Genomic DNA, 224276 nt, shown 5'->3' with positions numbered 1-224276 from the left:
TGCTCAAGGCCTCATCCAACCTGGCTTTGAACACCTCCAGGGAGGCTGTGGAGCACAGAATGACAGAGCTTTGAACACCTCCAGGGAGGCTGTGGAGCAACATCCAGCCTGGTACTGAACACCTCCAGGGAGGTTGTGGAGCACAGAAGCACCCAACGTGATCATAGATCACGTTGGGTGCTTCTGTGCTCCACAACCTCCCTGGGCAACCTGTGCCAGTGTCTCGCCACCCTCACTGCAAAGAATCCCTTCCTAATATCTAGTTTCAATCTCCCCTCTGCCAGTTGAAACCCATTACCCCTTGTCCTGTCATTACAAGAGCTTTGACTGATGTTTTCTTGCAGTCAGGAGGCCACCCACAGACCTCCAGTTCTGCCTGACCTGCTTCATTTCTGCCTCAGCATTAGCAGCATAGGGCAGGGAGGGGAATAAGTCTCTGGGTGAGGCTCATAGGTTAGTCAAGGTCTAGGTTTGCATTTACCTTCAGGACTTAACGGTGCAAGCAAACTGCTGCAGAGCCAGGGGGAAGCACCTCTGCCAGACATCAGAGGCACACACTCCTATGCAATCCATTCCACCAGCACACACCTCCTGGAGGAGCAGCTTTGGTGGAGATAAAGACATGTCATTTCTTGTCAGGCTGCTGCATTTCCCACAGCTCCTTTTAGCAATTACACTCTGTGACTTCTTCTTTTTGTTTATCATTATTAAACAGCTGAAAAGAACAGATCCTTGTAACCCAGGCAGAAAGAAAACCACCTGGAGAAATGGAACATACCCAGATTTGATTTTCTCCCCCTGCTCTTTTTGAGGTGTTTGCTTTGGTGCTTCTTGGATACTTTCACCTTTTCAACAGCCACACTCCCAAAGTCACTTTAGAGGTTGGAAGGGACCTCCAGAGATCATCCAGTCCACCCCCACTGCCAAAGCAGGATCAGCCAGGGCAGTCTACACAGGAATACATCCAAGGTGGGTTTGGAAAGTCTGCAGAGAGGGACACTCCACAACCACTCTGTGGCTTTGGTGCTTCTTGGCTACTTTAACCTTTTCAACAGCCACGTTCACAGAATCACTTGAGAGGCTGGAAGGGACCTCCAGAGATCATCCAGTCCAAATCCACCACCAAAGCAGGATCAGCCAGGGCAGTCTGTACAGGAATCCATCCAAGGTGGGTTTGCAAAGTCTGCAGAGAATGAGACTCCACAACCACTCTGGGCAGCCTGTTCCAGGGCTCTGTCACCCTCACTCTAAAGAAGTTTCTTCTCATGTTGAGCTGGAACCTTCTCTGTTCCAGTTTGTATCCATTGCTCCTTGTCTTGTTGCTACTGACCACTCAAAAGAGATTGGTCCCATCCACTTGACACCCACCCCTCAGATATTTGTATACATTGATCAGATCTCCTCTCACCCTTCTTTTCTTCTTCTTTTCTCTGTGATGGTTTGGGTGTTCCTTAAGAAAATGACCCAGACTAGACTCAACTGAGCTGGAAATTAGAATGAAGCTTTATATTTACAGCTTAGCACAAGATACCAGCAGGTACTTAGGATATCTACAGCTAGAGACAGAAATAGACAAGTTAAAAAGGTAATCCAGAAACACAGCAGCCCTCCCAGAAACCAGAGTCCCCAGGAGGAGCCCTCAACCACCCTTCCCCCTTCTCCCACCCCTCTACCTTACCCCAGACTTTGCCTTACATTTGAGGTGAGTTTGGAGAGTCAGCCAGGGGGGTTAGGAAGCAGAAGGATTAGTCACACAGATGGCAGGTTAGGCAGAGAGAAGTGCAGCCCAAAGCCAGAGAGCAAACTGTGTTATCTATGTTTGTGTTCTTGTTTTTATCTATCTCAACAAGCCTATGAGTGCAGCAGGCATCAGCATTGCTTCCTTTTCACAGCCTGTCACCTAATTCTTCTCACCAAAATATCCCAGCTAGGCTCAAACTAGCACAAGACTAAACAGCCTCAGGGCTCTCAGTTTCTCTCCGGAGCAGAGATGCTCAAATCCCCAAATCATCCTCGTGGCTCTCCACTGAACTCTCTCCAGCAGGTTCCTGTCTCTTTTGAACTGGAGAGCCCAAACCTGGACACAGTATTCCAGATGTGGTCTTGCTATGGCAGAGTGGAGGGGAAGAAGAACCTCCCTAGACCTGCTGGCCACACTTTTCCTGATGCACCCCAGGATGCCATTACACCCACACCCAGGTGAAATAAAAGGCCCCATCTGAGCCACAGCTTCAGCTTCTGCTGCTCTAAGAGAAGGCAGAGCTTTCTCCTCCTGAAGTCAGCAGAAACACTGCCACAGATGACAAGAGGAATCATTAAGCCCCATCCTTATTTCATATGCAGCTTTCTCTGCATCTCATCTTCAAGGCAATTAATGACATAAGTGATTGCCCTTTAGTGAGTGGTGTCCCAAAGTGACTTGTAATCAATGCTGCTTCCGAGGGCTTCTCTGCACTGCTCTCTGCACCAATTAGAGCCTTCTCCCATGGAAAGGTTACACCAACACAGTTTTATTTCATATTATTCATTAGTCTTCAGCCAGGGCCAAGTTTTAAGAGCGTGTCTGGACTTAGAGATTCAGGGTTGGAGTTGCTCTTGAAAGGAAGGGGCTGCTTGTAAGACTGACCTGGGAAAATACCTCTGCAAGGAGCACACACACTAAATGCTTCAGCACTTCTCTTTGCTTTCAAGACCAGAAGGTTGTACATAGAACACTCTCCAGTATTCATGACTGCAGCTTCAATGCTTTTTTTCTCTTGCTTCTGAACTCAAGATCAACCTGTTGTAAACAGATAATAAGATCAAGCTGAAATCCTATTTGCTTGCTCAGCTGAGACACCTTTGAAATAAATGAAAAAAAGTAGAGGGAAAGGAACAAAAAATCTAACTGCCTTTGAAGGCTAAAAAGAGGAGGATTGAACTGTACCTGTTGAGATACTGGAAGGTGTTGAGAGAAGGGCAGCAAGGCTGGGGAGGGGCCTGGAGCACAGCCCTGTGAGGAGAGGCTGAGGGAGCTGGGGGTGTGCAGCCTGCAGAAGAGGAGGCTCAGGGCAGAGCTCATTGCTGTCTGCAGCAATGTAGGAGAACAGCAAGGAAGGCTGTAGCCAGGTGGGGTTGGGCTCTGCTGCCAGGCAGCCAGCAACAGAACAAGGGGACACAGTCTCAAGTTCTACCAGGGCAGGTCTAGGCTGGATGTTGTTAGGAAGTTGTTGTCAGAGAGAGTGATTGGCATTGGAATGGACTGCCCAGGGAGGTGGTGGAGTGGCTGTGGCTGGAGGTGTTGAAGCCAAGCCTGGCTGAGGCACTTAGTGCCATGGTCTGGTTGATTGGCCAGGGCTGGGTGCTAGGTTGGGCTGGATGAGCTTGGAGGTCTCCTCCAACCTGTTTGATTCTATGGTTCTATGAACAATAGATGCTAAGACAGACATCAGCCTGGCGTCTTTAAACATCTATGTTTCATTCTGATTCAAGTAGGTGTAGTGTGATATCATGGTGACAGAGATTAGTGAAATTGCCAGTGACAGATTTGTCTCTTCTGGTGCTGAACACATGTTAAAAATGAGGAAGATTGGGAAGGGGGAAAGGATGGAGGAAATAAAAGCTTTTGTTCCACACCATATGCAAGCCATTAAGAATAGAGCATCTCTACTATGAGGACAGGCTGAGAGTTGGGGCTCTGCAGCCTGGAGAAGAGAAGGCTTCCAGGAGACCTTGGAGTGGCCTTCCAGTATCTGCAAGGGGCTACAGGAGGGCTGGGGAGGGACTATTGACAAGGTCTTGTAATGACAGGAGGAGGAGGAATGGGTGTGAAGTGGCAGAGGGGAGATTGAAACTGGATGTTAGGAAGAAGTTGTTTGCATTGAGGGTGGTGAGACACTGGCACAGGTTGCTCAGGGAGGTTGTGGAGCACAGAAGCACCCAATGTGATCAAAGATACTGTTGGGTGCTTCTGTGCTCCACAACCTCCCTGGAGGTGTTCAGTACCAGATTGGATGAGGCCTTGAGTGACCTGTTCTAGAGGGAGGTGTCCCTGCCTATGGCAGCAGGTTGGAACTGGATGATACTTGAGGTTCCCTTCCAACCTAACCCATTCTATGTTTCTGTGATTCTATGACCTGCTTCATGCAAACCAATACTGCCTCCAGTGCAGGTTGGGACTAGATGAGCTTTGAGGTCCCTTCCAATTCTATCATTCTATGACATTCCTCACGTGAACTGTTCCTGTAGCTCTTCCCAGCCCCCTTGCTCCCCTCCAAAAGCACTGAGAAGAGTTTTGACTTTGAGGGCTGAGCCAGCACCATCCTGAATATTACAACAGTTTCATGCCTGTTAAGCTCAAGGTGGAAGATGCTCAAATACTCTGGCAGCAGGCAGACACTGAAAATGAGCAGAAGAGCACAGCCCACGGGGAGCTGGCAAGATGAGATGCTGACCTCTGAGCTGGAAGGTCACTGCTCCCAGGAGGAGCTCTAGCAGCACAAACTGTGCTCATCAAGATCAGTCTCAGCCCTTAATGTCCTCCACACCCACTCTAAGGAACACATGAAAGGAATCAATATTTCTTCAGTCTAATTTTGCCACTTGCTAGCTTTCCTTGTAATTTTCAACCTCTTTCCACCTCCTAAACTGTTCCTCCTTTCTGTAAACATTATCACCTCTCCAAAACACTTTCCAGTTACTACTTGAGCTGCATCAACATAGAATCATAGAATCAGTCAGGGTTAGAATCACAGAATCATAGAATCAGTCAGGTTGGAAGAGACCTCCAAGCTCAGCCAGTCCAACCTAGCACCCAGCCCTGGCCAATCAACCAGACCATGGCACTAAGTGCCCCAGCCAGGCTTGGCTTCAACACCTCTAGGTACAGCGACTCCATCACCTCCCTGGGCAGCCCATTCCAATGCCAATCACTCTCTCTGACAATAACTTCCTCCTAACATCCAGCCTAGACCTGCTCTGGTACAGCTTGAGACTGTGTCCCCTTGTTCTGTTGCTGGCTGCCTGGCAGGAGAGCCCAACCCCACCTGACTACAGCCTCCCTTCAGGTAGTTGTAGAGAGCAATGAGCTCTGCCCTGAGCCTCCTCTTCTGCAGGCTGCACACCCCCAGCTCCCTCAGCCTCTCTTCACAGGGCTGTGCTTGAGGGTTGGAAGGGACCACAAGGATCACCTAGTTCCAACCCCCCTGCCATGCTCAGGGACACTCTACCCTAGATCAGGCTGGCTAGACCCTCATCCAGCCTGGCCTTAAACACCTCCCTGGGCAACCCATCCCAGGCTCTCACCACTCTCATGCTCAACAACTTCTTCCTCACCTCCACTCTGAACCACTGCCAGAGGAGTATGAAGCTGTGACTTGGTTAGGGCTAGGTGCTAGGTTGGACTGGATGATCTTGGAGGTCTCTTCCAACCTGGTTGATTCTATGATTCTATGACTTACGTTAAGGTCCTCTCCACTGTGAAGGGTTAACCTGAACTTTCTGCTGCTCAAGTTCCCAGGCTGACCCTGAGTGAAAATTAATAGCTTGTATCTATTTAATATTCCCTTCCAGTACGTTGTCAGATCATTTCACCTGTGTCTAAATGGATCAGTGCTTTTCATCTTCAGTGTTTCCTCATTCCCCCTTGGCTTTTACTAATCCTCTGCTGTTTGCAGGTAAAGTCAGAGAAGGAATTTCCTTTTTCTTTTCTTTCTTTTTGGTTTTTTTTTTCACTGCTTTTATTTCATGAAGATCCTCATGAAGTTGAAGGTAAAGGACACACACACACCCCCCCCACATTAGCAGACATTTGTTGTCTTGCTTCAGCTCCAAAAAGTGGCCCACATCTATGCATTCCAGACGTGGCAGCCTCGTCATTTGCAGCTAAGCAAAACATGCCAGTTGGTCCCAGATTTCCTAAACACATGTATCAGTATTATTTGTCATGCAAGTCATTAAATTAATAACTGATGCATCTGTTCCAATCATTGCTGCTCAAGATGGAAGAGATCCATAGGGAGGCTTTCAGCTACCCATTTAGTGCTAAAGCGGAACTGAACTCTATCAGATGTATTAGCACTGTCATTACTATTTCATATCCCCCCTCTGCCTCCCCTGCTCACCAGCCACTTAGCAGAAAACAGGAGTGCAGACCTCATCTCAGAGTGCTGGGTGCCTGAGTGATGGGATAGCTGTGCAAGTGACAATAAAACACACACCAGTGTGACCAGCAGATGCAGGGAGGTTCTTCTCCGCCACTGTTCTGCCCTGGTGAGGTCCAGTTGTTCTGGTAGGGCATAAATCCTGCCAGGCTGGTTTAACCCTTGTTGTTCTCCTCCTCTTGTGGGTTCAGGAGTGAGTCAGATGAGGAGACAATAAGGGTTAATTTCTGATACACTCATCTTCAGTGCTGCCTTCAGTTTGTGGCTCCTCAGTTAAAGAGGACAGGGATCTGCTGGAGAGAGTGCAGCAGAAGTGATGGGGATGTTTAGGGGACTGGAGCACTGCCTGATAAGGAGAGGCTGAAGGACCTGGGACTGTTTAGTCTGGAGAAGAGAAGACTGAGAAGGGATCTAATGTCTATAAATATCTGAGAGCTGGGGGTCAGGAGGAGGACAGGCTCTGCTCACTGCTCCCTGGGATAGGACAAGCAGCAATGGATGGAAGCTGCAGCACAGCAGGTTCCAGCTCAACACAAGGGGCAACTTCTTGACTGTAAGTAGCCCAGAGCACTGGCACAGGCTACCCAGAGAGGCTGTGGAGTCTCCTTCTCTGGAGCCTTTCAAGGCCTGCCTGGATGTGTTCCTGTTTGACCTGAGCTAGATTGTATGGTCCTGCTCTGGCAGGAGGGATTGGACTGGATGATCTCTTTGGGTCCCTTCCAACCCCTGACACCCTGTGAGCCTGTGACCACAAAGACAGTGTCCAGGTGTGGCTGGGCAGGCCAGCTTATAGTTGGACACAGGAACTGGGGTTTGGTTCTCTGATTGGAGGGTGAACATGATGTGAGTTTGTAAAAATGGCATGATGGTGAAAACATTTGAGGAGTCTGTTTGAGAACTGATACTTTATTTGCATGGAGACCAAAACATGCTGGAAAGAAAGAAGTATAATGAAATATAGTGCAGGGGCTAAATAAGAGAGTAGAAGGTCACCTAACCAGAGTGCTGCTGTAAAGGAGTCACACAGCATCACAGCACCATGCAGGCTGGCAAAGCCCCTCAGGAGCACCAAGTCCAACCTGGAACCCTGCTCTACAAGATTCACCTTAAACCATAGCCCTAAGCACCCCATCCAAACCACCCTTAAACACATCCAGGCTGGATGACTCCACCAGCTCCCTGGGCAGCTCATTCCAGTCCTGGACCAATTTCTCCATGAAAAACTTGTTCCTAATGTCCAACCTAAACCTCCCAGCCTCAGCTTGAGGCCATTTCCCTTTCTTCTGTCTCCAGTTCCCTGTGAGCAGAGCCCAGCAGCAGCCTCTCCACAATGTCCCTTCAGGTAGAATCATAGAATCAATCAGGTTGAAAGAGACCTCCAAGCTCAGCCAGTCCAACCTAGCACCCAGCCCTAGCCAGTCAACCAGACCATGGCACCAAGTGTCTCATCCAGGCTTTTTTGAACACCTCCAGGGATGGCAACTCCACCACCTCCCTGGGCAGCCCATTCCAATGCCAATCACTCTCTCTGTGAAGAACCTCCTCCTAACATCCAGCCTTGACTTCCCCCTCAGCCTGTTCCTGCTTTCAGGCTGGGTTCAGATGTTTAAGAAACATTGGGCATGACCTAAATCTTGCATGCCCTCAGGCTTGTAGTAGCCACACTTCCAAGCTCAGGGACTTCTTCATTTCAGCAGTGCTCATAACACCTCCAGCTTGAAGTCTGTGCTTGTGCTGCTTCTGCAGCACTCACATGCCTGCCTTCCAAAAAGAAATGAGCCTGGCAGCCAAGGCTGGAACCTACTGATGTGCAGGAGTCTGCTTTCTGCATCAGGCCTTGGAGGTTCCAGAACTGCAGAGGCACTGACTTTCCAAGAACACTTCTGTACACAGTGCTTCCAGGTGCTTCCCCTGGAGCCTAGCACTGCTCATATTCATCACCCAGCTCAACTTCCTCAGAAGCAAAAAAGCACATTTGGAATTTGCTCAGCTCCTAATGACTCATCTGTGAGCTATGAAATGTTTCCCATTCTGCATGGGGCATTAGATTTTTCCTGAATGACACCATCAGCTGGGGGGGGAACACACACACAGGACTGCATACAGCAGAAATAATCCACCCAGTTGAAGAAGTAAGCATAGGAGGAAGGGTTTGTCTCCCAGGTAATGAGTCACAGGCTCACTTTGGTGGCTGCAGCTGATTTTCTGTGAGGGCTACCTGTGTTAAAAGTCATCAGAGGCTATCAAGGAAACCCAAACAGATCCAACCCACCACCATTTAATCTCCTTACATATAAAATGGCCTCATAAATCAGGGTGAGCATGTAAATGTGTCCCTCTAATGCTTCTGACAGGAAGGCTGAGACCACAAAAGAAGCTCAGTAGGATGTGAAAGCTGTGGTGGTGTCAGCTGTGTTAGACAAATCCCTGAGACACAAGGAGCTGTAAGATACATTCTGCCCTTACAGTTCATTAGTCAAGGCAGGGAAAGCAATGTGACAAAAATGTCTATGTCTCATTGTCCATTTTGAAACTTAAAATGGGTCTATCTTTACATTTTTATTGGAGTTCCCAGGTAAACACAGGGAAAAGGAGAGGTAAAAGGTATTAAATCTTCAGCATAGGTGTTACTTAGCCTGGAGAAGAGGAGGCTCAGGGCAGACCTCATTGCTGGCTACAACTACCTGAAAAGAGGTTGTAGCCAGGTGGGGTTGGGCTCTGCTGCCAGGCACCCAGTGACAGAACAAGAGGACACAGCCTCAAGCTGTGCCAGGGCAGGTCTAGGCTGGATGTTAGGAGGAAGTTGTTGTCAGAGAGAGTGATTGGCATTGGAATGGGCTGCCCAGGGAGGTGGTGGAGTTGCTGTCCCTGGAGGTGTTGCAGCCAAGCCTGGCTGGGGCACTTAGTGCCATGGTCTGGTTGATTGGCCAGGGCTGGGTGCTAGGTTGGACTGGCTGAGCTTGGAGCTCTCTTCCAACCTGCTTGATTCTGTGATTCTGTGACTCTGTGAAAGCTGACTAATACCAAAGCCACTTATTTAACAGACCTTGATTCTCATCCCCTTAGCAGACATACAACTTCAGTGCTGTTCCTGTATTGCATCTTTCCTTTGGTGGAGGACAGAATCAGGATCCTTCATCCTTGGCAAAAGATTAATGAGCTATGTCCACATGGAGGAAGTTATGCAAGGAATGTTTTGTGTGAGTAGGCTGGTTGTTTCCAGATGTATTCTGTTTTGCTTCGTGTGATGTGCACAGGCTATTAACAATAGTCAATGATTGCACTTAGGACAAAAATTTAGGGAAAGCATTTGTAAGAAAATCTGCATTCAAAGCCATCTCTCTCAGCTTCCACATACTGGCCACAAATCATCAAAGAGGCATTTATGATGGATTCACAAGGAGAGTTTTATAGCACCACAGATATATAACAGTAACATTAACAATCATCTCTGAACAGTTATCCTTCATCCCAGTTATGCAGCCCAACATAGCCTTGGTAACTGATAGGACATCTTCAGAAAGAAGGCTTTGAGAGCCAGAAAAGAAGCAAAAATAGAGGTGCAAAGGCTGACACTAGGTGGTACTTACAAGTGGTTGTTGTGACTTCCATATCATCACAGGAATTAAACAGATTGGAAAAGACCTCTAGGATCATTGAGTCCAACCTATCACCTAACCCTTCTAATTAACTAACCCATGGCACTGAGTGCCTCATCCAGCCTCCTCTTACACACCTCCAGGGATGGGGACTCCACCACCTCCCCAGGCAGCACATCCCAATGCAAATCTTTCTTGCTGTCAAGAACTTCTTCCTAACATCCAGCATAAATCTGCCCTGACACAGCTTGAGGCTGTGTCTTGTTCTGTCACTGGGTGCCTGGCAGAAGAGACCAACCCCACTTGGCTACAGCCTCCCTGCAGGCAGCTGCAGGCAGCAATGAGCTCTGCCCTGAGCCTCCTCTGCTGCAGGCTGCACACCCCCAGCTCCCTCAGCCTCTCCTCACAGGGCTCTGCTCCAGGCCCCTCCCCAGCCTTGCTGCCCTTCTCTCAACACCTTCCAGCACCTCAACATCTCTCTGCAATGGAGGAGCCCAGAACTGGACACAGCACTCAAGGTGTGGCCTGAGCAGTGCTGAGCACAGGGGCAGAAGAACCTCCCTTGTCCTGCTGCCCACACTGCTCCTGAGCCAGCCCAGGCTGCCAATGGCTCTGCTGCCCACCTGGGCACTGCTGCCTCATCTTCAGCTGCTCTCTCCCAGCACCTCCAGGTCCCTTTCTTCCTGCCTGCTCTCAGCCACTCTGTCCCCAGCCTGTAGTGCTGCTTGGGGTTGTTGTGGCCAAAGTGTAGGACCCTGCACTTTTTGGTGAGGGACTGGAACCCACTTTGTGATATGGATAAGAAGCTGGGGCAGGTTTCTTAGTCTAGAGAGGAGGAAAGTTACATGAGCTGTGACAGATTATTTATCTTCTAATCCATCCATGCTGCTCTCTGCCTAGAGGTAATGATTGGCATCCAAACCTTCATTTCTGCACCTTCAATGCTAGTAGAATACATTCTTGGCTTGTGGACAGCTCTTCACAGGTCAAAAATGCAGCCAACAGAACTGGTGGCTCTTCTTCACTGCAAAATAACTCCTGAGTGCTCACCTGCAGGTCACTCCACCTGAACAGCAAATGCCAGTGGGACAGATTTCAGGCTGTTTCCTGTAACCCAATTATTTTCTTCTTTGCAAGAGCAATGAAAAGCAGAGCAGGAATAGAACTTATTCAAGAACTTGTCAGGCTTTTCCTCCCCTTGTTGCTGCACTTCATTTTGCTCCATTTTTCTCTTCATTAGCTGCTCTAGAATTTAGAATCAGATGCGTATGAGAAACATCAAATCAGCTCACAAATGTCCTCTCCCACGTCCTGCCTTTTCTGGGGAGGTTTGATGGGAGATCTGTTCTGTTACAGCAAGCAAAACTGTGGGCTCTGCTAGCTTTACAGTAGCCAAATGGATTGGGCATTTTCCCCATGATAGCTTTGCTGATTTCAAGGCCAAGTGGAGCAAATCTTTGCTGCCTTTCCAAGGTGCTATCAGGTGATTTGGTTTCATTCTTTCACCTTGCCTTGCATTGTCCTGTTTTCCTATTGAAGGTCAGCCCAAAAGCAAGTGACTTCTCTTTATCTTCCTCTGAGTTCCAGCAAGGTCAACAACTCCTCTCTCCCCTGCATTCCTCTGCCCTGCATTTATATCATTGCTTCAGAGATATTAGACTCCTCCATGCCAAACACTGTAAAGATCCTTCATAATTTGAACTTCCTTCTAAGGAAAGGAAATTCCTTCTACTAAGACCTTAAGGATGAGAAAGTTCTTCACAGAGAGAGTGATTTCCTATTGGAATGGGCTGCCCAGGGAGGTGGTGGAGGCACCGTCCCTGGGGGTCTTCAAGAAAAGCCTGGATGAGGCACTTAGTGCCATGGTCTGGTTGATTGGTTAGGGCTGGGTGCTAGGTTGGACTGGATGATCTTGGAGGTCTCTTCCAACCTGGTTGATTCTATGATTCTATGATTCTATGAAGCAAAACCTGGGTGTTTTTCAGGTAGTGAACATCTGCAGCGAGCTCTTCAGCCAGTCTGTTGCAGTGGCTGCAGTAAAGACTCTCTGCTCACACTTGATTTAAACCTTTACACCAGGTGATCGTTGCCTTAAATATCAGTTACTGCACTCAGGCACTGTTTTTCACTACAGGATGCTGTAGACATTCCAGCTTTCACAGACCCAGAGGGATTTAGGGACCCCATTCATTCTAAAAGCTGAACCAATAAAGCACAGCAAGGGTTAAGCTTTCCTTCAGAAGGAAACACATTTACCAACGATCCAATTGCTTCCTTGGGGGTTCCTGTTTGCTTCCCTTAGCCTGCATGCAAACCTTTCTGAGGATCACAGAATCACAGAATGGTCTGGCTTGGAAGGGACCTCCAAAGATCACCTACTCCAACCCTCTCTGCAGTCATTAGGGACATCCTCAACTTGATCAGGTTGGCCAGAGCTCTGTTGAGCCTTGTCTTGAATACTGTGTTCAGTTTTGGGCTCCCCAGTTGAAGAGGGACAGGGATCTGCTGGAGAGAGTCCAGCAGAGGGCCAGGAGGATAAGGAGGGGACTGGAGGGCATGGCTGATGAGGAGAGGCTGAGGGACCTGGGGCTGCTTAGTCTGGAGAAGAGAAGACTTAGAGAGGATTTGATAAATGTTTATCAGTACCTGAGGGCTGCCAGGAGTGGGGGGGACAGGCTCTGCTCACTGCTCCCTGGGATAGGACAAGCAGCAATGGGTGTAAGTTGCAGCAGAAGAGGTTTCACCTCAACACAAGGGGCAGCTTCCCTGTAAGGGTCGCAGAGCACTGGCACAGGCTGCCCAGAGAGGTTGTGGGGTCTCCTTCTCTGGAGGATTTGAAGGCCTGTCTGGATGTGTCTCTCTGTGACCTGAGCTAGATTGTATGGTCCTGCTCTGGCAGGGGGATTGGACTTGATGATCTCCTTGGGTCCCTTCCAGCCCCTACCATCCTGTGAGCCTCTGATCTCCAGAGACGGAGCCTCAACCACCTCCCTGAGGGAAAAAAAAAGCTGAGAGCAAATTATTACAGGCTCTCAGAGCCCAGGACAGAGGAAAACCTTGGGATTTTGGCAAAAGCACTCACTTTAGACTCACAGTGCTGCCATTTGTCAAAGGCACAACATTGCTCACTACTTACTACTCAACACAGGGGGGTGTGTCCAGTCACAAAGGTTGTGTCTAGCCTTATGGTACCTGAAGGCACTGGTATAGCTAAGGTGACCTAAGGGTGTTCTTTTACATCAAGCTAGCTCAACTGAAATTACATAAGTATATAAGGTAACACCCAACAATACCATTACCTGCTGCTCAGAAGCTATTGAATTGAACTGGCATCACGCAGCAGTTGAAAGGGTGAGATAACTCAGTTCTGGCCAAAGAGGCAATAAAAAGGCTGCTTCAGAGGAGCTGCTTTTGTTTTGAGAAGCTGTCAGTCAACATCAGAACACTGCCAGGGTAGTTCCTTCCTTTTCTGCTTTGTGTTTGCTCATTGTCTGGATTCTTTCACTGGTAGCACAGGACACTAGTTAACTATTATCCATTTGGCATTTAGAATCATAGAATCAGTCAGGTTGGAAGAGACTTCCAAGCTCAGCCAGTCCAACCTAGCACCCAGCCCTGGCCAATCAACCAGACCATGGCACTAAGTGCCTCATCCAGTCCTTTCTTGAACACCTCCAGGGACAGTGACTCCACCACCTCCCTGGGCAGCCCATTCCAATGCCAATCACTCTCTCTGACAACAACTTCCTCCTAACATCCAGCCTTTACCTTAGGAGGAGAGAAGTAACATCCTTCACAGTGGCATGCAGCAAGCTTTCATCCATGGCTACAACACATTACACAGACACTAATTCTACAGATTCACCACAAAACCACACAGGAAAGTCACTGCCCCTGGGGAGAGCTAATCCAGCAAAGCCCCAAACCAAGTTTTTACCATCTTGGAGACATTAATAAAACCTACTCTGCAAAGAGATACACCAGAAATGTCAATAAACTCAGAAACTGGTACCATGAGACAGATATATGCTGCACAGAACAGCTACAGGAGGGAAACAAATATATGACCACACTGAACAAAGGAAGCTCAAAGAGAAGATTGAAAGCACTCCCACAGAAGTGCAAGACCCAGGGAGAATAGAAGCATGGACTGTAAATAAAAGACTCCACAGGAAGCCAGCCTGTGCACACAGGGGTAGGTTTCAGGATGCCACTGAGTATTGCTGTAGACAATTCCTTTATTAAGGAGACAGTTTGATTTACAAGTATTGGGTCTGCCAAGTTATTGGTGTCCTAGTATCATAGAATCAAACAAGTTGGAAGAGAGCTCCAAGCTCAGCCAGTCCAGCCTAGCACCCAGCCCTGGCCAAGCAGCCAGACTATGGCACTAAGTGCCCCAGCCAGGATTGGCTTCAACACCTCCAGGGATGGTGACTCCACCACCTCCCTGGGCAGCCCATTCCAATGCCAATCACTCTCTCTGACAACAACTTCCTCCTAACATCCAGCCTAGACCTCCCCTGGCAAAGCTTGAGACTGTGTCCCCTTGTTCTGTTGCTGGGTGCCTGGCAGAAGAGACTAACTCCACCTGGCTACAGCCTCCCTTCAGGTAGTTGTGGACAGCAATGAGTTTTGCCCTGAACCTCCTCTTCTGCAGGCTGCACACCCCCAGCTCCCTCAGCCTCTCCTCACAGGGCTCTGCTCCAGGCCCCTCACCAGCTTTGTTGCCCTTCCCTGGACACCTTCCAGCACCTCAACATCTCTCTTGAATTGAGGAGCCCATAACTGGACACAGCACTCAAGATGTGGCCTGAGCAGTGCTGAGCACAGGGGCAGAAGAGCCTCCCTTGTCCTGCTGCCCACACTGCTCCTGAGCTAGCCCAGGATGCCATTGGCTCTGCTGCCCACCTGGGCACTGCTGCCTCATCTTCAGCTACTCTCTACCAGCACCCCCAGGTCCCTTTCTTCCTGGCTGCTCTCTAGCCACTCTTTCCCTCTGTCCCCAGCCTGTGTCACCAGCAACTGTAGCTCTGGGAGAGCTTGATGTGGCTTCTTACACAAAAGATGGCATCATCACTCCTTGTACTACCCCAACTCCTGGAAGATGAATTCCTACTGACTTCAGGAAACAGCCTTCTGCTGCATCATCAGCCACAGTTGAATCTGGCCAACAATACTTCCCAGAGTGTGAGAGTGGCAGGAGGGTGGAACACTGGTAATAAGGTGCTGCTACCTATCTTCTTTGATCCATAAATGCACATCAGTTTGGAAAATACCAAGGGATGGTGTTCTAAAGGCATATAAGGCCAGGCTGGATGATGCTCTGGGCAGCCTGATCTAGGGTAGGGTGTCCCTGCCCATGGCAGGGGGGGTTGGAACTGGCTGATCTTTGTGGTCCCTTCCAACCCTGACTGATTCTATGACTCTGTGACAGTTGCTTTATTTTTGAATTGGCTAAACAGGATTATCTCCCCAAATCAGAGCTCTGAGGTCTCATCCCTGCAACAGAGAAGGGGAATCTTTTTATTGTGTATTGACTTACATTTTGGACCAGCCTTGCTTTGGGAGCTGCTGCTGAAGAGCTAGGAAAGTGGTAGTCTATCATCCAGTAATTTGCTTTTTCATTTCCTGATTCTGCAAATCAACTTCCCTGCCAAACCTGGCGTTAGGCTGATGTCAATATTTGCAGGTGCTCCCCAATTACACTCTGTTTGCTAAATCACATTGCTTTAATGCAGAATTCAGACTGATTTCCATTTAGACCACCATCCTGCTGGGTGCTTAGCTCCCCTCTAAAAGTGCCTCATGCCCTCAGGGCTGGTGGAGTCAAAGGCATTAGAGATTACTCAGCTGCCTTCAGAGCTGAGTCTCCATTATTTGGGAAAACCATAATTAGAGGTTAGGAGCCAGGCTTATGCAATGGAGGTTGTAGACAAGTCACCCAATTCTTGCCTTTAAGGACCTCCTCTCTATTTAAACTGTTTTCATAGTGAGAGCTATCAGGGTGAACCTGTCCCTTGTGTTAAACTAACATCTAAATCTTCTGCAGTTTTTAGCTTCAGCGAGGTGTTCTTCAGCCTTTCATCATCTGGGGGAAGGAACTGCAATCTAATCAGCTTGTCTGAAGGAAATGCCTTTTTAATGAGTCCAAGTCTCCAGCAGGACTCAAAATAGCAAGGCAGTCAAGTTAGTAAGTGTTTATAGAAAGGAATGGCATTAAAACTGTTAGCATTGTGGTATCTTGGAAATGACAGCTGCTGATACAGCCACAAGCTGTCCCCATCTCAACCCTCCTTACTGTTGCACAGCCTTGCCTGATGTGCACACTCATACCTCCACTCTACACCAGTAGATGATCACAGGCTCACAGGATGTTAGGGGTTGGAAGGGACCCAAAGAATTAGAATCATAGAATCAGCCAGGTTGGAAGAGAGCTCCAAGCTCAGCCAGTCCAACCTTGCACCCAGCCCTGGCCAAGCAACCAGACCATGGCACTAAGTGCCCCAGCCAGACTTGGCTTCAACACCTCCAGGGACAGAGACTCCACCACCTCCCTGGGCAGCCCATTCTAATGCCAATCACTCTCTCTGCCAACAACTTCCTCCTAACATCCAGTCTAGACCTCCCGTGGCAGAGCTTGAGGCTGTGTCCCCTTGTTCTATTGCTGGTTGCCTGGCAGAAGAGCCTAACCCCACCTGGCTACAGCCTCCCATCAGGTAGTTGTAGCCAGCAATGAGGTCATCCCTGATCCAGTCCAACCCCCCTGCCAGAGCAGGACCATACAGTCTAGCTCAGGGCACAGATTAAAACCCTTTCCTGTCACCTCTCTCCTGCACCAGCTGATCCACAAGGTTTTGCACCAGAGGGAAGACAGAATGCAAAGCCATCCTGAGCAAAAGCCTCTTGGCTACAGTCCTGCAATTTCTGTATGTGTTTATTTCTGTGTAATTACTCTTTGGATATATCTGAAGTTGCTCTTCATTGTCTCAATATGTAAACCTCTCCACAGGCAAATGCACTGTGTAGGACCAGCCAAGGGTGCAGAATTGCTGCTGATGGGACATGATTTATGCTACATGCAGATTAATTTCTGAAAGCACATGAACTTTCCTTCCATCCAAATGGGTTAAAGCAAATGAAAACTGGCCTCAACGTGGCTGCACCATCCTGGAAAGAAACCCAAATGGGTGTCTGAGAGTGATATATGAGACAGCTGTGCCTGACTTTTAACTCCACTGATGTAATTTTGAATTGAGCAGGTTATAAACCTCAATTTGAGCTCCACAATTCAGGAGAGATGTTGAGGTGCTGGAAGGTGTCCAGAGAAGGGCAGCAAGGCTGGTAAGGGGCCTGGAGCACAGCCCTGTGAGGAGAGGCTGAGGGAGCTGGGGGTGTGCAGCCTGCAGCAGAGGAGGCTCAGGGCAGAGCTGATTGCTGTCTGCAGGTACCTGCAGGGAGGCTGTAGCCAGGTGGGGTTGGGCTCTGCTGCCAGGCAGCCAGCAACAGGACAAAGGGGACACAGTCTCAAGCTGTGCCAGAGGAGGTCTAGGCTGGATGTTAGGAGGAAGCTCCTGGCAGAGAGAGTGATTGGCATTGGAATGGGCTGCCCAGGGAGGTGGTGGAGTGGCCGTGCCTGGAGGTGTTGAAGCCAAGCCTGGCTGAGGCACTTAGTGCCATGGTCTGGTTGATTGGCTAGGGCTGGGTGCTAGGTTGGACTGGCTGAGCTTGGAGCTCTCTCCCACCTGTTTGATTCTATAATTCTGTAATTCTATGAACAAACCTCCCAGGAGCATTATTTTCCAGGACCTTGATATCCTAGCAGCCAAGACAAAGAACCTACTCTGCCAGATCAAGAGGCAGAGTCAAACCAGCAGACAGAAGCAAGCATGCCCCGAAGGAGGCTCTCAAGATGATGTTCCTCAGCCACCCTTGCAATTACCCCAGATTAACAGTGATTTGCAGCTAGGGTAGCACCCAGGGCCACAGGGCAGGAGTGAATCTCTAACACTGAACTGCACAACCCCTGCCATAACACCATAGCCATGGGGAAGGGTGAGGACGCAGGCACTTGAGTGAGTATCAAACTCTTAATAACAGCTCCTAATAACAGCTCCCTACCTACAGCAGTGTAAAAAGAGAGCAACAAAATACATCGTGGACCTGTAGAAGATATCCAGAGCAGTTCTGGTGAGAGAGAGGGGTGGCTGTGGCCAGGAGGAGGTTGCTCTCTTCTCTCAGGTGGCCAGCACCAGAGCAAGAGGACACAGCCTCAGGCTGCTCCAGGGGAAATTTAAGCTGGAGGTGAGGAGAAAGTTCTTCACTGAGAGAGTCATTGGACACTGGAATGGGCTGCCCGGGGAGGTGGTGGAGTCGCCGTCCCTGGAGCTGTTCAAGGCAGGACTGGACGTGGCACTTGGTGCCATAGTCTGGCCTTGAGCTCTGTGGTAAAGGGTTGGGCTTGATTATCTGTGAGGTCTCTTCCAACCTTGTGATACTGTGATACTGTGTGATACTGTGAGAGTTGTGGCTGCAGCACTGCTGCTGTTGTGGCATTGGGTGCACACTGTAGGACCAATATGTCTCTAGTGAGACCATCATCTTCCTGGCACCTGTCCTTGTTTTTCTCTGCTGCATCCTCAGCAAGAAGAGGCACACTGGGTGCCTGCCCACCACTGCTCCAGCGAGGCTGTACTGGAGGAAGAACACATTAGCTTCCTGGACTGTAAAATATGTCCGGAGGGCTTGGGAATACAATTCCAATGGCAACTGTAGAGATGCCTAATGATTCAGCTCAGCTGCTTGCCTTGGCACATTTCACACAGGAGGTTTCCTCCAGCTCTGCTTCAGGAAAATCATCCTCTCCAGTTCCCCCTCCTGTTACCAACAATCCTGATAGTTAGGCTTAGATTTTTCTTTTTCAGTTTCCACTTTTGGCCCTTGAGTGCTTTGCTAAGGTCCTCATCCTTCATAGACCTCCCTTACTTCTTTCTGCTAGCTGTACACCCCATGTTCCACAGGCACTGATGTGGATGAAGAAGGTTATACCTGTCTAGCATCAAAGCACATGACTACACAGCTCATTTCCAACAAGACAACTACAAGCAGGAGTTAAAAATAAACTAAAACATTGTTTGGGCATGCTGACAGATCAAGAAAAATGCAGCTGCTGAATCATAGAATCAAGCAGGTTGGAAGAGACCTCCAAGCTCAGCCAGTCCAGCCTAGCACCCAGCCCTGGCCAATCAACCAGACCATGGCACTAAGTGCCTCAGCCAGGCTTTGCTTCAACACCTCCAGGGACGACGACTCCACCACCTCCCTGGGCAGCCCATTCCAATGCCAATCACTCTCTCTGCCAACAACTTCCTCCTAACATCCAGCCTAGACCTCCTCTGGCACAGCTTGAGACTGTGTCCCCTTTGTCCTGTTGCTGGGTGCCTGGCAGAGAGACCAACCCCACCTGGCCACAATCTGAGGCTACTTAAAGGTTGACAAAAGCCCACAATAACTCAACAAGGAGATGTGTAACAGACAAGAAGGGGCATCCTCAACTAGATCAGGCTACTCAGAGCAAATATACATATTCAAGAGATTTAAAGCATCAGCTTGAATGTTGGTGAGGGAGGAAGGATGCACAGAAATGTGTTTGGGTTTCCAGATACACTCTTGGTTCATTAGATGAGTTTTCAAAGCTCTACTGCCTTTAGCACCTAGCCTAGAGCAGGCAAAAGAGCAGCACGCCCCCAAAATGTGGAGGTTTTCAGGGGATTGTAAGACTTCCCCTGCTAAAAGACTTGCCCTGTTATAATTCCTCATGCTCAAGTCTTTACAGAGATGCTCCTCCACTTTCCTTTATTGGAAAGTCTGTTAGTTTGTCCATCCTGCTCATAACAGCATCCACCTGGGGCACAGCATCTGTCTAGCCACGCTAATTGAATTAGTCTGTGAATGTACCAAGCTAGAGACAGGGACCTTTCTAGCTCTCTGCCTCCAGAGTCTGTGCAGCAGAGGCCCCTAAACAGACATGCTAGGAAGGAGATGAGCACTTCTGTAGTCTGAAGAGGCTGCTTTTGTTATTGCTGTCTTTTGATGGAAGAACCAGTTTTCCCTGAATGGGAAATAAACACCTTCTGGACTGGCAGAACTCCGTATGGATGAGCCAGTTTTTCACGACCTCATGCAAAAACTTTGGCATTTGAGACCTCAGGTAGCTTCTGATGTGCATCCTGTGAGCTGTACAGTCATAGAATCACAGAATCATAGAATGGTCTGAGCCAGAAGGGACCTCTAGAGGTTATCTTGCCTGGCCCCACTGCAGTCAGCAGGGACATCCCCACTAGTCTGAGTCACCCAGGGCACAGTCAAGCCTCACATTGAATGTCTCCAGGAAGGAGGTCTCAACCACATCCCTGGGCAGCCTGTTCCAGTGCTCCACCACCCTCTTAGTAAAGAGCTTGTCTGAGAGTACCTCACTAGCCAAGAGAGCCAATGGCATCCTGGGCTGGCTCAGGAGCAGTGTGGGCAGCAGGACAAGGGAGGTTCTTCTGCCCCTGTGCTCAGGTCACACCTTGAGTGCTGTGTCCAGTTGTGGGCTCCTCAATTCAAGAGAGATGTTGAGGTGCTGGAAGGTGTCCAGAGAAGGGCAGCAAGGCTGGGGAGGGGCCTGGAGCAGAGCCCTGTGAGGAGAGGCTGAGGGAGCTGGGGGTGTGCAGCCTGCAGCAGAGGAGGTTCAGGGCAAAACTCACTGCTGTCCACAACTACCTGAAGGGAGGCTGTAAGCCAGGTGGGGTTAGTCTCTTCTGCCAGGCAAGCAGCAACAGAACAAGGGGACACAGCCTCAAGCTGTGCCAGGGTAGGTCTAGGCTGGATGTTAGGAGGAAGTTGTTGTCAGAGAGAGTGATTGGCATTGGAATGGGCTGCCCAGGGAGGTGGTGGAGTGGCTGTGCCTGGAGGTGTTGAAGCCAAGCCTGGCTGGGGCACTTAGTGCCATGGTCTGGTTGTTTGGCCAGGGCTGGGTGCTAGGTTGGACTGGCTGAGCTTGGAGGTCTCTTCCAACCTGGTTGATTCCATGACTCTATGGTTAAAAGTAAGGCTATTCACTTACAAGTTACATCCCCACTATCTGTTTTATAGTGCTGCCTCAAGCCATCAGTGTTGGAAGCCACGTCACTGAAGCAGAGAAGACCACTGACATGTGTTGATATGGTCCAGACCTGCTGGAAAAGCTGTGGTAAGCCCAAAGTTCAGCCTGGGAGGGAGCTGTTTGCAGCTGAAGAGCAAAGGCCAGCAGCTGAGCATGTCAGGTCTCTTGCATTTCTTGCTTGGCAATGGTTTGCAGCTCTGCTGGGGCAATGTGCACCAGCTGAGTTTGATAAAGACTCATCAACCTGGGTGGAGGCTCTGCTCAAGATTAGTTTTCAGCACCCTGTTTATTAAGCTCCCAAAGGATGGTAATTGCAGAGAATAAACTCCAAAACGGTGGTGGGTGCTCGTTTAAGATGTCAGTGCTCAGCTTCCAGGTGTGAAAGGTGAAAATCAGAATGATCTCCAGCTGCTTTTTGAAAGGCATCCTTATAAGTACTCAGGAATGTCAAAGCCACATCCAGGCTTGAAAATTAAGTTTAGGATCCAAAGCATGTAATTATTTCTGCGAGATGTGACCTATGTTTTCCACGGGGTACCATTCCTCACAAGAACCAGAGAGATCTCAGTAACTAAATGGATTAAGTACCTAAACTTCCAGTGACCTGGGAGCTCTTTAACATGAGAAAGCAAAGCAGCAGCCCCCAGCTGCAGACCCAGAAATGAACCGGGAAAGAGCACTCAAAGCCGATCAGGTTTTGCTGTTAACGCCAACCAGGAAGGCGATCCGTAATAGTAGAAGCGACGATTAGGGGTGCTTTAAAAGGAGATGTCTCTTGACATTAGGACTGGAGGGCCACAGCAAAAGGCACCGGCGGCGAGAGACGTGGCTGGGGCACGACGCTCGGTGCCCTGCCCAGGTGGCAGCGGTGCCGCAGCACAGCGCACCGAATGCTGCCTGGGTTTGGGGACCTGAACATTTCATAGAGCCTCCTTTCTGTTGCCCTTCGGAAAGCAGCATTTGCAGGAGTACGAAACTAGGGCACCCAGGCCTGGGGATGCCAGCAGGGAGATGCGGACCACGCCAGCCTAGAAGCATCTTGCCCTCAACCTGCGCAGAAACAACTTCCAAGCCCGTGCGGGGAGCTCCGCCGCTCCCTTCGCTTGCCGGCTCCGGGGGAGGAGGTGTGTGTGCGTGCCGCGAAGGCCGCCCCCTCCGCGCCCATAGAGCCCGGCTGCGCCGCCCCGCGAGTATCCCGGGACGGGGCTACTCCGCCCGCCGCGGAGCCTCCGCCGGCGCCAGCCTCGCGCTTTCCCCCGCCCCTCGCCGGCGGGGGCGCGGATCCGGCCTGCGCGGGGCCGGCGGAGAGAGGGAGCGCGGCAGGGCGAGGGGAGGAGAGACAGGAGGAGGAGGAGAAGGCGAAGGCGGCGCGCTGGCCATGGCAGCAGCAGCAGCCCGCGGGCGGAGAGGCAGCAGCCGCGGGCTGCCGCTGTGATTGGCACCCCCAGAAGGAGGAAGGCGCGGAGCAGCCGCGGGGCCCGCCATCCCGCCGCGGCGGTGGTGGTGCCCGGGAGGATGCCGGGGAAGCGGAGCTCGGCGGGCGACGGCGGCGGCGGCAGCGAGCTCCCGGGGGCCAGCGCGCCGCGGCAGCGGAGGCGGCGGAGGAAGGTCTCCTGCTTCTCCAGCATCCAGCTCTTCCTGGTGTCCGAGTGCGCGCTGATGCTGGCCCAGGGCACGGTGGGAGCCTACCTGGTGAGTGGGAGCCGGCCCGCGGAGCCCCCCCGCCCGACCCGCCGAGCCGGCGCGCCGGGGCTGAGCCGCGGAGCAGGGGATGCGCCGACTGCAGCCGAGGGGAAGTTTCCGCGCAGCCGAGGCAGGTCGGCGGGCAGCAGCAGTCGCCCACCCACCCCTCTCTCTGTACCCCCTGGGTGGGTTATAGGAGAAGCCAGCGTTTCACGGCGCAAATGACTCAGCAGTGCAGGGGTGGGGGGTTACCTTCCGCCGGCCCTCCCGCGTGTGCGGCGGTAACTTCTGCAGCCGCTGTCCCGCACACCCGGAGCACGGCCGGGCATGCGGCTGGCCGCTCGCTGCTGCTAGTCCCCGACCTGGCCGGTGGCTCGGGTCAGACGCCAGCCTCTCCAGCGTATGCTGCACGAATACCGGGGCAATCTGGTGAGGGCATTTACTTCGTGCCTCCCGCCGTTGTAAATTGCCTTCCCCTCCTCAAGTGATGCTGCGGCGTTAAGCTCAGCTGCCCCGTCGCCTCGGTGGTAGGTAGAGAACAGGCAGACTAGGACTTTGCACTCAATCTGCATAGTGAGAGCTGGTGTCAGCGGCAGAACTGTAGTAGAAGAGTTGGAACGACGTCCATACGGCTGGGCTTGTGCTTTTGAGTATGCACCGAGAGAGGCAGCCTGTGAAAACGAAGCGTTCTTCTTTCCAGCAGATGTAAGTGTAGAGTTGATTTAAGTGTCTCAAAATAGCTTGCTGGATTGGAGAATTATAGTTTCCATGGAAAAGAAAATGTATTCATAATCTCCGAGGGTTTTTGAGGCCGTTCACGTAACATACAGTAAGTGTAAGAGCTCTGCGTTTGGAATACTTACTTGTCCTCGGGATTTAGCCCTGCTGCTCCTCTCTCGCATGTTCAAAGTGCTTATGCTAATTCGTACTGAACGTGAGCTGTAATTTTTCGAGGTACGTGGCTAAACTGAGCACGGGCAATACTCCCTATTAATAGGAAATGGAAATCGGCAGTCATCTCCGCGTAACAGAACAGGCGAGTTCAGCTTGCTACATATTTGGAATTCCAGGGCAAACTACATGGCATCTGTTGAGAGAAATTCCAGCAGCTCCCTGTGTGAGCATAGGTGGACGTCACTCGATTTGCAGGAGCCGGATAGGGACGTGTCCCTTTGACATGAGTAGCACCTTAGGAAGTAAATGTATTGTTCCTGATGAGCCGCTTGCAGTGTGAGCTGTCAGCATGAATGAGTGTGGGATGATGCTTCGTCGAAGTAATGACCAAGGGAGAGATGTCTTGAGGTGATGTCACCCAGCGAGTGGGCACCAGTGTGCTGGAAACGCATAGGTTTGCTATGTGCATAGTTGGCACACTTTGCTACAGTTGCCAGTGTGGCATTTTCCTCAGATCCCTTTTCTTGCTCTCTCCTCACCGCTTTAGTGTTTCTTTTCCTGTTTTCCCCCAGCTCTTGTGGCATGCCTCGTACTGGAGTAGCACACTCACTCCCCCTCACTCCTTCCGAGTGTTCCATGCACCCCGGCCCTGCTGGCAGGAGAAACACTGCTGCAGTTCTGGGAGTACTGCCTCCCTCCTCCTGGGGATTAAGCAAACTGAGGTGCTGCTGTCTCTGCCCTCTGCCATTCTCCAGGACTGCCAGTCTTGCCCAGCGTGACATCATGCACCCGTGGCCAGCCAGATCCACGAGCAGACAACTGCTCAGAGAGGGGAAGGGATAATAAAACCACACACAAGTAAACTGACAACAATCCCCAGCATGCATAAGCAGTGGCCCAGCTGCACTGGGCAAGTGTTCCTGCCTTCCCTGTGTAATTTATCTGCCGTCATTGCAAATACCACACAGCTCTTTGTACAACGAACAGATGCAAATGTGGAGTTATCTTTGGAGAGCGAATCCAGGCTGAAGTGACTCTGAATGAGTGCTGTGCTTACAGGTGTTGTAGGGGAAGCAGAGCGGCAGCAGGGAAGATGCTTGGTGGAGAGTGTGGAGAAGGTAATCATTTCTGCAGACCGAGTGTCCCCCGGGGCCAGGTGCTGTTCTCAGGTGGAATCACTGGAGGCAGGGCAGAGTTGCCCATGTGTAGCTGCAAGTGGATATTCATTTACTCGGGCTCCTGGGATAAGCAGGGGGCTTGTTGGGTTTAGCAGTGGCACACTGAGCTGCTCCCCGAGGGACAGACTGGCAGATGAAACAAAGCAAGAGAGCAAACAGGGAGACAGACAAATAGGGAGATGCTGTAGAGGACAGACATACTGTGTAGTTCTGGGAAGTTGAATAAACTACTAATTTTAGCCTGTCAGCAGCGAGTGAGGACTGCATTCATACTTCTGCTTTGCTTGGCCACATGAGTGACTTTCCCTAGTTGTTTGTAACTCAGGAAGAGAAACCTCTTTTTGCCTTATACGGTGACAAGTTGATTTCCTTGGGTTGCTCTGCCTTGCTCTGCACCGAGGCTAAAAACTCAGCTGGGTGAGAGAAGGCAAGGGCTTGACTTTTAGGAGTGTTTGAGGAGCTCAGATTTGATTTGGCTTGACTTTCAGGTCAGGCCGTTTAGAAGTTGATGTATTTATTTCTTTGTAGAGATGTAAAAACTTCCTTTTCCCTCCCCTCCTCCTCTTCCCCTCCCCCCACCTTTTGGTGCACAATAACCTAGCAGCACCCACCTGAATGTCTGTACAAAGTGCTCACATGTTCATTAGGTGGTTTTGCAGCAAGGATTGTTGGCTTTTATTTGTTCATAAAACACTGTGCTTGCCAACAGGGCTTTATAAATAATAAATGCTGATAAAAATCTATAGAGTCCAGTTCTTTTCCCACAGAACTCAGCAGTGGAAATACCCCAGGATGGCAGCAGTAGAGGTCTCTGGTTAATTAGCATGGTGTCTCTTGAGGTCTGCCACATGAGGTTTTTAGGGTGTATTTGATTGCTGTCTCGTTCCAAGACGTTTGTCAATTGCTGGGCTTGCTGCTTGCAAGAGGCACATGTTCCAAAAAGGACTTGGTGGCTGCATCCTGCATAGCTTATGCAAATGCAAGCCTCCGCTGCTGCCTTCATTTCTGGGGCTGCTGAATACACCCTATTATTTGCATATTCTTCCAAGGTTTTGTGTATGAGTTTATTTGGCCTCATCTAATTACTCCTTGCTTGCTTTTGGAGAACTTGAATTCCCCAGCATCTGCAGTGGCAGGAGGGGAAATGCTGCCGGTAGTCTGCAGGCATTGCTGCTGCAGAAGTTACTCAGGGGTTTTGCAGCAACTTTTAAAAGCCCAGATGATTTTCACCGCACTCACACCCCCCTCTTGGTTGCCCTCCTGCAGCGTAGGTGTGTGGGTTAAAGGGCTGAGCACTACTGGTGCAGCTGGCAGCAGCAGGGAAAGGCTGGCACCTCGGTTTTCCCCCGTCGGGTGAATGCAGCAGTGTGAGCAGGATGAGGATTTCGATAAGGCTGATTCACATACCTTGGCAGCACTTCCCTCCTTGTCCTCCCCCCACTACTCCTCCCTGCTCCTGGATTCCTGTCTGCATTATATTTTGAAATATTTGAGCTGGTAATAACGTTCCAAGTGCTGCTGACTGTTTATGGCTGGGGCTTTTCATCACCCTACCAGTCAAACCTTTTTTCCTAGCCAGTGGTGAAATCATTGCTTCAGCAGAAGGCGAAGAGCTCTGGGGCTGACAGCCACAGTTTGTGGAGCAGGAGCATGATTTAATTTTCTCTCTCTAGCCTTTAGCCTCGGCTCGCTCCGGTTCAAACTGACCTAGTTGCAAGCATCCAACATCTGCCAAAGTCACAGGCTTCTTTGGATAGAGGGGATGAGTATGGGAAGTGGGTTGAGAAATGGTTATTTGGTGTTTTTGCAGAGCTTCACTGAGATGTCTCTGTTTGCTGCAGCTTTGAATGCAACTATTCATGTGTTTTGTCAAGTGATAGAGGATGACTGGCCTCAGCATGAGATGGAAAGGCAAATAATTGGTCCCTCCCAAGGAGGGTGCATTGGTGTTTGCTTGGGAATGAATGCCAAATTGTTTGGGGGTTTGCTGAATGAAAACTTCTGAGCCACGCTTAACTTCCCGGCTAGAGGCTGTGCTTTGGAGCAGCAGTGTTTGAGTCCAGCATGAGAGGCCCTCTTATGGTACCTGCAGTAACAGTGGTTCAGGTGAGGAGCCAGGCTCCTGCAATTGTACTGCTGATGGGATTTAGAATGTTGATGAAAATTTGACTGTTCTTTAAATAAAGGATAAATATGAACAGTAAATAAAGAAGTTTGTCTTGTAGAATCAGCCAGGCTGGAAGAGACCTCCAAGCTCAGCCAGTCCAACCTAGCAGCCAGCCCTGTCCATTTAATAGACCATGGCACTAAGTGCCTCAGCCAGGCTTTTCCTGACACCTCCAGGGATGGTGACTCCACCACCTCCCTGGGCAGCCCATTCCAATGCCAATCACTCTCTCTGACAACAACTTCCTCCTAGCATCCAGCCTAGACCTCCCCTGGCACAGCTTGAGACTGTATCCTCCTGTTCTGTTGCTGGTTGCCTGGTAGAAGAGCCCAGCCCCACCTGGCTACAGCCTCCCTTCAGGCAGTTGTAGAGAGCAGTGAGGTCTGTCCTGAGCCTCCTCTTCTGCAGGCTGCACACCCCCAGCTCCCTCAGCCTCTCCTCCCAGGGCTCTGCTCCAGGTCTCTCACCAGCTTCATTGTCCTTTTCTGGGTACAAGGTGCCTGCTGGAACAACCAGAAGTAAGGGTCCTGTGGCATGGGCACCAAGGGATTAGGAGGGGAATTTGACTCTTGGATTTAAGTTGCTTTTGTGTACACCCCTTTCCTGTGTTAAATGTGACAGATGCAATACTGTTTGCAGTTGTCTGCTGTTGTAGAGACCTGTTCAAGCATTGCCTGAAATCAGAGAGGTCCACATGGAGGATGCCACTAAGGACAATTTTGATTCAAGAGTACTGCAGTGTTGCAGAGCTTTCTGTTGTGCTTGGTGCTATACAACAGAATTTGCCTCATAGTATTTACAGTCTGAATAACCTGAGACAGAGGCATGCTAAAGATGGAGAAACTGAGACAGAGCTTGAGTCTGTTGTTGAAGCTATTGGTCAAGCTTTTGCTTGGTTAACAGCAGCAGAGCCTGAATGGTTTGGACATGGACAGAGAAGAGTGGCAGCAAAGAATTCCACTTTCAGGTGCTTCAGTCTGCTTCAGACTTAACTGCAAGAGCAGTTTTTCTGTGGAATTTATTCTTGTGAGGTTTTTTCATCAAAGCATTTATTTTCCTAGAATAAGAATCAGCTTTAAAGTATTGCTGTCCTTTTTTTCCTTCTTCTTTCCATCCTCAGCAGTGCTGAGTAATAAATTAGCTGTAATGCTCATAATTTATTTGTCGCTGAGGTATTTAAGAGGGGGGGAAAAATGGAGTGAAAATAAATGTTTTAGTGAAGATGAAGGCTGCCAAGCATTGGCTGGTTATTGCTTACAGTTCATTTTCCCTTAATATATCTTTGCTGGCAATGTTATTTCTGGAAAGTTGATTCTAGTATGCCTTTCCCATTAGAGAATATTGTCTGGTTTGCAGCTGAGTTGCACAGAAAGTTATTCTCAACGAGCTCTTTTTGACTGCATTCATGTTTCTTCTCTAAGAAGCCTTTTGATGTTGTTTTTTGAGTCCCTGACTGCAGAAGGGAGGAGAAACCAGATCCAGCTCTGGGTTTCCCCTTCAGAGACTCCTGTGGGGTTTGGCTGGGGAATGTGGCATTGGTTGTTTAGCCTGGAGAGGAGGAGGCTCAGGGGTGACCTCATTGCTGTCTACAACTACCTGAAGGGAGGTTGTGGGCAGCTGGGGTTGGGCTGTTCTGCCAGGCACCCAGCACCAGAACAAGGGGACACAGTCTCAAGCTGTGCCAGGGCAGGTCTAGGCTGGATGTTAGGAGGAAGTTGTTGTCAGAGAGAGTGATTGGCATTGGAATGGGCTGCCCAGGGAGGTGGTGGAGTCACTGTCCCTGGAGGTGTTCAAAGCCTGGATGAGGCACTTAGTGCTATGGTCTGGCTGACTGGCTAGGGCTGGGTGCTAGGTTGGACTGGATGATCTTGGAGCTCTCTTCCAGCCTGGTTGATTCTATGAAAGGAAGTTGGAGTGAGGAGGGAGCAGCCTACGCTCCTTGGTGTCAAGTGATAGTGCCAGAGGAAATGGTTCCAAGCTGCACCAGGAGAGGTTCAGGCTGGATCTCAGGAGATACTTCTTCCCTGAAAGGCCTCACAAACACTGGAATGGGCTGCTCAGGGCAGTGCTGGAGTCGCCATCCCTGAAGGTGCTCAAGCAGCCTGTGGACCTGGTGCTTAGGGACATGGCTTAGTGTTGACCCTTCGGTGCTGGGTGGAAGGTTGGACTGGATGAGCTTGGAGGTCTCTTCCAACCAGGTACATTGTGTGAGTACTTCTGTTTGACTCCTTAAATCGTGCCACAGCCCCTGTCTCAGCCAGGGCTCAGTTGAATGCTGAGCCCTCTCCTTCTTCTCTGCAAGGGAGAGCAGATGCTCCCTGTTTCCCAGACAGGGCTATGGCTCAGGTTGCATGGGCTTTCGTTTCCCATCATTTCAGGCTATTGCAAAGCACCAAGAGCCAACTTCTGTTCTGCTACAGCAGTGTAAATTTATTGCTTCAGGAGAGTTATTCTGCAATCCATCAAGAAGGATTTGTCCTCTGTGTATAATAACCTAAAATGTTTCTTTACTTTGTACACTCTTTGGCCTTCGGTTCTTCTTTCACGGCTGCGAGATTCAACAGTGGCACACTACTGAGTGAGTGAGACTGCAGCTTGGGTGAGTTAGTGTAGCTTTTGTCTTCTGATCAACACCAGAGGAAGCTGCAAAGTGATGTATTTTAAGCATCCTCCAAAGAACTTGAAGTGAACACATGATAGTACTTTGTGTAGTAACTCCTTTAAGCGCTCCAGCAGAGGTTGGAGGAATTAAGTTTTCCTATTCCATAGGAAAAAGGGGGGGGGGGGGGGGGGGGGGGGGAAATGGGCCACTGATTTTGATTTACAAGGTTTCATTATAACTCTGCAGCAAAACCAGGACTAGAACCCCAAGAGTCCTATCTCCAGGTCACCTTGGAGCAACCACTAGACTCTCTGTCTCTTTGTAGATCCATGCTGCAAGGCAAATAGCATTGCCTGCTCCAGTGAGTAGAGATTTCACACAGCTGTGCTTCATACATTGCCAATACACTCACCAGTAATAGTAAACTGTTTAGGGAGTTCATAGAGTCATAGAATGGTTTAGGTTGAAAGGGACCTCAATGATCATCCAGTTCCAACCCCCTGATGTAGGCAGGGACACCTCCCACTAGAACAGGTCACTCAAGGCCTCATCCAACCTGGTCCTGAGGTGTTGAAGAGGAGGCTGGGTGAGGCACTTAGTGCCATGGGTTAGTTAATTAGAAGGGTTAGGTGATAGGTGGACTTGATGATCCCAGAGGTCTTTTCTACCCTGGTTGATTCTGTAATTCTCATCCTACCTCCTCTTCCTAAACTCACTGGGAGCATGTCCCCATCAGATGCTTGCTGCGCTCTGCCGGAGGAGCATCTGACCTCATCCGTGAGCTACAGTAAGCCACTAATTAGGTCTGAGCACTGGGAGGCTCTTTGCTGAAGTGTTGGCTGGCATTGGGTAAATGGTTTTCCCAGGGCTTGGAACCTGTTTGCAGTTGGTGGTCAGTCCCCATTTCCTGTGGTGTGCTGCTGGGCAGCAAGTCAGGGCAGCCCAAGGACAAACAAGTCTGTGCAACCAAACCGTGGAGAGGTTTCCTGTCCTGCAGGCACTGTCTGTAGAATTTGACTGTGGGAAGGAACCTGCCTGTGCCAAGTGGGTTGTGTGATGGGCAGAGATAGCGTTGGGCCTCTCGTGAGAAATAGTGGGCAGCATTTTTAGGGCTTAGCAGCAAGAGAGAAATGTGGGGTTTGGTGTTTGGCTTGTTCAACAGGCAGGGCTGAGAGCAGCTGATGACAAAGGGCCTTTCAGGCTCTGCATGAGATGCACACTTTGTTTCCTGCTGCCTATGGCTAGTTATAATGCAGGTCCTTATGTCTGGAGTCAGTGCAGCTGCTGCCTGAGGGACAGGAGCTTTAGCTGAAGGGATGCCTTGTCTAGGGGTGCTTGTTTGTGAAGAGTGGTGACGTTAGCTTTGCGACATCAGCTGGTTTGGATGACCCTGAACTACAGAGTCATAGGGCAGGAGTTGGTCTTACAGAGGTGCTTGGTTCATGGAATGCCCACTGAGCTCAACTGTGTTCCTGTAGGAACCTGTTGCATGTTGCCCTTCAGTTTTGGCCCAGAGAAGGGGTGCTTTGGCTCAAGAGTTTGGATTTCTGTTATCAGGGGTGACTTTATTGCTGTGTACAACTGCCTGAAGGGAGGCTGTAGCCAGGTGGGGTTGGGCTCTTCTGCCAGGCACCCAGCACCAGAACAAGGGGACACAGCCTCAAGTTGTGCCAGGGCAGGTCTAGGCTGGATGTTAGGAGGAAGTTGTTGTCAGAGAGAGTGATTTGCATTGGAATGGGCTGCCCAGGGAGGTGGTGGTGTTGCTGTGCCTGGAGATGTTGAAGCCAAGCCTGGATGAGGCACTTAGTGCCATGGTCTGGTTGATTGGCTGTGGCTGGGTGCTAGGTTGGACTGGATGAGCTTGGAGGTCTCCTCCAACATGCTTGATTCTATGATCAAAAGCCATGTGGCTGTCTTGAGCCCTTGAGTCATGGTGCTATGATGCTAGCCTAGGTTGGGTTGTGTTTCTGTTTCTTCTCTTGCTATAATCTGTGATACTTAGGACTGCTAAAAAGTGCATGCATCAGGGGAGCTGACTTGGGGTGAACTGAAGGGCTTTCACATAATCTCTGGGATTCAAACTTGCCAGCTTTTAAAGAACTGGAGAGGAAAGGCTGGAAAAAGATTTCAAGTACTCCATGGAGCAAGATAAACTGTTCGCTTCCAAGAGTTTATTTGCTCAATTGAGGCCACTTCTGCATTGACAAATCTCTCTGAATGGATTCCAAACCCAGCTTGGAAGTTATTGGATGGCTATTGAAGTGAAGCCACATGCAAACCATGCACTGGAGGCACAGCTTTGTGGGTTTGCTGTGTCCTTTGGCGCCGCTGAACAAGCCTTCTTCAATGCTGGCCCTACACAGAAGTCCAGTGTTTTCTGTGGATTAGGATGCATCAAGGCTGCTCTGTGGCTCTTAATCTAAGTGCTGCCTCTTACCAAGAAGGCAGGAGTTTCACATTTCTTCTTGCTGTGTCTCGTGGAAGCACTTGAGGCTTATGGTGTAGCGTCTTGTAGCTGAGATGACACTTATTGATTTGGATCACTCACCTTAATTCAGTGTTGGACAGGCTGTTTGCCAGAGTTTTTCTTTTGCTTTCTTGCTTAAATGGATCCCTAATGAATTGCCATGGCTGTGTATAATGACTCCTGGGAAATAATGGGCTCAACCTCTAGAATTGGTTCAGTGATGTTCTCAAATTGCAGGCTCTTGAAGTACATCTTTATTGATGATCTGGACCAGGGGATTGAGTCCAGCATCAGTAAGTTTGCAGGTGACACCAAGCTAGGAGCAGGTGTGGAGCTGTTGGAGGGTAACAGAGCCCTGCAGAGGGACCTGGCCAGGCTGGATGGGTGGGCAGAGGCCAATGGAAGGAGACTGAGCAAGGCCAAGTGCAGGGTTCAGCACTTTGGCCACAACAACGCCAAGCAGCACTACAGGCTGGGGACAGAGTGGCTGAGAGCAGGCAGGAAGAAAGGGACCTGGGGTACTGGGAGAGAGGAGCTGAAGATGAGGCAGCAGTGCCCAGGTGGGCAGCAGAGCCAATGGCATCCTGGGCTGGCTCAGGAGCAGTGTGGGCAGCAGGACAAGGGAGGTTCTTCTGCTCCTGTGCTCAGCACTGCTTAGGTCACCCCTTGAGTGCTGTGTCCAGTTCTGGGCTCCTCAGTTCAAGAGAGATGTTGAGGTGCTGGAAGGTGTTTGGAGAAGGGCAGCAAGGCTGGGGAGGGGCCTGGAGCAGAGCCCTGTGAGGAGAGGCTGAGGGAGCTGGGGGTGTGCAGCCTGCAGCAGAGGAGGCTCAGGGCAGAGCTCATTGCTGTCTGCAGCTGCCTGCAGGGTGGCTGTAGCCAGGTGGGGTTGGGCTCTGCTGCCAGGCAAGCAGCAACAGAAGAAGGGGACACAGTCTTAAGTTGTGCCAGGGGAGGTCTAGGCTGGATGTTGTTAGGAAGTTGTTGTCAGAGAGAGTGATTGGCATTGGAATGGGCTGCCCAGGGAGGTGGTGGAGTGGCTGTGGCTGGAGGTGTTGCAGCCAAGTCTGGCTGAGGCACTTAGTGCCATGGTCTGGTTGATTGGCCAGGACTGGGTGCTAGGTTGGGCTGGATGAGCTTGGAGCTCTCTCCCAGCCTGGCTGATTCTGTGATCTCTGAACAGTGCTCAGGGTCTCTTGTCATTATCTGAGTTTTCAAGATGCTCCCAGGTTGAGAGGTGCCTTTGTTGTTCTGTGGGCAGGCATCCAGTGAGCAACGGCTTAGCAGGGAGGTAAATCTGTCTGCAGTGTTTTCTCTGCTTTCACTGTATTGCTGTGACCAGAAGGCTGCTGCCTGGAGAAAGAAACTTCAGTTAATTCAGGACAGAAGATTTTTCACTTCCTGAGGATCAGGGCTTGAAACCATTTGAGGACTCTGCATAGTTGGGATTTTGAGTCAAGGGAGAGAGAGTTGGGAGTCAGGTATGGAAGTAGGAAGGCAGAATTTAACTTTTGGGAGAGATCCTTTTACATATAAAGTCATAGAATGGTTTAGGTTGGAAGGGACCTCAAAGTTCATCTAATTCCACCCCCAAAGCAGAAAGTCCTGCAAGTTGGGCAGCAGCAAATATTCATGATATGGCTTCAATGAATTGGGTTTCCTGTGGGATCCACAGTGAGGCTGGCAGTCAGCATAAGGGTGTCTGGTCTCATGTCTGGAAGTTTCTTCTCAGGCTTTCCTCTCAGTGGCCAAGCTCAGTACTCCTCTGTCTCCAAAATGACTTGCTCTGAGGTGAGAGAGTGGCAGTCCAAAATGAGCACAGATGTTCTGCAAATGGCTTGTGGCAGTGTGAGGTCTTCTGGTGTAGGTATCCTTGCCCTTTGGCCACGAATGGGCTGTGTCTGCTTACTGCTGTGCTGCACTTGGTTACTCCAATGTCAGATCTGACCAAACTGTTAGGGATTTCTGCTAGGCATTGCACTGGGGCTTCAAGATAGGGAGTCTTCAAGTGGTGCACACAGCTGTGCTGTGCTGGAAATACAAGTTGACACTAAAATGACCTTTGTTTGCCCCTCTGTGGTGCCTAGTGTATAGAATCAGACGCTTCCAGTTTGGTTCTCAGCATCCTGCTTGCCCTGGGAACTCTGCTACCCAGCCAGCAGCACAAAAAACTGAGTTCCTGGAGTGTTTCCAGTGTCAGTCTGTGCTTCCCTGCCCTCCCTTCTGCCCTCCTGCTTGCACAAGTGGGAGATTAAACGAGGAGGCAACAGCAACTTGTTTTCTCTAAGCCAATGCTGGCAGATTCTGTTGATGGTGGCATCCTGGCAGGGACAGAATGAAATTCCTGCCACATGTGGGTAATGTTTTCAAGTCAGGCCCTTACTTTGCAGCTAGCTGTCAAGTCCAAACTGACTCCCTTCATCAGTCAAGGCTAATGCTGGTGCCCAGGGAAAGCTGGTTTTACTCACATTTGGCCAACGTGACATGTGGCTGACTTGGGAGGGGACAGCTTTGCCCATGGGCTGATGCTTGCTGGCTGAGGATCAGCTACTGTTTGTGTTTTCCTGGTGAAGGTGCAGACCAGGGATGTTTGGCCTCATTTCCTGGCTTTGCCATGGACTTCCCCAGGCCTTCTTTGAGCTTTGTCTCCATCAGCCAATGTGCTAGCTGTGCTATTGTCTGACTTCAGGAGCATCTTGTGGGCTGGGGTGATGGGCACTGGGATGCTACAGGGGTGGTACCTGGGCTGAAAGATGTAACCTAGCTTGGATCCTGAACTAGGTGTCTATCAGCTACCAGGCTAAGTTATCCTGCAGAGTCACAGGATGTCTTAGATTGCAAAGCCCTTCAAGCTCATCAAGTCCAATCATTGGTTTCACACTGACAAGTCCTTGACTAAACCAAGTCCCTCAGCACAACATCTGATTACTATCAGTTGCTATGACTGGAAAGGACCACCAGGATCATCCACTCCAACCTTCATCCCAGCATCCTTCATCATCAGACCATAGCCTCAAGCACCACATCCACTCTCCTTTTAAACACTTCCAGGGATGGTGACTCCACCACCTCCCTGGGCAGCCTGTTCCAGTGCCTGACCACCCACTCAGGAAAGAGCTTCCACCCAACATCCAACCTAAACCTCCCCTGGTACAACTTGAGGCCATTTCCTCTTGTCCTATCATTAGTCATTCAGGTGAAGAGACCAGCCCCAGCCTCACTACAACCTCCTTTTAAGTAGTTGTAGAGGGCAATAAGGTCTCCTCAGCTACCTGCAGCTGAAGCTTCTCCCTTCACCCCAGGCTATGATGCAGCCTTGTTGCCAGCTGAATGGCATCTCTGCTACCTTCACACCTGCCTGAAACCACAGGGTTAAAATTGAAGCATCCTGCCCTTTGCTTTTGAAGCCTTTGCAGGAAAAGACTACTTGGGGGCTGCTTTACTTTTTGGTAGTGATGGATTTCTGAAGAGCCCAAGGGTATTATTTTCCTAAGATCCTGTCTAAGCTGTGCTCACATTGACAGAAGGAACTTACCTTAAGCATCTCTTTGAAAATGAGACTCTTGTTCCAAAGCCTCTAAAATGCTTTTGAGAAGTCTCCCTCCCTCTTATTGACTGCAGTGGACTGCTTCAGCAGTGCCTAGCAGACCAAATTTAGAGTCTAAAAATTCTGTGCCTGGCTAATAACCTGTTGTGTAATTAGTACCTTGGGGAGGCAGGAACCAGGGAGAAGCTGAGTTAAGAGAACCTGTCTGTGAAGGATGAGTGAAGAACTGTGGAAGGAGATGAAACACAGGATTTGAAAAGGCTGTGGGGGATGTGTGGTGGGAAGAAAATGTAGATGGATCTGTGAGGGAAACTTTAACAGGCTTGGGTGAAAGAAGACAGAAGATCTAGCAGAGCAGTTAGTGAGACTGGATGAATAATGGTCCTCTCACCAGCCAAACCCACTCAGTTAATGTAACCTGCAGGCTAATCTAAGTGCCAGTTTGCCAGCTTCCTCTGTGCAAGCTGAACTGGACTCATCCCATCCCAGACCCATTAGTGCCATCTCTGTTTGAGAGAGAGGCTGTGCTGGCCATGCTGCTGAGCTAGCAGAGGCTTTGTGTTGGTTGGTTTCATACATAATGCCTTTTGCTTGATGCTACCTTCCACGACAGTGTATCCCAGGGAAGCTTAGCAGGACTCTAAGCAATGCACCTGGGAAGTGACAGATTTCTGCTGGTGGTGAGAATGCTGCAGCCATGTGTGCAGCTCTTGTCCTGGATGGTCTGTCATGCACCTGCAAAAGCAAGGTTAAGACCAGCAGCTGGGAAAGTACAAGAGATACAGTGCTCATGTTGGCTGCAGTAGCAAATTGCTTTGGATGAGGCCCTGAGCAACCTGTTCTAGTGGGAGGTATCCCTGCCTATGGCAGGGGGTTGGAACTGGATGATCCTTGAGGTCCCTTCCAACCTAAACCATTCTATGAATGTCCTTGGCTTGGTGTGGTTCCCACTCTGCAGTGCCTGAGTTCTGGGTTCCTTGCAGAATTTGGTGTGCCCCTGCTGTAGGAGTCCATGGAACCTCTCTTCTATTGTGTTGTGGCTTGTGTCAGACTCCAGCAGATAAAGGGAAGAGGTGATGACTCCTGCCTTCCTCACCCATGGCCATTGAATTTTTGCAGGGTCTGATGTTTCTACAGTGAGGGGACTCTGTCAGCTGCTGTTTGGTGCCTGTCTGTGACATGGGCTATTGTTAATCCTGCAGACACAGGGGTGAAATTCAGCCATCTGTGTGTACAGCCTCAGCAGATGCATTTGCTCCCTGGCTTTTTGATAGCTCATTTCATAGTGAGTCCCAAGGACCAGAGCTCCCATCATCTGGTGAGACATCTCATTGCCTGCCTCTCCATTTTCCCTGGGATCATGTTGAGACAAGGGAGATGATGACAAGTGCCTAAGTTCCAGCTACATCTCCTATTGAATTTTTTCCTTCAGATCTCCTATTTTATTCTTTTCTATGGCTTATTTTAAAAAGCTTTTTCCAAATCACCTCCTATTCAGGAGGAAAGGGCTTGGTACATTTGAGAAGTGACAAAGTGAGGAGATAATGATGACACGAGGTGGAAAGCTCCACGGCGTGCGTAGCACTCAGGACTGCCAAGCTTGAATGTGCAGATGCCCCAAGTCTGCCCTTTCTGACTTGCAGCTCCTGCTCCTCTCACACAAAATGTTCAGATAATACCCAGGTTCTAGGGTGGGAGTAGATGTAAGAAAGCTGTTGAGGTGCTGGAAGGTGTCCAGAGAAGGGCAACACTAAACTTTGGCCAAAACAACTCCAAGCAGTGTTGCAGACTGGAGACAGAGTGGCTGAGAGCAGCCAGGCAGAGAAGGATCTTGGGGTGCTGGTAGAAAGTAGCTGAAGAAGAGGCAGCAGTGTGGACAGGAGAGCCAATGGCATCCTGGGCTGGCTCAGGAGCAGTGTGGGCAGCAGGACAAGGGAGGTTCTTCTGCCCCTGTGCTCAGCACTGCTCAGGCCACACCTTGAGTGCTGTGTCCAGTTTTGGGCCCCTCGATTCAAGAGAGATGTTGAGGTGCTGGAAGGTGTCCAGAGAAGGGCAACAAAGCTGGAGAGTGGAGTGGAGGCCTGGAGCAGAGCCCTGTGAGGAGAGGCTGAGGGAGCTGGGGGTGTGCAGCCTGCAGCAGAGGAGGCTCAGGGCAGAGCTCATTGCTGTCTGCAGCTGCCTGCAGGGAGGTTGTAGCCAGGTGGGGTTGGGCTCTGCTACCAGGCAGCCAGCAACAGAAGAAGGGGACACAGCCTCAAGTTGTGCCAGGGCAGGTCTAGGCTGGATGTTAGGAGGAAGTTGTTGTCAGAGAGAGTGATTTGCATTGGAATGGGCTGCCCAGGGAGGTGGTGGAGTGGCTGTGGCTGGAGGTGTTGAAGTCAAGCCTGGCTGGGGCACTTAGTGCCATGGTCTGGTTGGTTGGCTATGGCTGGGTGCTAGGTTGGACTGGCTGAGCTTGGAGCTCTCTTCCAACCTGCTTGATTCTGTGATTCTGTGACCATCTTCAAGCCCTGAGCCCTTGCCCTGCTCTGCAGCAGGAGGCTCGGCAGCAGTCGGCAAGCAGCTTCCCTTTCTGGCCTTGGCTCCGCACAGAGGCGACATGGAAGGAGAAGGGAGCTGCTTGTGAAGAGCTCTGTAGGAGGGTGTTAGTGAGCAAATAAGCAGAATGGCAGGGACAGCTCTTGTGTGGGCTGCAGGGTGTGAGATGGGGATAAGCAAGCGGCTCACGTGGCCTTGGGAGGAGCTGGAGGGGTTGCTACTGAGGCGCTAGAGACACCCCAGTTCCACCTGCCTGCGCTTGCAGTGCTGTGGTGGTTGCTGAGTAGTTGTGTGTATGCCTACTGTGGCCATTTTGGTTCCCTTTTGAATGATTTCCTTCCTCCCAAGGCTTAGTAAATAACAGCATCTCAGGTACTGGCTGAGGAGAAGTGCTTCTGACTTCTGAAGCGGAGCTCTCGTTTGCTGTAGCCAGACATCCTTACTGCCGGGCAGGGAGTGGAGCACAAGAGAAGGCAGCAGAGCTGGAGCAGATGAGAAGTGGTAGGACCTGTCAGAAGCCTTCCTCTCTCAGTAGATAGCCTTTATGTAATCACCCTTGTCCTCCAACTGTAAAAACTGAGTTCTGCTTTTATTAATGCTGCTTCAGAGTGTCCTGCCTCTGTCACTTCTGCCCTGGTTCATGCCTGGCAGCTGAAAATGCTGCTCCAACCAGCTCTGCAGACCTCTTCATCTGCTCTGTGGCATAACTTGAATGTAACCCTTTGCTTTGGATTCAGCTCTTGGTTGTAAATTAAGATGCCTTGAAGCCCTTTGCGTGACAGATTTTCTTGTCAGGCTTGCATTGTGGTTTCTGCTGTGCTAAGTAGCCCTGCTCATAGTAGAAAGCTTTCTCTGCAGGCATAGAAGTGTGGTCTTAGGAAGTGTTTTATTAGATAAACCAGTAGATTTGTCTGTGGAGATGGAGAAATGAGGGTCTGCAGCATGACAGGTGAGAGTGCTGCCTCTCCAGTGCTTTGATAGCAAAGAGCCTTTGTTGCTTGTGAAAGTCTTCCAGAGACACAGGTTTCATCTCCTCCTCTGCTGGAAGTGAACCCAAGGCAGTGGTGTCCTGTTTGCAGTCCTGGATCCATGGGTTTTGTGCCATTAGGAACAGTTTCTCCCCCAGAAGAGTTTTCAAGGTCTGGATCAGACTGCTTAGGGCAGCATTGGAGTCTCCATCCATGGAAGGATTAAAAAGCCATCAAAGTGGGATGTGTTTCAGGACGTAGTTTAATGGCCATGGCAGTATTGGGTTGAGGGTTGGGCTGGATGATCTTGGAGGTCTTTCCCAAGCCAATAGAATTCTTGGGCTGGATGATCTTGGAGGTCTTTTCTAAGCCAATAGAATTCTTGGGCTGGATGATCTTGGAGGTCTTTTCCAAGCCAATAGGATTCTTGGGCTGGATGATCTTGGAGGTCTTTTCCAAGCCAATAGAATTCTTGGGCTGAATGGACTTTGAGGTCTTTTCCAGCCAATAGAATTCTTGGGCTGGATGATCTTGGAGGTATTTCCCAAGCCAATAGAATTCTTGGGCTGAATGGACTTTGAGGTCTTTTCCAGCCAATATAATTCTTGGACTGGATGATCTTGGAGGTCTTTTCCAGCCAATAGAATTCTTGGGCTGAATGGACTTTGAGGTCTTTTCCAGCCAATATAATTCTTGAACTGGATGATCTTGGAGATCTTTCCCCAGCCAATATAATTCTTGGGCTGGATGATCTTGGAAGCCTTTTCTAAGCCAATATAATTATCTGAGTCTCCCTCTCTGGAGATACTGAGAACCATCTGGGTGTGTTCCAATGTGATCTGCTCAAGTTGATCCTGCTCTAGCAGGGGCAGGGCTGGACCAGATGATCTTTTGAGGTCCCTTCCAGCCCCTAACTGATTCTGTGCTTCTATATTGCCAGTCCTGTATATGGCCAGAAGTGCCTTACCTGTAGTAGGAGCCTATACTTGGGTTGTATCCAGGTTGAATTACTCTGGCTTTACACACCTGCTAACTGACCACAGGGTGGGGAAAAAAAGGAGATCCATCTCTGAACATGTCAAAAGATGCTCCAGGGCTGTTTTTGACAGAGCTGAGTGGCCAGCCTGCACATCAACCCCTGCCTCTGTGTGCTTGCTCCACATGGGATTCTGCATCCCCTGGGTTCAAAGTGTGCTGGCAGCAGCGCTCTGTGCTAGGGTTCTTAAAACACACAAAGCTGCAGTTCCAGGGTTGAAGTTTGGGCTTCTTTGCATGCTTGTGATGCATTGTTTTGCTGCCAGTGGGGGGGGGGGCAAAAAAAAAAAGACATAACATTTAAAAATAAATAAGGCTTCAAGTATCCACTGGCTTCATTGTTTGCTACTAAAGAGCAATGTTTCCTACAAATAGATTCTGGCACTGGAGGCATTTATGTAGATACCCTGCCAGAGACTAAATTATCACCTGCCTTCAGACAGTGAGCTGAATCTTGAACAGCAGACTTGGAGGCAGAAAGCTTGTGTGGACAGTTGGTCTCTGGTTGGTAGAATATCACCATAGGTTGGGGCTTCAGAAGGTTAAAAAGCCACAGATCTCTCTAGCCCTGCTGCACATCTGCTGCAGAGCAACAGAGGGTGGGGGGGGAAAAAGCCTTTCAAGTTCTGCTGGGAGGTTTGGTGTGGGCTGGTGTGCTGTGCCTGGGTCTGGTTTGAGCTGCTGGTGGCTCAGGCTGACTTTCCCCATGAGGGATGTGAGGGGGTAGTGGCAAACAACAGCCCTGAGGGTCTTTTGGTTCATGCCTCTCTAAACGGGGCAGTGCTTCTTGTCTTCTTCAGGGGGAGACAGGGAAAGAATCTTTACAATCATAGGATGGTTTAGATTGGAAAGGACCTCCATGATCAGCCCCCACCATAGGCAGGGACACCTCCCACTAGAACAGGTCACTCAAGGCCTCATCCAACCTGGTCCTGAACACCTCCAATGAGGTTGTGGAGCACAGAAGCACCCAATGTGATCTTTGATCTTTGATCACATTGGGTGCTTCTGTGCTCCACAACCTCCCTGGGCAACCTGTGCCAGTGTCTCACCACCCTCAACCCGTGCCAGTGTCTCACCACCCTCACTGCAAAGAACACTTCCTTAACATCCAGTTTCAGTCTCCCCTCTGCCACTTCAAACCCATTCCTCCTCGTCCTGGCATTACAAGACCTTGTCAATAGTCCCTCCCCAACCCTCCTGTAGCCCACTTCAGACCCTGGAAGGCCACTCCAAGGTCTCCTGGAAGCCTTCTCTTCTCCAGGCTGCAGAGCCCCAACTCTCTCATCCTGTCCTCATAGCAGAGCAGCCCTCTGAGCATCTTGGTGGCCTCCTTTGGACTTGCATCCCAGTTGTGTTGTTTGCTGTTGATGCACTGGGTTGGAGGTTAGGCCTTTACCTTGCATGTTTGAGCCAAATGGGTCCCAGTTTCACTTAGAGCAGTGGAAGTAAAGTCATTTAAGTGAGAGGTGTTTGACATTTTTCTGTCACAAGCTCTTTGGAAAGAAGCTGTGGCTTTGTGCTGGTGTATCAACTCCTGACCAAACAGGATATCTTCTGTGGGTGCAGTTTGCAGTGTGCAACAGCACTGGAGCGTTGCTGTGTTGGCAGCAGAGCCGAGTCACCCAGCCAAGAGGCACCCAGGGGCACTTAGAATCATGGAATCAACCAGGCTGGACGAGACCTCCAAGCTCATCCAGTCCAACCTAGCACCCAGCCCTGCCCAATCAACCAGATCATGGCACTAAGTGCCCCAGCCAGGCTTTTTTGAACACCTGAAGGGATGGTGACTCCACCACCTCCCTGGGCAGCCCATTCCAATGCCAATCACTCTCTCTGACAACAACTTCCTCCTCACATCCAGCCTAGACCTGCCCTGGCACAGCTTGAGACTGTGTCCCCTTGTTCTGTTGCTGGCTGCCTGGCAGCAGAGCCCAACCCCACCTGGCTACAGCCTCCCTGCAGGCAGCTGCAGACAGCAATGAGCTCAGCCCTGAGCCTCCTCTGCTGCAGGCTGCACACCCCCAGCTCCCTCAGCCTCTCCTCACAGGGCTGTGCTCCAGGCCTCCACTCCACTCTCCAGCCTTGCTGCCCTTCTCTGGACACCTTCCAGCACCTCAACATCTCTCTTGAACTGAGGAGCTCAGAACTGGACACAGCACTCAAGGTGTGTCCTGAGCAGTGCTGAGCACAGGGGCAGAAGAACCTCCCTTGTCCTACTTGCTTTGGGCCGTGTGTGGGCTGAGGCCAGGTGGCATGGGATGCTGTGACTGCTGAAGTGTGGGGAGGAGATGCACACTGGGATACAGGAGACAGCAGAAAAGTTTTCTGCACTGTTCCAGAGAGGAGGAGTTGCCAAAAATGTGTCTTGCCTCAACCTGCATTGTGGTGTGCCTCTTCTCTTGCCCTTTCTGAACATCCTGACCTTGAATGCAGGCTTCATTTGGACCGTGCCAGAAATCTCAGAGCTGGTTGCTAGAATTTGAAATGAAATTTTCACACCAGTGGGGCACAGATCTTAGCTGCAAACTCCTTGTGGTACCAGTGCACAGTAACTTGCAGCTTTCCTTCCCCCACCCCATGCTGGCCTAGAAACAGCTTAGGCACATGCAGCAACAGCCAAGCTGATAACACCCTACTTCTCAGCACTGCCTCAGCTGCAGTGTCTATTATCCCTGTCATGTGAATGCAAATTTCTATGCAGAGATGATTTCCAGACCTTGAGCAGAGCCAGCTTGGGTGTGTGCACATCACCACCCTTTTTACCACCCCCTCCCCTCTCTGCTTTCCCTTCTGTTCCTGTGCCCAGAGCCAGCATGGGTGTCAGCAGCTGCAGTGAGAACACTTCTAAGTTTCTACTGACTCGAGGCTGGGAATGGTGTTGAAGCAAAGGATCAGCAGCCTGAGGTAGAAGGTCCTGATGCCCTGGCTCTTTGAGCAGGGTAGGGAGCAGCGAGGGTGCTGGGTGCTAGGCAGAGGGGATTAAGCTTGGTACCCTCTGACAGGGAAGGGATGGGCAAAACGCCAAGGGAATTGTCTGCAGCTTAGGAAAAAAACCTGGGCTCAACCACAAGTGATCATCTCGCCTGTGGAGCAGAGGATGGGCTTTGCTCCCTCGGGCTGGGAGCCTGATGGCTGCGCTGCCAGCTGGCAGAGTGGGTGGCGAGGAGGGAGGCGGGGGCTGAGCCCGTGGGTACCAGCGCCGTGGGGAGGAGAGCCTGCGGATGCGCTTTGCCCTGGCCCCCTGTGGCTGCTGCCAGAGAGGCTGAGATGGGAGCTGAGGTGTGTGCAAGCAGAGGCTTTGCGTCTGGGCTGGTGGCTTTGGCTCTTGGAGGCATCCTGTGTCTGTGGGCTGCGTGGTGGAGCCTGTGGGAGACGCAGGGCGTTTGTTTTCCTTCGGGAACAGAGTTGCCAGGCAATTATTTGACAGCCTGTAGCACTGCAGACATGTCTCTTCAAGTCCAATCTTCCTACCACCTAACTGAGAAAACGTATTTTACATGAAAAAGAAGCCCTTTTTTTTTGCCTAACAGCCCCTTCAGGCACCAAGTCAATGTGTTTTCTCTATCTAATGCTGTGTTATTAATACAATGAACCCTCTCTGTAGGCTCTGGGGGTGAATATGACTTGATGGTTGGAGATAGGAACAATATGATATTCATTTTCAATGCACTGTGGCTCCAGAATGGTGCCCCCAGCCTTCAGTTCATTCCTTAGTGATAAAGTGGGACAATAGGTGCAGAGCAGGTTTTGGGGAACTGCATTTTTGCTGAGCATTGATATAAAATAAACAGCTCAGAGAAGAGAACAAATTTAGCTCAGCTCAGAAATGCTAAGATGTGTAGATTTGGGACAGAGAGGAATGATGGATGTGAGCTTCTGTTATTGAAATAAGTCCAGAGTGGCATGGCAAAAGCTTCCTGGATTTGGTTACAGGAGCTGCAATATAAGTTCCTAGGCAAGGTAAATTGTTAAGGTGGTGACTGATTTCTTAGCTGCTTTTTTTGGGGTGGATTTTTGTTTGTTTGGTTTAGATTTTTTTTTTTTTTTTTTGAGTTGTTTCTCATTGTGTGCATTACATGAGATTATAGATTCATGGGATCAGCCAGGGTTGGAAGGGACCACAAGGAGCAGCCAGTTCCAACCCCCCTGCCGTGCCCAAGGACACCCTACCCTAGAGCAGGCTGTACACAGCCTCAGCCAGCCTGGCCTGAAACACCTCCAGCCATGGGGCCTCAACCACCTCCCTGGGCAACCCATTCCAATGCCAATCACTCTCTCTGACAACAACTTCCTCCTAATATCCAGCCTGGACCTCCCCTGGCACAACTTGAGACTGTGTCTTTCCCTGGGCAGCCCTTTCCAATGCCTGACTACTCTTTTGTGGGTAAAAAAACATCTTTCCTAGCATCTAGGATAAACCTATCCAGTTTTGGAGATCTGAGTTGGGCACATCAGGGTTTAAGAGGCTTTGCTTATGCAAAGCAGCAGAAGTGAGTTGTTTCTATATTTCCTAGTCCTGTTCAATATCTTTATTGATGATCTGGGTGAGGGGATTGAGTCCAGCATCAGTAAGTTTGCAGATGACACCAAGCTAGGAGCAGCTGTGGATCTGTCGGAGGGTAGGAGAGCCCTGCAGAGGAACCTGGCCAGGCTGGATGGGTGGGCAGAGGCCAATGGGATGAGATTGAACAAGGCCAAGTGAAGAGTTCTACACTTTGCCCACAACGACCCCAAGCAACACTACAGGCTGGGGACAGAGTGGCTGGAAAGCAGCCAGAAGGAAAGGGAGCTGGGGGTGCTGGTAGAGAGTAGCTGAAGAGGAGGCAGCAGTGCCCAGGTGGGCAGCAGAGCCAATGGCATCCTGGGCTGGCTCAGGAGCAGTGTGGGCAGCAGGACAAGGGAGGTTCTTCTGCCCCTGTGCTCAGCACTGCTCAGGCCACACCTTGAGTGCTGTGTCCAGTTCTGGGCTCCTCCATTGCAGAGAGATGCTGAGGTGCTGGAAGGTGTTGAGAGAAGGGCAGCAAGGCTGGGGAGGGGCCTGGAGCAGAGCCCTGTGAGGAGAGGCTGAGGGAGCTGGGGGTGTGCAGCCTGCAGAAGAGGAGGCTCAGGGCAGAGCTCATTGCTGCCTGCATCTGCCTGCAGGGAGGCTGTAGCCAGGTGGGGTTGGGCTCTTCTCCCAGGAAACAGAACAAGGGGACACAGCCTCAAGTTGTGCCGGGGCAGGTCTAGGCTGGCTGTGAGGAGGAAGTTGTTGTCAGAGAGAGTGATTGGCATTGGAATGGGCTGCCCAGGGAGGTCGTGGAGTGGCTGTGGCTGGAGGTGTTGAAGCCAAGCCTGGCTGGGGCACTTAGTGCCATGATCTGGTTGGTTGTCCAGGACTGGGTGCTAGGTTGGACTGAATGAGCTTGGAGCTCTCTTCCAACGTGGTTGATTCTGTGATTCCCTGTTGCTGCTGATGCCGTTGTCTTTGTCCAGTTGTGCCCTAACAGGGGCTAACTGCCCTCAGAGAAGAGCTGCTGTCAGAATGCTTTAAAGTTGGTCAGACTGGCTCCTGCTTTGTGAGGTTTATCAGCAAAGATTTTCAGTGCCTCCAGTGGGAAGCTATTTTTAGACTTTCCAGAGGCTGCTTTTTGCTCTGAGGCCTTTATTGGGTTATTTTTTCCCCTTTCTATTTAATAGAGAAACTTGTCTTTTTTAGGACAACCTTGAATATCTTCATCTTTTGAAATATGAACAGGCAAGGGTAGCCTTTTATCCAAGGTAAAGCTTTTGGCAGTTCTGTGGCATGTTCAAGATTTCATTCAAGGAAAAAAAAGACAACATAAGGGGGACACTGCTGTAGACATGAAAAGGTGCTGAGTGTTCTTCCTTGAGCAGGAGTAGCAGCAAGTGAGGTGCCCAGTTCTGCATTTTCATACCCTGGTACCCCTAAGGCAGTTGCAAGAAGTCCATGATATGTTTTATTGCACTGTTATCAGGACTGGAGAGGCTCTGGTTCAATGTCCACATGGAGACCAGGGCTGAGTGGCATCCCTCAGGGGTGAGTGCTGGCACCACTGTGGTTTAACATCTTTCTCAGTGCTATGGACAGAGGAATCAGTGCACCCTCAGCAAGTGTGCAGATGGCACCGAGCTGTGTGGCACAGTTGACTTGCTAGAGAGCAGACATCCATCCAGAGGGACCTGGACAGGCTGGAGAGGTGGGCACAGGCCAACCTCATGAGATTTGACAAGGCCAAGTGTAAGGTTCTGCACCTGGGTGGGTGCAATCCCAAGCACAGTTCCAGGCTGGGTGGGTAATGGCTAAGAGCAGCCCTGAGGAACAGCACCTGGGCGTCTGGGGTGAGGAAAAGCTCAACAGGAGCCTGCAGTGTGAGTGCAGCCCAGACACAACCCTGTGCTGGGCTGCAGCAAGAGCAGTGTGGGCACAGGGCAAGGGAGGGGATTCTGACCCTTGGCTCTGCTCTCCTCACACCCCACCTGCAGTCCTGGGGGCAGCTCTGCAGCCCCCAGCACAAGCAGGACATGGAAGTGTTGAAGCCAGTTCAGAGGTCACCAAGATGCTGAGAGGGCTGCAGCAGCTCTGCTGTGAGGACAGGCTGAGAGAGTTGGGGCTGTACAGCCTGGAGAAGAGAAGGCTTGGAGGAGACCTTGGAGTGGCCTTCCAGTGTCTGAAGGGGTCCTAGAGGAAGGCTGGGGAGGGACTATTGACAAGGTCTTGTAATGACAGGATGAGGAGGAATGGGTTTGAAGTGGCAGAGGGGAGATTGAAACTGGATGTTAGGAAGAAGTTGTTTGCAGTGAGGATGGTGAGACACTGGCACAGGTTGCCCAGGGAGGTTGTGGAGCACAGAATCACAGATCATATTCTGTGCTTCTGTGCTCCACAACCTCCCTGGAGGTGTTTAGGACCAGGTTGGATGAGGCCTTGAGTGACCTGTTCTAGTGGGAGGTGTCCCTGCTTATCGCAGGGGGGTTGGGACTGGCTGAGCTTTGAGGTCCCTTCCAACCTAAACCATTCTATGATTCTCTTTTCCTGCCCTGTGGCAAGAGCAGTCAGAGCTGTGTCACTCCTGGCAGGTGCTGGTCTGTGCTCTTTTGAAGACCTCTGCATCCTCTCTAGGCAGCATATTTTAGTGCTTTTTAATCCTTCCCAGTGGAAGTTTGATTCCTCCCTACCTTGTGTTTAACCTGAATCATCCCTGCTGCAGTTTGAACCTGTCACTTCTTGTCCTAGCCACTTTGACTAAAAAGAGCAGGTCATTCCTTTATGCAGCAATGTTAAATATTTGAAGGCTATTCAAGGGCTCCTCTTCTTGGTGTTAAATAACTACTATTTGTCAAATCCTCCTTTCTTCCTGTTGGATTTAAATCTTCTGTGTGAGCTTTTATTGGTCTGTCTTCTCAAAAATAGCCTGGAAGTGAAGATCCCAGTTATTAGCTAATCCACAAACAGTTTAAACCCTTGGATCAGTATTTTAGTGTTGTACTTTAGTAGCAGCCTTTTATTCTGGCCAGGTTGCCTGTTTGTGCATCTCTGTCTCTGACTGACTTGATGGCCTCGTGCTGGTGTGTGAGCCAAGCATCCGTGAGGTTCTCTGCTGCTTGCTGATTGTTATTCCAAGAAGGGAAACTGAGTGTCCAGTGGGGTGTGAGGTTTGGTGTGCTTTGTGCCTTGAGAGGCTGAGGGAGCTGGGGGTGTGCAGCCTGCAGAAGAGAAGGCTCAGGGCAGAGCTCATTGCTGTCTGCAGCTGCCTGCAGGGAGGCTGTAGCCAGGTGGGGTTGGGCTCTGCTGCCAGGCAACCAGCACCAGAAGAAGGGGACAGAGTCTCAAGTTGTGCTGGGGGAAGTACAGGCTGGATGTGAGGAGGTAGTTGTTGTCAGAGAGAGTGCTTGGCATTGGAATGGGCTGCCCAGGGAGGTGGTGGAGTTGTCATTCCTGGAGGTGTTGAAGCCAAGCCTGGCTGGGGCACTTCGTGCCATGGTCTGGTTGGCTGGATAGGGCTGGGTGCTAGGTTGGACTGGCTCAGCTCGGAGTTCTCTTCCAACCTGGTTTATTCTATGATTCCCTGGGACAGCTTTTGTGATGTGGGGGATGTGCAATCATACCATGTCGGGAGCTGCAAGGGACCTCCATAGCTCTTCCAGTCCAACCCCCCTGCTAGAGCAAAATCTCCTATACCAGATCATGCAGAAACACATCCAGGCAGAGATGCTCTGGACAGCCTGTACACCCTGTGCTGCCTGGCCCCCTGGGCAGCCTGTTGCAGGACTCTGTCACCCTCACAGGGAAAAAATTCTTCTTCAGGTTTAAATGAGCTTCCAAGATCTCCTATACCAGGTCGCACAGGAACACATGCAGGCAGGGATGCCCTGGGCAGCCTGTCCCCCCTGGGCAGCCTGTTGCAGGATTCTGTCACCCTCACAGGGAAAAAATTCCTCCTCAGGTTTAAATGAGCTTCCACCCATTGCTCTTTGTCCTGTCATCAGGCATCACCCAGCAGAGCCTGGTTCCAGCCTCCTGGCACTCACCCTGCACACATTGATAACCATTGCTGAGGTCACCTCTCAGTCTCTTCTTCACCAAGCAGCACAGCCCCAGCTTGCTCAGGCTCTCCTTGTAAGAGAAATGTTCCATTCCCTTCATCATGTTTGTGACTCTCAGATATTAAGAGGGCCCAAGGAGAGAGCAGCAAGTCACAGAGCTGTGGCTCTCTGCAGGCACCCAAAATGTACATTGATGTACAGAGGAATTTGGAAGTGAACAGGTGGTAGGCTGTGAAATGTCACTTGGCATTAGGACCTTCCGATGTGGCTGTCTGAAATAGAGCATGCTTGAAGGTCATCCACTGCTGCACTGTGATTTGGATGCCCTTGATGTATACGTTTTTGGCTCCAAGGGACAGTCAAGGAAGCTGAAGCTTTTAGCAGGACACCTGAGGAGGACAGAGGGCAGGTTGCATTCCTTTCCAGTGACTGTGCCTTGGTTCTTCTGTTGCAGGTGAGCGTTTTGACCACCTTGGAGCGGCGATTCAACCTCCAGAGCGCTGACGTGGGCGTCATCGCCAGCAGCTTTGAGATTGGCAACCTGGCCCTCATCCTCTTTGTCAGCTACTTTGGAGCCCGAGGACACCGTCCACGCTTGATAGGATGTGGAGGGATAGTCATGGCCTTGGGTGCCCTCCTGTCTGCCTTGCCTGAATTCCTGACCCACCAGTACGAGTACGAGTCAGGAGAAATACGCTGGGGAGCTGAGGGCAGGGACGTGTGCGCTGCCAACGGCTCCACCAGCGACGAGGGACCAGACCCGGACCTCATCTGCAGGAATAGGACTGCAACCAACATGATGTACTTGCTGCTCATTGGGGCACAGGTCCTCCTGGGCATTGGTGCTACCCCTGTCCAGCCCCTGGGAGTTTCCTACATTGATGACCACGTGAGGCGGAAAGATTCCTCCCTGTACATAGGTAAGGCTCTCCAAATTGCTCGCTCAGGGCTTTCCTCGTGGCCTGCTGTTGCACTCTTGTTTTCAGTTTGGTGCCAGTGGGAGGGGTGCCTTGACACCTCACCTGCACGTGCTGCCATGCTTGTGAAGGCAGCCTGGCACAGGGCTCAGTGCCAAGCAGCTGTGAGCAGCAGGGTATCGCTGACGCTCGCTTGTGTGGTGGCAGCAGTGGATGCTGAGAGCCACGGTGGTTATTGCTTGATGGTTAGGAGAATGTCCTCTCCTCCTGTTGTGCTTGCTCAGATGGCTTTAAATTCTGTTACTGGTGACATAGGGTTGAGTTTCAGTTGAAGGGTTTCTAACTGCTATATGTGAGGATGATTTTTCCTCCCCCTGCCCCAAGATACACCAGCTCCCTTCCTGTTCCATAGTGTTGGGCTGCCTGATTATTGCACTGCACGGGGACTGAGAGGAAACACATGTCTTGTCACTACCACCAGCACATCTTAGCAAGGAAGTGCCTGGTACAGAGTAGGTGGTGTGAGCCAGCCTGCTGCAGTAGGACCCCAGATAATGTGATCCCTGGGAAGGAATGGGATGAGGAAGCTGCTGAGCTCTATTTTGAGATCTGGTGAACCTGAAGCAGAACTCATGGTTCTGGTGATCGTGTTGCAGAATTCTTCCAGATAGTTAAGATGAGAAATTTGGCTTCAGTTACCCAGTGAAGCAGCTCTGTTATTGGGGTAAAGTGCTCATGAGTTCCAGCAGTTGTACTCTCTCCAGCAAGTTTAAAGAGAACATCAGGCTTTGAGAGTTGGGGCTCTGCAACCTGGAGAAGAGAAGGCTTGGAGGAGACCTTGGAGTGGCCTTCCAGGATCTGAAGGGGGCTACAGGAAGGCTGGGAAGGGACTATTGACAAGGTCTTGTAATGACAGGGTGAGGAGGAATGGGTTTGAAGTGGCAGAGGGGAGACTGAAACTGGATGTTAGGAAAGGGTTGTTTGCAGTGAGGGTGGCGAGACCCTGGGGCAGGTTGCCCAGGGAGGTTGTGGAGCACAGAAGCACTGAAAGTGATGTTTGCTGTGGCACTGCTGGCTGTATTGCCCCTTCAGAGATGTTGTTCTGCATATTCCCAAGTGTATTCATGTTTTACTGTAACTGGACATAAAATTGTACTCTGTCAGCATTTAGCTTTGCCCTTGGATCATTATTCACCTTTGCTTGGTTCTACACAAGTGCTTATGAGGGATCCATTGGATAAAGCAGGGTGAGGGTGACAGATAAAATAGAGGATATACTGTACAACCCTGAGGTGAGTAATGAGGCTAAATTCACTGGAGCAACTTTGCCAACACCATAAATGATGAGCTGGAATTAAGAGTGGTTCTGAGATTATCTATTATAAATAACCACATGGAGAAGCAGCAACTATTTTCAGGCTCTTTCATGGGCATTTTTTAAGCAGTGCTTCATGTCTGAGAACAGGATTGAGGAGGGTGCATAAGAGGAAGATTAGGAGGAGTGATTCTTTTTGTTCCTCAGATGCATTCATCTTCTATGCTAAAATAACTTCTTTAAAGTTGGCATTTGTGACTGTAGCTGGGAAAATACTGCCAAAAAAAGTACCATTTCTGTTTTGTATGTGCTGCTTCATTATTTTTCTTTCACAGCTGCTCCTAAACATCATAGAATTTTCATAGAATCAGCCAGGTAGGAAGAGACCTCCAAGCTCAGCCAGTCCAAAATAGCACCCAGCCCTAACCAGTCAACCAGACCATGGCACTAAGTGCCTCATCCAGGCTTTGCTTCAACACCTCCAGGGACGGTGACTCCACCACCTCCCTGGGCAGCCCATTCCAATGCCAATCACTCTCTCTGACAACAACTTCCTCCTCACATCCAGCCTAGACCTGTCCTGGCACAACTTGAGGCTGTGTCCCCTTGTTCTGTTGCTGGCTGCCTGGCAGCAGAGCCCAACCCCACCTGGCTACAGCCTCCCTTCAGGTAGTTGTAGCCAGCAATGAGCTCTGCCCTGAGCCTCCTCTGCTGCAGGCTGCACACCCCCAGCTCCCTCAGCCTCTCCTCACAGGGTTTGTGTTTATAAACATTTATCAAATCCCCTCTCAGTCTTCTCTTTTACAGGCTAAACAGCCCCAGATCTCTCAGCCTCTCCTCATCAGGCAGTACTCCAGTCCCCTCCTCATCCTCATAGCCCTCTGCTCGACTCTCTCCAGCAGATCCCTGTCCCTCTTCAACTGAGGAGCCCAAAACTGAAGGCAGTATTCAAGATGGAGTCCCAGCAGGGCAATGTAGTTTTCAGTGGCCTGGCAGAAAGCTGGCTGAGCATCTTACCCATTTCATTGCTCTCTGTGTCACAGAGGAAATAGCTGCAGAGTGTGTACTGTCACTGTGCTATATTTGCATCAGTTTGCTTCTCATAATAGCACACTGTCTCAGTAGGGGCTGCGCTGCGTGTAACAGGATAAACCCATTTTGGGTGAGTTCCCTCAGTTTAAATTAGGAGCAGGTCTGGCATAGGTTGTTCTTTCAGGATAGAAACTAATTAATAACAGCAGTAATAGTCTGACCAAACTTTTCCACAGCTGGTTGTGGCTGAGACATGATCAGAGTGGCCAGCCTGGGATGTCTTTAGGATACTCACAGAATCACAGAAAGGAAAAGACCTCTAAGATCATTGAGTCCAGCCTATCACCTAACCCTTCTAATTAGCTAAACCATGGCACTAAATGCCTCATTCAGCCTCCTCTTAAACATCTCCAGGGATGGGAACTCCACCACCTCCCCAGGCAGCCCATTCCAATGCCAATCACTCTTGCTGTGAAGAACTTCTTCCTAACATCCTTCCTGAACCTGTCCTGCCACAACTTGAGACTGTGTCCCCTTGTTCTGTTGCTGGTTGCAACCACCCCCACCTGGCCACAGCCTACTTTCAGGTGGCTGTAGACAGGAATGAGCTCTGCCCTGAGCCTCCTCTGCTGCAGGCTGCACACCCCCAGCTCCCTCAGCCTCTCCTCACAGGGCTCTGCTCCAGGCCCCTCCCCAGCCTTGCTGCCCTTCTCTGGACACTTTCAGCATCTCAACATCTTTCTTAAATGGAGGAGCCCAGAACTGGACACAGCACTCAAGGTGTGGCCTGAGCAGTGCTGGGTACAGGGGCAGAAGGACTTCAGCATCACTTCATGGTAGGGATTGGAAAGGACCTCTGCAAATCATCCAGTCCAGCCCCTTTGTTAGATCACCTTGAGTATATCAGCCAGGAACACACCCAGGAGGGGTTTTAATGCTCCCAGAAAGACTCCACAACCTCTCTGGGCAGCCTGTTCCAGTGCTCTGCCACCCTGGCAGTGAAGAAGTTTTTCTGTATTTTATATATATACATATGTATGTGGTGTATTTAGGCTGTGTTGTAGCCATAGGGGAAGAAGTCTCTCACCTGACAGCTAAGTACTAGTAATTGTTCACCTGTTGCAGTAAAAACCTCCTTGTGTCCCAAGGCAGTGAATTAGAAATGAATCTGTGCACCAAGAGGTTTTTTTTTCCTTCTTAGTTCAGTGGAGTAAATGAATATAATATCTAACCCAGTCTTTTTACAGTGGAATGGCAATGGGGGAAGACTTCTAGGTTAAAAAAAGGTACCAAACCAAAAACCTCCAAAGGCCAAGACTAACCCTCCCCTCCCACACCCACCCTCCTCCTTCTTGTGTTAGCACTCACATGTGCATGCAGATGTGAAGCCATATGGAATTTAAGGTTAACCTCTAGTGCAAGTGACAGCATCTGTGGAAGAGAACACATTTCTGACCATGAAGCTCAGCAGATCTGGCTGCCTGTGGCTTCTCTGCAGTGGCAGGGGGGTGGTGGGCAGTGTTCTGCATCCTTTGAAAGCAGGGGTTAGAATCATAGAGTCAGTCAGGATGGGAAAGGACCACAAGGAGCAGCCAGTTCCAACCCCCCTGCCATGCCCAGGGACACCCTACCCTAGAGCAGGCTGCACACAGCCTCAGCCAGCCTGGCCTTAAACACCTCCAGGCATGGGGCCTCAACCACCTCCTTGGGCAACCCATTCCAGCCTCTCAGCACTCTCCTGCCCAACAACTTCCTCCTCACCTCCACTCTGACTCTCCCCACCTCCATCTTTGCTCCATTCCCCCCAGTCCTGTCACTGCCTGATAGCTGGGGAGGGACTTTTTAGGCTTTTTTTTTTTGTAGCCCATTTCAGATCCTGGAAGGCCACAAGAAGGTCACCTGGGAGCCTCCTCTTCTCCAGCCTGCACAGCCCCAACTCTTTCAGTCTGTGCTCACAGCAGAGCTGCTGCAGCCCTCTGAGCATCCTCGTGGCCCTTCTCTGGACACACTCCAGCATCTCCACATCCTTCTTGTAATGGAGGCTCCAGAACTGGATGCACTACTCCAGGTTGCTCAGGCTGATGCTCTGTCAAGCAGGTGGGGCTTCCTAGTTTCTCAATGAGAGGAACAGGGCTGAGATATTACAGGCAGATAACTCTGTGGCATGACCTCCTGGCATGCACTTTCACGCTTCTTGAGCTAGCAGCAGATTTTTTTGCTGCTTGCAATATGTTGCCACCAAACCCAAACTCTGTTGCTGTAGTAATTAGCTCTAGGGGAAAAAGAGAAACAAAGGCTCTGATAGGTAACTGAGGGCACATCAAATCATAAAGGTACATGTGTGGATGTGTACACCAAAGGATGTTTGGAAGAGAACACATTTGTGCTGTAACAGAAAGATAGTAGGACCATGGCTACCTCTGCTCATCATGGGACATAGTTCTCCTTCCATTTCAGCATACAATGGCTTAAGCTGGAAGGGACCTCAGGGATCATCTATTCCAATCTCCCTGACATAGGCAGGGAAGCCTCTCAATCAGACTGAGCTGGCTCAAGGCTTCATCCAACCTGGCTTTAAATACCCCCAGGAAGGAGGCATCTACAAACCTCCCTGAGCAACCAATTCCAGAGTCCTGCTCAAAACAGTTTGCAATGTTGACAGTAGCAGACAAAAGTTATATAATAAAAAGAATTTTCTTAGCTGTTTGAGATTGGGAATAATCTTTTGGCTTTCTTGCTTCTCTTCTGCCATTGGAATGGGCTGCCCAGGGAGGTGGTGGAGTTGCTGTCCCTAGAGGTGTTGCAGCCAAGCCTGGTTGGGGCACTTAGTGCCATGGTCTGGTTGATTGGATAGGACTGGGTGCTAGGTTGGGCTGGATGAGCTTGGAGGTCTCTTCCAACCTGGCTGATTCTATGATTGTTCTTGTACTTAAAATCAGAAGTCCACCTGAAAGTTTCCAAACAAGCAGGTTGATTTTACCTGTGTGTTCCCTGGCCTACCATTTGAGTAGAAGAATCCCTCAGTGGAGCAGACTTAGCAGGGCTCATTTCTGCTGCAGCTTCTCTAACATCAAAGGGTCCCCTCAATTTGTATTATCACTTCTATCAAAGGAGGAAAAGTGCATTGAAGACTGGTTACTGAACAGCTCCTTTCTCTACCCACTAATGACTCACTTGACATTTCCCTCCTCAGCTTGTTCTCTGCTGGGTCTTGCTGAGCTCTATTGAAATCAATGAAGACTTTGTCATTAGAAGTGGGATCAGGAGCATCATGGAGCTGATACTGGGTGGGGAAAAACCTTGATCTGACAATAGCTGTATGGATTTGCTGCCTCTTGGGTGAGCAAGAGCTTGTAAGTGTTTTCTGGTCACTGGAGAGCCCATGCTGCTCTCAGCAGTGCTTTGTGTCTTTGGAGCAAGTGCAGTGATGTGGTAGATTAATGTTACTAGCAGCCTCCATATGCTGCTTCTGAGCTTCCTGCAGCATTTCCCATTTGATGAAAGTTATTTGGTCATGTCTACAGTGTGGTTACTTATAGAGCAGAATGAAAAGTCTCTGGGAGCCACTATTTGATCTGGAGCAATTAAGGACTGCATTCTATAGAGGAAGTTGCTATTATTGTGTCCTGTTGATGGAGGAAATTGATATTGATGTTGGAGGGAGCACTGCCAGCTTGTGTGGCTCATTCAGAAGAATGCTGTGTTGATCTTTGATGCATTGGAGATTGTCTTTAAGTGTGTCAGAGCTGCCTGTGTTCAGGGCACCTTACATGTTCAGGACCTGCTATTTCAGACTCCTCACTGACTTGTAGGAGCTGTTGGAATGTGAAGAATAACCTCAAGGAAATTCCACAAGGACCAAGTCTTGAGTCAAGGAGTAAGTGATGAGGGAGATGAGTGCTGCAGGGCAGAGCTGTTCTTGGACTGCTTTGTGGCTGAGCAGAGGAACAGGAAAATGGAAAACTCAGCACTGCTGGATGTGTCTTTTTAGCTGCTTGCTTCTGTTTCATCTCCCAGGCTTCTCTTTGGCTACTTCAGTGTGGATTTGGGTTTATCTTGTGGTTGGTCCAGCTGTGTTACCCTTGGTATAAGAGAATCAACAGGATTCTGCCCAGATGGCACTACAGTCTCTTCTCTCAGGCAACCAGCAACAGAACGAGGGGACACAGCCTCAAGCTGTGCCAGGGCAGGTCTAGGCTGGATGTTAGGAGGAAGTTGTTGTCAGAGAGAGTGATTGGCATTGGAATGGGCTGCCCAGGGAGGTGGTGGAGTCGCTGTGCCTGGAGGTGTTGAAGCCAAACCTGGCTGGGGCACTTAGTGTCATGGTCTGGTTGATTGGCCAGAGCTGGGTTCTAGGTTGGACTGGCTGAGCTTGGAGCTCTCTTCCAACCTGGCTGATTCTATCCCATTAAGAGGGACAGGACTCTGTCACTGCTGTCTCTGACCTTTGCAGCAGCATTGGGTTATTTTGCCTTGAACGTGTGGAAGCAGTTGTTTTGCAGTGACAGAGCAATGCTCACTCTCACTCTTGGCACGTTCTTGCTTGCTTTAAACATTGACTCAAGATTTACTGCAGAGAGAGACAGCCATGCCCTGGTTGGAATCTTGCTGTCTCCAGGGATAAATTTGTCCATTTGAAGAAATCACTTATGGGAGCTTATGTCAGTCAGAATGACAGCAGCCATTGTCTCCTGGAGAAGCAGAAGCATTTTCTCACCTGACAAGAATCAAATCTGTGAGTTAGTTTGTGTGGTGGTGAGTTAATAGCAAGTTATCAGCGTAAGCTGCTGAAATCATCAGAGCTGGAGTCAACTTTTTGTGTGTGGTAGTGCAAAGGAACAGTACTTGGGTTTCTGTTAGGGAGCTCATGTTGATAAGCTAAGCAGTGGCTGTGCATTTTGAAGCCATCTGCTGTGGATTCTGAAGAGAACACCTGGAGAACCTGAAAGTGCACAAGTCCATGGCACCCAATGAGGTCATAAGATCCTAGAATCAGCCAGGTTGGAAGAGACCTTTGAGCTCAGCCAGCCCAACCTAGCACCCAGCCCTACCCAATCAACCAGACCATGGCACCAAGTGCCCCAGCCAGGATTGGCTTCAACACCTCCAGGGATGGTGACTCCACCACCTCCCTGGGCAGCCCATTCCAATGCCAATCACTCTCTCTGCCAACAACTTCCTCCTAACATCCAGCCTAGACCTCCCCTGGCACAACTTGAGACTGTGTCCCCTTGTTCTGTTGCTGCTTGCCTGGCAGAAGAGACCAACCCCACCTGGCCACAATCTCCCTTCAGTCAGTTGTAGGCAGCAATGAGCTCTGCCCTGAGCCTCCTGTTCTCCATGCTAAACAACCCCAACTCCTTCAGCCTCAGTCATTTTTTGGAGCTGAAAGAGCAAATTTTGCAGGTACTTTGCTTTCAGGCTTGAAATCTCCTCTCTTCTATACATAGCATGATCTGTGCAGCAGGGTGTGCTTTGGGTGAAGTCAGTGAGGACTCTGGATACAAACAGACATGTGTTGAGATGGTGATTTCTTCTGTCCCTTCCCCATTCTGTAGAGTATTTCATTCATTTTGTCTGGATAGTTTTTGTTTGCTTGTGTCTCTTTCTGGTGAGTGGTTTTTGCTCCCCTTCCATCAAGAAATTCACTTAGATTTCCAATTGCTTCTGGCTAGATTTGTCTCTGCTGAAGAGTCTCTTGTGCAGAGGATGTGAAAGTGTTTTGATCAGTCTCACCTCTTGCAGATATCTTAAGTGTTTGTTTGAACCTGCATTTCCAGATCACAGCAAGTGGAGTAATTGTTTGTTTATAGCATACAGGTTGTATCAGCTGCCTCTTGAGACCCTCTGTTGATGGATATTGATTAGAAGGTCTTTAGAGGTCTGCACAGCTTAAAAGGTCTGTACAGCCCTACCCATTCTGGCTGCTTATGTCTTTCACAGCCTTCTTCCTTGTGTGCTCATTTGTGGTCTGCAGGCAGCATGGGCACTTTGTGCACATTAGCCCTCCTTGCTGGAACAGGCTTCTCTGAGCTCACCCACTTAAGGCTCTGCCAGTCTTGTGCTTTCCTGGACTCTTTGTCTTCTTTAAAACTTGCTTCTGTGAGGTCTGTTCTGGTGGATCTGAGAATCATAGAATCAGTCAGGGTTGGAAGGCAGCACAAGGATCATTTACTTCTAACCCCCCTGCCATGGGTAGGGACACTTCACACTAGAGCAGGCTGCCCACAGCCTCATCCAGCCTGGCCTTAAACACCTCCAGAGATGAAGCTTCCATCACCTCCCTGGGCAACCCATTCCAGGCTCTCCCCACCCTCATGCTGAATAACTTCTTCCTAACATCCAGTCTGTATCTCCCCATTTCCAGCTTTGTTCCATTCCCCCCAGTCCTATCACTGTCTTAGGAAGGACTTCTTCAGTATGAGGGTGGTGAGACTGAAATAGGCTGCCCAGGGAGATTGTGGATACCTGCTCCTTTTGAGGGGTTCAAGGCCAGTAACTATCTGACAGCCTAAAAAGTCCCTCTCCAGCTTTCTTGTAGGCCCCCTTAAGATACTGCAAGGCCACAACAAGGTCACCTGGGAGCCTTCTCTTCTGCAGACTGAACAGCCCCAACTGCCTCAGTCTGTCCTCATAGCAGAGCAGCTCCAGCCCTCTGCTCATCCTCGTGGCCCTTCTCTGGACACCTTCTAGCACATCCATAGCCCTCTTGTCCCAGGGGCTCCAAAACTGGATGCAGCACTTTCTCTGTGCTCCTGCTCAAAGCTTGCTAGAGACACAATATTAACTCCAGGGAGTGCTGTTGGCAGAGTGAGTGCCAATCCCCATTGATTAGTGAAAGGTATCCTTGCAGCACATTCATTAGGTTCTCTTCCCTGTGGCCTGGCTGTGATCAGATTGAGCTGCATGGATCCATGTGGACATGGAGGTATTAACCATGTTGGCCTAACCTACTGATCTGTTGGCAACCTGCAGCCTTACATAGTGACTCCCCTTTGGGTCAATGAAAAACTCAACGTGAGCCTGCAGTGTGAGTGCAGCCCAGACAGCATCCGTGTGCTGGGCTGAAGCAAGAGCAGTGTGGGCAGCAGGGCAAAGGAGGGGATTCTGCCCTTTTGCTCTCCTCAGACCCCACCTGGAGTCCTGTGTGCAGTTCTGGAGCCCCCAGCACAGGAAGGACATGGAAATGATGGAGCCAGTCCAGAGGAGGCCACCAAGATGCTCAGAGGGCTGCAGCAGCTCTGCTGTGAGGACAGGCTGAGAGAGTTGGGGCTGTGCAGCCTGGAGAAGAGAAGGCTTGGAGGAGACCTTATAGGTTGGATGAGGCCTTGAGTGACCTGTTCTAGTGGGAGATGTCCCTACCTGTGGCAGGGGGTTGGAACTGGCTGAGGTTTGAGGTCCCTTCCAACCCAAACCATTCTGTGATTCTAAGAGTTGCATTCCCCTTTGCTGGCTGTCAGCAGGGCTGGCTTACACGTGTCCCCCTGCACAGTGCTGATGCTAATGCCCTGCAAAGCTAACTGGCAACATGAACAAGTGTGCAGTAACAATAATCAGTGAATGGGAATAACCTTCCCCACTGCAGGCAGCAGTGAGAGCTGTGAGAGGCAGTAGCTGAAGAGATGTATGTATTCACTTCAGTGTCTGTGTGCACCAAGTTGTAACTGCTGTGGGCTCCATTCTTTTACAGCAGTCTCTTCATTTACCTTAACCTTCTGCTAACAGTTTGTTTGGTTGCTTACTTGGTTTTTTTCCCCTATTAATAGCTTATTTTTTGTTACAAGCTTAGTAAATAAAGCTTGGGCCCCACACAAATGACTTTGTGTAGAGTGTGTTGAGGATGTGAGCTGTTTCTGTGTTGCTCTCTGCTCTGCTGTGTGCTTTGCAGCTGATTTCTGGCTTAAATGGGATTTGCTGACTCCAGTGTCTTGTAAAAAATCACTTCAGGTGTTTTTTCAGCATGTTGGTTTCTTTCTGTAGTGTGTGTAAAAACATTCATCATCTGGGAGAGCCTAAGGGGGGATATTATTCCTGGGGCTGACCTTGCCATTTAAATGGCAAATATGTAAAGGGCAGGACATATTGGTCCTAAGATTCATAACATGAAATAGATTGGAAGGTGCTGAGATGCTTGTGTCAAGAGCTGAAAGCTGTGTTGTACCTCCTAGATGGAACAAGTGGGAGCAAGCTGGATTGTGCTGTTAGTCTTGGCCCTTCTCCTGGGAATCTGATGGAGGCTCCCAGGGAGGTGGTGGAGTTGCCATCCCTGGAGGTGTTGAAGCCAAGCCTGGCTGGGGCACTTAATGCCATGGTCTGGTTGATTGGGCAGGGCTGGGTGCTAGGTTGGACTGGCTGAGCTTGGAGCTCTCTTCCAACCTGCTTGATTCTATGATTCTCCTTGGTCGTCTGCAGGACACCAGGTAACCCTCAGGGTAAACTCAAGGCTTTTTTGATCTCTTCCTTTCAGATGAGCAGTGTGGAGGTGATCTGCAGAGCTCTAGGAAGGGGTTTGCACTGTGGGCTGAGGAGCACTGCAAGCTGCAGAGCATCCCACTTGGCATGAGGAAGGGCAGGTTGGCAGCAACCACAGACAAAGGGCTGCAGAAGACCTCTGCTTGGTTGGTCTAGGAGCTTTCCCTTCAGCTTTGGATAAATCCTTCTGGCTTTGCCTTCTCAAAGTTTGGGCTTGGTCCCTGAATTGCTCCTTTGCACTTTGCTCTTTTGAAAGCACTTGGAGAGCCTTTTTTTGGCTCTCCTTTTGCTGCCGTGCAGCGGTTTCATTAACTGTGCCTAAGGAGGCACTTGGGCTTCTCCTTAGAGGGAGTTCTGCTCTCACTAAGTCCCCTTTTGATTTCAGTAATAGGGATTTTGTCTGGAGCAGGCTTTTATTAACCAATTAACATGTGAGGATTGAAATAGTTCCTGGGATGGATGTTAACAACACATCACGTTGCTCTTTGACTTAATACCTCAGAGCAGCTCACTGCAGCTAAACAAGGTTACCTCTATCACAAGGTGCAGGCTCTGGCCAAGGGCAGCAGATCAGAGCAGCAGCAGAGATTCAAGAGTTCAAACAGATAGAGGAGCAAGAGCACCCATTCATTCTCTGCTGTCTCCCTCTGCTTACCTTTTTTTATCCTGTGGTTTTCTGTGCATTCCTATCCTCAGTGCCAGACAAAGTATTCGTGCTGCAACTGTTTGTACAAGGCAGTGATACTTATTAGAGCTGGAAAGAAATAATCCTACCAAAGGAGGGGGAAAAAACAGACAAATGGGACAACTTTGCTGTATTAGTCATCACTGCAGAGACCAATTACCCTTGTGATGAAAGACCACTTGTATCTTGTTAGTCATCAGCTAACAGCAGATGGATGCTTGAATTCGTTCAGACTGATCATCAAAAGGCTACTACTAGTTGGAGAAAGGTTTCCCTCTGCAGAGTTGTAAGCTGCACTCAGAACTGAAAGGAGTGGTGGCATTTAAGAGCTGTGGCCAAGAAGGCCAATGGAATCCTGGAGGCATTAAGAAGAGTGTGCCCAGCAGGTGGAGGGAGGTTCTCCTCCACCTCTACTCTACCCTGATATGACCCTTTCTTGAGTATTGACTTCAGTTTTGGGCTCCCCAGTTTCAGAGGGACAGGGATCTGCTGGAGAAGCTCCAGTGGAGAGCTATGAGGATAATTAGGGGACTGGAGCACTGCCTGGTGAGGAGAGGGTGAGTGACCTGGAGCTGATTAATCTGGAGAAGAGAAGACTGAGAGGGGATTTAATCAATGTCTCTAGATATCTGAGGGCTGGGGGTGAGGGGGGAATGTGGGACAGGCTCTGCTCACTGCTCCCTGGGATAGGACAAGAAGCAATGGATGGAAGCTGCAACACAGCAGGTTCCACCTCAACATAAGAAGGAACTTCTTGACTGTAAGGGTCCCAGAGCACTGACATAGGCTGCCCAGAGAGGTTGTGGAGTCTCCTTCTCTGGAACCTTTCAAGGCCTGTCTGGATGCATTCCTGTGTGCCCTGAGCTAGACTGTGTGGTCCTGCTCTGGCAGGAGGGTTGGACTGGATGATCTTTTTGGGTCCTTTCCAACCCCTGACACCCTGTGGGCCTGTGAACTGAGCTGCAAAATACCCTGGCCGTGCTGTCGAGGTATCTCGAGCACTGAGCATTGCTGTGCTCAGCTGTGGGTTGTCTCTTAGCTGTCTGTTCATCTTAGGCACTCATTGGTTTTGGTGTGTGAGGTGTGTGTTTAATGACACCCCTCCAGATCAAAACTTCCCTTATGCAGTGCGTGAAGATGTTTTGGTGCATTTGTTGGGCTTTGTCATCGATGCTCTCTGTAGAAGCTGCTGTTCTGATCCTGCTGCTACACAAGCAGACTGGAGTATCACAGTATCACCAAGGTTGGAAGAGACCTCACAGATCATCAAGTCCAACCCTTTACCACAGAGCTCAAGGCTAGACAAGTGCCACGTCCAACCTTGCCTTGAACTGCCCCAGGTGTAGGCTTTGCAAGAAGCAGCACTGCAGGGAGCTATCAACTATTTGCAGTAGGTCTGTGTAAGCTGTGAAGAGTTCCACAGGTGCCAGAGGTTTGTAGGGACAGATGAGACACCTTCTGTTTGATAATGCTTGGTGGATCATGCTTGGATTGGAATGGGCTGCCCAGGGAGGTGGTGGAGTTGCCATCCCTGGAGGTGTTCAAGCGAAGCCTGGATGAGGCACTTAGTGCCATGGTCTGGTTGCTTGGCCAGGGCTGGGTGCTAGGTTGGACTGGCTGAGCTCAAAGGTCTCTTCCAACCTGGCTGATTCCATGATCTTCACCTCTGTCCAATCTGACTAGTGAAGGATTTACTTTTTGCTTTCCACTTGTCACCTGATCTGGTAAAATGTGCTTCTTGTCTCTCCAAACCTTGCTTTCCTTGCTGACAATTACACATCCAATAGCAACCTGGTCTCTTCTGTGATGTCTCACCTCATTAGCTGCCTAGCATCCTGGCAGGGCTTGATTTGCTAGTAACAGCAAAACTCAAGTTAAACGTGGGTTAAACAAATACCTTTACCCCATCAATGTCTGCAGGGTTATAAAGCAAGTTAGCAGGAGGGTGAAAATAAACCCCAGGAGCTGACTCCACTGCCCTGCAGTTGCTCAGAAACCTGAAACATTTCACTGCATTCCTGCAAAACAAAGGGTGCAGACCTCCCTTCCTTTTCAGTGCCAGAGGGGTTAATGGTCCTGCCTTCTCTTCTAGCCTGTTCCACCTCTGCAAACTGTTTAATTTGTCTCTAAGTGTTGGATGATTAAACTGAAACCAGCACTGTCTTTGCATAGTGGTGGTCAGTGAGGCAGGAGAAGCAGGGTTGAGGACAGCCAGACTCCATGCTGCCCCACAGCCTGCTTCCAGGAGCCACCAGCACAGGGGACATGTGCCCCATGTCTGTCCAGTTCCTTGAAGCTTGCTAATTCTTATGGCTTGCAAATTCCACAGTTCCTTGTGGCCTTTCTTATCTCCTTGTTAGGTCGTGGATTTTTCTTCCCAAGCCTATTCTTTTGTGTGGATGCTTAGGATTCTGCCTTTAAGGCTTAAGAAGGTGGTAAAGTCAGCATGAAACCATTCCCCATGCGTGAAGGTAGCTTTTGGAGTGGCATCTGCCTGTGAAAAATCTTGTTGCAGCTGGAGATGCCAACACCCTGACTGTGCCACATCCTACCACTGATAGGGTTGCTCTGGGAATTGCTTGGACTAGTAATAAATTGACCTGGGCTGGAGAGGATAAAGCACAGATAGGTGTAGCTGGCAAAGATTAGGGCAGGGTGACAAAGTAGTCTTAAGTGGGTTTTGCTGATGCATAAAACTATTGAAGACAGATAAACAAGGGAAGTGAAGACAAAGCTGTGCTGCTCTCCAGAGTTACTGTATAAATCATAGAGTCAGGGTTGGAAGGGACCACAAGGATCAGCCAGTTCCAACCCTCCTGCCATGCCCAGGGACACCCTACCCTAGAGCAGGCTGCACACAGCCTCAGCCAGCCTGGCCTCAAACACCTCCAGCCATGGGGCCTCAACCACCTCCCTGGGCAACCCATTCCAGCCTCTCACCACTCTCATACTGAAGAACTTCTTCCTCACATCCAGTCTAAATCTCCCCACCTCCAGCTTTGCTCCATTCCCCCCAGTCCTGTCACTCCCTGAGAGCCTAAAAAGTCCCTCCCCAGCTTTTTTGTAGGTCCCCCTCAGATCCTGGAAAGCCACCAGAAGGTCACCTGGGAGCCTCCTCTTCTCCAGCCTGCACAGCCCCAACTCTTTCAGTCTGTCCTCACAGCAGAGCTGCTGCAGCCCTCTTAGCATCCTCCTGGCCCTGCTCTGGACACACTCCAGCATCTCCACATCTCTCCTGGAATAGGGACTCCAGAAATGGATGCATATTCCCTGGGGTAGAACCCTGTGAGTTGATTTCTCATTCTTCACCCCCCTCAAGCCACAGTGATGTGGAGATTGGAGCAGCTCAAGCAAAGCTAATAAATTAGTCTCACTGTCCTGTGATATTCCATGTCTGAGTAAACAGATGAGACTTGCTCTCTACCTTAAAATCAGCAAGTTTTGGGCTTTATTAGCCCTGGAGGAACAGTAAATTCTAGAGCTGAGCCAGAGGAGCAGAAGGGGAAGTAGACAAATGAGGAGGTGTAGAACTGGATAAAGATATGCTTGAGAAAGTCCTTTTTGCTTACTGAAGCCCAGGAAGACAATTTGGAACTGAATCTACAGTGCACTAGGGAGCTGTTGGGAGTGACTTAGGATGGGACAAGGAGTTGGCAAGTCTGCATGAGAGAAAGCTGCCTTCAGCAAAGGCAAGAGTAAGCTTGGCAAAAGAGAAGTGACCAGAAAGCTGTTAAGGTGGAGACATACAGGCACAGAGGTGTTGAGGCAGCCAGAGTTAAGGTGGGAGCTGAGCTGCTTCAGTAGAAACATGGTTTGAGCCATCTGCATTAACTCTGTAAGTCTCTAACATCTATGTTAACTGTGCTAGCAAAAGGCTCTTCATTTTCTCTTCAAATTCAGGGTCTTTTGTTATAACCATGGGAATTGGGTGTCCAAATAGCATCTGGCCTCAGTATTGCCTTTCTGGATCAGAATTGTTGGGAAAGGTCTCCAGGGCTTTGCTGCATGCCTGCAGGTAGGGCCTGGGGACACAAATTGTTTGCAAAGTAAGCTTTGGGATCCTGGGCTGTGTTAAGCAGAATGTGTCCAGCAGGTGGAGGGAGGTTCTCCTTCCCCTTTACTCTGCCCTGGTGAGACCTCATCTGGAGTACTGCCTTCAGTTCTGGGCTTCCCAGTTGAAGAGGGACAGGGATCCGCTGGATAGGGTCCAGGGAAGGGCAACCAGGATGATGAGGGGACTGGAGCACTGCCTGATGAGGAGAGGCTGAGGGACCTGGGGCTGTTTAGTCTGGAGAAGAGAAGACTGAGAGGAGATCTAATGAATGTCTATAAATATCTGAGGGCTGGGGGTCAGGAGGTGGGCTCTGCTCACTGCTCCCTGGGATAGGACAAGGAGCAGTGGATGGAAGCTGCAGCACAGGAGGTTCCCCCTCGACACGGGGTGACTTCTTTCCTGTAAGGATCACAGAGCACTGGCACAGGCTGCCCAGGGAGGTGGTGGAGTCTCCTCCTCTGGATGTGTTCCTGTGTGCCCTGAGCTAGATTGTGTGGTCTTGCTGTGGCAGGGGTTTGGTCTGGATTATCTCTTTGGGTCCCTTCCATCCCCTGACATCCTGTGAGCCTCTTTGGGGAATAAATAACATGTTTTGGTGGTGGGTGTGGGTGGTGGCAGTAGGGGAAGTGTGTGTGCTTGGAGCCTTATTCCCAGAGAGAGCCTGCTGTTTACTGAAGATGCTAATTGCTGCCTCCAACCCCTTGTTATTTGTCTTCTGCCCATAGCTCACTGATGAAATGTCCTGATAAACCCTGCCTTGGGTAAAAGGCTCATCAGGGAGTGTGTGTGTGTGTGTGTGGAAGGTATAGTCTGGAATTTCAGGAGCACCACTGACTGCTGGTTTACTTTTTGGCTGGCATGTTTTGGAGGGGTTCTTGGGACTGGAGGTAGCCAAGGAAGGAAATGCTTTTTGGTTTTGTTGTTTTGGGTTTTTTTAATGCCCCATATGGCCATCTGATGAACTGGAAAACCTCCAACTGTGAATTGGATGATGTTATACAGCCTCCAAAGCAAGCTGGTTCCCAGCAGCCTGTTTCAGAGTACTTGGGCCTCTGAGCCATGAGCTGTATCTCCCCCTCTCTCCTCCAGGGTTAGGGTGAGAAAGAAAAGCTGCATTTGCCCTGTTTTGCTGACCCAAGGCAAACATTGTTGCTTTTCATGCTGGGGATGTTCAGCTTTTCAAACAGAATGAGCCAGGAGGGAGAGCCTGCAGTAGAGTCTCCATGAGAGCCCCTCCAAATTAAGCCATGATACAGTGACCCTAAGCAGAGGAACCCCAGCAGCAGAGTGTGGGCCATCTCCCCATTACCTGACAATCCTTATCCTTTGAGGCTTGCCCAGATTTCAGCATGCCAAGGTCTGCCCTGGCAGTGGGTATCTCTCCAGGTCCCCTCTCAGACACACAGATGCCATCACAATTGTCTGTATCCATGATCTTGGAGCCCTTAATCTGGTGAACTTTAAATGAGATAGATAAATAAACTCACCAAAGGAGAAGCTGCCCAGGCTGGTAGCTCAGGGACAAGTGCTGCAAAGGGGCAAGAGAAAAGGGCTGATGCCTGCAGACCCTCAGTCTGCTGCACAAGGGGATCAGCTTCCACCTTCCTGGCACCCAGGACAGTGGGGCAAACAAGGTGGATGCCCTCTGCTCCTCATCTGAAGGGTCCCAAAGCCATCATTGTCACCAGAGCTGGCCCACAAAGGACATGCAGTCGTGCGGGACAGATGATGTTAGACAGCCTCCAAAGCAACCTAGGTGCCAGCAGTGTGGCTGAGAGCACTTGGCCCTCTGAGCCATGAGCTGTATCTCCCCTCTCCCTTCAAGGGTTAGGGTGAGAAAGAAAAGCTGCATTTGAGAGCACTTGGCCCTCTGAGCCAGGAGCTGTCTCCTCTCCCCTCCAGGGTTAGGGTGAGAAAGAAAAGCTGCATTTGAGAGCACTTGGCCCTCTGAGCCAGGAGCTGTGTCTCCTCTCCCCTCCAGGGTTAGGGTGAGAAAGAAAAGCTGCATTTGAGAGCACTTGGCCCTCTGAGCCATGAGCTGTGTCTCCCCTCTCCCCTCCAGGGTTGGGGTGAGAAAGAAAAGCTGCATTTGCCCCCTTTTGCTGACCCAAGGCAAACATTGTTGCTTTTCATGCTGGGGATGTTCAGCTTTTCAAACAAAATGCAAACCTTGACCAAATCAGCTGTCAGCAGCTCAAAAATGCAGCTCTGAGCAGAGGGTCTGGGAATGCCAGGTACAGCAAACCCACAAGTTTGGGGTTTAACCATTTGCAGAGAGCTTGGAGGCTGGATGAGGCACTTACTGTCGTGGCTTAGTGAATTAGAAGTGTTAGGTTGGACTCGATGATCTCAGAGGTCTTTTGCCAACCTGGTTAGTTCTGTGGTTGTCTGCCATGAAGTTTGCAGTGGTATGGGTTAGACTTTCACATTCTTCCTTGCTTGCATGAGTTGAGTTTTCTGCCACAGTATAAAAGAACCCTTTGCCAACAGGACTTCTGCAGCAGTGATCCTTACTTCTTGCACTTCCCAAGCATTGACTCTTCAGTTGTTTCCCTTCTTTGCATTATCTGCCAGATTTCTGTCCCAGAGACAGAGGAATTCCTTTCTGTGCATAGCATCTCAGCTCACAAATGACCCTGGGAATTTAGAGATAGCTTTTAATTCTCTTCCTCTCATTTTCTCTGAGTCTATACATTAAAGTTGCTACTTCAGCTTTCTGTCCAGGATACTTGGCAACAGAGCACTTGAAGCAGGGAAAAGGATTGAGACCTCAGTCTTGGGATACTCAATGTTCTTCCACAACATCCTGGAGATTTTCTTTCTCTGAGAGGGATGCAAGAGAGAGGAATAGGATAGGCTGGATGTTAGGAGGAAGTTGTTGGCAGAGAGAGTGATTGGCATTGGAATGGGCTGCCCAGGGAGGTGGTGGAGTCACCATCCCTGGAGGTGTTGAAGCCAAGCCTGGCTGGGGCACTTAGTGCCATGGTCTGGTTGATTGGCTGTGGCTGGGTGCTAGGTTGGAGTGGATGATCTTGGAGGTCTCTTCCAACCTGGTTGATTCTATGATTCCATTCTTAGTCTTGCTTCACTGTCAGGTGTGAGTGCAGAAAGGGGATGTGATGTTTAGCAGTGGGCCTTTTCCATTTCACATCTCAGAAGCTGTGCATCTGGTCTTGCTCCTCACAGCTTTCAGTGCTAGATGCAGCTGCTGTGTGATGGAATCCATACTGGCACTGCCACAAGTTCAACTTCAGTAGATGGATCATTGTGTTTCCTGCCAGCTTCTCTGGAGCTGTGCTAGGTAGCACAGAACTGCTGTCTGTTTGCCAAAGGTGATGTTCAGGACCAAATGGTCTGGTAGGACTTGCTCAGTGGATACAGTAAGCAGAGCTCCTTGTGCCTGCTAGCAGTGACTCAGGGCTAGTAGGTCTGTCCCTCCTGGGAAATGGCTCTGCAAGGGAGACAGCCTGCCAGAGGCAGGGCAGATGACTAAGCTGGGCTCCAGTTACATCAGTGGAGCCTGTATCAGCAGTCCCCACAGCAGCATGAGGGTCTGCTGCCAGCTAGGTCAGAAGCTGAGCTAACCTTTGGCTGTTGGAACAGAATCCAGGCTGTGTCACTCCACATGCCACCCCTTGATCAGTCTGCTTGGTTGCAGGCATTGCTGGGGTGAGTCTGCTTGGTGCTGCCAGGTGGGGAAGCAGCACAAAGCAGCCACAGGTCCAGTTTTGCAGGATCTGCTCTTTCTGCCCTTGGTACTCTCTGTCTCTTTGTGGGAAGGTAGTGGGAGAAGGTCAGAAGGCTCAGTACTGGCCATTGAGGCTTACTGTGTCCAGCTGAAGCTAAAGGCTTCTTCGTTGCCACCTGCCTATGTAGCACTAAGTGGTTTCAGTTGCCTGCAGGGTCTTCTGCTTTTCTGCTTGTCACAAGCATGATTTGGTAGAGATGTGGGTTGTGAGCCCACTGATGCCCTAGACTGTGCTGCTCCAGGTGAATCAGTCACCTTTCCCAGCCAGTTGTGTTCAGACCTGTTGTGTTACAGGTGAAGAAATGGCAGATTCAAAGGTGACACACTTTTACCATTGAGTAGGAGTCCAAATCTAACCTCAGATGTGTCTGAGTCTCCCTCCCCTGATGGAAGATGCTTTGTACTGTGTCAGGTACATAGAGAGCAGCTTAGTGTTATGGCTTAGCACCAAAGTTTGCTTCTTCTGTCTGCTTTTGCTTTTCTTTAGAGAGGCTTTTGGGGTTTAATTAAAGTTACTACCTAACTTCAGGTCCCTGGTGTCCTTGGGCTCAGTAGCTGAGGGAGAGCCCAGCTGCTCTGCACAAGCTTTTGCTGAGGGACTTGGGGCTCGTCTCTAGAGATGCTGCTCTCCAGGAACTGCTCCTGCATCTAAGGATGCCATCATCTACTGAAGCCTTTAGCCTTAATGTCGAAGGTAGGTGTGTGGAGCATCCCCCTTAAACACACACACGTGGTTGAAACACAGATTGTGCAGGATTACTGCTGGGTAACAGCCAAATCCCAGGCAGCAGAGGCTGCTTTAATCACACTCCTATGTCTCTGCTGGATTAACATAATTAATGTAAACCCTTTTGGTTGGGCAACCTGTTATTTGTCTGGCACAGCTCTTGGTTTGTGCAGTGCTATGCATACACCTAGGATGCCCTGAAGATGACAATGAGGATCTAATGCTGCTTGCATGCAACTGCTGTAAGTAAATCTCCATTTCCAGACACTCAGTTTAGTGGTTCCCTTCAGGGGGAGTTGTAGACTGTTTAAAAAAACCACCCAATAATTAAAAAAGATAAAGAAAGCCCAAGGTGAAATCAGAAATAGTCTTTCCCAAGTGACTTTAATGGAAATGAAAATGGATCCATTTATTTCTTTATTTCCAATGTTAGCTCTCCAGGGAGCAAAAGAAGTTAGTAAGTGAAGGTTTGTCAGTGCCATATGGCCCTGGCCCATTTCAAGGCTGATGCAGGACTTGTTTTTCAGTGGTGATGTTATTAGCACTTGTGTCTGTACACAGCACATAAGGCAGGAGCTTGTGTCTTTATCTTCTGCACTTTGTGGTGTCTGGAATCATGGCAAGGAGGCAGAAAATGTCTCCTGGACCTTTGACATCCCATGGACCCAAAATCTTGTTGCCTGAGTTCCTTCCCTCTGTTTGTCTGCAGTTCTTCTGCAGGTGGATATGATCTAATCCTCAACAGGATATATGTTGGCTCCCTTTTTGCTTTCCACTCATTCAGGGTTTTCTAGCACCAAATTGGAGAGAGTTCATTTAGGAGAGGAAGAAAAGACAAAAAAGAGTGGGGGAGGAAGAACAACAAAAGAAAGTAAAAAACAGGTAGTGATAGGACTAGGGGGAATGGAGCAAAGCTGGAGGTGCATAGGTTCAGAGTGGATGTGGGGAGGAAATTGTTGAGCATGAGAGTGGTGAGAGGCTGGAATGGGTTGCCCAGGGAGGAGGTTGAGGTCCCATCCCTGGAGGTGTTTCAGGCCAGGCTGGCTGAGGCTGTGTGCAGCCTGCTCTAGGGTAGGGTGTCCCTGGGCATGGCAGGGGGCTTGGAACTGGCTGCTCCTTGTGGTCCTTTCCAACTCTGATCATATGATTCTTTTTTGCATCTGTTTCCACAATGTGCAAAAAGAAAAGGCAATAAGTATTTATTACTGTGTAGCTGAGGTGCAGAGCTCTAAATAACATTTGAGGAAGAAGAAAAAGGAATTACAGATGAAGTTCTTCACCATGAGAGTGGTGAGAGCCTGGAATGGGTTGCCCAGGGAGGTGGTTGAGGCCCCATTGCTGGAGGTGTTTAAGGCCAGGCTGGCTGAGGCTGTGGTGAGCCAGATCTAGGGTAAGGTGTCCCTGGGCATGGCAAGGAGGTTGGAACTGGCTGCTCCTTGTGGTCCCTTCCAACCCTGACTGATTCTGTGATACAAACAAAACCCCACATCACCAAACCCTCAACCAACCAACCAAAACCACCTAATCAACCAAAGAAGAAAACCCCAAATCAAAACAAATAACCCAAATAAACCCCCCCTAACCAATAAAAAAACCTCCAATCCTTGCACAAAAATCAATCTAGCAATTAAAATGCTGAAGTGGGATATTAATTTCTGTATCAGGGGAGTGCCTTTAATAAGGTTTGGTATAGAATCATAGAATCAAGCAGGTTGGAAGAGACCTCCAAGATCATCCAGTCCAACCTAGCACCCAGCCCTATCCAGTCAACTAGACCATGGCACTGAGTGCCTCATCCAGTCTAGCAGAAGTCCTGGCAATAGATTATTAAGTTTTAATGAAAGCTTTCATTTTCCCAAGTTTTACCTAACTTTTTATAGCAACAAAACTCACAGACACCCTAATTTCAGAGGGAGTCAAATCAGCTTTCAGCTGGATTGTTTTGTAGATCTTGGCTCTGCCTCTCCGTGCAGAAGGCAAGAGGCTTTCTGGAGCATTCTCTCTGAAAAACAAATGCTTGTGTGCAAGCTGGAAAATTAGCATGAAAGTGACATTTAATATTTGGCCAGCAGCTGAAAAGCTTGCTATTTTCATTGAGGTTAAAAGGAGCCTCAGTTGGGCAGCCCTGGCCTCCAGGGTCACAGCTCGCCTGGGTCTTTAAAGCGAGGCTGCTGCAGGCAGCGGTCTCCATGGCCGTGGGAACTGGCAGCAATCCTGCTGGGAGCTCCACAGTGGGCAGCTTGGCCTGGGCTGCCCTTCTGCCATCCTGCTTCCTCCATGTGCCTGTTGGAGAAGCGAGAAACCCTTTCTAGGGAGCTCACAGGGTGAAAAGAGGGTCTGAAAACAGGAGCTGGTCCTTTAGCAGGCGATAGGTGGTTGTGCGCTGGTTTCTGTTTGCTGCTACTAAGATGTTTTCAGTGCCTGGTCTGTGCTCAGAGACATTTTCCTGCTATTTCTCCTTGGAGCCACAGAGTGTCAGGACTTCTGGAAGCTCTGCAAGTCCCAAATGCCCTTTGGGGAGCCAGGCTGGAGTGAGCAGAAGCCAGGAGTACCAGCGTACCTGGAGCAAAAACTCTATGAATAGAATCGTAGTTTAGCTTGGAAGGGACCTCAAAGTTCATCCACTTCTAATCCCCCCACCATAGGCAGGGACACATCCCACTAGAAGTTGCTCAAGGCCTCATCCAGCCTGGTCCTGAACACCTCCAGGGAGGCTGTGAGACACAGAATCAAAGAATGTGATTGAAGATCAAAGATCACATTTGGTGATTCTGTGCTCTACAACGTTCCTGGGCCACCTGTGCCACCATCTCACCACCCTCAGTGTGAAGAACTTAGAATCATAGAATCAGCCAGGTTGGAAGTGAGCTCCAAGATCATCCAGTCCAACCTAGCACCCAGCCCTGGCCAATCAACCAGACCATGGCACTAAGTGCCTCAGCCAGGCTTGGCTTCAATACCTCCAGGCACGGCCACTCCACCACCTCCCTGGGCAGCCCATTCCAATGCCAATCACTCTCTCTGCCAACAACTTCCTCCTAACATCCAGCCTAGACCTGCCCTGGCACAGCTTGAGACTCTGTCCCCTTGTTCTGTCCCTGTGTGCCTGGCAGCAGAGCCCAACCCCACCTGGCTACAGCCTCCCTTCAGGCAGCTGCAGACAGCAATGAGCTCTGCCCTGAGCCTCCTCTGCTGCAGGCTGCACACCCCCAGCTCCCTCAGCCTCTCCTCACAGGGCTGTGCTCCAGGCCCCTCCCCAGCTTTGCTGCCCTTCTCTGAACACCTTCCAGTACCTCAACATCTCTCTTGAATTGAGGAGCCCAGAACTGGACATAGCACTCAAGGGGTGGCCTGAGCAGTGCTGAGCACAGGGGCAGAAGAACCTCCCTTGTCCTGCTGGCCACAGAGCCCTTTGCATGCTCTGGAAGGGGAGGGCAGAAATGATCTGTGGGGTTCAGCCCCAGTGCCTTGAGGTTAATTCCTTTAGAGCCATGCAAGGAATTGCTGCTGCTGCTCTTCTTTGCCATCCCACTCACTTTGTTCAGTGTCAAAAGTAAGATCTAGGAAAATGAAGTTAATTTTCTGCTGGTGCAGCTATTAATGTTACACGCTGCAGGAAAGCTCTTTAAGGAGGCCTCTGACCTTCATCCATGTGGAATAAGTGCTGAATAATGGAGAGCTTTCATGTTTCCACAAAAAGAAAGTAGCTTTTTAAAATCAACTGGAGATGTTTCAGATATGGAGGAGAAGGAGGGGAAAAAAACCAACAAGCTAAACTGCGTTAGGAGCCAGTGGGCAGAGTGTGCATGGAAACAGAGCAGCAGCTTCCACCGGCTGGCAGGTGCCACTCTTTGCAGAGGCCTCTTGTGAGCTCTTGAAACTGCACCCACCCATCTCACCTACTGTTACCTGTGCTACCTGGAGACCTTTGAGTGTGTGGTCCCTTCCCAGTGTGTTCACAGGATCACAGGTTGTGAAGAGACTCAAAGAGATTGAGTCCAGCCCACCTGCCAGAGCAGGACCATCCAATCTAGCTCAGATCACAGAGGAATGCATCCAGACAGCTCTTGAAAGTCTCCTGATAAAGAGACTCCACAACCTCTCTGGGCAGCCTGTGCCAGTGCTCTGGGACCCTTACAGCCAAGAAGTTCTTTCTCATGTTGAGCTGGAACCTGCTGTGCTGCAGCTTCCATCCATGGCTCCTTGTCCTATCCCAGGGAGCAGTGAGCAGAGCCTATCTCCCTCCATCCTGACCCCCAGCCTTCAGATGTTTATTGACATTGATTAAATCCCCTCTCAGTCTTCTCTTCTCCAGACTAAGCAGCCCAAAGAGCAAATGAGCAGAGCCTGCCATAGAATCATAGAATGTCAGGGGCTGGAAGTGACCTCGAAAGATCATCTGCTCCAGCCCCCCTGCCAGAGCAGCATCACCTAAAGCAGATCACCCTAGAACACATCCAGATGGCTCTTCCAGAGAGGCAGACTCCACAACCTCCCTGTGCAGCCTGTTCCAGTGCTTTCTCACCCTCTGAGGGAAAAAACTCTTCCTCAGGTTCACATGGAACCTCGACTTCCACCCATTGCCCTTTGTCCTCACCCCCAGCCCACAGGTACTTATAAACATTGATTAAATCTCCTCTCAGCCTTCTCCAGACTAAACAGCCCCAGGTCCCTCAGCCTCTCTTTATCAGGCAGTGTTCCAGTCCCCTAATCATCCTTGTAGCCCTCCCTTGGACTCTCTCAAGCAGATCCCTGTCCCTCTCAAACTGCAGCCTTCCTGCTCTCCAGCCCAGCGACTTCCTTGGTTTCTGCATCACCAGCTCCTGCCTCAGGTTTCTTTCTCTGTGCTTGCACTGATGCACATCACATGCTTGCCTGCTGGCCCCTGGCAGCATGCTGTGAGCTTCAACCATTCATTTCTGAACAGAAGTGCACCTTGAGCAATAGAAATCCAGCCTGTCTTGTCTCTCCACCTTCTCTTGCTTTGAAGAAGCATCCCATGTCCTGGGAGCTAAGTTCTTGTTCCCCAGTGGTCTTTCTTTACCCTTTCTACCCTATTCACAGTTCAGAACTCACTCTGCATGAGAGTGGCCCACTCAGGAAAAAAGACTCTTCTTCCTCAGCCTGTTTTTGGTGAGGTTTGTATGAGCTCTGCCACCCTGATGATGCTGGTGCTGAAAACCTGAGTTCATTGGGCAAAGTGATCTGGATTACTTTCCTGCCTGATGCTTCAAAAGATCCACTTGTTCCTCTGTCACCCAGTGAGGTATGAGCCAGCAGGACACAGCCACTTGTGATACCAAGGGGAACTGGTGGCTTGAAAGTGACTACACACATCAACCACACCTTCCACCCATCCCTGTGGAAGCCAGACTGAGATCAGTCCAATTTCTGGATAGCCTGGATCCAAACTTTGGGACACCAGTTGGTCTGAAGCCTCCTCCTTATGTATTGCATTTGGTGCTAGTTGGTTGGGCTTTTTAGCTGGGTGTTGGGACTTGCCTTTCACCTGGGAGAGGATAAAAAAAGCCAACAGCTAAGTGCAGTTGTGCTGCTCCTGCATGGCTCTTTGTAGCATTTGCATGCTTCTGGCAGTGTGACAAGAGATGAAACAGTTCTGTGAGTGTGTGATTGTTGGAAGAGGTCTGAGAGAATCTAACAGGCTTCCTTGAAAGCAGTTGAGTGAAGGCACAAAAATAGGTTCTCATCACATGAGAAGAGGAGCTGATGGTTGGGCTTTGGACAAGAGCCTATTAAAATGTTGGCTTCTTAACAAGGTAGTAATAACTACTATGTCTTTGCAGTGCTTAAGGAGTGAGTAGTGTGCATCTCCATGCTTCAGAGGGCCACTTGTTGGTGCATTGCCTTGCCTGGCACAGAGGGATCTGCTGTTGCCAGCATGAAGGGCTGCTGAGCCCTGGCAGCAGGGGTATGAGCAGAGCAGGGATGTCAGAGTGCACTACGTTAGGTCTGTCCTGGATGGACAGGCATTTTTACACCACTGAGAAGGTAAATAGGATCTGTTTTGCTGATTCTGCTGGTGTGCAGGAGCAGATGAGCTGATTTTTTTACTCCATTTTCACAAATCACTGAGTGTCTTTTTTATAGAATCATAGAATCAAGCAGGTTGGAAGAGAGCTCCAAGCTCAGCCAGCCCAACCTAGCACCCAGCCCTGGCCAATCAACCAGACCATGGCACTAAGTGCCCCAGCCAAGCTTGGCTTCAACACCTCCAGCCACAGCCACTCCACCACCTCCCTGGGCAGCCCATTCCAATGCAAATCACTCTCTCTGCCAACAACTTCCTCCTTACATCCAATAGACTTGTCCAGTGATCTTGACAGCCCTGCCACAGTCCTGGGGTAGAGCAGGTTGTTTTAATTCCAGGAATGCTTCTCCTCTCTGGTTGGGCTCAAGATCTCCTACAACACAACTCAGTTGTTACTGAGAACTGTGAGAAATACTTAAGTGTTGCTAACCTGTAATGTGATTTGTTTGAAAGCAGCAGCAAGTAGGATTTTTGAGCAACTGGACAGGGAATCCATTGGTTCTTTAGAACAAAAGGAAAGAAATAGAGAGGGGAGGGGGAAAAAAAACCTCTGCAGGTGCCTGCATGGAGATGTGTTGCCGAATGAAGGTGTTAAAGCATTGTGCAGCTTGAAGTTGTTGAGCATTTTCCCTTTTCAGTGCATTGATTTCAGAGCCTCAGAACTTAGTTCTTACACCTGTGTTGCTGCTGCAGTAAATATTTTTGTACAAATCAATGGAGGGAGCCTACTCAGCAGTGTAAATTCTGTGTGATTACTGAGCAGGGAATTATAGCTGTCAGGTATTGATTTCCCCCTGCTTCGTTAGAGCATCCTCCTTTCCCCAGAGCTGAATTGCAGTCAGTGTTGGAACTGGTGAAAGGGCAGAGCATGTTGCTGGTAGTACATGGGTAAGGGGCTGAACGTGCAAGTGTACATAGATTGTTCCAACAGCATCTAACTGGCATAAGCAAAACTGTTTAAAGACAGAAATTTCCTCCTCTGACCTCAGAAAGCTCAGCTGCTGCAGCAGTTTGTGTGAGCTCATCTTGAGCTCTGGCTCTGGGGACAAGCTCTGTTTGTGCAGTTCTTGTTCTCTCCTGCCTCTCCCTCTGAAAAACGTTATAGCAATGGTTTGTCCTCCAAGTCACACTAGGATGCTTTTATAGGATGTTAATCTGCTGCTTCTCTTTACCAAAGAGGTGGTTTGCAGTGCTGCAGAAGTCAGGAAAGCATTTGCTGAGTCGTTTCCAGAGGATGAAGAGACCTGAAGGAGAATGTCCCCTCTGTGGTTCAGTTGGCTTTTAAAGCCAAAGGATTACATGTGTCATCTTGGGAGGGGTTGTTAACATCCTGGAATCCCAACATTTCCAGTGATCCATCCTAAAGACCTACAACAGGATTATTTTGCTTTAAAACAAGCAACTGCAGCTGCTCAAGGGAGAGGTTTTGTTCCCCCTTGGCTGCATGATGTGCCAGAGCAAGTCCAGTAAACCAAAATACTGAGCAGGGATTTGTGACAGAGCAGCAAAGTCATCCTGATTTTCACATGCTCAGGAGAGGCAGGTGTGGCTTGCTCAGAGAACACTGTGTCCTGGGATTCAGGCCATGCCTTGCTTCCCTGCTGTTCCTTCTCAGTACCCAGTTTCCAACTGGTGGCAGCCAGGTGGTCCAGCACAAGGAGGAGCAGGGGCTGGGCATGTGAGTGGGGTTGGCCACTCCTACTGAGTGGGTGGTAAATATTTCAAGGGTTAAAAAAAAATAACCCTGGCATGGGGGGAAAAACTTCAAAAGGAAGTCCAGAGAAGGGCCATGAGCAGAGGGCTGCAGCAGCTCTGCTATGAGGACAGGCTGAGAGAGTTGGGCTCTGCAGCCTGGAGAAGAGAAGGCTTCGAGGACACCTTGGAGTGGCCTTCCAGGATCTGAAGGGGGCTACAGGAAGGCTGGGGAGGGACTATTGACAAGGTCTTGTCATGAGAGGATGAGGAGTAATAGGCTTAAATTGGCAGAGGGGAGATTGAAACTGGATGTTAGGATGTTGTTTGCAGTGAGAGTGGTGAGACACTGGCACAGGTTGTCCCATGAGAGGAAAGCTTTGCCACTTGGCTTAATGCCACCTCTTACTCTGATTTCACAGGACTGCTGGGGCTGGCAAGTCATAGAATCAACAGGTTGGAAGAGACCTCCAAGCTCATCCAGTCCAACCTAGCACCCAGCCCTACCCAAAGAGCTAGGCCATGGCACTAAGTGCCTCATGCAGGCTTTTCTTGAACACCTCCACCACCTCCCTGGGCAGCCCATTCCAAAAGCAAATCACTCCCTCTGTGAAGAACTTCCTCCTAATATCCAGCCTATACCTCCCCTGGCAGGGCAGCTCAAAGTCCTCTAGGTCTGTGGCATCTCCAGTGGGTGCTGAGGTGGCTGACTCAGGACCTAGCAGCCCTAAGGCTGCTCTAACCTTATCCTGCACGGCTGTGAGAGCTAGCATGGGATTGGGATAAGGAAAGGAGTGGTGCCAGAGGCTTTTTTGTATGCCACAGCTTATAAATAAATACATAACTTATTGCCTGACCTCAAAAATTGTACCTACTTTGAAGAAGCTTTTAAGTAGCTGCTGCCTCTGTGGCCCTGGGAGCAGAACTGGTTTGTGGTTAATAAGATCCACGGCTAAGCCCCTGTCTGCAAAGTGTATTTTTCACATTTATCCAAAGCAGGGGCCTGCCTGTGGGAATGGCAGCCTGTTTGTGTGCTGTGATGGAGAAAAAGTATTACATTTGCCCCAGAAATTGTTTGTGGTGTGGCCAGAACTAGTGATGAAATACAATAGCCTGGGTTGTTTCTATGAGATTATGGCTACATACAGTATCACAGTATCATCAGATCATCTCAGTCTCAAGTTGTGCCAGGGTAGGTCTAGGCTGGATGTTAGGAGGAAGTTCTTCACAGAGAGAGTGATTGGCATTGGAATGGGCTGCCCAGGGAGGTGGTGGAGTTGCCATCCCTGGAGGTGTTCAAGAGAAGCCTGGCTGGGGCACTTAGTGCCATGGTCTGGTTGACTGGATAGGGCTGGGTGCTAGGTTGGGCTGGGTGATCTTGGAGGTCTCTTCCAACCTGTTTGATTCTATGATTCTATGATTCTATTCTATTTTAGGCAAGCATTCCTCATCCATCCAGCCTGCCAGCACAGGGTGGGCTGCAGGCCTTGCTGCTAGGCTAAATGCAGAAAGCTCTCTGGACTGTGTTTTAACTGAAAGCCAGCTCCTGCCTCCAGTGTCTCATCCCAGTGTGTGGGATGAAGTGGTTACTGAGGCAGCTCCTGCCTCTGAAAAGCGGCTGGGGAAGGGAAACCCTCATGCTGTGAATGAAAGGATGGAACAAACTTCCTGGGGTTTGCTTCTGATTCATGTGTGTTCTGAACTGGCTGAGAAGAGAAGCATCCTGCTTCACAGCCCTGTCTGCCACTCTTTGCTGGTCCGTTTGTTTTCAAGTGTAAATCCTGGCTGCATGTAGAATTTAAAGCCACAGAAAGCGGCTCAGTGGTTTCTGGAGGGAGTGGAAGCAGCCTTGTACAGGACTCAGCGCTGCTGTGTGGAGTGCTGGCAGGTGATTTTGGGGAGAGGAGGAAGGAGCTTTCCTCTGGCTGCAGGAAACAAATGTTACTTTGTGTAGAGAAATGCACAGAAAGCTTCCTCTGGCTGTGCCAAGGCAAAATTCTATCACTTGGCTGCTGCTTTCTTCTGTGCCAACCTGTTTGGGTGTAAGCTGTCTGCAGCAGGGGAAGCCAGGTCAAGGATAAAAATCCCAAACTAATCCACTGTCTGTTTAATTTCATCTAAACCCTCCTCCTGTCTTTTTACCTCTGCAGGGTCAGCACAGAGACTGCTGCTTTAGCATCATGCCTTTCTATGGCAATCTGGCCACAGTGTCTCTCTGTAACCCTTGCTGCTGCTGAGCTCCTTCTGTGGGGTCACTCCAGGTAACTGGAGTGCTGCTGCACAGGCAAATCAAAGCAACATTTGTTGGGTGGTTTGACTTTGGCTCCACGTTTGAATCCTTTTCTCCTTCTGTTCCACTCAGCTCCTGCATGCCTACTGTGGTCCTTGCCTGTGGCAAGACAGTCACTTATTCCTTACTCATAGAATCAGGCAGGGTTGGAAGGGACCACAAGGATCAGCCAGTTACAACCCCCCCTGCCATGCCCAGGGACACCCTACCCTAGAGCAGGCTGCACACAGCCTCAGCCAGCCTGGCCTTAAACACCTCCAGCCATGGGGCCTCAACCACCTCGCTGAGCAACCCATTCCAGCCTCTCACCACTGATGCTCAACAACTTCACCTGTAATTCCTTTTTTCTTCTTCCTCAACTGTTGTTTAGAGCTCTTGTTCCAGTTTTTGAAAATGACAGAAAGGTGCAGGTTGGCAAAGCCCCTCAGGAGCACCAACTCCAACCTAGAACCCTGCTCAGCAAGAGTCACCTTAACCCACCACATCCAAACCACCCTTAAGCACACCCAGGTTGGGTGACTCTACCACCTCTCTGAGCAGCTCATTCCAGTCCCTGACCACTCTCTCCATGGAAAACTTCCTAAAGTCCAGTCTAATCCTCCCCAGCCTCAGCTTGAGGCCATTCCCCCTTGTTCTGTCTCCAGTTCCCTGGGAGAAGAGCCCAGCAGCAGCCTCTCCACAGTATCCCTTCAGGTGGCTGTAGACAGAATACAGCCCAATGCATAAGGTCCCACAGTTCCTGGCATTGCTCTGGACCAGTGGGGATAACCACCTAAACATTATGTATGCCCTATTGCCTCATTCCCTTCTTCATGCCCTTTTTACTGCCTGCTGGAAAACAGAGATTTTAGTGCTGTCCAAATCTCCAGTGTCATCTGCTTGGAGGAGAGAATTAAAATGAGAGGGTTTTGCTGTTAGGTTGCAGAGCAAAGCAGGCCACTCGTGTTTTATAGAGCATTAAAGGTTAGTGCAAGATCTCTTTGGAGTATGATACTGGAGTCTGAATCTCACCATGAGCTGGCAATGCCCTCATGCAGCCCAGAAGGCAGCCATGTGCTGGGCTGCAGCAAGAGTGTGGCCAGCAGGTGCTCTGCTGAGACCCCATCTTAAATACTGGGTCTGCTTCTGGTGTCCCCAGCATGAGAAGGACATAGAACTGTTGGAGTGATCCTGGCAGAGGGATGCAAAGATGATCCAAGAGCTGGAGGATAGGCTGTGAAAGTAGGCTGAGGGAGCTGGGGTTGTTCAGCCTGGAAAGAGAAGGTTCCAGGGGGACCTTAAAGCTACTTTTCCATAGCTGAAGGCATCCTATAGGAAGGTTATAGAGAGACTTTTCATAAGGGTGCCTAGAGACAGGGCAAGGGGGAATGGTTGAGGAAGAGCAGGGTTAGACTGGAGCTGAGGAAGAAGCTCTTCACTGTGAGGGTGTTGGGAGTTTTAACTAGGCTGTCCAGGGTGATTGTGGATGCTTCCTCCCTGGGGGTGTCCAGGGTTGAGTTGGATGATACCTTGAGCCACCTGAGTGTACTTGTGAGGCATCCCTGTCCCTAGTGGGAGGAGGTTGGAGCAGATGATCTCTGCAGATCCTTCCACCCTAAGCCATTCTGTGGTCTAACTCAGCTCTGTGCTCTGGGAGCAGAATCAACCTGAACAGAGCTTTGCTACCAGTTTTGCACCCCAAACAGCTCTGAGGCTATATTCCAGACTGCTCAGCAAGAATAGCTGAAGCACACTGACATAATGTGTGCCACCTCCCTGGGAAACAAAGCACAATCAGATAACCACACACTGTGTCCTGGTTTCCTGAGCATGCCTTCCCACACAGGCAGTCAGAGCCAGCTGAAACAATAGGATCAGGTGAGTAGGAACAGGCTGACAGGGGACGAGTTGTTTCTCTATGGGCAGCAAAGAAACAGAGGGAGGAAAAATTGAACAGCCAAGCCAATGTGTTCCACAGGCAGGGATGCTGCTCTCCAGTAGAGGGGGAGGCAGGGAATTAGCAAACACAGGTTCTCCCCCTGCCTCATAGCTTTCTAGGTCTTCAGCTTCTGCAGCCATAGGCAGCAGGAGAGCTTTGCTTCAGGTCTGTGACTTAGGTATTTGGCAGGGCTGGACTGTGAGTGTGATGATTGGGGAGTTACCTGCTCCCTCCCTTATGAAATCACTCAGGCTAGGCTCAGCTGGCTGGAAGTTAAGGGATGAAGCTTCATATTCACAGCTTAGCACAATACACAGGCAGGTATGTACAATACATACACAGCCATGTACAAGTTAAAAGTAATACAGAAACACAACAGCCCTTCCAGAAAGTGGAGTCCCCAGGAGGGACCCTCCACCTTCCCTCCACCTTCCCTCCACCTTCCCTCCACCTTCCCTCCACCTTCCCTCCACCTTCCCTCCACCTTCCCTCCACCTTCCCTCCACCTTCCCTCCACCTTCCCTCCACCTTCCCTCCACCTTCCCTCCACCTTCCCTCCACCTTCCCTCCACCTTCCCTCCACCTTCCCTCCACCTTCCCTCCACCTTCCCTCCACCTTCCCTCCACACATCCAAGGTGATGTTGGAGGGTTGGCCAGGGAGGTAAGAAAGCAGAAGGATTCGTTACACAGAAGCAGCACAGGCTCTGGCAGAGATGCACAGACACTGACTCTGTCTTATCTATGGTTTGTGTTCTTGTTTTTAATCCATCTCAGCAAGCCTATGAGTGAAGTAGACATCAGCACTGTTTCCTTTTTACTGCCTATAATTGAGTTTTTTTCTCATTAAAATATTCCAATTAGCCTCAAACTGGCACAGTGATGTGTTTACAACTGTGTATGGATGCTGTAGATCCACAGGGCAGGTCTGCAGCCCTGCCACATCATAGCTCTAGCCAGGCAGAGTAACAGAACAGACCCAAGTCTGCTAACGTAGTGAACAGCAGAGCTGCTTTCCTGGGATGCATCAGCTTCTCTCATGACCCCGGGGAGGCTTTCCTCCTGCAGGGATGATGAACTACCTGCTGTTTTCTCTCACCCTGAGGTTCTCATCTCTGCTTGCAGCAAGTAAACTGAGTCACAGATGCTGGGGGCTGGGTTTGTGCAAATGCTCTCTGTGTGTTAGCTGTTCCAAAGTGGCTGTTGCCTGAGCAACAGCTGAGATTTATGAAAATCTAGGTCTTGCTCCCTGTGCCTGTGACAGCAAATCCATGTTTGTTACTTTGCATCTCAGTTCTCAAGATAAGTGTTGGTGTCATCAATTTAATGTATCTAATCTGTTTCTATTTCAGCAGGAAAAGCAAGTAAGGGACTAGATTCTGGCTTAGTATAAATCAAACATGAATTAATTCACTCTTCTTCTCCTTGTCCCATGACTTAACTGGCCTGACTCAAAGCTTGAAATGAAAACAGGGATTTATTTTTCTTTGCTGTGTTGGAAATGCTCAGCTTTTTGCCTCTTCACCTGCAGCTGCCTGTTGTAGATCACATCAGTGCCCTTGCACTGTAATGCAAAGTCATGCTGGATAATCACGCATCAGCCCAGGAAACACAACTTGGCCCCAGCTCAGACCTGCTTCACAGTTCAGTGTGCTCCATACAAAAGGAGTTTGGCTTATAAGTTAGCCCTGTGCTGCTTTTGATGTGTTGTTCATTTTAGGCCTTTTATCATAGAATTAGTCAGGGTTGGAAGGGACCATGAGGATCAGCAGAGAAGCACCATGGTAGCCAGGCTGTAGCCAAGTGGGGTTGGTCTCTTCTGCCAGGCAACCAGCAACAGAAGGAGACACAGTCTCAAGCTGTGCCAGGAGAGGTTCAGGCTGGATGTTGTTAGGAAGTTGTTGTCAGAGAGAGTGATTGGCATTGGAATGGGCTGCCCAGGGAGGTGGTGGAGTCGCCATCCCTGGAAGTATTGAAGCAAGGACTGGATGAGGCACTTAGTGCTGTGGTCTGGTTGATTGGCCAGGGCTGGGTGCTAGGTTGGACTGGCTGAGCTTGGAGGTCTCTTCCAACCTGGTTGATTCTGTGATTTGCTCACCTCACAGATTTGTTGAGAGGATTAGTTGATGTCTGCAGAGAACTTTGAAACCTTATGCAAATATGAAGGTTATTGTGAATAGTTCCCTTCAGAGAAACAGAACTGACAAAGAGGAAAACCTGGAACTGTCTTCATGCTTTACAGCAATCCAGGCTTCCAAACTTGTGTTTCCAAACTTGTGAGCCATGTGTGCTGTTCTGGAAATGGGATTTGCAGGGCTTCCCATGTCCCTGCTCAGAGGTGTGCACCATACATGACTCCTTTACTCCACAATCCCCTTCCCAGCCTGCTTTCCCTGCCTGTTGCCTGGCTTGTCAGCATGCAAGCAGTTGAGCTTTAGGCATTTTAAGGAGCTTGGGAAGCATTTTGGAAATCCTGTTACTAATTGTTTTCAGTTTTGCTAAATGAGATCTCAGACTGTACTTTTTAAAGGGACTTTGTTTCTAAGTATAGGTTTGAGGGGGTGCATTTCCATTTCAGCATTGAAGTTTGCTGGAGACACCATGGCTCTTTGGAAAAGACTTCTTTCATTCCCTCTTTCTGGTAATTTAGATCATAAAATCACACAGAATTCCAGGTTGGAATGGACCCCAAGGATCAACTGGTCCAACCTTGCAGAATTCTTTGTGTTATAAGGATGGCAAAATACTCCAAAATGGGCAGAGACACAGCATAGTATCATAGAATTGGTTTAGTTGGAGAAGACCTCTAAGATGATTGAGTCCAACCATCAAACTAACACCACTATGACCATTAAACCATGTCATAGAATTGGTTGGAAGGGACCTCAAGGATCATCTGGTTCCAATCCCCCTGCCATGGGCAGGGGCACTTCCCATCAGATCAGGTTGCCCAAAGCCTTATCATAGAATCAACCAGGTTGGAAGAGACCTCCAAGCTCATCCAGTCCAACCTAGCACCCAGCCCTGCCCAATCAACCAGACCATGGCACTAAGTGCCCCAGCCAGGCTTTGCTTCAACACCTCCAGGGACGATGACTCCACCACCTCCCTGGGCAGCCCATTCCAATGGCAAATAAGGTAGTGGTGGAACACTGGAACATGTTTCCCAGGGAAGTGGTTTGGGCTCCATCTCTGGAGATATTCAAGGTGAGGCTTGACAGTGCTCTGGGCAACCTGATGTAGTTGAGGATGTGCCTGCTGACTGCAGAGGGGGTTGGACTGGATGACTTTTGGAGGTCCCTTCCAGCCCAGAGCACTTTGGATTTTAGAAAGATCAATCAGCAAATTCTTTAGAATCACAGGTTTTGCTTAGGAGCTTCCCTGTCTATACCTGGGTGTTGTCCTTTCCAGGTGGAACTTGTTCATCCTACAGGAGGCAGCAAGTTAAGCAAGCTGCAGCCCTCCTGAAGATGAGTTTCTGGTCTTGTTGCAGAGTTTTAAGAACGAATCACACCTTGAGTGTTGTGTTCAGTTTTGGGCACTGCAATACAAGAGAGATGTGGAGGTGCTGGAGTGGATCCAGAGGAAGGCAACGAAGCTGGGGAAGGGCCTGGAGAATAGGTTTAATGAGGAGCATTTGAGGGAGCTGGGGATGGTTAGTGTGAGGAAGAGGAGGCTGAAGGGAGAGCTCATTGCTGTCTACAGCTACCTGAAAGGACACTGTGGAGAGGCTGCTGCTGGGTTCTGCTCACAGGGAGTTGGAGACAGAACAAGGGGGGATGGCCTCAAGCTGAGGCTGGGGAGGTTTAGATTGAACAGTAGGGAAAAGTTTTCCATGGAGAGAGTGGTCAGGGAGTGGAATGAGCTGCCCAGGGAGGTGGTGGAGTCACCCAGCCTGGCTGTGTTTAAGGGTGATTTGGCTGTGGTGTTTAGGGCAATGGTTTAAGGTGACTCTTGCAGAGCAGGGTTCTAGGTTGGAGTTGGTGCTCCTGAGGGGCTTTGCCACCCTGCACGTTGCTGTGATTCTGCAGATGCATTGCAAACCTCTGAACCAAGGCAGAGAATTCAGATCTCTTCCACTTGTAGGCATGCAGGGGGAGATTTTCTTTTTCCTATTTGATTCCCTGCCTTTTTTTTTTGCTACTCTTGGTCTGTTAATATAGAAGTTAATTCCACCCACCGTGTTCTGGAAAAAGCTGTGTGATGTTCCAGCCAGAAGGCTGTGATTAGAGTCCATGGGAGGTATCTGACTAACCCTTGATGTGCACCACTTGAGGGAAAAACTGTAGTTGCTAACATGGCTTTTGTGTGGAGAATACTTTTGGTGTGAAAAGAGGACTCAGTTCTTTTTTTCCCCTTGATCTATATACCATATTTATGGGGGAGGTTGGGTGTTTCAGTATGCTCTGTATATCCTGGAAGGAATATACCCAGATCTCCTCTCAAAATAGCAATGGAGTTCAGCCAAAGCATGACTGCTTTGGAGCTTCCTAGTCAGTGTGTTCAAGACAGAGCTCTCTCAGGGCAGTACCTGGCTGCTAGGATCATAGAGTCATAGAATCAACCAGGTTGGAAGAGACCTCCAAGCTCATCCAGTCCAACCTAGCACCCAGCCCTAGCCAGTCAACCAGACCATGGCACTAAGTGCCCCATGCAGTCTTTTCTTGAACACCTCCAGGGACGGTGCCTCCACCACCTCCCTGGGCAGCCCATTCCAATGCCAATCACTCTCTCTGCCAACAACTTCCTCACAACATCCAGCCTAGACTTCCCCTGGCACAACTTGAGACTGTGTCCCCTTGTTCTGTTGCTGGTTGCCTGGGAGAAGAGCCCAACCCCACCTGGCTACAACCTCCCTTCAGGTACCTGCAGACAGCAATGAGCTCTGCCCTGAGCCTCCTCTTCTGCAGGCTGCACACCCCCAGCTCCCTCAGCCTCTCCTCACAGGGCTGTGCTCCAGGCCCCTCCCCAGCCTTGCTGCCCTTCTCTGGACACCTTCCAGCACCTCAACATCTCTCTTGAATGGAGGGGCCCAGAACTGGACACAGCACTCAAGGTGTGTCCTAAGCAGTGCTGAGCACAGGGGCAGAAGAACCTCCCTCATCCTACTGGCCACACTTCTACCCTCCTCTCCTGGAAGCTGTTGACTGACTGGCTTTTTAAATGCCCTCAGTTGTGCATCAATATCTGGCAGTGTGGAGGGAAGAAATAAGCCTTTCTGTGAGTGTGAAGTGTGCTGAACCAAAGCCAAGAGCCTTCAGAGCTTTTAATTACCAAAGCATTCAGGAGCCTGCCGCTTTTGAGAGAGAGATTTTGACACCACTCAAAAAGAGGTTTTAACATCTGCTCTTTGTACTTAGCTCAGGCACTTGGTGGAATCTGTTTAATTTTTCAGTCTGAGATATTTCCCTTTGTGTTGCTGTAACAATCATCTAGTTTACAGGATGGGAACTCCTGTCAGCAAAGACGGCTGGGGTTTTGTGGGGCAAAGAGAAAGGAGCTGCTATTGAATCCTCACCAACAGAGCAGGAGCTCACATTCAGGGGAGGACAATTGGAGAGCTGCTTGGATTGTAGTCTGGGTAAAACTCCTTCAAGACTTGGGATGAATTATTTCAGTTATGCTGTTGCATTAAAAAAACCCAAACCTTTACCCTGTGGGCTTTGAGTAATGTTTTCAAAGAGGTGAAAGCCATGGTGCTGGGCCCAGTCCTGTTCAGTGTCTTTATTGATGAGCTGGATGAGGGGATTGAGTCCAGCATCAGTAAGTTTGCAGGTGACACCAAGCTAGGAGCAGGTGTGGAGCTGTTGGAAGGTAGGAGAGCCCTGCAGAGGGACCTGGCCAGGCTGGATGGGTGGGCAGAGGCCAATGGGATGAGATTGAACAAGGCCAAGTGCAGGGTTCTGCACTTTGGCCACAACAACCCCAAGCAGCACTCCAGGCTGGGGACAAAGTGGCTGAGAGCAGCCAGGCAGAGAGGGAGCTGGGGGTGCTGATAGATAGTAGCTGAAGATGAGGCAGCAGTTCCCAGGTGGGCAGCAGAGCCAATGGCATCCTGGGCTGGCTCAGGAGCAGTGTGGGCAGCAGGACAGGGGAGGTTCTTCTGCCCCTGTGCTCAGCACTGCTCAAGCCACCCCTTGAGTGCTGTGTCCAGTTCTGGGCTCCTCCATTGCAGAGAGATGTTGAGGTGCTGGAAGGTGTCCAGAGAAGGGCAACAAAGCTGGTGAGGGGCCTGGAACACAAACTCTGTGAGGAGAGGCTGAGGGAGCTGGGGGTGTGCAGCCTGCAGAAGAGGAGACTCAGGGCAGAGCTCATTGCTGTCTGCAGCTGCCTGCAGGGAGGCTGTAGCCAGGTGGGGTTGAGCTCTTTTGCCAGGCAACCAGCAACAGAACAAGGGGACACAGTCTCAAGCTGTGCCAGGGGAGGTCTAGGCTGGATGTTAGGAGGAAGTTGTTGTCAGAGAGAGTGATTGGCATTGGAATGGGCTGCCCAGGGAGGTGGTGGAGTCACTGTCCCTGGAGGTGTTCAAGAAAAGACTGGATGAGGCACTTAGTGCCATAGTCTAGTTGATTGGTTAGGGCTGGGTGCTAGGTCGGACTGGATGATCTTGGAGGTCTCTTCCAACCTGGTTGATTCTATGATTCTATGATTCTATGGTCTAGATGACTGGATAGGGCTGGGTGCTAGGTTGGACTGGCTGAGTTGGAGCTCTCTTCTGACCTGGCTGATTCTATGCTTCTATGTTCCTGTTGGATTCAGAGAGAAGGAGAACTAATGTGGGCTAGGCAGAGATTCCTCAGGCTTTTGGAGAGGTGTCAAATCTGTGAGCTGGTCATGCTAGCAGGTCAGATGGGTCTGTGTGCTGTGTCCTCACTCTGATCTGCAATTCACGTGACCTTTATGCCAGAGGCTTGTCAGTCATACTTGCTGGATTCAGTTTTGTCTTTGGAACACTGGCACAGGGAATGAGATTGGAGCAGAATGCCTGCATCCTGCCTGGGCTCACCAGGCTACCCTGTAAGATGCTGCAGCTCCCTCCAAACAGTATGTTTTATAAACATGTTTTCCCACCTTGGCTTTCTACAACTTTACCTCCACCCAGAGCTGCCAGCCACTTTGGTTTCACACATTTGGGGGGCTGGCTGGGCTGTGGAGTTCAGATTTGGGTCTGGGATACTAGGTGGGAGGCTGCCACTCAGGCTGGAGCCTCTCTGTTGTGCTGCCTCCCTGTAGTGTTACGGTGATCTTCTGAAAGCTGCTCCTTAAATATGCTATGGAATGGATGTGGGAAAGGATGCAGATCAAGTGGGAGATGATAGTCTCCAAAGCTTTGCATAGCCAGGGCTATGTTTAACTCCCCAGTCTGCTTTCTAGGAGGAAACTAAGGCTGTTGCCTCTTCAGGGGATTTTTTCGTGCAGGCTGCTTGCTTGCATGTGTCATCCTCTTGCTCTGTCAGTTTCAGAGTGGCTTACTGTTTGATTTTGGTTCTAACCTTTTCAGTTAGATGAGAGCTGGACTTGAAAAGAAGCTTGTAGCTTTCTACCCCAACTGTTGCACAGAAAAAAAGCAGCCCCTGCTTGCTCCATTTGCAGGCATTGCTCCTCTACTCCAGCTTTTGGAGAGATTGCCACTCTAACTCTGACAGCAGCTTTAGTTGGTGTCGTGATTAGACTTCAGCACTACTGTGGGTCTTGCTCCTGCTCTAACAAGCCTTGAACAAAGCAAGCTTGCTTTTCCCAGGGACCTAGTGATAAATTAATCTGGGGAAGCAAGGGAGTTGTCTGCACTGGTGAAAGAAGCAGCTGATTATCAGTATTTTACACCCAAACCTAACATAGAATCAGTCAGGGTTGGAAGGGACCACAAGGAGCAGCCAGTTCCAACCCCCCTGCCATGCCCAGGGACACCCTACCCTAGAGCAGGCTGCACACAGCCTCAGCCAGCCTGGCCTGAAACACCTCCAGCCATGGGGCCTCAACCACCTCCCTGGGCAACCCTTCCTGAAGTGGGAATGTAAAAGAAATGTCTCTAACATGAAAACAGAACTTGAGAAAGATTTGAGTTTGATTTTTCTGGTGTGTATTTTAGCTCTGCAAACAGACACGTTCCAGAACAGCAAAGCTGCTGATCTGCTGCATGCCTGTTCCACCTACATTCTCATGGGGACACTTCCATACAGCACTGGAGGCAATGCAAGTGCCACACCAAGGGATGAGAGCCTTTTGCATAGAGAACTTCCTCATTTCCAGGTGATGTCTTCATTGCTAAGGACAAATTGTGCAGCTGCTCAGGGTGTTCTTTGGTATCAGGTGGTCATTTGCCTTCTCTGGATGCTGCAGTGGCCTTGGCATGGGTTTCTAGTCCAATGTTGCTCTGCAAAAGAATCATAGAATCAGCCAGGTTGGAAGAGAGCTCCAAGCTCATCCAGTCCAACCTAGCACCCAGCCCTAGCCAATCAACCAGACCATGGCACTAAGTGCCTCATCCTTCAGGATGAGGATAGGGCTCTGGTGCAAGGCAGTTTTTCAGTGTAAGATCTCCAGAAAAACGTATTCTGCTTTCATTTCTTCACAGCCTCAGGTTCATCCAACTCCCTAGCAGCATGCAATCATTTGGACTTCTTTCACTTTTCCCACTTCTCCCTTCTCAGGTTTCTCCTCTCCTTCTCCTCTTGCCTGAACCTGACCTCCACAGGAGCACTTACAACCAGCAGTAGAGGCTGGCTGGGAGTGAAAAGAAGGTGCATAGCAGAGAGGATCCTTCATCTTGAAAGCATAGTTGGGATAGGCTGGATGTTAGGAGGAAGTTGTTGGCAGAGAGAGTGATTGACATTGGAATGAGCTGCCCAGGGAGGTGGTGGAGTGGCTGTGCCTGGAGGTGTTGAAGCCAAGCCTGGCTGAGGCACTTAGTGCCATGGTCTGGTTGATTGGATAGGACTGGGTGCTAGGTTGGGCTGGCTGAGCTTGGAGGTCTCTTCTAACCTGGTTGATTCTGTGTTCACTGTGTTTCCTCTATTCCTTGGCTTTTCTTCCTGTCTTTATCACCTAGATGGGTTTGCTAAGAGTCACTTACTCTATAGAGCTTTCTACAGGCTAGCCCAGAGGCAGCTCTGCACTGGTGATTGTGCTCTGTTTTCAGACACCATCAGTACACATATTTCCAGAGATGATCCTTATCAAGTTTTATCAAGCCTGGCCCTGATCTCAATTATATACAATGTTCCCTGTTTCCTGCCACTCATAGGCAATAATCAAGTTTAGGCAATGAGCTGTTGATTAGATTTAACCCAGAGCTGGTCAGGAAGGCTCCAGTTGGGGTGGACACATGAGCATCGTGATGGATTTCTGTAGAAGCCAAAGGCAGGATGTGCAAAGTCAGGCAAGTCTCAAAGTCTGCAGCAGGATAACAGTAAGCTTATGGCATCTAGTGTGGTAGCCTGAACTGTGCTGAGGTATTGCTTGCCCTTTGTGATCTGAGTGAAGTGGTGTCCATGAAAGCCAGGCTACCTCTGTGTGTGTCTGCAGCTGGCACTGGAGAAGTGTAGAAACTGGTCAGTGAGTGCAGTGGCTTCTGAAATGTCCTGCAGAAACATCCCCTTGCAGAAAGTGATTGTGATTGCTGGACAAGTGCCACACAGCTCTGCTGTTCCCTTCCCCCAGTCCAGAGAAACAGCTCAAAGTGCTCACTGACCTGTGGAGACAGGAGGCATCCACCATTGCCAGGAGCTGTCAGCTCTTAAAGGTGGTGCTTCTTCACTGTAGAAAGACTGAAGAGGAGAAGCAGCAGATCCTTGAGCATGGTCTCTTGTTGACATAGCAGCTGTGGGAGAGAACCTCTGGGGCAGGTCTGTTTGGTGATGAGCAATAGATGGGGAGGGTTAGTATGTGCTGGCACAGCTTCCTGCCACAACACACAGCCATGTACAGTTAGAAGCTTTCATTTATGGCAGGAGGAGAAAAGCTTGCTCCTCTGGGTCTGAAGGTAGTCATGCTGTTTAACTAACCTTTCCTTTGAAGTCTTGGCAGACTGCAGTGTGAGAGGCTTTTCATTTTGATTAGGCACAGAGCTGAACTAAGGCAGCACAGCTCCCAGTCGTGTCCCAGGCAGAGACGTGACCACAGGGGTAGGGCTGGCACGGGAGTTGGAACAACATCAGCTTGCACAGCAAGGTCCCTATAAGGATCTCATTGCAGCAGCATGTGCCATGTTTGCATTGCCTGGCAGGCCTGGAGTCTCAGTGCTGAAGTTTGCAAACTTAATTTGTTGTTTAAATCCCAAACCTGGTGCAGAGCAAATCCATCATCATCTTCAGTGGCTCATACCTCCCACTAGGTCAGGGAAGGTTAGGGTGGAGGAGTGAGCTGTTCTCATTGTAGATGAGTTGCTGCTTGGAGTTGCTCCTTGACAGAGCAGCAAAGCAGGACACTGTCCACCTTTTCTTTGTTTGGGGGTGCTGGTAGAGAGTAGCTGAACATCAGCCAGCAGTGTGGTAAGGTGGGCAGCAGAGCCAAAGGCATCCTGGGCTGGCTCAGGAGCAGTGTGGGCAGCAGGACAAGGGAGGTTCTTCTGCCCCTGTGCTCAGCACTGCTCAGGCCACACCTTGAGTGCTGTGTCCAACTCTGGGTTCCTCAATTCAAGAGAGATGTTGAGGTGCTGAAGGTGTTTGGAGAAGGGCAGCAAGGCTGGGGAGGGGCCTGGAGCACAGCCCTGTGAGGAGAGGCTGAGCGAGCTGGGGGTGTGCAGGGCAGAGCTCATTGCTGTCTGCAGCTGCCTGCAGGGAGGCTGTAGCCAGGTGGGGTTGGGCTCTGCTGCCAGGCAAGCATCAACAGAACAAGGGGACACAGCCTCAAGTTGTGCCAGGGCAGGTCTAGGCTGGCTGTGAGGAGGAAGTTCTTCCCAGAGAGAGTGATTGGCATTGGAATGGGCTGCCCAGGGAGGTGGTGGAGTCACTGTCCCTGGAGGTGTTGAAGAAAAGACTGCATGAGGCACTTAGTGCCATGGTCTGGTTGATTGGCCAGGGCTGGGTGCTAGGTTGGGCTGGCTGAGCTTGGAGCTCTCTTCTGACCTGGCTGATTCTATGCTTCTATGTTCCTGTTGGATTCAGAGAGAAGGAGAACTAATGTGGGCCAGGCAGAGATTCCTCAGGCTTTTGGAGAGGTGAGAAATCTGTGAGCTGGTCATGCTAGCAGGTCAGATGGGGCTGTGTGCTGTGTCCTCACTCTGATCTGCAGTTCATGTGACCGTTGGAAATGGTCATTCTGTCCCAAAATCTGTGCTGATGAAGAGGCTTCTTCTCCTCAATGCTCAGGTAGCAGGGTGTGATGTTACTGTGTGGTTTCTGAGCTGCTGCACAGCTGCTGCAGTCACAGTTTGGTGACCTATAAAGGATGTGTGCGCAGTCATCGGTCAGAAATGGGTCATGGCAAAGCTAAATATTTGGGCTGACTTATAAATGCTGTTTATTCTGGGTTTGAGGTTAAAAACCAAGCTGACATAAGCAAACAGCACCCCAAGTGCAGTTGCTTGAGAGGATTGTTTCTGCCTCCAGTGGGGCACACTGTGAGACCCTATAGAGTTTATCTCCTGAGGTGAGGTCAGCTGTAATGGGCAAAGCACTTCCATATAACTCTGCTGTTGGAAACAGGCTTAGAAATATGCTCAACTGGTGTTACCTTTCTGGGCCATGAACCAGCTATCATCTGGCTTTAGAGGCTATCATATTTTCCAGCTGAGTCAGTGTATAGAGAGTTTATTAATAAATCAGAAGCAGCAGAGTCACTGTGAGTGCCCCTTGGCAAACCCCCTCCATGGTATCTCAGGTTTCCAAGCCCCCAAAATGGGAAATGATGCAAACTTTGCTGGGGAAGATCTGCTACTGAGAGATGTCTGTCCTTCATAAAGAGCTGCCCTCTTTTTCTTTTTGCCTTTTCAGGCTCAGATTGGTGCATAAGTTTTGCTGAGAGCATTGCTTAGCCTTGACTTTGAAGGTCTAGTGGTGATGAGTCCTTGTGTCTTGACTAGCAAAGGTTCTTCTCCCATAGAATCAGTCAAGGTTGGAAGGGACCACAAGGATCAGCCAGCAGGGACACCCTACCCTAGAGCAGGCTGCCCACAGCCTCATCCAGCCTGACCTTGAACACTTCCAGGGATGGAGATTCAACCACCTCCCTGGGCAACCCATTCCAGGCTCTCATCACTCTCATGCTGAAGATCATCTTCCTCACATCCAGTCTCAATCTCCCTACCTCCAGCTTTGCTCCATTTCCCCTAGTCCTGTCACTCTTTGAGAGCCTAAAAAGTCCCTCTCCAGCTTTCTTGTAGCCCCCTTCAGATCCTGAAAGGTCACAATGAGGTCACCTGGGAGCCTCCTCTGCTCCAGCCTGCACAGCCCCAACTCTTTCAGTCTGTGCTCACAGCAGAGCTGCTGCAGCCCTCTGAGCATCCTCCTGGCCCATCTCTGGATGTACTTCAGCATCTCCACATCCCTCTTATAATGAGAGCTCCATCTTGTGCAGGCTTAAACAGTAGTGTGCAGCACTGCTGGGAGATGAGTAATTGTCTGACAGCCTTATTTTAAGAGGATAAAGTGGGAAGGAATCACCAATTTGGACCCAGTTAGGATAAGGGTTTGTGGAGGTTCTTCTGGTGATCAGACTGTTTGTGATTTACATGTTGCTGTCTCTTCTTCCTAAGGCTGCAAAAACTTTGTAAGTCTTTTCAGTGATAATCCAGCTTCAAGGCTAAACATGTGAAGGAGCCAAAACTTACCCAAAATACAATGTTATGTGAGAAAGAAGAGGGAAATAATTCCTGAGGAGATGCCATGTCTCTGAATCCTGAGAAATTCCACAAAAGAAGTTGAGTTGAGTTACTTCCAACCTGGTTGATTCTGTGATTCTATGTGTAGTGCTCTTAGTCTTCAAGATGGCTTATTGTAAAAGCAGCTTGGTACTGAAATCAACTTTGGAGATGGATTTTAAGATTTAGATGGCATCTCCAGCTACATGCAGAGAATTTGTGCATCTGAAGAGCTATATTGTAGGATTGTAGTAGAGGTGCTGGAAGGTGTCCAGAAAAGGGAGACAAAGCTGGGGTGGGGCCTGGAGCACAGCCCTGTGAGGAGAGGCTGAGGGAGCTGGGGGTGTGCAGCCTGCAGCAGAGGAGGCTCAGGGCAGAGCTCATTGCTGTCTGCAGCTGCCTGAAGAGAGGCTGTAGCCAGGTGGGGTTGGGCTCTGCTGCCAGGCAACCAGCAACAGAACAAGGGGACACAGTCTCAAGTTGTGCCAGGGCAGGTCTAGGTTGGATGTTAGGAGGAAGTTCTTCCAGGAGAGAGAGTGATTGGCATTGGAATGGGCTGCCCAGGGAGGTGGTGGAGGCACCATCCCTAGAGGTGTTGAAGCCAAGCCTGGCTGAGGCACTTAGTGCCATGGTCTGCTTGCTTGGCTAGGGCTGGGTGCTAGGTTGGGCTGGCTAATCTTGGAGGTCTCTTCCAACCTGCTTGATTCTATGATGTAAAGGCATCCCCAGTAGACCAAGGTTGCCATGTGGGTTCATTGGGACTGTAGAAAGGGAGGGAATGGGAGGAAAAGATTGTGCCCTGGACTTGAAACAGAAAAGTGAGTTATTCTCTTTGGCTGAGGATAAGGATTTATTCCTGTGTCCTGGCAGAGGTAAGGCTGCCCAGCATCTTATAAAATGCCTTTTTAATGGGAGAGGTGTGTTGGACACACTTAAAACCCTGTTAGAGGGTACTGCATTTTGATGCCCTATTCACATGCATTTGCCTAGGGTTGATTTGGGGGGGTGGGGGTGGGTTTGGCTTTTTCCTCTCTCCAAAGGTATATTTTTCTTTTCCTCTTGTTTCCAAGCTGCTAATAAGATTTCTTATTATCTTCTTGCTTATGAGTCCTTCAAGGCTGCTGACAAAGGGGCCTCAGCTGCACTCTTGCTATTATCTGGGCAGATAGATGCTGGATTTGAAAGGGTGGATTAAATAAGTGCTTCACTGATGTTGCCAGGCTTAACTTCATTACTGTGAGCCTGCAAAGGAAGAGAGGGGTAAGAAATGAGCTGTCTGAAGAAAGCAGAGTGCCAGAATAGGGAGCCTTGTGCATGCAGCTATTTCTATCCCTAAATATGTGCACGTAGGCATATGGCACCTAAATTTGCAAGACCTTCCCTCCTTTCTTTCAGATAGAGAAATTATTTATAGATCCAAGTAATATAGAAAACATTCTGCTCAGGAGGAAGGTACTGGAATTGAAGAGAGGAGTGACTTAGCCACACAAACACTTTGCCACATGTTTCCTCCTGGCATTTATGGTAGAGCAGAGAATCAGTCAGGGTTGGAAGGGACCACCAGAATCATCTGGTTCCAACCCCCCTGCCATGGGCAGGGACACCTCATACTAGAGCAGGCTGCCCACAGCTTCATCCAGCCTGGCTGTAAACACCTCCAGGGATGAGGCTTCCACCCCCTGCCTGGGCAACCCATCCCAGGCTCTCACCACTCTCATGCTGTGGAGCTGCTGTCTCTGTGCAGGCATTTGAGCCTTAGATTATCAGGGAGACTCTTTATAAAGAGAACTATGGTTTTGTTCTTTGACTTTTCCTGCTCCTGCAGATCCATGTTGCTTTTGCCTTTCCTGTCCCTTGCCTGGGTGGATATTGTGCCTCTGGCATGGGGATTGTGGCTGCAGTGTTCAGTCTGATGCAGTGTGTGAGACTAATTCACAGGGAAGCAGAACTGTCTCCATTTCATTGTGTGATTCTCTACAAATTCATAGATTCATAGCATGCATCAGGTTGGAGGGGACCTTAAAGATCATCTAGTTCCAACCCCCTGCCATTGGCAGGGACACCTTCCCCTAGACCAGGCTGCTCAAGGCTTCATCCAACCTGGCCTTGAACACTTCCATGGAGGGGACATCCACAGCCTTCCTGAGCCATCTGTTCCAGTGTCTCACCACCCTCACTGGAAAGAATTTCTTCCTAATCTCCAGTCTAAATCTCCCCTCCTCAAGCTTCAATCCATTGCCTCTCACCCTAGCACTGCAAGCTCTTGTGAGAAGTCCCTTCCAGGCTTTCTTGTAGGTCCCTTTCGGGCACTGCCAAGTTCCTTTGCCTTAGTTTCCTCTGCACCACGTCTGTCCAGTCTGAAAAGACCACAGTCTTCAAGCAGAGGGATGATGCTGTTCTGACTGTATCAGTTTCCTAATGCAGTGAGGCCCTGCATTCTCTGGGGTCCTCTAAACACTGACAACCAAATGCTCAGTGTTGAGTGCTTTGAAACTCTCAGATGAAAGGCAAAGTATTATTAGGACGAATTAGCATCTCCTTCCCCTATGCATTGATCAATGGGGGGAAGTGGTCCCCTTGGAGGCTGGAGAATGGAGACAGCCTTGTTGGATGTACTGATTTGTTCTGCATGGTGATTTCTCAAGGAGTAATTGCACTGTCAGAGTGTTTATCAGCTAATGAAAACCTACTTCAGCAAAACAAAAAAGCACAGATAAGTGAGCTTTGGGTTTCTGTATCATTTTCTCTCTGAGCATCTGTTATTCATGAGACAGTTCTGTTCACCACTCTGGTGGGTTGCAGAGGATAAGGAAACCTCACCCACCAGCCTAATGAAACCACATGTGGAAATGTGTATCTAGATAAGAAGAATCTCACTTATCCAGGAGCAGATGGGGTGGAAGGAGAAACCACAGAGGAAGTTTAAACTTGTTTGAATCAAGCTGTAGATGCACAGACCTTGAATTAGCCTTCCCTCTGTGCTGTGCTAGAGTCTGCTATGCAAGGCCAGGAGACTCTGCTGCTGTCCCAGCCCAGTTTTGAGCATGCTGAAACAAGATCCAAGTCCCCACAGCACACTGTGTCTAAACTGCATGTTTTCTGACCTGTGTTGTTAAGCTGCAGACTAATGATAGTCCTCCAGATCCAAGTGGCTAATTGCATTACTTGTTAAAGAGGGAGTTCTGGATTCCAGAAATCTACAGAGCAGTTTAAACAGCAGAGGGAAGGAAAAGCAGCATGATACTCTGTAGGTGATGTGTTGTCTACTGGATGGGTTCCCCAACATTGGCAAGGAGGGGAAGAGTGGCAAGGAGGGGAATTCATGAAGCCACACCAAGCAAAGAAATATTATGGATCTCTTTGGACAGAGAGGCACTGTAAGGCTTCACAAGCTAAAGACATCTGGTGCAGAAACCATGGTGGGTCATGAAACACTGAGTTGTCCCTTTGAGTAGGTTAGACAGTGCCAGCCAGCAACTTCTGTCAGTGTTTTGGATGCTGGCATCCTAATGCTGCAGCAAGAACCTGTGCTGCTTGTAGCAGCAGGGAGGAGGATGCAGAATGGTGTCCAAGCACATACACAGCTCAGCACCACAGAAGCTCAGGTCAGAGAAGACAATGCAATTAAATTTTATTCTGCCCCTGTGCTCAGCACTGCTCAGGCCACACCTTGAGTGCTGTGTCCAGTTCTGGGCTCCTCCGTTGCAGAGAGATGTTGAGGTGCTGGAAGGTGTCCAGAGAAGGGCAGCAAGGCTGGGGAGGGGCCTGGAGCAGAGCCCTGTGAGGAGAGGCTGAGGGAGCTGGGGGTGTGCAGCCTGCAGCAGAGGAGGCTCAGGGCAGAGCTCATTGCTGTCTGCAGCTGCCTGAAGGGAGCCTGTAGCCAGGTGGTATTGGTCTCTTCTGCCAGGCACCCAGCAGCAGAACAAGGGGACACAGCCTCAAGTTGTGCCAGGGCAGGTCTAGGCTGGATGTGAGGAACAAGTTCTTCCCAGAGAGAGTGATTGGCATTGGAATGGGCTGCCCAGGGAGGTGGTGGAGTCGCTGTGGGTGGAGGTGTTGAAGCCAAGCCTGGATGAGGCACTTAGTGCCATGGTCTGGTTGCTTGGCCAGGGCTGGGTGCTAGGTTGGACTGGATGATCTTGGAGCTCTCTTCCAACCTGCTTGATTCTAACTGAGATTCTAACCAAGAAGATGTGAGAAAACAACAACTTTTTTTTCTGACCTTACTCAGCAGCTGGTGTTTGTACCCTGACTTTTGGCACAAAGCAGTGCTGTTGCCAGAGCAGTAGGGAGAGGGAGGATTTGTGTTCAGCTAGCTGAAGATAACACTGAATCCAAAGGGCCAAGTTGGGATGTCCCACTCCAGACTCATAGTCTTTTAGGTTCTAGTGCTGAAATTGATAGGGATGAAAGGGGCTCAGAGAGCAAACCCCACAAGGTGGTGAACAAATATGACCAAGCTTGTGGTTCATGGTGCCACAGAGATCTCATTTTAGCCCACAAAATTGGGCAAATGCTTAGGATTAGGACCTGGCTCAGCCTCATCTCCCTTGTAATCCTCCAAATCTTCAAGTTTTTAGACCTCTCATTTATCTCTGAGCAGCCTGCCTGTGTGGTCACCCTGGTTGATGTAGGTCACAGCTCAACGCTGGTCTTTAAAGCACAGCATGGAGTCCGGGGGTGCATCCTTGTTGCCTGGGGAGGTGATGGAGTCTGGTGGCATGCCACATCTGGCAACAGCTTTGTCTGTCGATTGTGGGGTCTGGAAATGCCACCCTGCAAGCACCAGGGAGCTGCTCAGGGAGTGGAAACTCTTACAGCAGATTTGGAGCTTGAAATATGGGGTGAAACCAGCCAAGGTGGCTGCAGGCATCTTTGCTGCTTCTGGTTGTCATCTGCTAATGCCACACCTGATGGACAATCAATCCCTGACTGTTCATCTTTGTTCTTATATGTAGCTGTCACATCTATTTATGTCATTGCTGCTGCTGTAATCTTATAGCTGTAACTTTATAGATTGCAAGTGGCTGTGGTGTCATTCATGCATGAAGGTGGTGGTAGAAGCTGGGAGTTTGGCCTGGGGTTTCCATGGAGGGGAGGTGAGAGCAACATGCAGTGTGTTCATGAGAGCAGTGCTGTGTTCACTCTGACTCTCTGCAAGGCCCTTCAAACCCTGCATTTGCTTTTTGAATCAGTGTGCTCTTTAATGATACACTCACTGTGCAGCAGGGTGCTGTGGGCTTGTGAGGGCTGATGCTGTGTTTTCACTTTTGGCAGGCAAAAATCTGCCTGCTTCAAGGCCTGGCTCAGGAGCAGTGTGGGCAGCAGGACAAGGGAGGTTCTTCTGCCCCTGTGCTCAGCACTGCTCAGGCCACACCTTGAGTGCTGTGTCCAGTTCTGGGCTTCTCCATTCAAGAGACATGTTGAGGTGCTGGAAGGCGACAAAGCTGGTGAGGGGCCTGGAGCAGAGCCCTGTGAGGAGAGGCTGAGGGAGTTGGGGGTGTGCAGCCTGCAGCAGAGGAGGCTCAGGGCAGAGCTCATTGCTATCTACAACTACCTGAAGGGAGGCTGTAGCCAGATGGGGTTGGTCTCTTCTGCCAGGCACCCAGCAACAGAACAAGGGGACACAGCCTCAAGCTGTGCCAGGGGAGGTCTAGGCTGGATGTTAGGAGGAAGTTGTTGGCAGAGAGAGTGATTGGCATTGGAATGGGCTGCCCAGGGAGGTGGTGGAGTCAGCATCCCTGGAGGTGTTGAAGCAAAGCCTGGATGAGGCACTTAGTGCCATGGTCTGGTTGATTGGCCAGGGCTGGGTGCTAGGTTGGGCTGGCTGAGCTTGGAGGTCTCTTCCAACCTGCTTGATTCTGTGATTGTAAGAGGGCAATCCTTGTTCTGTGCCCATCATTGGTAAAGCCCTTGCAGGTTCCAGAGTCTGCTTGGCACTGAGGCTGGGATAGGAGAGGACAAAGAGGTGCTCTTTGCAGTCTCTCAAATGCTGCAGCGTGGGGGCAGTTGTCTTTGTGATCCTGCGTGTGCAGCTGTTAGTCTAGCTGGTAGCTAGGTCTGCTAGTGGACTGTTCACCCAGTTAGTGTTCTGGGTCACAGTTGCTAAAGCCTCGTGGGTTTTTCCCATGACCTCCAAAAAATTCAGCAGCAAGGTCATTGGAGACATCTGCCTCTGAGTGCTGGTGCTTAGGCAGTTATTTTAGGCAGCCTGGATCATCCTCTGCCTCTGTGAGCAGACATATGCAGGCAGGCTTCTCCCATCCGTAGGAACCAGGCACCCAGCTTCTTCCTCAGGCATTTGACAGTCTGTGGAATACCAGAAGCACTGGGACAAGTCTCCAAATGGTTTCTCTGGATCTAAACTGCAAGAGAAATTCTTTATTTGTGGATGGCTGACAGCCTGCCTTCCCCTCTCTCGCTCGTGGCCACCGCAGCTGCTTGGGACTTGTCCATCAATGCATGGCACCAGTGCAGGAGCAGCAGAGTGCAAGTATTAACCAACAAGACTCTGAAGGAGAACTCATCTCGCACTGACAGTGGAGCTGCTCAAAGGACAGCGTTGTTAGTCATGAAGGAAGGCAAAAGTTTGCTGTGTAACCATCTGGCACTCCATCAGTCCTCACTACTGCTCTCCACAGGCTTGTCTGCAGCCTGCCTGTCTGTCTGGCTTCACATCAGCACTGGTTGTGGTTGTCATTCTTCATTCTGCTCATCCCCAGTCTCATGGACAGGTGCCAAGCCACTTTGAGAGCTTGAGCCAGGTGCTGCCTCCCAAAGCCAGTCTGAATCAAGACTACATCCGAGAGACGAGGTTGCCACGATGGCTGCAGGCGTTTCTGGAAGGTGATGTCTGTGCTGAGCAGTGGTGGTAGGACCCCTCAGGCTCACATGAGAGGAGCTGCCTCCTCTATAAAGACTTTCCCCTGTGTGTGTCCAGCTGAGAGTCAAGTGGTTGGCATCTGAGAGAGATGTTTCTCTATGTGATGCTGTGGGGAGGGCTGAACTTGAGTGTTTCTGCCAGTGCTTTGCAAACAGTTGTTGGGGAACACTTGCATGGTGACTGTTCTTGGTCTCCTGTGCAGAGCACATGAGAGCTTTCTTGTTTATCGTCTCTGTGGTTAAAGTCCTGCTTTCCATTTTGCCAGCTTTTAGAAAACAATAGTTAAAATTAATTAGTCTTTTGTTTCTGTGGCTCTCTTTGCATGGTTGTGCTCCAGATGGGGCTGCAGCAGCCAAAATGCCATGAGAAGAGATTGTGAAGTTCAACTGCAGCAATGCCTACAAGCTTCAAAGATCACAGTCTGTGCTTCTGTGCTCCACAACCTCCCTGGGCAACCTGTGCCAGTGTCTCACCACCCTCACTGCAGAGAACTTCTTCCTAACATCCAGTTTCAATCTCCCCTCTGCCAGTTTAAACCCATTCCTCCTCATCCTGGCATTACGAGACCTTGTAAATAGTCCCTCTCCAGCCTTCCTTGGATACTGGAAGGCCACTCCAAGGTCTCCTGGAATCCTTCTCTTCTTCAGGCTGCAGAGCCCTGACTCTCCCAGCCTGTCCTCACAGCAGAGCTGCTGCAGCCTTCTGAGCATCTTGGTGGCCTCCTCTGGACTCTCTCCAAGAGTTCCATGTCCTGCTTGTGTTGGGAGCTCCAGAACTGCACACAATATTCCATCAGAAGGTATTGTTTGGGCATACATGAGAGAAGGAAAAGTCCTTTTTGGGCAAGATGTTGAAGTGTGGTCATAGAATCATAATCATAGAATCATAGAATCAACCAGGTTGGAAGAGACCTCCAAGATCATCGAGTCCAACCTATCACCCAGCCCTATCCAATCAACCAGACCATGGCACTAAGTGCCTCATCCAGTCTTTTCTTGAAGACCCCCAGGGATGGTGCCTCCACCACCTCCCTGGGCAGCCCATTCCAATGGGAAATCACTCTCTCTGTGAAGAACTTCTTCCTAACATCCAGCCTATACCTACTCTGGCACAACTTAAGACTGTGTCCCCTTGTTCTATTGCTGGTTGCCTGGGAGAAGAGGCCAACCCCCACCTGGCTACAATGGCATGGGGCTCACTGGGCAGACAGCATCTGGCTGATGAAGACTTACTAGAAGGTTGCAGGCAAGGTTGCAGATGTCATAAGCTGGGCAATGTTTTTGTGGTCCTATTGTATGATACTTGCCTAAAGCAGAGGTCTTATGGCAGCCAGCTGAGGTTTCCTCAGCTCCTGGCTGTGTGCTTGGCCAGCAGGCATTAGGGATGCACATTTCCCTCTATCCTCAGAGCCCTGCCAGGCTGGTGTCACCTGCTCTGTGAACTGTGAGATGCTGATACAAGCTGGATAACACTAATGCTTTGCATTAATTTGGCCTCTTGGAGAAATCAATCCATCTTGTTAATTGGGTGCAGTGCTTTGGTGCCAGGTGGCTGTCTTGGGTCCAGAAAGTTGGAGCACATATGGTCTTGCACTAACTTCTAATAAAGAAAAGAATTAGTGGTGGACTGACTGGTGTGGTAGCTTGCAGAGGTTTATTAGGGTAATCTGAGCTATTGCCTCTCTGACTTGCAGCCACTGGAAATCACTTTTCAACCCTTACAGCTGTTTGACTGTTGGGATGGAGATTTAGGCTGTCTTTTATGATCCCTATCTCCAAAGAAAGGTGAAATGTGTGCCAGCTACAAGCACTAATTAACTGCCCTCATTTCTCTGTCCAGTGAACAGCTGGAACAAAGACATCTCTCCTTATCTTTGTGTGTCACAAGGAGGGACTTTGAGTTGGGAGAGTGTAATAGTGGCAATGAGCAGCAGGTCTGGGCTGAGGCCTCCCAGTGCTCCATCAACAACCATAAGAATCACAGAATGTTAGGGGCTGGAAAAGGACCTCCAGAGGTTGAGTCCAACCCCTCTGCCAGAGCAGGATCACCTAGGGCAGGTCACACAGGAACCCATCCAGGAGGGTTTTGGAAGTCTCCAGAGAAGGAGCCTCCACAACCTCTCTGGGCAGCCTGCTTCAGGGTTCCATCACCATACAGAAGTGCATCCTCATGTCCAGGTGCAACCTCCTGTGTTTCAGCTTGTACCCATTGTTCCTTGTCCTGTCACTAGACACCACCAAAGAGCCTGGCACCACCTCCTTGACACCCATCCCTCAGTTGTTTATAGAGATCAATAAGATCCTCTCTCTTCTCTAGGCTAAACAGCCCCAGGTCTGTGTTAGATAGTATTGCCCTGCTCTGGCAGGGAGGTTGGACTCAGTGATCCCCTTGGGTCCCTTCCAACCCTAACATCCTGTGAGCCTGGGATATACTGAGTGCTCTTTGGCATTAAGAGAGGTTCCTTGTTTTGTCCAACTGGGTTCTGAATCCATCTAAACTTTTGGCTCCCATCATGTGGCTGTGAGTTCCACAGCTTAAAAATGAAGTGTGAAGGAAAAGGCTATTTTCTTCTTTTAAAACTCTTTGGGAATATAATAACAGGATAAATGTTAGTATTAGCCAAATTGTTCCCTGTGAGCTATCTGCAAGTAGCAGCTGACTCATTCACTGGTCGATTACTTCATGCTTGGGCTTCCTTTTCTTAGTTAAGTGCCCTGAAATACATTGCCAGTTCCATAGCTAGCAGTACTTTTCCTGGGAAGGGCTTTGGTTGGCAGAATGACCTGAGTGAGAGGGAGATGACAGACTGTCAGATCACAGGTGGCACTGGGGTCATCTACAAGGCATCTGAGATACATTTCAGCTGATGAAGACACTTGAGAGTTGGCTTTGCTGTTCTCTCCTGAATAACTGTCTGACTGGGGAATAGAATCATAGCATCACCCAGGTTGGAAGAGAGCTCCAAGCTCAGCCAGTCCAACCTAGCACCCAGCCCTGGCCAATCAACCAGACCATGGCACTGAGTGCCTCATCCAGGCTTTGCGTGAACAAGGAGAGGCTGAGGGAGCTGGGGGTGTGCAGCCTGCAGCAGAGGAGGCTCAGGGCAGACCTCATTGCTGGCTACATCTACCTGAAGGGAGGCTGTAGCCAGGTGGGGTTGGGCTCTGCTGCCAGACAACCTGCAACAGAACAAGGGGACACAGCCTGAAGTTGTGCCAGGAGAGGTCTAGGCTGGATGTTGTTAGGAAGTTGTTGTCAGAGAGAGTGATTGGCATTGGAATGGGCTGCCCAGGGAGGTGGTGGAGTGGCCGTGCCTGGAGGTGTTGAAGCCAAGCCTGGATGAGGCACTTAGTGCCATGGTCTGGTTGACTGGACAGGGCTGGGTGCTAGGTTGGGCTGGATGAGCTTGGAGCTCTCTTCCAACCTTCTTGATTCTGTGATTCTCTGATTTTAGAATGCCACCACGAGCTAAGAATGACACCATTGTTCATGCATTACTTCAGATGCTTCATCTCTTGTAGCTGATTTTAATACCTGAGTGAGTGCACATTTATCCTAAGTGGATTTAATGAGCATCTTCACCACTTTTTCCTAAGGCTATTTCTAGTGATGACATTTTAGGCTCAGTCTATTGAGACACTCAAACCAAAACCCATGCCCAAAACCAAGACAGTGTTGCAAGCCTCCTTGTCAGGCTTTTCAAGTGATCAGGGAATTAACTGAACTTCTGTGTTCTCTAGCCAAGGAAATAGTTCAGCAAGCCAGCAGTGCACCCTTGTAGCCAAGAAGGACAATGGCATCCTGGGGTGTGTTAGAAGAGTGTGGTTAGTAGGTTGAGAGAGGTTCTTCTCCCTCTCTGCTCTGCCCTGGTGAGGCCACATCTGGAATATTGTGTAAAGTTCTGGGTCCTTCAGCTCAAGAAGGACCTCAGGGAACTGCTTGAAAGAGTCCAGTGCAGTGCTACAAATATGCTGAAGGGAGTGGAGCATCTCCTTTGTGAGGACAGGCTGAGGGAGCTGGGGCTCTTTAGCTTGGAGAAGAGGGGACTGAGAGGTGTCCTCAGCCATGTTAGATGTTAGGAAGGAGCTCTTTATAGTGAGGGTGGTGAGACACTGACACAGGTTGCTCAGGGAGGTTGTGGAGCACAGAAGCACAGAATGTGATCTTTGATTCTGTGCTTCTGTGCTCCACAACCTCCCTGGAAGTATTCAAGGACAGGTTGGATGAGGCCCTGAGTGACCTGTTCTGGTGGGAGTTGTCCCTGCCTATGGCAGGGGAGTTGGAACTGGATGATCTTTGAAGTCTCTTCCAACCTAAGCCATTCTGTGATGTGTATAAGGACATAAATGGCAGTATCAGGAGGACAGGCTGTGCTCAGTGATGTCCAATGATAGGACAAGAGGCAGTGGGTGCAAGCTGGGGCACAGGAGGTTCCATGTGAGCATAAGGAAAATACTTTTCACTATGAGGGTTACAGAGCCCTGGAACAGGCTGCCCAGAGGGGTTGTGGAGTCTCTTTTTCTGGAGACATTGCAAACCTACCTGTCTGTGTTCCTGTGTGACCTGATCAGGCACAAGGGCTGGACAGGGTGATCTTTTGAGGTCCCTTCCAGCCCCTAACACTGTGTAATGTTCTGTGATTCCAACCAAGCCATACAGAAGATGTATGCCCTGTAGTTTACATCTTTTCCTGAACTCTTAGTGCTGTCTCTGAGGAGATAAAGTGATGGAAATGAATCTGCCTCTTTTGTTCTCAGCCCTGCAAAACCACCAGCTCAGCTATAGTGAAACATTCTGTGTTGCCAATAAAATTTCATGGTCAAGGCCAACTCTTGAAATGTGAGATCAGGAGTGATGAAGCTCACTCTACCTGCTGCAGAGCAGTTGCTGCCATTCCATCTCAGAGGACTTTATGGCTCTCTGGTGTCTAAAATGACTTCTCTATTGCACCACAAATGGAGTCCTCTTAGGAAGGCACAAAAGTATATTGGTTCTGACCTATTTTGTCTCTGCTGACAGCTTTACACTTTGACATTTTGCTGTCCCAACTTGTTTTCCTACTCACTGACCCAAAATATCATAATGGTCTGGTTCAAAGGCTGCGACTAGCCTCAGATTTTGTGCTCTGCTGAGCCTTCATTTCAGTTTAGTTTACTGAGTTGTCAAGTGTCCACCTAGGAGAGGCAGAGAGAGATGGAAAGGCACCACCAGAATTCTGATGGCCACAGCTGGGGCAGAAAGCAGGGGTTTAATACTGCTGCTATTACATTATTCATGAGGAAATTAAAATGTTTTGACCTTGAGATCCCTCTTTTTTTAATGCCTTCATTTCTTTGTGCTTTTAGGGTTAGGTACATAGGTTGTAGCCATGGAGCTGTTGCTAGGATGCCAGGGACTTGATAAATCTGTCTTTCTCGTGCTCAAACTTTGCTTCATTTCAGAGCTGTGGATATTTGCTGGCTTCTGGGGTCACCCACTGAACTTGAAAGTGTGGGTACAGCTCATGGAATCAGTCAGGGTTGGAAGGGACCGCAGGGATTAGACAGTTCCAACCTGCCTACCATAGACAGGGACACCCTACCCTAGAGCAGGCTGCCCACAGCCTCATCCAGCCTGGCCTTAAACACCTCCAGGGACAGGGCCTGGCAACCCATTCCAGCCTCTCACCACTCTGATGCTGAACAACTTCTTGCTCACATCCAGTCTGTCCAGCCTATGCTTTGCCCTCTGAAGAAGTGTGAAGGTTAGAGTGGGAACTCCTCAAGGCATCACTGGCACTGCAGTGCTAGTTTGAAGCTAGTTGGAATATTTTAGTGAGAGGAATGAGATGATAGGCTGTGAAAAGGAAATAATGGTGATGTCTACTGCACTCATAGGCTTGCTGAGATGTAGAAGAGCAAGAACACAAGCATAGGTAACAGAGTTGCTCTTTGGTTTTGGCTGCCTCTCTTTTCTCTCTAACCTGCTAATCCTTCTGCCTCCTAACCCCCCTGGCTGATTCTCCAAACTCACCTTGAACATAAGGCAAAGCCTGGGGTAAGGTAGAGGGTTGGAAAGGAGGTGGAAGGGTGGTTGGGAGCCCCTCCTGGGGACTCTGGTTTCTGGGAGGGCTGCTGTGTTTCTGCATTACCTTTTTAACTTGTCTATTTCTGTCTCTAGCTGTAGATATTGTAAATGCCTGCTGGGATCTTGTGCTAAGCTGCAAATACAGCTTCATTCTTTAATTTCATGGAATCCTAGAATCAACCAGTGTTGGGGTGCAACAAAAGGAATGGAGATCCCTTCAGAGACCTTGAAGGTGGTTAGTGGGTGAGCTCTGAGAGGGAGCTTCCCCTTCCTACAGACGGGTAGGGTCAGCACAGCATCAGCAGACACGTAGGCAGCGAGCGAGGAATCCTTGCGACGGTGGGAGGGAGGTTTCTCATCTCCCAGGCTCTGCTTTGCTGCTGGCAGGGAAATGTACTTTCAAAGCACAAGTTACAAAAGAGGAGCCAGAAAACAAGATGCAAATTAGGGAAGAAATAAACTTCAGAAGCTTTTCCTTTATGGTTATGACTCAGGAGTTCAGGGAGGCAGACAGCGTAGCTTTTGATGCATCAAAGGCGTGTCACTGCCTCCTTTAATCAGTTCCTCTCTTTGCCTTCGCATGCATAGGGAGGCCAAGGATTTACACAGCAGCAGAGCTGCTTGCCCAAACACTAGCCTGTTACTAGAAGTAAAGAAAACAACATTCAAAAACCTCCTGGCTGCCTTTTAGACTCTACCAGAGATCAGTCCCTGGTTTCAGTGGGGAGTCTAATGAGCTGCAGTGGATGGGTTTGTCTGCAGCTACAGTGCAATGTGCTTTCCTGCTCTCTTTTTTCCACCTCGAAGTACAAACAGGGGACCTCAATCACACCTTCTTTTTTTTTTCCCCAGGAATGAGCAACTATTTCCTTCAGCCACCCCAAATTGCCTCTGATTCTTTCGGTTTATTTTGCTGAATTTCCCCACCTGCAGTAGTATTCAACTTGATAGCTCTGCTTTTATCCAGTGTAAGTAGGTGTCCCTGGGTTGGAGCTAAGTGATCTTTAGAATCATAGAATCAAGCAGGTTGGAAGAGAGCTCCAAGCTCAGACAGTCCAACCTAGCACCCAGCCCTAGCCAATCAACCAGACCATGGCACTAAGTGCCTCATCCAGGCTTGGCTTCAACATCTCCAGGGATGACAACTCCACCACCTCCCTGGGCAGCCCATTCCAATGCCAATCACTCTCTCTGACAACAACTTCCTCCTGACATCCAGCTGAGGCCTCCCCCAGCACAACTTGAGACTGTGTCCCCTTGTTCTGTTGCTGGGTGCCTGGCAGCAGAGCCCAACCCCACCTGGCTACAGCCTCCCTGCAGGCAGCTGCAGACAGCAATGAGCTCTGCCCTGAGCCTCCTCTTCTGCAGGCTGCACACCCCCAGCTCCCTCAGCCTCTCCTCATAGGGTTTGTGTTCCAGGTCTCTCACCAGCTTCGTTGCCCTTCTTTGGACACCCAAACCATTCTCTTGATTATCTGATAACTCTAGGAGCAGACTCTGGCCTCTCCTGTTTGTTGTTACTGAAGAACCTTTCAGTTCTGTGGTAAAATTGTAATGTCAGTTGTAGAAACCAGACCAGCAGGCAGTGAGCCAGGACATGACATAGTCGTATGTCCTATGTACACAATACATATTGCCAGCACTTTTCCTTCCAGTGCTCCACAATCATCCTGTGCACAAACTTCTCCATCACCTGAAGTTGCCCCTCAATTCAAGAAAGATGTTGAGGTGCTGGAACATGTCCAGAGAAGGGCAACAAAGCTGGTGAGGGGCCTGGAGCACAAATCCTATGAGGAGAGGCTGAGGGAGCTGGGCCTGTTTAGCCTGGAGAAGAGGAGGCTCAGGGGTGATCTTATTACTGTCTACAACTACCTAAAGGGGCATTGTAGCCAGGTGGGGGGTGGCCTCTTCTCCCAGGCAACCAGCAATAGAACAAGGGGACACAGTCACAAGTTGTGCCAGGGTAGGTATAGGCTGGATGTTAGGAAGAAGTTCTTCATAGAGAGAGTGATTGGCATTGGAATGGGCTGCCCAGGGAGGTGGTGGAGGCACCGTCCCTGGGGGTCTTCAAGAAAAGCCTGGATGAGGCACTTAGTGCCATGGTCTGGTTGATTGGATAGGGCTGGGTGATAGGTTGGACTGGATGAGCTTGGAGGTCTCTTCCAACCTGGTTGATTCTATGATTCTATGATTCTAAGATCAAGCACCCTTCTGAGAGATGGTATTTAAAGCACAAGTGATTCAGTTGGAGGAAGAGGAGGCTGAGGGGAGACCTTATTGCTGTCTACAACTACCTGAAGGGACATTGTGGAGAGGCTGCTGCTGGGCTCTGCTCACAGGGAATTGGAGACAGAACAAGGGGGAATGGCCTCAAGATGAGACTGGGGATGTTTAGATTGGATACTAGGAAAAAGTTTTTCACAGAGAGAGTGATCAGGGACTGGAATGAGCTGCTCAGGCAGGTGGTGGAGTCAGCCAGCCTGGCTGTGTTTAAGGGTGGTTTGGCTGTGGTGCTTAGGGCTTTAAGGTGAATCTTGTAGAGCAGGGTTCTAGGCTGGACTTGGTGCTCCTGAGGGGCTTTGCCAACCTGCATGGTGCTGTGATACCATGGATAGGATAATTGGATCAAAACGTAGATGAAACTCTTCACTCCCCCTAAGCAAACTAAGGTTAGCTGGCGTAAGGATCTGCCCTGCCATTACTTAATGAGAAGGGAAATGTGCTTTCAAAACACAAGTTCCAAAAGAGGAGGCAGAAAATGAGATGCAAATTAGCAAAGAAACAACCTTCAGAAGAATTTCCTTTATGGCTCTGCTAGGAAGTGCAATGCTGCAGTGCAAGGGGAGTCCGTTGACCCGCAGTCACTTGTGACTGCATCTGTCTCGAGTTGCTCTCAGACCATTCTCTGCTGTAAAACGTTCAAGCTGAAAAGAAAAAGCCTTGAGGCAGGTTGTACCAAATGAACCTTTCCTGAGCTGCCTCCTGGAGCCTATGTGGGAGGTAGAAGGAGTTTCAGTGCATCTCTTCCCAGAGTGCAAGCCTCAGGTGCTGGTGACGCAGCGACTGTCTCGTACTGTGTGCAGTTTATCACTGTGCAGTGCTTCCAGGAGGCTGCTGAGAAAATTGAGGCTTTTTCAGGTGTTGCTACTCTGACATTTGAACCAACCTGTCAACAATTTGTGTGGCATTCAAAATTCAGCCAGCCCAGGATGGAGAATCATAGAATGGTTTAGCTTGGAAGGGACCTTAAAGCTCAGCCAGTTCCAATCCCCCGCCATAGGCAGGGACACTTCCCACTAGAACAGGTCACTCAAGGCCTCATCCAGCTTGGTTCTGAACATCTCCAGGGAGGTTGTGGAGCACAGAAGCCCAGAATGTGATCTTTGATCACATTCTGGGCTTCTGTGCTCCACAACCTCCCTGGGCAACCTGTGCCAGTGTCTCACCACCCTCACTGCAGAGAACTTCTTCCTGACATCCAGTTTCAATCTCCTTTAGGAACAGCATCTCCATTGCTAGTCCTGTGCTGCATCTGCTGGATCACTTTGCCTCCCATGGTGCATTCTGAGCTTTCCTTGCCCTGTGAAGAAAGAAATGTGATGAAATTCATTAACAAAGAGTTTAGCAGGGGTGCTGGCAGAGCAATAGAAGACAGCAGGAATTTTATTCCTCCTCACCCCATTATTTACTCATGCAACCCAGAAGGCAAGTTGTATCCTAGGCTGCATCAGGAGCAGAGCAAGAGAGGGGATTCTGCCCCTTTATTCTGCTCCTGTGAGACCTCACCTGAAATGTCATGTCCAGTTCTGGTGTCCTCATCCTGAGAAGGGCACAGAGCTGTTGGAGTGAGTCCAGAGGAGGGCCTGAAAGATGATTCAAGGGCTGGAGAGCCTCTGTTGTGAGGATAGCCTGCAGGAGCTGGGGTTGTGCAGCCTAGAAAAGGTCCAGGGGGACCTCAGAACTGCCTTCCAGTAGCTGAAGGCATCCTACAGGAAGGCTGCAGAGGGACCTTTCATGAAGGTATCTAGAGACAGGCCAAGGGGGGATGGTTTGAAGTTGAGGCAGAGCAGGGTTAGACTGGATCTTAGGAAGAAGTTCTTCAGTAGGAAGGTGGTGAGACTCTGGAGTAGGCTACTCAGGGAGGTTGTGAATGTCTCTTCCCTGGGGGTGTTCAAGGCCAGGCTGGATGAGTCTGGTTGAAAGATGTCCCTGCCCATGATGGGGAGGTTGGAGGAGATATGTCTGAGATCTCTTCCAACCTAAGCCATTCCATGCTTCTATGAAGTCCAGACATGGCAGGAATGCATTCATGTAAACAGCATCACCAAGTGATTGCTCTCTCTGCTTTCACTGAGCACTCAGCCCTGTGCTGGTGACTCTGCCCTGCAGGCTTCCTGTCAGAGGTGCCAGCTTTTCAGCCATCTGTGTGGGCACTGTAAATGTTAACTGGGTATTTTGGTGGTGTAACAGCTGGAGACCATCACGGTGTGACAACACTGCTCTCGTACACTGCGTAGGGAATTCAGTTTGCTCGACCTACATTTGTCTCAGCCCCAATGAAAACCTGCGCTTAGAATCATAGAATCAGTCAGGGTCGGAAGGGACCACAAGGATCAGCCAGTTCCAACCCCTCTGCCATGGGCAGGGACACTCTACCCTAGAGCAGGCTGCACACAGCCTCATCCAACCTGGCCTTAAACACCTCCAGCCATGGGGCCTCAACCACCTCCCTGGGCAACCCATTCCAGCCTCTCACCACTCTCATGCTCAACAACTTCCTCCTCACCTCCACTCTGAATCTCCCCACCTCAATCTTGTTCCATTCCCCCCAGTCCTGTCACTCCCTGACAGCCTAAAAAGTCCCTTCCAAGCTTTTTTGTAGCCCCCTTCAGATCCTGGAAGGCCACAAGAAGGTCACCTGGGAGCCTCCTCTTCTCCAGCCTGCACAGCCCCAACTCTTTCAGTCTGTGCTCACAGCAGAGCTGCTGCAGCCCTCTGAGCATCCTCCTGGCCCTGCTCTGGACACACTCCAGCATCTCCACATCCCTCTTGTAATGGGGGCTCCAGAACTGGATGCAGTACTCCAGGTGGAGTCTCAGCAGAGCAGAGTAGAAGCAGAGCTCTTGTAATCCCTCACTCCCGTGGCTGCAAATCTGAAGCACTGACTCAGGAAGCAGGTTTGCCAGAATTGTTAAGTGAGCCAAGCCTGTGTTACTTGGAGCCTGCCAGTGTGTTGTCTTGCTCACATGGGCTTGGAATGTGTCTCCTGGTTGAGGGAAGGGAGCAGTTTTGAGTCCAGCTCTCAGAATGAGTCATTAAGGTAAATATATATATATATATTTTTTTTTTCTTGTTGACTTTGTGAGTTATGCTCAGATGCTTCTGAAATAACAGATTACAACGGGGTGAAAGTCCTGGCGTGGCTGCTGGTCCTGGCCCCATGCATCTGACGTCAGCAAGGTGGAAAAAAAACCCACCCATCCTTTTAGGGAGGGCTATTTTTAGGAGTTACAAATCCTACCTCTTCCCTGTACTGTCCTATTTTTAACCAGGAGTGCTTCTGAGCTCTCAGCCCTGCTCCCAGCTGTGATTTGCAGGAGCTTTCTGTCCGTGGCTTTGTTAAGAGCTTGTTGCCTATTACAGAACATGAAGTTTGTGGTAATTGCACTGAGCTAACCAGTGGCAAAGTGGGGCATGGATTAGTTTCATCTGTCCTTCAGCATCCCTTGGTAGCACTTGCAGAGGAGGTGGCTGACCTCTGAGCAGTGACCAAATTTGGATTAGCAGGTGGTTAAATAGAGAGCCTGGCTTGGCTGGGCAGAACAGAAAGGATCAGATGCTGCAATAACCCTCCTCTGCTTCTTCCCCACCCTCAAGAGCTTTCAGCCCTGCCACACTTAGGGTCATAGAGTCAAAGAATCAGTCAGGGCTGGAAGGGAGCACAAGGATCATAGAATCACCCAGGTTGGAAGAGAGCTCCAAGCTCATCCAGCCCAGCCTAGCACCCAGCCCTGTCCAGTCAACCAGACCATGGCACTAAGTGCCTCGTACTGTTTTTCCTTAACGCCTCCAGGGACAGCAACTCCATCACCTCCCTGGGCAGATCATCCAGTGCCAACCCCCCCTGCCATGGGCAGGGACACCTTACTCTACATCAGGCTGCCCACAGCCTCATCCGGCCTGGCCTTAAACACCTCCACGGATGAGGCTTCCACCACCTCCCTGAGCAACCCCTTCCAGGCTCTCACCATCCTCATGCTGAAGAAATTCTTCCTAACATCCAGTCTGAATCTGCCCATTTCCAGCTTTGTTCCATTCCCCCAGTCCTATCACTACCTTACAACCTAAAAAGTCCCTCCCCAGCTTTCTTGTAGGCTCCCTTAAGATACTGAAAAGTCACAATAAGGTCACCTTGGAGCCTTCTCCTCTTCAGACTCCCTCACAGCAGAGCAGCTCCAGCTCTGTTCATCCTTGTGGCCCTTCTCTGGACTCCTTCCAGCCAATCCATAGCTGTCACTTGTACCAGTGACTCCAGAGCTGGATGCAGTACTCCAGGTGGGGTCTAACCCAGTATGGAGTAGAGAGGGAGGATCATTTCCTTCTCCCTACTGCCCACACTTCTCTGGCTGCAGCCCAGGCTCTGCTTGCTCTCTGGGCTGCCAGAGCAAACTGACAGCTCAGATTGAGCTTCTAATCCACCAGCACCCCCAAGTCCCTCTCCTTAAGGGCTGCTCTCAAGCCAGTCACTGCCCAGCTTATATTGGTGCTTGGGATTGCCTCCACCCTGATACAGGACCTTGCACTTGGTCTTTCTGAACTTCATGAGGTTAGCTTGGTGCTTAGGACCAGGAAAGAGCATCCTATAGACTATAAGGACAGTGAAGCATGGGACAGGGCAGCCTGTGGCCATGAAGAGGTGCAGTGGCAAGCGATAGAAGTTCCTTGATGGTTGGCAATGGAAGAAAGGCAGTGTGAGAACGTTGTAAACCCCATCCAGTCTGTAGAAAGATGCCTGAGCAGAAGTGGAGGCTTCTCTGTACATAATAGCTCCATTTTTACATATACAAGAGTTGTAGCACAATGTTGCACATTTTTGCAGGCAGACAGATGTTGCCTATTGAGAACTGGGTCAGAAAAGGTTGCATCTGCAATGAGTATGTGATTAGTAATTACCCTGAATGGCCCTGTGTGAAAAAAACTTGCTGATTCCTGCAACTCACTGTCTGCTGGATGCTATTTAATCCCTCTTGTAAGCTTTTGAAAGTCTGGCTAACAAAGTCTTTGCAGGTGTGAGGTAATGAGCATCTTTGTGGAGTTGGGATCTGAACAGACATGATAAACACAGAGCAGGGAGGGGAGTGTGATGAGCAGGCAGGTGAACAGCGTGTGTAAGAGCTGCCTGGGAGAAGATGGGAGAAGAATGAAAGGAGCTTGACTAAAAGTGAGAGAGGAAGGTGTAAGATAATAGTCCTCCGAGGGAGGGACAGGATGCTTCAAACAGGACCTGGACAACAGGCTGAAAAAGCTGCTGCCACAGAGTGTGTGATCTGCCTGGATGTCTTTGCTTGAAGTTTTTCTGCAGCTGGTTCTCTTCCTTTTTAAGTTTTCACCTGACTGATCCTTGTCATCTTTGCAGTCCCTCAGGTTTGGGCAAGAACTGCCAGGTGGGTGAGTGGATGCTGGTTTGCTTGTCGTGAAGTGTTTGATGCCCTCCCTTCAGCACAGCTGGGCTGGCTCTCACCTTCCTCTCCTCCCTGCCTCTTTGTCTTGGATTTGCACTGATGCTCTTCTGGAGGAGAGGAGGTGAGGAAGGGCTTTCACTCTAACACCAATGGATTTCTCAGACCTGGTTTAGGTTTTAGGCCCCCTCTGTAAGATTTGCCTTGAGAGCAGTTCCCCAGTAGCGCGAAAAAACTTACTCCCTATTCAGCAATATCGACTTCTTTTTCCCCTCTTCTTTGATTTTTTTTTCCCCAAGCACAGAGTCTTTTTGAGGGTGAAAATGCCACAGTGACAGGCTGCTTTTGCCTCCTGCACTCCTGCTTTTCTGTGGCTGCACGGTCTGGGAGTACAATATGCTGCTGGGTGGTGGCAGAGGCTGTTCTCGTGGCGCAGCCATCACGCTCAGAAATAGGAGGAACAAGATGTACCACCAGCAAGATTATTTCTGTGAGGCTCCACTCCAGATTTGCAACTCCAAATGCTTCAAAGATATGCCTGATCTTTGCCATGTTTACAGACATCAAACAAGCTTTTGAGGGTTGGCCCATCCGTGGTGGTTTTGTTCCTGTATTCTCTTTCCCACCTTCTTGTTCCGGAGGTGCTTTGCTCTCAGCTCCCACCAGAAAGCTTGGGTTGGCAGTCCCTGCTGATGATGGGATGAAGGGTGGCCTTGAGACAGCTTCATCTGGAGGGACAAAGTCTGGCACTTGATTGAAAGCTGACTGGAAAGCCTCTGGAAAAGATGTAAGCATTGCCAGAGGATGGTTTGTGTCTCAGGAGGACTGAATTGCCTCTGAGCCTGTTTCTCAGTCCTTGGAGGATGCCGTATCTATAAATCAGATGCGCCACTTATCTGTCTAAATAAGAGGGATGCATCTGAGCTGGAGAGAGATAAGAGATGTTTGGCTAGTTTGTGGCTCACAGAATGTGTCTGATTGGAAGACACCTTGGAGATCATCCAGTCTAACCTTTGGCCCAGCACTGAAGGGTCAACTCTAAACCGTGTCCCTAAGTGCCAGGTCCACACACCGCTTGAACCTCTCCAGGGATGGTGACTCCAGCACTGCCCTGGGCAGCACATTCCAATGTTTAAGGTTCATTTTGATGAAGAAATGTTTTCCATCATCCATCCTGAAACTCCCCTGGTGCAGCTTGAAACCATTTCCTTTAGTCTTGTGGTTTGCAGTCAAGAAGTAGAGGCTGCCCTCTCCTCACTGCAAGCTCCCTGCAGGGAGTTGTAGAGAGCAAAGAGGTCTCAACCTCCTCTTTTCCATACTGAACAACCCCATCTCCCTCAGATGCTCCTTGTAGCCCAGGTGCTCCAAGCCCTTCAGCCTCATTGCCCTACTCTAGACACACTTCAGCCCCTCACTGTCCTTCCTGTAGCGAGGAGCCCAAAACTGAACACAACACTCGAGGTGTGGCCTCCCCAGTGCTGGGTCAGCTGTGTCTGTGAATTCAGGGCAGAAAACATTCCTTCAGCAGCAAAACAGGGAGAAGTGCTGTGGTGTTCTTTACTTCCCAGAGCTCCCAGAAAGAGATGGCTGTGAATTGGTGTCATCAGCCTGAAGCTGTGGCTGTTGCCCTTTGCATGGGGGCTGCTGTGGTAGCTGTATACTTAAATGATGTCTCAGTGGGAAAGCCAGACTCAACCTGATTGGAAGATAGCCTCATCTGTTTGATTGTTAATTATCTGCCTTTAATATAGTTGAGGCACTTTGAAGCTTTATTTTTAGAGGCTGGTTCCTTTTTTTGTAATTAGATATGATGGCTGAAATAGCTGTTCTTTAATAACCCAGTTCTCAGCAGGACTGACGCTGCAGCCAAAAGAAAATGCTCATGTTTCTCTATTTCTTATTATTGAAGTCCGGGGTGAGCAGATGAGCTCAGAGTGAAATTAGTGATTGCCCATTGGCATGGGCTGCCTGGGGTGGTGGTAGAGTCACCATCCCTGGAGGTGTTTAAGATGGAGGCTGGATGAGGCACTTAGTGCCATGGTTTAGTTAAGTAGAAGGGTTAGGTGTTAGGTTGGACTCAATGATCTCAGAGTTCTTTTCCAACCTGGTTAATTCTGTGACTCTGAAGTCCGGGGAGCTCCAAGGAGCCATTGGGTTCCACCTGCTGGACTAAGGCAAGAACCTTAATGCAGTCTTGGCAGCCCATGTCACATGGCCAGCAGCATCAAAGGAGGGGATTTCCCTTCAGCATTTCCTTCCTCCCACCCCCCCTTCCCCCAGCCAACCAATGTGTCTTTACTGTGCAGCTGCATTGTGCTAATATTGGACCTGATGCTGGAACCTCTTGGAAAATGCTTTAACCAATGGTCTAACAGATAATCAATAGTAGCAGTGGGCTGTGATGATCTTAAAGGTCTTTCCCAACCAAAATGATGTTGTGATTCATAGAATCAAGCAGGTTGGAAGGGATCTCCAAGCTCATCCAGCCTAACCTAGCACCCAGCCCTATCCAACCAAGCAGACCATGGCACTAAGTGCCTCAGCCAGGCTTGACTTCAACACCTCCAGGGATGGTGACTCCACCACCTCCCTGGGCAGCCCATTCCAATGGCAATCACTGTCTCTGACAACAACTTCCTCCTCACAGCCAGCCTAGACCTGCCCTGCCACAGCTTGAGCACCTTCTTCTGTTGCTGGTTGCCTGGCAGCAGAGCCCAACCCCACCTGGCTACAGCCTCCCTGCAGGCAGCTGCAGACAGCAATGAGCTCTGCCCTGAGCCTCCTCTTCTGCAGGCTGCACACCCCCAGCTCCCTCATCTCTCCTCACAGGGCTGTGCTCCAGGCCCCTCCCCAGCTTCATCAATACTCAATATTCTGTGATAATATTCTCCTTAATCAAAGATGCAAAACTCAGCACCCAAAAACAAAGCCTACAAAATGGTTTGGGTGTTTAGGGTTTTTTTTTTGTTTCCAGCCCAAATGTTTTCTGACTCTGCCCTAATCCATAAGCAGGAACCTGGCCTCCTTGGTTACAAAACATTGGAAATAATGATGCCAGGAGCTAAGCTTTGTCAGCAGCCTCCTCTTAAAAAGGATTTGTTGTATAATGGTGTGCTGGCTGCTCTTTGGCTGTGATTTAAGGGTCTGGGTCTGCCCCTTGCTTTAAATATTTTTTTTTTTCCAAGAGCATTATGAACCTGGAGATTTGGTCAGCTTTCTGGCTTGCAAGCCTTCCAGTTCAGTAACTCCCAGGCTCTTTTGAATCAAAGCCCTGAGGAGAAGAGACGTGCCAGGGTGCAGTGAAATATGTGCTCTGCTTGCAGAGGCGGCGGCAGCTGCAGCAGGTGATTAATGTTTTCCACGTCCTGACACTGAAATGCAAGGTTTGGCTTGGAGGATCCAGGTACTGGCGTGTCACAAGCAGATTTTATTGCATTTTAAGCTACAGCAACTGAACCAGCACAGTTGCTTCCACATGATAAATAATAGAAATAAAAGCTGATTAAATAACAGCACTCCAAAAGGGGAAGAAGCTGCCAGAAGCTTTCAGCCTTCTCATCTTCTGATTTGCTTTGTCTTTTCTCTTCTCAATTTAAGAGAGATGTTGAGGTGCTGGAAGGTGTTTGGAGAAGGGCAGCAAGGCTGGGGAGGGGCCTGGAGCACAAACGCTGTGAGGAGAGGCTGAGGGAGCTGGGGGTGTGCAGCCTGCAGCAGAGGAGGCTCAGGGCAGAGCTCATTGCTGTCTGCACCTGCCTGCAGGGAGGCTGTAGCCAGGTGGGGTTGGGCTCTGCTGCCAGGCACCCAGCAACAAGGGGACACAGCCTCAAGTTGTGCTGAGGGAAGTCTAGGCTGGATGTTAGGAGGAAGTTGTTGGCAGAGAGAGTGATTGGCATCACAGGATGTTAGAGGATGGAAAGGACCCAAAGAGTTCATCCAGTCCAAGCCTCTGGCCAGAGCAGGGACATACAATCAAGTTCCTCCAGTCTGAGAAAAGGAACAAATTGTCCTCCTACATCTGATTGTAAACTCTTGAGGCATCTGAAAGCCCAGCAGAAAGGTGGTGTGTGGCTGTAAAACATAACTCACAGTGCACCCTGGCCAAATGCACACCTGGCAGCCCATGCAGCTCTTAAACCAGCTCTTAAACCCCAGCAGCACAAAGAGCTGAGGAAGAAGGTAGGCTCTCTCCAACCCTCCCATTGCACATGCCACGTTTGCATAGCTCCCACCAGGAGTTTTATGTTAGCAGATTTATGGTGTTGGCTTAGATTTTATGGTAGAGAAGCGGAACCTGAAGGCCCTGGGGGAGAGAAGCAGTTCCTGCCCCAGGGCAAAGTCCTGCCCTTATCAGCCTGCTCTGAGCTGCAGAAAGAGCGGTTTGAGCTCCTTTGATGTCAGCTGCTTTTGGATGACTCCTTTGAATGTGAGGATGGTTAATGCCACATTAATAGTCAGACTTGGTGATCTTAAAGGTCTTTTCCAACCCAAACCATTCTGTGGTGTGCTTCTCACCAACTCGGCTGTGTTACTTTGGGTGCTGACCCAGCAGCAGGGCCAGTTTCTACCAGGGACTGCTGTCCTCTTGTTGCCTTGTGATGAGGCCACAGCTCGAGTGTTGTGTTCAGTTTTGGGCACTGCAGTGCAAGAGAGATGTGGAGGTGCTGGAGTGGATCCAGAGGAGGGCAACAAAGCTGGCAAGGGCCTGGAGAATAAATCTCATGGGGAGTGAATGGGGGAGCTGGGGATGGTTCAGTCTGGAGAGGAGAAGGCTCCCAGGTGACCTCATTGTGGCCTTTCAGTATCTGAAGGGGGCTACAAGAAAGCTGGGGAGGGACTTTTTAGGCTGTCAGGGAGTGACAGGACTGGGGGAAATGGAGCAAAGCTGCAGGTGGGGAGAGTCAGCCTGGATGTTAATAAAAAGTTGCTCAGCATGAGGGTGCTGAGAGCCCGGAATGGGTTGTCCAGAGAGGTGTTGGAAACCTCATCCCTGGAGGTGTTTAAGGCCAGGCTGGCTGAGGCTGTGTGCAGCCTGCTCTAGGGTAGGGTGTCCCTGGGCATGGCAGGGAGGTTGGAACTGGCTGCTCCTTGTGGTCCCTTCCAACCCTGACTGATTCTCTCATTCTATCTTCCTGAAAGTCAAGAACAACTCCTCGAATGCTGCTGTTTGAACCCAAACCTGTCTTGTTGAGCACAACCTTTCCCTGACAACCTAGTTCTGACCAAGCCAGATAACTTCTTTTTTTATCTGCCTGTTCTTTTATAAGACCAGAAAAAAAAAGGTAGATTCTGGTTTATTTGTTGGGTATGGGTTTTTTTTTTCCCCTGGCAAACTGATGTGTGCATCTGGACATTGTCTCTGCAATACTACATTGTTTTCTTCCTCCAGATCCACCTTGGCATCATGCCCATGTAATTAAGTCAAAACCAGTAAGCAACACGTGCTCTGGATGTGCCATGTGGCTCCCCATTGTATGTGCTACAATGGAGCTTCTCAGAACATGTGGGTTAATTAACATCTTCTAGGGACCTGAATAATAGATAATGGTGCAGAGGGCTTTAACGTGGTGGGCTCTAATCAGTTTATTAGAAGACAGATGAAGACAACACAGCAGGGCTGTATTATCCTTGCCTCTAGCCCTGGAAATTAAATTGCATAGCATTTAGTTGAAATTAAGCAAATGTGAGCTGTTTAAAAATGTGATAGGACCTCCTTTTTGTTCTGCTCTGTACTTTACTTGTTTGTTTGTTTGTTTTCCCTCTTTCTGGAAGGGGTGGGGGGGAAAGGCAGCCACGTTCAGCCACTTCTAGAGCCTTGTAGCACTCATCAGTGTTGCTTTCTCCCATTCCCCCTCCTTAGCTTAATTAACATTACAGTCTGTACCCAAGCAGCATTAATGAATCAGTTGCAAAAGGCAGTTTGGAAGATGGCAGTGGCGACTACTGCTAGCAGTCTGCAAGCAGCTCTTGCTGCCCACACACCCAGGGATGGCACAAAGGAGCTGTGAGTAAGCAGCTGCCTTTTTGCTCATTTGATTTTAACCTCGGAGGTGGAAGTCCTGCTTTGTTTTGTGGCTGCACATCTCTGTCTCTGCAGGGTGGAATCCAGGGTTGGGAAGGAAAGGCTCTGGCATTTTGACTCTTGTGTGTTGATGAGCGAAGCTCCTTCTTTGCTACCTTGCAGCATGCTCTGTGCAAAGCAGAGGGCTGCCCCGTTGCCTGCTATCCCACAGTTGGAATTCATTGCACAAGCAGATAGAGATACCTGATCACTGACCTACACCACCTGTCATTTCAGGACAGAGTGCTCTGCAGAGTGGTGTGTAGCTGAAATGCTTGTGAACTTGCCTGATGCATGCAAGAACCTCACAAGATAGTGAGGGGCCTGGAGCAGAGCCCTGTGAGGAGAGGCTGAGGGAGCTGGGGGTGTGCAGCCTGCAGAAGAGGAGGCTCAGGGCAGAGCTCATTGCTGTCTGCAGCTGCCAGCAGGGAGGCTGTAGCCAGGTGGGGTTGGGCTCTGCTGCCAGGCAACCAGCAACAGAACAAGGGGATACAGCCTCAAGCTGTGCCAGGGGAGGTCTAGGCTGGATGTTGTGAGGAAGTTGTTGTCAGAGAGAGTGATTGGCATTGGAATGGGCTGCCCAGGGAGGTGGTTGAGTCACCATGCCTGGAGGTGTTGAAGCAAAGCCTGGCTGGGGCACTTAGTGCCATGGTCTGGTTGCTTGGCCAGAGGTGGGTGCTAGGTTGGACTGGATGATCTTGGAGGTCTCTTCCAACCTGGTTGGTTCTATGATTCTATAAAAAGGGAGCACAGCTGCACTTGAAAGGCAATACTTGTCTGTGCTCCAGTTCCCCTAGCCCATTGCTGACTGCTCTTGGGCAGGCATGGCAGTGTGCACGTGAAGAGTCACCAACCAAGCTCTGCTTCAGTAGGCAGGGAAGTTTCAGTGCGGCTCACACACTGCAAATGCAGCTCCAGGTAGCTGGAAGCAAACTCTGGAGCTGTCTGCTTGCTTTTTTTTTTTCTTCATGCCAGCTTTGCTTTTTCTTGCAATGACAGGTAAAGGGAGGGCAATTTGCATTCCCTCTGCCCACAAAGATTCCACAGGGCCAGCAGGCAGCAGAGAGTCACTTGTCTGAAGTGACAGTGCCTTCTTCACATGCATGAACTTCTGCCTCTGGATTGTTCACGAGCCAGACATTGTGCTGCACTGAACATCAGTAGTGAGTAATGAGGCTTAAGTGTTACCTCTAATTCTGTTGTTAGGAATATTTCAGACCTTCCTGTTCAGCCTTAACTGCTATTTTGGTACCAAAACAGAAAAAGGCAAGTCTTGGGAGCTGAGCTGCTGTTGGCCATGGCATCACAGCACTCTGATTTGGGTCTAGCATGACACATATTGCAGAGTGCTAAGCTTGCTCAAGCCCCTTATGTAGATGGATCTGAGAACCTCTGCACTGAGAGGAAGGCACTTGGTACTGAAGGGGGGAGATCTTTAGTATGCAAGAAATGTCATTGTTGGGATTGCTGCTACCTTTCTTCTTCTTCTTCCTCCCCAGTTTGCTTTTCCAAGCTATAAAATTCAGATCCTGAGCCAGCATATGAGCTGGGGAGGAATTTGGGAACGTGTGGCCTGTTTCCAATGCAGGAGTAGAATCATATCAGCTTCTATATCATATCAATCTCTATCAGGAACAGTGTGGCCAGGAGGACAAGGGAGGTTCTTCTTCCCTTGTATTCAGCACTGCTCAGGACACACCTTGAGTGCTGTGTCCAGTTCTGGGCTCCTCCATTCAAGAGAGATGTTGAGGTGCTGGAAGGTGTCCAGAGAAGGGCAGCAAGACTGGGGAGGGGCCTGGAGCACAGCCCTGTGAGGAGAGGCTGAGGGAGCTGGGGCTGTGCAGCCTGCAGCAGAGGAGGCTCAGGGCAGAGCTCATTGCTGCCTGCAGCTGCCTGCAGGGAGGCTGTAGCCAGGTGGGGTTGGTCTCTTCTGCCAGGCAGCCAGTAACAGAACAAGGGGACACAGCCTCAAGTTGTGCCAGGGCAGGTCTAGGCTGGGTGTTGTGAGGAAGTTCTTCCCAGAGAGAGTGATTGGCATTGGAATGGGCTGCCCAGGGAGGTGTTGAAGTCACTGTCCCTTGGAGGTGTTGAAGCAAAGCCTGGGTGGGGCACTTAGTGCCATGGTCTGGTTGACTGGATAGGGCTGGGTGCTAGGTTGGACTGGCTGAGCTTGGAGCTCTCTTCCAACCTGCTTGATTCTATGATTCATAGAATGAGCTGGGTTGGAAGGGACCTCCAAAGGTCGCATGGAAAGTCTGGGCTCAGACAAGAAGTGGTGTGGGTGCTCCTCCAGCGAAGGAAAGAATTGCAATGTGGTCTCTGGGAGGCAGGTGAGAGAGGAATACTCTCAGTGCTGAGCTAGTAATGGCAGTGCTGCCTCTTTTGCTTTGGGAGAACACGAAGCACAGGTTTGGTTTGAGAGAGGTTAGCTATTTTTGGTTACTCTAAGCAGAGAATCAAACAGCAACATCCAGGTTGGCAAAGCCCCTCAGGAGCACCAAGTCCAGCCTAGAACCCTGCTCTACAAGATTCACCTTAAACCATAGCCCTAAGCACCACATCCAAACCACCCTTAAATGCATCCAGGCTGGCTGACTCCACCACCTCCCTCATCTTCAACACCTTCAGAATTCTTTCAAGGGCCATGCTAAAGGATTACAAAGGCTTGTGGAAAGGCTTTTCTCCTCTCCAAGATGTGACCTGTTTTCCTCCATGGTACCTTCTCTTGCTGTGACAGAACCAGAGGCAGAGTGTGAGTGTGGCACAAAGCAGTGTTTCAGGGGCAGGGGCTGTGTTCACTGCCTGCCATCACAAAACAGGGCAGTTGCAGCAGGTTTCCTGTCAAGCAGCCTGTGGAGAGCAGGATGAGTGCTGGTGAAGAGCCCTAGGGCTGGGTTAAACGCACCTTTGGCGGCAGCGGCTGCATAGTGTTCTCATTTCAGGATGGGGGAGAGGCCCTTTCTAAACAGCATCACAGATCTGTGTGTCCCCAGAAGGGTTTTATCATTCCAGACCGTGTCAGTCAGCACCTCTTTTGTCCTCCAGCAGCTGCTGTTGAAAGCAGCAGTAGTTTTCCCAGGCAGCATCAAGTACGCTTTGTTTCTACCTTCCTTCCCTCCACCTGCTCACTGGCTCAGTTATTAGCAGCGCCCATAAATGCTCGGTCTCTGTGCAGTGAAATTGTACTTGTGGGCATCCCTCTTTGCAGAGGCCAGGAAGACCAGTCCTGCACCAACCACGGTCATAAAGTTGATGTGACCCAGGAGAGCTTTGCCATGATAGTGCTGAGCTGGGATCTGCTTGCCTGGAGTCATAAACTAGATGGGCTCTAATCTGCTTGGGCTCTGAAAATTGCATGTTGCCAACCTCTCCTCCGTGACACAGGCTTCAATTAGCCTTCTGAATGGCTCCTCTCCCCCATTAGGATTATGTGGTTAATGGTCAGTCAGTGGGAAAGAAAACTTTTCCCTTTCCTGAGCAGGAAGTTATCATCATTTGCCTGAAGGCTTCAATTAGTGCACTGGAGACTGCTGCAGCCTGACTTCAGTGCCCGCTTCATTTCCTTTAGACACATGCCCTGCTATGGCCTTCTGCAGGAGCCTGCAAAAGGGCAACCATGCAATGATTAAAACTTTCTGCTGCAGCTTCTGTCTTTGAGGACATTGATAAAGGTGGCTTTCAGATCAGAAACTGCCTTGATCATCCCTGCACCTTTCAGCCAGGTCTGCGCAGCGGAGCTTGCAGAATGGATGCTGCGTTTGGCCTGCTGGGTGCTTCTCACTGCAGCCTTCTCTAAATCCAGAGACTTCCCATTCATAGAGGCCTAGAATGGCCCAGGTTGGAAGGGCCTCAAAGATAGAATCATAGAATCAAGCAGGTTGGAAGAGAACTTCAGTCAGTCCAACCTAGCACCCAGCCCTAGCCAGTCAACCAGACCATGGCACTAAGTGCCTCAGCCAGGCTTTGCTTCAACACCTCCAGGCATGGTGACTCCACCACCTCCCTGGGAAGCCCACTCCAATGCCAATCACCCTCTCTGCCAACAACTTCCTCCTAACATCCAGCCTAGACCTCCCCTGGCACAACCTGAGGCTGTGTCCCCTTGTTCTGTTGCTGGTTGCCTGGCAGCAGAGCCCAACCCCACCTGGCTACAGCCTCCCTGCAGGTACCTGCAGACAGCAGTGAGGTCACCCCTGAGCCTCCTCTTCTCCAGGCTAAACAACCCCAGCTCCCCCAGCCTCTCCTCATAGGGTTTGTGAGACCCAAGTGCTGTAACAGACTCAACAGCTATGGCTTAAAAAAATGAGGCTGCACACCCCCAGCTCCCTCAGCCTCTCCTCACAGGGTTTGTGTTCCAGGCCCCTCCCCAGCTTTGTTGCCCTTCTCTGGACACCTTCCAGCACCTCAACATCTCTCTTGAATTGAGGAGCCCAGAACTGGACACAGCACTCAAGGTGTGGCCTGACCAGTGCTGAGCACAGGGGAAGAATCACAACCTCCCCACCATGCCCAGGGACACCTCTCTACTAGATTCAGCTGCTCAAGGCTTCATTCAAGCTTGCCTTGAGCACCCCCAGGGAGGTGCCTCAATCCTTTGTCTTCATTGGTATAGTGAAGAAAATACCTGAACTGTGTGGTACACAGTGACAGGAGCCTCTTGCTTCCCTTCAGCAGGGCAGAGCTTGATCCTCCTGTGTCAGGAGCGACCACTTCTTATTTTGGGAGCTAGGAGATGGCAAAAAATAGAGGATGGAAATTAAGAGGGTGGAGGAAATGAGAGGTTTTCTTTGGAATGAAAGACCTGCTCCCCTGCCAAGGGGAGCTTGCTGCATCCTACCAACCCACAGATGAACTTCTGACTGTGCTTTGAGATCTCTCTGTGGTACCACATAATAAGCATCAAGCTATAAACACAGACAGCATTTCATGGCCAGGCTATTGCTGCTTGACCTTTGGGGTTAGCACAGAGCTATTGCTGCTGTCCCTGGCCACAGATTCGTGGCAATCATAAGACTTTGGTATGTCTAAGACCCCTACTCTCTGTTAGATATGAGTCCATGGAAGTAGTGTTTCTTAGGGAGGAGGAAGTCAGAAGGCACTCTGCAGAATCATGAGAGGTTTCCAACCCTGTCTCATTCCTTGGAGCCAGCCAGAGCATGGGAATTAAATGGGAGTCTGATATTTGTCAAGTGGAATAAAACCCAAACAGATTCTTACAGGAAGTTTTCTTTCCATTTTTGGCTGTCATTACTATCAGGTTTGCTCATACTATGTTAAAGCTGCTCAGTCCCAGCTGGTGTGGGTGTAATGAGGACAAGGTTGGTGCAGCCTGAGTGTTCACTGAGACAAGCACCTGTGTACAAAACTGCTTTCAGACCTTTCACTGTTTGCCGTTGCCTTTCAGTCCTACCTCTCCCTGAAGCCAGACTGGTAAGGTAAGCAGAAAGGGTGGCTCTTGCAAAGGGGTTTGAGCAGCACATTAATAGCTAATCAAGGCTGGAATCATAGCAGGTGGTTAAAAAGGGCCTGTTGGTCATCATTTTGAGCTCTGGCAGAAAGCCTGCCCTGGAAAATGTAATTACTGTCCAAAAGAATACAACAAAGTCTGCCAGAAATAACACAAGGAGATCATCATCCAAAGCCACTCCAGCTGCAGCATGAGGCAGCCAGCATGGTCTGGCCAGCCAGGGTCCTGTGGGACTGTGGGGGCTCACCAGAGCCTGCTGAGCACTTCTCACTGGCAGCTTTCTGTAAATCCAGAGATTTCAAATTCATAGAGTCCTGGAATGGCCCAGGTTGGAAGGCACCTCAGAGATCATCTTCTCCAACCTCCCCACCATGCCCAGGGACACCTCTTAACTAGACTCAGCTGCTCAAGGCTTCATTCAAGCTGGCCTTGAGCACCCCCAGGGAGGAGACAGCCACAACCTCCCAGGGCAGCCTATTCCAGAGTCTCACCACCCTCCACCTGAAGAACTTCTTCCTAAGGTCCAATCTGATCCTGTTCTCCCTCAGCTTCAAACCATTCCCCCTTGTCCTGTCTCTAGACACCCTTCTGAAAGGTCCTTCTGCAGCCTTCTTGGAGGATCCCTGCAGGTACTGGCAGGCAGCTCTAAGGTCCTCCTGGATTCTTGTGCAGGCTGCACACCCCCAGCTCCCTCAGCCTGTGCTCACAGCAGAGTGGGGTGGGTGATGGTGCTCTGCCAGGCTTTGGTTTTCATGGCCTGGGTCTTTGGTTCTCTGCATGGAGGGAAATGTGGCAAGTGTCAAAGTTTTCCATAATGGAATATTTTGAGAACAAAATGCCTGAGACTTCAGGGGGTTAATTATCTCCTTTTTTTTATATGACTGTATATGGATTCATAGAATGGTTTAGGTTGGAAGGGACCTTAAAGATCATCTCAGCCATAGGCAAGGACACCTTCCACTGGACCAGGTTGCTGAAGGCCTCATCTCTTCCATGAAGGTGACATCCACAACCTCCCTGGGCTACTTGTTCCAGTGTCTCCCCACCCTCACTGGAAAGAGCTTCTTCCTAATCTCCAGTTTAAATCTCTCCTCCTCAAGCCTTAATCCATTCCCTCTCATTCTATGACTAAAAGCCCTTGCAGAAAGTCCCTTCCTGGCTTTCTTGCAGCCCTTTTCAGGTTCTGGAAGGCTTCTCCAAGGTCTCAGTTCCTTTCCAAGGAACACAAACCCTGTGAGGAGAGGCTGAGGGAGCTGGGGTTGCTTAGCCTGGAGAAGAGGATGCTCAGGGGGACCTCATTGCTATCTACAACTACCTGTAGGAAGGCTGTAGCCAGGTGGGGTTTGGCTCTGTCTTGGAATATGAACATTTATGAAATGCAAGTGGCAATGTATTCTTCAAACTCCCAAACCAACATGTTCCCATTTGAAATTCTGTGAGGAGTTTTCAACATCTTGTCCTTCTTTTCCCCTTACCAGAGATGAAACTAAGGCTAAGCAGACATAGCTTCTGGATGATTTTGGAGGTCTCTTCCAACCTGGTTGGTTCTATGATTCTCAGAGCCTCCTGCCTGGGCCTGCTGATGTTTTTTCCCAGTGGCACATTGCTCTGTCAAAAGCTTTCTGACCAATTGTGCTTAGCAGAGCTTTGCAATAAAGAGAAACCTTATGACATTGGTTGGCAGTTGAACTTGATGACCTTGGAAGTCTTTTCCAGTCTTAATGATTCCATGAAGTGATGGTGTAAGAAACAGGCAGCTCTGTTGGTTGATTTGGAACTGCTCTTTGCAGCCTCTTGTCACATCCTCTGTGGGATTCCTTTTTTTTTTTGTGGCAGTTCTTTCAGCAGGTTTATTTTTGAAGTACTGAGTATCTTAACTTGAATTGCTTTGCAGGTCTGGGCTTGGAAATGCCAGCACTGGCAGTTTGGCTGGCAAGACTTGCAGCATATGGGTGGTAGCAAGCTCTGCAAAGCTCTTAATCCAGCTCAGGTTCAGCCAGAAGAGTTGAGTTGGCTGAAACTGGTTTCATTTCCTGAACACTTACCTTTGAGGTCTTAACTTCTTCCTGGAGGTGACTGCTGGAAACAGGGTAATAAGCCATCAGAGGAATTAGAGTCTTCATTAATTCATTAATAGAGCCATGCTGGACACAGGCAGAGAGTGACAGCACCAAAGGGACTCTCAGGAATGCTACTCAGACTGAGTGCAGCTCCTTCTTTTGATCTGTGGAGGGGCACTTACAAAGGTGAGCAGCTTGAAGGCTGAATTAAAGGGCTTCTATTAATTAAAAACAATCAATTATTTTTCTTTTTAACCCCAAAAAAAACATCCTAAACAAACCTGCACCATCATGAGAATATGAACTCCATCCAAAAGTCACAAATCTTGCAGCCACACCAACTCTTGTAAGGGCACTGAGCACCTAGGAAGAGGATGAGGATGGGAACAATCTTGGTGGCCCTGCTTGGGTAACTAGAGGCTATCATGAGTGTTCATAGGTCCATCCTTCTTGGCCCACTGGGCTGCTTCCCCCAGGCCAGGGCTACCTCTTGCTAAACACCTTTAAATTAGACCATTCTCATCTGCTTTGTTCAAAAATGGGATACTTAGAGTGCTTTTTGTTCACTTCCCAGCCTAAATGGCAACCCCAGGCCCACTGTGGGGGTGAGAAGTGCTGTCTTCTTCCAGAGCCTCCACAGAATCATAGAATCAGCCAGGTTGGAAGAGGGCTCCAAGTTCAGCCAGTCCAACCTAGCACCCAGCCCTGGCCAATCAACCAGACCATGGCACTAAGTGCCCCAGCCAGGCTTGGCTTCAACACCTCCAGGCACAGCCACTCCACCACCTCCCTGGGCAGCCCATTCCAATGCCAATCACTCTCACAACTTCCTCCTAACATCCAGCCTAGACCTCCCCTGGCACAGCTTGAGACTGTGTCCCCTTGTTCTGTTGCTGGGTGCCTGGCAGCAGAGCCCAACCCCCCCTGGCTACAGCCTCCCTGCAGGCAGCTGCAGACAGCAATGAGCTCTGCCCTGAGCCTCCTCTGCTGCAGGCTGCACACCCCCAGCTCCCTCAGCCTCTCCTCACAGGGCTCTGCTCCAGGCCCCTCCCCAGCCTTGCTGCCCTTCTCCAAACACCTTCCAGCACCTCAACATCTCTCTTGAATGGAGGAGCCCAGAACTGGACACAGCACTCAAGGTGTGGCCTGAGCAGTGCTGAGTATAGGGGCAGAAGAACCTCCCTTGTCCTGCTGGCCACACTATTCCTGATAGTTCCTCTCCTGTAAGGCTGGAAAAGGACTTTGTTTTCATCTTTCAACTGTGGCTGTGGCTGTTTAATTAAGGGAGACAAGCCTGTAATTGATAGCAGCAGCTGTTCTCTCCCCTGGAGAGGAAGAGGCTCTTGAGGGACAGAGCCCTCCTTGGAGCAAAGGTAAATACTCTTATGAAAGCAGCACTGGAGAGGTTGGCAGCTCCACACAGCTTCCAAGTTTGTAAGAAACCTCAGGAAGAGCTTCCTTTTCTTCCTGTGAGGAGAGGCTGAGGGAGCTGGGGGTGTGCAGCCTGCAGCAGAGGAGGCTCAGGGCAGAGCTCATTGCTGTCTGCAGCTGCCTGCAGGGAGGCTGTAGCCAGGTGGGGTTGGGCTCTGCTGCCAGGCACCCAGCAACAGAACAAGAGGACACAGCCTCAAGCTGTGCCAGGGGAGGTCTAGGCTGGATGTTGTGAGGAAGTTGTTGTCAGAGAGAGTGATTGGCATTGGAATGGGCTGCCCAGGGAGGTGGTGGAGTCACTGTGCCTGGAGGTGTTGAAGCCAAGCCTGGCTGGGGCACTTAGCACCATGGTCTGGTTGACTGGCCAGGGCTGGGTGCTAGGTTGGACTGGCTGAGCTTGGAGGTCTCTTCCAACCTGCTTGATTCTATGATTCTGTTCTGAGATTTCTCCATGGCCTGTAATGATGGGAGGTGGAGAGAAGGCTGAGTGCTAGGGAGGAACTACTAACTCTGTGAGGACCACAGTCCTCTGGATCCAGCCTTTGAAGTTTGTGCTTATGATGCAAGTGACTGCTAGAAATGATCCTGGAAGTAATCTTAGACTGGGGGATTATCCTGCATGCAGCCAGCCTCCCCACCCCCCAGGGCAGCCTAGCATCTGGCATCCCTCAGCCATCACCATACGGGGTGAGTAGCAGGCACGTTTGAAGAGGGCTGCTGCCCCCACTGCCCACTCTGAAGCATGCTGTGGGAACACAGTGCTGTCCCAATAAGAGTCTGCCTGTGTTAAGGCTTCCCAAATTCTCTTGCTGAGAAGTTTGCATCCAGGTTATTGAGCAATAAGATGGTCGTGAAGCATGGCACATCTGGGGCCTCAGCTCTGCACTGCCCACTGCAATCCCCACAGGTAGCATGGGGGGGACCTCCGCATGGTCTTGCCACTGTCTCGGTGAAGCAGAGCTGTCACCTTGGCTGAGCACACTGTCTGCTGGATAAAGCACTGCTGGACAGCAGGGCCCAGACAGTGGTGGTCAGTGGAGTTAAATCCACTGGTGGCTACTCACTAACAGCGTTCCTCAGGGGTCTGTGTTGGGACCACTCCTGTTTCACATCTTTATTGACGACCTTGATTCAGGCAGAGAGTGTCAGCACTAAGTTTGCAGGTGACACCAAGTTAGGTGGCAGTGTTGATATGGATGGCAGTAGAGAGCCCCTGCAGAGGGGCTTGGATAGGATGGATCAATGAGCCAACGTCCATGGGATGAGTTTCAACAAGGCCAAGTGCCAGGTCCTGTACTTGGGTCACAACAACCCAAGAATTGCTACAGGCTTGGGACAGTGTGGCTGGAGAGCTGCTGACAGAAAGGGACCTGGGGGTTGTAGTAGGAGCTGAAGATGAGCCAGCAGAGTGCCCAGGCAGCCAAGAAGGCCAGTGGCAGCCTGGCTTGGATTAAAAATGCTGTGGCCAGCAGAAGCAGGGAGGTGATTGTCCCCTTGGACTGTGCTTGGGGGAGGCCACATCTTGAGTGTTGTGTTCAGCTTTGGGCACTGCAATACAAGAGAGATGTGGAGGTGCTGGAGAGGATCCAGAGGAGGGCAACGAAGCTGGGGAAGGGCCTGGAAAATAAATCTGATGGGGAGTGACTGAGGGAGCTGGGGATGGTTAGTGTGAGGAAGAGGAGGCTGAGGGGAGACCTCATTGCAGTCTACAGCTGCCTGAAGGGACATTGTGGAGAGGCTGCTGCTGATCTCAAATGGAATTGGAGACAGAACAAGGGGGGATGGCCTCAATCTGAGACTGGGAAGGTTTAGATTTGACATTAGGAACAAGTGTTTCATGGAGAGAGTAGCCAGGGAGCGGAATGAGCTGCCCAGGGAGGTGGTGGAGTCAGCCAGCCTGGATGTGTTTAAGGGTGGTTTGGCTGTGGTGCTTAGGTCTATGGTTTAAGGTGACTCTTGTAGAGCAGGGTTCTAGGTTGGACTTGGTGCTCCTGAGGGGCTTTGCCACCCTGCATGGTGCTGTGATTCTGTGCTTGGTGAAGGGCTGAGTAGCCCCTCCAGTGGGAGGACCTCAAAGGCAGACAGGTGGGAAAAAGGTGTAAGGATCTCAGTGTCAAGTCATAGCTGCTCACCAGTAAGTCTGGCAGGTCCCAGGCCAGCAGCCAGCCTCAGTCAGGAGCAAGCAGTGGGTTTGATGCAAAGCCAGGTGAAGTCTGTGCAAGAGCTCAGTGGGATTTGGGTCAGGCAGGATGAGTGCTGACAGGAACAAATGCTTTCTCCTAACGGACTTTGCAGTGTGAGGAAGTGGAACAACAGAAGTTTTGTTTTCAATTTCCTCTCCTTCCTGGCAGCTCAGCCCTTACTCGACTAGATTAGATCTGCTCTGCAGAGGAAAGCACAGCACTTTCCTAAGTGGCTGCTGCAGATAACTCTTATCAGCACTGGGGTCCCAGCAGGTTTCCTGACGTCATTGACCATTCCCAGATCTCTCTTTGCTTCAGGAATTCAGGATGGGCTTTACCAGCACTACCTGCCTGAACCACCCTCCACTGTGCAGTATAGAATCATAGAATCAGTCAGGGTTGGAAGGGACCACAAGAAGCAGCCACTTCCAACACCTCTGCCATGGGCAGGATGCCCTACCCTAGAGCAGGTTGCCCACAGCCTCATCCAGCCTGGCCTTAAACACCTCCAGCCATGGGGCCTCAACCACCTCCTTGGGCAACCCATTCCAGCCTCTCACCACTCTCATACTCAACAACTTCTTCCTCACCTCCACTCTGACTCTCCCCACCTCCAGCTTTGCTCCATTCCCCCCAGTCCTGTCACTCCCTGACAACCTAAAAAGTCCCTCCCCAGCTTTGCTGTAGGCCCCCCTCAGATCCTGGAAGGCCACAAGAAGGTCCCCTGGGAGCCTTCTCTCCTCCAGCCTGCACAGCCCCAACTCTTTCAGTCTGTGCTCACAGCAGAGCTGCTGCAGCCCTCTGAGCATCCTCCTGGCCCTGTAGCCTCTACCTGAGCAGCAGCCAAGCAAAGGGAGGTTTGAAGAGACATCACAAACACTCAGAAGGCATTAAAAGTGAAAACTGCTCTTGCTGGAAGTGAGAGTTTTGATTGAATTGAGAGTTTTGGGGAGGGCAGGGAGTGGCCCAGACAGTTCTTGGGCAACTGTTTGGGTTTTTTTGGCCAGTCTCCTCTTCCCATTTTCCTTTGCAGAAGAGCAAGCCATATATTATGTTACCCTTTCGTTATCCTGAGGTTTTCCTTCAAGACTTTTGAAAGAGAAGAAAAAAAAGGAGGGAATAAAAAAATTGGGGAGGGCTGAAGTTCCCAGGGAGCTGGTGGCTGAGCTGAGAGCAGGGGTGATAGGGAATGCAAGGTGATGAGAGGTTGGCCTTGGTGCAGGGATGGCTGACAAGCAGAAGTGTGAGCTTTCCACCTGTGTTTCAGAGAAGAGGATTCTGGCAGATGCTGTGTTTGGGATGGAGAACTATGCACGGAGGGGTGTGTGTGATCATCTTGAGAAGAGGGGCATTTGGGGAGCTGGCAGCTCTAGAGCAGGGATGATAGGGGCTGCAGGGTAATGAGAGGTTGGCCTTGGTGCAGGGATGGCTGACAAGCAGGAGTGTGAACTTTCCACCTGTGTTTCAGAGAAGCAGATTCTGTGGCAGACATGTTTGGGATGGAAAACTATGCATGGAGAGGTGTTTGTGACCATCTGAAGAAGAGGGACATTTGGGGAGCTGCTGGTTGTTGTGGTATGCATCACCGTAGTAGCCTAAAGGAGTTTTTGTCCTCTGACCTTGGACAATATCTTCTCTGACTAATGCTCAGCAGGGAGGCCTCAAAATCCCAGGTGCTGTCTACCCAAAAAAGAAATGAGAAACACCAAAAAGCATTGAAAGAGTTGGAAATGAAGCAGTGGTCCTTTGCTGTTGTCAAGCAGAGATGGGAAGAGAGGAGTGGGAAGTTTTGCAGGGAAGAGCCTTTCAAATGGTGAGGCTGGAACGGGGGAGGTCTAGTGGGGGAAGAAGAGCTGAACTTTTCTTCCCAACTGCATCACTGCTTAGAAAAGCAGCAAGCTGTCTGTATTGACATAAAATGTCAGTTAGGAATGGAACTCACCATGTTGTCATGTAAGGTATGTGGGCTGGGAAGGGATACCCCCAAGACTGAGGTTAAAGAGAGAGGGAGGCAGCCCTGGCAGCCTTATCCTCAAGCAAATGTGTTAGGTCTGTGCTGAACTCAGTGCACAGCTTCAAAAAAATAAAGAAATTGAAAAGGAGAGAAGAAAAACAAAGCAAAGCAAAAAAGAAGACAGTGTTGCACCAACCTCCATGCTGACAAATGCCAACATTGACATTTGTCAGGCTCTGAGCTTTTCCTTGCATGTGTGAAGAGCTCATTGTGCTCTCGGGATGCTCCGTAGGGTTTCATTGCTGGTGTAGTTCAGCATGTGAAGAGAATGGGAGGGGGTTGGCAGGGACAGAATTCAAGTGGTGGAGGTCAAAACCAAAACGTGCAAGAGCCTCAAAAGGGCCTTGTGTCTATTTAACATAGAATCAAGCAGGTTGGAAGAGATCTCCAAGACCATCCAGTCCAACCTAGCACCCAGCCCTATCCAGTCGTCTAGATCATGGCACTAAGTGCCCCAGACAGGCTTTGCTTCAACACCTCCAGGGATGGTGACTCCACCACCTCCCTGGGCAGCCCATTCCAATGCCAATCTCTCTGCCAACAACTTCCTCCTAACATCCAGCCTAGACCTTCCTCAGCACAACTTGAGACTGTGTCCCCTTATTCTATTGGTGGGTGCCTGGCAGCAGAGCCCAACCCCACCTGGCTACAGCCTCATTTCAGATAATTGTAGACAGCAATGAGCTCTGCCCTGAGCCTCCTCTGCTGCAGGCTGCACACCCCCAGCTCCCTCAGCCTCTCCTCACAGGGCTGTGCTCCAGGCCCCTCCCCAGCCTTGCTGCCCTTCTCTGGACACCTTCCAGCACCTCAACATCTCTCTTGAATGGAGGAGCCCAGAACTGGACACAGCACTCAAGGTGTGGCCTGAGCAGTGCTGAGTACTGGCCACACTGTTCCTGATACAGGCCAGGATGCCATTGGCTCTCTTGGTCACCTGGGCACACTGCTGGCTCGTGTGCTCGTAGGTGAGGCAGGCAGCTTGCTTGAGCTGGGGAGAGAGTGATGGGAAGGATTCTGGGCATGTCTCTAGCCTGGAGAAGAGAAGGATTTGAGGAGACCTTACAGTAGCCTTCCACTCTCTGAAGGGGGCTACAGGAAGGCTGGGGAGGGACTATTGACAAGGTCTTGTAATGACAGGATGAAGAGGAATGGGTTTAAACTGGCAGAAGGAAGATTGAAACTGGATGTTGGGAAGCAGTTCTTTACAGGGAGGGTGAGACACTGGCACAGGTTGCCCAGGGAGGTTGTGGAGCACAGAAGCACAGAATGTGGTCTTTGCTCACATTCTGCGCTTCTGTGCTCCACAACCTCCCTGAAGGTGTTCAGAACCAGGCTGAATGAGGCCTTGAGTGACCTGTTCTAGTGGAAGGGAGCTGCAACTGGATGAGCTTTGAGGTCCCTTCCAACCTGAGTCATTCTCTGGTTCTATATGGAATCAAACCCACCCAGTGTTAAAAAGGAAACTGGTCAGCAAACTCAGAGGAGAATTGCAGTCCTGCAGAGAGGGAGAAGTGCCCTGAAAGTGCATTTCCATGCTGTTGGCACAGTTCCTGGGAAACAAGACCAGGAAATCTGGCTGCTTTTAGCTAAGCATGGCCCTGCAGATTTGGTGGAGCAGGTGTTTGTGCTTAACGGCTGGGAGAGGATGAACACAGCTTGAAGGCATGAGACTAAACCCCTTGGAAAAGAAGTGTTCTTGGTGTTCAAACACAGCTGATTTTTCCTTCCAGAGTCTCTTTGGTGGCTGCTTCCCAAGGTCATTTACAGAGAGAAAGTGTGCTTGCAAGGTGGAAATGGTTAGTGTCTGCAGCGTGTGGGATCCATGGCTTGGGGGGTCAGGTTGGTTGTGACCTGCCCTTCATTTTTACACTCTATAGTTAGGTTTGTTCTTACACCTTCTCCTTAAACTGATTTTGACTTCTTCTGATGTGATAACAAGCAACTTGCAGGGACAGGGATGTGAGCCAGCAGGGGAGGTGAAGCAAATGTCCTTACATTTCAGAGGTGGCTTTTTGTGATACACCAAAGTGGCAGTTTGGGCATTTGGGGTTTCTTGCTTTGCTTTTGGCAGCAAGTGATGGAACTGGGCTACTAAACTCTTTTTCAAGAGTTTGCCTAACCCAACCTGAGTCTCTAAACCATTGCAGTGCACATCCAAACTACTTGTAAACCCTTTGAAAAGAAAGACTTATCTTTTATGGCTGTTAAGCAGTATCTTTGAGGGTGCTGCTTCATGTAAATAACCACCATGAATGAGGCTTATGAAGGGTCTGGAGCACCTGGCCTGCAAGAAGCACCTGAGGGAACTGGGGGTGTTCAAACTATAGAAGAAGAGGCTGAGGAGGAGACCTCATTGCTTCCTACAACTCCCTGCAGGGAGACTGGAGTGAGGAGAGGGCAGCCTCTTCTCTTTGGTGACAAGCCACAGGACCAGAGGAGGTGGTTCCAAGCTGCACTGGGGGAGTTTTGGGCTGGATAGTAACAAATACTTCTTCACTGAAAGGGTTCTCAAACATTGGAATGCTCTGCTCAGGGCAGTGGTGAAATCACCATCCCTAGGGTTGTTCAAGCTGCCTGAGGACCTGCTGCTTAGGGACATGGTTCAAGGTGTTCATGGCCAGGTTGCACAGGGCCTTGAGCAGCCTTGGTCTAGTGGGAGGTGTCCTTGCCCATGGAAGGGGGTTGGAACTAGATGATCTTTAAGGTCCCTTCCAACCTATTCTATGGTTCTGTGGTTTAGTGTTGACCCTTTGGTGCTGGGTCAAAGGTTGGAGTGGATGATCTTGGAGGTCTCTTCCAAGCAGATATATTCTGTGATCAGAAGCCTTTTGGTAGATCTTAATGGAGTCAGCATTGTACAGTGCTAGGAAACCACCAAGTGTCTGCCCAGGGTGCTTGCCCAGGGACTGATGTGATTCTGCAGGTTGTTTGTATGTGTAGCATATGCAAATATTAGAAGACAGAGCATCAGAGTGATTGCAGCCTAAGTAGGAAAACACTGCTACAACAATACCACCACGTTCATAATCCTCTGTGAGTGTTCACTGCTTTAGTTAAATATGCAGAGACTGATGGAGATTGCTGCTGGATTAGTGTCTCGTGTGACTGGTGCCAGGGATTGATTAGCATAAGCAAATTTCTTCTCCAGCTTCCCATCAGGAAGGAGAGAAATGCAGCAAGCAATCCCACTGCTGCCTGGAAGGATACCAGGATGCTGGGGAGGAAGACTATTCAGGAATGGGGAACAGTTTGCTCCCTTTGCCAACTGATGAGATCGAAGTAACCACAGGACTTATCACAGAAGCACAGGGGCTGAAAGTGACCTCCAAAGCAAAAAAAGTCCTGAGCAAAAACAAAATCCCAAGCAAAAAGTAAAGCCAAGCAAGAAACAATCCCAAGCAAAAAAAGTCCCAAGCAAAAAAATGTCCAAGAAAAAAAAAATTTTGAGCAAAAATATTCAAGGAATCATAGAATCAGTCAGGGTTGGAAGGGACCACAAGGAGCAGCCAGTTCCAACCCCCCTGCCATGCCCAGGGACACATTACCCTAGAGCAGGCTGCACACAGCCTCATCCAGCCTGGCCTTAAACACCTCCAGCCATGGGGCCTCAACCCCCTCCCTGGGCAACCCATTCCAGCCTCTCACCACTCTCCTGCTCAACAACTTCCTCCTCACCTCCACTCTGACTCTCCCCACCTCCAGCTTTGCTCCATTCCCCCCAGTCCTGTCATTCCCTGACAGCCTAAAAAGTCCCTCCTCAGCTTTGTTGTAGCCCCCCTCAGATCCTGGAAGGCCACAAGAAGGTCACCTGGGAGCCTTCTCTTCTCCAGCCTGCACAGCCCCAACTCTTTCAGTCTGTTCTCACAGCAGAGCTGCTGCAGCCTCTGAGCATCCTCCTGACCCTGCTCTGGACACACTCCAGCATCTCCACATCCCTCTTGTCCCAGGGGCTCCAGAACTGGATGCAACTGGATCCCAAGCAATGAAGTCCAACCAAAAAAACCCAGCCAAAGCCTCACCCAAGCAATCCCAAACCAAGCAAAAACCCCAGCCAGGAGTTCTGTTCGTTTTGACCTCTAGGTCAGCACTTAGCCCAGCTGCTGAAATAGGATCACCACCAGGCACGCAGATAAATGAATCACACAACCACAGAAGCTCCACGCCCCTCACAACTGCGTTTGCAAGCAACCAACCAACCCAGACACTGGAGTGGCCAATCTGTGAGCTCTACAAGGTGAACTGTGGGGGATGCAAAGGAGTTCTATGGAGGAGGAATTAGTTCACCCTGAGGGTGACAGGACAGTGGAACAGGCTGCCCAGGTGGGGTGTGGAATCTCCCTCTCTGGAGATATTCAAAACTCACCTGTATAAGAGAGCCTGCTCTGGCAGGGCACTTGGACTGGGAGGTTTTTGCTTGGCATTTTTTTTTGCTTGGGATTATTTTCTTCTTGGCATTTTTTTGTTTTGGGATTATTTTTTACTTGGGATTATTTTCTTCTTGGCATTTGTTTTGTCTTGGGATTATTTTCTGCTTGGCATTTTTTTGCTTAGGGTTATTTTTTGCTTGGCTTTTTTTTTTACTTGGGATTATTTTTTACTTGGGATTATTTTCTTCTTGGCATTTTTTTTGTCTTGGGATTATTTTCTGCTTGGCATTTTTTTGCTTAGGGTTATTTTTTGCTTGGCTTTTTTTTTACTTGGGATTTTTTTTACTTGGGATTATTTTCTTCTTGGCTTTTTTTTTTGCTTGGCATTATTTTTTGCTTGGCTTTTTTTTACTTGGCATTTTTTTTGTTTTGGGATTATTTTCTGCTTGGCATTTTTTTTGCTTAGGGTTATTTTTTGCTTGGCTTTTTTTTTTCTTGGGATTATTTTTTACTTGGGATTATTTTCTTGGCATTTTTTTTTGCTTGGCATTTTTTGCTTGGCTTTTTTTTGTCTTGGGATTATTTTTATTTGGGATTATTTTCTGCTTGGCTTTTTTTTTCTTGGGATTATTTTTTGCTTGGGTTTATTTTCTGCTTGGCATTTTTTTTTGTTTGGCTTTTTTTTGCTTGAGACTTTTTTGCTTGGCATTTTTTTGTGCTTGGGATGCTTTTGCTTGGGATTCTTTTTTGCTTGGGATTCTTTTTTGCTTGGCATATTTTTTTGCTTGGGATTATTTTTTGCTTGGGATTATTTTTTGCTTGGCATTTTTGTTTTGTTTGGCTGTTTTTTTGCTTGGCATTATGTTTTGCTTGGCACTTTTTTTACTTGGCATTTTATTTTGCTTGGGACTTTTCTTGCTTGGGACTTTTTTTGCTTAGCATTTTTTTTTTTTGCTTGGAAATTTTTTTCCTTGGGATTAGTTTTTGCTTGGCTGTTTTTTTTGCTTGGCATTTTTTTTTTTGCTTGGGTTTATTTTTTTGCTTGGCATTTTGTTTTGCTTGGGACTTTTTTTCCTTGGCATTTTTATTTGCTTGGGATTTTTTTGCTTGGCATTACTTTTTGCTTGGCATTTTTTTGCTTGGAATCTTTTCTCTTGGCTTTTTTTTCTTGGCTTTTTTTTTTTTTGCTTGGGACTTGTTTTTTTTTTGCTTGGGACTTTTTCTTTGCTTGGGATTTTCCCTTTGCTTGTCATAATCAGGGCACAAGAAAGCTTGTGGGTGCAGTTCTGAGCTGTCAGAAGTTCACCCAGTCATTATGGGACTGGAAATCTGAGTGCTTCAGCTCACAGTGTAAAAGTCCTGTTGCTTTCTGTGCCACTTGGCAAAGATCATCATTCATGTGCCTCAGGATCCCCTGGAACTGTCAGTTGTTGGTATAATGTTGATCCTTTCAAACACAGGCTCAATGGTGCTGGGGCCAGGGGGTTCCTGATAAAACCAGTGTAAAACCAGTGTAAAGCAACAGAACAAAGGGACATGGTCTCAAGTTGTATCACACAGTATTACAGGATCATCAGGGTTGGAAGAGACCTCACTGATCATCAAGTCCAACCCTTTATCACAGAGCTCAAGGCTAGACCATGGCACCAAGTGCCATGTCCAATCCTGCCTTGAACAGCTCCAGGGATGGCGACTGCACCACCTCCCCGGGCAGCCCATTCCAGTGCCAGGGGAGGTCTAGGATGGACGCTAGGAAGAAGTTGTTGGCAGAGAGAGTGATTGGCATTGGAATGGGCTGCCCAGGGAGGTGATGGAGTTGCTGTGGCTGGAGGTGTTGAAGCCAAGCCTGGCTGGGGCACTTAGTGCCATGGTCTGGTTGCTTGGCCAGGGCTGGGTGCTAGGTTGGGCTGGATGAGCTTGGAGCTCTCTTCCAACCTGGTTGGTTCTATGATTAACTGAAAAAGTGGAGCAGTTCACCAGGCAAAATACCTGCTCCTAGGAGTCAAGTTTCACCTCAAAGTCAACAGACATTTCCTTAGAGAAATGCTGCATTGTGATGGAAACCAATGTTTAAAGGGCCACTGGTAGTCTGGGGAGAAACCTCCTTCTAACCTACCTTCAGGTCCTAGTAACCTCTTTAGGGATTAACATATGAATGCTAAATGTAGGCCAGAACAAAGAACTGTGCTGTGAAGGGCTTTTTCCAGCAGGCCACCACCCTGAGCTCTTTCAGCAGCTCTGAAGGAAGCACATCAGGAGTTTGGTTTATCTATAGCATGGGTGCATGTTTTGTCTCCTGCCTCTTGCTAAGTAAATGAAACCCTCCAAGCAGCTTTAGATACAGTCATTAAGTCTTATTAAGCACAGGGGTAAATAAGTCATTCTGCAGCATTTCCATACAGTGGTGAGTCCTTGCATTAAAGTAAACCTTTATGAAACAGGAGCTGATTTTATGAGGCTGCTGAAAGCAATTTGGTGAATCGATGGAAAGGTTTGATAGCAGTAGAAGGGAAGAAGCTGACAGGAGATGTCCAAGGCTGCCTCATTTCAAACTAGGCAATAATTCATTTCACTGGGTAAAGGCAGGGCAATTAAATGCTGCACCCCTCTATGGGGGGTCCCATGGAAATGAAAGAAATCAACTTCCCTCCTCCCCACCTCATCTCATACCAAAGCAGGGCTGGAACTGCTTTGATCTCCATCAGAACAAAGACTCAACGTAAAAGTAAATTATCCCAAAGTTGCTCCTCATTAATCGACAGCTGCAGGCACTGGGAAGCATCTGTCAGGATGGTTGGAACATTCCCTTCGCTTCAGTGGTTGCAGTGAGGAAGGAAAACAAACCAAAACATGCCATTGGTCCAACACCACCGACTCCAGCTTCCTACGCTGGGTTGCAGCAGCACAGAGAAGCAGGCACAGGGAGGGAGCAGGAGGCGATGGCAGGCTGCTGGCTGTGCAGACAGGGAGTCCAGCAGCAGGAAAGGTGATGTCTTTGCATGGTAGGTGAGGAAAACTGTCTCCAGGAAAGCAGAGGACTAGAGACTGGGAGCTGAGTGCTGTTTCTGGGCTCTGCAGGCATGTGGGCATCCCTGTGGCAGCGGAGAGGCTCATGGGCACGCTGTCTGCTGGGGAGGACAGGCAGTGCTGGGTGGCTCTGGTGAGTTTTGCTGCAGGGAGAAGCCATCTGGTGGGAGGCAACCTTCCTCTGGCCTTGTGCAGTTCTGAGGTTACACCAGCTGAGAGAAACCAGAGAGTAAGTACTGAAGTATCACAGTATCACAGTATTATTAGGATTGGAAGAGACCTCACAGATCATCAAGTCCAACCCTTTAGCACAGAGCTCAAGGCCAGACCATGGCACCAAGTGCCACGTCCAGTCCTGCCTTGAACAGCTCCAGGGACGGCGACTCCACCACCTCCCCGGGCAGCCCATTCCAGTGTCCAATGACTCTCTCAGGGAAGAACTTTCTCCTCACCTCCAGCCTAAATCTCCCCTGGCATAGCTTGAGGCTGTCTCCTCTTGTTCTGGTGCTGGCCATCTGAGAGAAGAGAGCAACCTCCTCCTGGCCACAACCTCCCCTCAGGTAGTTGTAGACAGCAATAAGGTCTCCCCTGAGCCTCCTCTTCTCCAGGCTAACCAATCCCAGCTCCCTCAGCCTCTCCTCGTAGGGCTGTGCTCAAGGCCTCTCCCCAGCCTCGTCGCCCTTCTCTGGACACGCTCAAGCATCTCAATGTCCCTCCTAAATTGGGGGGCCCAGAACTGAACACAGCACTCAAGGTGTGGTCTAACCAGTGCAGAGTACAGGGGCAGAATGACCTCCCTGCCCCTGCTGACCACACCATTCCTGATGCAGGCCAGGATGCCACTGGCTCTCTTGGCCACCTGGGCACACAAGTGATGGGCTCTGGCCACCGCCGGCAGCTGCAGAACCTTTGATCCCAAGCCCTTCAGGGCCAGTACCTTCCATGCAGGAAAACACAGCATCTCCAGTCTGTACTGGTGCACCTTTGAGCCTTGCAGGCTCTGCTGGGGTGATGTCTCTTTAAGGGCAGGTTGCACAGCACACAAATTACGCTCTCCCAGTAATCCCTTGGCATCGGCCTGCCCCATCCTCCACGCGGCAGGGAATGTGGGACAAGCAGGGTTTGGAGATTATCTCCTGCTTTGCAAAGCCAGTCCCCCTTGTGCTGTTAGAAAGAGTTTGCTCCTGCAGCAGTCAGAGGGCTGGGGGGGGGTGTCCCCAAGCAAGTTTCTGCCCCACGTCTGCAGCAGCATCCCCAGGGCCACGGTGCTGAGTGGTGTGCTCAGCCTTCCTCTTTGTGCCCAGTGCATGCCTTGTGTGAGGCTCCCTGGGCTGCCTGGTCCCTGGCATCTCTGGCAGACATCACTTTGCACTCCACAGAGTCAAACAGCACCATGCAGGCTGGCAAAGCCCCTCAGGAGCACCAATTCCAACCTAGAACCCTACTCTGCAAGAGTCACCTCAAACCATAGCCCTAAGCACCACAGCCAAACCACCCTTAAACACATCCAGGCTGGCTGACTCTGCTACCTGCCTGGGCAGCTCGTTCCACTCCCTGACTAGTCTCTCTGTCAAAAACGTTGTCCTAAAGCCCAATCTAAACCTCAGCCTCAGCTTGAGGCCCTTCCCCCTTGTTCTGTTTCCAATTCCCTGTGAGCAGAGCCCAGCAGCAGCCTCTGCACAATGTCCCTTCAGTAGTTGCAGACAGCAATGAGGTCTGCCCTCAGCCTCCTCTTCCTCACACTACCCATCCCCAGCTCCCTCAGTCACTCCCCATGAGATTTATTCTCCAGGCCCTTCCCCAGCTTCGTTTCCCTCCTCAGGACCCACTCCAGCACCTCCACATCTCTCTTGTCTTGCAGAGCCCAAAGCTGAACACAACACTCAAGGTATGGCCTCACCAAAGCCGAGTCCAAGGGGACAATCACCTCCCTGTGCTCATAATCTGGAGGCAGCACTGACTCTTCCCTGGGAGATTTGATGTTTGGACCAGTTTGCTGTCAAGGACAGAAGCCTTTGAGGTCTTTGGAGATAAAGTCTTGTTCAGCACCACCTCCTGTGTTCCTGGGCCAGTTCCTTTGGTGTCAGAGAGCTTGACTGAGGCAGACCTTTGCTTGTATCTAAGCACTGTGTGGATTAAGTCAGAAATACCTATCCTGCTGTTACACATTTGCATAGGCTGTTACTGGGCAAAACAAATGGCAGATGCTGTAGTGCCTTGTGTCAGGACTTAGGAGGAATGTGAGAGAGAAGGCAGTGACAGCTTAACATGATTTTTTCCCCTCCTTTCTCCTCATTAAAAGGTAATTCTGGCATCCCTAGCACCATCCATTAAATCCCCTTACAAAGTGCATTAATGCCTTTATAAAACAAAACAAACCCCAGACTGCTGACCATTTTGTTTCAAGGTTCCATGGAAAAAAGTGAAGCCTGTGGATAGAAGAGGACAGAGATAGGAAATGTCTTATCAGAAGGGACTGGGAGGTTCAGATGAAGAAGAGGAATGGCTGCTGCCTGGCTAGCCCTGTATGTTTGCCTGCTTGAGAGATGCTGCTGCTTTTCCTCCTCCTGTCTCACCTACCTACCTCACCTTCACCTGGTGGTGCTTGTTGGCAGGTCTGCAAAATTGTGTCCTTGGCTTCTGCTGAGGCTTTGGAGCAAAGCAACTTAGTGCTGTTTAGCTGCATGTGTTGGCTTTGTCTGCATCCTGTGGCTGTATGCTGAACCTGCTCTTATTCCTCAGGGAGCTGTACCTGAGATGCTTCCTTGCTGCACCTTGGTGAGGCTGGCAAACCTTGCTGCATCTCCCTCCATGTCTCATTTCTAGCCAGGAGGGATTCTGCTGGGAGTAAACTGTCCCCTGTTAACTTGGTAGATGGCATTGATGCTTCCCTCACTGCAAGCAACACCACTTCACTCGTGTTTTGGGATGCTGTTGCTGCTGGGAATCAACCTGGGGTAGCTCTTTCTTATTGCAATGTTGTCATGCTTTATCCTTGGCTTTGCAGCTTGGTTCTTGTGCATTTTGCATGAGTGACAGAGCATCTTTGTGCCACAGTCTCTCCACAGGTCCCTGCTGCTGCTGCTGCTGCTGCTTCTTTAACCCTAATGGAAAACTGCATTATCAGTCCCAGGCATTACTAGTGATAAAATCACATCACAAGATGTCAGATCTAATACTCCCTTCTGTCTCCATTCTTTCCTCAGCCTCTGGAAAATGTCTCTTAATTGGCAGGACAAAACAGGGTTTAGCAAATTGTTCCATTTGAAAAGGAGGGAGGAGGAAAATATTTCTGATTTTGCAGTCCAGCCTGGCTTGCTTCTCCTTTTGTTTTATTTCCCTGCCTTTTGAGGGGGGCAAGGAGAGTGGTGAAGAGAATAAAGCTGCAACTGATTAGCTGTTTTCTCAAGAGAAAATGTAATTGTGCTTTAAAATGTCTCAAACTGAAAAGTGCTTGTGAGTTACCAAAGTGTTCAAATCATCCCTCTGCTCAGGGCAGACCTCATTGCTCTCTACAGCTACTTGAAAGGAGGTTGTAGCAGGTGGGGTTGGTCTCATCTGCCAGGCACCCAGTGAGAGAACAAGAAGACACAGCTTCAAGTTGTGCCAGGGCAGGCTTAGGCTGGATGTTAGGAAGAAGTTCTACACAGCAACAGTGATTTGCTTTGGAATGGGCTGCCCTGGGAGGTGGTGGAGTCCCCATCCCTGGAGGTGTTTAAAAGGAGGCTGGATGAGGCACTTAGTGCCATGGGTTAGTTAATTAGAAGGGTTGGGTGATAGGTTGGACTCGATGATCTTAGAGGTCTCTTCCAAGTTGGTTAATGCTGTGGTTTGTCAGATCAAGTGTAAAACAGGATTACAGCCACACTGAGATTTTGTTGGAGCCTCAAACCGGGATAACAAAAAGGGCATGGGATCAGCCAGCTCTTCTCTTGGTTTTGGGACAAACCATATACAAAAAGAAAAAATACAGTTAAGATGAGGGCTCCTTAAGCCAGCCTGGAGGTGAAAACGAATTTAGTATCTTGCCAGATCTTCGGTACCCAGTTCCCTGCTCAGGGGATGCTCTATCCCACATTGCCCTCTAGTGAGAACACTGCAGAGCAGATAACAGCTCCCACCTTGCAGGCACCAGGATTTCATGATAGCTGAGGCCATGGCTGCTTCTGAGGTGGTGGTTTGCCGTGGGATAAGAGGGAATTAGTTTGTGCTCTGCGTTTTAACAATGAAGGTGGAGTTCTTTCTGCCCATACCAGTTTATTCTGCTTGGCCAAGCTGTCATCAGCAGGTGCACCTCACCTTGCATAGGCCTGGTGGTCTCCTGGGAGTATTTTGCAGTTCTGGTTGTTTTTCCAGCTCCTGAGAAATGCACAGAGAGAGAACTTTTGGAATTAGAGGTTCCCAGCTAATGAACTTGGTAGCTGTGATGGTGTGCATAAAGACTGCTTTAAGATGCTAGACAGCACCACTGGAGAGATGTGTAACCACACTCAGAAGTGAGTAAGCTCCTTTTGAAGTGCAGCAACACCAAGCCTGGTATCAGGACAGGCTGGCACATTACTGGCCACGAGCCCTGAGGAGCTGCCCACTTCAAGCCCACAGGTCCCTCAGCCACAATATGAAGAGCCCTGCAGAGGGACCTGGACAGGCTGGATGGGTGGGCAGAGGCCAACAGGAAGAGATTGAACAAGGCCAAGTGCAGGGTTCTGCACTTTGGCCACAACAACCCCAGGCAGCACTACAGGCTGGGGCCAGAGTGGCTGAGAGCAGCCAGGAAGAAAGGGACCTGGGGGTACTGATAGATAGTAGGCTGAAGATGAGGCAGCAGTGTGCCCAGGTGGGCAGCAGAGCCAATGGCATCCTGGCCTGCATCAGGAGCAGTGTGGGCAGCAGGACAAGGGAGGTTCTTCTGCCCCTGTACTCAGCACTGGTCAGGCAACACCTTGAGTGCTGTGTCCAGTTCTGGGCCCCTCAATTCAAGAGAGATGTTGAGGTGCTGGAAGGTGTCCAGAGAAGAGTGACAAAGCTGGTGAGGGGCCTGGAGCAGAGCCCTGTGAGGAGAGGCTGAGGGAGCTGGGGGTGTGCAGCCTGCAGCAGAGGAGGCTCAGGGCAGACCTCATTGCTGTCTACAAATACCTGAAGGGAGGCTGTAGCCAGGTGGGATTGGTCTCTTCTGCCAGGCAAGCAGCAACAGAAGAAGGGGACACAGTCTCAAGTTGTGCCAGGGCAGGTCTAGGCTGGATGTTAGGAGGAAGTTGTTGGCAGAGATAGGAGAGAGTTGTTGGTATTGGAATGGGCTGCCCAGGGAGGTGGTGGAGACACCGTCCCTCGGGTGTTCAAGAAAAGCCTGTCTGAGGCACTTAGTGCCATGGTCTGGTTGATTGGACAGGGCTGGGTGCTAGGTTGGCCTGGATGATCTTGGAGGTCTCTTCCAACCTGGTTGATTCTATGATTCTATGAAGGAGCAGGTCTGGCTCCGCTCCATGCCAGAGAGATTTACCCTTGCTTCCCTTCAGAAAGCCACTTCCAAGAGCCCTTAGGCACTTGTTTTTTCTATCCCAAACACGAAGGTAGCAAATATGTTCCTATTGTCTGATTTACAAATGTTTTGTGTTGTCTTTGCTGCTCCTTTGTCTGGATTATCCTTGTGTCCCCCTGCCTTTCCGCCCCGGATAATTGAGAGCTGGCAGTGTTCCTGTAGCATTCCTGTTTCAGGGCCAAAATGGGAGTGAGAATAAATACTTCTAAACACTGTATTGAAGCAAATAAGTAATTTACTCATCATAGCTCTTTGCCTAGCAGTGCTTTGGCAATTTCAGGCAGGTTGTGCAGGAGCAGCGAGCAGCTGTGAGGGGCTGGAAGAAGTGAGTGCCTTGGGGAACGTTTGCAGCATGGATGTAACATGGAGAAGGGCTTCACAGATTTGGTGGAGTGCTTCTACTTTTTCTACTGGCAGTGCTGCATTTCCATAGCTTTTCTGGCCCCTGCTTTCTGAAAACAGCCCTGTCTCTCAGGCATTTAGCTGGAGGGGGCAAAAGGAGAGATGTCCCCATAGGGAGGGGGCAGCTCTGCTTTATAGGAGCAAGGGATGGTTTAGGTTGGAGAGGAACTCAGAGATCGTCCAGTTCCAACCCCTTGCCATAGGCAGGGACACCTCCCACTAGAACAGGTGGCTCAAGTACTCATCCAACCTGGTTCTGAACACCTCCAGGGAGGTTGTGGAGCACAGAAGCACCCAATGTGATCTTTGATCACATTGGGTGCTTCTGTGCTCCACAACCTCCCTGGGCAACCTGTGCCAGTGTCTCACCACCCTCACTGCAAACAACTCCTTCCTAACATCCAGTTTCAATCTCCCCTCTGCCAGTTCAAACCCATTCCTCCTCCTCCTGTCATTACAAGACCTTGTCAATAGTCCCTCCCCAGCCCTCCTGTAGGCCCCCTTCAGACACTGGAAGGCCACTCCAAGGTCTCCTGGAAGCCTTCTCTTCTCCAGGCCTTTGAATAAGGCATCTTTTAAGAGCAGCCAGCCAACTAAAGCACAGCTTATGTCCACACCACGTTGTCAGTTCAACAGGAACCCTTCAGCATTATCATAGCTCCCTCTATTCTTTTTCCTCCAGAGAAAAAACAGAAAGCATTTGGGGTGCTCTTTGACCTCTCAAGTATTTGCCAGGGGCACATAATCCCTGTCTGTTTGTCATCAGCAGAGCAACCTTGCAAACCACAAGACAAGCAAAACAATTTGCAGTGAATAACCTGAGCCTAGTACTAATTTGCTCTTTTCTCTCCTCTTGTAGGGATCCTGTTTACGATGTTGGTGTTTGGACCAGCCTGTGGATTTATCTTGGGCTCCTTTTGTACCAAAATCTACGTGGATGCTGTCTTCATTGACACAAGTAAGGAGAACTGGGCTTGTATTCAAATGAAATATGCTAATGTATCAGCAGTTAGGAGGAAGTTCTTCACAGAGAGAGTGATTGGCATTGGAATGGGCTGCCCAGGGAGGTGGTGGAGTCACCATCCCTGGAGGTGTTGAAGCAAAGCCTGGCTGAGGCACTTAGTGCCATGGTCTGGTTGACTGGATAGGGCTGGGTGCTAGGTTGGACTGGCTGAGCTTGGAGGTCTCTTCCAACCTGGCTGATTCTATGATTCTATGACAAAAATGCTGATACTCACAAGCAGGAAAATGCTTCTTGTTTCACCTTGAGTGCCTCTTGTATAAGCATCACTTTTAGAGGGGGTTTATGACAGGGATTTTAAAGTTTCAAACTCTCTTCATAGTTAACAGTTTTGTAGTTGTAAAGTTTGTTCCCTTCTATTGCCTTTTCTACTGTGAGATGAGTTTCAGCCCAGCTGTTAGGTCTTAAATATCACTGTGACAGGGCATACCAGCTAGCTCTGGTCATAACCTTGCCAGGGGAGGTATGTCCAGAGTGTGAAATGAAATCCAGAGAGCTGCCATCCCCAGGAACTGGGGTCTGCCCAGGCTCTCTGATGGGTGCACAGCAGTAAGACCCAGACCCAGCACTTTCTGCACATGTCCTTGTTTGAAGATGACACCAAGCTAGCAGCAGGTGTTGATCTGTTGGAAGGTAGGAGGGCCCTGCAGAGGGACCTGGACAGGCTGGATGGGTGGGCAGAGGCCAATGGGATGAGATTTAACAAGGCCAAGTGCAGGGTTCTGCCACTTTGGCCACAACAACCCCAAGCAGCACTACAGGCTGGGGACTGAGTGGCTGAGAGCAGCCAGGAGGAGAGGGACCTGGGGGTACTGATAGATAGTAGCTGAAGATGAGCCAGCAGTGTGCCCAGGTGGGCAGGAGAGCCAATGGCATCCTGGGCTGCACCAGGAACAGTGTGGCCAGTAGGACAAGGAAGGTTATTCTGCTCCTGTACTCAGCACTGGTGAGGCCACAACTTGAGTGCTGTGTCCAGTTCTGGGCCCCTCAATTCAAGAGAGATGTTGAGGTGCTGGAAGGTGTCCAGAGAAGGGCGACAAAGCTGGTGAGGGGCCTGCAGCACAAACCCTATGAGGAGAGGCTGAGGGAGCTGGGGGTGTGCAGCCTGGAGAGGAGGAGACTCAGGGGTGACCTCATTGCTGTCTACAACTACCCGAAGGGAGGCTGTAGCCAGGTGGGGTTGGGCTCTGCTGCCAGGCAGCCAGCAACAGAACAAGGGGACACAGTCTCAAGCTGTGCCAGGGCAGGTCTAGGCTGGATGTTAGGAGGAAGTTGTTGTCAGAGAGAGTGATTGGCATTGGAATGGGCTGCCCAGGGAGGTGATGGAGTCACTGTGCCTGGAAGTGTTCAAGACAAAACTGAATGAGGCACTTAGTGCCATGGCCTGGTTGAGTGGATAGGGCTGGGTGCTAGGTAGGGCTGGCCAAGCTTGGAGATCTCTTCCAACCTGGTTGATTCTATGATTCTATGACCGGCTCGGTGCCTACAGCAGCTTGTTTATTTTTGCCAAAGCAGTGCTAATTACTGCTTTCCTCGACTCTGCACTCGGGTTAAAGCAGATTGATTGCCAGCCGGCTTTAGTTCGCTCAAGAGCGCTCCGAGTTGTTCTGCGGCCGCCTGCAGTACGCAGAGTGGCCGCTAGAGGGCAGCGTGCGACAGGCTGTCCCCCGCTGCTCCCCGAGCCGTTGGGCAGGTTGCAGACCTGAGGTTTCCTCCTCCTCCCTCGCTTGGTCAGGGACTTCTTCTGCAGCTCGGAGCTCCAGCTGGTCCCACAGGCTCTTACACAGCCACGGCAGTGCTGTGCCCTTGGAGGGTCCGTTCTGATTCTGTGATCAGAGAAGCACAGAATGTTAGGGGATAGAAGGGACATGGAAAGCTCCTCCAATCCAACCCCCTTGCCAGAGCAGGATCACCTAAGGCAGGTCGCACAGGAACAGAACCAGGTGGGCTTTGAATATCTCCATAGAAGGAAACCAGTGATTTGCTCCAGAAATCACCCTTATAGTGAAAATGTTTTGCCTTTAAGTTCACACAGAACCTCCTCTGCCCCAGCTTGCACCCATTGCCTCTTGTCCTATCATTGAACATCACTGAGCACAGGAGGACATCACTGGCTCTGTCCTGCTGACACTGCCCATCACACCTTTATAAACATGCCTGAGGTCCTCTCAGTCTTCTCTTCTCCAATCTGAAGAGCCTCAGCTCCCTCAGCCTTTCCTCACAGGGAAAGATCCTCTGTTCCACTCCCTTCAGCATCTTTGTGGCTCTGCGCTGGACTCTTTCAAGCAGTTCCCTGAGGTCTTCCTTGAACTGAGGGCACAGAACTGGGTACAATATTCCAGATGTTGGAAATACATCCTCACAAGATGCATTTGGGTGGAGTTGAACCTTGCACAACTTGGAACAGAATTGTGCCAATCTGGAAAAGTGGTACTGTCTTTTCTTAGTCTGATGGCAGCTGAAGACTCTAAATGATGTTGAATGAGCAGGAAAGAGTATCCTTTTTTTTGAGGGCTGACACTTTTGCCTGTGGCTTGGTCAGACACCACATGGCCCATTTTCATGCCCTGGCTTTAGCAAAGATCACAGATCACCAAGTTGGAAGGGACCTCGAGGATTATCAGCTCCAACCTTTAGGCAGAGGAACTTGTTTGAACCCTATTACATCTGTGACCATTAAGTGTAATGTGTCCTGTAATTTCTTCTCCTTGGAGGTGTGTAATGGTATGGATTCAAACCTCTGGTGGGGCAAGGAGTTGGGAGTGCCCTGCCACAAGGTGACGCTGTGGAACTCCTCACTGTAGGATGCTAAAAGTCTACAAATGGAAGAAAAAGCAGTTGGACAATTTTATAGCAGAAAAAAAATGAGTATGACACCAAATCTAGCTTAGAAAGCTCCTGAGACACAGATCACCAGAATGAGGTCAGGTGTATGTTGACACCATCCTCGTGGTCTTTCTGGGCATCTGCAGCTGGTTACCATCAAAAGCAGGATGCTGGCTTGGCTAAAATGAAAGTGATGTGCTCCAGACATTTTTAACATAAGACACTGCTCCACATTTAGAACTCAAAGAGATAAAGGCAGAAGCACAGAGGAGGATGGTGGTGTGCTATCAGTGAGAAGCCTGCAGGGCCTGTGGCTCAGCAGGTCATAGGAAGGGTGTAGCACTTTCCAGCTGTGTGTCCAGCTGGCTTTGGCCAGGGTCCATGGCTGCTGTGGGAGGGCTTCAGCTATTTTTGTATGGAAGAGACTTTCCACAGGGCAGCTGGCTCAGCCTTGCAGCTTGGAGCAGCACGAGGAGAGCAGGCTCCAAAGGGCTGAGCTCTGCTCTGCTCTCTGTTCCAGGCAGGAGGTGTGGGATGCCAGGCACACTGCTGTGCTGCTCTCCATACAAGACTTATTTTAGGAAGGGGATACAGAATCAGACAGGGTTGGAAGGGACTGCAAGGATCAGACAGTGCCAACACCCCCTGCCATGGGCAGGGACACCTCACACTACATCAGGCTGGCCAGAGCCTCATCCAGCCTGGCCTTAAACACCTCCATGGATGAGGCTTCCACCACCTCCCTGAGCAACCCCTTCCAGGCTCTCACCACCCTCATGCTGAAGATCTTCTTCCTAACATCCAGGCTGAATCTCCCCATTTCCAGCTTTGTTCCATTTCCCCCAGGCCTATCACTACCTGACAGCCTAAAAAGTCTCTCCCCAGCTTTCTTGTAGGCCCCTTTAAGATACTGGAAGGCCACAATAAGGTCACCTGGGAGCTTCTCCTCTCCAGCCTGAACAAGCCTCAACTGTCTCAGTCTCTCTTCATAGCAGAGGTGCTCCAGCCTTCTCAGCATCCTTTTGGCCCTTCTCTAGACACCTTCCAGCACATTCACATCCCACTTGTACCAGTGGCTCCAGAACTGGATGCAGTACTCCAGGTGAGGTCTCACCAGTGCAGAGTGTAGGGGAAGAATGACTTCCCTCTCCCTGCTGCCCACACTTCTCTGGCTGCAGCCCAGGCTCTGGTTACTCTCTGGGCTGCCAAAGCACACTGACAGCTCAGATTGAGCTTCTGGTCCACCAGCACCCCCAGGTCCCTCTCCTTAAAGGCTGCTCTCAAGCCAGTCACTGTCCAGCCTATATTGGTGCTTGGGATTGCCTCAACCCAGATGCAGGGCTTTGCATGAAGAAGACCTTGCTTTATGTGGCTCTCCATACGGTGGTGGTCTCAGGAACCTATAAACTATGGACTTTAGGCAGGAGGGAATCACAACAGAAGAATGCAGCCCCTCCAAAGCATCAATTTCCCAGCGCTGTACACGCTGGAGAGCTGCGTGTCATTTTCCCTGAGGGGAAGAGAGCTTCCTTCTGTCTCTGCTTGAGAGACAGCTTGATTGCCTCACTTGAGACACATTTCTCAGCGTGGCAGTAACCAGACAGAGTCGTGAACACAGGAGCTTGTCATTCCAGCCACGCAGGCCCAGAGCTGCCCTGGGAGCTGGCTGGGGCGCTGGGCACCCTCTGCTGCCTTGCCTTGGGTGTGGCACTGAGGCAAGCTTTAGGAGCACAGCTGCTTCTCTCCTGCTGCTTGTTTTTATTCCCCTAAACTGACTTCGGAGCCCACTTTTTCCTTATCTCTGCTGAGTGATGTTCTGCAGGATGCTGTAGCCTTTTGCTTCACCTTTCTGCGTTTTCTGATGATTCCTCTGCCCTTCTGAGCCAGATGGATGCAGTGGACAGGTTTTCACAGAATCATAGAATCAACCAGGTTGGAAGAGAGCTCCAAGCTCAGCCAGTCCAACCTAGCACCCAGCCCTGGCCAGTCAACTAGACCATGGCACTAAGTGCCCCAGCCAGGCTTGGCTTCAACACCTCCAGCCATGGTGACGGTGACGGATGTTCAGCCTGGAGGAGACAAGACTCCAGTGGGGGACATTAGAGCTGCCTGCCTGTACCTGAAGGGATCACAGAATCAGCCAGGTTGGAAGAGACCTCCAACATCAGCCAGTCCAACCTAGCACCCAGCCCTAGACAATCAACCAGACCATGGCACTAAGTGCCCCAGCCAGGCTTTGCTTAACACCTCCAGGCACAGAGACTCCACCACCTCCCTGGGCAGCCCATTCCAATGCCAATCACTCTCTCTGCCAACAACTTCTTCCTAACACCCAGCCTAGACCTCCCCTGGCACAGCTTGAGACTGTATCCCCTTGTTCTGTTGCTGGCTGCCTGGCAGCAGAGCCCAACCCCACCTGGCTACAGCCTCCCTGCAGGCAGCTGCAGCCAGCAATGAGCTCTGCCCTGAGCCTCCTCTTCTGCAGGCTGCACACCCCCAGCTCCCTCAGCCTCTCCTCACAGGGCTCTGCTCCAGGCCCCTCCCCAGCCTTGCTGCCCTTCTCTGGACACCTTCCAGCACCTCAGCATCTCTCTTGAACTGAGGAGCCCAGAACTGGACACAGTACTCAAGGTGTGTCCTGAGCAGTGCTGAGCACAGGGGCAGAAGTACCTCCCTAGTCCTGCTGCCCACACTGCTCCTGAGCCAGGCCAATATCCCTTTGGCTCTCTCAGCCACCTGGGCACACTGCTGCCTCCTCTTCAGCTCCTCTCTGCCAGTACCCTCAGGCCCCTTTCTGCCAGCAGCTCTCAGCCGCGCTGCCCCAGGCCTGCAGCCTTGCTTGGCCCTGCGGTGGCGCAGGCGCTGACGCCTGTGTGTGTTGCCTTGCAGGCAAGCTGGACATCACCCCGGACGACCCGCGGTGGATCGGAGCGTGGTGGGGAGGCTTCCTGCTGTGCGGTGCCTTACTCTTCTTCTCGTCCCTGCCCATGTTCGGCTTCCCGCAGTCGCTGCCGCCGCGGCCGGAGCGCGCCGCAGAGAGCGAGCAGGCCATGCTCCCCGAGAGGGACTACGAGAGGCCCAAGCCCAGCAACGGCGTCCTGCGGCACGCCCTGGAGGGGGAGAGCAGCACCACCTGCTTCCAGCAGCTGCGAGGTGAGGCCCTGGAGGGAGGGGAGCCTCGGGGGGCACCTTGGCGCATTCTACAGCCCCCTGAAGGGAAGCTGCAGTAAGGGAGGAGTCAGGCTCTGCTCCCAGGCAGCTTGTGTCCAGGCGAGAGGGCACGGCCTGAAGGGGCACCAGGGGAGGGTTGGGTGGGATGTTAGAGAGCAATTCCTCATGGAAAGGGTGATTGGACACTGTGCTCAGCACTGCTCAGGACACCCCTGCAGTGCTGTGTTTAGTTCTGGGCCTCTCAGTTCAAGAGAGATGTTGAGGTGCTGGAAGGTGTCCAGAGAAGGGCAGCAAGGCTGGGGAGGGGCCTGGAGCAGAGCCCTGTGAGGAGAGGCTGAGGGAGCTGGGGGTGTGCAGCCTGCAGCAGAGGAGGCTCAGGGCAGAGCTCATTGCTGTCTGCAGCTGCCTGCAGGGAGGCTGTAGCCAGGTGGGGTTGGGCTCTGCTGCCAGGCAAGCAGCAACAGAACAAGGGGACACAGTCTCAAGCTGTGCCAGGGGAGGTCTAGGCTGGATGTTGTTAGGAAGTTGTTGTCAGAGAGAGTGATTGGCATTGGAATGGGCTGCCCAGGGAGGTGGTGGAGTCCTCATCCCTGGAGGTGTTTAAGAGGAGGCTGGATGAAGCCTGAGCAGTGCTGAGCACAGGGGCAGAAGAACCTCCCTTGTCCTGCTGCCCACACTGTTTCTGAGCCAGCCCAGGATGCCATTGGCTCTGCTGCCCACCTGGGCACTGCTGCCTCATCTTCAGCTCCTCTCTCCCAGTACCCCCAGGTCCCTCTCTGCCTGTCTTCCTCTCCAGCCACTCTGTCCCCAGCCTGTAGTGCTGCTTGGGGTTGTTGTGGCCAAAGTGCAGAACCCTGCACTTGGCCTTGTTCAATCTCATCCCATTGGCCTCTGCCCACCCATCCAGCCTGGCCAGGTTCCTCTGCAGGGCTCTCCTACCCTCCAGCAGCTCCACACCTGCACTTAGCTTGGTGTCATCTGCAAACTTACTGATGCTGGACTCAATGTCCACATCACGTCCTGCAGTGATTGGAATGGACTTGGCTCTAATTAAGGTCAGCTAAGGATCCAGGATTTTGTGGGAGAGTGTGGGCAGATCCTCCTTCTGTAGGCTGCACTGGAAAAACTTTCATCTGAGAGCGTTGTTCTGCAGCACTGGTGGCTGCTTCCCACTCTCTGTCATTGTGGCAGAGCAGGTTTCATTACTGCCTAATGCATTTAGATAAACGAGGACAAAATCACTCCCTCTGCAGTTGCTTTAATTAGGAATTGAATGAGGTGCTGCTGGGAAGGAAAAATAGACTCGGGGTGGGGGGTGGAAGGAAGGGAAAAAGGTGTTTTCTTAAACACAAAAATGTCTTGAATCATTAATGTGGATGTTCATTAGGGAAGGTCAGAGATGTGGCATTTTGGCTTGATGAGAAAACTCAGACAAAAGGTAAAGGGGGAGATTGTTTGAACATTTGCCAGTGAAATGAATTTCTTCATTTTCCCAGCTCTGTGGCAAGGCTTCTGCTCAAGTTGGAGGAATGGGCTTTTCCCCAGGGGCTGTCCATCTGGGTAGTTCTGTGCCTTTGGTCATGGGTTCACCAGAGCATCTGGCCACTGAGTTGTCAGAGTGGGCACGAGGACAGTTTTGGAGGTTCTCCTACAGAAAACTGAAAGAGTTTGGCTGTGTCCTTGCTGCATGGAGGGGCAGCAGTTGTGCCCAAAGATGGTGCTGAGCAAGTTGAGTTCCTTGCACACAGGGAGGCCATGGAGGGGTTCCAAGAGCATCTATTGCTCATTGAAGTAGAGAAATTAAACTGCCACATCCATATGCCTCAAAGTATTGATTACATCAGGAGGCACCACCCTTCACATTGCAAGTGACCCCCAGTTTGTGTCCCAGAAGTCTCTCTGGAGGTGGACTTTGAAATACAATTTCCATCACATCAAATAAGACATGGAATGACCTTTTTAGTTATGCTTTTGATGCTGCCACAGACAACACAGTGTTGGCAGCTGCCATCTCCTTTCAAGTCTCTTGCCACTCTTGTCACAGTGGGAAGATGGTCAAGAGATGTGTTTGCTGAAGTGCCTGCCTGGAGAGGATATTTGGGCAAGGGATGGCAAATGGGCTTCTCCATTTGTAATGAGCATTGCTCAGGTCTTCAGTCTTGCTGTGCATAAAGATTGTTTTGCCAGCAGCTGAAACATGTGGATGCACCCTTTTGTGGCAGGACCTAGTATCTGTTACATCTTTGTTGCTCTTATAAAGTTTCCTTTGGGAAAAGTTCAACTGTTTAGCAGTCTTTAGACTGCTAATTATATCTAGAAGCTACAAATATGCATGTACAGAGGTTAAAAATACATCTGTGCATACAGAGCCACATCTTCTGTCCTGCCATGGCATATATGGGGTTAGTATGTGTTTGTGAAGCTGAGTGGCAGAGGATGTACCTGCCATGGTAGAGGAGGTTCCACATACAGCGTGGGGTTGGGGTTCTAGGTGGAAACCCACATTGTGGTGTGTGTGGTCATAACTCTGGCTTGTTTTTAGCCAGTGTTGTCTCTGCAGCATGGTCCTGGGCAGGTGTATGCTAGGCATAAGTCTAGATGTGTGTGGAGGTGCACCTCTTGTGCACAGGATGGGGAGGAAGAGTTGTTAGTTGTTTCGCTGGGCTGATCATGGCAACCCACTGTGTATCAGCAGTGCATCCTCAGAGCCTGAACTGAGTTTCTTTTATGGCCATTGCAGGGGGGGTGATGAATGTTTTGATTTGTTTAAACTATTGCAGAGATTGCTGCAAGTCAAATGGCCATGGCAGGAGAAGAAGCAGGGTGATGTCAGCTGGAGGCTTGCTCCCAGCTGGGTCGTGGCTGTCAGCTAGCAACGTGGCATGCTGGCACGTGGGAGGCTGCTCAAGACACTACAAGATTTGCTGTAAGACAGTGAGATATAGGTCTGGTTGAGATTCCTTGCCTGTCTCTAGCTTTAGCACACAGAAGAGCTAGGACTAATATAAAAGGAACCTGCTCAAAGTATCAGGAAGTCTTTTTACATCTCTACAAGGTCTAAGCTGGAGGGAGGGCCCAGCTTTTGGGAAGCCACAGCGTCTCTTGATGCAGGGTATTTTCATGCTGGGAAAAGAAGCATCCTTAAGAGGAGCTTCAAACTTCAAATGAAGTCTATGCCTTTGAATGTCAGAAGGTGAAGAGGCCATCAAAGGCAGCAGAGGCAGCGGGTGGCTGCCAGCACAGCTCTGCACAGCTGTGCTGGCAGGGGCACCATGGCTCAGGGACAGTCCTGCCAGGTGCTTACCAGTGCTGAACTGCTGTAGGAATGCTGCACTGCTTTACCCGATTGGCATTTCAGTTAAGCAATGCAAATCCGATTTGGGAGCACAAGGAAATGAAGGCTTAATAGCAGGAAGAGGATGGGCAAATGCTGCCATTACTCTCTCTTTGCTCTCAGCTGGCAGCCTGGCAGGGTTGTTCCAGCCCTACGCTCTCCTTATAGTCTGTGGAAGCACTGCAAGTGTGGGTCGCAGGAGTCTTTGCTGTCCTGGGGGCACAGCTTCACTTCTTCACCTCTGCTCTGCCTTGGGAACCTCTCTGCTGTGCAGGGTTGGAGATGATGCTCAGATGTGTCAGAGCACCTATGCCCTCTGCTCCCATCTGCCCAGCATCTGCCCTCATGGTGTTAATGTGCTGCCTCTAACATACCACCTGCTCCAGGAGGTGCTTGGAAATGTTTTGTTAACATCATTTTTCTTCTTTTCATACAGAAATGTCTTTTCTGCTGCACTGAATGGTCAGTTCCAATGAAATTTCATTTCAAACTGCTTCCTGTAAGGCTTTATCTTCAACATTCTGCTTTCAATGCATTTTGTTTAGCAATGATTTAAACCAGAAGTTCATTACCTTCTGCCTGTCTGTCTAGTCAGAGAGATTAAAAACCTAAAAGGATTGAAATTGATATGGAATCCTTCAGGTTTGGAAAGAAAAGATCATTCACAAAGATGTAAAAGGAAGCTCACTGTGGAATTAAATGAGTTTGAAAAGTACAAGTTCTCTAGATTTGGAAACATTTTGGTTTATGTCCAGCTTCGTTTCCAAGAGCATGGGAGAGTTGGGATGTACAGCTGACAGCTGTCTTAGTCTTCTGTTTGCTTCCTTCCTGCTGTCTGTACCAGTCTGCTGCATTTTGGCCACAACAGCCCCAAGCAGCACTACAGGCTGGGGACAGAGTGGCTGAGAGCAGCCAGGCAGAGAGGGACCTGGGGGTGCTGGGAGAGAGGAGCTGAAGATGAGGCAGCAGTGTGTCCAGGTGGGCAGCAGAGCCTATGGCAACCAGGGCTGTATCAGAAACAGTGTGGCCAGCAGGACAAGGGAGGTTCTTCTGACCCTGTGCTCAGCACTGCTCAGGCCACATCTTGAGTACTGTGTCCAGTTCTGGGCTCCCCAGTGTAAAAGAGCTGTTGAGGTGCTGGAAGGTGTCCAGAGAAGGGTGACAAAACTGGTGAGGGGCCTGGAGCAGAGCCCTGTGAGGAGAGGCTGAGGGAGCTGGGGGTGTGCAGCCTGCAGAAGAGGAGGTTGAGACTATAGGGTTAAAAATTTTCTGGGGACTAGAAGATTGTTATTCAATTCCATAATTCTGCTATCTCCTTATAAACTCAGAACAAGGTCAGTTCATGCTCCTTTCTTCCTCCTCCTGCCCTGTGTGTGTGGCTAGAAAATCAGCTCAAATGGCCACAGCTTTCATGAGGAAGTGGGCTTTGTTGGCAGATTCTTCTTGGCTATTTCCAAACCAGCATCCTTGTTATCAGAAGTTTTGATTAGTTCAGAAAGATCTTCAGCCTGCATGCTGCTAGACAGAAGCTGAGCAGCAGCTGAGGTCAAGAAGAGTATGCCTGTCTCCAAACAGACACTGTGCCTTTCTCTGACCTCCATGGTTTGGGTCAGAGAGGTTTACATTCCCCTCTGAAATCCAGCAAAGTTGGTTGCTGGAGTCAAGATGATCAAGTAGAAGGACTTCCTCTTTCCATCCATGAGATTGTTGCCTCAAGCTTGGATCTGTCAAGAAGCTTCTTTGGCATCAGTATCATGCTTTTCATAGAATCATAGCATCAACCACGTTGGAAGAGACCTCCAAGCTCAGCCAGTCCAACCTAGCACCCAGCCCTGGACAATCAACCAGACCATGGCACTAAGTGCCCCAGCCAGGCTTGGCTTCAACACCTCCAGGCACAGCAACTCCACCACCTCCCTGGGCAGCCCATTCCAATGCCAATCACTCTCTCTGGCAACAACTTCCTCCTGACATCCAGCCTAGACCTGCCCTGGCACAACATTTCCTTCATATCTTCTGTGACTGGATCTTAAGAAGGAGTTCATGGATGGGGAACTCTGCATTAGGTTGCCTGGGGAAGCTGTGGGTGCCTCCTGTCTACAAGTGTTGAAGGCCAGGTTGGATGAGGCCTTGAACAGCTGAGTCTAGTTGAGAGGTGTCCCTGCCCATGGTAGGGAGGTGGAGTAAATGATCTCTGAGGTCCCTTTCACCCACTCTAGGATTCTAATTTTGCCAAGGCCACACAGCATACGGCACTCACCTGCCAGACCTTTAGCACCTCTTGCCTTACTCCAGCTCCTCTTTTACAGGAGCTGCCTCTTTCCTGCAGGTTGTTTCTTCTTGCTGCCTGCCCTATTTTCCTCATCCCTTAATCCTCAAGCCAGCTGGAGATTTTTGCCATTTGTTTGCTGCTCAAATCTGAAGCTTGCTGCCTACATTGCCATCCAAATGGAGTATTTGGGCTCAAGACTACATTTTGCCTTCCCCTCGCTGTACTGCCCTCGGCGGACAGGGCTGTAAACTTCCCCCTAATTTATTGCTTTGCTTTCTGTGTTCCTCATCTTTACTGCAAATTGAAAACACGTCTCTGTAGGGTGCTCCAAGTGGAAAAAGGGGGCCTTGGTGATTGTAATGTTCCAAACAATTCATTTCAAGCACCAACGTGATGATTATAGTTTGTCGTTTCTAGAGAGTAGTTAAACCTCACGTAATGAGGTTGCCAATTATCCCCGCTACTCCCCGATGTTTGGTGACAAATCAGAGCTGCTTGGTGTACAGAAGTGTGTCTGTGTTTGCCAAACCTCTGCCCTCTCACCCACCTCTGCCCCCATGGTGGTGGGTAGGGAGGGTGCCTGATGCCTCGGCACAAGCGGTGCTTGGGTTGTTAGAAGGTGGAAGTTGAGGGATGGGTGGGAGCGTTGGAGAGCTTTGGGACATTGTCCTAAGTTCTTTTCAACCTCTGAATGATCATAGAATAGAATCATAGAATGGATTAGGTTGGAAGAGACCTCAAAGGTCATCTAGTTCCAGCTCCCCACCATAGGCAGGGACACCTCCCACACTAACAGGGCGCTCAAGGCCTCATCCAGTCTGGTCCTGAACACCTCCAGGGAGGTTGTGGAGCACAGATGCACAGAATGTGTCCCCTTGTTCTGTTGCTGGTTGTCTGGCAGAATAGACCAACCCCACCTGGCTTCAGGTAGTTGTAGACAGCAATGAGTTCTGCCCTGAGCCTCCTCTGCTGCAGGCTGCACACCCCCAGCTCCCTCAGTCTCTCCTCACAGGGCTGTGCTTTAGGCCCCTCCCCTGCCTTGCTGCCCTTCTCTGGACATGTTCCAGTACCTCAACATCTCTCTTGAATTGAGGAGCCCAGAACTGGACACAGCACTCAAGGTGTGGCCTTACCAGTGCTGAGTACTGGGGAAGAATAACCTCCCTCATCCCGCTGCCCACACTGCTCCTGAGCCAGCCCAGGATGCCATTGGCTCTCCTGCCCACTTGGGCACTGCTGCCTCATCTTCAGCTCCTCTCTCCCAGCACCCCCAGCTCCCTCTCTGCCTGGCAGCTCTCAGCCACTCTGTTCCCCAGCCTGTAGTGCTGCTTGGGGTTGTTGTGGCCAAAGTGCAGAACCCTGCACTTGGCCTTGTTCAGTCTCATCCCATTGGCCTCTGCCCACCCATCCAGCCTGGCCAGGTCCCTCTGCAGGGCTCTGCTACCTTCCAACAGCTCCACACCTGCACTTAGCTTGGTGCCATCTGCAAACTTACTGATGCAGGACTCAATCCCCTGGTCCAGATCATCAGTAAAGATGTTGAAGAGGACTGGGCAGGGGAAGCCCAGGGGAAGGTTTGCCATGGGGTGTAAAGAAGCACCATGCTTACTTGTTGTGCTCTCCAAGGCTTTACTGTCCCACATCAGACATTTTCCATTCCCCCTCCACACCCAGCACCATATGCCAGGCAGCTGAAAGCATGTCACTCCAGTCTGCTGAGAGATTTTTAAACTTCACTGCTGACTTTTAATCTTGTTCCCAGAGGTATTTCACCCCAAGAACTGAAGACAGATAAGGAGGCAGCAGGTGTCAAATGATTCATCTTAACGCGTGGCAGTAGCAAGATGAAAGGATATTCATTTCTATGGGGAGCTTCCTGTCATCTCCCTCAGAAAATGAAAGGGAATGAGCTAGCCCTGCCTGAGGAGATGGTGGAGGCTGCCAGGCATTGCCTCTACACCCTTTGCACTGGGTTTGGAGTTATATTCTCCAGCTGGTATGGAGCCCTGCTGCAGTAGATGGTGGTGATATACGCAGTGAGGGACAGGATCTGCAGGTCTGGGCTGATGTGAGTGCAGCCCAGACAGCAACCCTGTGCTGGGCTGCAGCAAGAGCAGTGTGGCCAGCAGGGTGAGGGAGGGGATTCTGCCCCTTTGCTCTGCTCTCTTGAGACCCCAACTAGAGTCCTGGGTGCAGTTCTGGAGCCCCCAGCACAAGCAGGACATGGAACTGTTAGGGTGAGTCCAGAGGAGGCCACAAAGATGCTCAGAGGGCTGCAGCAGCTCTGCTGTGAGCACAGGCTGAGAGAGTTGGGGCTGTGCAGCCTGGAGAAGAGAAGGCTTCCAGGAGACCTTATAGTGACCTTCCAGGATCTGAAGGGGACCTACAGGATGGTTGAGGAGGGACTATTGACAAGGTCTTGTAATGACAGGATGAGGAGGAATGGGTTTAAAGTGGCAGAGGGGAGATGGAAACTGGTTGTTAGGAAAGGGTTCTTTGTGGTGAAGGTGATGAGACACTGGCACAGGTTGCCCAGGGAGGTTGTGGAGCACAGAAGCACAGAATGTGATCAAAGATCACAACCTCCCTAAAGATGTTCAAGGCCAGGTTGGATGAGGCCTTGAGTGACCTGTTCTACTAGGAGGTGTCCTTGCCTATGGCAGGGGGTTGTAACTGGATGTTCTTTGAGATCCCTTCCAACCTAAACCATTCAATGACTCTATGGCTTTATCTGCCCCAGAATACTCATAGCTGGACCCACAGGAAGAAGCAGCAGTAATGAAGTGGTGAGACTCACAGCCCAGCACTGCCAGGCAAAGGCATCCTCTCCTGTGTGAGACGATGCAGTCCCTCTGCAAAGTTTCTGCTGTCCATCTCCAAGTACAAAAGATAGATTTTGACCTTGGTGATGCATGGTGGTTGGGCACCAGCCTTGCCTACTTCAGAAACAAATGGCTATGATCTTTAACTCCCCCTTGCAAAAGGTAGGCTGTCATTGTTATTACTTGGTGGATAAAGTTAGAGGCAGACCTTTGTGTCTTTGCATTTGAAGTGGCACAAAGCTGCATCTCAAGGAACCCATTAATCTCACGAAAACCGAACTCCAGAGGCACCACAGGCATTAATACCTTAAATGTGGCTTTTCAGGCTCAGTGCTGCCAAGTCCACCTTTGCATTTTTCCTCCTTTTTCTGGCAAAAAGAGGAAATTCTGTAGGTGGCCACTGAAAAACTGAAGGAGGCAGCAGGTGGCTTCTGAGATCTCTCCGCGTCTAAATTCCCCCACCCCCGTTCCTGCCTCCTACTATTTCTTTTTTACTCTTTTTTTTTTTCCTTCTGTTCTACTCAAAAATTTTTCTGCCTCCTGCACCTTCATTATGCTCAACAAATCCTCAGGAAGAAGGAATTTTATACAGCATGCAAAAACATCTGTGATACAAAGAGAGCAGCAACTGTGGAATCATAGAATCACAGAATCAGCCAGGTTGGAAGAGACCTCCAAGCTCATCCAGTCCAACCTAGCACCCAGCCCTAGCCAAGCAACCAGACCATGGCACTAAGTGCCCCAGCCAGGCTTGGCTTCAACACCTCCAGGGATGGTGACTCCATCACCTCCCTGGGCAGCCCCTTCCAATGCAAATCACTCTCTCTGCCAACAACTTCCTCCTAACATCCATCCTACACTTCTCCTGGCACAACTTGAGACTGTGTCCCCTTGTTCTGTTGCTCGTTGCCTGGCAGAAGAGCCCAACCCCACCTGGCTACAACCTCCCTTCAGGTAGTTGTAGACAGCAATGAGCTCTGCCTTGAGCCTCCTCTTCTGCAGGCTGCACACCCCCAGCTCCCTCTGCTTCTTCTCATAGGCTTTGTGTTCCAGGCCTTTCACCAGCTTCACGTTCCAGCACCTCAACAAAAGGAACCTCCAAAGGTCATCTAGTCCAACCCCACTACACTGACCAGGGGCATCCTCCACTAGATCAGGTTGCTCACAGCCTTGCTGAGCCTGACACTTAATATCTCCAGTAATGGGGGCCTCAACTACCTCCTCAGGCAACCAGTTCCAGTCTTCCACCACCCTCATGGTAAAGAACTTGTTCCTAACATCTAATCTAAATCTCCTCTTCTCTCCTTTCAAACCACTGTCACTCATCCTGTCCCTGCAGGCCTTTGCAAACAGCCCCTCTGCAGCCTTCTTATACCCCCTTCAGGTACTGGCAGGCTGTTGTTAGGTCTGCCTGTAGCCTTTTCTTCTCCAGCCTGAACAACCCTTTCCAAAATGGTTAGCTCAAATCTAATTATAATCCCTTCCCACCCTACCAAGACCAAAACAAGAGGACCCAAGCAGAGCCTTGACAAAGATTTGTGCATTGACACATTGAGGCCAATTAAATGTTGCACCCCAACAAAAAAAAAAGTAAGCCCCAAGTGAATCCATGAGGCTAATGCTGGAGAAATGCTACACCACAGGTGATGTGAGGGATGGGTTCCTCACTGTGCAAATTGGGCTCCATTGAGGCTTCACTATGCTTTTTGGAGAGATAATTTTCAAACTTCATGATTTTCATATTTAATTCAGGGAGAAATTAGTCATCAGGTATTGAGACAAAGCAAAGCTCTCTTCTGCACTGGGATGCTCTGCTCTTCAGGCTGTGTTATCTTGGCAATAATTAAAGTGTTCGCTGAAGTAGAAAATGCTCCATCTGATTCATTAGCCACAGCTCCCTTTCTGAGGGAACTCCTGCTTGCTTCTTGGAAATAGAGAGGGGCTTGGAGAAGAGGACTCTGGGCATGAAGGATTGAGAAGGGATCATGAAACTGGAGGACTTTGTATAGTTCTGGAGCCTCCTAGTACAAGAAGGACATGGAACTGTTGGAGCGAGTCCAGAGGAGGCCACCAAGATGCTCAGAGGGCTGCAGCAGCTCTGCTGTGAGGACAGGCTGAGAGAGTTGGGGCTCTGCAGCCTGGAGAAGAGAAGGCTTTGAGGAGATCTCGGAGTGGCCTTCCAGTATCTGAAAGAGGGGGACCCAGGAGGGCTGGGGAGGGACTATTGACAAGGTCTTGTAATGACAGGATGAGGAGGAATGGGTTTGAACTGGCAGAGGGGAGATTGAAACTGGATGTTAGGGAGAAGTTCATTTCAGTGAGGGTGGTGAGACACTGGCACAGGTTGCCCAGAAAGGTTGTGGATGCACCACAGGGAGGATGGTGAAACACTGGCACAACCTCCCTGGAGGTGTTCAGGACCAGGTTGGATGAGGGCTTGAGCAACCTGTTCTAGTGGGAGGTGTCCCTGCCTATGGCAGGGGGTTGGAACTAGATGATCCTTGAGGTTACCTTCCAACCTAAACCATTCTGTGATTCTAAAGCAAATGCTGTGTGTGCATGTCAGCAGTTAGCTAAGGACACCAAGGTATGTGGTGTGGGGCACTCGCTCCAGGGGTAAGGCATCCATCCAGAAGGATCTTGACAGGCTTGAGTAGTGGGCTGATGCCAGCTGCATGAGGTCACAAGTCAAAATGTGAGGTCCTGCAGCTGGGTCCAGCCAGTTCCAAGCATAAATCAAGGCTGGATGCAGAGTGGGTTGAAAGCAGCTCTGAAGAAAAGGACCTGTGGGTGTCGATTGATGAGAAGCTCCCCAGGAGCCAGCAGTGCCCTCATGCAGCCCAGAAGGCAGCTGTGTGCCAGGCAGCAGCAAGAGGAGTGTGAGCAGCAGGACAAGAGAGGGGATCCTGCCCCTTGATTCTGCTCTGCTGAGACCTCACCTTGAATACTGTGTCAAGTTCTGGTGCCCCCAGCATAAGGACACAGAGCTGTTGTTGTGAGTCCAGAGGAGGCCTCAGAGATAATCCAAGGGCTGGAGCACCTCTGCTATGAAGACAGGCTGAGGGAGCTGGGATGTTCAGCCTGGAGAAGAGAGCTGCCTTCCAGTAGCTGAAGGGATCCTACAGGAAGGTAGCAGAGGGACCTTTCATAAGGGTATTTAGGTGATAGGACAACAGGGAATGTTTTGAAGCTGAGGGAGAGCAGAGTCAGACTGGATCTTCGGAAGAAGTTCTTCAGTATGAGTGGTGAGACTCTGGAACAGGCTGCCCAGGGGAAGGTTATGGATGCCTCCTGCCTGGGTGTGTTCAAGGCCAGGCTGGATGAGGCCTTGAGCAGCAGTCTGTTTGAGAGGTGTCTCTGCCCATGGTGGGGATACTGGCGTAGGTATTTCTGAGTCCATTTCAACCCAAGCCATTCTAGGCTCTTGCACAGTGAATAGCTCAATGTGTCTTCTTCCACCCTTGCAGCCAGAAGAATGGTAGAGTCAACATGGAAGACATTGTTTGGCTGGCAAAGTTCTGGGTTATGGGCACATAGAGTCGTAACATGCAGGCTAAAATGCTGTCCCAGGCTGATAGCCCTTGTGGCCATGGCCCCAGACCAGACAGGAGATTACCAGCTTGCATCCACATCTGCTGCAAGGTGTCCTTCAGCAAGTGAGCCAGTGTCATGAGGGAATAAGAAAATGAAGTAAATCTGAGTGGCTGGAGAAGGAAAGCCCAGGTGTGAGCTGGGTGGCTTATGTCTGAAGGCTTCCAAGAGCTGAGCTGGTGCTGAGGACAGTGCCCAGGACACCACTGACTGGCTCAGCGTTGTTCTTGGTGAGCGTGTAAGGAAAGGGAAAAGAGAAAGAGAATGTTAGGCTTTGATTGACTTCCCCACGGGGGAAACAAAGGCAATATGGGAAAACACTCATTCTTCAACATTTCAAAGGCATCTCTAAGATGTCAACATAACGACAGGTGACTTCTTTTTACCCCCTCCTGGTATCTCAGTCTTTATTTGACGCCGCTTTGGTGTTCCGCTCTGTTCCGGTGTTGCCACGTTTCAGTGAGCTGCTCTGTGCAAAACAGACAACTGCCTCCTGATTTGAAAGAGTTCATCCTGCAGGAAATCAGCAAAGTGCCTCCAGAACCTTGAGCAGAGCCCACACCAAAACACTTCTCCCTGTTTTCTCTCTTCTAGTGATCCCCAAAGTGACTAAGCACCTGCTCTCCAATCCTGTCTTCACCTGTATCATCCTGGCAGCCTGCATGGAGATCGCAGTGGTGGCTGGCTTTGCTGCCTTCCTGGGAAAGTACCTGGAGCAGCAATTCAACCTCACCACCTCATCTGCTAACCAGCTCCTGGGTGAGTAACCACAGGGGTCACCAGATCTCCACTGTCAAAGCAGGGCTGGTAACCACAACCAGTCTCTCTGGTTAGGCTGCCTGAAAACATTACTCGCCTGACACCTAGAAGTGTGTCCCTGAATGGGAGGGCTGAGTCCTAGCTGGGCCTTGGCTGCTGTCCCCAGAGCAGAACAGCAGCATCCTTGAGCCTTGACTGCAGTCTGCTTGCAATCACTTCCCCTGCAGCTGATCTCATTGTGTAAGAAGTGGCATGAGACAAGCCAGAGTATGGAAGTCAGTGACAGCCCTGAAGTACAGCAGAAAGCTCAACCACGCTGGGCTGTTTGGTTGCCCAGCACTGCAGTTGCTTGCCAAGCAACAAGGCTGCCCATCAAAGTGCTTGTCTAATGATCAGAGTTCACAGAGTGGTCTTGCTCTGAAGGGACTGTCTTCACAGCAAGAGTGATCGACCATTGGAATGGGCTGCCCTCAGAGGTGGTGGAATCACTGTCCCTGAAGACGTTTAAAAGGAGGCTGAATGAGGCACTTAGTGCCATGGTTTAGTTAATTAGAAGATGTTAGGTGGTAGGTTGGACTCAGTGGTCTTGAAGATCTTTCCAACCTGATTAATTCTGATTCTAACCTCCAAAGGTAATCCAGTCCAACCCCTCTGCAGCCAGCAGGGACATCCTTCAATGCATCAGGACAAGCCTCACCTTGAATATCTTCACGGATGAGGCCCCAACTACCTCTTTGGGCAACCCAGATCATTTCCATTTGGAGTGAGAAGCCTCATTTCTCCTGCTAGTTTCTTCTTTCCCTTTGAACTGGAAATAACAGAGTTGCAATCAGCAGCTCAAATACCTAAGCTACTGTGCCTTAGCTGTCTTTCAAACGCCCCTGCCCCTTCTCTCTGACCATACCATGCTGCTGCAGTTTCCCATATGTTTATTTCTCACAGGACAATGATGCACAGGCAGGATCTTCATTTATTTTCCCCTGCTGCTCATTCCCAAGCAGGCTCAACCATTTGTTTATGACAGCCATTCCTTCAGCAGCCCCCAATTAAGATATCTGCGAGTTGATCTTGGATGATCTGCAACCACAGCTTGCCAGATGGGCAGCTGGCAGTGATCTTTCAAAAACTGGGACATCATGAAATTGGGTGGATCTTAATATCAAAATAAGGAGCTTGCAAGCTGCTCTCCTGACAGTTACTTTATTTCCCCACAGAACTCATTGGTATCTTCTGGCTTTGGCCTGGTTTTCCAAAAGAAACAATCCCCTGCAGTCAGTTTTGCCTCCTCCAGTGATGTAGGAACTCAGTAGTGAATTTTAATAGGATCTGACAGAAGGGCAGAGGTCTCAGAGATGCTGGGTTCTTCCACCTTTCCTGAAAAATAAAGGCTTGGCAAAGGGTAACAACTTCACTCTTGAACAATTAGGGGAAAGAAAACCACCACAGTGGTGGGAGATGCTTAACCAAGTCAGCAATTTGAGTACAGATGGGTGGTCAGCAAAGAGACAATCACCCATAAGCCAGGGCATATCTGCTTCTGACCTGCCTACTAGTGGGCAAGGAAACCTGGATACATCTGCAGTCCTCACCACTTGTTCCATCCAATCAAAGCTGATGCCAGATTTCCCACATGGCATTTGTGGGAGTCCAGAAATACCAGGACTTGGAAGCACTTCTAAGCTCAGTTCAGGTAAGCAAGGTCTGTCAGCAGAGGGATGAAAGGAGACCTGGACAGGCTTAGTGTGGCAATGCCTTTCTGTGCCTGGAAAATGAGTCGCTGCTGGCAGTGATTTTACATCCCACAGTTTAAGAGGAGTCTTTAAGGGAAACTTCAGATTTTCAAATGCAACTATTGCCTGTTCTCTGAAGGTCAGGCTGCTGTGAAGTACAACAAGCAAGGCTCATCCAAAGCCTCCAGACACCTTGGAGAATTCTTGGCTTTGTCTGCCAACTCTTGCAGATGCTCCTTGGGTTAGGGTGGACCAGTCTCAGCAATTTTGATGCCTTTCTCCAGAATGGAGAAGAACTGGAGGAAGGCCCTAGTTCCTTTGTGCAAGGCAACATACCTGTTTGCATCTGTTCCTCTCCTTTTGGGCAACCCCAGGTCAGTGCTACTTGAGCATTACAATGTTTCCTCATGCTAGCATACGGGTCTCTGCTGGAAAGTAAAAAGCTGTAGTAGTGTGGTTCACTGAGCCTCCCTCACACTTCTTGCTAATGTTTTTCCTCCTGCAGGGATGACAGCAATCCCATGTGCATGTCTGGGCATATTCCTGGGTGGTCTGTTGGTGAAGAAGCTCAGCCTGTCTGCTCTGGGAGCCATCAGGATGGCCATGCTGGTGAACCTGGTGTCCACAGCTTGCTACGTGTCTTTCCTGTTCCTGGGCTGTGACACAGGACCTGTGGCAGGGGTTACTGTTCCCTATGGAAACAAGTAAGTCTCACACAGCCTCACCAACAAAACACAGAATCACAGAGCATTAGGGGTTGGTAGGAACCTCAAAAGATCCAATTCAACCTTCCTGCCAGAGCAGGATCACCTAGAGTAGGTCACACAGCAATGCATCCAGGTTTTGAATGTCTCCATAGAGGAGTCTCCAGAACCATTCTGGGTAGCCACCTTATTGTCCTCAAATGCCACATTATTGTCCTCAAATGCCACATTATTGTCCTCAAATGCCACGTTATTGTCCTCAAATGCCACGTTGTTCCTTCAAATGCCACATTGTTGTCCTCAAATGCCACATTATTGTCCTCAAATGCCACGTTGTTCCTTCAAATGCCACATTATTGTCCTCAAATGCCACGTTATTGTCCTCAAATGCCACGTTGTTCCTTCAAATGCCACATTGTTGTCCTCAAATGCCACATTATTGTCCTCAAATGCCACGTTATTGTCCTCAAATGCCACAGTATTGTCCTCAAATGCCACGTTATTGTCCTCAAATGCCACGTTATTGTCCTCAAATGCCACGTTATTGTCCTCAAATGCCACAGTATTGTCCTCAAATGCCACGTTATTGCCCTCAAATGCCACAGTATTGTCCTCAAATGCCACGTTATTGCCCTCAAATGCCACGTTATTGTCCTCAAATGCCACGTTATTGCCCTCAAATGCCACGTTATTGTCCTCAAATGCCACGTTATTGTCCTCAAATGCCACGTTGTTCCTTCAAATGCCACATTGTTGTCCTCAAATGCCACATTATTGTCCTCAAATGCCACATTATTGTCCTCAAATGCCACGTTATTGTCCTCAAATCCCACGTTATTGTCCTCAAATGCCACAGTATTGTCCTCAAATGCCACGTTATTGCCCTCAAATGCCACAGTATTGTCCTCAAATGCCACGTTATTGCCCTCAAATGCCACGTTATTGCCCTCAAATGCCACGTTATTGTCCTCAAATGCCACAGTATTGTCCTCAAATGCCACAGTATTGTCCTCAAATGCCATGTTATTGTCCTCAAATGCCACAGTATTGTCCTCAAATGCCATGTTATTGCCCTCAAATGCCATGTTATTGTCCTCAACAAGCAGCCTTCAGAGAGCACTGACCTTCAGACATCCATAGAGAGCAAGCATTTAGAAGGCAATGTCACATGGGGCTCTTAGTTTGGGATGCTCTCCTGTCACTGGCTACTGTCAGAGTTGAGTATCTGCAGCTGACAACAGTTTTGCTAAAACTGGTTGAACTGAATTGAAAGTTGCCAGACCTGGTTCTGCTGCACCCATGCCCACCTAGGTAGTGTTGGATCCACAGCATCACAGAATGCTTTAGCTTGGGAGGGACCTTTAAAGGTCATCTGGTCCAACACATCCCCTCCCCACCGCACTGTCTGGTGTCTCCTGGCAGCGAGGGACACACACTTCTTTGTGCATTGAGTTAAGTACCTGAGGGGAATCTGTAGAGGCAGTTTTTAGATGCCTGGAAATTCAGGTATGGTGAGGACAGGCTCATCTTAACGGGAGAAATGAGGCACAGGGTGCCCTGCAGCATTCAGAGGACTCAAACCATGTGCCCTGCAGCATGCAGAGGACTCAAAGAGAGTTGTTGTGGATTTTGTTTTCTGGTGCTCCTGAGTGTGCAGTGGCAGCTCTTTTAAAAAGGATGACAACCTGAGGCTCTCAGCTCTTCATGGTGACTGTTCTAGAACAATACAGAGCAATGTCCACAGCATCTCTCTGGGTTTCCTTAGAGCTTCTCATTGGGACAACAAGGCAGCCTGAGCCTGGCATTAAGTTCCATCCAGCAGAGGGCTAGTGGCCACGGCATTTCTGTCCCCACAGAGAGGTTGTAGCCTGGATTTCTGACAGCTGGGACCCAGATAGCCTACCCACTGCTTCGTGCCATTTGTTTGCCTCAACTGCCCCCCTTCAAAGCCATCTTCATGTGGCAGTGACTGGAAGAGCTGGTTGGTATCATCCAGCTGCTCATTAATTTCTTTCTGTTCTTCTTACAGCTCAACTCCAACCTCATCTCTGGACCCATATTCCCCCTGCAATAACAACTGTGAATGCCAAACTGATTCCTTCACTCCAGTCTGTGGGGCAGACGGGGTCACATACTTATCTGCCTGCTTTGCTGGCTGCAGCAGCACGGTGAGTGGCCTTTCCTCAGGACCTCTTGCCTGTAGGAATGATTGCCTGAGTGCAAGGGAGTGAGGTTAGTGCATATCTGGCAGAGTAGCTCATGTACAGCCAGCAGTGGTTCCTCGGGTGGGACTGAGCCAGTCTCATTTTTCACTCTGTTGCATAAATGCCTTCTGACTCCAGCAGCAGTCTGCTAGGGTCACACATGGAGCAGGATGGGATTTCCCCTCCTCCTCCCCTCCTCCTCTGATCTTTCTCCTTGGCACAATAGGAGACCTGCATAATTTTCTACTGGCAGAACCCAGATCCTCCACAAACACGAGCCTGGGCTGCGGAACCAGCTTCATTGTTGTCCTGCAGCTCCTCCTCTCCTTGCTTCTCCACCTGCTTATATTTGCCCTGCTCAGACTGTTTTATTCTTTTCCCTCATGCTCTTTTCTTGAATCTGATTCCTAGACACATACAACCAGACCCTGGTTTTATTTGTCCTTGTTTAAATGTTCCTTCCACTCCTCTTGCTTCTCTCTTTCCCTGCTTTGCTGTGAGGCAGAGGCAAAAGCAACTGTCAAGGGAGCAGAGACTCCTTCCAAAGACATTCTACATTTTTCAGTTTTCCACATCTAAGAGTTATTTCTTTTAGAAATCTCTTAAAGACCAAACCTTGTCTGTGTAAAGATGTAGGAGACTTTTTTTACAGTATCTAAAACCCTGTTTTCTCCTCTTTTTTTTTGCTGCTGAAATGCTAATGTCCTCTCAGTTACATTGAAAATGAGTGCCTGCTGCTCCTGTGGGTAGGAACTGCTGGGGTTCCTGCAGTCCTTGCTCTCTGCCTGAGGCTGTGCCAGGCATGGTGACCACTGCCACACTGCATGGAGCCCTTGGAAGATCACCTTGGTCACAGTGACCATTCCTGCTGCAGGGACATCAGACCACATGTAATTATCTCTCAGTTGCTTCAGTCGCTCTCTCTGAGGAGACATCAAACCTCCTTCCCTGCTCAAAAGAGAGAAACTGCCTATGAGTGTTGGTGAGCTGAGGTGCAAGCTTGCTGCTAGCAAATGCAGCCTCACAGACCAGATCATCTGGGAGCTCATCTTGCTTAAACCTTTTCTCTCCTCAGTTCCCACTCCAGCCTTAGAGGTGTAGGCATCCCTTGAAATAACAGTTTTGAGGTGCTTCCAGCCACCCAGCAAGGGATCCCATGAGCATGTGACACTGTTACCTCCTGCCTTTTTCCTCATCCCAGCAAGAGACCAGTCAACACCTGAGGTGACAATGTGATCATTTTAACAAGGACCCAGCTTGTGACAGTATGATCATTTTAACAAGCACCCAGCTTGTACAGAGTGCACAGAGTTCACAGAGCCCTTAGCAAAAACACAGCCAGTGTAGCCCATGGCTGGAGTGACCTCACCGTGCAGTTCAAGGCAAGGTTCTGACTCCTCTGGAATTGGCACAGTAATGAAAATTCAGCTCTGTTCCTTCTGTCTGCAGCTGCCTGACCTCATGCCCTGCAAGGGCAAACCTTTGAGCAGAAACCTTACTCTCCCTCACCCTCTCTCTTACCCATTCTTTCTCATTTTGCTTTGTTTGGTTGTTTGGGGTGGGATTTTTTTTTTTGCTATCATCTTGTGGTTCTTTTCATCACTTTGTTTTGTAGGGGTTTGTGCAGTAACATTTCAAACACAAATTAGCAATAGCATCCTCTGGAAAGGGCCTTACGAAGAATTATGGACCCGTTTGGCCATGCAATGGCCCTGAGGCAAAGCCAAATTGCCAAACCAGGTTTTAAAGCCATAATCCAGGTAATGACCTGTCTAGAGGGTCTTGTGAGTGTTATACGCTCGTGATGAGCCAAGGGTTGCATTTTACTGAGACATAAAATCCTCTGAATGCTTTATTTAACTTTACTGCGTTGGACATTTCTGACTGCCTCTCTCCAGTTTCCCTCTGTGAGCAATTTCTAAGAGCAATGTGGAGCTCACTCAGTATTTTCTTTTTCATTTCTTCTTTCTTGCTGAACTGCTTGTAGAAGTGCACCTGTACAGACAGATGTAAGGATATTGGTGCTGGCAGGCAGAGCTCTGGCACCCTCAGCAGTTTCTCTTTCAAGCCATTCCTGAGAGTGACCCTTGCCTTTGACCATGCACCTTGTTTGTCTGGGGGTGTTGCTTTTCAAACCTTTTTGGCTGGAGATGCATAAATGCCAGTCTGGCATTACTGCATCCAGTTCTGGTGTCCCCAACATCAGAAGGACACAGAGCTGCTGGAGCAAGTCCAGAGGAGGGCCACAAAGATGATTCAAGGGCTAGGAGGATAGGCTGAGGGAGTTGGGGTTGTTCAATCTGGAGAAGGGAAGGCTCCAGGGGGACCTTAGAGCTGCCCTCCAGTAGGTTCTATGAAGGGACCTTTCACAAGGGTATCTAGAGACAGGACAAGGGGGAATGGTTTGAAGCTGAGGGATAGCAGGATTAGGCTGGATCTTAGGAAGAAGTTCTTCAGTATAAGAATGGTGAGACTCTGGAATAAGCTGCCCAGAGAGGCTGTGGATGCCTCCTCCTTGGGGTGCTGAAGGCCAGATTGGATAAGGCCTTGAGCAGCTGAATTTAGTTGAGAAACAGCCCTGCCCATGGTGAGGAGGTTGGAGACCTCCTCTGAGATCCCTTCCTACCTAAGCCATTCTATGATTGCCGTGTTGACCTTTTACAGCTATGCACTGAATTAATCAGCCTACCCCTTACAGGGTGCAAAACCCTCCAAGTAATTAAAAACATATACAATTTGTATACATAATTACCCCAAACTCAGGATGCTGTTGAAGGTGCAAACTCTGCACCTTTGCAGCTTCAGATGCAGACAGAAAATGTGAATGTACAAGGTGCTGGGCAGGGGGAGGCTGTGACACTGTGTGGTTGAATGCAGTGAGGTTGCAGACAAGGGAATCTGTAATGATTTGGCACAGGCAGCAAAAAGTTGCCTCTGCACTGGACCAAGGTAAAACTTCATCTCTGCTCTTTCCTTCTTTGGTGTCTGTGAGTTGTATGGCGAGTCAGGAATAAGAGACCAGAGATCTCCCAGGTAAGAGTGAGGTGCAGCACTAAGCAGGCAGCTGTAGATACAAGCTTCTCCCGCTGCTTTAGGCAAGCACCTTGGTGCAAAGTGGTTGAAAAAGCAGACCCAGGGGCACATTTTCAGGCAGTGGAGATGAGAACCTGCCTCGTGGTTTGTCAGAACCACAGTATCACCAAGGTTGGAAGAGACCTCACAGACCATCAAGTCCAACCCTTTACCACAGAGCTCAAGGCTAGACCATGGCACCAAGTGCCACGTCCAATCCTGCCTTGAACAGCTCCAGGGACGGCGACTCCACCACCTCCCCGGGCAGCCCATTCCAGTGTCCAATGACTCTCTCAGTGAAGAACTTTCTCCTCACCTCCAGCCTAAATTTCCCCTGGTGTAGCTTGAGGCTGTGTCCTCTTGTTCTGGTGCTGGCCACCTGAGAGAAGAGAGCAACCTCCTCCTGGCCACAACCTCCCCTCAGGTAGTTGTAGACAGCAATAAGGTCTGCCCTGAGCCTCCTCTTCACCAGGCTAACCAATCCCAGCTCCCTCAGCCTCTCCTCGTAGGGCTGTGCTCAAGGCCTCTCCCCAGCCTCGTCACCCTTCTCTGGACACGCTCAAGCATCTCAATGTCCCTCCTAAATTGGGGGGCCCAGAACTAAGCACAGTACTCAAAGTGTGGTCTAACCAGTGCAGAGTACAGGGGCAGAATGACCTCCCTGCTTCTGCTGACCACACCATTCCTGATGCAGGCCAGGATGCCACTGGCTCTCTTGGCCACCTGGGCACACTGTTGGCTCATGTTCACCCCAACAGGAGGAGAATCTACCCCACCACTAGCAGAAACAGGCCCTTTCTCTCCATTGATGAGCCAGATCTGCATGTTTGCTGTGCTAGGAACTTTGTCCCAGTGCAGGACTTCTGTGAGTATTAATCCACAGGCTTGTGTCCAGGTTGGTTGCAGTAAGAGCCAGGAACTACAAATTCCTATTGTCTCTGTGCAAACAGCACCGCAGTGGTGCTAATTGTCACCTTCTCCAAGCCTTCCATGTGGCAGCTTCTAACTCAACAGCTCAGGAATTTGTTATGTTAATTATTGTTTGCCACTTGCTCGTCTCCTCCAGCTCTCCTGGACTTCTGCACTGCGGTCTCTTTTGGCCTCTGTGCACTTGTTTGGAAGAAAATCATTTGACTCTTATGCAGAAGAAAGAAATTGGTGTCAGAAGGGTTAGAGTAGCATCCTGCAGATCCTTGTCTTTGGAGGCAGTGAGCTAGAAAGTGTGTTTTTGTAGGGTCCTGGGGGAAATCCATCAGAAAAGGGAAGGAATTTCTGCTTGAAGTGGTAAAGGCGAAGAAAGGGGTGGAGTTTTAGCTGGTTTTCAATGTGTTTTATTTTATGGCATTACTCCTCTTACGAAACATGTGACCTGCAAACCCAGCGGGCTGATGAAGGCAAGCCATGAATCATTTATGATCCCTCCATTCTGAATTCGTTAAGGGATTTCTTGGTGCTATTGTGTGCCTTAATTGCGCTGACATCCCCCACTCAAATTCAGCAGGACAAGTTGGAGAATAAGGGTGGGGGGAAGAATGAAAAATCCCAAACAAACCCAAATCCCTAAAATCTGTGACTGGCAAACAAAGCTTCTTTTCACACCCTGCACTTGCTGGAGAGATCAAAGAAGAATGCAGTCATTTTGGCTTCCTTCTGATCACATATTGATAAAGTTTCTCCTGCCTGACTTCAGCTTTTAGCTGCACACAAATCCCTCTGAACCAGATGTCATTCATCAGCCCCGTAGCGCACTGGAGTCCAGCAGTGGCTGGTGCTGCCAAGCTGTGATAGTTCAGTTCTTAGTAAACCAAAGCACCTGTCCTGGATGGCTTCTTCCCAAAATTCAGGACCCTGGAAGCTGGCACCAAACCCACGGCCAAGAGCAGGGCTGCAGATTAACCTGCTATTAATGTACTTCGGTTCAATTGCAACAGCCAAGAGAGTGGAGGTAAATAAGAGAGCAATTAGAAGCATAATTTGGGGCTCTGCCTTGTCTCAGGGACACAGATTGTTTCTTTATTCTCCTCCAAAGGAGTATAACTTGGCAATAATTTTGTGGCAGAGACATTTATGGGAGAGCCTTGAAAGGAGCGGAAGGAAAGAAACAAGGCAAGAGAGAGCTTTCCCTTGCCGCTAGCATGCATCAGAACCCTGGAGCTGGGGAGCTGGGGTTGTTTAGCCTGGAGAAGAGGAGGCTCAGGGGTGACCTTATTGCTGTCTACAACTACCTGAAGGGAGGTTGTAGCCAGGAGGAGGTTGCTCTCTTCTCTCAGGTGGCCAGCACCAGAACAAGAGGGGACAGCCTCAAGCTATGCCAGGGGAAATTTAGGCTTGAGGTGAGGAGAAAGTTCTTCACTGAGAGAGTCATTGGACACTGGAATGGGCTGCCCGGGGAGGTGGTGGAGTCGCCGTCCCTGGAGCTGTTCAAGGCAGGACTGGACGTGGCACTTGGTGCCATGGTCTGGCCTTGAGCTCTGTGGTAAAGGGTTGGACTTGATGATCTATGAGGTCTCTTCCAACCTTGGTGATACTGTGATACTGTGATACCTGAAGGGAGGTTGTAGCCAGGTGGGGGTTGGCCTCTTCTCCCAGGCAACCAGCAATAGAACAAGGGGACACAGTCTCAAGTTGTGCCAGGGCAGGTCTAGGCTGGCTGTTAGGAGGAAGTTGTTGTCAGAGAGAGTGATTGGCACTGGAATGGGCTGCCCAGGGAGGTGGTGGAGTCACCATCCCTGGAGGTCTTCAAGAAGAGCCTGAATGAAGCACTTAGTGCCATGGTCTGTTTGACTGGCCAGGGCTGGGGGATAGGATGGACTGGCTGATCTCGGAGGTCTCTTCCAACCTGGTTGATTCTATGATTCTCTGATTCCCGAGCCCCCCTCAAATGAGCGCTTAGGATGTAGTGAAGCGAGCAGCGGAGGATGCCGAGGTGCTGTGCCCAGGCCTGGCTGCAGCAGGCGGGTGGCGGTGCCGCTGCTCTCCCCTCTCTGCTGATGCCCTGTGCTCTCCGCAGAATCTGAGCGGCTGTTCGTGCCTCACCTCGCTCCCCGCCGCAAACGCCACCGTTGTTCCTGGCAAGTGCCCCAGTCCCGGCTGCGAAGAGGCCTTCCTGACATTCCTCTGCGTGATGTGCGTCTGCAGCATGATCGGGGCCATGGCGCAGACGCCCTCTGTCATCATACTCATCAGGTGAGAGAACCGAGTCCCATGGGGCTGCCCTTGGGCTGGGAGCAGGGCTGGGGCATGGGGTACCACTGGGGGCTGCAGGCAGCCAAGGAGACCGCTCCTGTCCTTAGGTCCATGAATGGGCTGAGTCTCTGTTTGAGCCATCACAGAATCCTCCTTTGACTGAGCCCTCTGTGGCACAGACACCTTGAGAAAGATCAAAAGATGTAGAACCACCTTAGCAAATGAGGAGCTGTGGGCAGAGCCTTTCCCATATGTTACTGCCCTTACATGCAGGCAGGCACAGAGGATGTGCAAGCCCGAGTAGTCCTAATTTCAGCCCCCCTTGTTTCAAGTGTTAATTAAACCATTTTCTCCTTAGGCCACTATTTTGCTCGGTAGCACCTGGCTCATCCCTGGCATGGCCCCACCGAGATCAGTGCCTGCAGCACTGACCTACTAGAGAGAATATGAAAACTGCACAAGTGCAGCTTTGCTAAAATGAGAGTGAGTAAGGACTGGCCTTGCAAACCAAGAAGATCCATGCAGTGATTCTACAGAGAAAGGTGCAGGGTCATTGTTACCAAGGCTTGGATTAGCATGCAAAGGATAGTACAGATGTGCAGCTTCTAATCCAGGGAGTAAGGATGTTCCAACTGCATGAGGAAAGGGCCAGAATTGCAGCCCCATGTTCTCAGCATATAATGACTTCATAAGACACCTTTAGAGGTGGCCTGGGGATCATAGAAACCAGGGCAAAATGAAAGACTGCAGCAAAGGCTACCTTTGGTCAGTACCCCCATGGCTAGAATTTAACTTCACTCACTCTGGACCAAGTCCAAGAACAGAAGGGAACTTGTAAGTCTGAAGGACATCTGTGAGTTGAACTAAAATGAATAGGTGAGCAAAAGTAGCTTATTCAAATAACTGACCTTGTGTTATTTCCAGACACATGGCACACTTCACCTTATGATATGCATATATATCTCAGCCCACGTTGATCCAGCATTACTTATCTGTCCAGGCTGTCATTTGTGGTGAATAATAACCAGAGGCATAATAGCAGATCCATTCTGCTGCCTGGAAAATTCCAATAACATTCAATCAATAAGGTCCGTATTAGAAGCACGCTCTTGAGTGGATCTTGGACAGAACAGCCCTGTGAGGGCATGTCTCTACCTGCAGGATAGGGAATGAGATATTCCACCTCCTAGTTCATTTCTCTCTTTGCATCTGCAGTAGCTAAAGGGAAATCAAATTTCTGGTGATAAATATTGTGGCAAAAGTAATTTGAGGCTTGAAACGTTCTTTGTTCAAGAGAGCTGCCAGCACTTGTAAGATCCTGAATGGAGATGTCTTTGTGTCAGCTTCATATGAGATGAGCCAATGGCCAGCCAGGAAGAAGAATACAAAGGGATAAGAAAAGGGAAAGGAATATTGAAAATACTCAGCTTACAGCTGTAGGAAATAAACAGCTCACATATGCAAATAGTGCTCCCCCCAGAATCACTGGCAGCCAACAAAACTGCACAGGGAAGAGCTCTTTGACTCATGCTCTTTTGCCTGCTGCTGTCTTGGACGGTAAAAGAAAGTTCAGGTGCATGAGTGTGTCCCTGGCAGTGACAAGGTGCATTGGCAGCTCCTATGCTTAGTTTAAGAATAAACTTTGGTGTCTACAAGTTAGATGTCTTATCCAGGCAACTCACTTGTTCACTGCTGTAGTTGGTGAGAAAAGAAAATGCCTCCAGGTGGCAACTTTTGCTGCACTCTAAGGTCGAGACTTTGGTTTTAACTACAAAAAAGATGGACTAATAGGCATCACTACCAATTAAAATCTCACTTTTTCCATAACATAAACTTCAGCACTCCTCCTGTTTCCTTCATTCCTCACCCTACTGTAGAACCTTATTTGAGTCCAGGTGTTAATCACTGGAACGTTTTTCAAAGGGGAGATGCTTCATGGCGTGAAGGCTTTATGTCAAGCCTGGGAGTCTGCCTGAAAACTGCTGAAATTCAGCCAGAGGTCACAGGTTTCGTGCAGGAATCATGGTGTAATGTTACATGGCCTGTGTCACATGTGGGATGAGGGCAGGTGATCAGGATGTTCGTCTCAAAACTCATTTCTCTCTCTTTCTGCTTTGTTGCCTGATGCTCATCCAGTGTGTTTGTATGGAAGACCACCGCTGACATTGTGGCTGCCACTAGCAGTGCTGCCTGCAGAGCTTTGTAAGGAATTCATAGAGGAGACAGCTTAGACCTTCAAAGTTCCCCTGTGTGATGAATATATTCATATGGGGATCAGTGTCCTGCTTTCCCAGCCTTTCTCTGCTGTAGGAAATAAAATGCTATTATAAGGCTCGAGACCAAATTAATGGCTTCTGAAATTCCAAAGGCTTTGCTGTGCCTACCCCAAGAGGATGACTCCAGCTAGAAGCATCCTTGAGCTAAGCAAATCAGAAAGGCAGGAGCTGGGTGTTTTAAAAGCACCTTTTGCAGGATGACACTGATGTGGTAGTATAAGGTGGGTTGGGTTTTAAACAAGAGGCAGCACAACCATTCTCTTCCCAGCACTAAAAAGGTTTATGAGAAGGAGTCTCCTTGAGCATGTCTCACTGGGAGGCTTGTCTGAGCCTTTTGGCCTGTCGTCCTCCATTCTTTCTCTTCTTCCCAGTCCTCTGGGAAGTCTCAGAACAAAAAAGTTTTCTCTTCATCAATTCTCAACACCCAGAGCCTTGAAAGCATGATAGGGAGCTTGTAAATGATGATTTACTAGGATGGGAATTTCATTTTTCCCCATCCAACAACAGGATTAGCTGTTGTTATTAATGACTTAGCTACATTCCTGAACCTATCACCAATGCAATTACTTTTGGGGCTGTAGGCAGTTCAGGCGAAGGAAGAAGAAAAAACCCCATTAATGACTTTTCCAAGAGGTGGTGGTGGCATCCTGACTGACAGCAGAGAATGGCCACGGGGTCTGTTAATCAAAGCAGAACAACAAGAATCGATTTCACTCTCTCCCTCCCTCCTCCCTACAGAACCGTGAGCCCCGAACTCAAGTCTTACGCTTTGGGGGTGCTTTTCCTGCTTCTCCGTTTGCTGGGTAGGTACAAAAATGTCATGTCCTTCTTTCCCAGCTTTTTTCCCCTCGTGAAAAACTGTGGTTTTAACCTGCCCAAGTTGATTTCTGCTCGATGCGGTGCTGTGGTTGTCTTGGGTGGGGTCTGACACGGCAGGGTCCGAGCGCTCTCCGTGCAGGCTGTCACGTCGAGGCTCTTGAAGGCACTTTTCCTGCCATTTGAATGGTGCTAATGGAGGAAGATGTGATTATTGCTTGAGAAATGACCATTTCTGCCCTGGTCCCATGCAGGCAATTCCTCTTCTATAGCCGTTATTAACATGTCAGCAGCTAGCCAAATTGCTGCTGTACTGCATATTGCTGGGCAGAGGGAGAGATGTTGTCATCCTTCCTTGAAGGACGGGACCTGTGTTCCGTGGGGTGTTTGTCCTCTCCTTTGGGTCTCTTGGAAAGGGAGACAGTGAAATGAGCCAGGCTGAGTCCTTGTATCCTCCTATGGCTTAACATCACATTAGCATGCACGTGGCTGTGCCTCTGGTCCAGTCTGTGCTTCTCATGTGTGAATTAAAAGGACACGCTGAGCTGGTGCTCAACCACTTCTTGTTTTCTGGGTGGAAGATTTTTTCCTCTCGTGAGGAGTTGGCTCTGTATTTTAAAGCTTCTGTGTTTCTGCTCATTAATCTCAATGATTCAGAGCAAAAGCCCCTCTGATCCATCACTGTGTGGGTCCATCTGCATGTGGCAGAGGGGGAATTTACTTCTGTTCTTTTCAGCAGGGCACGAGCAATACCTGCCCTGAATGACCACCCTAATATCAAAGGAATGAGCTGGACAGTAAAAAGCCATCTCACAGAACGCAGCAAGGCACTAGGAAGTAGAGGACCAAAAATCCAACAGTAGCATTCATTGATTTGAATAAGTGATCTCATTTATTTACTTGGTTTTTGTAATGCTTTATTCCCCATGAGCTGGCATGAACTTGGTGGTCCAGACCAGTTTATGCTAAAGCCAGACAGGTTTGCATTACTTTTGGTGAAGTAATTGAAGTCACAAAGAAAGCCCTTTCCAGTGATTTTATCTAGAGCTCAGATAGCTCAAGGGGAAGCTTTAGGCTTGACATGGGTCAGCTCTGGTTCAAGCCTTGCAAAGGCAGCTTTTTCTTCAGCTGTTGGGGCTGCTCTCAAGCTTTGCCTTCTTGGCTGAATGTGAAGTGTCAGCAGGCAAATGTGCAAGGAGGATGGCTGTGGGCTGTTGTTCCCACAGGAAAAAAACACTCCAGGGGAAAGGTTTTCTCTCTTTTCTTTTTCCCTTTCAAAGCAGAGAAACCTCCTGGGATAGTGACATCTTGAATTCCTCCAAAACCAGGCTCAGACCTCTACGCTGAAGTTGAATAGACTTTTTTTTCTCTTCCAATCCAGCCACCATAGCAAGAATTTAAACTTGGAGCTTTGTATGTTGCTGTGTCACAAAGGAATCCCCAGGAACTAAGACAAAACATCCTGAAGCAGGGGAGCTGATAGAAAATAGAGAGGAAGGCAATGTTTGTTGAGATGCTGGAAGGTGTCCAGAGAAGGGCAGCAAGGCTGGGGAGGGGCCTGGAGCACAGCCCTGTGAGCAGAGGCTGAGGGAGCTGAGGGTGTGCAGCCTGAAGCAGAGGAGGCTCAGGGCAGAGCTCATTGCTGTCTACAACTACCTGAAGGGAGGCTGTAGCCAGGTGGGGTTGGGCTCTGCTGCTAGGCAAGCAGCAGCAGAAGAAGGGGACACAGTCTCAAGTTGTGGCAGGGGAGGTCTAGGCTGGATGTTGTTAGGAAGTTGTTGTCAGAGAGAGTGATTGGCGTTGGAATGGGCTGCCCAGGGAGGTGGTGGAGTCTCTGTGCCTGGAGGTGTTGAAGCCAAGCCTGGCTGGGACACTTAGTGCCATGGTCTGTTTGATTGGCTAGAGCTGGGTGCTAGGTTGGACTGGCTGAGCTTGGAAGTCTCTTCCAACCTGGTTGATTCTATGATTCAACATGAGCAAGGGTATCCAGATTTTGCCCTTAACAACATGAGGTTGGAGAATAGATTCACTGATTTATTTTAAAAGCTTTTCAGTTCACCTTTAAGCTTTGACTTAAGACGAGAGCAATAACAGCTGCATCTTGAACCAAAGGAGGGTATTAAATATAGGAAGGATGAGACCCAGAGGTGCAATCTCAGCTAATAGATTTCAGTAAGACAGAAGCAGCTTTTTTTATACAGCCCTGTAGTTTCTCCAATTATATATATACATATATATGTATCAGAAATTTCTGCAGCACTTTGCAGTAAGACCTCAAACATGATTGAATCACTTTAATATTCACTGCAATAACATGAAACAAGACTGAGCCCTCCTGCTGTCCTCCTGGATGTATTATCTTGTTCCACAGGAATTCCTTTGTGAAAGGGCAGCATAAGTTTCTTCCTCTAAAAGTGGTACTGCAGTTTCTTCAGGAAAGAGTAGAGCAATGCTGTTGGAGCCAGAGGTTTGCAGTGGAAATGTCTGGAATGGCAAAGAGTTTGAGACTAGCAATATCCCAGACACAGCATTTCTGGATGGTGTTCACAGTGCATTCTAGCAGAGTCTTTGCTTAGCAGGGTACTTCCTTTTGTTTTTCTTCCAAGCCCATGTTACTGTCTCCCTTCTTCCAACATGACAAAAATGTGTTTCTCTCAGAGCAACTCCAGTCTACAGTGCAACTCTAACTTTGGTGTTGGGTCATAGGTTGGACTTGATCTTGAAGGTCTTTTCCAAACTAACTGATCTATCTAGTCTAGTTGAATGGACAGGGCTGGGGGATAGGTTGGACTGGATGATCTTGGAGGTCTCTTCCAACCTGGTCTATTCTCTTCTATTTGGTTCTATTCTATTCTATTCTATAACTCCCATATCTCATAGGGTCTAGGCACTGAGCTGTTCATAGAATTAGCCAGGTTGGAAGAGACCTCCAAGCTCAGCCAGTCCAACCTAGCACCCAGCCCTAGCCAATCAACCAGACCATGGCACTAAGTGCCTCAGCCAGGCTTGGCTTCAGCACCTCCAGGCACAGAGACTCCACCACCCCCCTGGGCAGCCCATTCCAATGCCAATCACTCTCTCTGCCAACAACTTCCTCCTAACATCCCACCTAGACCTCCCCTGGCACAGCTTGAGACTGTGTCCCCTTGTTCTGTTGCTGCTTGCCTGGCAGAAGAGACCAACCTCTACCTGACTACAGCCTCCCTTCAGGTTGCTGCCACTTGTCCTCTCCTCTGGTCAAAACAACCTGAACCACTCACTGGTCATTTAAAACCTTTTAATGTCTTTTTACTTAAGACCTCCACACCTGTGTCTGCACCCATATAGGCATAGCTTCGGAGTTTAATTGAACAGATTCTTCCTCAAGCCTTATGAAGAGTTGTTTTACAATAGGAGTGGTAAGACACTGGCACAGGCTGCCCAGAGAAGGTTGCAGAAGCCTTGTTCCCAGACACATTCAAGGTCAGATTGGAGAGGGCTCTGAGCAGCCTGCTCTAGTTGAAGATGAAAGCAGCCCTGCGGAAAAGGTCTTGAGAGTGCTGATGAACAAGAGGCTGGACATGAGCCAACAGAATCACAGGAAAACAGTGTGCCCTTGCAGCCCAGAAGGCAAATCATACCCTGGGCCACATCAGAAGAAGTGAGGCCAGCAGATGGAGAGAGGTGATTCTGCCACTTCATGCTGGTGAGACCTGGGGTACTGTGTCCAGCTCTGGAGCCCTCAGCACAGGAAGGACATGGAGGGGGAGTGGGAAATGGATGAGCTTTGAGGTCCCTTCCAACCTAAACCATTCTATGATTCTATGAACCTGTTGGAGCAGGGTCCAGAAGAGGGCCATGAAAATTATCAAGGAGCTGGAGCACCTCTGCTATGAGGACAGGCTGAGGGAGATGGAGATGTTCAACATGGGGAAGAGAAGGCAACAGGGAGACCAAATAGCAGCCTCCTAGTACCTGAAGGGGGCCTGCAAGAAGGCTGCAGAGGGACTGTTTGCAAAGACCTGCAGTGAGAGGACAAGGGACATTGGTTTGAAATGAGAAAAGAGGAGATTTAGGTTGGATGTTAGGAACAAGTTCCACACCATGAGGGTGGTGGAACACTGGAACAGGTTGCCCAGGGAGGTAGTTGAAGCCTCATCCCTGGAGATATTCAAGGTCAGCCTTGACAAGGCTCTGAGCAACCTGATGTAGTGGAGGATGTTCCTGCTTACTACAGAGGGTTGGTGTAGTTGACCCTCACAGGTCCCTTCCAACCCAAACCATTTTCTGTGATTCCAATTTCCAGAACCAATTATCTTGCAAACGTGGAAAGCCAGCTGAAGCCAGCAGATGGGGATGATGGCTCTCTCTGAAGTTCAGCCTGTACCTCTTCAAAGCTTTGCATCAGCATCTCAGCATGTTAACAAGCAGAGGCTCAGACTTCAGCATTCTGATCCAGCTGCAGTATTTTTCCTTAGAGCAGAAGGCACTTGGCTCCTGCCTCCTTGGTCCCTGACAAAACTGGACCTTACCTGCTTAGGTGGCATCCAGCAGCAGCGCACAACTGGGCACACAAAGCCCATTCAGCAATGCAGTCCCTTTGCTGGTGTCTCTTGGGAGCCCAGCTGGGTTTTGAAATTCCAGGTTAAGTTTGTGGCTGTCCTCAGGTTTAAAAACACATATTCAGAACAAAACAAAAGAGAAGCATAGAATCAACCAGGTTGGAAGAGACCTCCAAGATCAGCCAGTCCAACCTAGCACCCAGCCCTAGCCAATCAACCAGACCATAGAATCATAGAATCAACCAGGTTGGAAGAGACCTCTAAGATCATCCAGTCCAACCTAGCACCCAGTCCTAGCCAATCAACCAGACCATGGCACTAAGTGCCTCATCCAGGCTTTTCTTGAACATCTCCAGGGACAGTGACTCCACCACCTCCCTGAGCAGCCCATTCCAATGCCAATCACTCTCTCTGCCAACAACTTCCTCCTAACATCCAGCCTAGACCTCCCCTGGCACAGCTTGAGGCTGTGTCCCCTTGTTCTGTTGCTGGTTGCTTGGCAGAAGAGACCAACCCCCACCTGGCTACATCCTCCCTTTAACAAAAACAGCAGTCTGGGATTTCCAGCCACTGAAATGAGAAACAAGGAGCTGACACTGACATTTTTTACCAGCACAAACTCAGGTTTTGAGTTGTGGTGGCTGGAGCTCATCTTACGCAAAGCAGATGAGGGTTTTTTTGTCTTGCCTTTCCATCACCTGTTTTGATTTGCTTCATTTGTGCAATTAATGACTGGTTAAAAGGAGTACCAAAAGCCCATCTAGCCTTTCTTAACTCCTGCATTTATTAACATACAAAAGAGATCAAAGAAAATCTGCAGAGCTGTAGTCATTGACAAAAGAAAATAGAGACATCTCGGTTACCTCAGGGAACAGGGGAGACAACCAATTTATTTGTAGTCTTAGGATATGTGTCATGGATGTCACTATTTGTTCATGAGAAGCTGAAGGAAAGTGTCTTTCTCTTTTTCTTCCCCTCTCCCCCCTCTTCTAAGCATGGAAATCCAGGTTAATGATGAAACTGGAGCCTAGATAAAACACTTTTCTGTCTGCAAACTGCAGGCTTTGTGTCTGGTTGTCAGTGTGGGTATTTATAGTCTCAGGCACCACAGCACCTACGGCTGCAGGGCTGCTGCTGAGGGCATGCTGTTGGCTTTCAGGAGATGCTCTCCTTTGCTTGTTGGCTTAACCTGCAGCAATGATTTTAGGAGGAAGTTCTTCACAGAGGGAGTGATTGGCATTGGAATGGGCTGCCCAGGGAGGTGGTGAAGTCACCATCCCTGGAGGTGTTGAAGCAAAGCCTGGATGAAGCACTTAGTGCCATGGTCTGGTTGATTGGCCAGGGCTGGGTGCTAGGTTGGACTGGCTGAGCTTGGAGCTCTCTTCCAACCTGCTTGATTCTATGATTCTACAATTTTATCAATTGAGTGCTTTTCCAGGGTGCATCCACCTCCCATCTCCCCCCATAAATACAGTAGAAGGAATTGCTATGGAGTATCTTGAGTACTGCCTTCAGTTTTGGGCTCACAGTTTAAGAGGGATCTGCTCAAGAGAGTCCAGCAGAGGGCAGCAAAGATGATGAGGGGAGTGGAGCACTGCCTGATGAGGAGAGGCTGGGGGACCTGGGGCTGCTTAGTCTGGAGAAGAGAAGACTGAGAGGGGATTTAAGAAATGTTTATAAAGATCTGAGGGCTGGGGGTCAGGAGTGGGGGACAGGCTCTGCTCACTGCTCCCTGTGAGAGGACAAGGAGCAATGGATGGAAGCTGCAGCACAGGAGGTTCCAGCTCAACACAAGGAGGAACTTCTTGACTGTAAGGGTCACAGAACACTGGCACAGGCTGCCCAGAGAGGCTGTGGAGTCTCCTTCTCTGGAGCCTTTCAAGTCCTGTCTGGATGTGTTGCTCTGTGATCTGTGTTAAATACTATTGTCCTGCTCTGGCAGGGGGGTTGGGCTCGATGATCTCCTTGGGTCCCTTCCAATCCCTAACATCCTGTGATCTCTTTGGGTCCCTTCCAACGCCTGACATCCTGTGAGCCTGTAATCCACATTTTCTTCCAAGTGCTGCACATTCAATGGACCTGTGCAAACTGGGGAGTGCAAAGCTGGCACAAGGATGTCCCAAACACCATCGGGGTAATGGGAAATGGGGAGGCCTCTGCCACGTCCCTGTAGGATGGGGATAAATAGAAAAGAACATCACTTTTATTAGTTAAATGAGATTGGAGTGATTATTTGGCTGTGAGACTGCAGCTCTGCTGCAGCCTGTGATTGAGGAATGCTCATCAGTAGTTAGCTGCAGTGGCTGTGGGAGAGTCCTGCTGGGATGTTTCATTTAATGGCAAAATTATTCCTGCTTTTCAGGTTTAAACTTTGACATCTGTTAGAGGCCATTGTTTATTTTGCTTAGACCTAGAGAAAACTTTCTTCTGTGTCAGGGAAAGGTTCAAAACTAGACCTGAGTGCCTCAGCTGATGCCAAGCTCTGAAGTGGAGTCCTGTGACATCCCTCAGGTGAACACCCCAAGTGCAGAATTGCCAGTATCTAAAGAGAGCAAGCTGCGAGGCTGTCCTCCTCCTCTTTCATTTACCCCTCCACTCAGTCTCATTAGGCAAATGAGAAGCTTAATAAAAGCCACTTAAACTTGAGTAAAATCCTTCCTGCCTGTTGGTATCAGCAGGAATGTCTTCTGTGGATGTCAAATCCAAGCTAAAAACTCATCCACAGACTTTGTTTAGGTCGATTTGAAATGTAAAGACTTAGAATCACAGCCTGCAGCTGGGACCATTAACTTTGATGAAGGATCCTCTCCTCCCATCCACTCCAGTCACATCCTCTCTCTATCATAAAGATCATAGAATCTTCAGGCTTGGAAAGGACCTCAAGGATCATCTAGTTCTAATCCCCCCTGCCATGGGCAGGGACACTTCCCACTAGATCAGATTGACTAAAGCAACCTGTCTGGCCTGGCCTTAATAACTTCCAGGGATGGGACTTCCCCCACCTCTTTGGGTAACCTGTTCCAGTGTCTGTATCCCATGGAAAAGTTACCCAGACCTTCTGACCACAAATAGAGCACCTAATTTTATCCAGAGGTCTACATTCATTCTCAGTATGAAACACAGGATCACAGGATGTTAGGGCTTGGAAGGCACCTCTGGAGATCTTCAAGTCCAACCCGCCTGCCAGAGTGGAACCGTAGAATCTAACACAGGTTGCACAGGAACACATCCAGACAGGGCTGGAAAGTCTCCAGAGAAGGAGACTTCACACACCCTCTGGGGAGGTTGTGCTCTGTGACCCTTACAGTAAAGAAGTTCCTCCTCATGCTGAAGTGTAACTTCTTGTGCTGTAATTTCCATTCATTGCCTCTTGTCCTGTCCCAGGGCACAAGTGAGCAGAGCCTGTCCCTGTCCCTTCCTTCCTAACCCCCAGCCCTCAGATATGTATTAGAATCATAGAATCAGAGAATCAACCAGATTGGAAGAGACCTCCAAGCTCAGCCAGCCCAACCTAGCACCCAGCCCTAGCCAGTCAACCAGACCATGGCACCAAGTGCCTCATCCAGGCTTTTCTTGAACACCTCCAGGGGAGATCCCCTCTCAGCCTTCTCTCCAGACTAACCAGCCCCAGGGCTCTCAGCCTTTCCTCATCAGGCAGTGCTCCACTCCATCATCCTTGTAAACCTCCCTTGGACTCTTTCCAGTAGATCCCTGTCCCTCCTGCACTGGGGGGCCCAGAACTGGACACAGTAGTCCAGATGTGGCCTCACCAGTGCAGAGCAGAGGGGCAGGAGAACCTCTCTCGACCTACTCGCCACAGCCCTTTTAATCCACCCCAGAATGGCATCGCCCCTCCTGGCCACCAGAGCACATTGCTGGCACTTTGCTGCACCAACCCCACCCCTGCTCTCATGCTTTGCCTTCTCTTTTGCCAGGTTTCATCCCACCCCCACTGATCTTTGGGGCCGGGATCGACTCCACGTGTCTGTTCTGGAGCACCTTCTGTGGCGAGCAGGGAGCCTGCGCCCTGTACGACAATGTGGTCTACAGGTACCTGTACGTCAGCATCGCCATCGCCCTCAAGTCTTTTGCTTTCATCCTGTACACCACCACCTGGCAGTGCTTGAGGAAGAACTATAAAAGGTACATCAAGAACCACGAAGGTGGTCTCAGCACTAGTGAGTTTTTTGCCTCTACTCTCACCCTAGACAATCTGGGGCGGGACTCGGTGCCCCAAAGCCAAGCGCATAGGACAAAGTTTATCTATAACCTGGAAGATCACGAGTGGTGTGAGAATATGGAGTCTGTTTTATAGTGACTGGGGAGAGCTGAACTTGGCCCAAGAACGTGAGGGTCCTTTTTGAGAAGAACGAGAGGAGGTCACAAACGGCAAAACACGACTGCGGCGGCGGCGGCAACAAGGGGAAACTTTGGTCCTTTTCTCAAAGCCAGGCCCAGGCAGGATTCTGGAGAGCAACATCTGCTTGCTGGGATCGCTCCTGACATCCCGCAGGGTGATGGAGAAAGCAGGGAGCCGCCGTGGCTGGGTGCCAGCCCCTTTGATGACAGTGCGAGCTTCCAAGGCGGGCGTCTGCGGAGGTTCACGGGAGAGCTCGGCAAATGGACGGGCTTGGGCGTGAGGCGTGAGAGAAAGCAAGGTGATAAGAGCAAGGTGATAAGAGCAGTGCTGGGATGGGTGTTTGCAGTTGCAAACGGGGCGCCGGGGATCCGTGGAGCGGGCAGTGTGGGCTCCAAGGGTTAGCCAGCCTGGGCGCTGTTCAAACGAGCTGCGCTCTGCGATGGCAAAGAGGGAGCAGTGCTGGAGTCGTTCCACCAGTCACACTCTTGTCACCAGCCTACCAGGCCACGAGAAATACCTTGAAAGCTGCTGGAAACCTTCCAGGTTGCCAGCGATGCTGTCAGAGGTATCCAAGTCCTTCCAGCCCAGGCTTATTCACAGATTGCAGCTTTGTGGCTGTCTGCGAATAGCTGTGCTCAGATCTCTCAAACCCAGTAAAGTTCAAGACTCACAACTTTGCCAAACCTGCTGTCATTTTTAAAGGGGGGGGGGAGGGAGGGGATGATGAATTCCAAATCCTTGTCTCTGTAGTCCTCTAATAAGATGGGGTTTTTTTTGTTTCATTTGATTTGATGATTTAAACTTCTTTTCCAATCTCTGTTAACCCTTAAATCACTGACTCTTTCTTCCCCCTCCACACACAGGCAGGATTTATTTATGCTAGCTTGGGGAAGGACTCAATTTTAACTCACCCAAACATGACATGACTCAAGGGGTTTGTTTAATCCTCTGCAGGGGTGGGGGTGATTACTTTTTTTAATCCATAAGCCTTCATTCTAAGATGCTACCAAGCCAATGAAGACACCTAATATGTCTTTTAGAGAAAGAGAACAAATGCACTGTGTCTCTAGGGGAAAAAACAACCACCACCAATTGTCAGTTGGAGAATTATAGATCATTTAATGATTGACATAATATAGTTTGGGGGTTGGTTGGGGTTTTTTTTTTTTTTTTGGTTGGTTTTCTCTTTTTCATATTCTATGTGACTCAGTGAATTACAGATCTATAGAGAGGCTGTTTATGTCCTCTCCAGTTTTTAAAGATATATATATATATATATATAATTTGCAATCTAGACATTGTGTGGTGGATGTTTTCTTTAAGTGTGTGTGTGTAAGATGAAAGAATCCTGACCTTAATCCTGCAACTCACACAATTGATTTGCTTTTCATTTTGGTTTTCCACCTGAGAAATTCCACCGACTTCAGTGGAAGCTGCCTGAAGAAGGTGGAATAATCTCCCCTCCTGGAGGCCACCTTTTTTTTTGCCCTTAGATGTGCAAATAGTGTTCCTGTGGAAGGTTTGGTTATGGGAGCTGAGGCTGGCCAGCGTTGAGCACCTCTGAAATTTTCATTCACATCCTCAAGAGGCACCCATGCAAGAGCAGGTTTGGCTTTGCAATTCAATCTTAACTTAAGCCTGTGGAAGCATGGGGGAGCTTTCATCTGATTTCAAGAAGGCTTATTTTGCATGCATGGTTTTCTTTTCCAAAACATTCCTGCTGGGAAGCAATTGAAATTGGTTGTGTTTGAGTTTTTTTCCCCAGGAACTAGACCCATTTCAATGGACTAAATGCCAGGAGGGGCTTAAGGGTTACCATCATCATCAAAAAGCTCCTTTTTTTTTCCTTCTTCTTTTATTGGTTTGTATTTTGAAGCTGTTGCAGACATGCAGCTGTTTAGAGAGGTAAGCTGGCATGAATGCTGGACATCATCATTTCCATGCAGCTGGTGTGGAGGGGCTGATCTTCCCCAAGTCTTTGTCCATTGCTGGCAGTGGACAGCCCGGAGGTGGCACAGTTACAGAGGCCACTCATGTTCAAAACCTTTTTAGCTGACTTTGCTCTCCCCTCAGCATTTTGTAGAATCATAGAATCAGCCAGGTTGGAAGAGACCTCCAACATCATCCAGTCCAACCTGGCACCCAGCCCTGGCCAGTCAACCAGACCATGGCACTAAGTGCCTCATCCAGTCTTTACTTCAACACCTCCAGGTACGGCGACTCCACCACCTCCCTGGGCAGCCCATTCCAATGCCAATCACTCTCTCTGGCAAGGGCTTCCTCCTAACATCCAGCCTAGACCTCCCCTGGTACAACTGGAGACTGTGTCCCCTTGTTCTGTTGCTGATTGCCTGACAGAAGAGTCCAACCCCACCTGGCTACAGCCTCCCTTCAGGTAGTTGTAGCCAGCAATGAGCTCTGCCCTGAGCCTCCTCTTCTGCAGGCTGCACACCCCCAGCTCCCTCAGCCTCTCCTCACAGGGCTCTGCTCCAGGCCCCTCCCCAGCCTTCGTTTAAAGGGGCAGTGGGAGTGAAATGACCTCAGGATTACAATTTCCTGTCTACTCCTGGACTTCTTGGAGGTCTACACTCCATAATTCTTAAAGACTCAACCTAGGACAGCATTGACACATAGGTATGGGCTACCAAAATGCTTCCACCTGACCTGGTTTTCCACGTGCTTGCCTTTTATGCACAGTACCATACGCTGAGCAACAAGGAGGGCAAAAAGCAAAGGCTGCATCAAATAAACCCCACTGTGCCAAATACTCCCCAGATATTCTAACTGCAGATATTGGATTCTTGTTTTTCAAACCTGTTGAGAATCCTTTGATTAATGAAGGATTTTAAGGAGAGGAAAAAAAGAGTTATTAAGCTGTGCAGTGCCGTTGTTGTGCCGGGTGGTAAATGATGCTTTTTAAGGTTGTTTGATTGCTTTAGAATATCCTGTCTGCTAAAACAGAGCTGCTGCACCCATAAAACAATGAATCTGAAGAAAAAAAGGCAGAGGGTGCAGAACTGTCTCGTAAAATGTGGATAATTGTCAAGTCTAAGCCTTTGAAATGGTTCTGTACAGTCCTCTTCGTTCTGCAGATTTATCACTTAGACTGCTGTCTTTTCAAATGTGAGCTCATCATTTCCTACCCTACACACACATTCAGGCACAAACACAAATGTCACAGAATAGAACCTTTCAAAAGTCTGATTGCTTGAAATTCTACAACCTCCTCCTTTTTTTCCCCATTTTCTTTCCCCTCCCTTCTTTTCTCCTCCTTCACCTCAGACGCTCAGAGAACAGCGCCGCTGACACCGTGCAAAACAAACTCCCAGTGGTCAGGAGCTTTGGTTTGCCAGTGCAGTCAGAAGCCTCCTTTGCCTGGAGTCACAGAAGCAGGACTCCAGGGCACTTAACATCTTCTTTTTGTATTCTTTCTATTTCATCTCTTTCTCATGTGCAGGAGATGCAGCTGAGTGGGGTTACTCACGTGATGTTTTAAGCTGTAACTTGCAGTACCTGCCTGGTGGTTGGCTTTTAGTTCTGTGGATCATGCAACTTTTTTTAAAGCTCTCTCTCCCCATCCCATTCTTGTTTTGTTTTCTTCTCTTTTTTTCCAATGGTGTATCAGATGCCTGCTTCGTGAAGGGCTTTACTGTCAGTGCTTTGATTCAAGAACAGAGCTTTTAGCTTAAAGAACACACACAGACCAAAACCTTCATCTGTCCCAGCAGGCTCTTTGGGTTTTGGCTTGATTTTTCAAACCACGAACCAACTTTTGCCTGCAATCCAATTTTTGTTCATAGAATCACAGAATCAAGCAGGTTGGAAGACCTCCAACATCATCCAGCCCAACCTATCACCCAGCCCTAGCCAAGCAACCAGACCATGGCACTAAGTGCCCCAGCCAGGCTTGGCTTCAACACCTCCAGCTATGGCAACTCCACCACCTCCCTGGGCAGCCCATTCCAATGCCAATCACTCTCTCTGACAACAACTTCCTCCTAACTTCAGCCTAGACCTCCCCTGGCACAGCTTGAGGCTGTGTCCCCTTGTTCTGTTGCTGCTTGCCTGGGAGAAGAGTCCAACTCCACCTGGCTACAGCCTCCCTTCAGGGAGCTGCAGGCAGCAATGAGCTCTGCCCTGAGCCTCCTCTTCTGCAGGCTGCACACCCCCCAGCTCCCTCAGCCTCTCCTCACAGGGTTTGTGTTCCAGACCCCTCCCCAGTCTTGTTGCCCTTCTCTGGACACCTTCCAGCACCTCAACATCTCTCTTGAATTGAGGGGCCCAGAACTGGACACAGCACTCAAGGTGTGGCCTGAGCAGTGCTTAGTACAGGAGCAGAAGAACCTCTCTTGTCCTGCTGACCACACTGTTGTAGAAGAACAAATGAAGACCCTCAGACATCCTCCCCACACACCACTTCCCAAACTGCAGTAAGGGCCTTCTGCTCTCAGCACTTCACTTCCATCCCACAACTGCCTTAACCGTGCAGGAAACTTGAGAACAAGGATTGAGTTAGAAAGTGCCCATTCCTGGGAGCAAGAAACAGGGGCATGGTCTGATCTGTGCCATCCAGAGCCACTGGGGGGACTTTTTTTGTCCTTCATATTCAGGTGCACTGAAATCCAAGTCTCAGCAGAAATATTCCTTTGACATTCCCAAGCACCATGTTCCCTGCACAGCTGTCTGCTGAGGATTGGGACATTTGAAAACAGCAAACTGCTTGAGGTTTAGCAGTCACTATGGCATGGTCCAGTTGCCTTGCATGACCTTCAGGTTGGGGTTTCCTTTCCTTTGCACAGATGCCACCCTGGCATAGCTCCAGTGGAACCCAAAAGGGGACCCCAGTCTAAAACTGGTGCAGATGACACTAGAGTCTGTCTCCTTGCATCCTTGCTAGCAAGGGGCTGCATTTTCACAGCCACTGAAATCGTGCATTTTGCTGACTTTACCCAGCACACCTTGGATGTATAGTGGCACCAGAAAGCCACCACTTGAATTCTCCTTCCATTCCATGGGAATTCGAGTAATAGGGGCCTCACACTGCCATACCCCTGTGAGAGTCATTGAACTACTCAGTGCTGCTACTGTTAATCTCAGCTGGGTTCTCACCTTGCTGGGAAGGTGAAAAGGGAAAGCTGCAGAGAGGAATTCACTTCAATTAGCTGAGTTAGGTTTCTGAATGCTTCAGAAGCTAACTGATGGCCTGCAGGCATTTGGAAAGCGATGGGGGTGTTTCCAAATGGCTGACACGCCTTGGCTTGGTTTCCTTGGGGAGAAAAAAAAACATCTTTTAAAATTAAGGAAATTAATGAGATTTGGAGTCCTTCCTATCCCCATCAAAGTGATGTGTTCAGCACATTGGAGGCAACGTCCTTCCGCTTTGCCTTTGTGTCTTAGAGGTGGTTTTCCTCAGCAAATGAGGTCCTGGGAGACAGAAAGGTGACTCCATCTCCCAACCAGCAGTGCCACTCTGCAGCAGACCCCAAGGCAAGCTGGAGGCTACCAGCACTGTGAGGCTGTAGCCTCCGGGTCAGCCGTGGCTGCTGCCGCTGCTGCTGCCGTGTGCGAGTTTGTCACAGCTGGGCACGTTGGCCTCGGTGTTGTCCTAAGGCTTGAGCAGTCTTGGTGTGATGTTTGCTTTGTTCTGGGGAGGTGACTTGGGGAATTGTCAGTGTTGAAGGCAGATGCAAATGCTTTGCTGGACTGAGGAGATAACAGCTTTGTTCCTTTGTTGGTGAGGGTTCCCAGACTTCCTCTCACTCTGCCTGTAGACACAGCCATGCTTAGCCATCCCCCTGGTTTCAGGTGAACTACCTTGGCAAACAGAAGCAGGTTTGCTGCTGATCTGTCTCTAGATTTGCTTAATGCCTGCAAGGTTCACAGGCATTCTGTGCATGGGGCAGAGCAACCCTGAGTATAAGCAATAATACTGAGCTGTTCCCCTCTGTGTTAGGAGGTTTTGCTTTTCTTACCAAAACCTGAGTTTGCCTCTCCTAACATCCCATGCTGCTGCTCTGAGTCACCTCTTTTGTTTGTGTTCTTTTTTTCTTGGCAGCAGACTCTGAATTGTCTCCTTTCCTTCCAACATGCCCCTCAAGGTAGCCAAGACACAGCTGGTGTGAACGTAGGCAGCAGTTGATTAGATGGGTCAATGGTATGATAGGAACCTTTGGCATGAGCATTGGCATCTTTGGTTATCCGAAGCTTGAGGTTAATCCAAGGAGGAGAGGAGCAACCAGGGCATTGCATACTGAGCCTGATGGAGTCCCTGAATGGTTTGTCCACCTTTTGGTGCTGCTGGATAGACCCAACTTGCCCTACCTCCCTAAGACCCACAGTGTGTGGGCATTTCTTCCAAACTGACCCTCAGCTTTCTTTCTCCAGCCACAGTTCTTCCTTCCTCCCAAGGGCAAAGCGCAGCTTAGCTCTACCAAGGCAATATGAGGAGTTATCGACTGGCATTTAAGTCTGCCTGGGATGCCAGCAGGTCTCACTTAGTGCTACATATACTCAAAATGCTAGAGTTTGTTCTGCTTTTATACACTAAATCTATTACTTCCAGGCTGCAAATGATGTTCTCTATCATTCCATTGACGTTTCTAGCCAATCTGAGTCTTAATACAATTGCTTCACTGAAAAATATTGGCCTTTCAGCAGCTCTTAGACATTAGGTACTGTATTAACTAGTGATGCCAAGTAAGATCTTCAGACCTTGTCTGTGGAGCAGAAGGAGGCTCTGTCTCCTCAGAAGCAATATCCCTCTTTTCTTTGACAGAATATGAACATGCTTTGCTTTGCTTTCACCTTCAGTCTTGCCACAGCAGCTCAGCTCTGAGCATCTATGCTGAGAGGGGGCAGGGCATTCAGAAGAAGCCACATGGACAGAGGAATCCATCTAGATGGGATCATGGATGTCTGTGGTGTCCATGCTCTTTCTCTTGGTGAAACCTTGCTTTAATGAATGGAGTGACTCCAGGGATGTGCTCTTTGGGATGCTACGAGTTTGGGTTGTTCCCCCACGGTGTCCAGATTAAGTGTGGCAGAGCAAAGTGTCCTACTCTAGCGAGGAAAAGATTAGCAATACCCTGACAGTTTGTAGTGCTGGGCTTGTTCTACACAAAGTTGATGTCTGCAAATGGCAGAAAGCAATAAGAAACCTGTCAAGGCCAACTCAGCAAAAAACAATTTATAGCAACTTCACAAATGAACTTTCCCTTTTATTTCTTCCTGGCAAATTGCTAAGATAGCCAAGGCAATGCCTCCTGTGTGTTTGCAAGGTCACTTCTGCACCTGTGATCTGCAGGGGGTTGGAAAAGCTTGCTTGTAACTCATCCACGTTGCTTTGTCCTGAGTGAACAGAGAAATCAGGGGGCAGATTTCTGCTTCCTGAGTTGCCTAGGCTGGAATTTTTTTCTCATCAGTACAATCAGTTCAGAAATATATGATTAGGGATGGAATAAGAGGATCATTGCTCAGTGCCAGTGGGCAGAGGGCCTCTGGCCATAAACTGCTCCAAGGATAGCCAAAGCTCTGCCTTCCAGCTAGCAAGCCACTGTCCAGGAATAGCCTCTCACAGATGCTTGAAATTCTCTGCCTCTCCCAGCACTCCTACCAGTTAGTGCTTTCATTTGTGTAATTACTGAAAGCAAACACGAGAAGGGGATGAACCCAGACAAAACCAAATTGGTGTTAAGGTGAGGCAGGTGGTGCAAATGTTATTTGCTGTGTTTGCACAGCTCTTAGAAGGGAAGCAACAGTCTCCTGGGAACCGGAGTCACGTACAGCCTAACACATCCTCCTTCTTCCCAAGTGAATTGCCGGCTGGTAGGACAGCAGAAGGCATCTCTCCTGCCACCTCTCTCTCAGCCCTTCAGCCCCCTTTCCTCTCGCAGCAGGGCGGCGCACAAACACCAGAGCATTTACCCCTCGATGTCAACCGCATCTCAGTGCTATGTTTTTGGTGCCTCACAACTCTAACTGTGTGAACTTGAAAGGAAGAAGTCTCCCCTCTGCTTCGCCCGTGATGCTTCCTGCCTGATCAGAGGACGATGGTCCCTCTTGAAGACTCACAACCTTTTTCTTAGCCTGACGTGCAGCAGGACCAAAGCTGTGCTCTCGCTGATCACAGGTGGCCTATAAGCTGTGCTCAGAGGTCTGTAGCTCTGCTACAGCCCCTACATTGCCTTCACAATGTCTTCAGTGCAAAGCATGGTGATGAGGCTATGCATAACTGGTTGCCAGTGGTCTGTGACCACCAAAGTGTGGGTGTCACCATGTCAGCACGTGAAAGCAGCTCCCATCATCTGCTGTTGGGAAGGAGCCATCTCAAAGCAGGCTTTGGGGAGCAGGCTGCAGCAGCAGCAGCAGCGCCTGGGATTGTTGCAAAAGGGAGCTCTCGGTTCGCTCGGGTACCGCGTCCGCAGGGAGGAGGGGTGGGGATGGGAGCAGGGGAAGAGCTGTGACCTTTTAATACCCATAGTGCCTACCACTGCAACTGGAACCTGTATTGTATTGTATTATAGGTGACTACCATGTAAATAAAGTACAATAAACGTGGTGTTCCTTAGGATTTTGATACCAGTCAAATGCAGTCTGAAGAAATGTTGTTGTTTGGGTTTGGTTCTTTTTTATCCCCCTGCTGTATGTGCTTGGATCATGTTCCAGGCACAGGGACAGCTGGGGTCGTCGTGAGCTGGAAATGGCATTAGATGGGAAATGTTTGCAGCAAGAAAATGTTACAGTTCCTTTTGCCCTCTATAGATGAGGCACAAGCACCATATGAAAACCAGCCAGAGCAAAGGGAGTGGGAGGCAGCCTACAAGACACTGGAGGAGAGCAGCTCTCGATTCAGTGAGGTCTGTGAGCAGAAGCAACAGTGCTGCCCAGCCACTCCTCAGCCATGCTTCATTCATCATGGAGGAAAAGCCAAATTGGGGTTAGCTGATTTCTCTTTACTCTCTTTCCTGATGCAGAGGCTGGTCAGGAGCATAGCCTTGCCTCTGTAACTTAGTTATTCTCCACCCTGGAGAACTCTTAGCTACAGCTGAGCAAATTTGAGAGTTTAAAATTCAAAGCAGATTGAGAATGAAGTTACCCTGGTTTTAACACAACCAGCTGGCCTCTGTCTGGCTCTGGCCAACATGGAGAGGCTTTTTCTTTTTACCTAATAAGAGTACTAGGAACTTACTCTGTTCCTTGACCTGCTCCCTTCTCCATCCTTGTGTTTCTCCATGGTGTAATAACCAAGTTAACGCATTTCAGCGAGGCAGGTCTGCCACAAGTTAAGCAATGCTTAACCAGGCTCTTGGTGAGAGTTTTCTTCAGTCTTCAGAAGCTCAGGAATTCTCTGGCAAGTGTTTGCAGCTGGTCTGTGGATGTAATTTTCTGTCAGTGTGTGGAGGATGCTTCCACATTGATTGTCTTGTTGGAGGAACAAGACCACTTCATTTAGTTTGTCACATTGATTGCTCAAAAACTCCCTCCCCCCCCCCACATTGGGCTGTGTGCAGAGCCCACAGTATTGGAGCAGCATCTGTCTGCCTCTCTGGTAGACCAGTCAGTGCTGTTTGTCCCTCACACCATTGCTGCTCTTCATCATCATCAGGGCAGAGCAGCTCTGTGGGTGGTTGTCTGTGAAAAAGGTTCTTTGGTGGACCGCTGGAGCAGGTTGCCCAGGGAGGTGGTTGAAGTCCCATCCCTGGTGACATTCAAGGTGAGGCTCAAGAGAGCTCTGGGCAGCCTGATCTAGTGGAGGATGCCCCTGCTGACTGCAGAGGGTGTTGGACTGGATGACCTTTGGAGGTCCCTTCCAACCCAAACTGTTCTTCCTGCACAGATGGTCTGTAACAGCATGTGTGGGACCTGGATGGCCTCAGGTGCTCCTCCTGCCTTGGGCTTTAGCTTTCCTCCAGTGCCCAAGACAAAGTAGTCCTCAGAAAGCTCTTAGAAAGGTGCTGGTGATTCTGCAGATGTTCAGCAGCATGTCCAAAATAACCCAAAACCTGGTTTGGAAGAGGCATTGTTTCACTGTACAACTGATTGGGGGTGGAGGAGGGGAAGGGGGGGGGGGAAGGGAAGAAAAGAGTGAAAAGAGAAGCCACATGCTCGATATATTTTGAGTACTGTGTTCTGTATTTTTGCAGCTTATATTTTCCAGATGAGCAGTTTAGAACTCTGTGATGTGAAATACAGAAATGTAAGTTTGCTGTAAATGATATTAAAAACACTATTTTCATTCTTCTCCTGTCTCACTGGGTGATGGCTTTGCTTCTGGCAGCTTGGCTGGCTGGGCTTGGGGCTCTGGCTCTCTCTCCCCCAGGAAGCTTGCAGGTTTAGTAAGAGTGGAGTGGAGGGTTTGGGGTTGGAGATTTGATGTTGAGGTTGAAAAATGATGATCTAAGGGTTGGAGCACCTCAGCTATGAGGACAGGTTGAGGGAGCTGGGGTTGTTCAGCCTAGGGAAGACAGACTCTGAGGGAACCTTAAAGCTACCTTCCAATAGCTGAGGGGATCTTATAGGAAGGCTGCAGAGGGACTTTTCAGAGGGGTGCCTAGAGACAGGACAAGGGAGAATGGTTTGAAACTGAGGCAGAGCAGGGTTAGACTGGAGCTGAGGAAGTTCTTCAGTAGGAGGGTGCTGAGACTCTGGAACAGGCTGCTCAGGGAGGCTGTGGATGCCTGCTCTGTGGGGGTAGAATCATAGAATCAACCAGGTTGGAAGAGACCTCCAAGCTCATCCAGTCCAACCTAGCACCCAGCCCTATCCAATCAACCAGACCATGGCACTAAGTGCCTCATCCAGTCTTTTCTTGAAGACCCCCAGGGACGGTGCCTCCACCACCTCCCTGGGCAGCCCATTCCAATGGGAAATCACTCTCTCTGTGAAGAACTTCTTCCTAATATCCAGGTGTTCAAGGCCAGGTTGGATGAGACCTTGAGCAGCTGTGTCTAGTGGAGAGTTGTCCCTGCCCATGGCAGGGAGGTTGGAGCAGATGATCTCTGAGGTCCTTTCCAACCTAAGTCATTCTAGAATTTGCTGGAAGTGGCAGTGGAGCTAAACATCTTCCAGGGCACAGGCAGTGCCTTCAGAGGACAGGTCCTGCTGAAGAAGTGATGTGACAAAGAAGGTAAGGCAGGAGTTTGGAAAGGGAAAGATGAAGTTTAATGGTTGTAGGAAAGGAGAGGGAGACTGAGGACATCCTGTGTGGTGGCAGAATGGAGGAACTTGAGCACCTGGAAGCCAGTGACACGAGGAGCTCAAAGGGAACACAGAGAGAGGCTGAGAGCCCTGGGGCTGTTTAGCCTGGAGAGGAGAAGGCTGAGAAAGGATTTCATCGGCAGGTACAAATATCTGAGGGGTGGGTGTCAAGTGGATGGGGGAAGCTCTTTTCAGTGGTGCACAGCACTAAGACAAGGAGCAATGGCTGCAAACTGCAACACAGAAGGTTTCACCTCAACATGAGAAGAAACTTCTTTACAGTGAGGGTGACAGAGCACTGAGCAGGCTGCCCAAAGAGGTTGTGCAGTCTCCTTCTCTGGAGACATTCCAAACCCAGCTGGATGCATTCCTGTGGGGCTGAACTTGCTCTGACAGGGGGGTTGGACTGGATAATCTCTGGAGCTCCCTTCCAGCCTCTGAAGTTCTGTGATTCTGTGAACATGAGCTGTGCAGTTAGGGAACATTTTTGCTGGGTGCCTTGTTGGCGATGAATGTGTCTGATGCTCTTTGTGTCAGCTCAGCTGTGGAGAGGGGAGGGGGAAATAGCTTTTAGCTAAAATAGCAACAGCTCAGTGGAGTGGCTGAGCCCTGCAAAGCACCCTGAGCCCCTGCAACTGTTCTTGCTCCAAAAGCTGCAGAGGCTTCTTTCTCCATCGCCATCAAAATAAAGCAGTGGCAAGGCTCTGGCCAGAACACAGTCATAGAATCAAGCAGGTTGGAAGAGAGCTCCAAGCTCAGACAGTCCAACCTAGCACCCAGCCCTGGCCAATCAACCAGACCATGACACTAAGTGCCCCAGCCAGGATTGGCTGCAACACCTCCAGGCACAGCAACTCCACCACCTCCCTGGGCAGCCCATTCCAATGCCAATCACTCTCTCTGACAACAACTTCCTCCTAACATCCAGCCTAGACCTGTCCTGGCACAGCTTGAGACTCTGTCCCCTTGTTCTGTTGCTGGTTCCCTGGGAGAGAAGCCCAACCCCACCTGGCTACAGCCTCCCTTCAGGTAGTTGCAGACAGCAATGAGCTCTGCCCTGAGCCTCCTCTGCTGCAGGCTGCACACCCCCAGCTCCCTCAGCCTCTCCTCACAGGGCTGTGCTCCAGGCCCCTCCCCAGCCTTGCTGCCCTTCTCTGGACACCTTCCAGCACCTCAACATCTCTCTTGAATGGAGGAGCCCAGAATTGGGCACATCACTCAAGGGGTGTCCATTTCCCCTTGTTCTAGCTGCTACCTTGGCCAGAGTGGAAGTGGCACTTCCTTGACCTCCTATTTTTAAATGTTTCAAATCTGCTGAATGAAAAGAGCCATTTTCTCCTGAGCCTCTAGAAAATTATGCTAAACGAGGCAATTACCTTCAAACTGAGTTGAATATTCAGTTGTTCCTTGTTTGTTCCATTTCCCTGTTCCAATTCTCTCTTCTGGAAGGCAGAGGACAAAAACAAAGATTAAAAGTTAGGGGAGGGAAAAACATAAACCTTCCATTTTACTGCACACAACTTGAAACCAGCCAGTCTGGCTTTGAATTCAAATAGAAGCTTTGGAGAACAGCTGGGGAGGAGAGAGGAAGGCTGGGAGGGGAATGTTATGCTAAATGTTGACAGCAAAGAATCTTTTGTTATAGAAGCATAGAATTAACCAGGTTGGACGAGAGCTCCAAGCTCAGCCAGTCCAACCTAGCACTCAGCCCTGGACAATCAACCAGACCATGGCACTAAGTGCCCCAGCCAGGCTTTGCTTAACACCTCCAGCCACAGCGACTCCACCACCTCCCTGGGCAGCCCATTCCAATGCCAATCACTCTCTCTGACAACAACTTCCTAACAACATCCAGCCTAGACCTCCCCTGGCACAACTTGAGACTGTGTCCTCTTGTTCTGTTGCTGGCTGCCTGGCAGCAGAGCCCAACCCCACCTGGCTACAGCCTCCCTGCAGGTAGTTGTAGACAGCAATGAGATTTGCCCTCTGCTGCAGGCTGCACACCCCCACCTCCCTCAGCCTCTCCTCACAGGGCTGTGCTCCAGGCCCCTCACCATCTTCGTTGCCCTTCTCTGGACACCTTCCAACACCTCAACATCTCTCTTGAATTGAGGAGCCCAGAACTGGACACAGCACTCAAGGTGTGGCCTGAGCAGTGCTGAGCACAGGGGCAGAAGAACCTCCCTTGTCCTGCTGCCCACACTGCTCCTGAGCCAGCCCAGGATGCCATTGGCTCTGCTGCCCACCTGGGCACACTGCTTCCTCCTCTGCAGCTCCTCTCTCCCAGCACCCCCAGCTCCCTCTCTGCCTGGCTGCTCTCAGCCACTCTGTCCCCAGCCTGCAGTGCTGCTTTGGGTTGTTGTGGACAAAGTGCAGAACCCTTCACTTGCACTTGTTCAGTCTCATCCCATTGGCCTCTGCCCACCCATCCAGCCTGGCCAGGTCCCTCTGCAGGTCTTTCCTAATGTCCAGCAGCTCCACACCTGCTCCTAGCTTGGTATCATCTGCAAACTTACTGATGTAGGACTCAATCCCCTGGTCCAGGTCATCAATAAAGTTGTTGAACAATGAAGATATTTCACCTTATTGCTTTCTGCTGCTGTTGGAGCCTATGCAGGCTCCCTCTGAAGGCATCACTCCTGCATGCTCTGCTGGCTGTTCCTTACAGGTCCCTTGCTGTCCCCCACGGTGAGTGTGCACACCAGCAGGCATCACACACAGCTTTTTGGGGCCTCCTTTCAGCCGTCCTAGACCTTGCATTTCATTGCTGCCTCTGAGAGAACTCGGTTAATTGGGTATTTACTGAGCTGGGCTCTGTTGTGGATGCAGATTATTAACCTTTATATCACCTAGAAGATATTACACCTGGTAAAGTTAATGTTCTGAGACCTGGAGGTTAATGTGTCAGTGCTCAGCCCTCCCTAATTAGCAGCAGGGCTGTGGCTGTGAGTCACAGGCTCACAGGATGGCAGGGGTTTGAAGGGACCCAAAGAGATCATCCAGTCCACCCCCTCTGCCAGAGCAGGACCATGCAATCTAGCTCAGTCCTGCTTTAATTAGAAAGCACTCACAGATGGGTCCCATCCCCTGGGTAAGTTTATCTTTTATCTGCCTTCTTCAGCCCTCCATCCTGGCTGGCCCTGAAGCTTGGGTTAGCCTTGCTGACACAGTTTGTGTCCCATGGCTGGTGTGACCCTGGGCAGCCTCCCCAAGCCCAGCCTGTTTCTGGTCCAAGTCTGGGCTTGGTCCAAGGCAGCAACTGATAATGAAGCCTTGAGGAGCTCTAAGCTCAGAAGGTTGTTGTGTATCCAGGAATGCACTTAGCAGGTTTTAGCTCAGCTTCTGGAGCCTCAGGTGATCTACAGCTTCCTGAAGGGAGACTGTATCCAGGTGGGGTTTGGCTCTTCTGCCAGGCAAGCAGCAACAGAACAAGGGCACACAGTCTCAAGTTGTGCTGAGGGAGGTCTAGGCTGGATGTTAGGAGGAAGTTGTTGTCAGAGAGAGTGATTGGCATTGGAATGGGCTGCCCAGGGAGGTGGTGGAGTCACTGTCCCTGGAGGTCATAGAATCATAGAATCAACCAGGTTGGAAGAGACCTCCAAGCTCAGCCAGGCCAACCTAGCACCCAGCCCTATCCAGTCAACCAGACCATGGCACTAAATGCCTTATCCAGTCTTTCCTTGAACACCTCCAGGGACAGTGCCTCCACCACCTCCCTGGGCAGCCCATTCCAGTGCCAATCACTCTCTCTGCCAACAACTTCCTCCTAACATCCAGCCTAGACCTACCCTGGCACAACTTGAAATTGTGTCCCATTATTCTGTTGCTGCTTGCCTGGGAGAAGAGGCCACCCCCCACCTGGTACAATGTCCCTTCAGGTAGTTGTAGACAGTAATAAGATCACCCCTGAGCCTCCTCTTCTGCAGGCTAACCAACCCCAGCTCCCTCAGCCTCTCCTCATAGGGTTTATGTTCCAGGCCCTTCACCAGCTTTGTTGCCCTTCTCTGGACACCTTCCAGCACCTCAACATCTCTCTTGAATTGAGGAGCCCAGAACTGGACACAGCACTCAAGGTGTGGCCTGACCAGTGCTGAGCACAGGGGCAGAAGAACCTCCCTTGTCCTGCTGCCCACACTGCTCCTGAGCCAGCCCAGGATGCCATTGGCTCTGCTGCCCACCTGGGCACTGCTGCCTCATCTTCAGCTCCTCTCTCCCAGCACCCCCAGCTCCCTCTCTGCCTTGCTGCTCTCAGCCACTCTGTCCCCAGCCTGTAGTGCTGCTTGGAGTTGTTGTGGCCAAAGTGCAGAACCCTGCACTTGGCCTTGTTCAGTCTCATCCCATTGGCCTCTGCCCACCCATGCAGCCTGTCAAGGTCCCTCTGCAGGGCTCTCCTACCCTCCAACAGATCAACACCTGCTCCTAGCAGCCAACTCCTCCACTAGACATTTGGAAAGCCAGGCAATGCTCAGGCTGGAGGGGAGCCTCATCCTGCTTTTGTCTCATAGCTGGTCTCTGGTATCAAACCTGGTCTCTCCCCACCCCTCTTCTCACATGCAAGAGGAGCGAGCCTGCCGAGCAGCTAATGCGAGTGACTGATGTGATGGTGTTGTCATGGCACCCCTTGGAGGACACTTCCCCTTAGATTACTCCATCATCCCAAATCCTGGAGACCTCTTTCCTGCAAGCCTTGGGGGCGTGCAAAGCAGTTCTTCCCCATTCAGAACATGTTCTAATTCCCCACTGAATTCAGTGCTCATCCAGCACCGACACCCACACAGCTCCTCGGTGCCTGGGGAAGGGAGCAGAGCACCTTGAAAGAGATGTAGATTTATGGATGAGGCCAGTAGTCAAAACACAGCCCAGACTTTGTTGGAATGGCATTGGAACAACAACAACAACCCAAAAAAAAAAAAAAAAGAGGCTTTGATTATTTTCATTCTTATTTTCTTCCAGTGTTCCAAACACTTTGCTGAGCCACAAATGCATGTGGAGGTGCAGGAGGTGATACCCAGCTGCAAACCAAAGCTTTGCTCATCAGAGAAACACTTTGCAGCTGAAGATGAGGTTTGAGGGGAAACTCTCTTTGCCCTAACATCAACTCTAATTTGTTTTTGCTGTGGGTCATAAGGCTTGGTGTGCTGGCTTTTTCAAGAGCCATTAGTTTATGGGCTTGTTAGCAGAAAGGATCTTGTTCTCTTTCAGGGTCTGATTCTCATTGAACCAGAGACATCAGGGTGTAATTCTGATGGCAGAGGAGAATCAGGTTAATAACACCTGGGATTGTCTTTTCAGCAAATATTATTTGAGCTGGTTCCTTTTTTTTTTTCCCTTCCCTCCTTTCCCTGCTCTGTGGCCATGGCTGGAATTAGCTGCCTGGTGTTATAGTGCCTGTACTTGAATGTTGTCATCTCTTGAGTTAAGGCTATAGGAGAGAATGGCAGCAGCTTCGTGGGGGTTGCCTGCAGGAGAAGGTGAAGGTGAGTACCAAATGCACATTTCTTTGTTCTTCTTGTGTATTCCTGTGCAAAGCTGCAAAGGGGAATGCAAGGGCATGCAGCTGGCAGAGGAGACAAAATAAGTCAGACTGTTAAAGCACAGTGGCAAGGTGAGACAATAAGAGCCAGTTAGCAGCTTTAGTTCATAGGCTGCTACCAGTAGAACTCCTCTATTGGCAGTGCTGCCTGCCAGTGTGAATGGAGTGGTTGGGAGAGATGTCTGAAAAGGAGAGATGTGGTGTGTGGAGCAGGGATAAAGGTGCACCTTTCAGCAAGGGCAGAGAAGAAAAGGATCCAGAGGAGACTCTTCAACAGTTTTTGTACCCTGTCACAGGGCTGGGGGTTGTGGGGAGCTCTTGATCTGCTCTTTATGTGATGCTGCTGCTGAAGGAGCTTTTTGATGGTTAAAACTTGGAGACAGCCTGGCCTGGCAACATTCACCTTTTATCTCTGCTTTGCCAGTTTTCTAGTTAAGTGCAAACAAAGCTGGAATGCAGCAGGGAGACAAGTTTTGGGTTATTCCTAGGGAAAATTGACAAAGAGCCTGCTGCCTGCTTCCATTCATCACCTTTCTCACATGAGGGAGGGAGTGAGGACCTTGCTGAATTCAGTGAGGTGTTGCTCTTAAAAGGTAACAACTCTCCACCAGCCTGTGTTTGGCTGGGCCATTCTGAAGATCTAATGCACTGGTGGCCAAGATCTTTCCTTTCTTTAGAGAGGTGGAAATGAGTTTTTGCCCTCTAGAAGCTCAGGATAACTAAACAACCCATTGACTTCCCTGCTACAAGGTGCCTGCTTTCTCCAGCTGCATTGAACGTGACAGATACTCCTTTAGTCCCAGGCAGCACAGCATTAACCGTGTCTGTGCACTGCCTCTGCTGCAGGATGCTCTTCCCAGTGCCCACACTGATGGGAAGGAACAGAGAGATGCTGCAGCTACACACACTGGAGAAACAGGTCAAAAAGAAATGCTTTCAGGAGGAGAGTGAATGATTTCACTCCCATCTACACTCCCTGACACACCATTAACTCATCAATATCTTCTTCTCTACGACAACCCTGAGAAAAACAAGACAATTGGAGAGTAAGAGAGGTTATTTAAACAAGCATGCCAAGTGGCTTCCTAAAGTACCCCCTGCTTATTATAGACCTGCTGGGATTTTGGGGGAAGCACTCTGTAGAGTAACAACACTAAAGCAACAACCAACAACATCCAAACAAGCACTAAAACAACACAGTGAAAGCCTGAGCACCTCAGACCTCTTCAGGCTCAGGTTGAGCAGAGCTGCAAGTCAGAATCCTGGAGTGGCTTGGGTTGGAAGGGACCTCAGAGATGATCTGAGATCAAGCTGAAGCTGAGGAGGTTTATATTGTACATTAAGAAAAGGTTTTTCATGGAGAGAGTGGTCAGGAATGAGCTGCCCAGGGAGATGGTGGAGGCAGCCAGCCTGGATGTGTTTAAGGGTGGTTTGGTTGTGGTGCTTAGGTCTATAGTTGAAGATGAATCTTGTAGAGTAGGGTTCTTGGTTGGACTTGGTGATTCTAAGAGGCTTTGCCAACCTGCATGTTTCCATGATCTGCTCCAACCTCCCTGCCATGGGCAGGGACACCTCTCAACTAGACTTAGCTTCTCAGAGACTCATCCAACCTGGCCTTCAACACCCCCAGGCAGGAGGCAGCCACAGCCTCCCTGGGCAGACTATTCCAGAGTCTCAACATCCTCATACTGAATAACTCCTTCCTAAGATCCATCCTAAACCTACTCTGCCTCAGCTTCAAACCATTCCTTCTTGTCCTGTCTCTAGACACCCTCATGAAAATCTCTCTGCAGGAGCAGTGTGGGCAGCAGGACAAGGGAGGTTCTTCTGCCCCTGTACTCAGCACTGCTCAGGCCACAGCTTGAGTGCTGTGTCCAGTTCTGGGCTCCTCAATTGCAGAGAGATGTTGAGGTGCTGGAAGGTGTCCAGAGAAGGGCAACGAAGCTGGTGAAGGGCCTGGAACACAAACCCTATGAGGAGAGGCTGAGGGAGCTGGGGGTGTGCAGCCTGCAGCAGAGGAGGCTCAGGGCAGAGCTCATTGCTGCCTGCAGCTACCTGAAGGGAGGCTGTAGCCAGGTGGGGTTGGGCTCTGCTGCCAGGCATCCAGCAACAGAAGAAGGGGACAGAGTCTCAAGCTGTGCCAGGGGAGGTCTAGGCTGGATGTGAGGAACAAGTTGTTGTCAGAGAGAGTGATTGGCATTGCAATGGGCTGCCCAGGGAGGTGGTGGAGTCGCTGTGCCTGGAGGTGTTAAGCAAAGCCTGGCTGAGGCACTTAGTGCCATGGTCTGGTTGACTGGCTAGGGCTGGGTGCTAGGTTGGGCTGGCTGATCTTGGAGGTCTCTTCCAACCTGGTTGATTCTGTGATCCCTTCAGGTACAGGCAGACAGCTCTAATGTCCCCCACTGGAGTCTGGTCTCCTCCAGGCTGAACATCCGCAGCTGCCTCAGCCTGTCCTCCACTCCTGCCCCTATGACCGAGGGCAGGACCACACTGCTCTGTGGTAGCAAAATTCCTCTTCAGCAGAAGTTCCTCCTTAGCCTTTATCTTTTCCTTGTTGATTGAAAGGGCCTCTTTTCAAACACTGCTGAGACAGGTGGCCATTTCAGACCCAGAGTAAATAATTTACATGATAAATTCAGACCTGTCTCCTGGCCCTGTATTATTCATGAATAAACAGGTTGGGGCTTTATGACAACGTTTTTCATTCAAGCCTGGCCTGGGATGGAGCTTGGTCCTTGACTAGGGTTCAGTTGCCTCTGGCTGTTTGCCAGCTTTTCACTGCTCTTGTCTGCTTTGCACCATGTATTACCTCGGTCACATTGCCTCAGGTCCCTTCCTGGGGGACTGAAACCTTTATAGGCAGCAAAGAGATTTCTGCCTGCCTGTGTCAGCCCCTTTGTGCTGAGGGCTCCCTCAATTGCATCTTCCTGAGCATCTGCCTTTGTAGAATCATAGAATCAGCCAGGTTGGAAGAGAGCTCCAAGCTCAGCCAGCCCAACCTAGCACCCAACCTAGCACCCAGACCATGGCACTAAGTGCCTCATCCAGGCTTGGCTTCAACACCTCCAGGGACGGTGACTCCACCACCTCCCTGGGCAGCCCATTCCAACGCCAATCACTCTCTCTGACAACAACTTCCTCTAACATCCAGCCTAGACCTGCCCTGGCACAGCTTGAGACTGTGTCTCCTGGCCTTGCCTGTTAACTCAAAGTACCTCTAAACCCCTTTTGTTTCAGTGGAGGTGGTGAGGGTAAACCTGCAGTTTCCTGTGAGGTGAGAAGACAAAAACCTTGTGACTCAAACACTCTGTGCTGAAAACAACCCAGAGTTCATTTCTCAATCCTTTATACACTCCAGGTGCCCTTGCCTCCTTAGGCCTTCACTTTTCAACTGCAAAACCAATGGGACTCAGATGAATGCCTTCATTCCCAGCTACCTTTTCCTTGCCTTAGCAGCTCACTCTGCCAACTCGACAAGCCACAGCTCCAGCAGCATCTCTGTGTCCACTCATTGAAATGAACTCTCATCCTGAGGCTGAAAGACATAGAATCATAGAATCAACCAGGTTGGAAGAGACCTCCAAGATCATCCAGTCCAACCTATCCCCCAGCCCTATCCAATCAACCAGACCATGGCACTAAGTGCCTCATCCAGGCTTCTCTTGAAGACCTCCAGGGACAGTGACTCCACCACCTCCCTGGGCAGCCCATTCCAATGCCAATCATTCTCTCTGTGAAGAACCTCCTCCTAACATCCAATTTATGCTTCCTCTGGCACAAAATGCAGCACCTCTGTAGCACCAGGCAACTGTGAGAGCATAGAAAAGGTGAATCCCTCCTTTGCTGTTAATCCATGTGCTGCAGAAACACCTTACCCAGGGAGGAGCTGCCCCTGATGCTCCTGTAAGTGATGTGCTCCTCTGCAGCTGATTTGCTGCCTCTGTGCTCAGCTGAGTGGTGCTTTGCTGCTTTCATTCAGCCTCCAAGACACAAATGTGCAGCTAACACTAAAAAAAAATGAATAAATAACTTCCCTGCTTCAGCTTCTGAAAAGAAGACCATGGAAATTAGTGAGAAACCAAAGGTAATGCTAATCACCTGCTGCTGCTTCTGTGCATGCTTGGGGCACAGCCTTGAAACAGTTGTAATCCAAGTGAGAAAGCTGACCTAGTGTGGTGTCAGTGCCCTTTAGAGGGGGGAAAAAATGGATTCATTTTCTCCTAAGATCCCTTTGGATGAAAAGGATCAGGGGTTATGTACAAACAAGGGTTATTTCTCCAGCTGGCATTACTCAAAACTGTGAGGGGGAGGGTGGGGGGAGGAAAGAAAAGCAGCCTTTGTTGTCTTCACCTTCCTTTCTGCATCTGAGTGGGCTCCAATTTGTCAGATCTCTGCTTCTAATACAGAATTCCTTCAAAAGCCAGAGGATATAGCAAGCATTCTCAGGAGCTGACGAGCCTGCTGATCTAATTAGGAGAGGATTTGGAGCCTTGCAGCCTCCTCAGATGACTTCTCTAGCAGTCTGTGGGTAAAGAGATGCTGTTGAAATCGCGTGTCCTTTATGAGTGTCTGCTCCACAGACCTCCCAGCCAGCCTCAGGACTCGGCAGAATTTGGTGGCATCAGTACAAAACCTGCAGAATGTATTGTTTCTGAAGGTTCAGCTTCCACAGGAGACCAAAGGAAATGCCTTCATCGTTTACAGTCAGGCGCCATCCTCTGTCATTCCTGACAAGTGCCAGGTGCTAGGTCTGGAATCTTGGCTTAAAATGCCCTGCAGGGGCATCTGAATGATTTATATCTCTGTGCATATTCTTCTTCATGATACTTTGGTTACAGTGGTGCCAATTTCTACTCTTTTTTTGGCTCACGGAGCTACTTCCAAGCAATGGACCAAGGAATTTGGCTCTGAAAGGTTTAGACTCGCTGAATGGTTTAGGTTGGAAGGGACCTCAAGGATCATCCACTTCCAACCCGCTGCCATAGGCAGGGACACCTCCTGCTGGAACAGGTTACTCACAAGCTCACAGGATGTTAAGGGTTGGAAGGGACCTCAAAGATCATCCACTTCCAACCCACTGCCATAGGCAGGGACACCTCCTACTGGAACAGGTTGCTTGCAGGCTCACAGGATGTTAAGGGTTGGAAGGGACCTCAAGGATCATCCACTTCCAACCCACTGCCATAGGCAGGGACACCTCCTGCTGGAACAGGTTACTCACAGGCTCACAGGATGTTAAGGGTTGGAAGGGACCTCAAGGATCATCCACTTCCAACCCACTGCCATAGGCAGGGACACCTCCTACTGGAACAGGTTACTCACAAGCTCACAGGATATTAGGGGTTGGAAAGGACCCAAGGAGATCATTGAGCCCAACCCCCCTGCCAGAGCAGGACAATGCTATCTAACACAGATCACACAGGAACACATCCAGACAGGCTTTGACAGGCTGCAGAGAAGGAGACTCCACAACCTCTCTGGGGAGTCTGTGCCAGTGCTCTGGGACCTGCACAGTCAAGAAGTTCCTCCTTGTGTTGAGGTGGAACCTCAAGGCCTCATCCAACCTGGCCTTGAACATCTCCAGGGAGCAATGAGCAGCCACAACCTCCCAGGGCAACCTGTTGAGTAGTTTTTGAGTCCTTGGGCAGACCATTTGATGTGAATCCCAAGTCCCACCTGCAAAAAAGAGGTAGCCCATCCTAATCCATTGAGATAGTTCACAGATCTCCACTGCCATGCAGCTTAGCTGAGTTCAGCAGCACTCTTACTTTGGGCTGCAAAGGGTGGAAATCATGATGCAAGTCAGGACCAAAGGGTTTCAGCAGAGACTCAGAGAAGCAGTTCTGGAGAAAAGCTGAGGTGCATTGACAATGTTGTTTTGGGATCTCGGAGTGCAATCGATGCAGCAAATAATGTTGCTTCAAAACGAGATGAATGAGCAGAGCTCTGTAGTACTCCAGGTCTGGAGGAGAAGGGCAGAGTCAGAGCAGAGAGCATGGATGATAGCAGCAACAGCCAGAGGGTATGTGTTGGGAGTGAAGTACAGCTACAAGCTGTGGCAAGCAGATGAGCTTGCACAGAACTTTATCCATTCCAGCCTGTGCTGCTTCTCCCTTCACAAACAGCACCCAAGAAGCCAAGTCAGCAGGCATGTGTTTGCCCAAGGCCAAATGCAGCTCTGCTGTCATCACTGCCACTACTTAATTCATGCCAGCTCTGTATCCACGAAACCACTGAGGTTTCAGGAGCCTCAAGTCCTTTCACTGCTCCTGTGGATTCAGCAGAGAGAACCAAGCCCCAGTGCTGTATGCAAACATCTCCTGCTTTCTGCTGCTGCTCTGCTAACCAGATTAGGTTCCCCTGCTGCCTTATTCATTCTGTGCTCATTAAAGCTAAATTTAGAAAGGAAGGCAACTCTTCTCCCCTCTGGGAAAGGTAGTAGGGAGAATCCTTGTAGCAACAAGCCACGAAGAGGTAGAGATAACATCTAGCTTTTCTCTCCTTCAAGATGAAAAGCATGCGACTCTGCTGGGACAAAAGAGACTTGGAACCAGTTCCTTTTGCATCTCCATGAGGCCCTGGGAGTGAAGGTATTTGTGCAAATCGATGCTGAAAGCATTCAGAAGGTTTCTTTGACCTAAATCACAGGTGTGTAGCAGTGGCAAGAGATGCTCTTTGCACTGGACAGGTCTAGTAGGGTCTTCTCTTCCCCTTCTACTCTGCCCTGGTGAGACCTCATCTGGAGTACTGCCTTCAGTTTCGGGCTCCCCAGCTTAAGAGGGACAAGGATCTGCTGGAGGGGGTCTAGAGGAGGATGATTAAGGGGCTGGAGATGGAGCACTGCCTGATGAGGAGAGTCTGAGGGACCTGGGGCTGTTTAGTCTGGAGAAGAGAAGACTGAGAGGGGATTTAGTCAATGTTTCTAACCATCTGAGGCTGGGGGTCGGGAGGGGTGGGGGGAGTGTCAAGCTCTGCTCACTGCTCCCTGGGACAGGACAAGGAGCAATGGATGGAAGCTGCGACATAGCAGGTTCCAGCTCAACATAAGGGGCAACTTCTTTACTGTAAAGGGTCCCAAAGTCGTGGCACAGGCTGCCCAGAGAGGCTGTGGAGTCTCCTCTGGAGCCTTTCAAGGCCTGTCTGGATGTGTTCCTGTGTGCCCTGAGCTAGATTGTATGGTCCTGCTCTGGCAGAGGGGTTGGGCTCAATGATCTCTTTGGGACCCTTCCAACCCCTGCCATCCTGTGAGCCTGTGAATAGGGTGGCAACTCATTGCTGAGTTTGGACCTTGGGCTTATCTCCACTGATAGCCTGGCAGGTGGGCAATAGCTCTTAGATTTCAGCAAGGCAGACAGTGCCAAGAGGTCTCTTCCTCCCAGTGCTCTTTATAGTCAATGATGTCAGCTTTTTATGAGAAAATAATGGTGATGTAAAATCTGTCCTCAGGTTCTTATGAGAAGGAATCAGTGGGCAGGAGGCCCATAGAGAGCTGAGCTCAGCATGCAGTGTCTGCTCCTCTAATGCCCAACAATCTGCACATCCCTTCAGCCATGGCTTTGCTAGTACCACAACTGGAGTGAGGGGGAAGAGCTCAGGTGGCCTGGGCAGTCAAATGTCATCACAATGGAGGGGAGCCTCAGAAGGCTCTTGGAAATCAGCACGAATAGGTAAATCTGAGCAAACGACCAAAATGAACCCAGGGAGACATAGTCTGAGCCATCTCCATGTGTGCTCAGCTTGGACTGGGCATAGTTGGATTTGCTCTTGACAGTTCTCCAATATCATTAGTCCAATGTGCAGTGGCAGCCAAAGGAAAATGCTTGCAAATTATTGGACACCACCAGGAAAGCCACTGAGAAGAGGACACATTTTGCCTCTATGTGATCCTTTGGGATGGCCCCTGGAGGTGGGATACCCCTGGGTGTGGGGGTATGGCTCCAGGTGCTTAGCTTTGCCTTGCAGCTGGGTGCTGCTTTCACACAGCACATGGGGGAAAGGATGGGTTAATCTTTGCTTTGAGAGATAGGACAGCCAAGCCTGGAGGTGATACCATAGCTTGCAGCATTCACAGGGGCTCTGACCAGGAGGAATGGGCTGTCACTAGCTGTTAAGCCCCAGAGGGGGCAGGAAGCTTGTCAAAAGGCAAGCTCTGTGTCTGCATCTGTGCCAGATCCCAGAGGGCTGGTGGAAGTGCTGCTCCTTTCTGAAGAGCTGCAGGGTAAGCACCACCAAGGCTTGTGCAAGACACCTGTGCTGTGCAGAATTACAGGTGACAGCTTGGAGGAGCAGAAATGATGTGTCTGACCACCATGGAGGGGGGGAAAAAAGTAGCAAGGAGGTCTGTCAGCACTGGATTAATGGAGTATTTTTTCTGTGGCACAGCTTTGTTTTTTGCCAGGGACCCTGGCAGTGCCAAGAATGAAACAAGGGATCAGCACCTCTCCCACAGCTGAGAAATGCAAACCCAGCTTCACTGATAACTTCCAAGGGGAAATGCACTTAACAGCATGGTTTGTTAGGCAGCAAAAGCTGGAGCAAAGAATATTGCTGGGTGAAGAGTGCCTTAAGCCCAGGTTTTTATAGTGAATTCCAGCTTATTTCATGGCCAGGGTGAGGAAGCCAGTGCAGACCTCTTCACTCAGCTTGTTGCAGGTTAGCTGGAAGCTGCACACATTGACTGATGTGTAGCAGCAGGTTTAAGTTAAAGGCATGTTGTGGTAGGCCTGAAGAGGCCAAAATAGGCTGATACATAAAATAGAATAGAATAGAATAGAATAGAATAGAATAGAATAGAATAGAATAGAATAGAATAGAATAGAATCATAGAATAGAATCAACCAGGTTGGAAGAGACCTCCAAGCTCATCCAGTCCAACCTATCCCCCAGCCCTATCCAATCAACTAGACCATGGCATTAAGTGCCTCATCCAGGCTTTTCTTGAACACCTCCATGTTCTGGCATGTTTTTTTCTGCTCTCCCTCCTTCTGCTATGGGGAGGAGCAACTGCAGGAAAGAGGACAAAGAACTTGGAGCCATTGAGTCTAAGGACTCTGGCCTGGCCAGGCTTGTTTGCAGCCTGTGGTAAACAAGGCACACTCATGCTTGGCTTGTGCCTGCCTCATGTAAGGCATATGCTTATCTCAAATTTGGCTAAAGCAAGCCTGTGGTTTCACTTAGTATGGTCAAGCTTGGATAACTGCCATTCTGATTGCCTATTCTGTGTCCAAAGGTCCATTAGTCTCAGGCTGTGTTGATAAAAAGAGATGAGCAGGTAACACAACATCATATTTATTCATGCCTGCTGCTGCCATTTCTTCCTAATATCCAGCCTGCACCTGCCCTGGCACAGCTTGAGGCTGTGTTCTCCTATTCTGTCACTGGATGCCAGGCAGAAGAGACCAACCCCTGCCTGGCTACAACCTCCTTTCAGGTAGTTGTAGAGAGCAATATGGTCTCTCCTGAGCCTTCTCTTGTCCAGGCTGAACAACTCCATGTGCTAGCTAGAATGTTTTAGTGAGAAGAACTGGATCACAGGCTGTGAAAGAGAAACAAGGGTGATGTCTACTTCACTCATACGCTTGCTGAGATGCAAAAGAACAAGAATCCAATCATAGATAAGGGAGTCACTCTTCACCTGAGCTCTGAACTGCATTCCTCTCTAACCTCACCCTCCACCTCTCTGATTAATCCACTTGCTTCCTCACCCTCCATTCTTCCTTGGGGCACAAGGCAACATGATAGGTTGGACTGGATGATCTTGGAGGTCTCTTCCAACCTGGTTGATTCTATGATTCTATGATCTGGGGTAAGGTTGAGAGGGGTGGGAGAAGGTGGAAGGGCAGTTGGGAGCCCCTCCTGGGGACTCAGGTTTCTGGGAGGGCTGTTGTGTTTCTGTATTACCTTTTACCTTGTCTATCTCTGTCTATAACTGTATACACTGTGACTAGCTGCTTGTATATTGTGCTAGCTGTAAATATAAGCTTCATTCCATTTCCAGAGCCAGCTGAGGCTAGTCTGGGTGATTTCCAAAGTGTGGTGGGGCAGGTAACACCCAAACCACCACACCCCAGCACCCTCAGCTGCTCCTCATAGGGCTGTGCTCCAGCCCCCTCACATTAAACATTCATTTTGATATACCATCTCCATTACAAGGCAACAGCTGGGACCTCCTGAGTCTTGTGCCCACCTTCCATGGGAAGCTGTATCCTCCAGGTAAGGGACAGCAGCTCACCTCCTAGCACACCATGACTTTTGGCCACATGCTCTCGATCACAGTTTCAGTTCACCTTCTTCACGAGGCTGAAAGCGTCCCTGACTCAGGAGCTGGCTCACAATGGGATGGACATCTCTGCCTTTAACACTTGACAACTGGAGAAGTAGCAACTTCTGACCACCTGGTTTTGATTTGCTGCTGTAAGATGTCTGGAGCCTTTCAGCAGCATGGTGTTTTCTCTTTGTGTGATGAACTCCCTCCTGGCTCACTTGGTTGGCAATGGACTTCAAGTGCCAACGCATTTCCCTTGGGGAAAAAAAGCAATCTGATATCCAGGCAGAGGCAGTGGCTTTATTTCTAGAAAACAGAGCTATAAACCCAGCTGATGCCAAACAAAAGCTATGTAATGTCATGTTAAGCTGGAGGAGGGGGGGAGTTGTGTCAGAAGAGGATGATATTTGTCACTCACCTGTCTGTGTGCTGGGAAATGCTCTCGAGTGGTTGAGTTTCACCCTGTCTGCATCCAGGCTCAGATAATTTCTGATCTCAAGCCTGCAGAACCCAAGAGAAAAACATTCCCCTTTCAGCTCAGCACATAGCTCCGTGGCAAGAAAGAACTGTGGGCAAAGTTCCCATGTGGGCAAATTACAGGGACATGCATGGGGTAGTTTTTACCCTCCATAAAGCATCTATAGCAAGAAAGTGTAAACTAAAAAAACTCTGTTGTTAATATCCATCTACCTGACAAGTGCCTAGATGGGTACATTAGAGACCTGATGGGTGAAATAAATGAGGTGGAAGAGAAGGCTGCTAAATTACACTAAATGAAGCCACAAATAGCAGGAACAAAGAATATATATATATATCCAACTTAAGTATGTACTTCTAGACCAATACTTGTGATGCTTGCAAACAGATCTATCATTGGGGTCCAAAAGAGATGAACTACTGATTTAGCATGAAGATGCCTCCCTCACCCCACCCTGGCAAGTAGGAATGGAAGGGTTATCTAATGTCTTTGCCATAGGCTGTAAGTGTCTGGACAGTTAGCATATGCAAGGGAATTACTCACAGATAAGCATCCAGTAATTTATACAGAGCATTCCAGATAGAAACCACTTCCATATCAATTTCTGCCTGCTCTCTAAACTGCTCCCATTTATCAAGCCAGCTAAATTCACAGGCAGGCAAGGAGGCTGTGCTGAGGTCTCTCTGTGCTTTATCAGTTAACACTCACTGAAGTCCCTTTGACATGATTGGAGTAAATCCTGCCTTTTCTTTCCTTATGACCAGTCTATAATCTTCCAGGCTAAACACTATTCCCATGAATGAAGAATAACACTGAGACATGGTGGGGGGATGGGGAGGGGAGTGAAAAGAACTAATGTCTAGAGAGAATGCATTTCATCTCACTTTGGAGGTAATGAGACAGTTTAGTGTGACATGTCATTTAAAACCAGGTTCTTCTATTTAATGGATTCAGTGTCTCTGATGGAGTGACTGACAGATCAGTGCATGACATATTTCTCCCAGGCAAAAATATATGTATATATATATATAAATATAAAATAATTGGAAGTTGCCAGAAGCAGGGAGGCAGCAGAGTCACAATGATCCTCAGCCAGACAAAGGGATGTGTCTCAATCCATCAGGTAAACAACACGGACCTGAAGTCAGGCAACTTCAGCTGAAAGCCTCAAACCTGCTCTCTGTTAGATCAGGAGGTGCCTATGGTGGCAAGTCCTATGAGGAGAGGCTGGGGGTGTGCAGCCTGCAGAAGAGGAGGCTCAGGGCAGAGCTCATTGCTGGCTACAACTCCCTGAAGGGAGGTTGTAGCCAGGTGGGGTTGGGCTCTTCTGCCAGGCAACCTGGTGGTCCTTTCCAGCCATAGTGATTCATAGTGATTAGATGTTGTGTTGGGGGATTTGGTTTAGTCAAGGACTTGTCAGTGTGAAACTAATGATTGGACTTGATGGTCTTGATGGTCTAGATGACTGGATGGGGCTGGGTGATAGGTTGGACTGGATGATTTTGGAGGTCTCTTCCAACCTGGTTGATTCTGTGACTCTATGATGCTGAGGGCTTTTCCAATCTAAGAATTCTGTGATTCTGTGGACTAGCAACAGAACAAGGGGGCACAGTCTCCAGTTGTGCCAGGGCAGGTCTAGGCTGGATGTTAGGAGGAAGTTGTTGTCAGAGAGAGTGATTGGCATTGGAATGGGCTGCCCAGGGAGGTGGTGGAGTCACTGTCCCTGGAGGTGATGAAGCAAAGCCTGGCTGGGGCACTTAGTGCCATGGTCTGGTTGATTGGCTAGGGCTGGATGCTAGGTGGGACTGGCTGAGCTTGGAGCTCTCTTCCAGTCTGGTTGATTCTCTGATTCTATGGTGCCTTTGCCCCTCAGCAATGAGAGGTTTTGTGCCCAGGTCTGCAGTGGAGGCAGCCCCAGCAACGGGCTGTAAACACCCCAGGCTGCACTCACCCTTTCCTTGGGCAGCCTGCTACCATCTGCCAGAAAATTCCTAGTCCCTGCCCTCTTTCCTCTGTGCTGTGGCTGTGGCTGCCATGGGAATATCAGCTGAAGGAGTGTCTGAGATTTTGTTTAGCTGGGGAAATCTGCTGAGGCTGGGAGTCTGCTGAGGACTTCATTTTATGTCAGCTGCCAGCAGCCCTCTCCAAGCTGCCCAAAATGAATGCAGAGCTGTTTGCTCAAGCCAGACAGATGATTCCCTCCTTGTGAGTGTGAGTGAGGACTTCAGATTGCTGCACAAATGGAGGCAGCTCCTTTCTTCTATAACAAGCATGCACCAGCATCATCTCAGGGAGAGATGTTGCCACATACTTGGACAGAGTCCACACTCAACTCCTTAAGGAAAAAAAGAAAGAAAGAAAGTAAAGAAGAAAAAATAAGTGGAGGGGGGGAGGGAAGGAGGTGTATAATGAGTCCTGGCATGCATGTACCCAAGGCCATCTGTTAATGTGATCTCTTGCCAATTTTTAGAGCTAGGAACCAGTCTCTGCAGGTCATGGATGCCAAGATGAGATGGGCTTGGAAAAGGCACTTGCAGAATGTGCTAAAGGCCAGTGTTTATGAGAAAAATATCCCTAGGAATGAACTCCATGGAAGGAGAACTGTGGGGCTGTCTGGGACCTGGGAATGCATCCTCTGGTCCTGCCATTTCCTGATGTCTTTGTCCCTGCAGAGAACAATGGAAACTTAGAATCCCTTGTAACTATAGCAGAAGTGACCTTCTAACCAACCTGCTCTGCAAGCACTGTGTGCAGTTCTGGAGCCTCTATCGTAAGAGGGCTATGGATGTGCTGGAAGGTGTCCAGAGAAGGGGCACAAGGATGAGCAGAGAGCTGCAGCACCTCTGCCATGAGAAGAGGCTGAGGACTGTTCAGTCCGGAGAGGAGAAGGCTCTGAGATAACCTTATTGTGGCCTTGCAGTATCTTAAGGTGCCTATAAGAAAGCTGGAGAGAGACTTTTCAGGGTGTCAGGACTGGGGGGATGGAGCAGAGCTAAAAATGGGTAGACTCAGACTGGATGTTAGGAAGAAGTTCTTCAGCATAAGCATTGTGAGAGACTGGAAGGGGTTGCCCAGGGAGGTGTTGGAAGCTTCACTTTTAGAGGTGTTTAAGGCCAGGCTGGATGAGGCTCTGGCTAGTCTGATCTAGTGTGAGGTGTCCCAGAGGGGTTGGAGTTAGATGATCCTTGTGGTTCCTTCTAACCCTGACCAATAGAACAAGGGGACACAGTCTCAAGCTGTGCCAGGGCAGGTCTAGGTTGGATGTTAGGAGGGAGTTGATGGCAGAGAGAGTGATTGGCATTGGAATGGGCTGCCCAGGGAGGTGGTGGAGTCGCTGTCCCTGGAGGTGTTGAAGCAAAGCCTGGACGAGGCACTTAGTGCCATGGTCTACATGACTGGATAGGACTGGGTGCTAGGTTGGACTGGATGATCCTGGAGGTCTCTTCCAACCTGCTTGATTCTATGACTAAGTTATTTCTGTGTTTCTCCTTCTTCATGGGGCAAGGCTGGAGAAGAATTGATGACACCTGGGAGGCCTCAGGAACAAGAACAACGAAGCTTACAGGGTGGATAAAGAACCTTTTTCACCTGTGCCAAGCACAAGACCCACCCTGACCTACTCATCAGCCATGTCTGGAGCCTTGCTTGCAGGACACCCTCAGAGCAGAAGATTTTCCTCCTCTGCTAATCTCTGAAGAGCTGGACCTCACCTTGGGTATAAACCATAGTTACAGGCAGCAAATTCCTTCAAAACCCAGCACACTGCTGACAAAGAGAGCCCTGAGCAAGTCAGACTCATTTCCTAATCAGTGCCTGGTAATATCACCACCCATTTGCATAAGCAGGATGTTTTATGCATTGTTTTGCTTCCAGCAGGTACCTCCTCATTTGCGTGCACTTGCTGATGTGTTCTCTTACCCTGCCACAGGCTTCCCCAAAGCTAATGCCTGTTAATGCTTCTCAGGTAATAATTAGGAGTATTCACCCTCTCTACAGCTTGCTTTTGCTTATTATTATTTTTTTTTTTTGGTCTGACAAAGACTTCCAAAAATGCAACTTGATTTTTAGTTTTGGTTTTATTTTCTCCTGGTTTTATCTCTTCCTTCTTCAGGTGCTGGCTGCATGGAGTGCTGATGTCTTTTATTGAAAGACAAGGAGTCATCTTCTCCTTAGGAAATGTTTATGTGCCTTCCACAACACCAAATTGAGCAAACAGATTACCTCTCAGGAAGCCATCTGCTCCAGCACCCTGTGAACGCTCAGGTTGGTTCTCGTGCTTTATAAGACATTTGAATCCTCCTGTGGCTTCTTTCTCCCTTTCACTTGTCTGCCTGTCACAAAAAATTATTCTGAAGGCTCTGTGCATCCCTTTCAGACTTAGCAAAGCCTGAATTCCAAATGCTGCTTTAGGGTCACACCCCCAGAGATTGCCTTCCTGGGATAGAATAGAATAGACCAGGTTGGAAGAGACCTCCAAGATCATCCAGTCCAACCTATCCCTCAGCTCTATCCAGTCATCCAGACCATGGCACTAAGTGCCCCAGCCAGGCTTTTCTTGAACACCTTCAGGAACAATGACTCCACCACCTCCCTTGGCAGCCCATTCCAATGCCAATCACTCTCTCTGACAACAACTTCCTAACAACATCCAGCCTAGACCTCCCCTGGCACAGCTTGAGACTGTGTCCCCTTCTTCTGTTGCTGCTTGCCTGGCAGCAGAGCCCAACCCCACCTGGCTACAGCCTCCCTTCAGGCAGCTGCAGACAGCAATGAGCTCTGCCCTGAGCCTCCTCTGCTGCAGGCTGCACACCCCCAGCTCCCTCAGCCTCTCCTCACAGGGCTCTGCTCCAGGCCCCTCCCCAGCCTTGCTGCCCTTCTCCAAACACCTTCCAGCACCTCAACATCTCTCCTGAATTGAGGGGCCCAGAACTGGGCACAGTACTCAAGGTGTGGCCTGACCAGTGTTGAGTACAGGAGATGCTTTGAGAGGAATGAGCACAGGCTAATAGGAACTGAATCACAACATCAAGCAGAGGCTGCCCGTGCTGAGGTGAGAGCAAGGGGCAACATGGGGTATTCAGCAGCACTCATCACAGAATCAACCAGGTTGAAGAGACTTCCAAGCTCATCCAGTCCAACCTAGCACCCAGCCTTAGCCAATCATAGAATCAACCAGATTGAAAGAGACTTCCAAGCTCATCCAGTCCAACCTAGCACTCAGCCCTGTCCAGTCAACCAGACCATGGCACTAAGTGCCTCATCCAGGCTTTTCCTGAACACCTCCAGGGATGGTGACTCCACCACCTCCCCAAGCAGCAAAGGTGGGAATGTAGGGATCTTTGCTTGTTGTGGAAGGATGTGTTTTGCTGAGCAAAACAAAGGATTCTTCAGAGAAGGGCTTCATCTGCTCCATCTCCTGTGTTTTGCTTGGGTACACAGAATTAGCTGCAGACCTAGAGGCTTTTCCTTGGAATAAGTTGCTATTGAGGAATGTTTTAGGTTGGACTGGGTGATTTTGGAGGTCTCTTCCAGCCTGGTTGATTCTATGTGGAGATTCTCCAGACATCAGAGTGGTTCTTCTTACAACCCACTTGGAGCCTTGAGAAGTGCATTTACCTCCAGTGACCATTGCTGCGCTTTGCTCACCCTCTATTCACGTTAGGACCACTTAAGGAGTGGCTTCTCCTTAAAATCCAAGTCTGACTAATGCCAGAAATGCACTCACTGGCTCCCAAAACCACCCAACACTTTTCCATGTAATCCATGGTCTGCAGCAAGATGTGGAGTGCTGCAGGAGCACCTGCTGGAAGCAGCCTTGTCGCGGAGCACATGAGGATTGCTGTCCGTGTAAACACCTTGCTTATTGTTTGAGTCATTAGGCAATGCCAGGGCTATGATAATGGGATACAAAACTTTTCCCCTCTGGATCATGGGCTGCACTGTGATCCAGAGAATTAGTGACTAAAGTAATTAACAGCCACTATCTGCTCGGTAGTGTAACTGAAATAGGATTAAGCTTGTCCTTCCGACTCCAAACAGACTCGTGTCTCCATTACCAGAGCCACCAGCACAATTAGCACTAATGGACACCCCCTCCTGAAGTGATATGGCATGTGCACAGCAATTTTCTCTGTAGAAAAGTTACTTAATTGGCAAATTTTCATCCTGAAATCTAATTGGGTCACTTCTCACCGCAAGAAAGGCTGTGAGCAATGTTCTGTAGTGCTGTAAGGGATAACGCGGCGTGGAGGAGGGAGATGGGGAGAGGGTTTGTGGCTTGGGGGGTGCTTTGTACTCCCAGGAGAGCTTGACACTGTTCCTGCCCCCAGTGCTCAACCCTGGGTAGATTGCATCATCCCTCTGGGGCTGTTTCCCTTCACAGCCTTGCTCTCCTCACACCAGACCCACAGCTGTTGGCAGCGGAGATCCTTACAGCTCACACTCATCCTCGCTCCCGACATGAGGTGTTTGCAGTTCACCTTCCTCCTGCCCCGTTCAGCCTAACAAGGCCATTATTTTCATCTCTAATTGAATGATTTCTGGCTCTTCCTTCCTCATTTGTAGATATATTTTAAAGCAGTGACAGTGAAATCAGTGCTTTAAAAGACAGAAAGGAAGCTAGATGAGCTGAAGCATCCGGAGCCAATGCCGTTATTTTTAGCAGGGTCTCCTGCGGCTCAAAGCCACAGCAGGCAGGAGGTCCTGGGAGGTGACCCATCGAGTCCCAGGGGTGGGCACAA

General features: G+C 49.8%; 1 protein-coding gene and 1 long non-coding RNA gene across 2 annotated transcripts in view; both read left to right on the top strand.

Moving 5' to 3' along the window:
• The first annotated feature begins 21357 nt into the window (after window positions 1-21357).
• On the top strand, window positions 21358-190764 carry SLCO3A1 (solute carrier organic anion transporter family member 3A1). Its single transcript, XM_064158056.1, has 10 exons — window positions 21358-22574; window positions 48963-49428; window positions 148240-148338; window positions 154117-154380; window positions 167012-167176; window positions 169412-169610; window positions 171640-171778; window positions 177897-178072; window positions 181087-181151; window positions 189641-190764. The coding sequence occupies exons 1-10, from the start codon at window positions 22398-22400 to the stop codon at window positions 190018-190020; spliced, it is 2130 nt and encodes a 709-aa protein (XP_064014126.1). The 5' UTR covers window positions 21358-22397; the 3' UTR covers window positions 190021-190764.
• A 30332-nt stretch (window positions 190765-221096) lies between these two features.
• LOC135182724 (uncharacterized) overlaps window positions 221097-224276 on the top strand; it is a 9999-nt gene continuing 6819 nt past the window's right edge. The window contains exons 1-3 of the long non-coding RNA XR_010305293.1: window positions 221097-221251; window positions 221410-221500; window positions 221648-221799. This is a non-coding gene — a long non-coding RNA (uncharacterized LOC135182724). The remainder of the gene's footprint in view (window positions 221252-221409; window positions 221501-221647; window positions 221800-224276) is intronic.

This window comes from Pogoniulus pusillus, chromosome 17, assembly GCF_015220805.1.
Source record: "Pogoniulus pusillus isolate bPogPus1 chromosome 17, bPogPus1.pri, whole genome shotgun sequence".
NCBI classification, from domain to species: Eukaryota; Metazoa; Chordata; class Aves; order Piciformes; family Lybiidae; genus Pogoniulus; species Pogoniulus pusillus.
Note: the sequence above shows the minus strand (reverse complement) of the source record. Positions and strands in the feature narration are given on the sequence as shown.

What these genes read in the sequence shown, in the direction of transcription:
- SLCO3A1 (XM_064158056.1), top strand. Translation starts at nt 22,398, where the DNA reads ATGCCGGGGAAGCGGAGCTCGGCGGGCGACGGCGGCGGCGGCAGCGAG. An exon ending in ACTGTTCCCTATGGAAACAA is followed by an intron (nt 169,611 to 171,639) that starts GTAAGTCTCACA and finishes TTCTTCTTACAG; the next exon opens with CTCAACTCCAACCTCATCTC. An exon ending in CCTGCTTCTCCGTTTGCTGG is followed by an intron (nt 181,152 to 189,640) that starts GTAGGTACAAAA and finishes CTCTTTTGCCAG; the next exon opens with GTTTCATCCCACCCCCACTG.